The sequence below is a fragment of the Anas platyrhynchos genome, chromosome Z, assembly GCF_047663525.1.
Source record: "Anas platyrhynchos isolate ZD024472 breed Pekin duck chromosome Z, IASCAAS_PekinDuck_T2T, whole genome shotgun sequence".
In the NCBI taxonomy this organism is placed as follows: Eukaryota; Metazoa; Chordata; class Aves; order Anseriformes; family Anatidae; genus Anas; species Anas platyrhynchos.
Genome location: NC_092621.1, coordinates 74903582 through 75176588, shown reverse-complemented (window position 1 = coordinate 75176588; position 273007 = coordinate 74903582). Strand labels below are relative to the sequence as shown.

At 42.3% G+C, this 273007-nt stretch overlaps 8 protein-coding genes and 3 long non-coding RNA genes across 26 annotated transcripts; 6 read left to right on the top strand and 5 right to left on the bottom strand.

Moving 5' to 3' along the window:
- Positions 1–21902: 21902 nt before the first annotated feature.
- LOC106020182 (uncharacterized) lies at positions 21903–65436 on the bottom strand. Of its 3 annotated transcripts, XR_011805909.1 has the most exons (9): positions 65306–65436; positions 61851–61911; positions 45395–46706; positions 33620–33675; positions 30719–30847; positions 28515–28562; positions 26722–27514; positions 25028–25061; positions 21903–24412 (listed from the first exon to the last, which is right to left on the bottom strand). It is a non-coding gene; the product is annotated as an uncharacterized lncRNA (long non-coding RNA). The 3 variants fall into 3 exon arrangements; XR_011805908.1 differs by having other exon boundaries at positions 21903–22514; positions 22600–27514; XR_002406567.4 differs by having other exon boundaries at positions 21903–27514.
- On the top strand, positions 61082–66790 carry LOC113840117 (uncharacterized). 2 transcript variants are annotated; one of them, XR_005261915.2, is made up of 3 exons: positions 61082–61148; positions 65335–65792; positions 66289–66790. It is a non-coding gene; the product is annotated as an uncharacterized lncRNA (long non-coding RNA). The 2 variants fall into 2 exon arrangements; XR_005261916.2 differs by having other exon boundaries at positions 65335–65795.
- Positions 66791–70742: 3952 nt separating this feature from the next.
- SHOC1 (shortage in chiasmata 1) lies at positions 70743–122384 on the top strand. 4 transcript variants are annotated; one of them, XM_072031559.1, is made up of 29 exons: positions 70743–71001; positions 71802–71883; positions 75408–75537; positions 76135–76216; positions 78579–78769; positions 80855–81017; positions 82264–82366; positions 83076–83232; positions 84557–84664; positions 86840–86969; positions 87633–87727; positions 88727–88969; positions 90089–90508; positions 93012–93131; positions 95842–96018; positions 97385–97492; positions 99182–99369; positions 106298–106370; positions 107824–107893; positions 108385–108569; positions 109102–109207; positions 110997–111108; positions 112083–112204; positions 113152–113245; positions 114325–114456; positions 115756–115905; positions 116960–117131; positions 117327–117884; positions 120865–122384. In XM_072031559.1, exons 2-29 carry the CDS (start codon positions 71839–71841, stop codon positions 120963–120965), a joined length of 4335 nt encoding a protein of 1444 aa, XP_071887660.1. In that variant the 5' UTR covers positions 70743–71001; positions 71802–71838; the 3' UTR covers positions 120966–122384. The 4 variants fall into 4 exon arrangements, with proteins under 4 accessions (XP_071887660.1, XP_071887659.1, XP_071887662.1 ...); XM_072031558.1 differs by having other exon boundaries at positions 70743–71291; XM_072031560.1 differs by having other exon boundaries at positions 70772–70889.
- A 2020-nt stretch (positions 122385–124404) lies between these two features.
- GNG10 (G protein subunit gamma 10) lies at positions 124405–128778 on the bottom strand. The gene is made up of 3 exons (XM_027446223.3): positions 128612–128778; positions 126854–126985; positions 124405–125299 (listed from the first exon to the last, which is right to left on the bottom strand). The coding sequence occupies exons 1-2, from the start codon at positions 128690–128692 to the stop codon at positions 126860–126862; spliced, it is 207 nt and encodes a 68-aa protein (XP_027302024.1). The 5' UTR covers positions 128693–128778; the 3' UTR covers positions 124405–125299; positions 126854–126859.
- On the top strand, positions 127788–130084 carry LOC140000789 (uncharacterized). The gene is made up of 3 exons (XR_011806001.1): positions 127788–128091; positions 128901–129027; positions 129273–130084. It is a non-coding gene; the product is annotated as an uncharacterized lncRNA (long non-coding RNA).
- A 269-nt stretch (positions 130085–130353) lies between these two features.
- DNAJC25 (DnaJ heat shock protein family (Hsp40) member C25) lies at positions 130354–137684 on the bottom strand. The gene is made up of 4 exons (XM_038170784.2): positions 137320–137684; positions 136287–136439; positions 133986–134456; positions 130354–131324 (listed from the first exon to the last, which is right to left on the bottom strand). The coding sequence occupies exons 1-4, from the start codon at positions 137614–137616 to the stop codon at positions 131202–131204; spliced, it is 1044 nt and encodes a 347-aa protein (XP_038026712.1). The 5' UTR covers positions 137617–137684; the 3' UTR covers positions 130354–131201.
- A 752-nt stretch (positions 137685–138436) lies between these two features.
- On the top strand, positions 138437–199603 carry ECPAS (Ecm29 proteasome adaptor and scaffold). 2 transcript variants are annotated; one of them, XM_038170014.2, is made up of 49 exons: positions 138437–138578; positions 145577–145707; positions 150949–151065; positions 153162–153280; positions 153928–154080; positions 157768–157936; positions 158485–158624; positions 160934–161015; positions 161276–161395; positions 161530–161615; positions 161903–161981; positions 163107–163156; positions 163715–163781; positions 163892–164014; positions 165233–165336; positions 166474–166597; positions 168608–168688; positions 169435–169663; positions 170201–170292; positions 172088–172222; positions 173570–173735; positions 174141–174313; positions 174822–174923; positions 176354–176477; positions 177447–177592; positions 178719–178773; positions 179551–179665; positions 180623–180688; positions 180940–181057; positions 182313–182480; positions 183316–183395; positions 184156–184261; positions 185341–185388; positions 186391–186512; positions 187428–187578; positions 188478–188543; positions 189371–189460; positions 189958–190024; positions 190170–190261; positions 190377–190443; positions 190979–191170; positions 192106–192314; positions 192909–192952; positions 193553–193745; positions 194071–194215; positions 194592–194697; positions 194874–194962; positions 196090–196161; positions 196730–199603. In XM_038170014.2, exons 1-49 carry the CDS (start codon positions 138557–138559, stop codon positions 196867–196869), a joined length of 5535 nt encoding a protein of 1844 aa, XP_038025942.1. In that variant the 5' UTR covers positions 138437–138556; the 3' UTR covers positions 196870–199603. The 2 variants fall into 2 exon arrangements, with proteins under 2 accessions (XP_038025942.1, XP_027302012.2); XM_027446211.3 differs by lacking the exon at positions 138437–138578 and adding an exon at positions 138711–138919.
- A 5850-nt stretch (positions 199604–205453) lies between these two features.
- Positions 205454–230835, bottom strand: SMC2 (structural maintenance of chromosomes 2). 6 transcript variants are annotated; one of them, XM_038170013.2, is made up of 25 exons: positions 230621–230835; positions 230110–230344; positions 229306–229455; positions 228504–228626; positions 226157–226195; positions 225864–225974; positions 225646–225690; positions 224890–225123; positions 224108–224257; positions 223209–223442; positions 219053–219212; positions 218395–218512; positions 217509–217647; positions 217134–217253; positions 216625–216832; positions 215947–216082; positions 214758–214882; positions 213810–214003; positions 213349–213492; positions 212877–213071; positions 212114–212314; positions 211139–211255; positions 209452–209612; positions 206769–206916; positions 205454–205902 (listed from the first exon to the last, which is right to left on the bottom strand). In XM_038170013.2, exons 2-25 carry the CDS (start codon positions 230275–230277, stop codon positions 205753–205755), a joined length of 3570 nt encoding a protein of 1189 aa, XP_038025941.1. In that variant the 5' UTR covers positions 230278–230344; positions 230621–230835; the 3' UTR covers positions 205454–205752. The 6 variants fall into 6 exon arrangements, with proteins under 6 accessions (XP_038025941.1, XP_038025939.1, XP_038025940.1 ...); XM_038170011.2 differs by having other exon boundaries at positions 230568–230739; XM_038170012.2 differs by having other exon boundaries at positions 230484–230638.
- Positions 230836–232033: 1198 nt separating this feature from the next.
- LOC106017367 (Golgi-associated RAB2 interactor protein 4-like) lies at positions 232034–238143 on the top strand. 2 transcript variants are annotated; one of them, XM_072031124.1, is made up of 12 exons: positions 232034–232225; positions 232312–232357; positions 234359–234697; positions 234954–235052; positions 235320–235396; positions 235492–235529; positions 236461–236794; positions 236868–237019; positions 237158–237497; positions 237599–237705; positions 237821–237861; positions 237964–238143. In XM_072031124.1, the coding sequence occupies exons 7-12, from the start codon at positions 236705–236707 to the stop codon at positions 238074–238076; spliced, it is 843 nt and encodes a 280-aa protein (XP_071887225.1). In that variant the 5' UTR covers positions 232034–232225; positions 232312–232357; positions 234359–234697; positions 234954–235052; positions 235320–235396; positions 235492–235529; positions 236461–236704; the 3' UTR covers positions 238077–238143. The 2 variants fall into 2 exon arrangements, with proteins under 2 accessions (XP_071887225.1, XP_071887224.1); XM_072031123.1 differs by having other exon boundaries at positions 232034–234697; positions 234954–236794.
- A 2002-nt stretch (positions 238144–240145) lies between these two features.
- PTGR1 (prostaglandin reductase 1) lies at positions 240146–250707 on the top strand. Of its 3 annotated transcripts, XM_021273036.4 has the most exons (11): positions 240146–240296; positions 240406–240503; positions 241158–241264; positions 243496–243541; positions 243861–243920; positions 245105–245272; positions 246447–246564; positions 246713–246868; positions 247727–247832; positions 248884–249002; positions 249993–250707. In XM_021273036.4, exons 3-11 carry the CDS (start codon positions 241159–241161, stop codon positions 250101–250103), a joined length of 990 nt encoding a protein of 329 aa, XP_021128711.3. In that variant the 5' UTR covers positions 240146–240296; positions 240406–240503; position 241158; the 3' UTR covers positions 250104–250707. The 3 variants fall into 3 exon arrangements, with proteins under 3 accessions (XP_021128711.3, XP_038026703.1, XP_038026704.1); XM_038170775.2 differs by lacking the exons at positions 240146–240296; positions 240406–240503 and adding an exon at positions 240991–241029; XM_038170776.2 differs by lacking the exons at positions 240146–240296; positions 240406–240503; positions 241158–241264 and adding an exon at positions 241595–241708.
- A 4443-nt stretch (positions 250708–255150) lies between these two features.
- On the bottom strand, positions 255151–262495 carry LOC101804092 (thioredoxin). Its single transcript, XM_027446222.3, has 5 exons — positions 262298–262495; positions 258268–258372; positions 257572–257631; positions 256763–256828; positions 255151–255367 (listed from the first exon to the last, which is right to left on the bottom strand). The coding sequence occupies exons 1-5, from the start codon at positions 262319–262321 to the stop codon at positions 255305–255307; spliced, it is 318 nt and encodes a 105-aa protein (XP_027302023.1). The 5' UTR covers positions 262322–262495; the 3' UTR covers positions 255151–255304.
- Between the last annotated feature and the right edge of the window lie 10512 nt (positions 262496–273007).

The window sequence follows — 273007 nt, the reverse complement described above, 5'->3', positions numbered from 1 at the left end:
TGTTTGCATGGGAGATTATGTTGACCAGCTGCTTATTTTGCAATAGCTGTTAGGGTCAGTGGCTCCATACAAACATTCTGCGGCTTCTATAAACTGTAGCATGTGTTTAAGAATTGTTAGAGTATAAATAAAATGAATAAAGGTTATTTACCCTGCTACTGACTGCAACCTTCAGCAAAGCATACTAATGATGAATGAGCAGCCATCACACAGTGTCATGCAGGAAAATGCCAAGCTGGCACAAGTCACTTTGGTTTAGCAGAGGATCTGTCTTTCTGCCATCCCCTCAGGGTCAGCAATCGGTCCTGCTTGCTCTGTTGTATTGAAAGGAAGAAATTCATCCTCATGAGAGGTTTAAGGTAAAAAGGGCAACAAGAAACCTTTGGGAGACTGCAGCATCCAACACTGAAGTTGATGCCTAGTTTAACACACGAGGCTACAATACACTTTCAGGAGGTTTACTGGGAGCATGGTGGAGAGACGTGAGGTAGGGTAAGGCCTTTGGTCTGAAGAATGTCTCTAGCCAAACCTGCAACATGGCTTCTTTCAGCAGGTACATTATATATTTCAGCTGGTGGGTATGTCCCCCAGCTTTGTGGGGGACAAAGCGTAAAGGATATGGCTTCCCGGAACAAGGGGCCATCTGGAGCTGCAGCAATTTGAAGTGATGGATGACATGCTCCTGGTCTCCGATAAGCACAGACTGTGTCGATTCACAAAGAGCAGTGTTCTTCAGCTGGTGAGAATCTGCCTCCTCCTCAAAGATGGCTCATCATGCCTCAGAGGCATGATACACCCTGGAGTTTTCATCAAATGCCTTGGACTTATGCTAATGTGTACTGGTTTTTTTGTTTGTTTGTTTGTTGTTTTTTAAAAAAAGGCAACCTTTCCATGCGTTATAGAGGTACTGCTCTTGGTTCATTCTTCATTTCATTGCCAAAATACCAATGAATTTATTTACCAGGGTTTGAGGACAGCTTTGCTGCATACTGAAAAAAAGACAGAATCGTAGAAAAATTAAGGTTGGAAAAGACCTTCAAATCATCTAGTCCAGCCATGACCCTACTACCAATGTCACCCACTAAAGCATGTTTCTATGCAGAAGATCCAACTTTTCCTTGAACACCCTCAGCGACAGTGACTTAACCGCTTCCCTGGGCAGCCCGTCCCAATGCTTGACTGCTCTTGCTGAGAAGAAATGTCTCCTAATTTTTTTAATTGTTGAAGAGTAGTGCTCTTCGTTCAATTCTTTGTTTTAATCGTTGAAGTATAGGAGCATGATGTTTCCATTTTTCCACTCACCAGGGACATCACCCAAATGCCAGGACTTTTCAACTAGGATGGAGAGAGGTTTGACAACTCCATCAGCCGGTTCCCTCAGGACCCTGGGATTCATGTCATCAGGTCCCATAGACCTGTCCCTGCTGAGATCCATCAGGTGGTCTCGAACCTGCTCTTCACTTACAGTGGGTGGGACTTTGATCTCCCAGCCTCCGCCTGTGGGTTCCGGGCCATGAAAGACTTGGGAAGCCCGTCTACCAGTGCAGATGGAGGCAAAGAAATTGCTGAGTACCTCAGCCTTCTCCACGACTGTTGTTACCAATCACTCAGCTAGAGAAACCCGTTCCTAGGAGAAGAACTTAGCCACCTCTAATCGCTTACACACTCCTATTTTCAGCCCTCCCTCGGTCTATTTTCACAAATGTTAGAGGTGCACGGTGGCCCTCGGGGACTCCTCCTGTCACCCCAGCGCAGCAGATCGAAGGCAGCTGGGTCCTCTCTTGTGCTCTTCCTCGAGGCTCTGTGCAGAAGGGATGGCGCCTGTGGCACAAGGGCTGGGGGATGGGAAAGAAACACACACACACAACCCCTGAGAATTAGCAACAGAGTGGTTTATTGGTGGGACGTCTTGCAGGTAGGCATGTCCATGGTGCTTGGGGGCTCCGTCGCAAGCTAATGCTTGCGATGGGGCTGGCGCGACGACGAGTAGGGCACTAGGCGGGCACTCTTGCGACGCTCCTTGTGCGCTTGGAGAGTGGAGAGCAAGGACGCGCCGCGGGGGTCCCAGCTCAGTTCTGGTGGAGGTGGATCCACCTCCATCGGCTCCTCCTCGTCTCTTGGGGGATCCGTCTCCATCGGCTCCACAGTGTTGGGCAGAAGGCAAAGCCAGTCCTTGGCTGGGACTGCCCAAACGGGCTGTCGTCCACTTGGCATGTTTTCAGGCCAGGGAGCAGATGCAGGGGCTCGTCCGCTTGCACTCCTTGGTGCAGTGCTTCCGTTGGCTTGATCTTCCTGCGTGCGACCACTGCTGGCATCTGATCTGTGGCCGTGGCTGGGTCCTGCACTGGTTTCCCTGGGGTAGGAATGCCTGTGCTCCCCGTGTCTGTCTGCCCGATGATAGTCCTCCGTTTGCCCCGTGCCACTGTGGCGGCTGTGGGAAGGCGCAGGGCCCCCGTCGCTGCGTGGTGGAGGGGATGACCTGTTCCTCGCATCGCTGCGGTGCCAGTGGTACCGCCGGTAGGTGTCTGGGCTTGCTTGATGGACGCGTCTCTGCTCCGTGTGGCTGGCTGGCTGATGTTCCTGCCTTCGCCTTGTGCCATCGTGGCGTGAGCTGGAAGACCCATTCCCCGAGTCGCTGTCTCGTCTAGGGGAAGGGCGACTCACGGCTTGGACTTGCTGGTGTCGGAGCCCGTCCTTGCTTGTTCCTGGCTGCACGCGATGCCTTCCATCAGGAGACCTTTCAGGCCGGGGTGCCGAGCCACGGGGTCGTTCACTTGCACGCTGAGGTGCCATGCCACTGGGAGGTGGATTTGCATTTGCGGCTCCAATGCTGCCGTCAGGTTTCTGGCCATGCCTGGATCCTGCACTGTGCTGGGGACTCTGGGCACGCCTCTGCTGCATGTGGCTGTCTGCCCAATGGACGTACCTTTGCCACTTGCCACTGTGGCGGCTCTGGGAAGGCCCAGGCCCCCCGTCGCTGCGTGGTTGAGGGGATGGCCTCTTCCACGCATCGCTGCGGTGCCCATCGTGATGCTGATAGGAGTCTCTGCTTGCTCCATGGGCGCGCCTCTGCTCCGTGTGGCTGCCTGCCCGATGTTCCTGCCTTCGCCCCATCCTGTTGCTCTGTGAATTGGAAGGCCCATGGCCTGAGTCGCTGTCTCGATAAGGGGAGGGACGGCGCACGGCTTGGCCTTGCTGTTTGAGCCTGTCCTTGACGAGTGCTGGCTCTATGTGATGCCTTTTTTCCGTGCACTTTCTCGGCTGGGGTGCTGAGCCATGGCGTTGTTCATTTTCACGCCCAGGTCCCGTCCCACTCTGCGCCTCATTTCCATTTCTGGGCCCCACACTGCCATCTTCTTTCTGGCCGTGCTTGGGCCCTACGCTGCGTTGCGCGTTGTTGTTGCTCGCGCGTTCCTGGCGGCGGTCTGGCCGCTGGTCCTGCCGGTTCCTCATGCCGCCATTTGGACTGGAAGAAGGCCCAGGCCCCCTGTCACTGTGTGGCTGGGGGGCCGGCCTGTTCCTCGCATCCTTGTGGTACCCATAGTACCACTTGGGGGTGTCGCTGGGCTGGGTGCCAGAGCTGCCTTGGGCACTGGTGTCTGTCATGCCGCTGGCTCTCTGCCTCCGCCCATAACTCTCCTCCATCTCCTTCTCCTTCCTAACAGCTGCCTTCGTTGCTGGTGCTCGCTGGGCCTGCAACGCTGCCCACTCACACCAATGAGGGCCGCCTCTCGCCTTGCTGCTTTGGCTCTTCCTCCTGCCGCCAATGCTGGCTCTCAGAGGGCCTCGAAGCTCAGCGAGTGCCGGGCCAGCGGCGGGGGTCCGCTTTTATAGGGCCCGCAGCAAGGGCGGGGCAGTGGTGGCCACTGTGACCTCAGGAAGCCTCTGTGATGCAGGGGCCCGTGCGTGGCCAATTTGGGGTAGCTGACGGCCCCTTGTGTGGGGCTGGCTCCCCCGGGCCATTTGGCTTGCCAGAGAGAAAGGCTGCCCCTCGGCCACGGGGATTGCCCTCCACCTCACATCCTGTGCCCTGGGTTTATTTTTAATGCCGCTTTTTATGGAATTTCATTCTATTGTTTACGGAAAACACGGTGCATCTTCAGCCCCAATGCCCATGTGTGCTTTATCCTCTGAGTGAAGAACTTCTTCCTCACATGGCATCTAGTCTAAATCTCCCCTCCATTTCTTCAAAGCCATTATTCCTTGTTCCATCACTACCCTCCCTGATAGAGCCCCTCTCCAGCTTTCTCTTAGGCCACTTTTATGGGTTAGCTTAGGCGGCAGAACTACAGGACCTTGCAAATGGCGGCCTTATCTGCCTTGTTCCACAGGATGTTTTCCAGCTCAGGCTCTAGCCTCTCATCAGTGTAACACAGAATCATAGAGACAGTAGGGTTGGAAAAGACCTCCAAGATCGTCTGGTCCAACCATCACCCCACCACAAATGTCACCCACTAAAGCATGTTCCTATGCACCAGGTCCAACTTTTCCTTGAACACCCTCAGCGACAGTGACTTGAACACCCTCTGACAGTGACTTCCCTGGGCAGCCCGTCCCACTGCTTGTCTGCTCTTGCTGAGAAGAAATGTCTCCTAATTGTTTTAATTGTTGAAGAGTAGTGCTCTTCGTTCAATTCTTTGTTTTAATCGTTGAAGGGTAGGGGCATGATGTTTCCATTTTTCCATCGGCAGGGACATTGCGCAAATTCTGCCACTTTTTGCCCAAATTGACAGTTTTCTCCTCACAAAACTCGCTGCTCATGGCTTGGACGGGCGTACGCTTCGTTGGGTTAGAAACTGGCTGGATAGCCGGGCCCAAAGAGTCGTGGTAAATGGAATCAAATCCAGCTGGAGGCCGGTCACTAGTGGAGTCCCCCAGGGCTCGGTGCTGGGGCCGGTCCTCTTTAATATCTTCATCGATGATCTGGGTGAGGGCATTGAGTGCACCCTCAGTAAGTTTGCAGATGACACCAAGCTAGGTGCGTGTGTCGATCTGCTTGAGGGGAGGAAGGCTCTGCAGGAGGATCTGGATAGGCTGGAGCGATGGGCTGAGGCCAACTGCATGAAGTTCAACAAGACCAAGTGCCGGGTCCTGCACCTGGGCCGCAATAACCCCAAGCAGAGCTACAGGCTGGGAGAGGAGTGGTTGGAGAGCTGCCAGGCAGAGAAGGACCTGGGAGTATTGGTGGATAGTCGGCTGAATATGAGCCAGCAGTGTGCTCAGGTGGCCAAGAAGGCCAACGGCATCCTGGCTTGTATCGGAAGCAGTGTGGCCATCACGGTTAGGGAGGTGATCGTTCCCCTGTACTCGGCTCTGGTGAGGCCGCGCCTCGAGTACTGTGTTCAGTTTTGGGCCCCTCACTACAAGAAGGGCATCGAGGTGCTCGAGCGAGCCCAGAGAAGGGCGACGAAGCTGGTGAGGGGCCTGGAGAAAAAGTCCTACGAGGAGCGGCTGAGGGAGCTGGGCTTGTTCAGCCTGGAGAAGAGGAGGCTCAGGGGCGACCTTATCGCTCTCTACAGGTACCTCAAAGGAGGCTGTAGCAAGGCGGGGGTTGGTCTGTTCTCCCACGTGCCTGGTGACAGGACGAGGGGGAATGGGCTTAAGTTGCGCCAGGGGAGTTTTAGGTTAGATGTTAGGAAGAACTTCTTTACCGAGAGGGTTGTGAGGCATTGGAACGGGCTGCCCAGGGAAGTGGTGGAGTCAGCATTCCTGGAGGTATTTAACCTGGACATTTAGATGCAGAGCTTAGAGATATGGTTTAGTGGTTGACTTGTTAGTGTTAGGTCAGAGGTTGGACTCGATGATCTTGAGGTCTCTTCCAACCTAGAAATTCTGTGATTCTGTAATTCTGTGTGACTAAGCTCTACATCTATACCTCAGGTTAAAGACCTCCAGGGATGGTGACTCCACCACTTCCCTGGGTAACCCGTTCCAATGTCTCACAACCCTCTCGGTAAAGAAGTTCTTCCTAACATCCAACCTAAATCCCCCCTGGCACAACTTCAGCCCATTCCCCCTCGTCCTGTCACCAGGCACGTGGGAGAACAGGTCTGTTCTCCAGCCTCTCATCAGTGTAACACAGAATCATAGAAACATTAGGGTTGGAAAAGACATCCAAGATCATCTGGTCCAACCATCACCCCACCACAAATGTCACCCACTAAAGCATGTTCCTATGCACCAGGTCCAACTTTTCCTTGAACACCCCCAGGGACAGTGACTCCAGCACAGATTCACAGAAGGGACCTCAAGAGATCATCAGCCTGCAAAGCAGGTTCCTTAGAGCAGGCTGCCCAGGTAGGTGTCCAGATGGATCTTGAATATCTCCAGAGGAGACTCCACCACCTCCCTGGGCAGCCTGTCCCAGTGCTCCTCACCGTGAAGAGGTTCTTTGGCATGTTGGTGTGGAACTGCCTGGGCTCCATTTTATAGCCATTGCCCCTTGTCCTCTCCCCACAAACCACTGGAAAGAGGTTGGCCAAATCCCTCTGTCTCCCACACTTAACATTGCCCACCTCCCTGGGCAACATGTTCTAATGCCTGACTGCTCTTTCTAAGAAATGTCTCCTCATTTCCAAACCAAACTTCCCCTGATGCAATGTGAGGCCATTCCCTCTAGTCCAAACACCTCACAATGGCAGACTTTCCTCTCCTGGGACGTTTATTCCTGGCAAGAGGAGTAGGTCCCACATCCTGAGGCCAAACCACACCCCAACATTTCTTCCTGAGGATCCTATATGGCTGTGGAGTATGTAGATAAGAGACCTGTTGCTCCGACAGAAAAGATCATAGAATCATAGAATCATAGAATATCCTGAGTTGGAAGGGACCCTTAAGGATCATCAAGTCCCACTCTTGACACCGCACAGGTCTACCCAAAAGTTCAGACCATGTGACTAAGTGCACAGTCCAATCTCTTCTTAAATTCAGACAGGCTCGGTGCAGTGACCACTTCCCTGGGGAGCCTGTTCCAGTGTGCAACCACCCTCTCTGTGAAGAACCCCCTCCTGATGTCAAGCCTAAATTTCCCCTGCCTCAGCTTAACCCCGTTCCCGCGGGTCCTGTCGCTGGTGTTAATGGAGAAAAGGTCTCCTGCCTCTCGACACCCCCTTACGAGGAAGTTGTAGACTGCGATGAGGTCTCCCCTCAGCCTCCTCTTCTCCAGGCTGAACAGGCCCAGTGCCCTCAGCCGTTCCTCGTACGTCTTCCCCTCCAGGCCTTTCACCATCTTCGTAGCCCTCCTCTGGACACTCTCCAACAGTTTCATGTCCTTTTTATACTGTGGTGCCCAGAACTGCACACAGTACTCGAGGTGGGGCCGCACCAGCACAGAGTAGAGCGGGACAATCACCTCCCTTGACCTACTAGCGATGCCGTGCTTGATGCTCCCCAGGACACGGTTGGCCCTCCTGGCTGCCAGGGCACACTCATATTCAACTTGCTGTCTACCACGACCCCCAGATCCCTCTCTTCTAGGCTGCTCTCCAGCGTCTCTTCGCTCAGTCTGTACGTGCAGCCGGGGTTTCCCCGTCCCAGGTGCAGGACCCGGCACTTGCTCTTATTGAACTTCAAGATGTAGTATAAACACTCATATGTGATTTTGTACTGATAAAAAGTATACATATATTTAGATTATTAGCAAAAGATCATTACTTGATAACCTCTCGTGATGCTGGTATTAGTTCTGAGAGGACTGTGTAAACGTAAAAACTACAGAAGTTTATACAGGCTTCTCAGGTTTCTCCAAAATCATGAGAGTTTCTGTTAAAAAACATCATTTATATAAGTTTTGGAGAGACAAAACCTAAAATCTAGTTCTGCAGCTGCAGATGGCAAAACAGTTTTTCACCTGAACCCCAGCTAAAACCTGATGTAAAATCTTCTGAAATTCTGTTTCACAGCCCATGTGTGCCTTTGTTAGTGTTTCCAGCTGTACGCTTTTCCTGTCACTGTCCTGTTACTGTTTCTCCTCACAGGGATATTGCTGAAGTTCTGGGCAAATAAAGGGCAAAAACAAATTATTCATGAAAGTATGGATATGAGGGGAAGGTGGAAGTTTGCCCTGTGCATAATGGCTTCATCCACATCCTTTACTTCATCTGCACTTGAAACTGCTTTGTAAAACACCTTATTATAAAGGTAATATGCTTTGGTAGGAACTGTGTGTATTTGAAGTGAAGTTTTAATTTTTAATAACTTAAACACCGAAAACTCTGCTTCCAAGGCTAAGCAGAATGTTGGATATATCTAACTAACCCTTTATCAAAATGATTTCTTCCTTCCTTTTGAATAACATCAAAGAAACAGGTATGTTACTGCTAAACATGATTGTTATTATCAAAATGTTCTCTCTTGTGTCTTTCTCTTGTTTGAGTCTTCATTTGCATTGAGAAAAAAAAAGTGTGCAATATTTAGCAGGATTCAATACAGAAATTTACTCAATTGCTCTCTGTCAGTCATTTCCCTTGCCCGAATGAGTTGATTTTATTCAAATCTTTGAGCACTTGTAAAATTTGAGGAAAATTCTGCCTAATAGAGGAGAACTAGGGAGGCCCAACTTATCAGAGAAGTCTGCCAGTACCCTCATAATTGGCAGTAGTAACAAGCTTTCTAATCAGCATACGTGAAGTGGCCACTGAGGTTTAACAAATGGAGTTCCAGGCTGGCCATAGCACAGGCTGTCTCCTGTCTGATAGAGTGTTTCAACAAATTAAACACCAGAAGAATTAGACACCCAAGCTCTTAAAAAGTCCAATAGTGGGGAAAAAAAATAAAAATAAAAATCAGCTTGAAGTTTGCAGTGAAATCTCAAGGTACAAATCTGTCAGGAACAAGGCTTTGATACTTTTGACCTTCAGGAATGTTGCTGCAAGGGAATATGAAAACAATTTTTAAATAATTTTTAAAATAATAATAAATAAATACTCAATATTGTAAGATGTATGCAAACGTTTTAGTTCCATGGTGTTTTTCTTGGGAATTGATCCTGGTCTATACTAACCTATAAGCCTTCTCCCCAGTATTGCTGTTGAAAGCAGTTATGTAGTCAGCATTAAATTAAGGAAAACTTGGAGAAAGCATGCTCAGAGTTTAGCTTTAAATTTAGAAAACCCAAGTAAACAATTTCAGAGAATCACACAAGAGCTGAAGCAACCAACCTCCTGCTGAAGCAGGGTCAACTAGAGCAGTTTGCCCAGGATCACGTTCCAGCAGGTTTGAATCTTTCCAAGGACAGAGACTCTAAAGCCTCTGTGGGAAACCTCCCAGCATTCGTACATCTTCACAGTAAACAACGTTTTTCATATGATTAAATAGTTGTTTTTTGGTTTTGTTCGTTGTTTGTTATTTTTAATTTTGTGCTCATTGTCTCATCCTGTTGCTGCACACCATTGAGACAAGTCTGCTTCCGTCTTCTTTACTCCCCTGCACCCAGGTAATGTGCACATGGACAAGACTCCCCTTGAGCCTTCTCTTCTCCAGGCTGAACAATCCCAGCTCTGTCAGCCTCTCCTTGTCCAGTCCCTCCATCATATTTGTGTCCCTGTGGTGGACTCACCCCACCATGCCCATGTCTCTTGCAGTGGTAACGCACTTACTAACGCAGAACAAAATGCTGCTGGCCACCCTTGCTGCTTATGGTCAGCCTCGTGTCCACCAGCACCCCCAGGTCCTTCTCTGCCAAACTGTGGGTACCGGTACCTGGAGTTGTTCCTGCCCAGCTGCAGGACTCTGCATCTTCTGTCATTGAACTTCACGTGGTTCATATCTCACATATACATCCCACCTCATACATACAGCCCATCAATGCCTGCACATTTTGTGTCATCTGGAAACCTGCTGAGCAGACATCCTGTCATTAAGGAAGATGTCAAACACTGCTGCCCCGGTGTCAGCCCTTGGTGCATTGAACTGGTGACTGACCTCCGGCTGGACTCCTGCCACTGATCACAAGGCCTGGGGACTGGACATTCAGCCAACTTTCTGTCTAACTCGCCAGACCCTTATCTAGTCCAGTCTGTGCCAGTTTTATCTGCAAGGATGTCATGGGAGACAGCACTGAAAGCCTTGCTCCGTTTCAGACTCACATCGTCCATATCTTACCCCTTGTTCAACAAACCAGCCAGCTGGTCAAAGAAGGCTGTCAGGTTGGCTAAGCGTGGTTCCCCCTGCATAAACCCATACTGAACATTAAGGAGAAACGTGAGCCTGTCAAAGAGCAGAGGACCCTGGCCTTTCAAAGAGTGAACTTCCAGCTGTTCCACTGGTTCCAGCTGTCTCAGGACCAGTGCTGTTTAATACCTTTACCAACAACACAGACAGTGGGATCAAGCACTCCCTCAGCAAGTTTGCAGGTGACACCAAGCTGAGTGGTGCAGTCACACAGCAGAAGGAAGGGATGCCATCCAGAGGGACCTGAACAGGCTGGAGAAGTGGGCCCACGTGAACCTAATGAGGTTCAACAAGTCCCAGTGCCAGGTGCTGCACCTGGGCCGGGGCAATGCCAGCCATGAACACAGACTGGGAGAAGAGCTCCTGGAGAGCAGCCCTGCAGGGAAGGGCTTGGGGGCTCTGCTGGACAAAAGGCTCGACACGAGCCAGCAGTGGGTGCCTGCAGCCAGAAGGCCGACTGCGTCCTGGGCTGCACCAACAGAGGGGTGGGCAGCAGGGGAAGGAGGAAGGGGATTGTGCCCCTCTGCTCTGCCCTGGGGAGGCCCCACCTGGAGTGCTGCGTCCTCCTCTGGGGCCCCCAGCACCAGAAGGGTGTGGGGCTGTTGGGGCAGGTCCAGAGGAGGGCCATGAGGATGATCAGAGGGCTGGAGCTCCTCTCCTGTGAAGAAAGGCTGAGAGAGCTGGGGCTGGGGGTGTTCAGCCTGGAGAAGGCTCTGTGGTGACCTCATTGCAGCAATTCATTACTTGATGGGAGCTTATAAAAAAGATGGAGAGAAACTTTTTACATGGGCAGATAGTGATAAGGCAAGGGGGAATGGTTTTAAACTGAAAGAGGGGAGATTTAGATTAGATGTGAGGAGGAAGTTCTTCACTCAGAGGGTGGTGAGGCCCTGGCACAGGTTGCCCAGAGAAGCTGTAGGTGCCCTTTACTGCCCGTCCCAATTCTTTGAAGTTCTTACTCTTCATTCTAGAGACCCAGTAGAACTCTAAGTTTCTTGAACTATAATGTCTCTTTCTGCTGCCTTGCCAGCTCTTTTTAACCTCATTTCCTAAATGTCTTTATTCCAATTTATGCCATCCCTGCTTATTCCCTCTACTATGTTCTGCCGTATTTCACAGGCATTCATCCTCCAAGGCCTGTCCCCAAACATGTTTGCTCCATCTTGTCCTTTGCAGGCATTTCAGAATTTCTCCTTTCAATTTCCAACCATCAGTGAGCAAGCAAAGTGTGAAGGATTTGTTATAAGTAACTGGAAACAACTATTTTATTATTTTATTTATTTTATTTTATTTTATTTTATTTTATTTTATTTTATTTTATTTTATTTTATTTTATTTTATTTTATTTTATTTTATTTTATTTTATTTTATTTTATATTTTATTTTATTTTATTTTATTTTATTTTATTTTATTTTTCAGTTTCCATCTGCCCTTTTCCCTTTTTCTCCTCTTGCCTCCACTCATTTTATATTGCGCAATTTTCAGGACAAGGATAATCTCTGTAAGGTGAAAAGTCATTTTTTCCAATATTCAAACTGACAGAAAATTGTAGTATCTACACTACTGTGAGTTATTTTGCTTTTAAAAAAATGTAACATCCCTATAAACAAATTACATCTCTTTCTGAGAAATATCATGCTATCCTTGCCTCCTGGAAAACAGAACCATCTGGCCACAGTATTTCAATTATTTCTGAGCTGCAAGCTAAGAAAGATGGCCAAGACTATCCCTGTGTGCTGATCCAAGAAAAAGAGATGATGATCAGGGGTGAGAGCATCTGGTAGCAAGAACTCGGTATCTGTGGCATTTCTCACGTTTAAAATTTTTCCCAGGGAATTTGTGTGATTGCTTCAGGAATAATAAGATAAGATAGTATAATATGAATATATCTATAAGCTAAAGTGTTTTGTTTCGGTTTAAGCTCTCAATCTCTCTCTCTTTTGGGCTAGCCCTGTTTCAAAAACAATCCTTTTATTCTGGTGTTTAAAACAGTGTTTCAAAGTCAGCCCTCTAAGGTGTATTGAGCAAACAGCTCCCCTTTATGACATAAATCTGTTTGCATGTATATCCACAGAACTGCATGTGCTGAGGAGAATATATGTCAAAAAAATATGTATATATTTGTTTATTTATTTATTTATTTATGACCAAAAGCCACAGGATTAGTGAAATATTGAAAATGAACATAGAGAGAAAACAAGAAGGTCATAAGGTCTTTAAACATTTTGTTCTGGTTAGAAGACATTTTAAAATTTGTCTTTTTTCACTAATAGTTCTTAGAATAAACTTCAATTTTTTATTTTTTTTCCACAAATATCTTCTCTGCTTTGTTTGATCACTTGTTTTTTTAATCACTTGTTATCCACACAGACACAGACTATCCATGGGCTTTCCACTCTGACTAGAATTTGTATTTTTATTCATGGTGCTCAGTTGGTCCCTGGTACAACTGCATACTGGTCTAATGCCATGTCTGGCCAATTCAGCTTTGTAAAGAAAAGGAGAAGAAGCAAATGACATTGCAAATTGATTAGACAGATAACCTTGCATGACTTTTGTAGCAGGAAATATTCATTCAATGGGAGAGGTTCCGTGAGTTTTCATTTATACAATCTTGCAAATAAAATTCTCCCATACATAAATGTTTGCTGAGTGCCAGTTAAAAAGCATAGTATCAATGGAAACACATATTCAAGTTTATTTTTTTTCAGACATTGGACCTAAGCAGACACTTGTGCTTCCTGGCATGTAGCAATCCTTTTTGCTGTGAAACTGTTTCCTGCTTGTTGGTCCGGGCACAGGCAGTCACAAGCAGTTGTGATTTCGAAGTCGTTGTTTCAGCATTGTGATGTAAGGCAGGGTGAGTTGTTGGTGGAGGCAGGAACCCAAAGGCAGCCAGCAAGGCCTAAAGCTGAGGCTAAGAGTTTGGTCTGAGAGAAACAGAACTGAAATTTCAGAAAACCAAACAGGCCACTTGGTCCAGAGGGCCAAAAACATGAATGCATTTTAAGCTGAGTGCAAGAACGAAAAAGAGTGAAATAAAGGCAAAACATGACGGGGGGACAGCATCAGTCTGCAGAAGAAGTGAGCTAAGTAGTCATGCTTCATGACTGAATATGACACTACATTTATAATTAATTGTGGTGCTTCTATCTACAAGTATTTTATGCTCGAAGAAAATGAGTAGATGCAAGTATTAAAGCTCGATGAATCTTTAGATGCCAACACAGGAATTTATCCTTAAGGAAGCAACTGGTGCACTCTTGGGCCCCAATATGGGTACCCGCGGTGCAGAAATGGCAGCAAGGGTGGGAGGTGGCTCCAGAGTTCAGGGGAAGCAGACCCAGGAGCTCTGGAAAGCTCCTCTGTCCTTTGTCACTAACACAGCCTCGAGAGCCTGGATGCAGAACGGCCTTGGCAGATGTCTTGGTCCATATAAAAGTACCCCAGTATTGGAGGAGTGGAGGAAATCTGTGGTTTGGAAAGACACCTGGCTTAGAAATCAGGTCCACCTCTGCCTCAAAACAGAATACCTGGCAACATCTGAAGTCTGCAATTAACACATCAATTACAAGAAATCTCTTGGGATTAAATGAAGTCATCAAGACATCTCATGGAGTTTCCTACTCTTGTCTCAATGGCTACCACAAATATGACATACTACACAAATATGACATACTACACAGCTCTGGCAGGGGCCTTCCCAAGGATTTTCTCCTTCCATGGTGTCTGCAAAGATGCAAGCTGTATTTGTATCTTCCCCCACCGCTGCACAGTTGCCAAGCATCCAGGAATTTCCCTGTGCTTTCCAGGTACTGAGATCTGCTTCCTGATAACCACCAGCATTTGCATGCAATCTTCCAAAATTTGAATGCAGATGCAGACTGCAGATGGAAGAAAAAGTTATGTACAAGCAATCAAAACTCCTTGAGACCTGAGTTTTCAGTTTCTGTCTCCAGATAACCAATGATATAACTGCCTAACTAACCTGATTTCCTTTTATGATAAGATCACCAGTATGGTGGACCAAGGGAAACCGTCTGATGTGATTTTTTTAGACTTGAGCAAGGCTTTTGACACGGTTTCCCATAGGATCCTACTGGACAAAATGTCCACCATACAGCTAAATAAAAACATCATATGATGGGTGAGCAATTGGCTAACGGGCAGGGCCCAAAGGGTTATGGTAAATGGGGCTGCGTCAGGCTGGCGGGCGGTCACCAGTGGGGTCCCTTAAGGCTCCATTTTAGGACCGGTACTTTTCAACATTTTTATAAACCATCTGGATGTAGGAATAGAAGGTATTTTGAGCAAGTTTGCTGATGACACCAAACTTGGAGGAGATGTGGACTCGAATGAGGGTGGAAAGGCCTTGCAGAGGGATCTGGATAGGTTGGAGAGCTGGGCGATCACCACCCGCATGAAGTTCAATGAGAGCAAGTGCCGGGTCCTGCACCTGGGACGGGGAAACCCCGGCTGCACGTACAGACTGAGCGATGAGATGCTGGAGAGCAGCCTAGAAGAGAGGGATCTGGGGGTCGTGGTAGACAGCAAGTTGAATATGAGTGTGCCCTGGCAGCCAGGAGGGCCAACCGTGTCCTGGGGAGCATCAAGCACGGCATCGCTAGTAGGTCAAGGGAGGTGATTGTCCCGCTCTACTCTGTGCTGGTGCGGCCCCACCTCGAGTACTGTGTGCAGTTCTGGGCACCACAGTATAAAAAGGACATGAAACTGTTGGAGAGTGTCCAGAGGAGGGCTACGAAGATGGTGAAAGGCCTGGAGGGGAAGACGTACGAGGAACGGCTGAGGGCACTGGGCCTGTTCAGCCTGGAGAAGAGGAGGCTGAGGGGAGACCTCATCGCAGTCTACAACTTCCTCGTAAGGGGGTGTCGAGAGGCAGGAGACCTTTTCTCCATTAACACCAGCGACAGGACCCGCGGGAACGGGGTTAAGCTGAGGCAGGGGAAATTTAGGCTTGACATCAGGAGGGGGTTCTTCACAGAGAGGGTGGTTGCACACTGGAACAGGCTCCCCAGGGAAGTGGTCACTGCACCGAGCCTGTCTGAATTTAAGAAGAGATTGGACTGTGCACTTAGTCACATGGTCTGAACTTTTGGGTAGACCTGTGCGGTGTCAAGAGTGGGACTTGATGATCCTTAAGGGTCCCTTCCAACTCAGGATATTCTATGATTCTATGATTCTATGATCTTTTCTGTCGGAGCAACAGGTCTCTTATCTACATACTCCACAGCCATATAGGATCCTCAGGAAGAAATGTTGGGGTGTGGTTTGGCCTCAGGATGTGGGACCTACTCCTCTTGCCAGGAATAAACGTCCCAGGAGAGGAAAGTCTGCCATTGTGAGGTGTTTGGACTAGAGGGAATGGCCTCACATTGCATCAGGGGAAGTTTGGTTTGGAAATGAGGAGACATTTCTTAGAAAGAGCAGTCAGGCATTAGAACATGTTGCCCAGGGAGGTGGGCAATGTTAAGTGTGGGAGACAGAGGGATTTGGCCAACCTCTTTCCAGTGGTTTGTGGGGAGAGGACAAGGGGCAATGGCTATAAAATGGAGCCCAGGCAGTTCCACACCAACATGCCAAAGAACCTCTTCACGGTGAGGAGCACTGGGACAGGCTGCCCAGGGAGGTGGTGGAGTCTCCTCTGGAGATATTCAAGATCCATCTGGACACCTACCTGGGCAGCCTGCTCTAAGGAACCTGCTTTGCAGGCTGATGATCTCTTGAGGTCCCTTCTGTGAATCTGTGCTGGAGTCACTGTCCCTGGGGGTGTTCAAGGAAAAGTTGGACCTGGTGCATAGGAACATGCTTTAGTGGGTGACATTTGTGGTGGGGTGATGGTTGGACCAGATGATCTTGGATGTCTTTTCCAACCCTAATGTTTCTATGATTCTGTGTTACACTGATGAGAGGCTGGAGAACAGACCTGTTCTCCCACGTGCCTGGTGACAGGACGAGGGGGAATGGGCTGAAGTTGTGCCAGGGGGGATTTAGGTTGGATGTTAGGAAGAACTTCTTTACCGAGAGGGTTGTGAGACATTGGAACGGGTTACCCAGGGAAGTGGTGGAGTCACCATCCCTGGAGGTCTTTAACCTGAGGTATAGATGTAGAGCTTAGTCACACAGAATTACAGAATCACAGAATTTCTAGGTTGGAAGAGACCTCAAGATCATCGAGTCCAACCTCTGACCTAACACTAACAAGTCAACCACTAAACCATATCTCTAAGCTCTGCATCTAAATGTCCAGGTTAAATACCTCCAGGAATGCTGACTCCACCACTTCCCTGGGCAGCCCGTTCCAATGCCTCACAACCCTCTCGGTAAAGAAGTTCTTCCTAACATCTAACCTAAAACTCCCCTGGCGCAACTTAAGCCCATTCCCCCTCGTCCTGTCACCAGGCACGTGGGAGAACAGACCAACCCCCGCCTTGCTACAGCCTCCTTTGAGGTACCTGTAGAGAGCGATAAGGTCGCCCCTGAGCCTCCTCTTCTCCAGGCTGAACAAGCCCAGCTCCCTCAGCCGCTCCTCGTAGGACTTTTTCTCCAGGCCCCTCACCAGCTTCGTCGCCCTTCTCTGGGCTCGCTCGAGCACCTCGATGCCCTTCTTGTAGTGAGGGGCCCAAAACTGAACACAGTACTCGAGGCGCGGCCTCACCAGAGCCGAGTACAGGGGAACGATCACCTCCCTAACCGTGATGGCCACACTGCTTCCGATACAAGCCAGGATGCCGTTGGCCTTCTTGGCCACCTGAGCACACTGCTGGCTCATATTCAGCCGACTATCCACCAATACTCCCAGGTCCTTCTCTGCCTGGCAGCTCTCCAACCACTCCTCTCCCAGCCTGTAGCTCTGCTTGGGGTTATTGCGGCCCAGGTGCAGGACCCGGCACTTGGTCTTGTTGAACTTCATGCAGTTGGCCTCAGCCCATCGCTCCAGCCTATCCAGATCCTCCTGCAGAGCCTTCCTCCCCTCAAGCAGATCGACACACGCACCTAGCTTGGTGTCATCTGCAAACTTACTGAGGGTGCACTCAATGCCCTCACCCAGATCATCGATGAAGATATTAAAGAGGACCGGCCCCAGCACCGAGCCCTGGGGGACTCCACTAGTGACCGGCCTCCAGCTGGATTTGATTCCATTTACCACGACTCTTTGGGCCCGGCTATCCAGCCAGTTTCTAACCCAACGAAGCGTACGCCCGTCCAAGCCATGAGCAGCGAGTTTTGTGAGGAGAAAACTGTCAATTTGGGCAAAAAGTGGCAGAATTTGCGCAATGTCCCTGCCGATGGAAAAATGGAAACATCATGCCCCTACCCTTCAACGATTAAAACAAAGAATTGAACGAAGAGCACTACTCTTCAACAATTAAAACAATTAGGAGACATTTCTTCTCAGCAAGAGCAGACAAGCAGTGGGACGGGCTGCCCAGGGAAGTCACTGTCAGAGGGTGTTCAAGTCACTGTCGCTGAGGGTGTTCAAGGAAAAGTTGGACCTGGTGCATAGGAACATGCTTTAGTGGGTGACATTTGTGGTGGGGTGATGGTTGGACCAGACGATCTTGGAGGTCTTTTCCAACCCTACTGTCTCTATGATTCTGTGTTACACTGATGAGAGGCTAGAGCCTGAGCTGGAAAACATCCTGTGGAACAAGGCAGATAAGGCCGCCATTTGCAAGGTCCTGTAGTTCTGCCGCCTAAGCTAACCCATAAAAGTGGCCTAAGAGAAAGCTGGAGAGGGGCTCTATCAGGGAGGGTAGTGATGGAACAAGGAATAATGGCTTTGAAGAAATGGAGGGGAGATTTAGACTAGATGCCATGTGAGGAAGAAGTTCTTCACTCAGAGGATAAAGCACACATGGGCATTGGGGCTGAAGATGCACCGTGTTTTCCGTAAACAATAGAATGAAATTCCATAAAAAGCGGCATTAAAAATAAACCCAGGGCACAGGATGTGAGGTGGAGGGCAATCCCCGTGGCCGAGGGGCAGCCTTTCTCTCTGGCAAGCCAAATGGCCCGGGGGAGCCAGCCCCACACAAGGGGCCGTCAGCTACCCCAAATTGGCCACGCACGGGCCCCTGCATCACAGAGGCTTCCTGAGGTCACAGTGGCCACCACTGCCCCGCCCTTGCTGCGGGCCCTATAAAAGCGGACCCCCGCCGCTGGCCCGGCACTCGCTGAGCTTCGAGGCCCTCTGAGAGCCAGCATTGGCGGCAGGAGGAAGAGCCAAAGCAGCAAGGCGAGAGGCGGCCCTCATTGGTGTGAGTGGGCAGCGTTGCAGGCCCAGCGAGCACCAGCAACGAAGGCAGCTGTTAGGAAGGAGAAGGAGATGGAGGAGAGTTATGGGCGGAGGCAGAGAGCCAGCGGCATGACAGACACCAGTGCCCAAGGCAGCTCTGGCACCCAGCCCAGCGACACCCCCAAGTGGTACTATGGGTACCACAAGGATGCGAGGAACAGGCCGGCCCCCCAGCCACACAGTGACAGGGGGCCTGGGCCTTCTTCCAGTCCAAATGGCGGCATGAGGAACCGGCAGGACCAGCGGCCAGACCGCCGCCAGGAACGCGCGAGCAACAACAACGCGCAACGCAGCGTAGGGCCCAAGCACGGCCAGAAAGAAGATGGCAGTGTGGGGCCCAGAAATGGAAATGAGGCGCAGAGTGGGACGGGACCTGGGCGTGAAAATGAACAACGCCATGGCTCAGCACCCCAGCCGAGAAAGTGCACGGAAAAAAGGCATCACATAGAGCCAGCACTCGTCAAGGACAGGCTCAAACAGCAAGGCCAAGCCGTGCGCCGTCCCTCCCCTTATCGAGACAGCGACTCAGGCCATGGGCCTTCCAATTCACAGAGCAACAGGATGGGGCGAAGGCAGGAACATCGGGCAGGCAGCCACACGGAGCAGAGGCGCGCCCATGGAGCAAGCAGAGACTCCTATCAGCATCACGATGGGCACCGCAGCGATGCGTGGAAGAGGCCATCCCCTCCACCATGCAGCGACGGGGGGCCTGGGCCTTCCCAGAGCCGCCACAGTGGCAAGTGGCAAAGGTACGTCCATTGGGCAGACAGCCACATGCAGCAGAGGCGTGCCCAGAGTCCCCAGCACAGTGCAGGATCCAGGCATGGCCAGAAACCTGACGGCAGCATTGGAGCCGCAAATGCAAATCCACCTCCCAGTGGCATGGCACCTCGGCGTGCAAGTGAACGACCCCGTGGCTCAGCACCCCAGCCTGAAAGGTCTCCTGATGGAAGGCATCGCGTGCAACCAGGAACAAGCAAGGACGGGCTCCAACACCAGCAAGTCCAAGCCGTGAGTCGCCCTTCCCCTAGACGAGACAGCGACTCGGGGAATGGGTCTTCCAGCTCACGCCACGATGGCACAAGGCGAAGGCAGGAACATCAGCCAGCCAGCCACACGGAGCAGAGACGCATCCATCAAGCAAGCCCAGACACCTACCGGTGGTACCACTGGCACCGCAGCGATGCGAGGAACAGGTCATCCCCTCCACCACGCAGCGACGGGGGCCCTGCGCCTTCCCACAGCCGCCACAGTGGCACGGGGCAAACGGAGGACTATCATCGGGCAGACAGACACGGGGAGCACAGGCATTCCTACCCCAGGGAAACCAGTGCAGGACCCAGCCACGGCCACAGATCAGATGCCAGCAGTGGTCGCACGCAGGAAGATCAAGCCAACGGAAGCACTGCACCAAGGAGTGCAAGCGGACGAGCCCCTGCATCTGCTCCCTGGCCTGAAAACATGCCAAGTGGACGACAGCCCGTTTGGGCAGTCCCAGCCAAGGACTGGCTTTGCCTTCTGCCCAACACTGTGGAGCCGATGGAGACGGATCCCCCAAGAGACGAGGAGGAGCCGATGGAGGTGGATCCACCTCCACCAGAACTGAGCTGGGACCCCCGCGGCGCGTCCTTGCTCTCCACTCTCCAAGCGCACAAGGAGCGTCGCAAGAGTGCCCGCCTAGTGCCCTACTCGTCGTCGCGCCGGCCCCATCGCAAGCATTAGCTTGCGACGGAGCCCCCAAGCACCATGGACATGCCTACCTGCAAGACGTCCCACCAATAAACCACTCTGTTGCTGTTGCAGGAAGCACGGCCGAAAGCACGACAGACACCAGTAGAGTCAGATCATGCTCCATTTTATTGCCCGAATAGCCTAACTTTTATAGAGAACTTAACAGGGGTGGACAGTGTTTCACACAAGATTATTGGTCAAAAGCACTCAGACAAACAACTGCAAGAAAACAACCCCACCTGCAAGAAAACAACCCCCTTGTGATTAGCAGTCACATAGACCTTGTCCTTGAAGCCAGCTACTGGTAACAATATTTTTCTGAGTTCCTCAATTGGGCGATGTGGGAACACTGTCATGGGAACTTCTCATAGTTGCCCTGGTAGCTTGGTTTGCTCAGCTACAGCAAGCCATGGGATTTTTGCTGTTTCAAGAAATCCCTCAACATGTTGCTAATTCTCAGGGGTTGTGTGTGTGTGTTTCTTTCCCATCCCCCAGCCCTTGTGCCACAGGCGCCATCCCTTCTGCACAGAGCCTCGAGGAAGAGCACAAGAGAGGACCCAGCTGCCTTCGATCTGCTGCGCTGGGGTGACAGGAGGAGTCCCCGAGGGCCACCGTGCACCTCTAACATTTGTGAAAATAGACCGAGGGAGGGCTGAAAATAGGAGTGTGTAAGCGATTAGAGGTGGCTAAGTTCTTCTCCTAGGAACGGGTTTCTCTAGCTGAGTGATTGGTAACAACAGTCGTGGAGAAGGCTGAGGTACTCAGCAATTTCTTTGCCTCCATCTGCACTGGTAGACGGGCTTCCCAAGCCTTTCATGGCCCTGAACCCACAGGCGGAGGCTGGGAGATCAAAGTCCCACCCACTGTAAGTGAAGAGCAGGTTCGAGACCACCTGATGGATCTCAGCAGGGACAGGTCTATGGGACCTGATGACATGAATCCCAGGGTCCTGAGGGAACTGGCTGATGGAGTTGTCAAACCTCTCTCCATCCTAGTTGAAAAGTCCTGGCATTTCACAGCATCACAGAATTCCTAGGTTGGAAGAGACCTCTAGATCATCAAGTCCAACCTCTGACCTAACCCTAACAAGTCCTCCACTAAACCATATCACTAATATTGTTGATACAAATACATCAACGCCAAACGGAGGACTAAGGAGAATCTCCATCCTTTACTGGATGCAGGGGGAAGTTTTGTGATGAGAAATGAGGAAAAGGGGAGGTGCTTAATGCCTTCTTTGTCTCAGTCTTTAGCGGTAATACCGGTTGTTCTCTGGATACCCAGTATCCTGAGCTGGCAGAAGGGGATGGGCAGCAGGATGTGGCCCTCACTATCCACAAAGAAATCGTTGGCGACCTGCTACGGCACTTGGATGTGCGCAAGTCGATGGGGCCAGATGGGATCCACCCGAGGGTATTGAGAGAACAGGTGGAGGAGCTGGCCAAGCCGCTTAGCACCGTTTATCCGCAGTCCTGCCTATCGGAAGGAAGAACTTCTTTACCGAGAGGGTTGTGAGGCATTGGAACGGGCTGCCCAGGGAAGTGGTGGAGTCAGCATTCCTGGAGGTCTTTAACCTGGACGTTTAGATGTAGAGCTTAGGGATATGGTTTAGTGGAGGACTTGTTAGTGTTAGGTCAGAGGTTGGACTCGATGATCTTGAGGTCTCTTCCAACTGATAAATTCTGTGATTCTGTGATTCTGTGATATGAGCTACTCCTTAAAAAGTAGGGTGAGTTTTTGGGAAATTAGTATTTAATTAATACTTATACTATATGTATATATGTATAGTACTTGTGTGTGTGTGCATGTATACATATATACATATTTATATATATATATATAAAGTTTCAGTTACTACTTAAGCCCATTACATACCCACCACAGTGTAATGCTCATATAATTTTCTTTGCAATAGAATATTAGAATCAAGCACACAGCAGGTGAGTGAGAAGGCTGAGCTACTGTGTATTGCAAAGAAACTCTGAGAAAACTCTGAGAAGTACTTTTTTATTTTTATTTTTATTTTTTAAATTAGGGTTTTTATAAAACTCTAAATATGTCTTCCTTTGTCTAAGCAGAACAGATTTTTGTTGCTTTATTGTAAATATTAAGTTCTGAGTTGTGTGAACTGAGTGCATGCTTGGGACTAGTAGTTAGAAGAGCTGTGGGATTACCAGAGCTCTCAGCATCTTGGCCTTTTCGTGCAGTGACCTGTGCTTTTGCTCTGGAGCTTTCTCCCAGTTCAGGTCTTTTCAGTGACCCTGAGAGCACCTTCTGTGTAATGGTTTTCTTTATCTGCAGACAGGAATGAATTTGATGCGGTACGGATCACATTTAATGGGTACGGAAACTGTATCCACTAAATAGGATATAGACTCACCTGCTTCTGAAATCAGCTGCCCTTAACAAACCTCAGTGTCTCTTACCAGGCGTGTTCACACCAGTAAGAGCCAGGAACAGAAGCAGAAGCAGCTGGTTGCTGTTGTGTCAGTTTTGCTCAGAACAACCTTGACATCAGGGAAGAAACAGTAGGAATTGCTGGAGGATCCACTAAATTTTGCCTTCTACAGGAGCACGATCTTTTTCAAATACTGAAAAAAAAAAAAAAAAGATGGCTGTGCAATTTATCTAACTTTTTTTTATCTTTGAGGCCTCAGCCCATAGTGTGAAGGCAAAAGATGCAGGACTAGCGCATGATTTTGTCCTTCTGTGCCAAGAAGCCCTGTGGCAGACAGGGCTGTGCTCACAAATGGGTCTTCCCTTGGGTGATCCAGGGACGTGATGGAAGTGTTGCACCGTGTCTGGGAGTGACTGCCACGGTGCCCTTGCCTAAGGACAAGAAGTTCAGCCCTTCGTCAGTAAGTCATAACCGGGCTGAGCACCCAAAACACAAGGGGCAGGCTTGTTCTGTGTCCTCACCATCCTGAGTCATCGCTGCGTTGTGACACGTCCTCCAAGCCCTGGTATCAGGTTAGGGCGTGACGAGTTGGTTGTGATAAGGCAGCGAGTGTCTACAAATTACTTCATCCTGCAAAAGGGATGACTACAAGGTCGTATCTTTTCACCCGTTTCTTAGTGACTTGCCCTGGTTTTCGTCACCAGTTAAGGCTTCTTTTCAGGCAGGTGGTTGCACATAGGGGTACAGAAATGCTGTGTTCTGTGCCTGGGTATCTCACCCTTAAGGACAGGACATCTGTAAAAACTAAAAGGCATTTTGTCTTTGGTTAGATCCACTACAGTTAAATAATGATATATATACAACATATATATATATGTTGAAGCTTTGCCCTTCCTCTTCCTTTGCTTCCCCAGCAATAAGAAATATTACTCAGCTAAAAAATATTTGTGTGTGTGTGTGTGAGAGCAATGATTTGGCTACACGGACAAGGTTACTTAGTCTCTGTTAGCTCTCTGGCATGTGTTTGTGTACCCAGTGCAGCGCTGCCTTGCCTTCCAGTGGGGTGTGACGTGTTTCTTTCTCAATGCCACGAGAGAGCAGGAGGCCGAGCTGAGAGGCTTGTGTGATACGAACAGGTGTGGCTTCAAAAGAAACTGCAGAGTGCTTCCAACAGGAACTTGTTCACCAGCAAAGTGTTTTCACAGTTATCTCCTCATAGGAGCGGGGCTGGCAAACAAATCCGCATTGGTCAGTAAAGGTACATGCGGCATGAAGCAATCAGTTTTCCCAAAAGGCAAAAAAAAAAAGAAAAAGAAAACCCTCAGACTGGCCCCGAATCACTCTTAAATACTGAGTAACGCTGCAAGCCAAAGGACAGGCAGCCTGTGAGCAGCAATTTTACAACCAGGGTCCAAAAAGTGATTCCAGACTGAAGTGATGCACTGCCAGTTATTGGGGAATATTGAACCCTGGCTGCAGCTACACCAGCCTAAACCTGGCCCAGTATGCCAGAAAACCAGTATTTTAAAAAGCCTGATCCCAAGGAATCAGGGAAATTTTCATTATTTATCCTAGAAATTAAAGAAGTTTTAAAGACAGATCAGTGCATAAGAAAATGTAGTGTGCATAAAATGGAAACAGAACGAAACTGCATTCTGCTTTCATGAACCTATGTAACGTACCTAACTACAGGATGTTGCACATCCAATCACTTTAAATTCATTTATGTCTGTAACCTTTTGCAACTTTACCTGTATGTATGTAATTGAGCCTTTGCTGAGCAGGTGGTCGTTTCCTTAAAGACAAAGAACATCAATGACCTTCCTTATATACACTATTCCTTGATTTCAACTGCATTTCTGAGGGCTAGGAAAGCCGTTTCCAAGCCTATCATTTCAAGTTAACGTGATTTATAAATGTGCAGTGTGGTCTAATAGCATTGCACACAAAACTATCTAGCTTCTTTATTGCAATTTCCTTTCCCTTCTACTCAAAGTGTGTTGCACTCTCTGCAGAGAGTACAAAGAGACCAGACTGTTCCTCAAGGAGCTCTGGTCAGATTTTAGACACTACACAGGCAATAAACAAAGAGAGGAAGATAAAGAAGAGAAATCAAGGTTACAACTAACTTGCAGTTAGTTTTAAAGCAGACCCCATCAGAAATCCATTTCACAGTCTCTCTACAGCAAAGTAACAAGTATCAAATATAAAGATTGCGTCTCAAAACATGTCTAAGCACAGTAGCTCAATCAGTTTTATTATGATAATTCTAGAATAAGACAAATAAAACTGAAAGCAATAGCAGTATACTGAGAAATACACACCATATAACACTACAAATGTAGTTCTGAGTTTGAGCTATTTACAAAATTAGCAAATTAACACTTTCCCACTGTCCCCACTTACTCACCATCTCCAGTCTGCTGCTGGCCAGGATTAAAAAACTAAAAAATAAATAAATAAATGGAAGGTTGGTAGAGCATGTAAACAAAAATAAAAGGTTAGAATTTAAAAACAAATCGATACAAATATTTTTGTTATTACAGCAGAGCCTGCTTAAGCAAGCAACAGGAAAAGTGGAGCAAGCCAGGGAGGTGTGGGCACTCATGAACCTTGACAGTCACCAGAATATGTAGTAAGAATGTCATTCAGAAAAAAAAAATAAATAAATATGTGGCAAGGTAGTTTGGAAATTTGCTGTATAGGTTCGGGGCATGTTGTCATTCTTCCGAATCCCATGTGCGTGTGTCCGTGTGCGCTGTGCCTGCAATAAGCCCATGTGTGCAGCTCACCAAACAGAGCACTCCTGGCCACCGAAACGATTCTCAGTGCAATGAACGAGCAGCCCTGCTGGCACAGCGACCTGCAGGAATGCTTGGCCCACAGATGTACGTGTTTCTGCTGATATGAAATGAAGTGCAGCACTAGGGGCCATCACGGCCCTAAGAGTCTTATTGAGAATATCTGCACCATACACTTGGATATCTGCAATGGCTGTGATTACAACGCCTTTGGTGCCAACCATGCCATCAGCAGTACACGGAAAGCAAATCTCCCCCTCCTTCCCAAAGCTTCGACTTGTTTTTCCTACTTTTTCCTCCATCTTACAGCATTTTATGTTTTTTTTTTATTTTCATTCTACCTTTTTAAGTGTAACAAATCTAGAAAAAACTCATTTTTTTGCAGTACGGACAGGGTTGCCATGCCATGCTGATTTGCAGCTGGCTCAGAATGGAGCAGGATTTTCTTTCTAATCAGGGAAGAGTGTTGTTCTGCCACCAAGACCATAGTCGCTATCACCCCACAAGATGTTTTTCCTATGACAGGCTTTAACCTGAGTCCTGGCATTACATCATCTGCAAGTCTTTAGAGTCATGCCTTTAAACATTGTCAGGAAAGCTTTCCAAGTTTGTGTCCATATCTCGCTTTTTTCATTAAGCTCTCCCAGATGGCAAGTGATATTTTAATCCTAACACTCTCTTGCCTTCCTCTTCTCACTCTATACGGCAGACTTCTGATGAACCTTCTTGCAAGTAAGAATTTCATTTTTATGCAACATATTTTACAATCACAGGTCTTGGGAAAAAAAGAAAAAAAAAAAAAAAAGCTGATTTTCAACACTGTCAGAGAACACAAATTCAACTGGTGTGAAATTTGGTAGAGCTTAAGAAAAACTCAACCACATTGATCTCATGGGGAGTGGGGCCACAACTTTTGCTTCCAAGCAGATTAAATTCCGTGTTTCTAGATGAAGGGAGAATGAACAGGAGAAATGCTATCCACATGCGGTTTAACTCAGTGCATGGGGAAATTGAATGACAGCTGCTTGGCTGGTGGACATAAGCAAAACATAGACAGGAGATGCCCTGACCTAGGTGTTAACTTCTCCCTACTGCTCAACAACTGTTTGGCATTATCTGACTTTTACTTTAGGCAGGGGACCAGCATTCCCAGAGGTGCTCAGCTGGAGTACCAGACACACATTTTAGAAAGTGAAAACTTTTCTGTATTTATGCAAAAAGCAATCTCAACTCAGTAACTACATATATACAGATGATAAATGTATATACAGATAGCAGCACTTTAAAACAATATCATCCCTACCTGCGCCTGAGCGTAGCCCATGCTGTAATAATTTATACAGCAGCATAAGAGAATTTGACTCAAGAAGGCCGCTCCTTGTAACAAATCTCTGAGCCCCATACTCTTTACATCTTCCCCAGTGCTCTGTGATGTTTTGCTGTCTCTGTGGCATTTTGATGGGGAATGACCCGGTGAGTTTCAGCTGTGACAATGGGTTCTTTCTGTCCACTTCTTGTTTGTACAGGGGTGTATGAACTTGCTGCATTAATCACAGAGGTGAAGCAACCATGTCTCCGTGTCCCATTTCCTGTTAGCAAGTGTATGACTATCTATAGAGCTCTACTTACAAGATTTAAAAAATATTGCTACAGCTTGTTAACAGGACTTCATCAACCACAGTATCTCATAACCGCTCCGTATGAAAGTGCTCCCAAGTGGTAGGGTGTGTTCAAGAGGGCCTAGGGAAAATACTGTCCAAACCCACATGAAGCAATAGTCAACAAGATGCCTTCTTTTAACTCTGTTTAACAACCCCTGCTCGCCTGTGCCTTTCCTGTTGTGATCCTGCCTGTTCCCGATGAGCCATGAGCAGGCACTGCTGCAGCGCTGGAAATTCTGCCAGGGGTGTCTTGGCATCATCCTCACGTGCCTGGCTTACTTCGTCCTGAAGTCATGACTGCAGAGCGTGCACACAGGGAAGCACGCTTCAGCTGTGATCTTTTCCACACTCTGCTCCTTTTTTTGTGCGAATGTTATCACAGAAATTAACTGTTCCCTTCCCATTTTGAATATTTAAAAGGCATCCTTTTTCAACCTGTAGAATGATTAAGAACGATTTATTCTCAGAACACTTCAGTGAGGCAAGTAGCAATTAGCAGTATTTTGCCAAAAGGATAATTGAGGTATAAAGTTTAATGGACCACATATGGCAATATGACAATCAAAGTCTTATTTTTATTTATTCTTTTGAGCTATCCGGAAAGTCACACTCGGAGAAAGGAATCTCAAAAGCATTGATCTGATTTATGGAGCTGATTTATAGAGGTGACTGACCCTAGGCTAGGTTACTTTTCTCACGTTAGCCTGTTAGATCAGCATTTGGTTGAATTTCATGGAACGGTCCAGCTGTGTCCCTCCAGACCCAACACCATCATCTCTCTCTGTCAGAGGGTCGCTCAAAGCCAACATTCAGGACCAGCTTTACTTGACTCCGGTTTGAAAACAAGCTCACGGTATCATGGCAAGGTGAGTAACCTTCCCTGAGTGTAAGCCTGCATATCATTCAGTGCACCACAGCAAAGGGCTCCTCAAGCCAGCTGACACTGAAGACCAGGAGGAGCTGCACAGGGAATCAGCATGGAGTAACGACAGCAACTTCTCTTTCCTCACAGATGTTGTCCTTCTCCGTCTACATGACCCAACCATCCAAAGCAGGAAGAAATCCCAGCTTTTGCACTCCCGTTCTCACCTGTGCCTCTTATTAGCAGGAGTAGGGCAGAATAGCAAAGCCTCGTCTTGCATTCTGTTTATTGGCAAAACTAAGCTACCATGCCAAGCTATGTCCAAGAAAGACTTCGCAATTGTCGCTTGTCACAAGGAAGGCAGGCGCAGTTGTCATTCCATGTGCTAGCAAAAGTATCAAAGTATTTTTGCCAATTACATTCCTTTATGGAGTTCCCTGAGGTACTGCTATGTAAGAGACATTCAATGAAACACTTTTTAAGTCTATCAAAGTTGCTACCTAGCAGGAATGCACAACTCAAATAATTCTTAGCAAAGAAAAAAAATTAGCAAATCTGCTAGAAAACTAGTACCTTAGATATCCTTTCAGCGCGTTTTCCTTTAATACTTGTAGAATTTATCTGTGAACATTAAGAGAAAAAATGTTAAGAGAACAAACTCACTAGTACATACAGTGGTTTCCAATTTTCATGTTACAATTAATGTTTCATCATAAAAATTCTGGGATAAAACTGTGGCCTTAATAAATGCACCATGCTAAACTAATAAGCTATCTCTGAGAAAAAAAAATATGATCCCTTTTGTGATTTTAATGGAAGCATTCATTCCATGGAGCCTTTCATTCATTTATAGATTTGTTTTCACTAATGGGATACATTTCAAGTCACATTTACCCTTGCCTACTGCCAAGTCATGGTATATTGTCTTCTGCATTTCAGAGGCAATGTTCTTTCATTGGGTAACAGTTTCGGTAGGTTCAGAAGTCCCACCAGCAAACAAAACCTTAGGAAGCACTGTCCCAGCTTGTGTTTCCTCCGTGCAAATATGTCCTCCTAGTGTGAAAGCCCTGCATTAGCACTGGTAACAAAGGAGCAGGAGCCAGTGCAATATACATGGGTGTCATCGCTGACATCAACAGTCCAAGAAATACAGCGTGTTACAAAGGAGGACCTGAGCTGTAGCCAGGTGTATTTTCTCTAAGCCCTGGACAAAGCTAAGGATGGATTTCTGCTTCTTGGTCTCACATCAGTGTCTGTATTGCATGCACTTTACCCAGAAAAGTAAATTTTGCCCTTGATACGGCACTTTTAATGACGAAAGGAGCCATAATTGACCTTTCAGCTAAATTTTGCCCTGTGCAGACTGATGGGGACAGTACACTAAAAACTTATAACTTGATTTTTTGTGGCACACATATTTTCTTTAAAAAAAAAAATAAAAGAGTCAATTTCTTCCATCCTGTCTCCTAGCAAAGCCCCTTTGTTCTGTCTCCTCTAGGCTACAAGAGCAGCTTGCAGCTGCTCTTTTAAACTGGCTTAGCTGAAGTTTCTGAATCTTTCTTTTCTCAGCAGAGTCAGGTTCCCATGGAAACACTGGGCAAAACAATGCAAAGCCTGCTGGAGAGCCGCTGGAGTCCCAGCTTTGTGTGGAGCTTTGTGGCTGCATTGTCAATCTGCAAGGGCTGATGCTTGAAGTGCTCAGGCTAAACTGTTAGGGAACAAGCAAATTATGGCAGGCAAACTTTTGGAATAAAAACTATAGACAGACCTACACATTTCTGTCTAGCATGATGGCATCATTTAAGGCTGACTGCTAAAATGTATGCTTTTTCCCTCATTATCCTGTGTGTTCTTATAATTCTAAGAACAAGCAAATTTTCCTCATTTCCATAGCAACACCCATTAGCAAGATGGAGCTGCTCCGCTCAGTCTTTATTGCCGCTGATTTCAGCCACAAAGCTTCTTTTGAAATTAACAGTGAAGAGGGAGTATCCAGTCCCCAGTCCATATTTCTGTGCCTCTCATGTGATAAGCAGTTTGGAAACAACAAGAACTCTTCCTTCCAGCGATTACATTACTCTGTCAAAACATCAAGAAAAACTGAACATGTCCAGTCCTGATTTTTTATATAAATAACCCTAGCAATGGTAACCTCATTTTTTGGTATTACAAAGACCTGGGCTCCATATGATCCAGCTATAAGTCAGGCATGTCTACGTCTGCTGAATAAATTCAACATTAGGGTCCTTCAGTTCTGTCCCCTTCCCTGAGTAAAACAATTCATCTGTATTTATGGTCTTCACAAGAGCTGGGCCACAGCTGTATGGGGGCTGGTTTGATGTCCCTCAGTGTGAGTTCGTGGATGCTGGGTGTCCATTTCATACTACGAACATTTAAACCTGGGTCATAAATCCTCTGGCAGAGGAGTTCCTGGGGACTGCAGCTACAGGACTGGTGGTATCTTGGTGGTGCGTGGTTTATGTCAGGTTTGCGCCACGGAGTGCCTCAGAGTTCAGGTGTCACCACTGTGACAGTGGCATCAGCTGACAATGCAGTGCAGGGTGTCCTTAATCCTGATCCCTTCAGCCAGCTCTGCATTACTCAGAGAATGATCTACAGGTTAATTCAGGACAAGAATGGCTGCCTTTGTTCATAACATAAACAATGAAACTCTAACCAGTGGACAAAACTCTGAAAAGTATGCGGCTGGCTGCTCAAGAAGGGAGGATTGCACAGTTCTTTAAGAACGGCAGGCATAAACACCCCAGAAAACTCACCCGCAGGCACGTGGAAAGGAAGCCAAGAGAAGACCGGCTCTCACTGTTCTTCTTAGCTGCTAATTACATTGTGGGTAATGCATAGGAACTCCAGCTGTGGATGGGATTTCCGCACTGATTGATGTTGCACTGACAAGGGATAGAAAGACAGCCCTTAATGCTTGTAGTGCTGTACATCATGCAGCTAGGAGTGACAGACAATAAATCTGTTTAACTTAGAGATCAGGATAAGTTATTGTTCCTCTCTACTGCTTTCCTTATTGTGTGCTTACTAAAATACTTCTTTCTAATACTCAGTCTAATATTTCTGGGCAATCCTTCTCCATCCTCCAACAGCACAAGATTGTTGGAGATAGGCTAGGTAAATGACAGGCTGGCATTTGATTTAGCAGCCAGCCAGCCTTGTGCAGTTCCCTTTTTATTCTGAGGAATGCAGCTGTTGCTGGGGTCAGGGGCTTGGGGAATGACACTCAGGCCATGCCTGTTAGCTTCTAGTAATGATCCGAAAGTGCAAACAGAAAAGATAAGGGCTTGTTGTCTGCTGCCTGAGGTCCTCTGACTGCATTACACACGGGCTGCTAAGGAGATGGTCCTAATGCCACTGGTGTCCTCAAGTCTTTCAGCTGGCGGTCATCAGCAGCCTGTCACAAACCCACATTTCTTGAGGCAGTAAGCGGAGCACAGAGGGCCTCTCAGTCCCTCACACACGGGAGAAACTGATGGATTCTGATCCAGGTGGAGATTTTCCACATTACAGATGCTTTTATGGTCACTAAGTGTGAATATCATGACCTAACCCGTACCATGGACTTCTCTAAGATGAGAGGCAGCAATGAAAGCCGCATTATCCTGGTATCTGCAAGGACTGCAGGTAATCATTTCCAACCATTACCGGGCACATTGGTGCACTGCACAGAGCGCTGTGGTTCTGCAGGCACAGCTACTTAAAACACCTCGACACCTGACAGCAGATTGTAAGGCTTGCCCAAGCTCCTGGGGTGGCCACGGAGCATCCCATGATGTTTCCCATGCCAGTGCATGTTGCTGTAAGTGCTTCGTGCTGAGAAAATACAGGAGCTGCACTAGAAGTTGCACAGGCAGTGAGAGCATTTCAAACTGTGTTGTCATACAATCTCCCCACCACAAGATGGGAAAGAATATGGGAGAGATGGTGGAGAGATACCAAGTGCACCATGCTACTGGAGCAGCAAAGCACAAAGCCAGTAAAGGCTACTCTTATTAGCAGAAGTGATAATTTTTATCAGCATGCCCCAGCAGAAGAGTTGCTCACTGTGCTGTTCTGCAGTGCTCTAAGTGAATCCTGGATGGACTCTCTGAAAATCACTGGGTGTGTGATCTCCATATAAGCTCTTCTTTACTTATGAAAAAGCATGCTGTGATGAATCTTGCTCTGTTATTCTGCAGGTAATAACAAGGAGCAGCTATGATACTAGGCTGAGGATCAGTGACAGGATGCCTTGCATCTTTTATTTTTCACGAATTCCCACCCTGTTTTTCCTTCCATATTGCATACAGGTTTTACGTCACTGGTGTCTGGGCTAAAAGACGCCATGTTTGTAAATATCTTCTTGATTTGTTTTCAGTACTCTTGCTATAGCAAGAGCTTTACGCTTATAAGCACGTATTTTCTGCTTCCTTGGAGAATTTCTACCTTTAGAGTGGATTAAGAAATCCTGCAGCTTTCTGCAGAGTTTGTCTGGGATGTCCAAGTCACGGGTACACAGCTTCGCGGGATCTGTCATCCCTCTGCACTCCACCTTCTGCAGTTATAACAATCCCATAATTGAGGCTTAAAGAGAGACCATACACAAACTGCTGAAGCATTGGCCTTCTTTTTGCTTTGGGTGTTGCTAATTCCTGACCAAACGTTCCTGATCAGACCCACAGCTGTTTCCAAAATAAGAATTTATCCAGGTGTCTCCAACATCTATGTTGGTAAACTGACCAGACATAAAATCCTATGAAGACAGGCTGAGGGAGTTAGGCTCAGCCTGGAGAAGAGAAGGCTCTGGGGAGAACTTACAATGGCCTTCCAGTGCCTAAAGAGGGCTACAGGGAAGCTGGGGAGGGACTCTTTGTCAGGGAGTCGAGGCATGAGACACATCAGACAGTGAATATTTAATTGTAAAGGGCACTCTTAATTGTAAGAATGGTGCAAAAAGGACTCTTCTCTACCTAGAAATGCAAGCTGCATGACAGGACTGTGAAGCTACCATGCTTTCTTTTACCTAAGATATTGTACAAATTATTAAAAATGTCAACGGATTGGACATTCCATGTTTCCCATTTGTCATCTTCAGAAATCATCTGAATGAGACTGATCAGTTTGAACAGATCTGTGTTCCCCTCAGAGGCCAGTCTACCTTTATGATTACATGAGTTGTGCTCCTGCTGAAGTCACCGATGTTTGTTTGTAAAAACACCACAAAACTCAGGCAGCAGAAAGCTCATCCTCTGGACAATTTCCAAGCTGAAGTTGTCCTCAGGAAGAATGTTGCATAAAAGCAGTACAAAGCATGGGAAGAAATCACGGAAGTTCACTGCAATCACTGGTGATTATCATTCATTGCAATGTGTTTGCTACATCAAATTAGTTTGGTGGTTTTACAGTTAGGATCCAGTTTTAGCACTCCGTGTTATTTGCATGATAATGCTACAAGCCAATTGCACCAGAAAGTACTTCTGCTGATGAAATCTAATTATATGGGCTTCGGCTTCAATGGAGCCCTTTAGTGTAAAGCTTGTTCTGTGGACAACAGTGAAACTGCCTTTATGCTTACACCTGCCAATGCTGTTTAAATCAAGTCACTGTTTTTCTTGTTCTTCCCCTTTCCACAAGAAAATGGCCAATTAAACAAAGAGAAAAGTGCAGAAACCCACCTTTTCCCCTTTATGCTAGAGGGTGTATTCGTTTATGACACATCTTCTCAGTCACTCTGTGCAAAGGAAAAAAAAAAAAGAATAATCAGCTGAAATATAGAACAATTGATAGGCAGAGCTGGTAACCTTACAGGGGGATTTTTTTGGCAGTATCACACTAGATCAAATACGCATCATATGCTGAAATCAATGAAGGTTTGACAGTGCTGCATGTGAGTATCTTTATCACCTATTATCCAAATACTTTTTAAAATTCTTTCCACACCTGAGCTTTGGTGTTATTTGTTCTTGTCTGCCTGAACAGAATACTATATGGAGTAGTACTTGGAACAGCTTTAATTTAGAAGTACCCAGAAGGAACTAAATTTTTTTTTAGATATAAAGGAACAGAACACAATTCAACTTATAACAGCAAGTCCAAAGCTTGAAGGAGCAGAAAAGTTTCCTCCCAAAGGTGCGATAAATGCACCATTTGAAGGAAACAGGATAAACAAGTAAAACTGCACAGGCTGCCTAGAAGGAACTGTGCCTTGTGTTTCTCACGCTGGCTGAAAGTAATGGGCACCAACAAAGAAGCAGTGCTACCAGGGTATTTTAGGTGAACTATTTATCAACAACAACAACAAATCAGACTGTTTTGCTCCAAGTAGCTCTGTTAAGTGTTGCTGCTCAGGGACACCACCTGGGAATTCTCTGCATCAGGCTGTTCTAAGGCAGCGTGAGCTACTTCATCAAGTTAGCTCTTGGAGCAATCGTGACTTTAAAACTAAAATTTTATTTTGTATTAGACTATGAAGGTAGTCTTCCACTCAATGCAAGAGTATTATTTTGAAGCGGGGAGGCAAATTTGGTTCACTAAGCAGCATGAAATGTCAGTTTGCAGAAATTTTTACTCAACTCAAACCAGCAAAGCTTAAACCGAAGATTTCCTATTTTGTGTCTTGAGCTAGCTTCAAAAGAGAAGCCACTCTGAAAACAGCATGTAATAACAAGTAAGAATAATTTGCTATATTCAACCGAATCTGAACCTTTTATCTATAAATCAACCTTGATTCAGAATTTGTAGTTATTACTTTTTATTACCCAATCATTTGCATGGCAATAGCACACAGGAGTCTCAATCAAACTGTTTTCATATTCAGCCTTTTTTCACTTGATCCTTTTTCATTTTCCAAGATACACTGGAGGCTGAAACCAAAAGTACATGGGGAAAAAGCACTTGCCACTTTTGATCAGAATAGAAACAAGAAAAAGTCACAGATCTGATGAAATTTTCCAGTTCATTTCGGGATCAGTCAGATAATTTTCCAAGGGTGATTTTTTCCTCTAAACCACCCACGTGTGTTTCTCCCACTGTTAATTTGAAGTACCTACCATGCAGAAAAAGGACACAAGATCTGCCTTTCTGACTGCTGTAATATGTTCCAAAGCTTGGAGGCCCTTGCAGCAAAGTTAGGATAAAAAATCTGTATCTAAGGGGGATCTTGGAAACAAGTAAAGAAACAACAAAACAAATGCTATAATAGTATCTTATTTCTTAGTAATGCATATTTGCCACAGACAGCAAGAAAAGGTCTCTCCTTACAGAGTTAGTATTACTAAGAACTGGATCCTATGTAATCACTGTGAGGACCTACACCTAGCTACTAATTAACAAGTTCTTCCACTTTCCTCTGAAGTTTCTGGTGCTGAACATTTTCAAAACATGGCTAACATATTATCATTATGGCAAATTCTTTGTAAAAATAATGTTTCTTCTCCAGCCTTTCTGGGACGTTCCTGGAAAAGGAATTGGTGGACTCCAAGTTTGGATAGAGAAAAAAAAAATATGAGTATTTACTTCCTACAAGACAAGGAATTCATGTTCCTAAAAGTGAAGCAAAGCAGATAGGCAGAAAAAAAAAAAAAACTTGGCTAACACATGTAGAAATCCAGAAACCTGTATTCCTCATCTGCCCGGCACTCTGCACTTTTGCATTGTCATTGTACAATGACATGACAGGTACAATGTACAGGTCATTACCAATGTACAGGTAATTTGTACAAGGTACAAATCAGCTACAATGGGAGACAAAATACTATTTTTCTGCTGAAGACGGTTTTGCTAATTCCTTTATTGACTTTGTTGAGCACAAAGTGTTAACAGTGGTATAAAATTTTATGTCCTGTCTATAATGTTCAAAATCAGGTTGTGTAACACACCTGGGGCAGAAGACTGCAGGTGGAGGTGGTATTTTAAAATTTGGGTTCACCTCTCAGCTCTGTCATTAAGTTCCTATTACATGTCCTGCTTGCACTTGCCCACGATGATATACCCTGAGGATATTACCACTAGATATCCAGTGCACCATGAGGGTTTGTGAATGAAAAATTGCTCTAATTTCTTGAATATCTGTGGATGGAAAAGGTTATAGAAACAGAAAATAAATGTATGTAATTTGTGGGGCAGGGTGATTACAAACCTTTTGGCTGAGAATACTCCAGAGAAGCATGTGAGACTATGAGAGAAGGAGATTAATTGTGCCTTGCCTCTCAGTTTGTTTTAATAAATTCAGTTTACACTTGGTGGACTGTGGCATGTTTGTACAAAACTAGTGTGTTTGCCAAGAACTTTTGCATGCAGAGAATAAAAATGATTCCTGGAACGTCAGAAATTATCAGTCATAAGAAGGCCCACATATAGAAGGGCTTTTTGTAAACAACTGGGCATTTTAATTATTCCTCTTTTCCTGAGCTTTGTCAAGATTAAAGAAGAATACAGAAAATGGTTATTTGGGAAGAGAGAGAGAGAGAGAGAAACGTGTTTGAGATGCACCATGATGCTTTATGCTGCACTCACAGCACAGAGATGTTTGGAATTGATTGCCCCAACTTGTGACTGCTGCATCACGGTCTGACCTGACAGCTCTCCTTGGCACAAGGAGCATCCTGCACGGCCACTCAGCACCTCTGCAGTAAGCCTTGGAGTGTCAGCAGTGGGATTTGCCTAAAACTACAAGACAGGCTCTTAAGTCGCACAATGGCAAAAATATTCCCTCGTTTTTTCTGCTTCTAGGTTTCAAAGCCATGCTCATTTAGGACACTTCTTAGGCTGAAATCTTGAGAGCTGGAAATGTCTAAATAGAAACTGTGATTATTCTGTAAACACTTGAAACTAGAATCTGTAGGAAGGAAAAACAACATCTCTGAGAATGCTGAGATCTAAAATGCTGCTTGTAGCTATTTACCACTTCCTAGAGATCCAAACTGCCTGAGGATACTGCTTCACAGACCTTTAACTTAGCAGAGAGGTTGTCTTTCAAGGTTGCCTGATTCTCTCATTCCCCAAACCCTCGCTGCAGTTCACTGGTCCTGCATTTGTATTTGTAGCACAGCTTCTTGGGGCCAAGCTATAAATCAGTACACCAAAGTGGTTAAATGTTAAAAATAAGCTAGTTTTCTCTGTAACATCATTTTTCACCCATATATCTCTGGTAAAGACAGAGATAGAGACAGAGAGAAAGATAGGGATAGAGAAGAGACGGAGGTCTATGAGACAGTTTCTGATTTTTTCAGCAGTTGGTTTAGACTGGATCGTTTTTATCTTTGACTTTTCTACAAGAAAAATAAGATAAGGAGTTTCTTTTCTGATGCAAGAGAGAGAAGCACTGGGAGGAAGCAATGGAAGCAGCAATGAAGCCAGAGAAAACAGATGACATTTACTTAAAAGTTCTCATTATCTAAGACAAAAAGAGAAAATAAAGCTACGCTATTCAGCATCTCCAGATATTAAAATAAAAGTAAAGAAACAAACAGTGATCAATATAGGCTTTCACAGTTATTGTGTACAAGAATCCCATTGCAATAAGTCTTACAGCAAAACATATTTTTCATCATTTGTAGGGCATATGAGTCTCTACACAAGTTCCTAAAAGCTATTAATAGAGAGTCCCAAGGAAACTGCCTGCTTTTCCTCTTGAGACCAGTGCAAATTTAATTAGTTAGGTGCAGAGTAATTACTCTGAGATTAGCTTCTAATGAACACAATGTATGAAAAGCTGCTCCTTACTGACAACTGCCATCTACCAAGACCTGAGTTTGGACTTCTTTCACAAGCTGCCAGCAGGCTCACCATCAGAAGTGATGCAGTTCTCCAGACTAGCTGCAGACCGACTCTCATGACAACAGCTATCACTTTTTTAGTCATCCAGGGTCAACTCTAACCACTTTTCTTAAACAGACAAACAAAACAGATTAAACACAATTCCAGCTTGTGGGAAATAATCAATGACTTTTTTTTTCCTGTCTCTCTAGAAAGAGAGTAAGTGGTAGGTACATTCACAGTAGCACTTTCCCCTTTTGCAGACTGAACTCACCTTAGCCTTGATAGCATGGATCACAAAAGGACATACTGTGTATGCACTTTAAAACAAGGAGTTCAGAAGAAAGTTTATTTTTGATCCACAGTAGGGAAATGAATAATCTCCCCACGCTTGCAGTTTGTCAGCAGAACACAAAGGAAGAAGACACTTTTGTGATTCTTACAGAAATATGAGTATTTTTTCTTAATTTCACAAATTACATTTCCTGTGCAGCCTTGAGCAAATTATGTAAAATATTGTCTCTGAGGAGGGTTCTTTTCCATTTTTCTCATACAGAAATAATGGCAATTGATTTTCCTCGCAAGGTTATTTTAAGGTTAAATTGATTAATTTTCCTAAAGTCATTTGAGAGTAGCTGCTTATCTTGTCATTTAAAAATAATTAAGAGAAGCTAGTTTTCAAAGAGGCCTTAAGCTTGACCTCAGTGATACAACAGTAACACAGAGGCAATAACGATTGTGATGAAGTGCAGACCTGCCTGGGAAGCTCAAAGCAGCTTTCTCAGGTGCTCATAACTGCATGGTTTTGGCAGTCCAGATCCCATATGAGCTGCAGTTCCTAAATTTTAAAAGCAATATGGCATTGATTCACTGAACAAATGGTCACACTAGCTTTGCTCTCCCAAAGAGGTGAAAGAAGTACGCCTCTCTAAAACACTCGTCACAGTACTAATCAGGAGTCATTGCAAATTACTTTCGTTTTCTATACATCAGGTACGTAACACTCACCAGACTTCAAGTGTTGTATTGACACTTGCTTCAGCTGAGAAAAAAAAAAAAAAATGTTTATTTTGCACTTTTGGATTACATGGGATGTTTACCTGATAGAGATGTTCATTCACCTGTAGCAGATTTTCCTCTCACTCAGATAAACATTACACGGGGAAAATAAGTGAGAATATATTAGCTATCTGTTGCTTGCACCAAGCCCTTTCACTTCCATAGCCTGACCTGATGGCCCCGTTTTTAACCAATTTCCCATACTTCTGTTCAATGGTCATGTTTATGGAGAAGTAGTAAAAATAATTATATTTCCTGTTTTTTCTAGCAAGGCTCATTTTCTGTTTCCAGGAAAGTTGCTTTACATTAGCATGGTTCTGCCTCCTGTCTGTGAAAGAGAGCTTCCTACATAAAACATTTCCAAAAGATTTTTGCAGTTGGTAATTTCTCAAATAAAAGGATTTCCAACTCTTCCCCTGTGTGATCACTCAGTCCCCAGTCTGAAAGACGTCATTATGAAGAAATGTGTTTCCTGACAATCCACCTACATGCTCAGTTTATCTAGTTACACTTTATTGTACCATGAAAATAAAGTGTTTCCTGGTCCTGCAGCCCTAAGCAAAAGGCCTGATAAGGCCTGCTAATACCTATGAATATTATTAGAACTACAAGACCAGACTTGAATGGAAATATTTCAATAAAGCTGTTAAAAATTAATTTTTCATAGTGTTCCAAAGACTAGCAAATCAGGCTTTGTATATGTCTGCAAATCAGACTTCATACATAGCACCTAACTAGGGAATCGGGAATCTTTTTTTCTTTACTTCTTGTGTTTATATGTTCACATTCTTTTAACCGATTAAGAAATGATTTTCCTGTCCGAACACTATATGGTTTTCAGCTTAATCTTTCCCATTTCTTTGAAACTCTGTACTCATTTACTTGAATCTCAGAAATTGAGTGTTTATTTATTTATTTATTTATTTATGGGTAAAAGGAAGACAATAAGCTATAAACATTGTTTTACAGGAAAATGTACTAATAAGTTTGTGGGTTGTTTTGTTTTGTTTCGTTTTGTTTTGTTTTAACAATAGTATCATTTTATCAGCCTTTTAGCCCTGTATCCTTTAGCTTCCAGTATTGCCAGTTTTATGCAGTTTTTGTGCACAATCCTACAATGAAATATAGATTTCTGATGGGATCAATCCTGAACTAAAGTGATACACAGACTGAGAACAATGGAGCACACCTGAATGTGTGCATTTTTGGCCACCTAATTTACCTCTTGCCAACACATGCTTCTTTAGGTAAGATTTTACTTTTTTTAATAGAGACTACTATACTCCATTCAAAGATGAGCGTAGTTCTACTCCAACTTAAAGATGAGTGAAGGGCTTAAATTCAGAAAAAATAAAAATAAAAAAAAAATCTTGAGGCCAGTTTAAACTGTATGACAGTATCTTTTCTTACAGTTTTGTAATGGGGTTCTAATCTCCACCATAGCCCTTCAAGTGTTCCTTAATATACAGATAAAAATAAAAAGACATACCTGCAATTGAAAGCTCCTATGAAAGCAGATTTTTTACAGACTTTAGTTATTTTACAAGCACTTATGCAGCCTAAGCCTCCTCCTATATAGAACAATAACAGACTAACTAAAAGCATAGGAATAAATATTAGAAAAACAAATAGGTAAATAAAAGATAGGTACTCAACATCACTGATCTTCATTTCTTCCTTTATTGATACTGAACAGTGTTTAAGCCTGGATGTATTACCATCTTCAGGCATACCTCTGTGGTCATCTGACCAGTATGGAGGAAATTAAGATTTTCATGATTTGAGCATTATATTTGTAATGATACAAAAAAACTACCTCTAGAGCTCAAACACCGTCTGTGGGTACTGTAGGGTTCCAGGGACTGCAAAGTTACTCTCTGTAAAAAACCTTACCAGCCTGAGTTGTGCTCAGCTGAGGTGTTTGGAACTTGTGTCATAGAATAATTTATATTGGAAAATGCTTCTCTAGATCTTCTATCCAACCCCTTCTCAAAGCAGGAGCAAGTTGCCTGGGGTCTTGTGTTTTGAGTAACTCCAAGAACAGTGATCCTACAAGTTCTGTGGACACCTGTGCCAGTGTTTGATCACCCTCATGGTGCAAAAATTTTCTTCTTGCATTCACCTGAAATTGAACAGCATGTTAATGGAGATACAAGGATGATGTCTTTTACTGTCCAGAAAACAGACCGGACAGTCCATCTTGGCTACAGAAGATATATGATGGAGCACTGTCAGAGGGTGGAGAGCACAGAGTATTGCTCCTCATCAGGAACAGCTATCCAAATAGCTCTGAGGATCAGCTTCCACCAATCATCTTACAAAAATACTGTGTCTATATTATGTCTTTATTTCAGCTAGAATAGAAGTCAGCAGGATATGACAGCATCCTTTGGCCTTTGTATTTGTCTAAATACACTCGTGTTTCCAAGGTGCATCCTAACTCAGACAGCTCCCAGGTGTTAGGCAAAAAAACAACAACAACAAATACCAAGAATGCAGCATTAAAATGGAAAACCCCATAATCTGATCTGAAGACTGGAACTGCAGTTGAAATGCCTCAGCTAGACACCCTGAAAAATAAAGAACTTTGTTGACAAGAAATAGACTTCATGCGAAGGCTCAAGCAGGCTTTTTCAGGCAAATCTGTCATCTTACTTCACCAGAGCCTAAAGGCCATTTTCCCCAGGGGAAGAAAGGCCTCGGGCTTCCTAACACTGTTAATGTGTTTGCAAAGAACAAGTAGAGCCTTCTGCTTTTACCACAGATGTGCTGCATTGTCCCTTGAGCCTCAAGACACTGCACAATAAAAGTGGCCTCCAAAAGGCCAAAGAGACGGCCAATGGAGAAGGCCAATGGAGAAGAAAATTTCTCCTTCTGCATACACAAGCGAAAACAATGAGCAGAAGGTTGTGCTGAACCGTGGTTCACTTCTTTTACATCCTGAAATGGAAGGCAGCCAATGAACATTTGTGTAGAAAATGCCAAGCTACTCACTAACGTATTGGCTGGGACCTAATCTTAAAACTAGCCATAATAAAAGATCCTATCAAAGACAAACAAATGAAAACAAGTGTACAGAATTTCAAATGCCAGTGCCTCTTTGTCCTTGACCCTCCTCATGTGCGCTGTTTTCATCATGTACATGCCACCGTTCTACTGTCAGCACTCCACCTCTGAGCCTCCCCAGGGAATGCACGTTAATTCTGTTTCCCCCAGGACATCTATGAAAGCCTTCATTTGTTAACCTATTTCTGGAAATACTAAGTACACTTATTATTATTTGTGCCATATCTGAAGCTGTTTGACAAACTGTAGCTGTTCTGTAATAATTTTCCTTTTCGTTCTATTGAAGGTGCATGGCAATTATTGTAACATTACTCTTGGAGAATGTGCCAGAGACTCTCATTTCAACTAAATCTTTTTTTTTTTTTTTAAGTTTTTGCTTACTGAAATGTTTCAAGTTTAACATAGAAATCTTTTACATATGTGCCACCTTGCACATTAAATGGAAACAATGAATCGATATTCTTTCATAATATTAATTCCTCCATTCCATCATACATGAACATTCATAAAAACTAGCTGTGTCCAATCTTTTTTTTAATAAAAGTTATAACAACTTACCTTTCTGACAGTAATTTGCTAATACTGGTTTGTAATATAACCCCATCCACCCTGATTAAAAAAAAAAAAAAAAGCCAGCGTATTTGCATATTTGCTGGCATAACCAAACAGGGGAAAAAAAAAATCAGCAGAGATTCTTGTCATGTTTGCAAATGCTTTATATAGATAGAAATGTTCTCCTGTAAAGCAGAATGAGGGCTCTTTGGTTGTAGATATGCCAAATAGAACTGAATTTCCTCTAATGTTTCAAGCACATACACATTTCCTCCATCAGGAGCTCTGGATGCAGTAGCTTAAACTATCTTCGGGAAAGCAGGCACTCACACAAATACACATACATTCACATCATTCACATTCCTCTCATACATTCACATTCCACTCTCTCCCTGCATTGGCATTCTCAACCATCCTCACTGATGAGATGGAAACTAATCTTTTTTCTTTTTTCTTTTTTCTTTTTTTTTTGGGGGGGGGGGCTGAGGTTGTTAACGTGACCTTTAGTGCAAGGAACCCAGGCTAGGGGGAGGAAGGAGAGAAAAGCTTCCCTTTTTGGTGACAGCTTCAGCCAAAACAAAAAACTGCATCAGTAAGTCACAATGCCATGGCATTGTAAGGAGGACTAATTGCTGGCTGTCAGTTCTGGCCTTTCTGGGGCTGCCAGTTTCCTCCCTCAGCAAAGGGACCAACAGATGCCAGAGCTGGCACAAGGGTAGTGCTGGGACACGGGGCAAGGGCTCAACCAGGACAGTGCCAAACATGACATGCACAGGGCTAGGGATCTGGGTGCACGCCCACTGAAGTAGCTAAGCACACTTTATTATTATTATTTTTTTAAAAAGCAATCAAAGTCACTCAGTTACTCTCTTTGGATGGTACTGTACTAGAGTACTCACCAGGATTAACACCTAGGAGACTAACTCTGTAGCTTCACAAGAGCGAAGTATACTCTGTCGTGAGTCTTGGAGCTGAGGTCTGAATTAGAATCATGGAATATCCCAGGTCAGAAGAGTCCCAAAAAGATCCTCCCTGGCTCCACATACAACCACACAAAAAAGAGACCCTGTGTCTGACAGCACTGTCCAAACACTTCTTGAACTCTGGCAGCTCGGTGCTGTGCCCACTGCCCTGGGCAGCCTGTCCCAGTGCCCGACCACCCTCTGGGTGCAGACCCTTTCCCTAACCCCCAGCCTGGCCCACCCCTCTCCCAGCTCCATGCCGTCCCCCTGGGTCCTGTCGCTGTCCCCAGAGAGCAGAGCTCAGCGCCTGCCCCTCCGCTCCCCTCCTGAGGGAGCTGCAGGCCGCCATCAGGCCTCCCCTCGGCCTCCTCCAGGCTGAACCTTCCCAGTGACTCCAGCCACTCCTCACACGTCTTCCCCTCCAGACCCTTCACCACCTTTATAGCCCTCCTTTGAACACCCTCTAATAGTTTTATGTTCTTTGTATACTGTATTCTCCAAAATCACACAGTGCTTGTGGTGAGGCCACAGCAGCACAGAGCAGAACGGGACAATCCCTTCCCTCGGCCAGAGGCAGTGCTGGGCCGGATGCACCCCAGGGTACGGCTGCCAGAGTGGTGATTATATCTAGTGATAGAGAAGTGATTCCAACAGAATATGATCAGAGCTGATACATACTGAAAGCAGAGAGACAGCTGTGGGAAATAATACTAAGACTGAAACATACTGAAAGGGAAGAGGTAGTCCCTAACTCTGAACCAAGAAGTAAAATAGTTGAGATAGGCACTTTCCTAAATACTCAGGGGGAGAAAAAAATTCTGCAAGAAAACAAGAATGTAAAACTCATAATATAATGGAAAAAAAAAAAGAATATTAGATGGCATACCAACTGACAATACTGCACGCTGGGTAAGCACACAGCCATCAAGCCTATCTTTGTGTAGCTACCATATCTAAAGTATTGTATTGAGTTATGATGCATTATTATAATTATAGTCGTTTAAACAGTGGTAATGCTTGGATAGCTTGTCCTTCAATTAAATTTTCTTCTCATCACTAAGAAAGGGGATGACTCAGTGATATGTTTACTCCAGCGAGGAAGCTCTCCTGAAAGCTTCTGACTCCCCATTCCTCCTGCCCTGCTACTCATCGTTTGTGGCTCTCCCACACCCTTAGGCTGTGCCATGAAGCTGTCTGGAGGTGCCAGAAATGATCTGGATTAAGTATTAATCTTTTTTTCCTATATGAGAGGGCTTATTTGAGAGACAGATAATTTCAGAAGCAAAGTTTATAGTTGTGTCACTCTTCCTGAGGAATGGTGATGGTAGGCAGGAATGAGCTACCAGGGTTGGAGGGGAGCTTCTCCAACCACCTTTTTGCTGCTGGAGAAAAGGTATAGTCAATTTACACACTTGTTAAATGATCGGCTGCTAGGGTAATGTTTAGCCTATATACAGATAGCATGATAACTGTCGCTATTTGAGGCCATAGTAACTAATTGATCTGCCTATCTGTTTATGTACTCATGCTCTGCCCTGTCATTGTGCTGTCTGAATGCCGTGTCACTTGACAAGCCTTACATATGTTCCGTCTTGCCAGACTAAAGGGTGGGACTCAACAGCCATTGTATCTATTATAAGCAACTCCAGCAAGGCGTGTGGTAATCCCTAGGTGGGGTTTGGCCACCAACGCAGGATGGCTGGTGAGGTACCTAAGCAATACAAACAGTAAGCACTAACAAAAATAACATCATCTTACTCATGTTTTCCCCAAAAAAGAGAATACACGTTCAAGTTACCACCTTGCCAGCTTAAAGAAAAGCAGCTCCCAGGGTCAGGGTATGGTGCAGATGAACTTTTCTAATTTTCTGCTGAAGAGAGCAGCTAAATTATCCAGATGCAGCCCACCTCTCTCCTTACTACAGTACTTTTTGCTCCTCTTCCAGTGCTCTTGCTATGAGACTAGCTTGATCACAGTTAAGCTAACAGAAAATCAGCCCTACCAAACAAGTAAGTTAACAGTTTTATCTACATTTGGCTTTCTAAACTGACTCACCTCATTCGACTCCTGCAGGGGTCCCAGCTGCTGTGCAGTGTTTACCATCCATAATCACAGAAGCAGAGGCCTGTATTAGTTACTCTGAAGTATCACCACCAGCCTAGCTGCACATAAACCAGCAAGTATTGATTTAGTTTGTCTTGGTCTGAGTAAGAGACGCAGACTTGGCAGCACTTGATCTGAAAGTAACATCTTTAAAAGCAACCAGGTGATCCTGAGAGAGTGTTTTGTGGGATGACGTGGCTGCAGAACATTTGAGGAGAGACAGGACAGGAACTGAATTCCTTTAAGTTCAGAGAAACTTGCTCAGCACCTTCTGCTTGAGCACTCCTGCACTTCTGTTGAGCAGATCTCCAGTTCTGGAGGATATGAATAATCTCAGGGTGAGATTTCCTGTGATTAACCAGCTTCTTTGTTAAAAATTCATGCCTAATTTCCAGTCTGAGTTTGATTAGCATTGATTTCCAGCAAGTGGGTCTTCTTGCACTGCTGGTCACTTGACAGTGGTGACTGTTCCATGTAACTATGGGAACAGAGCACTAAAGAAGTGTTTTTTAAAGCTGTTATTTTGCTATCCATCTCAAGTATCACTGATATGTTGTACATTACTGTGAATCTTTGTATTATGTCATTCAACTTCTTCCTATTGGCTCTAGGGAGAGTTTTCAGGGATAAACCATAGTGTGTCTATAGCATCTGTTGCTGTGCAAAGTCCATGCAATCACACTGATGAAAATCTGCAATGATTTTGTTTTCCTGCGAAGGGCATATTAATCTGCATGTATTATGGATTTTTCTTCATAGCCTTTATCTGATGTGCTAGATAATGGCCACAGCTGGAGAAGACACATCAGATGGTTGAGACCAGAGGGCAGGAATGATGCCGAGATGTCTATCCTTGGATGCTCAAATTGTAGGTTTTGTCTGCGGAAACTGTCAACCACATCAGCGGACGTACAAGGTGCTTTTCCCTGAGGTTTGACTGGAAGGACCAGGTGGTTTTATGCTTGCTCTTTTTGCAGCTGGAAGGTAAATAATCTGTTGGATCATCTGGCAATGTCATCTAAGCAATTCGCTTATGAGGTCAGTGTGGTTTCATCGCATCGTGAGAAAATTAAAACTAAGGAGTCCAGGCAGACTACAGTACCAATACAAGCCACCCTGGTGGTTGGTAAGGCAGCTCGTGGCTTCTCTACTGGAATCCCATCCCAAGGGGAACAGGGTATGGTGGCCTCCAAGCCTGTAAGAGAAGCTTTCTTCTCATGGCATTAAGTTTCCATGGACAAAGACCAGTTTCTCAGCCTTAGAACTGCAAAAGACATTTATGACATTCAGAGAGAGAACTCCATACAAATGCCAGAAAGGAATGTGGTAGACTGCATTTCTTATAGGTTTAGGTATTATCAAGACTTTGCAAATTATTTTCCTTTTAATGTTATGCATATAATACAGACAGATTCCTACACATGTATATGATATATAATAATAAAGAATGAATGCCCAAATTTTCCTAGAAATTAAAATCCTACAGTACCTAACAAGCTTTCATATTAGTTATGAATTAATTATGAAAAGATCTTCAACAACTTAACAAAAAATTGTGTGCTACCAACTTAGTTATCCTATAAGAATGGAAGAAATGATTAAATGAGTAAGAAGTTAAGCCCAAGTCTAGTCATCTCCTTTTCAAAGTGACTTCTGTAATCTTTCATCTTTATGGGCATCTTTTGAGAGCAGGGACCTGATGGGGAAGTACTCTGCAACTTAGATGATTACTTTCAGACCAATGCTCTTGCAAGGCTGCTTAAATGTTTGAAAGATCCCAAATAACTGTGGAGAAATAGCATGTATCTTCAAAAGTGGTCAGAAAGACAGCTACACAATTACATGGCAGTCAGCCTCTCTGTAGCTGGAGGAAGTCTTCTTGAAGAATTTTTTCTGGGCACATGAAGGAGAATGTGATTGTGGACGGCTGGTATGGATTAATTAGGGGTAACTCATGCCTGGCTGTCTTCTGTGATAAAAAAAAGTAGAATTGCATGTGAGGGGAAAGCAGTGGGTGTCATTTACCTTGACCTTAGCAAGGCCTGCAGCACTGTTACTAAAAAATCCTTTTACCCAGGTTGGGATGCAACAGCCTGGGCTGGTGGGCAGCCAGGTGGGTAAATACCCGCTTGGGCAGCAGGCCTCAGAGGCTGGTGGATAAGGAGTCGCACCCCACATTGAGACTGGCAACCAGAGGGGACCAGAGAGGTCTGTCCTGGGACCTGTCCTCTTTAGGATCTGTATCACTGACAAGGTGGGGAAGGTGACAGGGTGCGTTTACATCAAGTTAGCAGACGACATCGAGTTGCAAGGACCAGACAATAATACGTGAGGGCAGGGCTGACATCTGGAGGGACCTTGATGGGCCTGACAGGATCCCCATGCACATGACACAGGACCACTCTGCAGCCCTGCTCCAGGGAAGGCAGAGCCCTGGCATAGGGATGGGGCCAGCTCCATGGAGAAGGCCCTGGGTCCTAGCAGGGAGCAGGCTGAGCAGGGGCCAGCCGTGTCCCCGATTAGCAACAAGGGCCAGCAGTGCCCAGGGCAGCGTGAACAGAGCATAGCTTTGCAGCAGAGATGGCCTTGAGGCACCTAACTGCACCCCAGTGCCTGTAGGGAGGCAACTGAGGAGCAAGGGATGGGTTCTCACAGCGATGCCCAGCAGCAGGATGAGAAATAACAGGCATAAGCTTGAAACTAAAGAGCTTCAGGCTGGAGGTGAAAAACATTTTCCCCACAAGGGCAGCCAGGCAGTGGAGCAGGTTTCCCAGAAAGATTATGCCACCTCTGCCCTTGGGTGTTCTCAAGCCACAACTCGAACAAACCTTGAACACCCTGCTTTGGTCTCACAAATTGTCCTGCTTTGGGCAGGAGGTCGAACTAGCGACCTCTAAAGGTCGCTTCAAATCTGAATGGCTCTGAATGTTTCTGTGTTGAACAATCTGAGACCTCTGTATGAAGGAAACATTACGTGTAAGCCCAAAAATTCATGTAAGATTTTTCATTCTGTGTGGTTGTCTTTGCCAGTGTACTGAGAGTGGATTGACAGCTGGAATTGCTCCTACAGATTTATTGTGATAGAAATGTGTTCAGCAAGCTCCTGGCTGTATTTCCTCCTGATTATTGGGTGCGAGAGATTTAACTCTGCTGCAGTGTCAGAAAAAGCCACCTCAGCCTCAGAGTCCTTGGTATTGATTCCCATGGTGTTGTGTGTAGCATTCTGACTTACCGATCATTTCTTGTGCTGACAGCTCTTTCAAAGATGTACTGTGCATGCTTTAATGTCACAGATAGGGATTTAACAGACAGGTATTTCAGATTCTCTGATCACTTTTGTTTCTCCGTTTTGTCCATCACATCATACAGAAACCTTTTCCTTTCCTGATATATACAACGATTCCTTCTCTACATCAAAACATCTCCTTGCCGGGCATGTTTCCCAAGGTTAGCCACAGTCCTGCTAACTCCTGATCAAACACTTCCAGTGGAACTGCTCATGGACTGCAGTGCCATTCAGCATGGACTACAGAGACAAAATCTGCATCTATACAAACAGTATTCTATTAAAATAATAATGGGTTTAATATATGAATACTAGTAAACAAGAAGCCTATCACTTTTCACTCCTACATCCATTTCCTTGTATAATGTTACATTTTTTATGACATCTGACCTAAACTGCAGATTGTTTAGAATGGGTTCTTTCTTTTACCTGTTCATTTAAGTGACAATAATAAAATAACGCAGAATTAGCCAGAAAACCAGAGGTGGAGCTTCTTGTCACCAAGTTTCACTAGGCCTGGCACGGAGTGGAACCTGACATTGGCAGGCCGAGGGAAAGAACAAGTTGGCATGCCAGATTTATCTGCACCACGATAAATCTTCCAGCCACGTAAAAATGCTGTCTTGAGACACAGGATTTCAAGAGTGTTCTGCCGATGTGAAAATCAGGTGAAAGGTGAATGTATAGCACCAACCACTGCTAGCTGAGACTGCAACCTGGGGAGTTTTGTAATATTAAAAATGTTCTTCTCTTCCAAGCAGATTCTACTGTGTAAATTACTTTATATGCTTTATATGTAATCTTAATCTGAGTGTGACTGAGAATAACCTGCTTTGCTTATAAGTGTATTTGGAGACAAGGCCCACTCTCTTTAGGTGCTTGTGCCTTCCTAACAACAACAATCAATATCAATCACGGTGATTATGCTCATCTTAGGAAAAACAAAATCAAACTGCTTGATTAACTTAAAACTGGGCAAAAACATAATGAAGTATCATGTGAAGATCAGCAAATTAACTAGTGGAGTTATTTTTAAAATTTGTTTTTATCTTTCCCTTTAGTCTCTCTAACATCAGTCAGTCATGGACTTAACTTCCCACAGAAAATGATTATCATACTGAAGAAACTCTTTGCTGATTTGATAATTTCCCAGCAAAACAGCAATTATATGTTCCCTGATGAAAACTTAGTTTTATGCCCTGAAGAAATTTTAGTTCACAATAAAAAGAAAACAGGAGAGAATATAAACAGCATATAGTAAGTTAATGTGCTTAATGTAATGATACTTATATAAGTTAACATATACAAAATAATATAAAGTAGAGAATGTAAATGTGTTGGAGAGTGTCTAAATCTTGGGGACAACATAGCTCCCTCAAATTTCAAGTAATCTTTGAGCTGTGAGCTGTTTCTCTGCTTCTGTCTGCTTGACAAAAAAAAAAAAAAAAATAGAGGGGATTACTGTGTTGCCTTAACCTTGCCCTCCTAGCTTTGAGGGAAGTGTTGAACTTCCCAAAAGACATCTTGCATGATACATATTTTAGGGGTGTACCAATCCACCCCCCAAAGAAAACTAGGAAGACTGCCAGCTCACCTTAGTACCACTCTTATTACAAGACCAGCTTTCAGACAGTAATGGTCATGATTTTTTGCTTCAAATAAAAATTAAGCAGTTGATTATTACATTGGAAATGAAGTTGAACCAAAATAATGATGATGATGATGATAATAATAACAATAAACACATTTTTAAATTCCATTTGAAACTGTGGGGTTGCCCATTAATTTCAGTTCATTGCAAATACTAACAAAGAACTTCCCCTGGCTGAGTCTGATGTCAATCGACAACCCCAGGATGTTCCTCAGCTTTCACAGCTCAGGGTCTCATTCCTAAAAAGAACAACCCAGCCTCCAAATACTGCCTGACCGAACAGGACATGGGCATAGCCAAGGCTTACTGAATGCAGCCTGAAGTATTTTCATTTCTCTTCCAGCTGAAGTATCAAGGATCTATTCTTTCCCCTCGAATTCAAGTTAGATAAACTCGTAAGGGGTGTGAAACTATCAGAAAATCTCTACATCATGTGTTCCCTTGTCTCCTTTTCACTTAAATCATGAAAATACAGATTAAGCATTGTTTCTCTGCATATCAATTAAGATTTTTCTGCTTCTGTTATCCAGGAGTTCTCCCTGATAGCAATTTTATGTTCTTGTCACCAGACGGCTCAGCTTGTCAGTTGACCAGGAGGAAGCTTCAGCTGGACTTCCTAGCCCGCACACCGCACACCACGAGAACCCTCCCTTAATTTTCCGAAGTCATACAAGAGCTCCAGCCAGCGTCACGTTGGCTGCACGGAAACTGTGACACTCTCGAAACTTCGGACGGACCCTTTGAGTAAGGCACCAGCTGTCTGACACGACAGATCTGCATTGCAGAAGGCAGATGTGGCAAAGAGCCTCGTAGGTATGCACCTGCCCTCCCTGCAGCACTCACGGAGCGTGCAATTACACTGCGGAGGTGTAGTGTAACCTCTGTTATGCAAAGCACCTCTTGCACGATGGTTATCATTCGTAAGCCTGTGCGCTATAAATCATGCACTGTAATACGCTTTCTCATTCAAATAACTTACTAATTTTATAATTTACTGTTGCTGCATGGTGTTGCAGGGAAACTTAACATGACACATGAAAATGCCAGGAAATGGATGACAGAATGGGATTACTTGGCATGGCGCAAGGGCCCTGCCTTGACAGTTTTGTGATCTCTAGGTTAAGGAAAGGGTGTTTGATTTTTAACTTAATTCCTTTGAGAATTTGGCTTTTTAGGCCTTCTTGGGGGAAAAAAAAAGTGGCCACAGCATAAGTCTTCATGAACTAAGCAGGTTCAGGACAGGATTTAGGGTTATCCATGGGAGTTACAGATGGAGCAAGGTAACTGAAGCTGCTGTCTCCTGCTGGCTTTCTGTCAGCTGAAAACTGACCCAGCTACTCAGCAGCACAGAAGTCTCCAGGTGCAGAGAGGAGATGGGCTTAGACAGTGCTATTCACACAGCTATCTAGAAATTCATCTCAAATTGAAGGTACTCCTATCAACAAAGCAAGCTAAGATGACACATGGAGAGTCACAGCCTGAGTCATGCTGCCAGATCATCCCTGTGAAGCTGATGGAAATGCTGCTTGTCACTGCAGACACAGTGCACTGGTACTGGGGATGCTCCTGACAAACTGCACAACCTTATCTTGGCTGTGGGTACTGATATGACCAGCAGTATTATGATTTCACTGCAGGAAAGTACCCTGGTGATCCTCAAACTTGTTCACTGGGGGATTCCCAACCTCTCCCTAGTACCTTTCACACGCATGTTGGCATATTTTTGCTAGCTGTACAGCTGTCAAAGCTGTCTTTCTTCCAGCTGTTCCACTAGTCACAGGGTGCAGGATGATTACAGAGTATTGGTACGGAGTCTGTGTATGAGCTGTCCCAACCATACTGACAGCTCCATGAAGTGGCTCCAACCATCTTTTCACTCTTTTCCCTGTCTCCAGTTACCGCAGTGGTGGGTGGTGAGGCACCGGGGGGTGAGGCACTGGCACAGGTTGCCGAGAGAAGCTGTGGAGGCCCTGGCAGTGTTCAAGGACAGGGTGGATGGGGCTTTGGGTGTCTCTCTTTAATCTAGAGATGTCCCTGTCCATGGCAGGGGGGTGGAACTAGGCGTCCTTTAAGGTCCCTTCCAACTGAAACCCTTCTGTGATTCTCAGTGTAATGCTTCAACAGGAAGCCAGGCAACACGACTTTCATTAATTTCTGAAATATAAAAAAATCTGCCTTTACGCACAGCAGCCAAGCACAAAATCGTGAACACCCTTGGAAGGTCTCAGTATACCAAATCACCCAATCATGAGCAGAAACCTGACTGCACGCTTGGCAGTGATTATGACACTTTTGATCTACGATCTGGAAAGCAGTTCGTGATGAAGTAACTCATTCAAGGTCAGGCCTGGAGCCAGTGGTAAGGACTGGCATCAGAGGTGTGAAGACGGCACTTTACAGATGAAACAAAGCACACTGCATGTTTTCAGTTTTACCCCTCACTCCTGAGCAAATAACATCGTCAGAATTGCCAGTCCCTCAGACTACAATTGGCACATGTTAAGAAAATCTTGTGGGTACCAACAGTAACACATACATCAGAAGAACCCACTGGACATTTTCCTCAAATTAGTCTGTTCTTCTGTGAGGTACTTACAGAGTTTATTTCCTATATATTAGTAACTTTTTTTTTTTTTTTTTTTCAAAATTGAACAAATCGAACCCTTTGCCTTTAGATTTTACAGACCATCATAAACTGGAGTCACTGGTGTTTACCAAGATTTGTTAAAGATCACAGTTCGGAAAATGTTTTACTTAACATTTACAGTTTCAGTGATACTACACTTCAGCAAACAATGGAGGGCAGTTTTTCAGTAGTTAATCTTTTATGGTACTTTCATGTCAGTCCAAAACAAAGCCACCCTCTGTGCTCGGTCAGGTGTGGAACAAGAAACCAAACAGATGACTAACTAAAGTCAGAAGAAAGTTACAGCAAAAATGCCCACAGACCCATAGATATTTTGAAACGTGAGATTCCTGGGCTAAACACTGTTATATTCAGCCCAGTCTCACACCTGCTCCAGCAGTGACCAGCATTCATTGTTGCTGAGGAGGGAATAAACACCTGGCTGGTGTGGAAACGCTTAATGGGAGGTGAAAGGTGAAGGAAAGAGGGTTAATCTGTCATTATTGGTGTATGTCAGGCTTGCTGACCACAACATTTCCTTTCACCACCGCTGTCTGCTGGAAGGACAGTTAGCCAGGTGCAGCGGAAATGCCATCAGCGCAGCCCTGCAGCAGGCATGGACATCTCCTGAGCACAGCTCAGCTCTGATCCTGGTCCATACCTCAGAGCTTCTGTCCTGGTAGAAGAGCAGAGCTCTCCTCTGAGTCACCACTGCCACTAGAAAGCTTTGAAATATTTAATTATGGAGCTTTACTCACTACATCCCCATAAAAATTACATTTTGCAAGGCTTATTCTTTAAAGATCCTTCCCTATATCTAGGGACTTCACAGTTCCAGAGCGCAAACCAAATAGCCCTCAGTGTGCTGCCTGTTGTATTAACCCACAGGCCTCACAACAAGCTGCATTTGTTTTGGATTATAATGTCCAATGGAGGCTGTCAGCACCTCATCATTCTGGAAGCACTCAGTGTCCATCTAAGCCTATTGAAACAAATTCACAGCAGGCTGCTCGTCCCGCTGAGATCACGGTGTCAGTCCCACTGCAGTATCCAACGGGACACTTACTCCATTTACAGGGGATTCCACGCAGCAGTTGCTCCCTTCCTCAGCCTGCCCAGTTAAGAAGAGGTGAACCCAGATATTGGGTTCTAGGTCTGCACTGACCAGATGAAGATCTCTTGAATACCTTTTCTGGCTAGTACTAGATGCATTCATGCAACTGAAGAAGGCCCTCCTTCTGGATGGATGTATACAACATCCATCCAAAGTTCAAAGCCTCCTCCTGCCTGTCTCCTCCTGCCTCTGTTTCTGAAGTGTTTCCAACTTTCTAGCCACTCTGTTCTTTGGGAGTGAACTTTCAGGACACCGCATTCTCCTGAGCCAACTGCTTCCCTCATTCCTTACAGCTTTGCTCTATTTGTTCAAGATCATCCGTCCTGATGATCACAGGGAGCTGCTGACTCCTTTTGCAGAGGGAAAGATCACTCTCCTTCTGTGCTTTTGTTTGTTTGTTTGTTTTCTCATTATTATCCAAAGGGCTTGATGGAGAACAGCAGGGGATATTCCCAGCAGAGATGGGGTTATTCAATATCCAAACTAACTCGTTCTGCTCACCAATTTGTAAGTCACTCCTAACCACAGTGGAAATTTCTAAGATGATACCTGAATTATAGTGCTGTTGCAAAGCTGGCAGTAATCTGTTTTTCTTGTCTTCTGAGGTGGATGAAGATAATACCTGTCAAACCCAGCACACTGCAGAACGTCAAACAGTTGGCTTCATTTCAGATCAGATCAGAAGTTGAGTCTGACTGTGGTAAGAAAGCATACTGAGGAACTGTCAAAAGTCTCTGACAACCCCATCTATCAAGGGAAACTGCTCAGCCATAATTACAAAAGCCTATTAAGTTCAGACACTGGCTAGATACACTGGTGTTTCTCTTCCTCAAAGAACAGAAATATCTTTCTCTGGTTCCTGCACAGACAAAACTGTTATCTCTTTTCTATAATGGAATGCACATCTCTATCATTCAAGCCACTTAGAGAAGACTATAGCAGGTCAGGAGAGACATGAAAACTTCATCTGCTATTGTATGATGCTTCCCACCACTGTTAGCATCTCCTTGTCTCTATTTTCCATCCTGGTGAACGTAGCTTGCCATGCATAACTGAAGTGGTACTGTGACAAAATACTAAACAATGGCTACGTTCAGCTAGAAAATATCTCAACACGTACGCCTCACAAATAGAAAGGATCATATAGAAACCAAGCAAACAGACTTTTACTAAGCCTTTACATTAGAATGGAATAGTTCATAACTTATGTAAGCCACACAGGGTTTGCCTCAGCATCTTATTTGCACCCTTATCTATCAAAGGTAAATACTGAAATGATTTTCAGAGGGACTTCACTGTTTTGCTTCAGCAGAGAGATGTATAATAAACACATCACAAATTATTTTACATTGCAACTGATCTTTTCAGCAGTGTTACTTTAAACTTGTTATCTTACTAGCCATGGAAAGCCTGGCCACATCAGCAATTAATATTGTGGCCAGTGCTGAAGCACTTAGCTTTTCCACACCCAGCTCGTGAGACACCTGAGACTGGCAGCCCAGGATGGACGAGCAATTTCATCCTATCACAGACACATCCCGAAGAGGCTGAACCCAAGAGAATGAAAGCTGCAGCTGAGTAACCTCAGGTCAGCATTAAAGCTGGCTTATCAGAGAGCTGTTGCCTAAAAGATCCTGGCAAAAGCTTCAGAGGCTGCTGTGATGACACTGAAGACAGGGATGGCAGCATGACAACAGCAAGCCAGTATGACAAGGCAGAGATGGGTGTTGAACTGACACCATTACTGATGGCAGATGCTCTCTGCAGAATGGTGTTTCTAAGCCAGAAATGCAACCCAGAACTGCTGAGAGTATCAGCTTCATCTAACCTTACTCTTTGCACATGCCTGAGTTAGGAGATAGCTTTGGCAGCTATGAGGAAGAGTGATACTCCTCCCCAGGACTATTCAGAACACTGAAATACAGAGCATACCTCTATCATTGACTATATTGTGAGCCTGACTCTAAATACATGGAATTAAATTATGTATGTGTCACCCTCGTAATTGAGAGTGGATGATGACCACTGGCAAGACCATAATTTGGTAACTTTTATACCTTTGCAGCACAACAGGGGCTTGTCGTTCCTATTCTGCTGCTTTGACTTCAGATTCAGACTAACATCACTGACCTTACATGTCCTGGCATTCTCTGGTACATCAAATATTGCTGTAGTTGTTCAAAAGAAGCAAATGAAACGCTAACCCAGGTGTCTTCATTTTTCTTCTTGATCTATACAGCTGTGACAGATAGAACTTTTTTTTTTTTCCCTCAAAAGAATGCTAGTATACTAGTACCTTGTTCTTAGTCACCACACTCCTGCCTGAAGTGAATAAAATGTCTTTTCAAATAATTTATACTGAAGCAAGCAATCAATAGAGAACATAGCAGCAATGACTAAACTCATTGTGTTTTTTTTTAAGCTGCTGCAAAATTACAAAGTATTAAGATGCTCCAGACACTTAGTTGAAATCGTAGTTAGATTATCTCTTACCACATTAGAATGATTTTTGTGTGTGTCTGTGACAGAATAATGACTGTGGGTAGAGAGAATTGCCATTGAAATTAAATTCTTAGCTAGGAAAACCTCATACATGCTAGGGTGATGTCTGACTGAAAAGTGGTTTTCCATCAGACCTCCAAAGTGGACAGAAGGGGAAGATCAACAAATAATTGTCTACTATATTAATCACAGCATGTCCTAACACATGAGCAGCTTGAGATGCTAGTGAGCATTTCCAAAGAAGGTTTTATGGCAACTTATACTGTGCCTGGGATATGGCACCGAGATTTAAGATTTTAAAATTAAATACGTGCACATGAAGGGAAGATACTGTTGTAAAGATTACTTTTTTTTAGAGGCACTGAGGCTTCTGTAGCATCTCCAGTGTAGGAATGCTCCTGTTTTGCGTGCCTGTTGAGTCACAAGAGAGAACAATTACATAAATTAAGGCTAAGCTCTTTCCTAAGACTATACGATTTCTAACACTCTATGCCTTCCACTTCTAAGGTTTACAATATCCTTGCAAGCTATCACATGAAGATACATACCCATGCCAGCTCCACAGATATGAAAACAATGTCCCATGAGCTATCACAAGAAGGCTGCAAAACAATCACAATTTTCATACCAGTGTCTTTATGGCAACAACAGGTGCTTCAGAGCTGGCCTTTGGATCCAAGATTAAAACTGTTAATTAAAATTGTTTTTTATCCGTGTACTGTATGTGTATGGCAACAAAATGAAATTAAGCTTTGATGGAAAAAAAAACAGTGAAGACAAAGGGTAAAAGTATGTATCACAGGTAACACACCTCAAAAGACAAGAGATGCATTTAAAAAAGTCTGTGAAATAGAGCTTTGCCAGAGAGAGAGAGAGAACACCAGTTTATAAGGTGGTCTTTGAACTGTGGGAGAGGCGTCTCTGAAGCTGTTCGTGCTGTCTTCTGTGTTTCATAAGTTAGCTTAGTGAGCAAACTGAAGTATTTAAGTAATGACCACCCTTATCTGCAAATCTCAAAAGCTCAACCTGTTCCTGCCATATGACCTCACTGAGAATTTAAAATAAATCCAGCTGTTTTCCCCTGAGGCTTTCTCTGAAACCACATTTGTGTCAGCAGAAAGACTTAGTCTCACTTAGCAAAAATGTAAATATTCTCTGAGGGAGTGCTTTACTTTTCACCAAGTTTCCATAGTTAGCATAACTGTGTCATGTTACAATACCTCATCACCATCCCACAGAACGTACTAGTCCAATTTGTAAAATGAACCATAATAAAACTCCAATTTTAAACAAATCAATGGATTAAAACCTCTTATTTCATATTAATAATAACTTCATGTGTCTCCAAGGATGTCTGGGTTTAGGAAATCTTCACAGGTTTAGTGACTTTCCAGTGGGTCTCCTCCACCATGTAGATGGCTCAGGACTGGAGTCATCCTCTGTTAGTATAAGATGAAGTTTACAGATGTACTTCAGAAAGCATTTTTAGTATTAGAGTGGCACTATTTGATTATCTGAACTTCTTTCAGGGCTTAGTTGAGACACCCATGACAGAAATATTTTTCGTACCAAAACAATTATTTAAAAATATGACCTGATACTTCCTCCTCAATAGTCTGCAGAAACAATGCAAAAATCTTTAGTGTTATAAGTGAACAACCACATATCCTACAGACACAGTTTTCACAGATGACACTAGTTTGCAGTGGTCATGAAAAGTAAGAACAAAAATGTTGAAGTTCACAAAGTTTCTGTTGGAGCAACAATGATCTAGTTGTCACTGATGTCCGTTTCTTTCTGATTTGGAAGCAAATACCTCAAACAGCAAAGAAAATACACTAAAAAAAAATAAAAATAATAAAATAAAATAAAAACAATAAAAAATAAATTGATTATTTTTTTTTTAAATGAAACCATTGCACTTATATTTCAGAGAATATGGCCAAAGCAGATTCCCCTTTTGAGTTTCCTCTCTTCTTAGGAAGGCACTCCCTTGCTTGGGAGGCACATGGAGGGCTGAGGCTCTTCTGTTTCACTCCCTGCAGTGTTTTTCTGTCTACACTTTATTCTTGTAAGTGGAAGCTGTACACCTAGATGTGTGACAATAACAGCCCCTAGTGGAGCACAATTACGTCCACAGCAGCTTTTTCACAAAACCTCTTCAGCAAACACTGAAGAATTTGCTTTACTTGGATGTGTATTTTTCTACAAATCCTGCTGGTGAATGAATACAACCACAAAGTTTCTTCATTTTTCATCTACTCTTACTAGATAATAGCTTCAATGTCCTGCTTCATCAAGTTTTGTTGTTGTTGTGTTGTGTTTTTTTTTTCTAATTTTCCTCCCTTTATCATTTCTAGCCTTACCAATTATTTTCCAGTTACTTTTTCCTGAAGTTAAAGTGAATATAGAGTTTTATAGCTTTTCTCATTACTCTGATTCATAAATAACAACATTATTTAGCATTTGTTCTTACTTGTGGTTGCACAGCATTCCACTTACTACCAGATATATTTAATATCTTTGTTTTCCTGTACAGTCTTGGGGTATCCTGCTTGAAAGCAGGATCTTTGTGTTTCTCTCCCTCATGAAGCTGTTTGCCAGTGAAGTGATTTCCTGCCAATACGCAGGAACTTCATGCAAAGGCTACTATTATAATTGTTATGGTGAAATTCAGCTATTCTGGGTGAGATGTTATGACAAGAGGCAGTGACTAAAACAATCTAGCGCATGATAAGATCAACTCTGATATTATCCATTTCAAAGTAGCTATTACAAAGTAAACACTGAAATAATACTATAGGTGTGAGCCGTGTTGCAAAATGAAGGCCAATTTAACAATCCATGACAAATTTTAAAATAGAGATTATGATTACTTGCGAGATAAACATAATCTCATTGAAATGTATTTCTTCACACAGAGGCATTAATTTTAGAGGTAGATTATATAGCTGCTGCAACTGCAGTAGGTGAGACTAAAAATCCAGAGACTCCACAGCTCTTGTTCATCACCTAAACTCTTCCAATTTCCTCAGTGAATCACAACTCTAAAATAATTTAAGTTTCTCTAGGAGTAAGGATATTCAATGTTTAAAATCACTGTTCTTTTCGTTTGGACAATGAGTTACAGTGGTGGTTTTCCAGAGCAAAATATTTCATCATTAGGGAAATGACACTACAGCCTAGTATAAACCAGACTACCATCTTAATCAGTTCTCCAGTCACAATGGATCATTTTTAAGCTTTTATATTGCATGAAATGATCCTTGCTAAGTTTAAAAGAAAATGTATCTGGTACTAAGTTTGGCCAACCCTTTTCATGTCTCTCCTCCCTATTCTTGAAAGGAGAATGCCATAAATACACAGGCTAACATATAGAGATACAATAATATATCTTAGAAAAGGATAAACTGGTTCATTTTCATAATTGGATGAATTGTGCAGTATGCATTCTGTGGGGAAGGACACACAAGTCCTTGTTTTAGCTCTATCTTTTAAGTTAATTGCAAATAAGCCTCAAGTAAAAAGAAAAGTAAAACGTGTATGCTGAAATGTAGTTACCATGCCATCATGGTGCCTCCATTAGCATTACAACAACATGGGTATTTCTATAAATCAGAAGGGAAACTGCAGAAAAGAACCAAGTATGATCAGTGTAAAATCAGGAGCAAAGGACTACCAGCTGAATAACAAGTTAATGAAAGCCAGCATGCCTACGAGATGACAAGTCCAGGAAATGCAGTAGTCACTCCTTAGAGGTGCTGCTGAAGGCCTACGAAAAGCCATTCCTCAGCGACCTCCAGAGGGTGCAAGTATAAAGAGACTGCATTGTTCTGAGTAGACTGAGATTTTTGTGCTGCGATGACTGCATCAGTTGATTTAGTTTGAAGAAAAGAAAAAGAAAAAGAAAAAAAAAAAAAAAAAGAAAAAAAAAGAGAAAAAAAAAAGGAGAAAAAAAAAGAAAAAAAAAACATTTTTAATGAAAGATGCTTGGATATCAACACCTAGATTCATTCACCCCCTTGTGCTTATAATTGTATTCCAAACTTTTAATACATCTGTAATATATGACATGGGTAAATACTTTTCTTTTTTTTTTTTTTTTTTAATTTGTTAGACTATTCATCAACTACAAAGCCCTTTCAGAGTTGTGCATTAAATAGCGGGATCACTGTAACTTGTCCTGGTTTCAGTTAGCACAGAATTAATTTTCTTCCTAGTAGCTGGTGGAATGCTGTGTTTTGGCTTAGGATGAGAAGAGTGCTGATAACACCCCGATGCTTTAATTGTTGCAGAGCAGTGCTTATACTAAGCCAAGGACATCTCAGCCTTTTGCTCTGTCCTGCCAACGGGCAGGCTGGGGGTGCAGTAAGAGCTGGGAGGGGACAGACCCAGGACAGGTGACCCAAACTAGCCAAAGGGGTATTCCATACCATCTGACGTCATGCTAAACAATATATAGGGGTGGCTAGCCGGGGGGAGGGGGCCGGACTGCTCGGGGTTAGGCTGGGCATCGGTCAGCGAGTGGTGAGCAATTGCATTGTGCATCACTTGTTTGTACATACTATTATTACTTTCCTATTATCACCATTGTATTATTATTGTTATTATTTTATTATTATTTTGTTATTATTATTTTCCTGTCTTATTAAACTGTCTTTATCTCAACTCACGGGCTTCACTTTCCATTTCTCTCCCCCGTCCCAGAGAGGGAGGGGGGAGGGTGAGCGAACGGCTGCGTGGTGTTTAGCTGCCGGCCGGGTTAAACCACGACATAACTCAAATGTTAAAAGCTCAGTATTGCAAATATAAGTCACTGAAACAGGAAAGGTGTCAGATTTATATGATGTTGTCCTAATCTCTGACTGCCAGCTGACTCGGAGGCTGATGTCTCAAACAGACATTTTAGCATATTCTATTGGCTGCCAGAATTTAGCATATGTGGTAGTAGTGAAGTAGGACTACCAGAAGTGGACATTACCTACGCAACTGCTGAAATAAGCCTAACAAAGGGCAAAAAATGGCAAAAGATTTCAGAATAACAAAGCACTATTCTTCTAAGATAAAAGACTTTGCAATAGAAGCAGACATATAAAATTATAAATGACAGGGGGAAAAAAGAAAAGAAAAAAAAATCTCCATTGAGATTGTTAAGAAAAAAAAAATGCCTTCTAGAATGCCACTTCACCATGCACATTTATATGGATTTTGTTTCTACCTGGAGAATACCTTCATTGATCGAGGTTGTCTTGCTGAGATTAGTAGGGTTAGCTTCTTCTGCCAGTATCTCCTAGATGAGAGGCACAAAAAAATTGAGTTATGTTTTTGTTTTTAAGCAAAAATCTCAGGAGTGAGATAGCTTTCCAGAGATGGCAATTACAAAAGCAGATCACTGGAAAGTCTTCAGACCGTTAGCGGGGTAAGACTGCCTCAGCATGCTGACCTGAAGAGTTGTGACAGACAATTTTCCCTGTTTTATGTTTTTTCAATTTAAGAGTGTTAGTCATTACCAGGTAAACATACATGCATCACACCAGCAACAGATAACTTGAGCTATGTGATTAAATTGTGGAATACCACCTGGCTTTGTTTATTCTAAAGCACTTAATCAATGGTCAGCTGGACAAGTGTCTTAAGAATCTCATTTATCCTCTGGACAGCTTTTTCCACACAACTGCCTTTACACCCAGGTGCCTAGAGGTGAACCAACAACTGTAAATATTAATCAAAGAAGTGGTATTCAGAAACCACTGCAATGAAGAGAAAGGGTTTTATTTTCGTGTATTCTGTCCTTATAGCCTGTGTCTGCAAGCTTGGTTTGTAAAGACTTTACACGTGAAAGAAAAATGTAAATGCTTAATGACTGTTGGGTATATGCTAAACATCAACAAAAAGTGCCCTTTTTTTAATAAAGGGATGGTGAGTTAAATAATATAGTGTAACATAAAGTACAATACAACTGTGGTTAAATTAACAAATGCACACAGAGATTCTCGTTTGGGAAAGAAAGATTGGAAAGTTTGTGTGGCCTTACCAGTTTGACCGTTTAAGTGGCTAACAACATATGGAGAAATCAATGTCCTTGTTCTGGCGGAGATTTTATCTAATATCTTTCCTTCCCAAGGAATGTATTTAATTAATAAGTAACTTATCATGGTGGTGATGTGCATCAAGATCTGAATTTAATATTAATGTGGTTTAGGTTAAATAAAATTCAGCACATTAGGCACCTCAGTACTGAGGTGATCAAAAAATACAGCAAGTGAAGGAGTATTACTTGGCAAACACATGCAGTGAAAATTGCAGTGAAATGCAAAGATAGCTCTTGCCATCAACAGCCTCTGTGGAGCACAGAGAAAGGTTTCTTCTTTCCAGTTTCTCCAGCTACCACAGAACAGTGAGCAGCTCCTACAAAACCTAAGGATTTCAAAGAGCAGAATTATTTTTTCCTGTTGCAAATAATGACTTAAGACTAGATATGAATGTTACTAGTTCTCATACTTTGAAGAACTTAGTAACTGTACAAGATCACTTCAATTCACAATAAGTCCCTATTTTAACATGTAAAATTCAAATGGTAAAAGTTATTTTGCATAAGAAAAACTGAAAAAAAAAAAAGCAAAAAGCTCTTGTACAATTTATTGAAATTCAGTTTTAACCAAAATAGACACTGAGATAATAAGAAAATCCGAGTCACACTTTTTAAAAAGTATTGCTTACAATTTACAAACAAAATAAAACAGATCCAAATGTAAAGAATCTAAACAATCAGATTCACTTGAATGTATTTACTTAAATAATGTCCCTATAAATATTTTCTACTGGCTGGGAAAAAAGAATACCAAACATAGTAAGCTAACTGCGTTTAGTTGAAAACGAACTGAAAACAATTAATTAATTAAAGAATCCTGGCCAATAAAGATCAACATTTCTTAAGGAAAAGAAAAAAAAAAAAAAAGCAAGATTGGAAGAAAATATATTAATTCTTAGTAGAAGAAGAAGCAAGATGAAGGTAATGTTGTCTGCCTTACCCATGTTTTGAAGACAGCTTCAAATACTCCCTCATTTACCTCCCCAACCCTGTTAGTCTTGCCCCCATTGAAATCTGTTTTTTGTTTTTTTTAAGCATGGTGTTTCTCATTTCTGTCATTTTTTATGTAGTCATCTCGTTGCTGTGTCCACTGATGAAGGATGGCCAGCTGCATATGTATTATTACCCTTTTTGTATCTGTAATGACCTGTAATTTCTCAGACTCTCAGCTTTTCCACAGAGCCACAGGAAAGGGATGGCCACCCGCATAGCTCAACATGATTTAGTTTATTTTAAATTTGTTTTCCTGTTATCTGACTTAACTCTCAATCAAAACTTATTAGCAATCTCTTCAGTGCTTTACTCTAACCCGCATGTCTACTTTATGATTTGTACCATATGCTGTTTAATTCCATTTTTACAGAATCACACCAGAAGACCTATAAATACCTTGTTTTCTGATGCATTCCCTACAGCATTTGAAAAAAAATGGTATCACAGTTTGCTGTTAAGATATCTGCTTCAAATTCTTCCCATTAATTCTGTGAATTTACAAAGCAGCTAGAGGCCTTGAACCAACTGGCATTTAAAATTCAGTAGGAACACTGATTTCACTGACTTTTTGAAACTAGACCTGTGAAAGCAACAGTGACACCGTACTCATGTATTAAAGCTGTGAGTGGCTTTGCATTCAGACACTCACCTGTGATGAGCTCAGGTTCCTTTAAGTGGAACTGAATACACATTGGCACCATTTTCTTCCTCAGTGAAGGAGTCATACACAGCTCAGAAGCCCTTAACTCACATGAATCAAGTGATTCAAGCTCACTGATCTCACTGATGCAAACAGCTTTTGCACAGTCACAAGGCAGTGGGACTACACTCAGGGGCTGCTCAGGCAGTCATGGGTCAGGCGGTGCAGCACTCTGACTCACCCTCCAGCTAAGAAAAAAAGGCACTTCCACTGAAGGCAGAGGGGTTTGGAGTGAAAAGAAAAACAGCAGGATGTCAGGGCTGGGGCTCTTAGCAGGCTTCACTGTGAAATAGATGTTTACCTGTGATTCTCACCACTTTCGAGATGCTGTGACACACACCAATGGGTAATGATTCTAAGGTCTCCTCCTTTTCTTCTTCATTCCTCCTCCTGAACAGAGCGGTGTTTTACCTCGCAATTAATTTAATTGCTGCACTCACAAGGAAACACAGCTCAACAAGGACTCAGTTGTATAATTTACAGAGCTGGTCCTAAGTAGGATGTGGGAGGCAATTAGACCACTACAGAGACATTTGAAGGAGCTGCATCTGTTCATTCATATCAGTTGTTTTTCCTGCCTGTTTTTCTTCTGCTAGATGAGCATATATATATATAAACAAGATTTTCCCAGGTGCTGTTCCACCTCTAAAAACTTACACAACTGATCATATTTATATAAGCGTATTTACAAGTATGAGACAGAATGCTTCTACCAACAACACTCACGATCTTGCAATGGATACAGAGCCAACAATGGATAGGAGTAAGTTGGTTTAAAAGTTTCCTAGGTCAAGAGCAGACAGTAGTCATTTATTAGTCCTCACAACTCTGCATAATTATTTGATTTGATAGTCCTTGGGGGAAAATAAATAAATAAATAAATAAACAAAACAAACTCACCATTTGCTTGTCCTGTTCTTCTTTTACAGCACTCATCAAAAAGAATTTGACATAAGTGGATGTTGATGCTTCTCTGTGGCAAAAAGAAACAAAACAAACCAAAAGTCTGGACCTGTAGTTTGAAAAGGAGAGCTTTAGTTTGAATGGGTGAATGAACAGATGGGTAAAAATTCCTTGGATGATTGGACTCGGAAGATGGTGCTGAATGGGTCATATTCAGCCTGGAGGCAGGTAACAAGTTGGGTACCCCAAGGATCTGTGCTGCAAGCCATCCTGTTTCAGACCTCTATCAGTGACCTGAACAAGGCAAGGGGGTGCAATTATACCACACATGAAGATGACAACGAGTTATGGCGACCAGTCAATACCCACAAGGGCTGGGCTGCTGTCCAGAGGGCTCTGAGCAAGCAGGTGGAGTGGTCTGACATCAACCCCAGGAGATGAAGCCAGGACAAAAGCCCACGGAGCAGCTCCTAAGACCCAGCAGGTGGTGAGCTGAGCAGGGGCCAGCAACATACGGGGTAGAAACAGCAGGCATAGGCTCAAACAACAGAGGTTCAGACTGCAGGGAAGGAAAAGTTTTTGCCTGCAAAGACAGCTAGGCAATGGAGCTAGAACACAGAGAGGTTATCCCACCTCCACCCCTGGAGATTTCCAAACCTCCACTGGGTAAATCCCTGAGCAAGCTCACCTGATCTCACATCTGAGCCTGCTAGAGCAGGGTGCTGGTCTGGAGACCTCCTGGAAGGCTAAGGCTCACTCATCCATAGCCTCTACATCCCACCACATTTACACAAAATGTGTATTTCGGCAAATGAAACAGCAATATATTCTGTTCAGTTTCTTTATATCTCTGTCTTTTCAGTATCTGAGCATCACAGGTGAGGTACAAGCCAATGCAGGACCCAGGGACACACTACACAGCTGCACTGCCAGTACCCATACTTTTCTCTCTTAAAGTGTTTTTTTCACATCCTTCACAGAATTGTCCAGCCCTCCACTGAAGGCTAAGGCAGAAAAGCCTGTCTCTTTCAACACTCATTCTCCATATGGATATAACTACATGTCACAATGCAGCCACGGATGCAAAGCAGCAAGTTGATTAGAAGACATTATACGAAGCTACACTTCTGAATTGATGACTGTGATACACTTAAGTATTTTATTAAGTATACTGTGTAGCTATCTTTTATCTCTGTGTCTTGTGTCTCTGGATGCCTGATTTCATCATGCTGTCTTCAAACTCTATGTTTGTTTTGTTCATTTAAGCTGGCTTATAAAAATTCTTGATGAATAAAATGGAAAATATTTGTACCGTTTACATCTCTATGGAGGTTTTGAGCAACTCACAGTGGAGGAATATAAATTCGGAGAGAACAAATCAGGCCTAACTCCATTATGTGTTACCTGATGAGATAAATCCTCTGAAAGAGAGTGAGTTGATCCCTCTAGTAAAAATAAAAATAAATGAATAAATAAAACAAAGCATGTATTCATACGTATTCAATCTTTTCTGTTTTCAAAGCAATATGTAGCCAAGTATTTATTTTCTCCAAATCACAAGTACTTCTTTATATGTCTGCTTCTTTCTTTCCTTAGTGATATTTTTACATTCAGTTGTGATTTTTATGACTAGCACAGAATGAAATGAGAATAAGACATAAAGGTTCAGGGCCAAACTCTCAATCAAAATGAGTTGGTGCAGCTTATATAATATAACAGTGAATGGTACCAGCTGTGATCCAGCTCAAGATGGACTATTTTCTGAAGAACAATGAACTATAGTCAAGATTATGACTTCATTCACAGTAATCTTGTGCCCAGCCCTCCAGTATCTATTCAAAAATGTCTTTCTGGAGTTCAATAAACACTTTTATGGGTGCTTAGGAGAAGGCACAGCACAGGTGAGAACTAAAACTAAGCATCTCATGATCATTTCTTGCAATACAAAAAAAAAAAAAAAAACAGCCCTGCTGACAAAGATGAGGACAAGAAACACAAGCACCTGATCTGTTTCACCTTAATTCTCCCCATGCTCCGTACCCAGATCAATACTGCTAGCTGCCATCTATCTCTTCCACACAATTCTTGGCACCCCTCACGAGGGCACAAACTAAGATGCAGGATGTTGGCTTATCAGGAAAAATGTGTTTGCTCAGTGAGTGCCCAGGCTGTCACTTTGATTTCACATATTCCCTGAAGTCCTCCTTCATGGACGAAGGCTTTGACTGGGTTAGTGAGCTGGTATTGATCTCTCTCATACCAGTACTAGTATTCCTAGTATGCCACTTACTGGATTCTATCAGCCAAACAGTCTCCAACCACCTGTTTAGAAGTTGCTTGTACAGACACACAGCATAGTCTTCATGGGACATCTTTACCTCCACATGCACGTGCATTCACTTGCATCTTCACCTCCTCACAGCATGTGCTGCTGCCTTGTTTCTTGGAGCAGAGGCAGGCCATATATTATGCAGTGGCATACTGTATGTAATTTGGCAAGTGTGTGCTTGGCTGGTGTAGCTGCCAAGCCTCTCTCCATCTTATTTGGAAAGACCTGGCAGTCAGGTGAAGCTCCAGTGACTGGAAAAAGGGAAATATCACTCTTATTTTTAAAAAGAGTAGGAAGAGAACTACAGACCAGTGAGCCTCACCTCTGTGCCTGGCAAGATCATGGAAAAAATCCTCCTGGAAGCAATATCAAGGTGCATGCAGGACAAGGAGGGGATCTAGGACAGCCAGCATGGCTTTACCAAGGGTAAATTGTGTGTGAGCAGTCTGGTGGCCTTATGCAATGCAGTGACTGGAGGTGTTCAAGGCCAGGCTGGACAAGGCCCTGAGCAGCCTGATCTGGTGGACGACATCCCTGCCTATGGCAGCAGGGTTGGAACTGGATGAACTTTAAAGTCCCTTCCAACCTCAGCCATTTCGTGATTCTTTGATTAGGCAGTACTTGATCCAACCACTGACTGTCATTACTTTTACATTTCCCAGGTACTTCAAGGGCTTTGATGCTGAGGGGCATTTCTCTCCAGTAATGCACTGCTCAATTACCCATTTCTCTGCATGTTAGAATCAAAACATTCCACAAATACTTTTGGCTTAAACTGGAGACTTCTTCAGGAGACTTTGGAGACTTCTTCAGAAGTCTCCAGAGCTACATGTGATGAGAGGGTTCTTGACTTAACAGTGTAAGAGTAATATGCTGTTCTTTCATTTCCTGGTTTGGGGTAAAAAAAATGTATTTCTCTGTCTACCAGCTGGAAGAGCAGCACTTCCGAAATACATTTTTTTGAAGGTCCTGTATTTTGTGTACTATTCCTATTTGGCCCAAGGATTTTTCTGAAAAAAATGCCTTCTGGCATACTAGAATATAAAATATTCTAAAAAATATGAATACTGAGATATCGGTCAAGTACTGCCACTTGCACTTTTCATAGGACCTGCTCTGGGTAGGGGCTACAGAGTACTCTTCCCTTCCACCTCCTTCAGGACCTTACAACTGCAACAGCTAGAAGACTCCAACTGCATTCACTCTACTCTTTACTCCGCAGGCCTCATAGCAGTTTTCCAAAGATAGTAATTTTCTAATGCAGGAGCCATTACGCCTTAAGGAGCCATGTGCTCTTTGCAGTACAGTTTCTGTGAATGGGAGAAACGACATGGGAAATATCTGCAACATACCTGCATTTGGAAAAACTTGATGTGAATGCTAGGCTAAAGACGTGCTCTCAGATGAAAACAAACTAACTAACAAACACAGTATTTCTTGGCGAAAAAGATACCATCTATCCATATATTTTTTTACTTAACTTTTTTGCTCTTTGTGAAGTAGAGACACTAGTATAGCTCTTAAAAAGAGAGTGAAAAGTGTTTTATTTTTCCCAAACAGATCTATACCCACAAAGCACTCAACTTTTACAGAGTTTTTGGAGGAACCATGTTTCCTGGGCACCCTGAGAGTAGTGTAATGGCATCTGCTGCAGCATTACTGGAGTTTCTGCACGTGTGGCTCACCTCCACTTCTCAGGTAACAGGAGAAGGCAAGGACATGCAACGTCACGGCCCTGCTGGTGACAACCATGGTAAGAAATCACCATTCCAGCAAGCAGATAATTGCAGCTGGGACTTGTGAAAATATGGGAGGTGAGGGGGCAACGGGGTGATTCTTGCAGCAAGCCTTCAGCTTTCTGCCAATCCAGGGAATTGTCTGACCCCTGACCACAAGAGACATTAAATGCTCAAGTGGCTGCTGTGAAACTCAATTTCTTCAACAGATGTCAGCCCGAAGGCTGCAGAGCAATTTAGTCAGCCAATTAAAAGCAAAAAGAAAGCCTCTCCCTCAAAGTCGTCAGCTATTTGTAGAAACTCATATTTCACATGCTTGCTGAGCATATGAAATGGAAGCATTTCTGGATATTAAATTCCGACTTCCTACTGTTTCTATTCCCAAGGCAACAGACAGTAGATCAGCAGAAGTGTAAATTTACATAATATCACTTTAAACACAAACATTATTATTTTTGTTTGTTTCCTTAGCTTCTTCTCCCATACAAGCTGCTACCAGCAGACATAAGATGAAAGTTACTTAGTTATATTTATCACATTCAAAGTATTTTCATCGCTGCTTTTTAAGACCACAAGTTTTCCAATCTGCTCCTCCCAAGAACATGAATCAGGAGCTTTTCTTTCACATAGATTAGGGACAGCCTGCTTCTGACCCCTTGGAGCAACAGATACATGGGTTCTTCGGATTGCCAGTGATAAATTCACTGTCTGCAAAGCATGTGCAAACACCAAAAGTATGAGTCATACAGCCTGGCTATAAATGTGTTGAAATGTATAAAGCGACTCTATAGAGATTTCTATGTTTCGTGGGGAGGCACTTGGCATAATCAAGTGTCCGAATCTTACCCAAAGGTGTCCCAATGGGAGGGGAAGAGAGGGTCAGCCCATTGACTGATCCCAGAAGTCAGAAAGTATCTTTCATTACATGATGGTAACATCCCTAACAGAGTCTCTACCTTAAGCTAATTTATATTATTTTCTATCTTTTAGGTGGAGCTTGAGTGACTCTAGACATTCGTATCTTTGGTACGACTGCTGTGAAATGTTCTTACGTTGCTTTTAGAAGTACTGACTAGAAAAAAAAGTGCAAGCTCAATGAGGTGTGGTTGCACTTTGGAAATGGGTTCAAGGAGTCTTTGGGCAGTGCTTTCAGACACACTAATTTTTTAATTTATTATTTTATTTTTGGTGTTCCTCTGGGTACCCAGGAGCTGGACTCCATGGTCCCTGCGGCTCCCCCGCACTCAGCCCCTCCCGCCCCCCCACCAACGCCCGCCCCCAGCGCCGGCGCGGGCACGCGCCCCGCCGCACGTAGGCACGGCCGCCAAGCAGCCAATCAGAGGCGCGAGGCGCGCTTCCCGCGCGGCAGGGGGCGGGGCTCCGCCGCAGCCCGCCCGCGCTGCCGCCCTGAGGCGAGCTCTGAGGGGGTCCCTGAGGGGATCCCTGAGGGGAGGGGGAGGCAAAGCAGCGCTGTGTTCTCCGGCAGCTTTATTATTTTTCTGAGATATCTTACGAGGTTTTAAATAAGTTTAGAGTTCCTCGCGCCCTCACAGACTGTGCCCTGCTTTTTTTCTGGTTAAATCGACGATTTACAGCATACCCATGCATAGCCATACAGCATGGTTATGGTGTGTGGTGGTTGGCACGCCCTTAAACCTGTCATAACTGAAATTAACAGGCTGTTAGGCGCTCTCCTACTATAATTCGCATTAATTCGCGGTCCCTGCAAGTGATAGTCATAATCCTGTGGTTTAGCATTTATTGATGCGTGGTTATATGGGTATAAAGACGTCTTAGTAAATGATACATGTTGGTAATACAAAGCTGCACTTCCACGCCCTGTCCTGCTGTTAGTACTAACAGCGGTAGCCAGCCCTTTGCTTTTCCTGCTCTTCTTTTCTCTGTCCTGACTGACCAAGTAAGCAGCCAGTCCTTAATTGCTTTTTCCACATTGCTCCCAATTCTGTTATATCCATACCCAAATTTGCTATTTCTGACACTGTTACCGAGGCAATTTTAGCCTAATACCACAGCTACTCGAAACTTTGCATCCCAGGTTTCCTTCATGGCCCTACAATTCATGTTTGTTATGTTTCATTTACATCATACACTGTTTGGATAGACTTATCTTACTTTTGGTTAATCTAGAGCTCTGCTGTTCCATCAGCTCAGAGCTAGCCCATATGATTTGCACCTGTAAAACAGAACAAGGGAAAAACAGTCCTCTCATATTTACAGAAATCAATGAAAAGTTAGCAATTTAGATAGGTGAAATACAAAAAGAAGAAAAAAGTCCAGCTTTTTGGGGTTAAAATCAAGTGTCTTTGAAAGTGTGAAGGAAGCTATTCTAGTTGAACCTTAATTCCAACATTTTCTTTCAACACTTTGGTATAAGAGCTTTTTAACCAATCTTCTATATTTGTTTTAGACAACTGAAGCATTGAAAGCATCACAAAACAAGAAAGATGTTCACAGCTTTAAAGTATCACGGAACAGACTATTTATATGAGGTACGGTTTTACTATTTCTCTTAATATTTTGGAAGAAATAGAGCAGTAATTGAAGAAAAGATTAAGTATACATTAAAAATGTAGATAACTAGCTTCTTAGAAATTATGTTTCAGTGAGGTTGTTTTACTGCATTGTTACTGGAATAATGGTGAAGTGATTACAGTTTTTTAATAGAAAGTTAAAGTACAATTTTGCAAAAACTGAACAGAACCAATTTTTTGATTGTCTGTTGCACTTACGGTTGTGTTTCCTAGCCAGTTTCCTGCTCGGAGCTTTCTTTGGAGCGCACACTGTGCTTTTAATGCACAAAATTAAATTAATTACCTTTTGGGGAACTAATCCAATTTTTCAGCTATTTTAATATACATTAGGGTAATGCTACAAAACACTGTATGTCCTACTGATGGTAGGGAAGAGTATTTCTTTGTAATGTTTTAGATTAAATCTAAATTCCATGGAAAGCAGATGGTTTTGACATCTACAGTGAATCTTTTGGCTATAAAAACGTTGATCTGTAGTGACATACAAGCATTATGAAGTGCTGTTTTCCTTCCTGTCTACACCCATGCGGTGTTACCAAGTGCTTATCAATTGGTGCAATGTCTTACCTAATGGAGTTTTTACTTATTTACGTTTTCAAAGAAAAGATATGTGCCTTTTTAAGGATGCCTACCGCAGAGTGGTGCTTTGCCTGGAGGGAATATTTCTAGTGTGCGAGAAGGATGAGGTAGCAAGACACGATGTCTTCAAGAGTTCAGGGGGAGTGCAACTACAGAAGTAGTCCTTACACATAGCTGGAGGAATGCAACCCAGAATTGGTCTGGGATGGTATTTGTGGGTAAACTGAGATCCATATTATGAAATACCTTGCCTGCCTCCCTTTTCACAGAGTGCTCTTAGTGTTTTCTTAGGACATAGCATCTGTCTTGCAATATCTGTATGAAAACCTTCCTGCAGTAGTTCCATTCAGTTTGATCTGAAGGTGTTTCTGTGGTATATGTAACTAAAAAATGAGGTGTGTTAGCGAAACATGTAAAGGACCAGTGTGGAAAGGAGAAGAATTAGATTCATGTCTTTCCTTGCCTGAATTTTGAGGGGTCGGGCAGTGTCAACAGCAGGACAAATGAAGAGGTAAAAGATAAATGTTCAGTGACCTACTGAATGGCTGCTAGTTCTGTAATACTGCCAGAAGGCACTGGGACAGGCTCCCCAGGGCAGTGGTCACAGGACCAGGCCTGCTAGAGCTGAATAAGCCTTGGGACAGTGCTGTCAGACGTAGGGTCTGGTTTTTGGGTGGTCCTGTTTAAAGCCAGGGTTTGGACTCAAGGATCCTTGTGTTTCCTTCCCAACTCAGGATTTTCAGTCATTACAGGCACAAGACTTAGATTCCTCATGCTGCTGAGTTTTGTAGGTGTAATTACAAAGTAATTCAGCTGTACAGCATTCTCTTTCATCTTAAACTGACAGTATAGGCAAGCTGAATGAACTGTAAAAATGCACATGGTGTCTTTTGGTAAAACAGAAACTTACAGGGAACTTTACATTAAGAAATACAAGTAAGTATACATTGATTAAATGATATATCCATTAATGCTGTCTTTTAAAAACACGCTTGCATATTTAAGACAGGTAAGAAAAGCTATGTAGTAGCAGACTTCATAAAGGGAACTAATTCAGCTTAACCTGTACACTCAGGACATTCACTTAACATATTCTGTAAAATGCACAGTTTGCATGTTGCAAGGCCACCACCTGTGAAGATAGCCCTAGGACGCATTTGTTGTACTTCACAAACATCAGTGACTGAAAACAAACTTAATTATAGGCTATTAGTTAAAGTTATCCTCAGTTAAAGTACTCTCTGGTCTTTACAGTTTCTTTCTAATCCCTATCATTTTATTGCTTGCATTTACTTGTTTAGTAATTTCTACTTAAACTCCAGCAGCTGATTTTTCTATAACCTCAGAGTTCTTCAGGAGCTGTTGTGTCACAATCCTTACAGCTTGTTTTAATGAAGAGGAAGGTTGTCATCAGCTCTGCTTTGTGACCTGTGCCAGGAACTTCACTAGCTGTCCTTTATTTTACAACAAAGGCAGTTTTAGCAGTAACTTCAATACAGATTATTCAAGGTGGTGCATGGCCACCGGCATGTAGCATGTCCGTCCACTTGACTGGTTCTGTTTTCTTCATTCAGAACCAGTGGAGAAGATCCCTAAATTAACATCACCTTTTGCCGTAAGCAAAAGGGAATACATTGGATGAATATGGTTTTCACTGAATTTTTACAATAGCCTTCTAAAGAAAAGATAGTATGATGGCAGTGGTTTGTTGTTTTTTTTTTTGCATTTTTTTTAAATTAATTGTCATTAACAGTGCTGGGAATTATAAGCATCCTACAGAGGATTAAATTGAAAAAGAAAAAGCATTGGTAATGCTGACCTGTGTCAGAAGTGACTTGAGTTTGTTCATGTTGCTTCCCAGGCTTTTTTTGTTTTGTTATCCACTTACTCTCCAACTATGCAGGGAGGTTTCAGAAGCTGTGGCTGACAGCACAGTTCTTCTGACAGTAATCCAAGTCAGCGAATTATCTTTAGTTTATCATCTGAAACGTCTGACTGTACAAGCTGTATCTGGCTTGGCAGCATATGCTGAAGTGGGTGGACATCTCTACGACTGAAGCAACAGAGCTCAAGTCACGCCGTGGACTTGGAGCTAGGGAGAGGCTTCTGGTCTCACTCATGACACTCTACATGCTCCTAGAGCTAGTTGTCTTTTCCAGTATGCCCTTAAACACCAGAATTTTGGACAAAACTTCTTCCTAAACTATATACTTGTTAAATCCAACCCCCCATTGTAAGAATTATTTTTCTCTGCTTCATAAACTCACCGATTATTCTGGAACTCAGTGTTATTTACACAGCACTGCACGTGGACTTTTGTGACAAAAGAACTGCTGGGCGGTTTATTGAAGGTGGTCTGGAATGAAAAGTCACTGAAATTGCCATGTTGGCTATTTAATTCGAGAATTCAGCTAATTACTGCCAAGTTCCTCCGTTATTTTTAATGAAGATAAAATGATTTGTATAGGCCTTTTTTTACGTGATCATGGTACATGGGAACCGAGAGGCTTTAGGACACTTGAGCAGTTACAGCAGCAATAGTAGGAGTTGCTGTAAATTGGTGCTAGTCAGCTTGCGCAGATGTGCCTGTTCAGGAGGCCAATACAAGTGTGATGATAAGCACCCGTCACTGCACACGATAAGTTTAGGTAAGCATAGCTAAACTTATGCCAAGTTTTGCATGTGCAGAAGTGTAGATTAAAAGTTAAATATCAGGTATGGTAAATGTTAGTATCTTCTCTTAGTTTGGACTGTATGTCAGTTTAAAAAAAAATAGAACTGAAATACAAAATATTATGTTTTAGTATAAAACACCTGGAAACAGTGGGACTAAACAGCAAGTGCACAAAAAGAAGAACAGAAATGACTTTTATAATCTTACCACATGCCTTCTTTTTGTGCAGAGCATGGCGAGGCAGAAGTTTTCCATCTGTAGATTATCACTCTGCTTTCCTCCCTGTTTGCAACAACATGAAAAGTGTCATCTGACTGGACTCTTTGCTGATGACAAGTACAGGAAGCCATGGACTAGAGGTTTATTCGATAATTTTTAGTTTAAATTCTCTGTGGATTAGAAAAAATCTTGTGTTTGGGCATAACATGCTGAAGTCTGGTAGGAGGAAGATATACTTCCAGAAGAATCAGTATACCAGGTCACATATTTGAAGGTAGCATTTGTTAGATGTCCAAGTAGCAACAGATGGGTAATGGATATTTGTTTGTATACGCTACCATAAATGAGGGTGATGTTTGTTTAGTTTGTGGAAATATCTGTAAAGCTGCTGAATTAATAAAATACAGTACAGCATGTCATGGGATGGGCTGTTATGGAAGAAAAATATCGCTTGTAGATAAGTAACTAAAATCTGATTGGTTGGGAGAGGCTTGAAAGATCATGTTGAGATTTCAAGTACGGGAAAAGGTAGGGATTTCCAAGCACAGAGGGAAAGATTTATGATTATAGACTTAAGTAGTTGCATCTTTCTGGATTATTTTCATTTACTGTTGCTAATGGAAGTTAAAAATATTGTTTCTTCTGTACACAGGAGCTATAGTTTAGCCATTCCAATCTATACGTATAGATAAAAAAATAATATTATGTGTGATTTTTTTTCTCTGTTTATGCCTCAGTTACATCAACACAGAACACAATTGCTATTTCAGTGTTGGATCAATGGAAGAAAAGTTTATCTGTGGAGGATTTCCTGGAAAAGTCAGTACCCGTAACCTTAACTTGTAAAGATACATTACTCCTTTGATATCATTCAGGTGCTTTGTGAATCATAAGCTAATGAGGATAATAGAATATGGAAATGTTTTATAATGGTAGGAAGTGAATAGTGCACTTGAAGCTCTGTTAGCAGACAGCTTAAAGATATCTTTGTCACTAAAAGTAGTACTATATTTTTATGGAGTTCTGTGCTTCCTTATCTCAATTTTATAATTTCTTTGTAACCTATTGGAGAAAGTCACTGAAATCTATGCACAACTGTGAAAGTAAACCACACAGACATTTTCCACACCCCTGCTTGAAGAAGGCAAGTATCTCTCATAAATGCTATCCAAAGAATGCTGACTTTTGAAAAGAAGCAAAAAGCAACTAGAAAAAAATCAAGCTTATATCATAGGGATAGAAGATAGAATAGAAATAGAGTTCATTATAAAAACAGGTTTCCAGTGTGGCATTCCCAGCATACATAAGACATGAAAGAAAATAATTTTACTATGAAACCAGTAAATTGTGTATAGTTCTTCTCTTAAATGATTTTCAATACTAAAGAAATAGAGAAAATACAGTAGTGGTTTTACAGGCCAATCTGTAGGAAAAAGAAAGAAATGAAAAAAAAAAAGATGTGAAGAAAAGGTGTGGTTGCAGGATTAAGCAATCATATATACAGACAAAATGCTAGCACCAGGCTTGCCAGTACCTTACAGTGATGTTTTCTGTGATTTCACTATGTTACAGCCTTCAATTGTATTGCTACGTACTACTTTTATTTTATATTTTGTACATAAACCTCTGCTTATTCACAGTACAGAAATGCTCACCATATGTGTCAGGGCTGTACATTGATTTATGTGGTTGTCTGTGCAATTCTGCCTCAGTTGCAGCAATGGAGAGGAGCTTTTTGTAGATGTGGTACTGCGTGAAGAGGAAGTTCATGGTTCTTTAAAACAATAGCTACTACAAGAGAAAACTAGAATAAAAAGCACATACATGGGAGGTTTTCTGGAAAAAAAAAATCTTAATTGAAAATCTTAATTTAAAAAGGCAGTTAACTCCCTTAGTGTTAATCTGTATAATTTATCTTGTTTATCTGTTTATCTTCAATCATTTGTTAATGATCATAAGCAACTCTGGATATCATGTAATATCATGGAACTTGGTTAAAGAAATCAAATAAAGAAATTGATTTCTTGGTTAAAGAAATCAAATGCTGCCTGGGGAACTGATTCTGTATTTGCTGTTGCCAAAAAATGTGTGTTTTTGGGCAAGGCACTCAAACTGAGAAGTCTGCAGTTATCCATTGAATGTGCTTCTCTTATTTTCTTGCAGACCTAGAGAAGATGATGGGTGCTTGTAAGATGATTGGAGAGTCCTAGTGCTTGAACAATGTAAAAATGCCAAATAGCTTCCAAGACTAGGGAGTGTAATATCTTAAATTGACACCTAACATGAGTATCTTGGTCCTCTTCTAGAGAATAGAGCTTTTAATACCATTTTTGTGGGAATCTTGTAAATATTAATTACTTTCTGTTTTTCTTACAATGCTATTAGAAATATCCAAGATAGCATAGTTGTATTAATTTGGATTTTGTTAAAGGGCCTACAGCCATATACTGAATTGCGAAGATAATAGCACTGAACAAATTTTCATTATTCTGTCATCCACTTCAGAAATGTTAGCACCATCAGTCAGAGTCATTTATTGTTCAATCAATGCATGTGGATAATGGAGCATTAACAGGGGCATATTTTAAATAGCAATTACAAATATTTTATCCAAATAATAATAATTAGCATAGAATAATAACTTTCTGTTGTCAAGCAATTTTGCTATTTATTTGGTAACAATTTTTCTCCCTGATGAATAGCAGTAATACTGAAATTGGCATGAAAAGTGACAGGAAAATGAAATGGTTTTGTTTCCTCATTTATCCCTTATTTTACCTTCTGCAGTTTCTACTATGCTTGCAATTTCTGCATGATGTGTGAAACGTGAATACACTTTTAACCCAGCAGATTTTTGGTCACAAGTGTTATGACATCAATAGGTTTGATGATTTATTTTTCAAATATTACCCTTTGTTCAAGTCCATGCTGAGAGTAAATTTAAAGGGCTTTTTCTTGTGGAAGTTTTAAAACTGTAATTTGAGAGTAGAGAGATTGAACTTTGTATTTATATTAGAGTAGTAGTAATAACTTGTAATTTCCAATCTTTCTCACCAAATACAATGACAATCAAAGTTCTTAGAGTATCTTTCTGAGTACATTGATTCACTTGGGAGGCAGGGAAGTTATGAAAGTGTTCTTACAGCAGCTCAAAGTATCAGATTTTTTTTCTTCTGTTTAGGAAACCTATCACTTCTCTAGAGTTCCATAGTAATAATGAATTGATAGAAGTTGTTCCAAGTTCAAATCCCTGCTCTCAGACTGACACAGAAGAACTTTATTTACTCAAGAAGGATATCTGTATGGAAGGATCAACTCAAGACAAATATTTGAAGGCTGACTTTGCCTCTGAACTTAAAGAACAATGGCAAGGTAAAATGTTTGATTCACTGTCTTGTAACTGTTTACAGAGTAAGCCTGTTAACTTATAAAATTCTTTTTTGTGTTTTGCATTTTGTTCATTTGAAGAGATCATTTGAGTGATCACATTTTGCCATTTAATAGCAATTTATTTGCTGGAGAAGCAGGGCTTAACAGTTCAAGATAGATACAAGCCAAAAGAAGTTTCAGGCCAATTAAGCATATGGCAAAAGTTGTACCAGAAGTATCACAACAAATAGATCTTGTTAGGCATTGCTCAAAATGCTAATGATCCCTTGTTCTTCAATAAAATTATGTTCCTGAGGCATGTTCTTTTGCCATAGCAAGAAGAGAAAGAAGTAAGCAGTTTCTGCTTTGTTGCTTGGATTAAGGTATTTCAAACTGAATAGTGTTCCCTAGTATTTTTGACAATTTTCTGGTTGGTAGTGCCCAAACAGATATACTATGAACTATCCAGGTTTATTTTACATTGTTTGTCCATCACTAATTAGATTCATTTAGGAAAAGAAAGTAACTTAATCAATTGCTCCACAGTGGCACAGAGGATGCAAGTGGTTCTTAATGCAATATTGTACAAGATAACATTTACTTCGAACACAGTATCGACAATGAATTTGTATTGCAGTTAATAATTGAAACTAATCTTAGTTCATCTCATTAAGCAATTGCCTGATTTTTTTTTTCCAGTTAGGTGGTATACTACAAAATATTTTAATAATTAATAAAGCTCTCTATATTATGTGTTTACAAAGAGAATAAAAAGAATTCAGATGCTTTCCCATGTCATAGCTCATGCTTTTTAAAAACAACCTCAAGAGGGCTAAATCTCCATGGACTGAAAAAAAAAAAAAAATTCATAAAACTTTTTTTTTCTTTGAAGTTACAAATAATTATTGTATTTAAGAAAAAGTAGGCAAAATAAAGAGAGTAGATTTTCCTTTTATAGGAGAACATCAAGCCATTTGCTATTCTGTTGACAGGTTAATTAAATTAACAGATCAATAACAATCTATCAGTGTAACCACTGCATTACCACAACCCATTTTTCTAACTTATCGTTGCTTTAAAGAAGGAAATGGTAGCAAAAGGCTCATGTTTGTGGGAAATGTTTATTCTAACACTTTTTAAAGCCATGATTTTGAAAGGTTTCAGAGCTATTTTGGGTCAATGAGAACCTGTTAGTTAATGCTAACTAGTCTGCTGACAGCATAAAACTAATCAAAGCTAATTTTCAGTAAAGGCATGAAGTTATAAACAGTGAATACAAAACATAGGAATTTACTGATAGGTAAAAGTTATTAGAAGTGGAATACTATGTGTGATGTGATGTACATTCTTGACAACCTTTACTGAAAAAAATAAGATAATACCAAATTAAGAAAGAACATGATACAGAATTTGAAATAATTTAAAATATGCATTTCCAAGAGATAGGTAATGTTTTAATTCAAAATAGCTTGTTTTATTAGTGCAAGGTATTTTGCTTTTTTCTACCAGCCTGTGCATATTAAAGTGTTTCATAGTTATTCATGTTAATGTTAAATTCAAAATAAATTGAGGTCCATAATTTCATTTTTCTTGAAATCATAATCATTTATATTTTTGTCTGTTTCTTTTTTCAATACATTTATAATTGTTGCAGAACTAGAGAATCCACATTTAGGCTTAGATGTTTATGAAGAGACTGCCTTTTGGAATATATGAACCTGTCCAGAATTTCTCTGAATTAAGCTACTCAGCAAAAACCTACCTTAAAAGTTCCTTTATAATACTTGATAGTGGAAACAAGGGAATGAAAAGAGTGTAGCTTTTCTTTTTAACGGGTGTTACATAAAACAATAAAAACAATTTAGAAAAAAAGCTAAAGAAAACCAAAGCTTATGAGGTGAACCCATGGAAATGTAGACTGGGTTTCATTTAAAACTTAAAAATCCTAAAATATTTAAACTCAGAAATAGTTATTGTTTTGCTAGTATTTATGACATTTGGACAGCTGCTTCACAATTTTGTTTATTCTGATCATTGTAATTATTTTTATACTGTTTGACAAAGTATTTTTCTTTTTTGTTTCTTCAGATTTACAGGTTGGAGACGAACTTATTTTTGTTGATAATCTTGAAAACTATCATAAAAAACTTCCACATTCATCTGCACTTCTGGATAGATTAAAATTTTTTTCAGTGAGAGATCCTCTTTCAGATTCTGGAGGACAGAATTTAAGAGAAGAGAACATTTTTAGGTATCTACAAATTATATAATATTAAATATAAATAACAGCTCTTGAGTAAGGCCATTAGCAGTTTAACATCTCATATGCTTTTTAACTAATTTAACAATTAAAGACTTCAGCTTTTCTTCTTTCATAGGAAAAAATGAATAGGATAGCATTTATATGTACTCTTTAAGAAAAGTGAATAAATTAAATAAAGTAATTTTTATATTTTGCAAGTATTAACTATGCTCAGGATTTTAGTTTTGGAATGCTGAAAAAATGTCTGTTTTTAGGAGACCTGGTACTCCTTGACTAATTTCCTGTCAGTAAAATTGCACTAAATTTACTTGGGCCAGGATTTTACGCATGCTTCTATGTTCCTTTTTCTCCTCCTCCTCTGTTGTGCAGTCAGTAATCCGTTCCTTTAGCCCACTGTTCTTCAGGGTCAAATATTAATTGTTTTTCTGTCTTTCCTTACTTTCATAGTGCCAGTTTGATTGAATTTAATTGAATGGTGTCTTACATCAGGGATTTGAACAAAAGGGATCATCAGAATATATGTTATATTCAGAATGTACCCGTGTACATACATTAATCTGTAATGTAATCTGTTAATCATGTAGTACATTAATCTGTATATACATACTCCTAAAGTCTGGCTAAATTTTCTGCTGATTTACTCCATGTCTGGATGACTTGTCTAACTTCCTTTGCACTTGACAGGGTTGCATGATTCACAAGCAAGGCAAAACAGAATTCAAATGACTTAACTGTACTTACATAATAATAGAACAAGGAGGACTGTGATTATTTTCCTTTTTTTATTTTATTTTATTTTATTTTTTTCCAAAACATGAGCTTTGATCTTCCATTGAGTTCTGGTCATTAGACTATGTGCATATGCAGAGTTTCGTAAATGTCATTGAATCATATAGGTTGGAAAAGACCTCTAAGATCATCTAGTCTAACCTTTATATTTATATCCTGCAAAGAGAACATGATTCAAATTCCACGATAACTTTTAAGAAATACCAATCAATGTGAGAAAAAATGCTGGTGTGAACCTTGACAGAAATAGATGTGATCTGCTGATGCTCAGCCAGCAAAGCCACCAGACTACTTATGGTGGGAGCCTAAATCACCTAGCAGAGCACACAGGGAGATGCACATACACAAAGGGATACAATTAGACAAACTTCTATTGAATATAAAGTCTTAGATTTCAGTCTTAGATTTGAAGTAATCATTTGCTTTGTTTTCTGATCTTCTAAAGGGAACTCTTGACTTTTCAAAAGGAAATGGAGATGCAGGAGAGTAAAAAAGAATTGCAGGCAATTAAAGAGATGTTCTGTACAATAACTTTAAAAGATGAAGAGGTATCATGATGTTGTTTCTCGCTAATTATTGTGTTAGTGATCAGTTTGTGTGTTCGTCTGCAAGTCATTTTACTGATTTATTTTTTTCATACTTGCTAAATATTTGAAGCTTACCTATTTCTGAGATTAGAAAAACACTACTATTATTTGTATATTTGTAACTTTTGAATATCATTGTTCAGAATCTCCACTCTAATCATCTGTTTCTACTGGAACCTGATGTGTTCACAGTTTTATGGAGGCAATGCTACACGAAGAATAAAAATGAACCAGAATAGAATGCCATGATATGCCCATAGGAAATTGAAAGTTCTAATGTGTATTTGGGGATTTGGCTTCTATTAAAAAAAAAAAAAAAGAAAGAAAAAGGGGTTTTTTCCTCCATTATACAACATTCTATCAAAATAAACTTTCAATTAAATAAATGAGGATTTTACTTGATTTGTAACTGTAAGCTTAGATCTACTCTTCATATTCCACTGGCTCATTTTGAAATTCTATATGCTATCATTTTTCTGTATATTGAGCAAAGCTTTGTGTATGCTATATACATGTCATATGACTTCCTTCCTGAAAGCTCTTAGATCAAGCTAGAATTAATTTAATTTAATAAACTATTTCAAGATTTTTAAAAAGTTTAGACTGTACAATAATATCAAAAGAAACTTAAAATTTTACTTAGCATTTTACGGTGGTTAATATTTTTCAGTATTTTGTGTTGCCTGTCGAGTTAGAATTCTGTAAAACCAGCAACAGCAGATCAGATTCCATTAAGACTCCATCATATATGGAACTGAAAGAGCTGTTAAATGTAGCTCCAGAAACTATGGCTGATGAAGACAAGTGTGGAGAGGTGGTCAAAGAAGGTGAGCGCTGATTTTCTTATATGCTCAACCCAGTTTTCCTATTGTTTTCACAGATTTAACACAATATAGCTCTTTTACAATCAGTTCACTTAGAACTTTTATTTATTTATTATATTTTTATATTATTTATTATATATTTTTATTTATTTAGTATTTATTTGAGTGTATCAGATGAGAACTTTGATACATGAAATCATGAACTGTGCTATACGCTTATTTCAAAGTATTAGAAATGTCTCCTCAAATAGCCAAGGGGAAATGCCCATAGGTTCAATCATTGGTTATGTGGCAATCTTGGAAATAAATGTAATGTGAGCCATGATATCTGTTCCTCCATGATTATGGTAATTTAGTGTTACATTTTATTATCTGTAACTGATTTTGATTTCAGAGATATCCCCAAGAGATTACATGTAGTGTGTCCATTCCGTATACATTCTTTGTGCTACTTTGTAATCGCACATGCAAAAGCAGATTTCTGGAAAAAAACAAAACAAAACAAAAACCAGTTAAATACGCCCATGGCCAACAGAAATATTCTAAATAGCAGTTGAAACTTCTTCAAAGGAATTTAATAAAAGTTACCAAATTCTTTTACACCGCAGATAAGTACAACTTTAAAGACAGTTATTAGCCTGGATTGATGCCTGTGGAAGTATTCTGTATAGCTAGGAGAAAAGACAGTGCCTGATATTTTTAATTCTGATTAAAAAAAAAAAAAAAAGAAAGAAAAAAATATTGGTTTTGGCAAACAAGAGGAAAACTACTTCTTTGTTGGGGCAAAAAGTTAACAGTAATCTTAACTTAGAGAGTAAAGCTTAAAAAATTACTTGTATATTTAACATGGACAGTTCCATGTTCGTTCCTCTGATACATTTAGTATATCACAACATATATGCCATGCTTATAGTACCAAGCCCAACGACACAGCCTCCACTACAGAGGTTTGAGGATTTTGTACATAACTGTCAGTCTATTCTTTTGTATTCTGTTTTAGTGCTCTTTAGTTGCAAGAGAACCTACATACAAAGACACTTAGTAAACTACATTGATGCTACCTACTTATTCCAGACATCACATCACTGTGGTCGTAAGAATTTTGAGTAGTTCAGATGCTGACTACCTTACCCTGCAATTTTTTTTTGTCACCTTGAAGGGACAAGACTGGGCACTGCTCTGATCAGTCACATCTGGTGTTACTAAGCATAACCTTAGTTTTTCGTAATGATAAATTTTGGAGATCTACTATGTATTTTTTTAATTGCTTTGACAGTAAAAAGAAATAAATGGTTTAGTTATGGCACCTTTTAAAATCTATTTTCAGATGTTAAAGCAGAAATTTCAAACAAAATTGAAGTTTCCAAATACTGTCCCATACCGGGAGAGCTTTGCTCCAGTAACAGCACAAGTATGTTGGAATCCTGTGAGTCAGGTAGGAAGACCTACACCCAGTGCTAGTACTCAAAATAATTTTTCAAGCAATTGTCCCATATTCTGTTCTTCACACTTCTTATCAACTCAAAGTTTCCATGTTAGGGTGGTTTTGTCTTGAGCTCTTATGCTGTTCCACCTAAACAAAGTTGTATGTAGTAAATCTCCATCTGGAGATTTTTTCCTTGCAGGATTAACTTTAATCTGAACCTATTCAGCTAGCTGCCTACTCTTTACTTATAATGCTTCTGATATGCAGGAGGCGCTTAAGCATAGCAGGTTAGAGCAGCTTGGGACTCTCCTGTATATAGAAATAACAAGTTGGCCATGGGCATGTTTAGGACCTTGTCCATTCTTTCAGTGTAGATGAGTGCTCAAACAATCTTGAACTGTTTTTAGAATAACGTAAGAGCGTTAATCTTTGTTTCCAGCTTGCTGGCTTAGCTCTGCTATTGGGTCAGGCAAGATTCAATCGCATGGGCACAAGCAGCTTCTGTATCTGTAGGATAGAGACCTGCAAAACTGGATGTGCGTTGCTAAGACTGTTTTGTAATGGAAGTTAACGTAGGCATCACGTGTCAAATTTCAACAAAGATACCTTGCAGTCTTCTCCTCCTTCTTAATTTTGATATGTATGAGTTACCAGGAGTGCAATATGTTTGCCTGGACTCAGAGAATAAACAGTAATAAAATAATGGCATTTTTTATAAATGTTTCATTGTTTACCTACCTTTCCTGCTAGCAATGGAGAATGTTTATTGACAAAGGAGCTGAGACACAGGAGAAATCACTCAGTCTTTTTTGGTTTTAAGAGGGGAATGGCACCTTGAGTGTAGGCAGAATTTAGCTGATATAGTAGGACAGAACAGTTCAGTCTCAAAGGCAAAATAACTAGATGAGAACAAATAGAGAAGAGAAATAATTGTTCTTTTTAGTTGTGGAAGGAATTTTTCCATCCTGAGATCAGCTCCTGTTCTGTTCAAATAAAAATGCTACATTTTTCTCACTACAAAAATTAAATAAAATAAAATATAGTAAGATAAAATGTGAAACTGCAGCTGAAGTTCTCTAAGCATCTTTTGTTTCTAAGTAACTCAGAAAGAAATTACATTGATTGGAAGTCTGTTTCTTTCTTTTGTAACAGCTGTAGTTTCTTTTGTTTTCAATGTGTAGTGTTATATTATTTGGCTTACTAACAATGTCTTGTATCCTTCCTGCCATACAATCTGCTTGTTAAGTTGGCAAGGAGCAGCTGTAAGCAGCTGGGCAGGTAGCTAATTCACAGCCTGCTGCGTGCCAGTTGGCCAAACAATGTGCATATGGTGATTGCAGCTGCTTACTGCCTGTTGGAATGAGTAGGGAAAACACATACAAGTGTTTTTTTTTCCCTATGGGAGCACTAATTTACTTCAATTTTTTCTGGCAGTTTTTTTTCCCAGAACATGGAGGAACTTTTTATTTGTGACCTTTACTTTCTGGTAAAACATAACTAGAAATATTATTAGAAGAATACCAGAGAGGCAATCACGTAAATATATAACTACCAAGGCAATCATGTAAACTCACAATTTTTATTGAATGACACCAAAAATCCACCAATTGGCAATTTCCATTTTAGATTTTAATCAAAAGAAACAATCCATTAAAATATCCACATTGAGTATGATTAGCAAAAAAAGTTTATGAAAGTAACTTGCAGGTACTTGTAATGTGCCAGGTTTGTCTGTGTACTGTGTTTTAAAAATGGTGCTGTGATTCGTTTCAGTGGTCACACCTATAAATTACCATCTAAGTAGCTTCATTTATGTGGGAACTAGTTAAGAATGCCAACAATGTTCATCGCTTAATACAAAACCTTAGCCACAATACCTTAGCTGCAATCATAAAAATCATCTTACATGGGAAGAGTAGGTAGCCAGAATTACATCACAGAAGGAGTAAAGAAATGAAATCTACATATTATTATCCCCAAACTGTCAGGAAATTAAATGTGGAGTATGTCAGTTTGTTTTTTACTGCTGAAGTAGTGAATTGTCCCATTAAAATATTTTGTATTGTAATGTAATCTTTGCTAGTGTAAAATCTCTGAGTATGTGTGTTTGTTTCATTCACATGTGGCTTTGTGAACTGTATTAGATTTTTGTTTACTATGGGTGGGGCTTTATGCATTTTCTAGCTAAACATGTTTCATATCTGCAAGATGAAATAGAAGTACCTTTAACTCCTTTGTGCAGACAACAAAGATCACAGGTGAATTTTATGTGTGTAGGACTTCAAGAAGAACCTATTCCTCTTTCTGATAACAGGTAATGAAAACTTTGTAGTGATTAGTCCTGTCATAGATACTCAAAATCGTAAATCCTCAAAATCAGTGCAAAAATAGCTTTAGTCTATTTGTGAATTGGTAATCATGTGCTTTTAGACAGCTGCGTATATTTTCTATTTTGTCTTAAAGAGTAAACAAAGCGAAGGATTGGAATTTCATGTTCAAAGAAGGGCAATAAAGCTGGTGGAAGGTCTAGAGAACAAGTCTTATGAGGAGCAGCTGAGGGAGCTGGGGTTGTTTGTCCTGGAGAAGAGGAGGCTCAGGGGAGACCTCATTGTACTTTACTACTGCCTTAAAGGAGGTTGTGGTGAGGTGGGGACCACCAAGTGATAAGATGAAGGGAAATGGCTTCCAGTTGTGCCAGGGGAGGTTTAGGTTGGATATGCCTCTGAACTAAGTGGCTATGCCACTTAGTTCATGAAGCAGCCTTGATGGTTCTCTCACCCCCTCCCTCTTAGAGTGGTATTGCATTAAGTGACTTTGTATATATGTAAGAAACAAATGCAGTGAATGAGTGTATGAATGAATGAAATGAACATGAAATTTGGAGAGAAGTTGGATCTTTAAAAACTTTTGCATAAATCAACTAGTTTCAGAATTCAACAGATAATTCACACCCTCAAGTCTTGTTTTATGCTCTTAGTGTTTTTATTACAGAGCCCTCTAGAGAATACTTAGAATGCTTGGTATGGCAATCAGAGAAATATCGGGACAATGTGAGCTCTCTTTTGCTTGTCGGTAAGGACATATTAAATTCCTAATTGATGTTGAAGAGTTCCACATATGTATGGAGAAAATACAGTGAAAAAGATAACATTACCTTACAGAACACATCTTTTGAACCTCTGGAGTTTACCCTGTTAATGTAACTCTGTTTTGGTTTGTTTGATTATTTTTAAATCTTTTTTTAGAACACATAAAAAATTACATAGAATTACATGTGGCAACATAAAAGTTACTATTTTATCTTCTATGGAGATAATCTGAATGAAGTAGGAGTTCTATTTCATTATAAAAATGTTCAGTTCAGTGCTATTAATTGTATTTAATGAAGGTAGCAATTTAAATTTAGTAATAAAATTTGTTGAAGTAACTCTTTTCTTGCTGCTATTTTTCCTTAAATAATGTTTCAAAATGTGTATCAAGCAATAGAATAATACTGTTAATGTAAAATAATGTTATAATTTGACCAGAGTAGAGTTCATGTTAGGGGACAAAACATAAAATAAGCTACAGGTGATTTCTGACAGCACCAGATTACTCGTTACCACTGTTCCTTCATTTCTTTTACTTTTCTCTATTTTGCAAGTCTCAAGATTGAGTAAAGAACCTGTTATGCTGTCCAGTTCATTTATATATATACATTCATTTTTTGATTTTTGACAGTTATTTATTGTGGGCTCTATTATTTATTTATTTATTTTCCTGTTAAGGATTATATTACATCTTTGTAAGTATGGCAGGTAAATTCACAGATAATTGGGTCATCTGTAAATTTAGTGATGTAGTTACATGATAATAGAGCTGAAAAAATTTACAACCCCTGACAACTAAAAAGCAGGCTTGCTCTTTCTAGCTATTTTCCTTTTAAGCCTATCAACGGAAGCTGTGTTGCAAATTAAAATATAAGCAAGGGGTATGCATAGTAGGTAATGAGTACCTGTGATTTTTCTTTTCCAGAGTGACATTCTATTTCCAGGTTTCTAGATTACTAATCATTGATTTCTGTTTTTGTAGAGCATCAGACCTTTAAACTCGCATATCAGCATCATTCACTCACGGAACTGAAGAAAGTGCTATCAATTGATATAGAAGCACCGATGCTTACCTCTCTAGAGGAGGACTGGTGGATTCATATGGGATTACATCCTGTCTGTGTTGATACATTGGAGCTATTAAATATGGATTCCAGGAATACAAGCAGTTTGCTTCCTACAGAAGTAGAAACATTCACGCAATTTAAATCATATCAACTAGAACGTAGGTATCTTCCTTAAAAATCAAAAAATATGGTAACAAGGTAAAGATAGGTTCATTAACAGAGAATCAGTCAGGGGCAGTTGGGTACCTCCATCAGGAAAGGAAATGGAAGATTTCTTGTTCTTAAGAACAACATATTTTGTAACACTATGAAGCAGAAAAATGACTATTGTATAGATGTACTTGCACAAACTTGCAGTAATAAAAGTTTTTAACTCCACAGTTATTTTTTCTAATAATGTGCAAATGAAAAGTAGCCTTTACCAGCCGTAGTACTTTTTGTTAAAACAGTTTAATACAGGAGAATTTCTTTTGGACTGGATTATTTTGGCAAAGCAGACGTCATATAATCCTTTCAGCACCAGGCCAGTGGGAGGGTGTGTTACAGTGAAAATTCTTTTTTGTGATGTTTTTCAGAAAAATTTTTTAGTCTGACTACAGCTTCAGACAAACTGCTGATAAATATTAGAATTTCTAACAGAGCACTATGCATACTTAGAATCAAACAGAAAATGCAAAAAGTTATTTAGAATTTTGTATATAACTGTGGCCTGACTTCAGGACTGTCAGTGTGGTTGTAGAACTCCATGGAACGCTAGAAACATAACAGATTGTGATACAAATAGGCACAACTCATGAAAAAATGTTGTCACTTAACTTCTTTTTAGATACTGGAAAGTATTTAGTTACTGTGTTTAACATGGATGTGCTGCAGCAATGCAAAAATTACAGTTCTATTGAAGCACTTCTTTCAGAAGGTGGTAATTGCATGCTTTATTTTTTTATTCCTCTTATAAAAAATCTGTTAAGCTTTTAATCTTTTTTCTTAATCAAATGTGTTGCATCCCACTTCTTAGAAATCTAACACCTGGAAGCACCATGCAAATGATAATAACTTATTAAAACAGTAGCACGGCTTTCTGTTTCTCAGCGTTACACATCTTGAGTTAGGACTAATCAGTACAGATTTCCTAAAATCAGATTCTAACAATCCAGGAATCCAGAGGGATAAAATACAAAAATGCTGTCTCTATAATTAAACCAAAACTGTTTATATCAAGCAGGAGGAAGAAAAAAATGTTCTGCATTACAGTGGAGTAATCAAATCTTATTTTTTAGGATGGCTTGAAGAGAAGAATTCCATGACAAATCAGGAGTTGTTTTCTGCCAAAAGACATCAGTTGGACCAAGTAACTAATGGGACCTTGCCTATAAATGCTGCATCTTCCGTCAAAATAGACAGTACAAGTACCTCTGTAGAAGAGTTTGATGGAGGAAGCATACAAAAGAGTAAAGTAGAAGAGAAAATTTATTTCTTAAACCAAGGAAAGAAGACATTCAAATCACTTGAAGCAGTCAGCCCTGAAGATGTATCTTTTAAAGAAGACAACTCTTCTGAGGCTCAGAAGCCTGCATCATTCCCACAAGCTACAAAATGGGACAATGATGATTCTGATCTGAGCAACTTTATCATGCTGAGATCTAAACACACAATCACTCAAAGAGAGGAAGAAAATGATGTAGATAGTCCTGAAAAAGGTATGTGAACCAATTTATTGTGCCATTAGTCCAGGTTTAGTTTTTCTTTCTGATACCAGTTACAATAGATGCTGGTAGTTCACACTGGTAACATTTTTAAGATCTTTAATGTAGCTAAATTTTCATCTAAGGTTATTGAGTTTGTTATTCTTTAGATATATTTGGGTTGTTTTTGTTATGCTTGCTTGTTTTTTAATAAAATATATATGACATTAATCCTATTCTGAAAAGTAACTTTAAATGGTACTTACTGCAGAAGATCTGAACACCAGGAAGCACTTTACTGTGTGGTGGTGGAGCACTGGCAGAGGTTGCCCAGAGGGGTGGTGGAGTCTCCTCCTTGGAGATCTTCAAAAGCTGCCTGGACGTGGGCCTGGGCAGCCTGCTCTGGGTGTCCCTCCTTGAGCAGGGGTTGGACCAGGTGACCTCCAGAGGTGCCTTCCAGCCTCAGTCATTCTGTGGTTCAGTTTTGTCTTTGTGTTCTGAGTCAGATCTCCTGACCTCTGTGGGTAAATCATTAGAATTAGCATAGCCTAGACAACGAGCAAGAGTTAAGGTTCTACTCTGAAAACAGCTGTTGGAGCCAGTTACCTTGATGCAAACCCCAGGAAACAGTGAGGCAGATCAGAAGTTAGGGAAAACAGTTATTGACAGCCCTCTTCTCTCTGATAATAGCACTTACGAGACAAGCTCACACTAAAGGTAAAATTCATTGCAGGAATGGAATATAGGAGAGAGGGAAACGAAGTCGAAGAAAGTCCTTGTGATTTTGTTTTGTTTTGTTTTGATTTATGGTACATTGGGAGACAGTGACATATTTCCAAACTCACTTTTCATTATAAAACTGTATTAAAAAAGAGTATTTTTCATTGTTTGGACCTGTATAATGGAGTCCTGACAACAACTTTTATCTGTGTTTCAGTTATATGTCCCCAACATTAAAAAAAAAATAAAAGGTAAATAAAACCTTTAAGCGATAATTCTTAGAGAAGCAAATTGGTACGTTTACTTAAGCACCTGCTCATATAATCTTATGGAGCAAATTATTTCTCAGTCAAATTCATCAGTAGCCATCTCTGGTACACGTGCAAAAACCCACTTTCATGTCATCAGAAAGGAACAATTCCCACTTTTAAAAGTCCCAGAGCAGGGTATCTAGCAGGATACTTTTGCTACCATCTAGTGAACTCTGACTAGAACTGCATCTCCGAAGAAAATGCAAAAGTTTTGAAAAGCAAACAATCTATGTTACACTTCCAAGCAGGGAGCAATAAGCCTGTGGAGGTTTAAGTTAAATGCCATGTAGAAACATAAAAGTTTACAGGTAGACCACAGTGTAATAGATTTGTTATATCTGATAAAACAAGAACATGTTAAAATATATAGTCTTAGCACATTAATTTAGGAAACATGTAAATTATTGTACACTTCTTGTGTGGATTAATGTCTTAGTAAAGGTCATTCTAAATTTAGCTGAAGATAAGAAATTCTAGCAAACTTGTAGGGCTGTTTCTCTTTTGGTATTCTTGGTTAGCTTATTTATTAAAGATGCCACTGTGTATAGTACTTAGGTTAGAAAATACACAAGAGGAAAGTAGTAGAATAAATTTATTGATCCAATTTTGAGCCCTGTATTGCTTTTCAAAAGCAGAAGACTTTTTTAACTTAAGAAGTAGTTTTTTAATCTTCTCTTTTTATCTCTATTTGCTCAGTTTGCTTTCTGAGGAAACTGAAGTTCATAACTAAAAATAATCAGCAATATTTAGGAGGCGCCTATCCAGCCAGAACCCCCTTCAGAAGTAAAGAGATAGATCTGTCAAAGGAAGTTTTGTGTACAGAAGTATGTGTAGCTCATGTATTATTATTTATAAGGAACAAAGGAAGGAAACTTTAAAATGATAACAACTTGCAATAGATTGCTGCACGATACAGGGGAAAAGTTACTTTCGATAAGCAGTTTTTCTTTTATTTTTCTTCTGCCATTTGCAGCTTCCGTGTTCTTTCTGGGTCACTTACGTTATCTAACCCTTTCTACTCTCACTCACTCTGTTACCTGATGTTTTCCACACTGACAGAGTTTTTTTTTTGTTTTGTTTGAGCTCCTTATGGTCAACAACTTCTTTGCTCTCATGCATGTTTTTTATCCATATAAATTTATATGAGCTTTACTATAGAATTACATTATTACAGAGCCATAGTAAAAGCTCCTGATTTTTCCCAACACTGTATTTCTGCCCTGAAGGAGAGGAACCTGATGGAGCCTGACTTCTTGGGAAGTACAGGCTGACAGCGTCACATCTCAGTATGTCTCAAAGTTTTTTTCCATAATATACAAGTCCATGGAAAAAAAGATGTTTGTGAAAAAAAAAATTGTATGTGTCATACACACTACTTAATCTGAAAATGTATTTATATGTAGAATTGTTTACAAAAAGTTTTCTTCATCACTGAGATGGTTGTGTGATATTCACGTCTACATCTTTTCTGTGGTTTGATGATTTAGTGCAACAACCCAAAGAGCAGCATTTACCTGATCACAAAGAGGAGATTTCTGTGTGTGAGCCTGTAAGAGCAGAGAAAGAAGAGAATGAGAGCAGCATCACAGCTGAAATTCAAGCATCAGGTACAGTATTTTTGGATGTGCTTTATTTTATGTAGTATTGCAATATGATATAATCTTACATTAAACAGTGCTACTCAGGCAAACATGAACATTATTAAACTTAATATCTCCTGATTGTGTCTGAAAGCATTCCGAATAGGTGGACATTTATGTGGACACACGTGTGAGAGCAAGCAGTGGAATTCAGTCTTATGACTTAGGCAAATCCCATGCAAACCAAAACATACAAGTTTTGAGTTATGTCAGATATCAGTCAGCTGATATGAAATTTCTTCATGCTACTCAGTACTCTCAAACTACAAATCTGCATTTTTCATCTCACAGGCAGAATGGATTAGCAGTGCTTTTGTAGGAGATGTCTGCAGCAAAAGTACAGTCTAACAAAGTAACTGTGCTGCTTTAACGCAGTAGCAATCCACCAAAGGCTTAGGGTTTATCTGATAAATTATTGAGCCTTACTCATTGAACTCATGCTGTTGTACTTTTCAAGACACTAATCAAAGAACACGCACTGAGAACAATTTCTTCGTACAGTAGAAATGGTGGAGAAAAACTACCATTTGTCTGGAAAGGTATATATATCTATATTTATTATATAGATATATTATATTTTTATATATAAAGATATTTTTCCAAGATATTTTACAGCCTCAAAGCAAATACATCCTAGGAACACCCAACCCCATCTGAGATGGGTTTATGAAGTATCAGGTGTTAGCTTTAAGCTTATTTTTAATGCTTTTTTTTTTTTTGTATATAACTTTGAAACAAGATTTCTTTAATATACTCAGAAAAAAAATCTCTTCAACAGTTAAAAAAATATATATATATATAATTTTGCAGCCTGGGACTGAATGTCCTCTTACAGCCCTTGAAATGCAGTGTGTGAATGTGTGTTTTAAACCATGGTTCAATAAGGCCAAGTGCAAGGCGCTGCATGGATTGAGAGCAGCCCTGTGGAGAAGGACTTGGGGATACTGGTGGGTGAAGAGTTAGACATGAGCTGGAGATGTGTCCTTGCAGCCCAGAAGGCCATCCATGTTCCAGGCTGCATCAAAAGAAGTGTGGCCAACAGGGCAAAGGAGTCGATTGTCCCCCTCTACTCCACCTTTGTGAGACCCCGTTTGGAGCACCACAACCTGTTCTGGGGCCCCCTGCACAAGAAAGATGAGGATCTATTTTCTGGATCTATATTCTGGAGCATCATGGCTCCAGAGGAGGGCCACAAGGATGATCAAGGAGCTGGAGCACCTCTCCTCTGAAGACAGGCAGAGGGAGCTGGGGATGTTCAGCCTGGAGAAGAGAAGGCTCTGGGGTCACGTTACAGCAGCCTTCCAATACCTAAAGGGGACTGACAGGAAACCTGGGGAGGGGCACTTTGTCAGGGAGTGCAGTGATAGGATGAAGGGGAATGGTCTTAACCTAACACAGGGGAGATTTAGATTATATATATGGAAGAAATTATTCAGTCAGAGGGTGGTGAGGCCCTGGCACAGGCTGCCCAGAGAAGCTGTGGATGCCCCATCCATGGCGGTGTTCAAGGCCAGGCTGGATGGGGCTTTGGGCCTGGTCTGGTGGGAGGTGTCCCTGCCCATGGCAGGGGGGGTTGGATGAGGTGATCTCTAAAGGTCCCTTCCAACCCAAGCCATTCTATGGTGGCCTTGCACAGGAAGGAAAGGAATCTTTCTCAAAAACAAGCTATAGTCAAAACATAGATTAGAAAAAATCACGCAAACATTTTTCTAAACAGTGGAACTGTGATGATACATGACTAGAAATATGCTTTAAAAAGAAAATGATACATAAATGCAGGAATGCCTGAATTAAATCAGTGTGCATCCAAAATACCACAGTATCTGACCTATATCCATACAGGATGAAGAACTGGTCATAATAATATACCTTTCTTTTAGAATGCTTAAAAATATGACATTGTTAACTGTTAGGAGATAATGCACTGTCTAGATAAACTTAGGTCAACTGTTAGTCAAATCAGATTATTCATCTAGGTCAGTTGAAACAGTTTTTGAAAAATAATAATAAATCCTGGAAAGTGAATACTCACAGAAATCTCATCTTGTTGACAAGGTCAACTCAACTGTAATGATGTACATGTTAAAAATGGGTAGTAAAGAATTTCAACCTCTTCACTGTGGAAAAAATCGACCTTTTGACTCATTCAGCATTTAGCAGCTCATCCTGGACTCTAATAGTAAAGAACTCGGTTGTAATTCAGAGGGAATTGTAGAATAGCCACAGAGAACCCATGAAATTATGAAGGCACTGAGAGATTGACTTGCTTAGGTTTGCTAGACAAAGACAAGTGAAGTTAAATGCCAAGAAAGGAGAAGGTCTGTATAAGTTGAAGTTATAGTAACAAATGGATATAAATTAAGTCTAAGTGCAGACTACTGAGTGGAAGGAGGTAGCTAAACAATAGTAGTGGAGTCAAAATTCCTAACTATCCATCATGGAGTTTGATCACTTTGTAAAGTGGATGGAATAATACAGTTACCTACTGGGAGGAGCAACTTGATTCTATGACCCAGCAGATATGCTCTGCACCATGCTGAACATTTGTTTTTCCATTAATGTTACAGCTTTCATGAGGAGGACAGTGTTCTTTCTGCTTTAGTAGGTCTCTTGAATATCCTTGTCCACTATATGAAACCAAACTTTGTTACTATGTTTTCTTTGTTGTGTTATCCAGAAAGCCAATACCAGGCATACTGTCTGTTGGAAGGAGCAGCCGCCCCTATTTTAAAAGATTTGACACATCTTGGTGTTCTTGCTTCTATAAGTTGGAGCTTTGACAGCATAAAATTTGATCACACAAGGTTTTTCTTAAAACAGCAGGAGAAAGTGATATGCGATCGTTTTAAAGAAGGTATGTCTTTAAAAAGTCAATGTTTTTCATCTGCAATATTAATATGGGTTTAATTGGTGACACACAGTTCAAGGTGTTTGATAAATTAATGATAAAACTTTCAGCAGATTATCCCATACGGTTACTGTAGTTGATTTCCTTGTTTATGTCCAAAATGACATCTCATAGCTTTTCATCATTGCATTTATTTACCTAAATATTATAATACAAGTATTCTAACTGAATTTCATTTTAAAATGTATTGTGTTCTTTTCCTTCCTAAGCACATAACTTGTATTTTTGAACTAAAATCTATGTTGACCCTAATAAACAGAACTAGCTAATTATTTCCCTCAATCTTTTTTACTACTGTCTTTAAGTCTGCTTTTCATTCATTAGTCCACTTACGCTGCAACACTCACATCTTTTCTTTCTTAAGATAATGAACTATACCACTTCCTGTGTGCAATTCTCAAAAATGCATTCCTTCTTTAGACTATTAACTCCCCCCTGTTCAGTCAGGTCCTTAAGATTTATTCAAAGTGTGTATAGAATATAGAATATGTATCTCATAAATTATTTGATTTACTCTGTGAGTCAAAGATGTCCTCCAAATCATAACCAAATTTAAAGATTCATATCAGAAAAGGTTAATTGGATGTGGATAAGGGAATATCAGAAACTTAGACATTAAATGGATCTTTACTGGAAGTCAGTGGGAACTTTTCTCATGATATATGTGATGACTTGCAGGGTAATAATAATTTCTCATAAAGAATGTGACTTTTACAGTTTAAGATTTGTTGAAAGGGTTCTATGAAATGTTCAATTTGAGGTTATCACTCATTTGAAATTGTTTATTGATTAATGGATAATCTGTCATTTTGATTTCTTGGAAAAGTTTCCAAAATATTTGGAAAATGAGTTAGATGGAGTTACAGTTGTACTGAAAATTTTAGTTATTTGACTAGTCACATGAGGAAATAGTAACATCAATACTTGGGCTTGTATGAAGGACCAAAAGATAGGGAATTTATTAGTTTCTGTGTGCATTTGAAGATTGCCTTAAAAAAATCAGCAGGGCAATGTGAATTTGGTGGCAGACCTGGGGGAACTGTTATAGCCTCCTCCAGCAGACACCATCTATACCTACACAACTTTCAAAAATCACAGGTTTCCTGTGTGCCACTTGCTTTGGATCAGATATCATGGGAAAGTTATGCTGTGTCATACCTATTTCAATCACCACTAGCCTTTCAAGGTTATGTCAGTTCAGTTGTTTTTAATGAAAATTATGAGAGATTGAGATCTTTTAAATTATTTTCATAAGTATAGTGTGATTTCTGAAATGTTATATAGACCACACTTATGTCTTCTATTTGTAAAGGTAAAGTAGATGAGAAAGAGATCATGCTGTTCAGACATGCTGCTCTGGTGCATCTATTGGTGACAGTTCGAGACCTTCTATTAACGTGTGGCTTGGACACAGCACTAGGTTTGTTTTAATTAGTGAACCATGATACCCAGAATCCCTGTGTTCTGCATGTATTCTGCAGTCCTTTCCTCATGTCTGTAAGCTGTGCAAGTTCACCATCAGTAAACCTCTACCGTAGCTTCAGTGCAATTTTCAGCTCCCTTTGCTTCCTTATTTCTGTTCCATCATGAGGTGTGAATTCACAAGAAATTGGACTTTGGTGGTATGTATGCACTGCTTATGTTATTACATGGATTTGCCTAAGAAACTTTTGTATGAATTTCCACATAACATGATGTGTTTACTGGTCTCCCAGAATGACAGGTTTCCTTGTAAACACTGTGTAGAAACTGAGGAACATGCAAACATGACAGATCCTTTGTTGTTTACAATCCACCTTCTGAGAAGTTGGAGTAATTTCCATTTAGAAATATTCCTAGGCTCATGGAGAATGAGGTACTTCAAAGCAGGTGCATTTAAAGCAAATCTTAAATACTATTTAACAAGCATATAACAAAGCAGGGAGTTTGAACTTACAGTCCAATTCTTAGTACTGGACTCAGGCTGTTTTTTGTGCTTTTCTGCTATTATGCTATTTTGATTTTGAATATGAAAGTTCTTAGTAACCTAATTTTATGCCTGAAGTCATAATGTTAAGCTTTTCAAGTTCCCATAGCTGTGTATTGTGAATTTTCAGAAAGATCTATCAGGGTAGATTCATAAGTGCGCTTTGAATGCCCTAAATTCAGGCTCCTTCTGTTTATCAAAGGAGATAGACAGTTCAGAGTTTCTAACTTCAGTTACTCTGAATTATCCATTAACGGTGGGTTTTCCTTAAAATTGACTTAAAATGAAAACATCACCCATAAACTGAGCTGCTGGGAAAAGAAATAATTTCATATTTGCTTAAATACTTCTTAGCCCTAAAAAAGCGGAAGAAAATACAGAATGAATACATGGGTTCTAAGAAGTTATTTTCTGTGTTGATTGTATTCAAAAGGAGGAGGAGGGAAACAGGAGGAGAAGTTTTTCCTGCTTTGTTGAGTTGTAGCAGAAGCATTCATACATTATTCATACATTTCAGAATTACACAGTACCTGTCCATCCAGAGCCCAGTAACACCTGCCACAGGAATCTGCACAAGTAAAAAAGATCTTAGAAAAGTTGAGACGTACTAAATAGGCCCTGTGGTTCTCAGTACTGTTGTGATCTTGTGCTGTGACGTCTGATTCATCACATAGGTTTCTTAGATCTATTTTTTGCTTTATGCATTTTCGAATAACCCTGGTGTTGTTCACGATTTATATGCAAAGGGCATTATTCGGGGATGAGAAGTAATTGTGATAATACACACAGAGTGATGAAAACATGGGACAAGTAAAGCTTTAGAGAGTGGGAGTTTTTTAGTATAAACCATATAGACTAATTAAATTTAAGAACACAGTTCTGGTATCTGCAGCTATAGAAAGCTGTGTTCTATAACTCTAGTTGAAATCATATAGAAGACATTATGGGATGTTTGGCAGATGTATAAAGGGCACTTATATACCTGATTAGTCATAATAATACTCTTCCATATTGGTCAGCAATTAAATTTTCAGCATTTTTGTGCAAGGTACCACCATATTTTAAACATATGTGTAGATTTAAATAAATGCAAGCCTTGGCAAATACCTTTTGTCTCTGCAATTGCATTTTTTCTTGGTTTAGGATATTTGTCTAAAGCAAAGGATATCTATAAAAACATCTTAGAATCCTGTTTGGATAATATCTGGAGGCAGCTGAAGATTGTACAGTACAGCAGCCAGAAAAAGCATGAAATCAGTCCCAAAATAACAGAACTTCAGCGTCAAATGTTAAATTGGATGCAAAGTTATGGAGAGGAATGCAGTGCTAAGGTTAGAAATGTAAACAATCTCTTTACACAAATGAAACTGATTAAAATGTATTAACTGTTACAAAACCATCTTTCAATGAGAGTTGGTTTATGGAAGGAATCTTTAATTACCTTTCCAATTCATGGTATCTGTTAAGTAAGGATAACATAAAATTTAAGACCTCTATCAGAAGCAGTGCAGGTTTGTGTTTCACCAGATCTCCCCTTGCTGCAAGAGTGAAATAACATGTATAAAACTTTTAATATTGGATGGGCTTCGTTTTAGTGCAGGTGGTTTTGTTCCTCTAGTAAATATTTGCATTACAATACTTACTGAAAATTGCATTATAACTTTTTATTTGACAGCTCCAATCTTCTTCTGGTTCAGAGAGCCATGTCACAAGTCAGAATGGGGTACTTGTATGGTGATGTTCAGAGCACAGACACCCTGCAGTGTATGGATATTGTTATCCACAGCCTCTGCTTGACCCCTGGTCTCACAAGGGCAGAGCAGAAGGGGACAATCACCTCCCTCACCCTGCTGGCCACGCTTCTTTTAATGCAGACAACTGCGTTAAAACAATGCAACACAACTGGCTTTCTGGGCTCTAAGCCTGCACTGCTGGCTTGTGCTCAGTTTTTCATCCACCAATACCACCAGGTACTTCTCCACAGGGCTGCCCTCATCCACTCATCTCCCCACCTGTTTTTGTCATTGGGATTGCCCCTCATGCAGGTGCAGTCCAGAGGCGTGTGCGAGAAGCTGTTGTAATGAAATTCAAAGTGGAAATGAAACAACCAAAACAAAATGTCATTGATTGTCTCGATGCCTGTCCTTCAGTATTCCCTCTAAGCTGATTACAGCATCATTTTCTTGTTCATAACAGTAACACATTTTGCTTTCTGGTAGTAGGATTATGCTGTACTAGGAGATGTTTCACAACTTTCTCATCTGCGTGTGAGCTCAGTGACAATTTTGACTTTCTTCTGAACTCCACTGGATGTGATTTCTAAATATAACTCTCCTGAGTGTTGACTTGCTTGCTTGACTTAAACTTGAGATTGTGCATATGTACCTGTGAAATTCAAGAGTTTGTGTGATTTTATTCACAATTATATGATTATGCATTATTCACTGACATTCAGTATCAATCAAACAGAATAGGAGGAGCTTTCATTCCAGCTTTAATGAGAAATGAAAGCTCTATTATATAACTCATTTCCTACTCTGTCACATGGCATCAGCATCAGTTAATACAATGTGAAATACAGTAGTCTGGTTATTCTTTTATTCAACAAAATTATTATTGATACAGGATTATAATGCAGAATTTTCTTTGTAAGCAAGGAGTGCCTAACAAAATAGAAGAAACAAATTTGAAGTGAGCTTCTGATCTTTTTCTTTCATTTTGTTTCTGGACTATATAGGATATCAGTAACAATGTCATCTAGCTCACTGCAAGGTATAATGTTATTGGGTGGTGTGGGGAAAAACAAAACAAAACAAAGAAAAATAGGTCATCATTTTAAAATGTAGTTTTAAAACTGCAAAACTGCTTCAAAACAAGCCAGTGTGTTGTCAGGTGACTGATCCATGCACCAACATGTGGAAACTGATGTTTCCTTTAAGCTTGTCAGGCAGACTGATATCTCTTCTGATAAGATCTATCACAGTGTCAACATTTACATGTGTAATTACCTTGTGCCTTTAGGTCTTAGAGTCAGATGTGTCTTCTTAAAAGTCTTACCTTGTGTATACCATGAAAAGTGCCAATGAAAGTTCCATCATTCAGAGATGATGCTACCTGAAACTCAAAGTCTCATATGGGTATACACATTCTTATTTAAATACTTTGATTGTGCAACACAAGTTCAGTCTGTATCATTTGAAATAGTGGACAAAGTAAAACACCTTCTCCAGTAGTGATTAAAAAAAAAAAAAAAATGACAGTTTGGTAGATTGTAATCCTTACCAGCGTTTCCATCCTCACCAGTATTTAATGAGTCTCAAACACAGAATCATAGAATCATAGAATATCCTGAGTTGGAAGGGACCCTTAAGGATCATCAAGTCCAACTCTTGACACCGCACAGGTCTACCCAAAAGTTCAGACCATGTGACTAAGTGCACAGTCCAATCTCTTCTTAAATTCAGTCAGGCTCGGTGCAGTGACCACTTCCCTGGGGAGCCTGTTCCAGTGTGCAACCACTCTCTCTGTGAAGAACCCCCTCCTGATGTCAAGCCTAAACTTCCCCTGCCTCAGCTTAACCCCGTTCCCGCGGGTCCTGTCGCTGGTGTTAATGGAGAAAAGGTCTCCTGCCTCTCGACACCCCCTTACGAGGAAGTTGTAGACTGCAATGAGGTCTCCCCTCAGCCTCCTCTTCTCCAGGCTGAACAGGCCCAGTGCCCTCAGCCGTTCCTCGTACGTCTTCCCCTCCAGGCCTTTCACCATCTTCGTAGCCCTCCTCTGGACACTCTCCAACAGTTTCATGTCCTTTTTATACTGTGGTGCCCAGAACTGCACACAGTACTCGAGGTGAGGCCGCACCAGCGCAGAGTAGAGCGGGACAATCACCTCCCTCGACCTACTAGCGATGCCGTGCTTGATGCACCCCAGGACACGGTTGGCCCTCCTGGCTGCCAGGGCACACTGCTGGATTCAACTTGCTGTCTACCACGACCCCCAGATCCCTCTCTTCTAGGCTGCTCTCCAGCGTCTCATCGCCCAGTCTGTATGTGCAGCCAGGGTTTCCCCGTCCCAGGTGCAGGACCCGGCACTTGCTCTTATTGAACTTCATGCGGTTGGTGATCGCCCAGCTCTCCAACCTATCCAGATCCCTCTGCAAGGCCTTTCCACCCTCATTCGAGTCCACAACTCCTCCAAGTTTGGTGTCATCAGCAAACTTGCTCAAAATACCTTCTATTCCTACATCCAGATCGTTTATAAAAATATTGAAAAGTACCGGCCCTAAAATGGAGCCTTGAGGGACCCCACTGGTGACTGCCCGCCAGCCTGACGCAGCCCCATTTACCATAACCCTTTGGGCCCTGCCCGTTAGCCAATTGCTCACCCATCATATGATGTTTTTATTTAGCTGTATGGTGGACATTTTGTCCAGTAGGATCCTATGGGAAACCGTGTCAAAAGCCTTGCTGAAGTCCAAAAAAATCACATCAGCTGGTTTCCCTTGGTCCACCATACGGGTGATCTTATCATAAAAGGAAATCAGGTTAGTTAGGCAGGACCTACCCTTCACAAACCCATGCTGGCTGGGACCAATGACTGCTTTGTCCCCCAGGTGCGCCTCAATACGTTCGAGAACCATCTTCTCCATGATTTTACCAGGCACTGACGTGAGACTGACAGGCCTGTAATTGCTAGGGTCTTCTTTCTGACCCTTCTTGAAAATCGGCACAACATTTGCCAGCTTCCAGTCTACCGGGACCTCTCCAGACTCCCAGGATTGTTGAAAAATAATTGAGAGAGGTTCCACGATGACGTCCGCCAGCTCCTTCAGCACCCGGGGATGAATCCCATCCGGACCCATGGACTTGTAGGGATCCAGGTGGAGTAGCAAATCCCGCACACGTTCAGAGTTGGTTGGGAGTTTGTCATCCCCACCGTCCCGGTCCTCCAGCTCAGGGCACCCTGGGTCCCGAAGCCCATCATCGGCATTGAAGACAGAGGCAAAGAAGGCGTTAAGTGTCTCTGCTTTGCCTATGTCATCGTCTGTGAGAAGACCTTCCCTATCAAGGAGCGGCCCTATGTATTCTTTAGTTCTCCTTTTTCCATTCACATATCTAAAAAAAACCTTTTTATTTTCTCTCACAGACACAGCCAGCTTCAACTCTCGGTGTGCTTTAGCCACACGAATTTTCTTCCTACAAATACGAACAGCATCCCTGTATTCTTTCCATGACACCTGGCCCTCCTTCCAGTAGCGAAACACTCTCTGTTTCCGCCTAATCTCCATTAGAATGTTCCTGGTCAGCCACGCCGGCCTCCTGCCGCGCCTGCCTGACTTGCGATATTTAGGAATTGCCTGATCTTGTGCTTCTAGGAGGCATCGCTTAAAGAATGACCAGCACTGGTGGACATCAAGGCCTTCAAGAGCAGCTTCCCAGGGGACCTTGCTGACTAGTTCCCTGAGCAGCCTGAAGTCCGCCTTTCCCATATCTAGGGATGAGGTTTTGGTGGCACTTTTCCTTCTGTCACCGTACATTTTGAACACAACCACTTCATGGTCACTATGACCGAGGCGGCCACCAATCACCACATCTCCCACCAGACCCTCTCTGTTTTCTAGCAACAGGTCTAGGAGGGCACCTTTCCTAGTTGGCTCCGTTAGCACCTGCACCAAGAAGTTATCATCTAGGTGCTTCATGAACCTCCTGGACTTGCTCATGTCAGCCATGTGGCACTCCCAGTTAACGTCTGGCAAGTTGAAGTTCCCCATAAGGACAAGGGGAGTTAATCTCGAGGCCTCTCTTAGTTCTGTAAAGAATAATTTATCGGCGCTATCGTCCTGGCCAGGCGGTCTGTAATAAACTCCCACAACGACATCCCCTTTATTCGTTCGTCCCTTGATCCTTACCCAGAGGCTCTCAACTTTGCCATCGCCGACCTGAAGTTCCACACAGTCCAGCCCCTGCTTCACATACATCGCCACCCCACCACCTCGCCTACCCTGCCTGTCCCTCCTGAAGAGCCTGTAACCATCTATCGCAACACCCCAGTCACAGGACTCATCCCACCAGGTTTCGCTTATGCCGATGATGTTGTAGTTGCAGGACTGGGCCAGGACTTCTAGCTCATCCATTTTGTTCCTCATACTGCGTGCGTTTGTGTAGAAGCATTTCAGGTGCGTCTCCTTACACTCAGCACCTTGTGGATCTAACCGAAGGACCTCACTGGCACACAGCCCCTCTGATTCTAGCGTACTTAGGTCTTCACCGGCGTGCCTGGTTTTAGCCCCTTCCCCCTTCGACTCTAGTTTAAAGCCCTATCTATCAGCCCTGCCAACTCCTGACCAAAGATCCTTACCCCTCTCCGAGAGAGGCCCATCCCATTCAGTGCCATCAGGCCCGGCGTAGCATAGACCTTCCCGTGGTCAAAGAACCCAAAGTTCTGCCGGTCACACCAGTCTCGAAGCCACGAGTTTATGCAAACAGCACACCTTTCAGCTTCGATCCCCCCTATTGGAAGGACAGAGGCAAACACAACCTGCGCGCCTGAACCTCTAAGTTGTCGCCCCAAATCCCTAAAGTCTCTTTTGATCGCCTCCGGACTTCTCTTTGCTACTTCATCGCTACCAGCCTGAAAGACCAGTAGCGGGTAGTAGTCAGTGGGCCGTACCAAGCGCTTGACTTTCTTGGCAACGTCCCTGACCCTGGCCCCAGGGAGGCAGCAGACTTCCCTACGGGTAGGGTCAGGCCGACAAATAGGGCCCTCTGTTCCCCTAAGGACAGAGTCTCCCACAACAATCACCCTCCTGTCTTTCTTAGTGGAGGCAGTCCTGATGCGTGGAGTCGACCTCCTCGCCCTAGGCATCCTCCTGGGTACACTTTCTATCTCTTCCTCAGTTGCTGGTCTCTCAGTCTCCAGGGCCTCAAACCTGTTTTGTAAGGGCACCTGGGAACGTGGGGCCAGAAGGGGAGGGCATCGCCTGCCATGTCGAGCAGGGACCTGTCTCCATTCCTCTTCAACTCCCAGATCCCCTCCCTCTGCCCGACGGTGACAGGGCAGGGGGTCCACCCCCATTTGGGTTGTCTCAGCCCGGTACCTCTCCTTGACGCCCTGCAGGGAGTTACTCCACCAGTCTATCTCCCGCTCATACTCCCTGATGGCCCTCAACCTCTCCACCTCCTCCTTGAACTCCGCCACCATGCGGACCAGGTCATCCACTTGCTCACACCTGATGCACGCAGCGTCTCTGCCTCCCGCCGACGGCAGCAGCAGGCTCTGACACTCCCTGCATCCGGTGACCTGAACTGCTGCATTCTTTAACGGGTAGTCGGTCTGGGTGTGTACCGACCTCCTAGAGAGCGCACCGTGCCTGGTGGAGACCATTATCACCTAGCTAACGGCTGTCGTTAACAGGTGTTCCTATGGGAGGGGGTTGCTCTCCGCCCTTCCTGCGCGAACTGCCGCGCCACTCCCTTCTGACGCGCCACGCCCTGTTTGCCCGTCCTGGTCGCCGCGCTCCTGGTCGCTCGCGCTCCCTAGGGGCTGCTTTTGAACGGCCGGGGAGGGGGCGCTGCTGGCTCCGCCTTCGCCTCGTCAGCCTCCCTCACGAGGGCTGCCGGGTCCTGGCGGCTCCCTGAAGTCGGCTCGATGCCGGAAAGTTAGCCCTGCCTGGCCCGATCCCCCGCTCCGCTGCAGAACGCGTCTGCCCCGGAGCCGATCGCCTCGGCAAATGGCATACATAAGGTATCTTTGGCAGGAAGACTTCAATACACTCCATTTTCAGTCTGAAAAATCTTTCTAACTAGTTCAGCAGTACATCCTGTGCCTCCCAGTACATCACCACCTTGCAGGCTGAATTCTAAATATCTTTAGTTTAAGTCCTTAAAATGTGACAGTATGTAATCCTCTAATGTGACAGTAATAATCTGTCTAGTGTAGCAGTAGTATTGTGGCATAATGTCTTTAGATAATATCTGCAAATAGCATTTTTAGTTTGAATTACAAGTTCATGGTTGAGATTTCTACTAGAAGAGCTTTGTTCATAAAACTTAATTATGGTACTGATGTCTTCTGTAGTGTAATTTCTCCAGCCTTTGTAATAATACGCATGTACGCTTGTCATTCTGGAAAGTCCTGAGGTTTCCATTCATGTCGCCTGCCTAGTCAATCTCATGGGTTTTGTGCAAAGGAGAAAGGAAGATGTAGGTAGGTAGAAAGCACATTTTTACAGTACCAGAACTACTTTTATTTGTCCTCTTCCAGATACTAATCATAACAAGAATGGACTCTGAAAGAGAAAAAGCTGCTCTCGTTCACACTTTATCTACAGTAGAAGGTAAATAATTATCATAATCTATTTTTGAAAGAAAAATAAAGGGCTGTTTGTCTGTGCTTAATTACTTTTATTTTTGTGTGCCTTTTTTTTTTTTTTTCAGGTGTCTCTCCTTTTTTTCTCCTCCTCAGGGACCTTTCTATATACTTTTCTCACTGTTTTCTGTTCCCAAACTCTTCTGAAAACCTCTTTTTATTTCTTGTCATTGTATTTTCCCCTGATTAGGAGTTTTCTTATGTTGTTTTTTGTTGTCAGAGAATGAGAGCTCATCTGTCAAGTCAAAGATTTATTTAACAGAACACGAAGGAGATGTGGGCACCCCATTGCCTAATTATAATTGTGTCAATTGTCTCAGTCAAATTGTCTCTCTGTTTTTATCCGATTGAGGGTCAGAAGTTTTCCTCCTGGCATGTGTCTTAAAAGTAGTTTAAGGACAATTTAGAAGACTTAGCTAAGCTCCCTAATATAAAACTTTACATGAGTATTTAGGTAATTTCCTTTCATCAGATTTCGCTGCCTTGTTTGTTAATTTGCTAAATATATGGGCATAAGCTGTAGCAAACTATTATTGTCAAGAAAAAAAGTATTTGTTTTCTGTTTCCAAGCCCCCCTGATAAAAGTAACACTGTCATTGTTTTACCCGTGAGTAATTTTTGTACAAGCTCATCTTTTGTGCAACATCAGAGATTCAGCTGGTAAAACAAATGTGTTTCAGGAAGACTGTTATTTGAGCCTGTATTATGTTTCGGGCATGCTGCTGACTCCTTTCATACTGCTTTTTAAAACTCACTTTTTGTAATTCCTTCTTGCTTGAACCATATCAACAGGGTCATGTATTGTATTGTTCTTTCACCTTTCAAAATAAAGTTAAGTTTCCTGTGCTCTTAAAATAAGAAAGCCTATCTTTTACAATGTTTTGAAAGGGAGGAGGCATGTTCACGATGCTTTCACTAATTATAATGATATTTAATGGAAAGTATTTGATTTGTTTTAATGTGTTAAAGCTTGGTTGCAAACACAAGTCAATCCAACTAAGTAAACTTTTCAAGAGAGGCATTTGTGTTACACAAATATCCATTTTTAGCTACATCTTCCAGATATATTTGTGAGATTTGAAGCATACAGAATGCATAAAGGAATTTAAAAGCTAAATGGACTAAAAATGTTGCCTTTTATACTAGCTTTTTATTTTTCATTTGAAAGTAATCAGAAATAATACTTCAGTTATGAGACAGAATCTAGTTCACATTACTTCTGCCTTCAGTTCAGAAATGGAAGTCTCCAAATCATTATATTTACTACTGCAATACAAACTGAAATTATGTAGGACTTAATGAAGACAGACAATGTAATACAAAAATGTTAATAGACTGTGTTGTTCCACTTTACTGCTTGCTGCTGTGCATACCAGCAGAAGCTCATTTATATGATTAAGGCTTTAACTCTTTCTGTGCAGGTTTAAAAGCTATCGATTTGAATTATGAGAAAAAAGGAACCTTCCTAGGCTGCAAAGATGTTGTAAGCAGGTAAGTTAAATTCTGGATGTTTAAGAACATAGCCTGAACTCCCTACTCAGGACTAGCTTTAGTGAAACCTTTGTTCATTTTTATGGAAGTATCCTGTCAGGGTAAAAATTCCAGAATATGGATCTACAGCTTCATTCTGAGAGAAGTTTGCCAAAACTCTAGTAAAATGCTTAGTTGTAAGATTCAGAGTTGCTCATGAGTGTTTTAGAAAAAGTGGGTAAAAAAAAAAAAAAAAAAAGTTCAAATATGAAAAATTATGATGTTGGAAAATATAAATAATTTAAGCAAATAATTGGAGGAGGGGTGTAGCTTTTAATATTAAAATGAATTTTTGAAGAATTATGGTTTTTAAATTTAGGAAGGGTAAGATCTTTTTGTAAATGACTTTAAACAACTATAATTCTTCAAAGTAAAAAAAATGTTCATTTTGTTCTTAGTGTAGTTCTACCTGAGCAAATTTTTGATATTTGTTGTTGTTGTGTTTTCTTAAGCCTCAGTAGATATTCCTGTATTATTGTACAAAATCAGCAAATTGGAGCTGACTTCCCTTGGACTCACTTCTCATTAGTGATAGAATATGACTATTCTGAAAATTCTTGTTGGAAAAATCGGTGTGAAAATCTAAATATTACTTACATGACTTTTAAAACCACCCTCCCTGAAACAAGACAAATGGGTAAGCACTCTCCAGACTTGTAATAAACAGTTAGGCTGGCATATTAAAGGAAAGCATTTTCAGTTCTCTGAAATACTGCATGCAGGTGTTTGTGGAAGAGAATGAGTCATAAGTTATGAAGGGTAAAGCTAAGCAAATAGTGCTGGTTTATCTGTACAGAAAGTTAGGAAAGTGTTGGTCTTAGGATGTGAGCTTAGTTTTGGTCAGGATGTGGTAGTAAATGTTGATCTCTTATAAAAGACTACTGCCAAGTTTACAAGTTGTTTACTGTTGATACAAGCTGTATCCACCCTTCCTCATCCTAAGGGAATGTTGATCTAAAAGAATATAAGCTACAGCTTAGTTTGAAAGGGACTCAGGAGAGTTTAATTTTGGAGAAAGAAGAAAAAGGACATAATGGAAGTATTTTAATGGGGATGAATAAAAGCAGCATTTATAAAAGATACATCCATTTAAATACATGAAATGTATAAAAACATGAAACATGTTTTCTTTTTAGTTATGAAACTATTATGTATATACACTGTTTCAGGGAATCACTGTGGTTCCTTTCTTCTGGAGGTACAGATTCCCTATGTGTTTCTCACAACTGAAGGTCTTCTTAATATACCTGATTTTCTTCAGCTTTTGGAATCCAAGTGAGTGAAAATGACTTATTTACTAATGACTAATTACTTTCAGTTTTCCAGGATATATATAATCTACATAGCTATAAAGGATATGCTACTGCAATTAGTGAATTAGCAAGAGACAAAATGATAACTTCTCTACCGAAGCCCATGCCTTAATTCTATATATTCACAAGGACGTCAACCAGAGCAAAATTGGCTGATTGGTTAATTTTAATGATGAGCTGGAACTTTTGATTAAAACAACTTTTTAAGTTGTCTACTTTTCCCTGAAAGTCACAATGTTATCACAAAAAATTTTTTGCTTCACTCTTTCTTTGTGCTTTGAAGACTTTGTATTTAATTCTTTGTATAAACTGCTTTGTGACTGGGGGGGGGGAGGTTGTTAAGTACCAGAGCTGTGGAAAAAAGTACAAATTTCATTTCGTTTTATGATGCATCACAGTTTTTGGAACAAGCTAAATTTTAAAAAGTATTTGTAAAAACTAAAGCTTAATAGTCACTAAATCTTGAGTAACTTCAGCCTGTACAAACATATGCAAGTTTGTAAATCATTATGCATGTGGATTATTTTTTTTGGACAATATTTTCTTGCATTTTGCTTTTTCTCATAATAAGTATCTATTAAAAGTATCTTCTATCACAAGGGGAGAAAAGGGGGAGAAGAAAGAAATAGGAGACACAGCAGTGTCAACTTTTAAACCAAGTGCCAGAGATACGTATAGTTGATTTCACCATGCTGCCGAAGAGACTTGCCGGTTTGGATCCTAGAGTCAGCTGTGAAGGCATTTTAGAGCTGCAACTGCAGCTTAGCAGGCAAAGAATAATAAAAAGAAATTTTTGATGTTTAAAATTTGAATATTCAATTTGACATCTGCTTTTTGACATACACTGACCTGTTCAGATTCACTGTTCAGCCTGACCATAAGCTAAATAATAGGAGCTGCTTTTCGGTATTTTCCCACTAGATCTTAGCACCAAGGAAATAAATAGATAAATCAATTGAAACAACAGAGCTCATAGCTCTTTGTCTGAGATGCTTACAGGTCACTCTTTTTGTTGTTGTTCAAGACTGAATACACAGTCCACAAAAGTCTCTAGGAGACTTACTGCTGGCAGATTCAGGTTTAGGTCCCTTGTATTTCCCAGGGATGAGACCAAGTAGTGTGACTGTTGTTTGTTCTCAACTTCTTCCTTAGTCAGCCAAGACTCTTCTAAAGCTCTAAGCATGTGATGCTAATTCAATGAGTCTTCCCTAGCACAGCTGATGAAGGGATGTTTTGCTGCTGGCAGTTTGCTTTCACTTAGAAAAAAAATAGGATAATTCAAATGGCAGTCAGGGATCTTTCATTCAACTTGCTTTCCCTGTGCTGCACAATTGTGGAAGAAAGAAAAGAAAAGCAATATACACTTAATTACTCCAAAAGAAGATCAGGAGATTTTAATTGTTATTCCAGAAACTTCAATGTAAGTATATATTTGCTTGTTTTTTTATCTTAATTTCTGTATTACATAGTTTTTGACAAGTTCAAGATCTTTTTAGCAAGGTCATATTCCATGCAGTTAAAAATGCAATTGAATTAATCTAGTAGTATTTCAATATGTCACTGCTACATTGATGTTTATTCTTTGAATGTGCCTCAAAGTTAACTTGAGCATATTTAAAAGGTCATGGTATGTAAAAAAAATATATATATATATATATAAATTATATTAAGAAATTTGTTATTCGTTTCCTTTAAGAAAATCTCATTATTTTACTTAACCGAGGTTTAAGATCAGATTTTGACTTGTTCAGTTACAGCATTACCTTTGTTGAAAGAAGCTGCAGTCACTCCTTGAGGCTATTTGGAGACACAGATCGATATGTTGTGTTGACAATAGATGAACGCACTGCTATTTTTTTGCAGGTACAAAAGGAAACTAGTATGTCCAAATTCTTTAATGTCTTATATTGCTTCGAGGCCGTGTCTGCACTGTTCTCAAATATCTTTTGTTCCTCTTAATCATATCAAATTCATGCATTGTCTCATGACACAAGTTATTTCCGAATTCATTAGCTCCAAAATTCCGTGTGCACCAGTCTGACTGGTTTAAAATGTTCCCATCTGTACCTACTTTTTTTCTTTATTTTTTTTTTCCACAGAAGTGTCACATTACACCTCAGATCGGATTGTACTAGACATGGTTAAAAGATGCATAGATCATAGTAAGCTTGTATACAGGAATATTGTAATAACCAATTAAATATATGTGTGTGACTTTATCCTCCTACCATGTTGCATGTAAATTTCTCCCATTTCCAATAGTTATCTGAATTAGTCTAAAGAATAATTTGCTCTACGTTTTATAAAAAGTAATAATTTAGATGACAGCATAGTACATCAATTCTATTACATACGAAGACAGGTGACTTTACAGGTAGAAGAACTGTTAGTGATAAAGAATAAAATAATCAAATAGAACTGCAGATGGATATCTGCAAATACAGATAGATGTTCCTACATACTACTACTGCAAATGCTTCTGTAACTAGCAATGCTTTACTATACAAATTAAGTGCAGGTATAATATGCTTTGTTAAAACTCCCCAAAATCTTAGGACACCCTAAAAAATCAGTAGTAGCATCTCCTTTTTACAGGAGGGAAAAAAGGCATTGAAGCAGTGAATCAGTTTTTCAAAGGTCACACAAAATAAAATTTGGGAATATAACCCTTTTTTTTTTTTTTTTGACTGACAGATAGGTCATTGATACTTCTATTATTTACTTGTAACCATGTTTGATTTCACTTCTGCATAATACAGCAGTGCATACTAAAAGCTTATGACAGTCATGGTAGTAAGTTTGTTTATGTTTTACTTTTTATGTTAATTTTATGGTAGAATATGGATGAATTAAATTACGAGAAATCCTGTGAGAATGTAATATTGAAGCTGACAGCATTATCACTCCAATATACGTGCTGCTGGGTTGTTTTCTATTCCAGAGAAAGACTGAGTTTAGAGTAAGTTAATACATTATTTTGTTATCTTGGTATTTTTAAAAGAAAGTTATCATTAAAGAAAGGTGAATACTAGAACAAGCTAGTAATCTTTGTTTTTGAATTAATCTGTGGGGCCACCCTTCTCTTGGAAGAATCTGAATATTGTGAGTTTGTATTTCTAATGTGCTTTAGACATACTGCTTTGTTACAGTGTTGTCATTTCCTCTGCTAAAATAATTCAAATGAGGCCCTAAAAAAGTCAGCAAAGATGGTTCTTCATATGTTAAGTTGTTATTAGTCCTACACAAGAGGTAAATAAATTGAAGAAATGTTTGTAATAAAATAAGAGATTTTGATGCAGGTAATGTTAACATGAATGTTAACATTTAAAATCAATAGGTCCAAAAATTTCACAGGATTAAGTATATTTAACTACTGGAACTATTCTTTTTAAGTGTTTGAAGTAAATTAATACCTACAAATACACATTTACGAATTACTTCTGCCTTGGCATCCCTGTACATCATTTCCAACAGGGAGACATTCTTCAGGTGTACTTCCAATCCATCAGTAGGTTTTTTGCTCTGGAAGTGGTACTTTTATCGATATAGATCATAAGCAGTCCTTTGTTAACTATTGTGAGACTTTTTCTTTGACCAAGTGGTAAATTTTCCTTGCATCATCTTTCCCCTCTGTATGATTTTTCTCCAGTGACTGACCCTGGTTCAATTCTGTGCTTCAGGCCAGGCTTTCTTTCCTGTAAGCTGACTCCATTTTCTTCCTTACAATGCATCCTTCAGCACTCAGTCACTTAATGTGTCCTAATTATCTTTTCACAGATGATAATGTTGAGGGAACTGTACTCTGAATTCCAGGAAATGAGACATTTATTAACACAGCGAACAAATATTTTGCAGCTATTACATGTGCATATTAAATATTATTGGCCCAATGAACTGTTTTTACAGGTACAGTCTCAGGGGAGATACTCTGCTTAACCTGGTAATTATTTATGCAACGCTGATTGAATTAACACAAAAGTCAGAAGACTTTGAAGTGAAGGTAATTTTTTTGGTATTTTAATTTTCACTGTGTGATATTTCCAAAGTGTTTAGCAAAGTATGCATTGTACATCAAAAGCATGAAATAATTCAATATTAGAGAAAATAATATAGAGGACTTTAATTCAGTACTCCTGAAGGGAGAAAAACTCTGGTTGACTCCAAAAACTCAGTGGGAAAAAAAACTCTGGTTGACTCCGGTACAAGCTGAATTTGGATTCAGATGGAATCTGGATAGTATTTTTACTACTAGGAGTGAAGAAGTAAAGTTGTAAGTTGAATTTTATAAATATTGAGAATGTGTATTAGTCCTGTTTATGCCTTAATTTGAAGTTTCAGATTAACATTGTTAATAATGTAGTAGAAAAGAAAGCTTTCATTTATGCTGCTATGTCAGCTTGCTTGCCTCTTTTTTTATTATGTGACAATATCAATTACCTTTTTTTTCTTTATGGTTCAATAAGTGCAGTATCTGGAATAATTCACATTTAAAAATCACGGGCCAAAAGTTTCATGTCATACCAAGTTGTTGTCTGTAACCTGATTCTTTTGCATGCAGTAACATCTTATTTGATAAATTTTTAGAATGTTTTTGCACATGTTTGTTTCAAAATTATCTGGTTAAATGAAAGTTCAAGGGAAGACACAGCTTCTTTCAATCCATGGACAGTAATAGACAGTTCATTTAAAATTACATACACCTTCAAAAGGTTATATAACCCTATCTTCTTAAACTATTTTAAGCATCTCAAACTTACCTGTTTTATTAGAAACTTGTACCCATAAATGTAATAACATATAATTAATAAGAGACCTATAGAAGCAACTAAACCTCACTTACATAGGATTTGTAAGTGTAATTTGGAACTGGGTTTGTGGTCAGAGGTTGAACTTCCACCCATATGATGAGCTTGGATCACGTTTTGTTACTCCACATTACCAGGTATTGTGCTTAGGGTCACCTTTCATCTTTCCCATTTGCTAACTATTGTAATAAATTTGGAATTTATTGTAATACATTTGGAATTTCTTCACACAACTTTTAGCCAAAATAACCAAAATATTATGTATCACTTCTAGGTATTTCTTATGCCAGGGATTGAAGAGGCAGCACTGTTAATTCGTCAGATTGCTGACAACATTTTAATGGCATCTAGTATCAGCCCTCCTGAGTGGTTGGACAAATCCTGGCTTTCTGTTTTGCCTTCTGAGGTTTGCTTATCTTTCTGATAAATTACACTGTTTTCTTCCTGTTTCTCAGACTCATTTCTAGGTGGGATGTTTGTGCTGTTTTGTTAAAATATATTATTAAAATAAGCATTTTATGTTATATATGTATTGTAGATAGATGGATAGACGCATGCTATATATTTATGTGTGTAATGCTTCAGCCATCCTTGTCAGCACAACTATGGGGAAACTTGGACTATCCCTGTGCCTTCGTAATTAACCATTGGAGATGTTTATCCTGTATATCTGTATATTAATGTGTAAAGCTCTACAGTTCTAGGCACTAAATTTGAAAAACTATCCAAACTGTGAAAAATGATGTGGCTCGCTTGGACAGGAAACCAAATTCATCAATGCTGTCCCTTACTGACATCAATGAAGTTGCTTCAGACTTGCTTTAGCACAAGATAGTAGAAATGTGCTTAATTTAGTGTGCAGTAGTTGATTTATATATTTATACAGTAAATGCTGGACCATGTCCATTGATCACATTTAAATATTGATGTTCTTTAACATGTATATTAAGGTTTTCAAATTAAATATATGGATTTAGTCATTTTAAATGGAAACTTTGAACTCAAGATACATTTTAGCTTCTGAAACATCCGGAAGCATTGGATGGCTCAGATATTGACATGGCCTTTCAAGTGTTTAATAAAAAAAAAAAAAAAAAGAGAGAGAGAGAGAGGAGTCATTGATTATATTTCATCTCTCTTAAAGGCATTAGATTCTGACCTGTTGAGCGCAGAGCTTTACAAATGTCAGAAATTGGAAGCTGACATTCTTAAAATGTTACAGCTTTCAACTCACTGCCCTGTGTATCACATTCAACCTCCACCTAGTAATCCCTGCTTTTGGCACCTGCCTCATTGCTGTTTATAAATGTATCTTTTGTAGAAAAAAATATCTTTGCCACTTTATTTTGACCCAGGTAATAGTCTTCAAAACAGAATAAAGAGTAAATCTGATAATGTGTTTGGAAATGTAGTTTACATGATTCACTGCTTTCATCTTAATTATAGAAACAATTTTGACTGTTCTTCCTTTTTATCAAACTCTGGTGCAAAAATAATTCTCTTACAAGAACTATACACTGTTATATCAATAGAAAAATAATAAAAATTACATAGTAGGTATGAAACACCTATCTAAAATTGCACTGATTCAGAGCTCTAATTCTATGATATACCATAGGACCTTTTCATGGGGATGCTATTCTGTAAAGACAGGAAAAAAAAAGTTTATCAGATATTAATCTGACAAAATTATTTCCATTTTCAGATGGAGAAATGCCTGCTTGCTTTTCCATGTATCAACCCTCTGGTTGCTCAGTTTATGTTAAAGAAGGGATTTTCTTTGAGTAGGCTGTTTCTTGAGAGTTTTGTTCAACTTCAGGAGCTCCTGCCTGAGGTTCCAAAAAAAGTTTTAAAGGTTAGTCAAAATTAATTTATGTATTAGCTCAGTCTGTTTTCACTGTTACAATACTTTTTTTTTTTTAATCTGAAGTTACATGCTTAATTTGCTGGTTTTGTTTAAAAATTAATGAAATAACATTTTATTGCTCTCACAACTTTAGTGTATCATTCATATCTAAATTGTCACATCAGCAAATTCTCAGCAGATTTTGTTGAGTTATATTCGTGTGAAGATCATTAAAACTGGAAAAATTCCTTAACTGAAAAAGTACTCTGGAAAATAAAGTGGGGAAAAAATTAATCCACTTTCTTTCTAAGTGTCCTCATTTCAAGTATCCCATGAGCATAAAAGCCTGTATGTTTCCCTAAAATAAGAAATGTTTTCCAATTAAGTGTTTTCAGGACAGTTTTCCTTCCTTCCTGCCTTCCTCAGTTGGAATTGTTTATTCCTACTGTTTCAGCTGGGCCAAGTCTAGAAGAATTATAGAATGGCTATAGTCAGCTAATTAGATTAGAAATGCACGGCTTTTATCGGTCAAGAAAAAGGGAGGACAGGCTTCCTTCCTGAATCAGGAGCATTCAATTAAGGTGAAAGAGCAAGAGAACAGATACTTGGGCACTGAATATCAACTTATGCATGTTATAGTAATAACAGTGTATGTGCAAAGCAGTGTTTACTGACTAAAAAACTTCTTGTCAGTTTAATTTTGTCCATGATGTATGATATGCAGCCATCTATCACAGACAATACCTCTTGCAGTCTTGGACTGATGAAAGAGAGTACAGTACACTAAGATATTGATTTTCTTGTGTTTCAATTGACATGCTGTTTATTACTTAGTCTGTTTATAGATTTAAGATTGGTGGCTCATTGTTTGTCTTAAGTACCTCTCTTTCTGTACTCAAGTGTTTTTTCTTTCTTTCTTCCCAGTAAACAACAAATTATACATAAACCTTAGAATCCTAACAACAGATTTGTGTATGTTTTTTTTTTTCCCATATTTGACAGTGTGGACATGCACTATAAACACTACTTGAATATCTTTTTTGTTGTTGTTGTTTTGTTTCAGCATTTTAGTGACATGACGTCTTTGTACAGCCTAAATGCTGCTGCTCCTCTAAAAACAGCAGTGAAAGGTGCATCACCACCAGAAAACTGCAATAACATTAACAGACTCTATCAAGATTGTAAGCAAAATTATCAGTCTTCAGAGCTGCTGGCTAAGGCCCAAACTAGCACAGGTAATATCTTTAATTCCTACCAAAATATATTGTACTTGAAACCAAGTGAAAGTCTAGGTACATTAAAATATTTATGTTCTAACCACTGAGTGGTCAGTTCTTCTAAGAAGACAGGCTTTATTTTAATGCTCAATGGATTCAAATTTTTCTGAAAAATTTAGAGAGGTAAGCTAATTTTTCATTTCTCTCCGCCAGGACCACCTCATGTGAATTCTGAAGCCATAGTTGCTCCACTGAATCATCATCACAGTCTTGTTGACTCTGACCTTTCAAGTTACATGCAAAAGAAACCATGTTCTTCAGAAGTAGTTACAGGGAGAAAACAGAACTCCTTTGTTATGCCGAAGGACTCTGAAGGCTTTACTCATCCTGGTGCTATGAATTCTTTTTATGTTCAAAGACAGCCTTGCAGGATTAACTGCAGCTCTGATCATTCCTCAAAAAATTCTGAAAAAGAGGATTTCTTTGCAACTTTCATTGACTGTGCACCTCACAAGAACTCTAAGGGCTTTCTAGAAGAATTTAGAGAAACGACATTTAAGAGCCCAGAAATTGTGATTGATGAGGCCCCATGGAATGGCTTTTCATCCACCTGCACATATGATTCATTTGCACCTAATTCTTTTCCCTGTGATTCCCTTGCTGATCCAGATGTGCCTCAAAGTCTGCATTTTCATCACCTAGCCACAGAATCTTCAGGAAAGAGAAAACAAAGTCCACCATACTTATGGACAAAAGGAAAAACATTAACAGGTATGTACAAAGCAAGCAGAATGTCGTGAAATTCTATATGTAACTTGACTAGAAACAGGAGTATCAGTAAAACTAGAGATCATATTTTCTTTAAACGGTTATTACATTCAATCTAGCATTCATGTGTTTCCTTTAAAAAAAAAAAAACTTGCACATATATTTTTGAGTAATAAAACATTTCTAAGCATCTCTGGTCAGTTTTGAGCATTAAGAAATAAAAAGATGGAATCATAGACTGGTTTGGGTTGGAAGGGACCTTAAAGCCCACCTAATTCCAGCCCTCCCCTGCCATGGGCAGGGACACCTCCCACCAGCCCAGGTTGCCCAAAGCCCTATCCAGCCTGGCCTTGAGCACCCCCAGGGGTGGGGCAGCCACAGCTTCTCTGGGCAGCCAGTGCTAGGGCCTCACCACCCTCTGAGTGAAGAGCTTCCCTATATCTTATCTAAATCTGGCCTCTTTCTGTTAAAAACCACTACCCCTTTTCTTATCTTTACACACCCGTGTAAGAAGTCTCTATCTTTTCTGTAAGCCCCCCGATAAAACTGAGAGGCCTCAACAAGGTCTAGGGAGCTAGAGTCCTCTCTTCAGCTGAAGCAACCCCAGTTCTCTCCACCTTTCTTCAAAGGAGAGGTGCTCCAGCCCTCTGATCATCCTCATGGCCCTCTTCTGGACCAGCTCTAACAGGTCCTCATCTTTCTTGAGCTGGGTGCCCCAGAGCTGGATGCGAAGTTCCACGTGGGGTCTCACAAAGGTGGAGCAGAGGGGGGGACAATCACCTCTTGCCTTGCTGCCCACACTTCTTTTGACACCACTCAGGAGTCAATTGACTTTTTGGGCTGCAAGTTCATGTATATAATTGTATCACTGCCACTAATTTTTCTTGGTAAAATACTGAAAATTGTAATTCTACAGTTCTGTAAGCTTCAGACTCTTCTGTCTTTGACAGTGAAATCTGCATAATAACCTTACTATAATCATTTTAAAAGATATGTTTACAAAAGAATCATTCCCATAGTTTTGGACAAAAGGGGAAAAAAAAATTACTACATAGTATTTTCTCTAAAGGACAAAATTAGGTTTAGACATTCAGATACTGCTAACAGCTGTGTTTTGCTTTTGGCTTTACTGGAGTACAGATTTCACTCTGGCACTCTTCTAAGCTTGTTGCATATGATTACCTTATTCTTGAAATTATTTTTCACAGCTAATGTCTCCAGGGCTATACCCTCTATCTTGAAATCTTTACCAAGCATATTTCTTCAGATAGTTTAGTGTGTACTTCTAAACTTTGTTTACCCTGAAGGTGTGTACAGTCCTTACGTGCAAAATTCAGTTGGTGTTTTTTTGTTTTGTTTTGTTTTTTTGTTTGGGGGGGGGGCTGGGGCGGGGGCAAGGGGTTCCTTTTCTTTTCTTATCTTTGGCTTACTTTCTCAAATATAGTTAGCCTGGAGTATTTTTGGTAAGGCATAGTATGTATCTGTGGGGCTTTAAAAGTAAGAAACCATCATTAGTCCATATCACACTGTGTTTGTTATATATATACATACCCATATATAAATAACTTCTTTTTAAAATTCTGCTGCTTCTTTAAAGGCGAGGTGCTAAATGCCTCAGAACTACAAAGTTAAGTTTCTTAAAGTGTCTAAACCCTAGTGCAGGTAATTTAATCTATGTTTTCTTTGTTGCTACCTAAAGTTAAACTTCTCAGTGGTAGAGCAATATCAGTGCAGTACTAAATACTTTGGCTGGTTAGATTAGATCATTTATGAAAGCATAAGTAACTAATCGGTACCACCACGTTTCATGGCTGCCTGCAGCATTTCTGGTAGTAAACAGAGGAAAAGTTAATTGGGTATGGTGAACTGGTTTTAATTTTCAGCCTTTGAAAATTAAATGCTCATAGAGAAATTGTGAACAGACTTTTTGCCTCTCTCTTGGGATGAAAACTGTGACCTGAAGTGTTGCTAGATAGTAAGTAATCTGTAAATGGCACTCATAACTGCAAATTCTAATTACAATAGTTTCAGCAGAGATCAGAACAGATTCTTCTGGTACCATGTTACAGTATTTTGAAAACACTGGGTTCTCTGGCTGATCCATTTTCTGTATCACTCCCACCTGATAGAGCAAATACATACTTAATGCTAAATCAAATCAAAAAAGGGTAAATGTTTTTTTGTTAGCTTTTGGGACTAGTGTTTTACTTTATTATTCATTAACCAAGGGAAATATAGGTATGCTAATTAGCTGCACATGGTGATGCAAAAATAAATAAATAAATAAATAAAATAAATACAATGAAAGCTTTCTGAAATCCAAAATTTAAGAAATGTTTGCCGAGTCAAATTAAGAAAGACACATTGGGAATTGTCATGTATTTCTGTAGTCTTCAGATAAAATGTTTATTAAATCACAAACAATACGAGTATGCTAAACCAGTATTTCCACAAAAGTGGATGAAATTCCTTGATCAGTGTTAAAGTTTTCTTGCAATACTTTTTGCAAAGGCTAAATAGAATTTTCTTCCATGAATTTATTTTGAATAAGTAACTTTATAAATATCTTATAAAAAATACTTGAATCTTAAGAATATAAGAAACTTTCTTTAACTTAGAAACAGGAACAATTTATATCTCTGGTTAAAAAGAATTAACTTTTACTATTACTGGATAGGACTGGGTGTCATATTAATGAAATAGAATTAAGTATGAAAATCTGTACTGAAATATTGTGGTTAAGCATAGTGCAGGTTGATTGTGTATAAGTGGTCCTGTGTTACTATGGCAGGATAATACGCATTAAATTGCTCAGTAATAGTAAGCAGTAGTAAATGTTAGTCCTTATGTATTTAATTTGGTATTTTTTTTCCTACAAAAAAAGTCTGTTACTGCTTCTGAAAAAAAAAAAAACAGTTAAGTTTGCATAACTGTTGTATTCATAGCTTCTCATACATGTAATTTCTTTCCACTTCTTTACCAGATTCAGGATTTGAAGAAGTACCAGGGATCAAGAAAAGGAGACTGATGTATGAAAGAGTCCCTGGAAGAAGTGATGGACAAACACGTCTTAAATTCTTTTGAATGGAGTGGAGAATTGTGTACTACAACTGTTTTTTCAAATTTGTAAACTCTGAAGAGAAATAGATTAAATTCATTTTGTTGTTGTCGTTGTCGTTTTGAGAGAGAAATTAGGGTTTAGGAATCTTTACTAATTAAGGATTTTTTTTCTATGTTTTTTTTAAGTCTTACTAGACAAACTAGCTCCCTGAATCTGGAGAATTACTGCTTCTCTGCTTGTTTATATAAATCATATAAAGGTACTTTAACGTTATTTATACAAAAATTAAGAGTGAAAACAAACAGATACTGAAGTGCATAGAATTTTCAAGGGACTTATGTTTGTTTCCTGAACATGTAGACTTCCACGCTTACAGCTGGACTAGACTTGCCAGAATCTCAAGACTGCTCCTGAGTTTTAAAGCTTCCTTGCACATAAAGCAGGGACTCTATATTTGTCCTTTGGACTCATGTTCCACTTTTTTCCTTCTGACAGCTCCTCTGGAGCCATGTGATGCTACAAGTTCCTTCGTAGCCTGAGAACAGCTTTAGTCATAACCAAGCTTCAAGAAATGACACACTTGTTTTATGGACTGAACATGAAAGATATGTTGAAATTTATGATTCTCATAATTTGATTCAGAGAACAACTCTGTGACTCTAGTGCCTGGTGGAGGCCATTTGTTGGCCTTTTCAGTCTGCTACAGCACATCTGTGAGTAGGGAGAAGAAAATCCTGCGTCAGAAATTGTAGGCTACAACTAGAAGGGGTAAGAGATTCCAAAAAGTCATCTAATTTGCAAGCTGCAGAAGAGAGAGGGTAAAAAGAGCACCCAGCCCCTCACTTTCCATCAAAAGATTTGACAACAAAACTGGAAATATGTGTGGGAGCAGTGAAAGTATCTCTGTGCTGCTGCAGGAATGCATACATGGTTTGTGGAGGAATGTCTGCCAGCTCCAGAATGTCACTGTCTGTTCAGGAGCTCACAGTTCTGATGATTCAGTTCTCAAATTCACTTTTTTTTTAATGTTTTAATTCAGTAAAAGTATATATATATATATATATATATATATATATATATATAAAAAGTTGTGGTTTAGGCTTGCAGTAAAATACTTCCTTGACACAGAGTCTTCATTGAGTGCATACTCACTATTTGAGTAAGTATAGCCAGATCTTAGGGGACCAGCTTTGCCTTACCAGAGAAAAGGGGGGGTGCCGGTTGTTAACTGAGAACTAAAAGCTATGATGACAGCAGTAGGAGCTGTTCTCGTTCAGAGTAATATCCTCAAATTATTTGCATCCAAACTGTTTACGAGGTCTTAAAAAACATCTTTCATGTGTAGCATAAAGACCTTTTTGTGGAATTGCAAACATGCCTGTGTTTCCCTCTTTGCCCACAATAAGAGAAAAGTTTAAATAAAAGTTGCAGTTTGCTTACTATTTCTGGCCCATTTTTGTGGTCCCTTGACCTAACCATTTTCTGTCTCTTTCCATCATGGATTTGGCTCTGTTTTTCAGAACTGTCTCCCCGTTTGCCAGGCCCAGGAATCTGTCCTTTTAAGAGTGCAGCTCTGCAAAAATCTCAGTCACGGATGACCACAGTGGAGAAAATTATAGCGGCCACTCCCTAGCTATGTATTTATGTCCTCCGTTCACACAGACAGAGGCTGACACCAGAACTTCAATGTGAACGTCCATTACAGGCTTGCTCAGATAATCTGTGCATCACTATAAAAACAAAGGTAAACCGTGTGCCGCCTACATTTGATTAGTAAGAAAATTCGAGTGCTATCTGTGATCAGTTTCCTTTAGGTAGCAAAGTGTTACTGTACACTTAGGTGCTACCAATATTGTGGAAAATAAGAAAAAGGGCTTGCAATGGCCACTTGGCTTGTACTCTTATTTGTTTATGACTCTCAGTCATTCACAGATTATGTACACAGAGACAGATCTGTCAGAGGTAAGGTTCCCACCCGCCAGTCCAATCTGTTTCATGTAGAGGAAAATTAGTACTGTACTATACAAATGCTCTTTTTTTTTTTTCCTAAAACATGTATAACTGACTGCTCCACATGAATAGCCTATTAGGAGAACCGAATCCTGGAAGGCAAGACCATGGTGACAAACCAGATTGACTGACAGGGGAACATTACAGAATTTTTGTTATTGCATCTTTTTGCCTGAGAACGAGTGATTTCCTAATCACCAGTGGCAGATGAGCTCATTGCTGGGCTCAAATCCTGAATGGTTTAGTAACCTGGCAGGTGTCACCTCTAGAGGGAGAAGAGCCTTGCTGATGGGGCTGTGAGGGATGAGGGTGAGAAACCATGGCCTTAAGGCGTGTGTTAGGCCCTGCGTAGTACAGATCCATGCGTTCACTTGATTTGTTTTATTGTGGGCATCCTGTGGGTCCTCTTTCAGCTGTGAGGCAGCCATGAAGGCCTTCAGGCAGCATGTGGAGAGCCAAGACCATCTTGGCTGGTATTAGAGGATGCTGCTGTTGTTCCCCCTGCTGCAGATGACGCCTGTTACAGCCAGGGAAGACAAACACAACGCCTGGCCTTGTCTGAGCTGCGGTGCAGACCTCTGTATGCCTGCAGCTGGAGACAAGGCCCTCTTGACCGAGGAGCTCAGAGAGGCCCTGTTCTGCTGCCCACAGCAGCAGGCAGCTGCCCGGGCTTCTCTGAGCTTCCTTGGCTGCCTCAAAAACACACTTGGCATCCACCTGTACGGTGCTGCTCCTCTGTCACAGGCTGGCACCGACACAAATGTTGGTGCTGGGGGCAGGTTTTATTGCAGGGGGTAAAAGAAACCAGAGGGGTTTCTTCCGTCCCACTCATCTGAGTGCTTTGACCCCAGGCTGAGCCTCTGGCCACCTCTCTGCAAATGAGACCAGCGATATTTCCTCCAGCTTTCCGCAGTACGTGCCTGTGTCAAGTGCTAAAAGAAACACTGCCGGCCACGGCCAAATAGCCTGCAATGAAAAGGAAGCCAGAGTGAAGAAAGGCACTTGAGGAAGAACATTTTGCTTCTGCTCTTGGAGGCACAATTCATATTGGCGGCATTATTACTCTCATTTCAGCGTGTCCCTGCCAGACAGCAAGTGTGAGAACTTTCTATCACAGACTGAACTACCAGGAGAGCATTTGTTGTCCCATTTCAGTTAGTATTAATGAAAATTAAATGCTCAGACAACTTAAAGCCCTGTTCATCTTCTTCCTTACAGCTTCAACATTTGCAAGTACGCCTGATAATGTAGCTACTATTTACCACAAAAATGATAAATAGGTATAAATTCAACTTTTCTAATAACCAGGCACATTTCCTAAAACTCCAGCAGTGACTTTCTCCTCCCCAGAACACTAACAGCCCGCAGCCTCCCCTCCCACTGCAAAATCCAAATATCCTCAAAGTTCACTCATGAGTTTGGCCTTCCTTGCAATTAAACAATGAGATCAAAGCCAGTAGGGAAAGGAATTTTATTTCCAAACTTCTAGAAGATTAATACAAACAATGGAAAGTAAACAAAATGAAAAACCTAGTAAAAAAAATTAGTTGTCCTTGTAAAAGTGCTCTATAAAAACCGAAGGCAAATGACCAAGCGTATTTTACTTGCTGAACTTGGTAATTTTGTGTACTTCAAAATGTGAAAATTAGGCATGCAACTGTCTTTGGATACTGTGCTTTTAGGGTCAGTCTGGCTACATTTTAAACATGTCAATGAGATTCCAGCAAGGCAGTATGTTTATGAGTACAAGTTATGAGAAGTACCAAACACATCAGGACTTTTACGAGACCCACAGCTTAGAAACGGAGCCTGCAGCACATACTGTGTTAAGCAGATCCTAAGAGGTGTCATTTATGGATTTAGATCCACTTGAAAGAAAACAGCTGATTTCAGGGCTCGGTAAGTAAAAATTGCAGCTGAGAGCATGTCTTTAACACTGACGGCATTTACTCTTATGTTTTAACAATTCGTTTCTTTTTTTTTGATGTTTTATTTTGGAAAATACAAATAGCTTTTATCATCACTCCAGCATAAGAACCTACCAAGGTAATAATAAGAAATTTGGTAAAAATTCACGTTTTTTAAAATGTAAACTTCTCAAGTAATATTTGTACAGTTAGTATAGTGTAGTAACAACGGTGACTTTTATGAAAAGAGTGCTAGTTACATTAAAAAACCGTAAAAACATTAGCAAAAGGTAGTGAGGTACGGGTGCACAAGAACAAACAGGTAAATATCTAAGAGATTGCTTCAACCACACAAAAGTAAGGGCACGGAGATACTTTTCTTGAGAAGGAAAGGCAGTTATTCATGTCATGCTTGAAGGCAGGCTCTCCGATGACCTTCCCTATAAAAGGAAAAAGGGGTTATTAAATGCTGTCTTCCTAATCTGAGGCATCTCTCTTAGAAATTTAAAACATGAAAGCTTCTTTGCACTGGGAAAACGAGAATAACCACTTTCCTTCGTTGGGCATTGGCATCCTTGAATATTATAAAATTTATGTATTGGCTTTTTCAATTTTGTTCTCATTTTTAGGATCGTAATGTAACTAAATTCCTTCCTAGACTTTTGATCAATTAGCAGAAAATGATAAAATTATATGTTAGGCTCTGCTATCCATTTCTAAAACCAGCATAAATCAAACCATCAAAGTCAAACTTGGAAAAGTGTCTCATATCCTGTCTGGATCATGCAATCAAAACTGAACCCTAGAAGTCACCCCCCCCAAAAAAAAAAACAAATGTAGGAAGGCTGCTTTAACAACAGAAGAACACGTGCAACATTCACCATCAACTTTATCTTGTTTTTAGGAAGAATAAAGGGCAGCACCTAAATTAAGAATATCTGCTTGTGCTTCTTCCTTCTCCAGTTTTTCTGCAAGAATAGTTCAGGCTCAGTTGCTCCCTTTCTTCAGGTTCACTTCTGCTTTATCAAAGCTATGTAGCAACAATCAAAACCGTGCTATTAATGAGGCCAAAAGCAACTGCGCACTCGGGAACCCTTGCAGCGGGAAGGGAAACATCCTACAAGTGCTTTGCATTCTAGTTCAAATTCTGATGTTAGAGAAAACATTCAATTTTGCTTCGATAGCATTCTTAAAGATATAACAGAATCCAGTGCTTTTTCTCTCCAGCAGCTTTTTCAGCTCTTTAGGAGGACCTGATTTTAAAGAAGAGCACCCCTTTCTGAATATCCTACTTCCACACCTGCTTGCCAAGCAGAAGTACAGTTTTCCAAACATGATCCTGCCCAAAGCCACTACCACGGACGACATTTCTCCCTCCTGTGACCACCACATCCCCGTGACAGACAGGCGGGACACGAGAGAGAGCTGCAGAGCTGGAAACCAGAGGCTGCCGGTGCTGGAAGGTCACCCTCAGGTTGTTGTGCAGGTACAAGCAATGCAGAGCACCAGGGCAGACAGAGTGCCAGGAGTACCTTATCCTTTAGACCTGGGCTGAAAATGTTGTCTCAGATTGTCTCAGCTCCTCTCTGCCTCCAGCAGCTTTGGTGCTGCATCAGCGACAGCAACAGAAAAAGCCTAAGGACAGACACCACCAAAGGAAGCGCGGCGCGATGCAGGAGACCAAATGCATTTTTAATAAGGCTCTTGCCTAGGCTATCAGCTTGTCATCGCGGCGCACGCAAGGAGCAGCACAGCTTTGTCTTACTTCTCTAAGCTGGGTGCGGGATTGTTTTTCTGTCTGGCTATACATTGAATGCACAGGGGCAGCTTCTATTATTTTGGATGCTGCTAATGACCCTAGAGGTGCACAAATGAAAAAAAAATACAATAAAATAAAATAAAATTTCTGGAACTTGACACTGAAACAACTCCCACTGTCGCTGCCAGTGCATGACTTTCCAGCCAGGGCCGTGGTGGCACAGCGCTGCTGTTACCTGGTCTCAGAGCAGGGCGCAGGACCGGGGCTCTCGGAAGGGATTGCTCCCCGCCGGCACCCCCACCAGCAAGGCGTCCTTGCAGGCGTTCTGCATGCAGTACTGCTGGAGCTCGGCAGCTGCCTGGGAGACCTGTGCGAAGGGAAAGAACAAAAAAAAAAAAAAAAACAATCCAGAGAGGAAACTAATTTGTTCGCAAGCATCTATTAGGCATTTCCTCTCAAAGAAACACTGTCAAGCGGAGCTGGGAAGCAGCCAAGTCAGTGCTTGAAGTCTGAAATGCTGAATAAATCAGCACGGGCATCCACAAAGCCCTGGTGAAGCACACACGAAAGGCCGTGCCCGTGCGGAGCCAGGGAAACACACAGGGCCGGGGTGCCTGTGCCATGGGGTTCATCCTCATGGTAAAAAAACAGGACCGTGGCCGCAGGATTTTCCATTCCCTGGGGCTGATGTTTGAACTCTTGTATCCTTGGACCATTTATTAAAATGACTTTTATGTCCAAACTGTTAGGCCACAGAGAGCAGAGTGAGTCAAGGACGGAAGAAGACGAGGATGAGGAGCTTTTGGTGCAAGCCGTCACCTTCCCCAGGCAGTGAGGCCGGGACCCCAAACCCACCCAGAGGTGCAAACCTGGCGGCCGTGCCAGAGCAGGACAGACCCCGGGCAGCTCTGCACACCCGTCCGTGTGTGTGTGCCCCTGCTCACACCTCTAGTGCAAGGCTTTCTGCCACGTTTCGTCCCAGGGCAGCAGCAGCCTCCCGCGTGCAAGGCGTGTGGGGGCACTTCTTTCCTACACGGTTTCCTCTTTCTGAAAATACTGTTCCTGTCTGCTTCTTTTGCTGTCAGGGTAAACAAAATCGCCGCTGGAACTGCATGGGGTGTATTTTTAAAAGCCCCTTTCATATCCAGCTTCCTTCTGGGCGCGCATTGTGTTATTCAGGGCAGCCAAAACAATGTTTGCTCCTACCGCAGGGGCTGCCGACGCTGACCCGTGCGGAGGGGACCAGCTGGGTGTTTGCCTCCCTGCTTTTACGCCACGCACCCAGCAACCCAGACGATGCATTTCAGAGCCCTCAGGAGACGCAGGCAGGTCCGCAGGGCAGAGCAGAGAGATGCTGTGGGAAAGAGGAGCCTCACCGAGGCCAGGCTGCCCTGCAGCACAAGCCCAGGATAAATCCCTGGCCTGGAGGAGCCCGGCTCCTGGATATCTGGTGCCTACACAGAGCGATCCCAGGTGGAGTAACCCAAGGAGGCTGGGGGGGCATGGTGTGCCCCTGAGGTCTGGCAGGGACAGGGTGGGTTGGGGTGGGAAACAGAATAAAATAGAATAAAATAGAATGGAATAAAATAGAATGAAATAAAATAGAATAAAATAAAATAGAATAAAATGAAATGAAATAAAAAAATAAAATAAAATAAAATAAAATAAAATAAAATAAAATAAAATAAAATAAAATAAAATAAAATAAAATAAAATAAAATAAAATAAAATAGAGACACCCAACAGCCCCCGGGGGGGTGCCGGGGCTGCCTGCCTTTGTCTGGCAGCCTGCGGGCTCGGCCGGGCACGGCTCCCCATCTCGCCGCCCGGACCCGCCTGTCGCGACATGTCGCAGCATCACGGGCCGGAGGGGAAGAGGAGGAGGCTGTCCGCGAAGCCAGGCGGAGAATTAACGAGGAGCTGCTCCGGAGGCACCCCAAAAAAAAAAAAAAAAAACAAACACCCCCCCCGGAGCCCTCCCTGCCGGGCTCACCTTGATCCTCTCCACCGCAGCCTCCAGCTTCAGCTGCTCCACCAGGCGCTGCATGCTGCTCAGGCTGCCGGCCGACGACATGTCGCGACAGGGTGAGGGCGGCTGGGATCGGCTGGGATCGGCTGGGATCAGCCCGGCCGGGCCCTGCCGGAGCCGCCCCGAGGAGGGGCCGCGGCCGGGGCCGCTCCGCCCCCCCGGCTGGAGAGCCCCAGCTGGTGGCCGCCAAAAGCCGGCTCGATTTATTTCGTTTTTCCCTTATTTTATGTTATCTATTTATTTATTTTTTTAGGTGCTGTAGCCCGGTGGAGACGAGAACATTGGCTCTGGTCCCTCCTGCACCTGCTGCCAGACCAGTGGGACACAAAGAGGAGACGCAGCCCCCCCACGGGCTGCCCCATTTCTTGCTTCAGCATCAGGTCAGGAAACTGATCTCGATCAAAAGTAACCTAAAAAAAAAAAAAAAAACAAAAAAAAAACCGGGAAGACAGATGAGCGGTTTGGGTCTTGCCTGCTTGTTTGTGCAACCCCGCTTATCACACGGGCTCAGGAGGGGAAGGATGGTACAAAGCGAGGCGCTGGTGCAAGCTTTCAGCTGTTGGCCTGTGAAACAGTGGCCACAGACACAGATGCTCTTGCATGCACTTCTCTGCTTCCTTTCTAGATATTACTGACCTGCCTGATTTCCAGATATAACAACCCTACTTAGTACTACAAGGTCACAGAACCACTGGATGGTTTGGTTGGAAGAGACCTTGAGGATCACCCCGTCCCAACCCCCTGCCATGGGCAGGGACACCTCCCACCGGACCAGGTCCATAAGATTACTTCATGAAAATAAACACAACTTATTCTAGATGTGTTCTTTAACAAGTTTGAGAACTGATTTGACCTTTAAATACAAAGCGAATTAAGTTTATAGCAGCACTACTAGGGCAGAGTGGTTGGAAAGCTGTGCAGAGGAAAGGCTCTGGGGGTGCTGGTTGATGCTCACCTGAACAGCAGCCAGCAGTGTGCCCAGGTGGCCAAGAAGGCCAGCGGCATCCTGGTTGTGTCAGGAGCAGTGCAGCCAGCAGGAGCGGGGAGGGGATCGTCCCCCAGTGCTCTGCTCTGGTGAGGCCACACCTCGAGTGCTGTGCTCAGCTTTGGAATCAGACTCAAGCTGCACCAGGGGATGTTTAGATCGGACATTAAGACAGAAATTCTACAAGCATTGAAATGGGCTGCTCAGAGAAGTGGTTGTGTGACCATCCCTGGAGGTATTTAAAAGACATGCAGCACTAAGGGACATGGCTTAGTGATGGGACTCAGCAGGTCAGGCTGATGGTTGGACTTGGAGAAGGTCTTTTCCAACACAGACAATTCTATGATAGGTCACTTATGCAGTACCATAAACGTCTTACTTCAAAAATTAACATAAGCATTTCAAAACTCCCAGCTGTTACACGCTTTGAAAGAAGCAGCGGGTTTAAGAGACTCTCTCCCAGAACCAATCTGCACAGATGCAGATTTTTACAGATGTGAGAGAGACAGACACACCCCAATCTAGATACATACCCCCGATAAAATTCCTAAACAGAAAGATGGAAATCGTAAATCGTGGAAACTCTGACCTGGTCAGAATTACAGACAAAAGTTAGAGGGTAGTGTTGTATTGTAAGTACTCTGAGGTCTGATCAGAGAAATCAGAAGAGATAAACATAAGAAAATACTTTAGATTTAGAATTGCAAACAAATTCAGGACGTATATTATAGAAAACTTTATTTATATAAGGCATCAAGATTGCCCTTTTAAACAAAAGGGTCGTTTTCCCTTTACCAATACTTTGGTGAAAGAAGTATCACATTTAGTAGACTAATATTCACTGGTACGCTTGTTCTGAACAGCTAGGTACAGTCCAACGTACAAGATTAAAAACCAAACATAAGAGACTTAAGTATGCTATTTCATGAACCACTCTCTAGAACAAAGAATTAAGGCTTGTTTGCACCAAAATGGTGATCATGCATCATTTATTCCCACAAAGAATAAAATTCATTTCCAATTGGAGCGGGAATAGCAAAAGTAGTAGTCCGGTATAATCCCCATATTGTCTACATCAAAAAACATTTTGGCATTTCAGAAATTAAGTAAGTTGAAAAGTAGTCGGAAGGAGAGAAGGGGAAAGCAGGAAATGGCCCTTGCTGCAGAGTCCTTTGTACGCATTTCCAAATTTCCAGTGTCCGCTTGCAGGAACCCATCAGTTTAAAAAGGAAAACAGAGACTTTCAAGGACAGATCTAGAAACGGTTTTCAGAAAGATTAAAGGTATGGTTCCATCGATCATGAGTAGGAAATACTTCGAGAAAATACATTATTTAAAATAATGAATTCCACATTAAGATCCCCATGTATGTCAGATATATACACTGAGCTAAGCCTGTTTAATAAGTCTGACTTAAAAAAATGGTAAACCTGTATTATTTTTCAGCCTGACTTAATAATTCCTGAGTTTTAGATCACTGCTGAGCCACAGCAGATAAAACTCTGAATGATGTAGTGAAAAGTTTTGCGGATGACCGTTGACACTAGCACTTATTTTGTTCAGCAACTTTCAATCATCGATAAAAGTCAGTCTTCCAGGTCCTTCATTTCTCATCCACCTCCGATACCTCTTCCATCGGGGATCCAAGGCCATCTTCTTCTTTAACTCCTCCTCTTGTTCTTGTTTATAGACCTGATGGACAAAAAGAAAAGTTTTTAATAAGGCTGAAGAAACAGATGAAGTGAATCCAAAGCAGGGGGTAAAGGGGGTGGTGGTGTGTGTTTGTATGTGTTAGCAATTAAATCACCTGTCATGTTACTGATTGTAAAGGTACCCAAATTGCAATGTAGCAGAAGACCTTGACTAACACACAGAGTAAGAGCCTTCAGCCAAGGAGCCTTCGAGCTGTAGTTGAAATGCTCTGAATTTTTGCTGACAGCAGAACTACATCATTGAAAGATGGTGTGCTGCAAGGAACTATACTTCTTTGCTCGTGCAGTCAACAGAATAAAAGTAAAGATCTACTCAAAAATCTAAGTTTTGAGTCCCTGTTCAGCACACATACCATTCAACGCAGTTTAGCTTCTTACTTCTGTTGTTTTCGTATTTGGAAGTTATTCTATAGACAGAGGACTGATCACCTTCAGCTACACAGCAGTGGATCTTTTTATTCCTCGTTTAATTTTCAACTAGGTCAATATACCTACAGTAAGTAGAGGTAGTGCCAAATGGCAAGTAATTACAACATGGCAAGAAATGGTATCATCACTGATTTCAATAAAAGTCGCGTATCTAAGAAAAGCAACAGTATCAACACTTTTATTCTGGAAGGCTCTTCATGTAGATAGACAGTGTATATCTCAACACCATACAGGTTTATGTCATCTGAATTCTTCCTGTAAGGAAATTAGATTTAAGGTTCCGAACAAGCATCCGAAAGATTTAAAAAAATATTCTAGATGGGTTTATAGATACACCCCCGCTCAAGGTTCAGTGATCATACAAGCTTCAAAAATTACTAGGAAAGTAACAGAGGAAATAAAACATTTTTATTTAGCTCCATGCTGTGCCAATATATTGAATCCTCAGTCATTCTTAGAAGGACACTGGAAAAACTACACAATATGCAGATAGACAACCTCGGCGACCAAAGTAGTAGATACTTTAGTGTTTCTTTTTGTGAAAAACAGGAAAGCATTTTTTTCAGCTTAGAAAAGGCACGACTAAGTTTCAAGTAAGGATATAGTAGTGGTACAGAGGAGCACAGATACCACGAGAAAAGGGAACAAGGCACAACTAATCTCCATTTCCGATAAAATAACCATCAGTAGGTGTCTGCGTGACTTAAAAAAAAAAAAAACCAGGAGCCATCCTCTGCACTTCCTGCTGAACTCACAACCAGATGGTTCTGTAGTCATTGACGGTATTAATACATTCAAGAAGTGGCTAGACGTGTTTATTAAAAAAAATAATTAAAGTTACTACCAACAAAGACACCATTTCCTGTTCAGGATGCTCCCAGACTGCGTATTGCACTGAATAAATATTGCTATGTCAGCGTAGCTTTCTTGTATTCTTCACCAATTATCAGCTGCTGGCCACCACAGATGACTTTGGGCTAAGCAGACTTCACCCCTGACAAATACAGCTTTTTTTTTTTCTTTTTTATGTTCAACAAATAGAACAATACCAGTTAGAAACAGCATGCATGATTTTTCTGCCATGGAATATCCATCCTGTTGTGCATTTTACTTATGCCATCTGCTGTGACTACTAACATTACCACCTCTTTGGACTTCCAGATTGTTTTCAAGCAAACACACCTTAATTCAACGTGTATGGCTAACCTGTCGGCTAATCCTTTCCTTACTAAAATTGAAGTTAATGTACTTTCCCCTTCAAGTTTCTAAATTGATCCAATTCTGACTGTTTTTAGGGAAGTATTCTCTTATCTTTGACGTGCACCACCAGCAGCAAAGGCAGTTCTGCCGTCTTTTCCCAGAACAAGCAGAGCTGCAGCATCACCCCGTTTTAAGCAGGCCCAGTTCCTCTTCTCCATTCCTCTCCTGGAAACCTCCCACCCAGATGGCCCACAGATGATCTTTGATACCATACCAGCATTTTGTCAGTTCTCCCACCTCCTGGCATCCCAAGACGTCAGTACTGCATCCTGTGGCTCATGTTCTTTCCCTACTCTCACAGGAAATTTGAGAAAAATTACACACTGGCTGTTTAGTAACTGGCTACCCCTGGCAAGAGTAGCAGTTGTGCCAGTATTTAATAGCCCATTTTCAGTCGAGCAGCACACACAGTAAAAAGAACAGCCCCAGACTCGCTGAAGGCAAAAGAACCATCAAGGGACAGTTATCAGCTGTCAGCTTCTATCAGCTACAACAAGCCATGAATTAATGGCTAAGGAGACTAATAAAATAGGAGTTTCGGGTCGTCCAAGTAATCCTTATTACAAAATTATCATTGTTTGGAGAACGCATGGTCTTCAACCTACTGTAAGAACTCTGTTACACTACGTTTTCACAGGACAGCCTGTCATCAGATACGATTAGTTTTTGTATCCACAGATTCCCTAACAATCACAGGTAGATGACCCCTGACCAAGAAATCCCTTTTTACATGCATGGCCCTGCTCAGGAGATGCTGCCCATCAGCACAGAAGCATGAGAAGATGAAGAAAGCACACCAAGTGATTCTCTAACAGTTTTCAATTCAGACAGCAATAGCTAGAGTTGAAGCACTGCTCCGCACACCACCGTGCCAAACACCTCCACAAAACACCTGTTCTCCCCCCATGAGCTCTGGACAACCCACATGAGCTTCTCCACCACAGCTACCCACCTCATAGTTTTCTCGTATCCACAGCTGCCGTTCTAGGAAGGTCTCTTTTTGATGGTCTTCCAGGCTGTCGAACTGAGACTGAGACATTTTCATGTATCTTCGTATGATATACAGCTTCTCTTCCACACCGTATTCTTGCCCTTTAATAGTGAAACAGTAAATCCACCAACAGTACCAAATTATGTATTTGCACAAGTAAAAGGGAGCAAGAAGGATCTGAAATAGAAGGATATCATATATCTTGGGCTTCTGGTAACCGCCTTTTATATCTATTTTATTTTTGATGATGTATTTGATGATTTCTTCCTCTTCTTCACGGATTTCTTCTTTAGACCGCCTGTTCTTGCCTTTTTCTCTAGTCTTATTGAGTAAACCTTGTTGCCTGGCAATCTCAGTAGCTTGTATGCGGTATTTCGGCACTGTAGCTAGGTAGTTGATAGCTTCATTGTAACTACTCCACCAGCTGAAGAACTGTAATTTAACAACAGTAAAAGTTAAAGAATAAAACCAGAACCAAACCAAACAAAAAGCCAAAAAAAAACAAAAACAAAACAAACCAAAACAAAAACAAACAAAAAAAACCACATGTTTTTATACAGACACATTTCTACTTAGAGCTTTGCCAGGAAAAACAAAATAATGCTGTCATATACCTTTAACTATTATTTTATTACAGCAAGGGTAAAAACTGAAAGTAACAGCACAACTTCTGCAATATTAAAGAAGCTGCAATTACTCATTCAAATATGATAAGGCGCCTGGGAAACAGCAGTATATTTTTACATATTTCTGTGCGAGCAGTATAAACAGCAACACACAGCGATGAAGAAGGACAAGCAGAGGGTAAAGGCACTGTTCAATTTGTGTTTCTTCATGAGAAGATGGTTATCTCACATTGCCTTAAGTGAGGCTTCTGAAGTGAGGCTTTGATGTCCATTCTCAGAAGTCCCCTCAGCTTTATAAACAAAGTAGCTGGTATACGCACATTTCATTATAAAATTATTACCCACTTTACATAGTTAATTAAATGTGGCTTAAGTACGCCACAATCTCATTAGTCTGACAGGATTGACTTTACAGGATACAATATCCTATTCTAATCTCCAGTTACCCTCTGAATTTCAATTGGGAAAAAAAAAAAAAAGGAAAGAACAGTGGCTGGAGTGAGTGTGACATGTTCTGCTGAATTTTTACACAGGCAGCACGCCCACTTGTGAAGACAAAGGGGCACCCAGGTACACACTATATAACTGTATCAAAGGCAAAGAAATGGAAACACCAGAAAGCAAGAGAAAGATAAATCAGTTTGCTAATTCTCTGTAAACTTGTATTTAATCATCTGGAAGCTGGACTGCAGGCAAAGTGAGTGTCTCCACTTATAGCCAAAATAACAGCTGAAATGGAACACCACGTTTACAAGCAAGACTGATGAGAAATTAAGTATTTGGCTCTGTATGCCACTGGAATTTATTATTCCAAGTTCTCAAATCCTGATCAACATTTTTTTGTTTTACCTTGTAATATCCAACTAAAAAGAGTCATCTGTACCACAGACTAAGCTGTACTTTTATTACCTCCTAGATACCACATTTTTTGGTTTTGTGTGTGTGTGTTTTTTTAAAGGAATTTTTGAACTAATAATCTAATGGATGCTAAAGCAAAAAGTTATATACCTCCTTCCAGGAAGTAATTGTCAGCAAGACCACAAGTATTCTCACCTAAAGCAGAGACTGTTTTCTTGAACTTGGAACTACTACCTTCAGTGAAGCCAACTTCGCTCAATTGCTTTTTAAGATCAACTACAATGTAAGATATGCATGTTATCAAACTGCACTCCTGCTGTTTAGCACTGCTCTCTGAGTTTCTTACATTTTGTTTTCAAGTAGTTTGGCTTCTTTAAAAAATAAAAAAATACTTGGGAACCTTGAAAAACTGACACATGCTTATCTAGAGCACTGCTCCAGCCTGTGCTCAGGAACAGGCTGTTCTCAGCCTGCCACAAAGAACCAAGTAACTTTGGGAGAGTTGTGCTTGTCTGCATGAAATATTCTGTTACAGGAAACCAATCACTAATCACACCATCTGTGCTTTCGTCCAAGGTACCAAGAGCAGTCAAAATCTGCTCAGAACAAACCTGACTTCAGATTTGTTATGGGCACCATGCAGCAATTTACCACAGCAGATTAAAAAAAGACCTCCTGGCTGAGGCTGTTTAAAGCCTGGCATGTTGCAAGACCTGCAGATACTTCTACTGCAATTCAGAAATTCATTGAGCATTGTCAAATAAGCATGAAATTTTACCTGAAACACAGAGATGGCGCACACTGTAACCAGAATCACGATTCTGACATCCACTTTAGGGGCCAACCTCCTGCTGTAGTAGTGATAATAGTGCCTGTAATACTCCTCAGGATGATCCAACATGTAGTCATAATCTTTACGCGTTTCTTCATCCTGTAGGATGAGGAATGAAAAATATGCGAGCGTTCAGAAGCCAGTTTTCACTTACCCTGTTGCATTTGTGTTTTACAGCTCACAAATGACCATGCGGTTAAAAAAGCTTGCAGTAACCCGACCAACTATGAAGCAAAGAGGAAAATCTTTGGTCCTACTCTCATACACTAAATTGATCTCACACTCACCAACCTCCCCCCACACCTCATGTGCATAGTCTTAAACAAATAACACACACTTGAAGACTTGATTTAATACTGAAATAAAGACAGGCAACTGAAATGAGTTAATTTTGGAATCAGAAGTCCAGGTGGACTAGGGTTGATGGGTATTGCTCAGGAAGAGACTGACAGATGAACAAACCACTAAGATCACTGTTTCTGAGACCTTTTAAGATCAGCCTACGGGGCCGTGATCTCTACCCAAGGGGAGGCCATTGCAAAACCTCATTGTTCTCATCTTCTTGATTGCCTTTCTCGTTTCCACCCAGGTAAGAAAGAGACGAAAGATTTAACTTTGTCAGTCTCCACTGCACCCCTTTTCTAACCAAGAAGAGTGAAGAGCTCCAAGTGTGTGTTTTTTTTTTTTTTTTTCTTTTTTTTTCTCTCCCATTCAACCTAAAGCACATCCAACTTTCTCTCCTCCACTCCTTGGCGGCGTTCTTGCCCACATCACGCACTTTTTGCTCTCCTCACAGCCCCAGCTCACCCATTAAGATGACTTTTGAAGGCGTGCTCGCCCCACACGCCTCCAGCCCCTTCATTTTCACCCCAAAGCACCAAACCCTCTGCGGGGCGTGCGGCACCCCAGGACCCGCTTCCCCCTTCCACAGAGGGCTCGGAGCCCAGCCTGAACGCCCCCCGTCCCTCTCCCCTCTCACCTTGAGGGTCTCGTAGGCGGTGGCGATCAGCAGGAACTTCTCGTGGGCCGCCTGCGGGCCACCCCCTTCCCCTCCCTGCTCGCCCCGGTAGCGGTCGGGGTGGTACTTGCGGGCCAGCTGCCGGTAGGCGCGGGCGATCTCGGCCTTGCTGGCTTGCCGGCTGACACCCAGCACCTCGTAGCACACCCTGCGGCCGCAGTACAGCCCCTCCGTCAGCCCCCGGGCCGCCCGCGGCAGCAGCGCCGCCGACAGCCAGAGGCAGAGCAGCCAGCGCCGCCCGCCGCCCGCCGCCGCCATCTCGCAGCGCCACAGCCGCCGCCACAGCCGGGGCCGGGGCCGGGGCCGCGCCTGCGCTCTCCGGGCGGCAGGGCGGGGCGCTGGGATCATTGCCACCCCTAATTAATTATCGAGTGTTAATTACTAGATAATTACGACCCCCCCCCCGCTCCCCTAACGAAGCCCCGTGTGGTTCAGGGATGGGGCAGCTCCGCGGGGCGGGTTTCAGCCTCGCACCCCCACCCGCACCCCCACAGATTAACGACCCCGTGCCAAATCACAAAGAGCAGAAATCACTTTTTTTTTCTTTTTTTGTCTTTTTTTTTTTTTTTTTGTCACTTTTTTTATTACTGTATCGTTTCTCTCCTCAAAAAAAAAAAAAAAAAAAAAAAAAACAGCGGGGTGGTATCGCAGCGCTGTTATCTAGATTTATCCCTTTAGATGTAGAGCTCAGCGATGTGGGTTAGTGGAGGGCTGGTTAGCGTTAGGTCAGAGGTTGGACCGGGTGATCTTGGAGGTCTCTTCCAACCTAGAAATTCTGCGATTCTGTGATTCTTTGTCTGCCAGCTCATCTCTCACCGCTTGCCCTTCCAAACCCCAGCCTCTCCTGTCGGGGAGATGCCCCTATCGCGACACAGCGCTGCTTCGCGACACCACACGACACCGGGGCGGGTGCCACCGCCGGCAGGGCGATCATCTCGGAGCTCTCCCGGCTCCACTTGGGATGAACCCACCGGGCTGAAATCTCTGGATTTTACCCCAGAAATCCCAGCCGGCGGGGGCAGCCCGGCCCTGGGCGGAGCCGGGGGGGGGGGACGGACACAGCCCAGCCCCCGGCCGTGCAGCAGCCGTGCAGGCTGCAGCTAGGGGGAGGCGAGGCTCTGCCGTCCCTCCTCCTCCTCCTCCTCCTCCTCTTCCTCCTCCTCCTCCTCCTCCTCGCCAGCCGTGTGCCCGCGCCGGCATGGAGGTCAGCATGGACTCGGGTCAGTGCGGCGGCGGGGAGAGAGGAGGAGGAGGAGGAGGAGGAGGAGGAGGAGGAGGAGGATGAGGAGGAGGAGGAAGGGAAGGGCGGGGGGGGGGGAGCGATGGCTCAGCTCTTTCTAAATATAAAGCGGGAGGGCGGGGGCCGCCTGCCCCTCGTGGGGAGAGCAGCGGGGAGGAGGAGGAAGAAGAGAAGGAGGAGGAGGAGGAGGAGGAGGAGAAGGAGAAGGAGGCGGGCCAGGGCTCGGTCGGCCGGCGGCTCGCCTCGCCTCTCACCGCCCTCCCTCCCTCCCTGCGCAGCACAACATGGCCGCGGCCGCCGCGGCCGCCCAGGACGAGCTCAGTAAGCGCCGCCGGGGCTCGGGCAGGGGGACAGGGATGGGGGGCAGCCGCCCGCAGCCCCCCGGCCCGGGGCAGCCCCTTGGGCGGCCGGGGGCGCGGCTGGGGACGGGGCCAGCCGGGGCCGGCTGGGAGATGTAGTCCCGGGGGGTGCCTGGCGGCCCCGCTCCGTTCCCGGGCTGCCCTCGGGGGGCGACCCCGGGCTGGGTGTGGAGCCCCCCGGCAGGGCGAGGGGTGCCCGATTTGGGGTCACCTGGGGCTAGGGGGGGGTCCGTGTTGGGTCCCTGACCCCCCCCCCCCCCCGGGCACGACCTGCGCTGCAGGGGCCGGCCTGCTGTTCGTTCGCCCACGGAACTTTAAAAAATAATAACAATAATTTATATATATATATATTTATACGTGTTTTCTGCGTCCCCTGCCGTGTCAAGGCGCTGCTTTTGGCGTGAGGGGCAATGAGCAGCTCGCGTATGACTCAGCGCAGCCAGAGGGCCCCGCGCTGGGCTGTGCGGGATGAAGGGCAGCGGGAGGGCTCGGGGCTGTGTTTCTGCGGTTGGGGTTCAGGTCTGAGGCCTCCCTCTGTTCTGTTTTATTTTATTTATTATGATTTTTTGCCGGCGTTGGTCTCTGCGTGTCTCCGCGGGGGTGATGCCTTTGTTTGTCTCTTTGTTAGGCGCTGCTGGGTGGCAGCGGCGGTGGGGATGTCCTTTATGTAACCACACAGCCCAGGACCCTGTGCCGGAGCAAGAAGGATCTTCAGGTTACGCCGGCCCTTGAGGCAGAGGGCACAAATGCCAGGCTATTTATTCCATTGGCAACTGGGATAAATTGTGGTAGGGGCAGACCCGCCTGCCGCTGCCATCCCAGAGCCTCTCCTGTAACCGGCCAGCCTGCGGCTCCTTGCCTCCAGATGCTGACCCTGCAAAAAAAAAAAAATTAGTCCTCAGCCACGTATCAGGTGCTAAACGGCCCGTTGTGTTAATTAATCCCTGCGAGAGGACGAACGTCCTCACAGCGAGCTTCGTGCCGGTGGTTACGTGATGTAATTCAGGGTGCTGGCCCGCTGCATCCCACAGCGGTTGTATAGGGGTTGTATGGGGTGGTCGGACACCTTCCTTGGCCCAGCGGGGAAGGAAGGAGTGTTGGCTTGTTTCTTCTTCCCCAGTTCCTCATCTGTCGCTGAATAGGAAGTACTGCAGTCCTACTTAAATCTCTCTTTTTCCATTAGCTTTTATTTTTAAGGTGAAGGAGCAGGAAACCAAACAACCTCCGTGTAGGCTTTCCATCTTTTGGTGCGTTTAAATAGTCAAATTTCAGGGTATTTGGAAAGAAATTTGTTCCTTTTTAGGATGACGATAAGTCCCAAAATAACAAGCATAATTATTACTAGTTTCAGACTGGAAGATCAATTTTCCTTGCTTTACATATGTATAGCTATAGGAAACTTCGATCTACAGCACCAGGCAAACACAAGACCTCTTGCTGTTTGCTTAGGTTGTGTATGAGGGTACTTACTCTCCTAGAGGACTAGTTACTTGAAGGCAGCATGAGAGTGAAGATAATGCAGGTTAAAAATCAATGCAAAATCATTAAATGGGTCCTGAAGCTTTAAGAGTTCAGGCGCAAGGGAAGGAACAGTTCATTTTGAGGAAGAGGAGACAGCCAATTGAATGGAGATCCTAAACCTGGCATGTTAAAAATATTTGGATTTTGGCACGTCAGTCAAACCGTTTATAAAAGATTTTCTATGAAATGGAAGAACAAGATGGACAAAAGAGAAAACATTCCCTCACCCCCAGGCCTTCCCACCCTTTTCCAGTCAGAGCTTGTAAAATAATGCAGCGATGAGCCTGGCTCTGCAAACGCTCCCTTAAGTGATTTGCCTGTAGGCACATAATGGGTTACTGGTAGAGCCAGGAATAGCACCAGCAAATCCTGACTCACTGTTTGCTACTATAATCATGCCAGATATATTTTCTCTCAGAGTCTAATACCATCTTAACAAGAATTTGACTTCTATTCTAGTAGCGGCACAGTGGACGGGAGCTGGTTTGGTTCCCTGCCTGCATGCAGAATAGCACAGAAACAAACAGCTCTTGCTTGCAGCAGGTAGTGGTACCGAAAACTGCCCGCTGTCAAGGCAGGGAAGTCAAAACCCAGCTGTGTCCAGTAGTCTTTACATGCTGCAGGGCATTTTGGAGAGAGGGCTGGGGGACACTGAGCGCAGCATAGTGGTTCAACAGAGCTCAGTAATTGAGGTTTTTTTGTTTGTTTGTATGCTGCAGTGAAACACGCTTCTGGAAATACTTCAGTGTGGCAGTCCCAGTAATTTGTCCAACAGACTATTTTTTTCAGGGAAGTGAAGACAAATTCCAGCTTTATGCACGGAGCTTTGCTTTTCTACTATGTTTTGCAGAGGACTCAAGACTCTCTTTGGGGCTACAAGGGTAGTTAAATTATTAAGTATAATTACCTTGATGTGACCTGGTCTAAGTAGTTCCCTGAGTCTCTTTTTCGTAAAAAGAAGGGTGTTTCTGGTGCTTGACATGCAATTACACCAATATATGCTGCTGAGAGGTGTGTGCAGAATGGCCGACGTGCTGCATATAACAGCAGTAAGTGCCAGAGGGAGCTAATTCTGTATCTTGCATGAGGATGGGGAGGAAAACCTGGACACATGAAGTGGAACTGAGCTCAGCCGAGACCACAGGGGACTTCTCCGATAAAGGGATGGGTAAGCAGTGAGCTAGCTACCTTAGGAAGGCCAAGCATTCGAAGTATGTGATTTTAACTAGGAAAAAAATAAAATAAAAGGAAGTAGGTAGGGAAACGCCATTGTAAAAGGGTGGAAAACGTTAGGCTGTTTATTTATTTACTGTATCCTTTCTGTGTCTTTCTGCTGTTCCCTTTGGCAAGCTACCACATAGCAAAACTGGCAGAGGGGGCGTGTTGTTTCAGTAGCAGGCTGGAGGTTTGCTCTTGGCTGGAGTGACTGCAGGGTCAGCTCTGAAGTAGGGAGGCTGAGAAATAGTTCTGACTCTGCTAGGGCCCGTGTCACAGGGTTTGGAAGCCTACGAAGCACGAGTCAGAGCCTTGCTGTTAGCGTGACTTTCTTGTAAAACTTGTATGCTGTATGTTATCTGTGTTTTGAAATCTATTCCTTCGCTTTTTGCAAGAGGTGTGGTCTGGAGTACTGAACCCTATATTTCCTCCCGTAATTTTAAATGGAGACTGGAGAGAGCCAGAAGTGAAACATGCATTTTCTCACAAATCAGTAACTGCATTGCCATGGTAACTCAAGGATTTCAGATTCCAAATACACCATGTCTGTAGACACAAATTGGACACTGCTGCTGGAAGCGAGGATACAAAGATTTATCTTGTTTTCTTGCCACTTTGTTCTTCCACGTACAGGGAAATGGAAGGCCTCTCCACATACAGTGCCTGTTGTTAAATTCTCCTTGTTTGTGTTCATCCTTTTGTAGATGTGTGTTGTTTTTCAAGAAAACACTAGTAAAAATGAAATGTATGAAAATGCAACACAGCAGCTAGGAAAGAGGTTGCATTTATGCCAAAATGCATGAATGTCTATTACAAACTTTGCATGGACTTAATTGCTTGGGTTTTAAAAATAAAACCATCTGGTATTCAGTCTTTTACTCGTGCAGTTCATTCTTGGCTGTTTATTTTAATCCCCAGCAAAAGGTCATCATCGTAGCTGTGGCACACGTCATATTTCTAAGGGTAGGTATTAACCCAGACATGATTTCTGGTGTGATAGCTGATGTTGTGGGTAAGTTTGACTGGGACTGTGGTTGTCACATACCTCATAACCAGGTTCTGGGTGGTGTAGCTGTCATCTCCCTTTAAAGAAATGGCTGCTAGCTTTCACCTTTCTTTATAAAGGGAAACTTTTTAATGAAAATAATGCAATCAGTGATGCACTGAATGACAGCAGTGAATTAATCTTACTTGGGCAGCTCCTTCCAAAGCTCTCTTGTGGAGCATGGGGCTCCCCGTTGTGGAGTGAACCCCAAAGCTCAGAGTGGTCCAGGCGTGCCTGCTCTTCTCCGTTGGTCTGAAGGTGCAAGTTTGATCCTGGAGTGAGTTATTTAGAGCCTGGCATGTCTGGGCACTGCATTTTCCAGTTGTTGTTCCAGTGAAGCCTGCTTCCTTTCCTCCTTTCTCCCTTTCATTTCAGCTTTCTCATCAGATGTTTTTCTGAAGTCCTCTGGACTGTATTAAAAGGCAGCCCTCGGTCTCTGACAGTCTTCCCCCATCCGTGTGTTCAGCAGACTTGCAGTAGATTGACTATGCAGTAATTTTATAAACATTATAATTAGCTAATACAGAGGGTGCTGGAGCTTAGCAAGGCACTATTGCAGTTCTAAATTTTAGGTGAGAGTGTAATGTGAGATTTAGGAAGGAGAAGCCTTCGCACAATCCGTTTTCTTAAACAGCAGCTTTTAAGATGGGAATATAGCTCTGTTTTATGAAACATCATCTCCCCTTTACTTATTTCTCGCAATTCTTCCAAAAACTTCACAGATTATCCTTGCTAACGATATCAATCAGCTTGTGAAAGGAGATGTTACAGGAGGTGTTTTGTGGGATGGACTGCGTTTCAGGTTCAGTTTGGGTTAGCAATGGCTAACCCTAGACTGGCAAAGGCGCCTTGCCGTAAGATTGCACTAGCAGTTTAATTTTAGTTGCCAGTGTTTATTCAAAGTGCTCTTGTGCCATCTTTTTTTTTTTTTTTTTTTTTTTTTTTTTTCCCCCTGTGGTATGTAGCAAAGCAAGTTAGACCTCTCACTTTAATGCATTTTATCGTAATAAATCCTAGTGGCCCCCTGCTGAAATCACAGCCCTGCGGTTTTACAGTCCCCAGTGGGGGCCATAAAACGGGACGGGGAGGGTTTCGGCTCCATGCTTAGGGATCCTGGAGATCCTTCTCTGCTGAAGGAGAGCTCTCCTGGGTCACCCTTTAATCCTGGCTTGTAGCAGATCAGATTAGTCCTTGGGCGAATGGTTTCCTCCTTGTAGGATGTCTCGAGACCTGCAGTCCCTTTGGAAGCGCCGGCTGGGTCCCCTTGCTGCCTGTGGACGTGGCTGCACGCATCGGGAGCACCGGGCAGGCTTTGCTCGGCTTCTGGTGTAGCTGTCAGGGCAGCTGCGTGCCAGTGCTTAAAATAGGGACTCCTCCGTTCTCTGTGCAAAGACAGATGGCCCTCAGGCCTTGTGCCTGCACTGCTGACAGCAGGCTTCGGTCTCATCTGTTTCCTTGAAGGGATCTTCTCCCAGCTCTCTGAGAAAATGCTTCTTGCGTTTATTGTCCCCTCTCGATCTTGCAGAAGTTTCAACTTCTATCTCTTTGTCCAAGTTAGTTTGTTGTTTTCTTTCCTTGTTCTAGCAGCAGGTCTCCTCCCCGGAGGAAAATGAATTTGTTACAACACCCCAGCAGCTTCACAGAGTGATTTTTGGGAACTTTGTGTTTTAAGTTTCAGCAACATCTCCTGTGTTTCACACTTGTGATCTTGTTCTGATCATCATGATGACGCTGTCTGATGATGCTGTCTGTTGTGGAAAAAAAAGGTTAACACATTTTTACAAACCACTAACTGATTCAGGCAGTATTTGTACAGGTTCATAAAGCTGATTGATCCAGATTTTGTAGACCTGTGTGACTCAATGTAAGGCCACAGGCAGAACGAGTGAACCTGTGTCAGTATGCCCTATGAATTCTCCCTTCAGTGTCACTCTTGAGCAGGAGTCTCAAGCTCTTTAACAACTACTTCACTTTACAGCTTGTTTCTTCTGCTTTCAGGTACACAGCCTGCTAATTCACTCACAGCTGTGATGATGTGGCTTGTCCCAAGCTTTTACCTGGTGCTTTGCCTAGACTTTTTTTTTTTATCTGTAATATGTCTCGAGTCCTGTTTTACAGGGTTAACATTTTGTTCCGTTTACTTAACATCTGCAGTGGGATCCCTGTGGACAACCAGAACCCTAAGTTTAGCAAGAATACCAACAGGAACTGGACAAATCTTTTTGCCCTCTAATTATCTAGCAGAGATATTGAACACAATAGTCTGAATGCAGGTCACAGCAAGCGCACTTTTAAAAGTTTGCAGCTCTCCAGCTGCACGACTTTGCTGTCAAAGCAGAAAGGGCAAGGAGTGACTTAGAGATGCTAACCTTTCTCACCACCTTTGGATATGTTCCGGATTTTATTTGAAACACAGCACAACAATGTCAGGGAGGTATGAATTGCTTTTGTCTTTGATAGGAGTGGTCTGGACGTGATTGTGGAGGCTCGTACTGGAAGCCATTGGGCTGGTTTGCTCAGTATTGGCCTGTTTTTGGTCATTGCTCCTTGTCCGATGGCTGCCCACCACTGAAAAGTGCCTGGCTCTGTCCATTTACCTCCTGTGCTTTAGGTATTTATACATTTGGTTTAACAAAATGTATTTAACAGTTTGGTCAGCTACCGTTAAAAGTAGAAGGTGAATCTGTGCTGAGTATTGTATTGAATTCTGCACTGAGACAGAATTACTTTGAGAACTGTGTGTGGCATCTCTTATAGGCCCATAAGGGTGTTTTCAGAAAAAGTTCTTCTTACAGAAATTTTGAGTTTCAACAGGTTTCTCTCTCTTTTCCTCTGCAGATCAACTTGAACGTGTGTTCTTGCGTCTTGGCCATGCGGAAACAGATGAGCAGTTACAGAATATTATTTCCAAATTCCTACCCCCTGTTCTCCTCAAGCTGTCCAGCACACAGGAAGGAGTGCGTAAAAAGGTAAGGGTGCGGTTCACTGTGGTGGTATGTTGTCTTCATCATGCAGAAGCAGATACTTTTGAATGGTGCTTTACTGCTCTTGGATGTTCTCTGTGAAGAAATTTACTCTCTCAGGAAACGTTGTCATGAGCCTGATAAGAAGAATGGGTTTATTACAGCTCCCAGGGCTTAGAGAAGACACTCATTGCCTGTATAAGCAGAGACTTTGGGCAGATGTGTGGCTTTTGCAGAGGTGTGGAGGCTATATTTGTTTCCACTTGAAGCCAGATAACTGTGAGTTAGCCTGGGACAGAGACTTACTGCCACAGAGGCAACTGGCATGACTTCCAGGTGAGAGCTCTTTTGCATCACCTGTCTGGACACACAACACATGTGGTGCTAGCCTGCTTCTGTGCAAAAGACTGTGAAGAGTTGCTTATGGGTCTCGTTCACTAACCTGGTAACAGAACTAGGAGTGAGGACCAAATAGTTTTTAAGATGCAATTTAATTTCTGTCTGAAAGAGTTTGGCTCCCTGCTACAGATGGCAGCTTTATTGCAGAGTTTACTCAGGTGCACATTAAATTCCACCTGATGAATGGTTTGGGGCTTGTCTAGTTGCAGGAATTAGGACTAAGGAACAAACCAATTTGGAGGCGGAATTCAGTATGTTCCTGAGGAATTTGTTTCGCTGCGTTAGGTGACATGAGCCAACATCAAAGCACTGTTTGAACTGAAGGGGTGCTGCCTAGGGGTAGTGGACGCAGTGAGGTGCAGTAGAAGAGCACTTTGGGATTGCACAAGCCTTACTATGTGATGGTTAGAGGAACCAAATGTGGTGAAAGGGGTGGATTGAGGTGACTTAAGGAGAAGCAATTGTGATAGAGTAGAGGAAAGAATGGATAAAAAGGACCAGTGGCATGTAAGCAACTCACTGGTTGGTATGCTTGCCTGTCCTTGTCCTGCATCTGGTCAGCACAGTCTGTCCTGTTGTCTTGTTAAATTCCATTTCCAGCTCTTTTTCGGGGTGAGGGACTCTGTGTTGGGGGCAGGAGGAAGGTATCATGGTGCTAGCAGTCGGAGAGACCGTAGTCTCTAGGGATGAGACCACTGGAGAAGCTGGCTCTCAGAGTGAACAGGGGATTTCTTGGTCAGCTGCTGGAGAGGAGGAAGGATATGGGGGTCCCTGGGGGCATGACCCAGATTCCCCTCTTTGTTTTGAAGAAATAGGGAAATGGTTGTACCTTCACTTGAACTCTGCAGTAAATCAGAACCTGCCAATAACTGGAGCACAGATTTTATACAAAACGTGTTCCCAGCCATGATCACATGAAAGTGGATCCATAGCCATAAAAACCATTCCACGATGCTGAAGGACAAATGTTCAGACTCAGAAGGAGGGTTTTTCTGAATACATGCTTATGTGCTCTTAAAACTGTGAAGGAAGGCACCCAACGAACTTGTGATATTCCTTAGGGTATTTTTAAATGATATTTTTCATAGAATCACAGAACGGTTTGTGTCTTCTAGCTTTAACTTCCTTGTCATGGATAGAGATACCATTTTTTCCATTTATAATCTGGAAAGCATTCTCTTTTCTCTGGAACGATGTGAGATTCAGGAAAGAGGGAGGACTACTCCTTTGAAAATTAGATTTTGAGAGGTCTCTCAAAGTCACGCGTCATTCTTATGATGTAGTGTAGTTTTTGTGTTAGAATGAATAATGAAATAAAACTTGTTTCCTCTTCCCCCTTTTATATACTTAAGCTATAGATTATTATCTGTACGAGATGATGATGGTATCATAAGAACATAAGAGTGCTTTCTGGTATTTGTCAAATCCAGTCAATGACCCTGGATTCTGCTCTTGCCATTATCAGAGAAGGGAAGTTGACTCTCTCAGTATTCTGCTTCTGATATAAATTCAAAGTATAACAATAAGTTGTATTTGGTTTTGATTTTTTTGTTTGATTCTGTACATAGACATCAAAATATTTTATCAGTGATACAGAGAGAAGGGGAAAACACTTTTAGTTTTTAATTCTAACGAGCACTAACACTGAGTAACATGCAGATAAATCTGTTTAATCTGCATCTTGTCTTCTTCTGCTACTTATGTCAGAACTAAGCTTTTCAATTTGGTACTTGCTTTTATTTTTCTACTAAGCTGGTGGAAAGTGTCTAAGAAGTCTGGTTTATTTTCAAATGCTCATGGCTTCTAAACACTAACACCTAGTTTTCTAATCGTGCCTGGTGGACAGTAAAGAATGTGCCCATTACTCAACCCTGGCCTCAAAATCATGTTAAGGAAATGGAAGGAAGGCAAATATGGCTTTCTACGTGAACACTCCTTACATTGGAAAAGAAAGGCAAAAAAGTAGATGGGGTAGAGAAAAGAGAAGCACAAAATTTGTTCACCCAGTGACTAACTGTAGGCACAGTGACAAAACTCTGCTGTCTCCTGTCAGGTATCTCTTGCAACTTTTGTAGCAATAATATTATGTATTGCTATTATCAAAGAGTCCTAGCATGATGCACAACAGAATCATAGCCCCTCTGGGCTGCCAGGGCAAGTCTGTATGTATATGAAGTGTTGCCCTGTCCCAGGTGCAGAATCCAGCACTTGCTCTTGCTAAATGCCATGCAGTTGGTGATGCCCAGCTCTAGTTTGTCAAGGTCTTGCTGCAAGTCCTCGCTACCCTCAAGGGAAGCATTGGCTCCTCCTTATTTAGTGTTGCCTGCAAATTTATTTAGAATGCATGTGAGTCCTGCATCCAAGTCATTTATGAAAACATAAAAGAAAACTCCCTAAAATGGGTCTTGCAGAGCCCCCCTGGTGGCTGGTCTCCAGCTTGATGTAACCCCATTTACTACATCCCTCTGAGCCCAATCTGTTGGCCAATTGTTCCCCCGTTGCATTATGTTCTTGTCTAGCTCTGTGCTGGACGTTTTGCCCAGAAGGATGCTGTGCGAGATAGTACTAAAAGCTTTGCTGAAATCCAACAATATTACATCTACTGGCTTTCCTTAATTTAATTTATTATTTATTAATTTATTTTCAGTTAATAACAGAGCAGGATAGTGAGAACTAAAAGCAAAGTAAAAACACCTTTCCTCCCACCACCTTCTTCCCAGGCTCAGCTTCTGTTTCAATGCATCTAACTCCTGCCCCCAGCGATGCAGGTGGGTGAGCAGCAGGGGTTGTGGTCAATCCATAACATTTTCTCTGCTGCTGTTCAGGAGCAGCTCAAGCATGCATCCTTCCCACAGGGTGCAGCTGGCTCTGCTCTGACATGGGGCAGCTGCTGGGCACTGCTCACAGGGACCACCCCTGCAGCCCCCCTGCTGCCAAACCCTTGCCATGCAAACCCAGTCAGGTTCAATACAGCAGATGGATTGATTAGACTGTAAGTTTACTCTGAACCTCCAGGTTGACTTTCTCCTCAACCTTACGCTGTTAGAATGGAAAGGGAAAAATAAAATTTCCTTTCCCTCCTGCTGCCTTAATACATTGCTTTGTTTGGTTTTACCTCGTCCTTAATTTTGTGAATGTCATAGCAATACTATTTGTGTTATTTAATAATTTGAACTCCTTGTTCTCGTCCATTTTCAGGTCTAGGATATAGTCTAGGTATGCGAATAAGCTCGCAATGCATGTGTCCTCCTAACCAATTTGATCTGAAAAGGTAATCTAATCCCTCTTCAAGCCACAGTTTAACAGGTGACGTAAGTTCAGCTCTAGGATGTCTTTTGCTGAAACAGTTACCAGCCCAGCCTCTGTCACACGCACAGCTAATCCAGTGCAAGTTCTCTCAGCTCCAAGAAGTTCTGATGCACTGGCAGTGTTTGTGCCATTTTGGATAGTATCTCTCTGCATACTGCATGATGCCAACGTAAAAACATACAAAGCACTCAAGCTCAAAAGTGCAGGTATTTGATTCAGCTCAGATAGGTACTGCTGGTTGAGATCATTAGTGCACTGATTCGATGTTAATGATTAGAGAAGCGGGGCATGAGCTAAACCTTCTCACATAACCAAATCCAACCCATTTTTTTTAACAGCTGTCAAGGGCAATATGAACAGTTCCCTCAAACTTACAATGTCATGTGCATGCTTCTCTTCTTCTCAGTGTGTGCAGACAGTTTTATTCCCCTCTAAATTAAAGGGAATTTTTATCAATATGAAAAGTTGATAGCTTTCAGCTTTACTTTGTCAGCTTATCTCTGGTCTCAGTCCCATTGCTTGCGGTCAGCCATGCAATTCCTCTGGATTATATCTGGACGTTATTTTGTTTGATATCTACTTGTGAAGCGGGTGCAAAGATGGTGTTTTAGATGACAGGCAGGTCAGAATGCATATCAATCAGATGTTTCCATCACCAACTTCAGTGACAGCTATTTAGCTGCTTTTTTCACCATGCCTTTACTAAGGTAATGAGCCATCAACAGCTCAGGACAGTGTGCCCCTGGCTCCTTGACCTGAATTGCTTGAAGTCACCATGCATCTGTGACTTTCTGGAACTGGCTGTCTGGTTTTACTGAAGCTGAGCTGACTCTGTTTTGTGCCACTGATATTTTTGCACCACCTTGCATGAGAGTCTGGTAGGGTTTATGTGGTAGTTGCAGGTGCTCCGTGTGATTTCTCTGAACCCATTGCTCCAGATACTGGAGATTACTGTAGTTTCTTAAGTTCCTCCATTGAGTTACAGCATCCAATTTAGAAGATTTACAAAGGACACTGCTCCTCCTGACTAAAGAATTACAGTTCTATCTTATTCAGCACCAAACATTAGTTTTCATACAGTTATTTGGTAACTTTCATATGGATGGGTTTTGTGTGTTTGTTTTTGCTTTTTGTTCTGTGTTGTGAGTTGGTGTTACTCTGCAGCCAAAAGATAGATCCCAGACAGCAGCGATGCAAATTTCCAAGCCTGGCTGAATTCTGAGGGGTAGCAGCTAAATGAGTAGAAAGAACTGGTCGTTTTCAGTAATCACTTCCTCTTCACATTTCTACTTCGTGATGTTGTTGGCTGTGGCATGGTTTGAGCTGTTTGATGTGTTTGATAGTGACTTGAGACATGTCAGGGTGGCTTCAAGGTAGCACAGTTAATAGTGCACACCATTTTCTCAGAGACTAAGTAATCAGGAAGCTCCATCCCAACTTGTGTGCAATATACCTTCCTAGTGCACTGGGGACGTGTGGAGTCCAGTGTAGTAAAATCACTGGTGGTTCTTAGAGGATTTCTTGTTTTCTTCCTCTCAGGTCATGGAGTTGCTCGTTCATCTGAATAAGCGAATCAAAAGTCGCCCAAAAATCCAGCTTCCAGTAGAGACATTGCTGGTTCAATATCAAGATCCTTCTGCAGTGTCTTTTGTCACTGTAAGTATTGGTTCTTATCAGAATAGTTGCCAATTTACTTGTAACAAGCAGAATATTCTTAAAAAACTCCTGTTTTATTTCTGTCAGTTCTCTTAAGAGGTGTCTTTCTGTAATGAGGTTGATGTTTTAAGCAATTCTTTTAAACTAAACTTTATAGTCTGGTGTGGGTGAAAATTATGTTCATAAAATAGCTACTCTGTTGACTTTGTTAAAATACTGGTAATCAGTCTTGATTTTTCATGAATTCATGACATGTCACTGCTTGTGTTACAGAAGGCCTATTGTTGAGGCCCTATTTTGCAAGCCACTGCCAATCCTTCTTGACATGTGCAGGATCAGTGTCTTGATTAAAGCATCTGCATTTCTCTGAACACGAGAACGCATTTTTGTGTGGTTTTAGGGTCAGGATGTTAGCTGAGCAAGAGAAGATGAAAATATTTTGTAGATTAGGTGTTGTTCAACGACACCTAATTAGGTAAAGCAAAAATAACTTTAAAATGTTTTGTTGCATTAATGAAGATAATTTTCATTTCAGTTGTGGTAGATCTATTGTAAGTCCTCACCATGAAAAAGCAATAAAATCAGAGGGAAACTTTTTGTCCATCTTACCTGGTTACCAATTCATATGCAGTATAAAAGGAAAATGTGATGCCTCAGAAGGAAAAATATTGCAACTTTTAAACTGCAGTCATGTAGAAGTACTCTCAGGTTGTCTGTAAGCAAGTAGGATTATCCAGAGTTCTCCTTTTGGGAGTGACTGAGGGCTTCTAGTCTGCCTGTGTTCTGTAGAGCAGTAAAAGAACCATCTTGTTTGAAGACAAGTGTGACATAAACTGTGCTTTTTGGCAGCACACATGAAAAATCTGTGTTCACTGATGTATCTGCGTGATACATATTGTTCTATGCAGTGAATTAGTGGGCTTCATAAAATTTTGGTAAGTCCCATCTACAGAGAAGCATAATTCTTCCATCTTCAACACCATGTAGGTCTGTTTCGTTGTCTGAAGCTTTTCCTGCTGTGAATTGCAGCTTGTACTTGGTTGCCAAATAACTGCCACCAAGGGAGGCACGCAGCTGAGGCCTGCACTGCTTTGGACTCTGGTGGTGTACTGTGTCTGTCAGCCCTCTCCCTGCATGTACACATCCCCAGCCTCCTCCTCCTTACTCCACCTTTTAACAAGCTGAACTTAGTATTTATTTTGATCATGGAGTGGTACTTGTGATCAGCAGATGATGTCTGGATTGTAACTAGGGCTCACATTTTGTCAGGGCAAGCCAGAGAAAAAGAACTTGCACAATCACCAGCACCATTCTGTAATTATCTTTTGTTAATGTGTTTTTTCTCAATTAATCTTTGTTGAGAGGAATTATCAGAATGAACTAAAGACTAGAAAAGTCCCTTTTGTCTTCAGCTCTTCATCTTCAATAGCTTTTAACCTCTTAGTAGTACTTTAAAAAAAAAAAAGGATACTTTTATTTTTTTTTTTACTAAATTTGCATACTTATTTCAACCAGGTCACTGAATACATAATCTCTGCAGTTCTGAGCTGTATTTGAATCAATGTGCTAGCAATTAAAGATAGTCTAATATTCAGTACCGCTCTGCTGTCCAGTCATAAGACTCTGTTTGGATTGCATTCACAGTTTTTAAATATGGTGATATTTTTATTACACCATATTTTTATTTTTATATATAAAATATTTTATTTTTATTACACGTTTCAAGAGAAAACTTGCTATGTTGGTGACTATTTATTTAATAACACCTACTATTTTGGTTATATGTAAGTAAGTGAAAACATTGCATTTTATTTCCTTGAAGCTATGGCTTAGGTAAAGCTGCTTTTGGTGAAACAGACAGTGAGTAGGAGAAGCTAGAGAGGGATTTTTGCATTGTTATTCTTCAACTTGCTGAAGTCTTGCTGAACTTCCCCTTTAAAAGCTGTCAATCCAGTGAGCCTTGGAATTAAAAAATTGGTCTTACAAAACGTAGTTTGTTTCCAACAGCCATTTATATAACAGCATACAAGAAGAATTTAAAGCATGTGTATTTCATTCGTTCTATTCTAATACTGTGTGCTTTTTCTACTCCTTAGAATTTTACCATAATTTATGTTAAGATGGGATACCCCCGTTTGCCTGTGGAAAGACAATGTGAATTGGCTCCAACTCTTCTCACTGCAATGGAAGGGAAACCTCAACCACAGCAAGATAGGTATGAATACGCATTTTTGGAGTATATTCTGCTTGTGTCATTTAGTAAAATCATTTGTATCATTTCCTGATTTTTTTTTTCCCTGTGGTGATGTTATCACCACAGGAGTGGTGAGCTGCTGTATACTAAGCACTTGTAGAAAAATATTAATTATGATCCTGCAGCTTACCTACACTGAGATGTTTCCACCAGGATGTTACTGGAAATTGTCATTAAAATCATATTTTCATTTTTTCTACAGCACTGTGACAGTATAGAGGTATTTTTAAAATGATCTTATAGTACAGAAAGGTCTTGCAGTAATATCTTGCTCCTGTTCTTGAGATCAGGGTAAAAAAATGTTTTCTTTGGGAACATGGTTTTTCCCTATCCAAAAATCAAGTACATAGGCAAAGAGACTCTTGGAAAAATTGTCTGTAGTGGTGTATAATAAACACATTGTCTGTGTAGGTGCTTTATCTTATGTCTTCCATTGCTAAGTACATTGGGTCTCAAATAGAGGCTGCTGGATTGTGAATCATTGAAAGTTCTGTTAAGTACTTTTTGCTGTTAAGGACCATGTATGTTTGTAAAGATTTTTCTCTTTAATGTTAAGAACAAACAGATGTGTTTTTTTAATGGTTGCAGTAAATGTAATTGTTTTTCAGCCTAATGCATCTTCTAATACCAACCCTTTTTCACATGAAATACCCTGCTGAACCACTGAAAGCAGCAGCTTCTCCATTTAATCTTGCTGAGAAACCAAAGACTGTACAGCTGCTTTTGGACTTTATGTTGGATGTTCTTCTTATGCCTTATGGGTAAGTACAAGTTAAATACCAGTCTTATCCGGTAATCCTGTGTTCTTGATGTGTGAAACATCACAAACCACACCTATGGAAACTTATTCAAAGTATGGTGTTATTTTCTACCTCAAATGCAGTCAGTTACATGTTATAGTAGGGTCCTAATTGTACGAATGGGATCAATACATTTAACAAAACATCTATTTTCTACTTAATCAGGTGTTAATGTTGTCCTCTCCTTGACCTCTACTTAATCAGGTGTTAATGTTGTCCTCTCCTTGACCTCTTCTGAGATCAAAGGGAAGCTATGAGACGTGGGCTATCTTTTAAGCAACCCAACCTGTAAAACAGAAAGCAAATCAAAATGTGTGCTTATACTTGTGCAGTTGAATTTGAGGCTTGACCCTCCAATGTCATAAGTAAGCATAATCTCTGAATATTTGTACTTCTCAGTTGTCAAACCTTTCTCTTGCATCTGTCTTTAGATGAAGAGTATTTTAACTGTGATGGAGTTGTCTTGGTGTGAGCACTATTTCTGAAAGCAAGAATGATTTACAGAGCAACTTGAATTTACTGATCATTGCTTGTTAGGAATCTTCTGGTGTCTGAAAGCAGCTCTTTCTCTGAATCTATTTTCTATACATTTTTTAATGTCTTCTTAACACTTGGGAAACTTGAAGGAAAGTAGAAATAATTTTATCACTAGAACATATTTCTTCGTCTAATAGTTTATTGATTGCAGTAGGATTTTTTGAGCACCTTACTCAAGTGGATTAACCTAAAAAACAATTACTTTTAAAATAATGAGCACCAGATGTTTCTCTACATAGTTCTGTTGGAAGCCGTGCTTCTGTCACATGTTTTGGGGGCCGTGTCCTTACCATTTGGATGTTGTGGTTTATAGTTTAAAACACCCAACCTACCCCTGTGTTCACAGCTCATACCTGTCAGTTGCTTTTTATTACCTGCCTAGGTGAATGCTGCTAGCTTCACCCCAACGCTACTGTGGCTGTAGCTTCAGGAGGTGAAGTCCTCTGGCATTTCAATGAGGCTCCGGTTCCTTATGTGCTTTTGTACACTGGCAGAGCATGACAACTAGTTTTGAAATACCAGAGGGCAGGGGGAAAGGAGTAGTGGTCTGTACTTTATTAGCTTCGTTTTCTTTCCAGAAGGTGCACAGAGTGTGTCTTCATCTCACCTGTGGCACTGGTTGACTCTCTCTTCAAGTCTTGCTCCCTGGGGTGAGACTTTATTGCTGTTGATAACGAAGTTATGCCTGATAGATCTTGCTCAGTCATTGCCTGGTTGTGAATGAGCCTTGCCAGTCTGCATGCAGTAAAACAACCAGAAAGCCTAACTTTAGGGCTTTAAGCTCAAAATCAAGTAAGTGTTTAAAGTTTTGGCTAATCAAGCATTAATCTTGGAGACTTGGGATGAACAGCTATTCTCATTGTTGAGACTGCTTACTTCCTTTTGTTCTCTGTGTGCTGAATGCAGAACAGAGAATGGCTGGCTGGAGAAAAACAGTTCTTCAGAGAATCACAGAATGGCTCAGGGCTGGAATCAGCGTAACAGATCACCCAGTTCCAACCCCCCTGCCATAGGCAGGGATGCCACCCACTAGAGCAGTTTTCTCAGGACCCCATCCAGGCTGACCTTGAACACCTCCAGGGATGAGGCATCCACAGCTTGTCTGGGCACCCTTTGCAGTGCCTCAGCATCCTCTGACTGAAGAATTTCCTCCTAACATCTAATCTAAATCTACTTTCTCTTAGTTTAAACCCTGCTTTCCATTTATCTGCCTGAGCAAGAAGCTGGTCTCCATCTCTTTTGATAAGCTCCCTTTAGATACTGAAAGGCTGCAATGAGGACACCCCAGAGACTTCTTTTCTGTAGGCTGAACATCCCCAGCTCTCTCAGCCTTTCTTCACAGGAGAGGAGCTCCAGCCCTCTGATCATCCTCATGGCCCTCCTCTGGACCTGCCCCAACAGCCCCACACCCTTCTGGTGCTGGGGGCCCCAGAGGAGGACGCAGCACTCCAGGTGGGGCCTCCCCAGGGCCGAGCAGAGGGGCACAATCCCCTCCCTCCTTCCCCTGCTGCCCACCCCTCTGTTGGTGCAGCCCAGGACGCAGTCGGCCTTCTGGCTGCAGGCACCCACTGCTGGCTTGTGTCGAGCCTTTTGTCCAGCAGAGCCCCCAAGCCCTTCCCTGCAGGGCTGCTCTCCAGGAGCTCTTCTCCCAGTCTGTGCTCATGGCTGGCATTGCCCCGGCCCAGGTGCAGCACCTGGCACTGGGACTTATTGAACCTCATTAGGTTCACGTGGGCCCACTTCTCCAGCCTGTCCAGGTCCCTCTGGATGGCATCCCTTCCTTCTGCTGTGTGACTGCACCACTCAGCTTGGTGTCACCTGCAAACTTGCTGAGGGTGCACCCGATTCTTCAGTCTATGTTGTTTATAAAGATCACAGAATCACAGAACTGTAGGGGTTGGAAGGGAACTTGAAAGATCATCTGGTCCAACCCCCTTGCCAAAGCAGGTTCCTTAGAGCAGGCTGCCCAGGTAGGCGTCCAAACGGGCCTCGAATATCTCCAGAGATGGAGGCTCCACAACCTCCCTGGGCAGCCTGTCCCAGTGCTCCGTCACCTTCACCATGAAGAAGTTCTTTCGCATGTTGGTGTGGAACTGCCTGGGCTCCATCTTGTGACCATTGCCCCTTGTCCTGTCTCCACAAACCACCGAAAAGAGGTTGGCCCAATCCCCCTGTCTCCCACAAAAGATATTAAAGAGTAAAAAGATATTAAACAGTACTGGTCCCAAGACAGACCCCTGAGGGACATTGCTTGTCACCAGCCACAAGACAGAGCCATTCACCACCACTCTTTGGGTGCGTCCATCCTTCCAATTCTTTATTCATTGAATGCTCCACCCTTCAAGTCCATATCCCTCCAATTGGGAGATCAGGATGTCATGCAGGACAGTGTCAAAGGCCTTACAGAACTCCAGGTAGGTTTGTCTCTTCTAAAATTATGATCCCTTGTTGCAGTGAGTGAGCTTCCAAACATAGAGGGAGAGGTAGAGTAGCTTTTGGAGGGTACACATGTACACTCAAGGTGGCTAGACTTGCCAGCCTACAAAAAGACTGTAAATTTAATCCTTATGGTTTTGTTTTCTTTCCCTGCCCAGCACTGAAACTGCTGTTTTCAAGATATTTTCATTTGTTTGCTTATTTTTTGACATCAGGGATTGCTTCCTGATGCTTTGTGTTGAATATGGTTCACTATTTCCCTTATTAGGCTTGAAGTCTTTCATAGAAATCATACAAATGTTGCTAAAGCTTTTAATATAACCTCGTCACATCTAGTGTTAGCTATGCATTGAGTTCTAATATAGCAGAGAACAGTCTTTTTGGTTTGTAACCTGAGATAACTCTTTTCAGAAACATCAGTGGATCCTTCCTTTTCTTAACCAAGGGGTTTTGCAGTTGCTGTTTTTTTTCCAAACAGCTATAGTGAGATAGCTACAGCTCTTGTGGAATATGCTGGGGTAACTGGTAGCTGAGTCTCAAATGAATAAAATTCTGTCTTACGTCAAAGTCATGGGATTAATTGAAGAATACAGGTTATGTGTATTACAACATAGAATCCAACTGGCAGTGTGGAGTGGTAAAGCCTCTAATGAAACTCAATTCCCATCTGTTTAGGTACGTACTGAATGAATCTCAGAGTCGGCAAAACGTGCCCACAGCACAGGGCTCTTCGTCAAGTACTGTGGGAGGTCCGGGAATCCCTCAGCCGCCTCCGGGGATGAGCTTTTATGCAGCCAAGAGGGTAATTGGGGATAGCCCATGGACACCAGAGCTGCTGGAGCAGGTATTTGCACTGATGGGCTGATCTCAGGGGACTGGGGGTGGTGGCAAGGATGGCTGCAAACAGAGGAAGGGAAGGCTAGAGGGAAAATGTCCAGCTCATTCTGGCCAGGACTTTAGCTGCCTGAGGGAATGCCATGGAGGACTCGGGCACGATGCCTTAAAGAAATTCCCGACGGTGAGGTGGGGGTGAGAGGTGCCTCCCTCACCCTGCTGGCAGCTCTCTGAGCTGGGTAGGAAGCAGACACATCCACAGCCTCCTCTTGCATCTTCCTCCTGGAGATAGTGAGGCTGCAAAACTATCCAGTGTTGGTGAAACTGCCCCTTGCAGCCAAGAAGCAGCAGCATATTCCTGATCAGTATGCCAGTGCTCTGCTGCAAGTGGCTGCTTCAAAAGGAGACAAGAGGAGGCTGGTAAAGAGGTGGGGAGAACAAACGAACTTCAGCTTAGCAAGCAAAAGCCAGCATTTCAGACAGTTGAGCTGCTGTGGTTATTTTAACACACACTTTCTTGTCAGTAATACTGCCTTTACTTTCCACATTGTTGAATAGTGCAAGCTGGGGATAGTGAAGTTCATCGAAGCGGAGCAGGTGCCAGAACTTGAAGCTGTTGTACACCTGGTTGTGGCCTCCAGTGACACAAGGCACAGTGTTGCCACTGCAGCTGACCTTGAACTGAAGAGCAAACAAAGGTACAAATTTGGGTTTTGAGAAAAGGTGATGCTAGTGTTTCTAATGATGCTCACTGCTGCTCACGTAGTGCTCCAGAGAGACTGTGCTGTGAAGGGAAGCCTGGTACAGCCCCTCATGTATCTGCCACGGGGCTGGGTTTTGGAACAGTACTTGTAGCCTCACAGCTGGAAAAATCACCAGGCTCTGGAGCTGAAATTGTAACCATTTGCAGTCATCTTTGCTATTGCTTTTGAGCCATTTTGTTGCTTTTCAATTTCCACGTTGTCCGGTGTGGATATATAAAGCCTTGCTGTGTGATTCACAGCAGGCAACTCAGAATCATTCAATCACAGAATTGAAAATACATACTTTCATTTAATTTAGCTTGGAAGTAAAGGCAGTGTAATTGTGAGGCGGACCGTAGTCTAGAAAGCTTGGCAGCTGCCGGTGTCTGCATTATAAAAGCTTTTTGCTTGTCTGCAGCCCAGCTTTCATGATCTAGTGATAATATTCTCTCTTTAACTCTTTATGAGGCTGGAGTAATTGCTGTTAGTACTGTTTGCTGAGTCATTGACCATGTGAAGTTTGTTGGCTCATGTTAGAAGATTAGGAGATAGGCCTGTCAGTGGAATATGTGGGTGGCTTCTGTATGACTAGAAGTCCAGGGCTACTTAACTTGGGAGTCAGATATGTAATGTGAAACCTGCTCCATTCAAGTCTCTTCACGTGTCTCAATTGTGGCGGAAGGGGTGGTTCTACCAAGTGAGCACAGTCTGGTGAAGGAATGCAATCTGTCCTTTACTGCTGGTCTCATCTTTCCCTTTGTTTTGGTGTTCTGGGCTTGGAGAGCAAAATACATGTTTGGACAAAATGCACATTAATACAAAACGTTAAATGTCTTTTATGAGAAATATATTGTACTTAAAAGATCACTTTTGTGTAATCAATTTCTTTACTGAAAGAATGAGATGGTTCTGTATCCCCCAGTTCCTTGAAACATGCATGCTTACATTTTTGTATTCCATGCTTTTTGTATGTCTGTGTGTTCAAAAGTCTCTCCAATAGTTAGCATCAGATAATTTGAGACATTCAGTGAAAAGTCTCAATCCAGAGATTGAGACACCATTAGGTTTGAAAGGACAGTGTTCTGATTTGCTAGCTGCTGTGTTCTGCATGTACAATGGATTTAGTCTTAATGAGTTTTGTCCCTAAATAGACTTCCACTGGTAGATTCATGGTGGATGAAAAACTGAACATGAGCTAGCAGTGCATGCTTGCAGCCCAGAAAGCCAATGGTGTCCTGGGCTGCAGGAAAAGAAGCATGGCCAGCAGTTCAAGGCAGGTGATTCTCCCTCTGTGCTCTGCCCTCGTGAGTCCCCACGTGGAGCACTGCATCCAGCTGTGGGTCCCCCAGCACAAGAAGGATGTGGACCTGTTAGAGTGGGTCCAGAGGGAGAGCCACAAGGGTGATCAGAGGAGTGGAGCACCTCTTACTAAGAAAGTCTGAGAAAGCTGGGGTTGCATAGCCTGGAGAAGAGGAGGCACCAGGGAGATGTCATTGCAGACTTTCAGTACTTAACTGGTGCCTACAGGAAAGATAGGGAGGGAACTTTGTGATAGGAAAAAGGTCAATGGCTTTAAACTGAAAGAGTGTAGGTTTAGATTTGATACAGGGAAGAAATTCTTCACTCAGAGGGCGGTGAGGCCCTGGCACAGGTTGCCCAGAGAAGCTATGGTTGCACCATCCCTGGAGGTGCTCAAGGCCAGGCTGGATGGGGCTTTGGACAATCTGGTCCAGTGGGAGGTGTCCCTGCCCGTGGCAGGGGGTTGGAACTGGGTGGGCTTTAAGGTCGTTTCCAACCCAGACCATTCTGTGATTCCATGGCAATGGCTATCATGTGCGTAGACAGGTTTGTCTGAGAGACCAAAATGAAATAGTCCTAGAAATATAAATATCCTATTCTCCAGTGAAATACCAAAGCACTGTAGTTGAAGAATATGGAGACATTTGTTCAAAAACAGCCATTCTGTTTTCAGTCAGTAGTCATAGTTTGTCTTGTTTTGGTGGGAGAGCAGTGAGCATGTAGATTTCTCATGAGTTATTTGGAATAAAATTGTTGCAATGTGTAGGTGAGATCTGTAATCACTGCACATTCCTCCTGATAACATATGTGGTTGTGGGAGTAGTGATTAGAAGTCAAATCAGATCTAATAATACTTAAGTAAGAATATGAATAAGATGCAAAATGCTGTAAAATATGTATGTTTCAAAAAGTAACCAAAGGTCAGAATCATAACGAGTTGGTGATCAGTGTGTGTTTTTCTTTAGCTTAATTGACTGGAACAATCCTGCTATAATCAACAAAATGTATAAAGTGTATCTTGGGGATATACCATTGAAAACCAAGGAGGTAAGATTACTTTCTGACTTGCATACATGCATAATTTTTGAAACTGTATTTTGAGTTGCCTTATCTGTTTGTTGATCTAGGCATATATATTTCTTAAATCTATCACTTCCTTTGATCTCTGCTTTCAGTGAACACTTTTGCTATTGAGTATTTTTTCTCTCTGTCCCAGTGCATTCTGATTTGCAGAACATAATTTAGTAAAGTTAGAAGTTACTGCTATGCAAAGATGCACTGCATTGTCTTAACTCTCTTTCTGACAGGGATCTGTTCTGAAACCAGAAATGAAACGAGAGTCAGTCAGCACCCGTGTTAAATTAAAGATTGTTCCTCATCTCCTGCGATCCAGGCAAGCTGCAGAAACATTCCCAGCTAACATTCAGGTAACACATACATTCCTAAACTGCACTTCCTAATGAGTTTGGTCACGATGGTGCTTGAAAAAGAAGGGGAGTTAGAGAACCTCTGAATGTGAGGCCAGACACTCTCTGATCTGCTCTTTATTCTGTTTTGCCAGGTGGTTTACGATGGACTCTTTGGTGCAAACACAAATGCAAAACTGAGAAGTCTGTCCTTGCAGTTTGTGCATCATATTTGTATCATGTAAGTAATCAAGAGTGAGCACAGTGTTCCAGCGATACAGATACAGGCCACCCTATTTATTCAATATATAAGTGAACTAAGGACAAAAAATACTACTATAACTGCCAGAAGGTAGTTTTTCTCCCTTAATCTTGAAAATAACTGGGGAGGGGGGTTGTGCTTGTATTTTCATATGTTAAGCTGTAGTTTCTCAGTTTAGCAAAGATGAAAAGAGAAGTGATACTGATGGAGTATATTTTTAAGGGATGGAAGCATTAAGTGCTCTTTGTTGGTGTTTCTAATTCCAGTTGCCCAGAAAGTAAAATAAAGCCGTTAGGCCCAATGCTACTGAATGGACTTACAAAGCTGATCAATGAATACAAAGAGGTAAGCTGAAAGGTTCTTTGCATAAAGAACTGTAATTTTTCACATAAAACAAGGAAAAAGACAAATGTGTTTATGATGGGAACTGATAAATCTCTATACCTGCAGTTTGCTGAGGTGACTGTCCAAGGATATTTTCTAAGATTATTTTTTTTTTGGAAGAGAAGAAAACAGTGTTTTAAAAGGCTGTTACAGGAAATATATTCTATTTGTATAACAGGTCTGGTTAATGCTCGGTCACTAGCTGCAGAGGCTCAGGAAATAATACCACTGGTAACCTAAAGAGTGAAGCAAGAGTAGCATCCCCCTGCTATTCCTCATTACTTTGGAGTGCACAGAGGCCTCAGCTCCATGCATGCACCCCATTGTGCTAGACACATATAACATTGAACTGCTGGTAACACGTTCGTTCCTGTTATCCAGTGACAGTATTGCTATGGAAAGGGTGTTACAAACAGAATTGCAAATGCCAGTCTGGCCCAGAGCGTATTTGATCCTTGCAGTACAATTTCAGCAGGTGGATTCCTCAAAATATTCCCTCGCATATCTTATGCAGAGCTGATTTTGCAGACCTTCTCTTGTGCATCTTTGGTCCTTTTGCTGGTACATTTGAACCACTGGATGTGACCTTTTGGCCCGAGCTGGAGCTTGGAGGTGTGAGCCTCCTCTGGTATTGTGAAAGACATGAAAAAGAAGTGTTCAGGAAGGAGACAGTCCATATTCAGATGTGTCATTGGTCATTTGCCAGATCCATTGCACAAACAGCTTCCTTTTTATAAAGGTGGTATTCAGGGTCAGTGAAATGTCTGTCTCACTTAGCTACTGTTTTTTACATTTGCCAAATCTTCTTAGCTGCTCCCCTGTAAATAACATATAATTTAATTGAGACCAGAAGGGAAACTTACATTTTGTCACTGCTTGTAATTTTCTGATTCTTTTGGAAAAGCATGCATCCTCTGTTCCTATCTGATGCTTTTATTCTTGGGTATGGTTATGTTCCAGGATTCTTTGTCCATGAAAGCCTATTTGAGCACTTTGGAGACAAGATGTAAAATGAATGTTTAATTAGATAGATAAGTTTTTATATAGTCCTGTTTTTGCTGAATTATATTTGTTTTATCATTTAAGGATTCAAAATTGCTGTCAATGGCTTATTCAGCAGTTGGAAAACTCTCCAGGTAACAGAAACGCCATTTAAGTAACGGGTCATTGAATATTTTTTTCCAGAGTAATCTGTTTGCTTTTATCAGAAGCAAACCTTGCATCTCCTGCGAGTTTTGCAATGGGGTGTACAGTGCAGAGATAAGCATTCTTGTAACATCTCTGGGGATGTAAAGTGAACTATTCATTTGGCTAATAGCTTTGCTAGCAGTGATTAATGGCAGGTCTTGAATTATGCATAAAATTTAAAAAATGGTTCTACTTTGTGGATTGCCAGAAGCATAAATTTAGGAGATGTTCAGTAAAGGTTAGAGGGCACGTAGCTGGACAAGTGGTATGTTCAGTGGTTTGCTGGTGATCTAATTTCTTGTCCTGAGAATATCTTAGTCTCCAAACTGTGTTGAGGGGTGTTCTGCTATGTGGTGGAAATGGATAAGATAGGGCAGACTTTCTGTGTTGGCTCTTTTTGTTTGACAGTTAAAATGTGAGGTGAGGGGAAAACCAATGAAAAGTGAAACATCACAATTTAAAAAAACAAACAACAAATGTTCATGAACAAAAATATCTTGTTTCAGCCGAATGCCTCAGCTCTTTACCAAGGATATAGCGTTGGTACAGCAGTTTTTTGAAGCCTTATGTAAGGTGGGTGCTGGTGGTGTTTTGGGAAATCATTAATATTTTGCACTGGCTTTGCTTAGTACTTGTCACTGTGCACTTTAAAGTGACAGAAAACTCTTACTTTTGTACAACAGGAAGATGCTGATACAAGGCTTGCCATTCAGGAGGCTTTGTCTATGATGGTTGGAGCATACAGTAACTTGGAAGGAGCACAGCGTACTCTGATGGAAGCTCTTGTAGCTTCTTATCTGATAAAGGTATTTTCATGGAGATCAAAATTAGGTATCTTAAAAGAAGATGGACTATGCTCTTAGTCATATGGTATGAATTTTTGGGGAGCATGTGTGGTGCCAGGAGTTGGACTCAATGTTCCTTATGGGTCCCTTCCAACTTCGGATATTCTATGATTCCAAGAGCTATTCAGTCTTCTCTTCCTTGGCACTTATTATTGTATTATTTTGGACCACATCTCTCTCCTACTGCTGTTAGACATTACTTGGGAGAAGGGGATGTGTACTCAGATGAAATATTTTTAATACGGTGCAGTGACTGGAGAAAAGATGATAATGCAGTTTTTTTGTTTGTGTTTTATTTCACAAAGAAACAAATTTTCTACAGTTGTGCCATGTATCTCCCGTAGTCTTATCCTAAGGAAACTTGAGAAGTAGGTACTTCAGGTACAGCCCCATCTGAAGTGCTTTAAGAAAGCAGTAATTTGGTAGAAAGGATCACTAACTAACTGAGAAGTAGCGATACCAGTGGTTTTTGATTTCTACAATAAATAAGGCACCTGAGAGCCTGCCCAGGAGCTCAGCCTTGGGACACTAATCCAGAAGAAACCAGGATTTACTGAGTATCTCACTTTTGTTCAGGATTCCCCAGAGGTCTGGGCCTCAGTTTTCAGAATGGGAGGCTTTTGTGTTCTACATGTTTGCATGGGTACTTAGGGTTGCTGCAGAGGTACTTGTATTTCTGGTGGCTGCACTAATAGCTGTGTAAGAGACTATTTTCATGGTGATGACTCTTGCCTGTGTGCTCTAGTGATCTGGGACTCCAGGCAATACCATTTTAAGACTAACTGAAGCCGCCAGAGAGAATGACCTCCCTGAGTTAATATTTCTGGTTGTGCTGCTCCTAAGCACAGTTTTGTTTCATGTGTGTCATTCTTAATTTCAAAGCTGCTTTAGTGGGACAGTTCAGATGTGTAAGAATTAGTGATAACTCCAATTTCTAATTCTCCAGATTGTGCATGTATTTAATTTAGCATTTAATTCTCCAGTTGGGTATATATGAGAAGCTACCTTTTCTTTTCACCATTTCCTGCCCTTTGAAGAGTTAGCAAAAACAGTGTCTCAAAATGTACAAACTCTATGAGTTATGCTGGTACAGAAGGACAAAACAGATGACTGATGAGTGAAGGTTACTAGAATGTTCATGTAAAACTCAGCTGTATGTTTGTGTCTGTTTTCTTTAAGCCTGAAGTTCAAGTACGTCAAGTGGCTGTGAAATTTGCTAGCACAGTATTTCCTCCAGATCATATCCCTTCCAGATACTTACTGCTGTTAGCTGCAGGAGACCCGTAAGTTTTTTTTTTTTTTCCCTTTAAATTATTTTCATCCAAATACATATAAACCCAAATATGTATTTACAAGATCCAATATATATTTGGATGGAATATGTATTTGTGCATATAGATGCACACAGATGTACATCCCTAAAAAATAAATGAAAATCAAGTATAGTAATTTGGAAGTTGGCCCTTCCGTATTAGCAATGTTGGTGGACCTGTGGACAGCTGTTACTATGTCTTACACCACTTTTGGCTTGGATTCTTTTTCTAGTTTCCACTGAACTGCGGTGTTTAAGGCTGGGCTGGATGGGGTATTGAGCAACCTGGTCTAGTGGGAGGTGTCCCTGCCCATGGCAGGGGGTTGGAATTCGATGGGCTTTAAGGTCCTTTCCAACCCAAACCATTCTGCAGTTCTGTGCTAATGATCAATTGCAAAGTAAAATGCACTGCAGTGAATCTGGCCACCTTTACAGTGGCTAGAAATTCTTTTCTCCTGGCAAACTGTTGCAGTCTGTTTTTAGCTTGGCTTGTAAAGAGTCAGGACTGTGCCTGTGTGAAAGTTGCCGTTTGCTGCTGAGAAGCAGGTGACTCATTAAATTTGAGTAATCATTTCATTCACAGTTATCTGTTCTTGCCACTTGTGAGTTTTTTTTTTCCAACTTATTTAATTGCTCAGTTTTTTATGTGCATAGCTGTTGTATAACAAAGGAAGGTTAAACAGACAGACTGCTTTGTCATAGCAGTGTCAGCATTGTTTTAGGAGTTGATCTTCAGGTAGGTAGGGAGCAATAAGCCTGGTAGGTGTTAGCTGAAGCTTGTAGATAGGAAGTGATGAGGTGAATTGGAAAACAAGGATGTGGAAACCAGAAAGTGGTAGTGAACTCTACCAGGATATAAAATGAGCAGAAATGGGCTGGTCCAGACTGCTTTGTGGGGGCCACTCGTCACTACCCTTTTCTTCCTGCCTCTGTATAATAAACAAATCATTGGAAGTCCCAATACATGTTTGACTTTTTTTCTTCCTTACAGAAAACCACTTCTCATTTTAAAACTGTTCGCTCTTACCCAGTTTCCTAAGATCTCATTGCTCATTAGAGACTATTTGTTCTGTGCAAATAATGTCTTTCTTGTCTTTTCTCCTTCAAGGCGGGAGGAGGTACACGGAGAAGCACAGCGGGTGCTGAGAACATTTCCTGGTAAAAATGAAAAGGAGAGTTCTGGGAAGCAGATGCCTTCCTTTCCTGAAATGGTCCATTATATTCAAGACAAGGTACAGTGCTTCTGTCCCAGTAAATAACAACACTGATGCTTACGTATGTAGTAGGGGTGGTCTTCCCATCCCAGTCTCCATTTCTTTCACCTCCTTTAAAGAGCAGAGTTAGCTAAGACCAGAGGGAAGACCACACATAATATCACAAGAACCACACTGCCAAGGTTAGCACTCACAGTTAAATTTCTGCTGGCAATAATCACAAGAGATCCAAGTGTTCAGTGGAATGTATCACTAGAGTTTATCCTTTAAAAAAGGGATTATTTTGCAGTGATGTTGTTTGTGCAGAAGATGTGTGACACAGGGAAGCCAGTGTTCAGGGCTGACAATCCAGTATGTTTGACAAATGATCTTGGCAGGGATAAGAAGGTTACCCTCTGGTTAGGCCAGAGAAAAATAATACTGTGCATAAAATAGAAAAAGGGTTCTGGGATGAGAAAGAAAGATACTGGAACAAACGAAGAAGTCTGGTTTGTTCCCTTAGAGGCTTGGTTATTCATCTTCTTTGCAATCAGTAAAAATAATGGCCATGTAAGTAACCTTTCATGACCTTTCATGAGTCTAGTGGAATGATGTAACAAAACCAATACCAGAGAGTTTATCCTATTTACACTGAGTTTTCCTGGAGAGGTGTTAAAAATCTAGTCTGCATTACACACTTCTCTGTATAGTAGCTATATCAGACTTGCAAGCTATAAAGATGATGTGAAGTGTCACTTCCTTTTTCCTTTGATTTGTCTGTTTTGTTGTCTTTTTTTTTTACAAATCTAAGAAGTATAATATCAGAGTTTGTCTGGTTTTGCAAGAGATCTGTGACTGCAAAACACCTACAGATGAGATATTTCTTGTGAAATGCTATACTTTGCTGGTGTTTGAAGTATGTGAAGCTTTAGGAAAAATTTGTTTTTATCCATGCTACTGGTTGTTCATATAGGCATAAAAAATTAAGAAACCAGGGCTGAGTTTTACTACTAATAAATGCCTGTCACTATGTAGGTAATGTTTTTAAATTTATTAGAGTTTTGTTAATGTCACTCAGTGAGTATGCATAGCTTGGCACAACAGGCCAAGGCACAAAATGGCTTTCCTGCATAAGTTACCATCCTTCTCTTCCTTTACAAGAAAGTTTATTTTAAGGAGTAGGGCACGATCTGCTGAGTGTGGAAAGGAACCCACTCCTCAAGGAAGTCATCTTCTGGTTCACTAAGCCATGCTTTCACTGGTGGCTCTGGATGTCACTGAGGTTCCAGTGCAACAAAAGATCTGAGCACATTAAGAGATGAGGATCTGTTGACTTAAATATGACTAACTCATGTGCAAAGCTTCTTTACTGAATCCAGCCCTTCCATCTAAGTGCATATTGACTAGAAAATACTGACATGCCTTTCTGGAGCATTGGTAGTAGATACTGCTGGAAACCTTCTGGTTTTGGGTGTTTTTCTGCTGGAATATTCTTCCTTGTCAAAGCTAATGTTTTCATGGAAATGAGTTGCTTGCTCGCTGCACCAGCCTTCTACTAAGCAGGTAGCAGGGTCTTAAAGACATCCTGGTCCTGGTTGGTGCAGCACAAGGTGCTCACTTCCCAGTACTGGGGAAGCCTAGTTTCTCTGAAGCCTCCCCAGTTAGAGCTGCAGTCTTCACGGCTCCTGGCTGCCCGGCAGTTTGGGAGCCTCTGAGTTTGGAATTTTGAGGTATTTTGGTTTTGAATTCTAAAACACTTTCTGTTTTGCCTCGGTGAGGGGAAGAATGTTGTCCCTCCACCAGCCTGCCCTGCAGCTCTCTCTCATGAATTCAGAATTTCCACTTTCTGATTTCAGAGAGAGAGAACAAGCTGACGGACCCAAAATATGCTTTAGGACTCCTTATCAAATGCACTGTGCCTTTTTTATTCTGCTGTACATTTTCAGTTGCTAAGTGGAGGATAAACACAGCAAAATTTCACTGACCTTTCCAACATCTCTGCTGTTCATGGATCTGAACGTCCTGCTCTTAATATACTCTGTTGTTTAGGCCTCTCACCGAATGAAAACTCCAGCTAAATATATGACTGGGACTGCAGCCTTGCCTTTCAATCCTGCCACATTTGGAGAGGTAATTGTCTGTATTCTCTTCCTTCGATGTGTTTACCATTATTTATTTAAAGGACAATGTAAGAAGCTAACGGTTATGCTAAGTCACAGCACATTCCAGAATTCCTTGTATAAACAGATACTGGGATTAACTCTCCTCACGTTATTCCTTTGTCCTTAAAAAGAGGTCTGAAGAGAATTTGCACAAAGGTTTAGGAGGGGTGGTACTAGTAGGGCTGCTCCACTGCTTTCTGAAGCAGACCTAATGTAATACCTTCTTAAAGGAAGGAACTGACAATCTTCTACATAAGCCCCATTATGCTCCTTGAGGCTGTTCTTTTCATGGCAGATGCCCTGGCTTCATTGAGCTGGAGACAGAAATTCAGATGTGATGCAAGATCTGTGTTGGTAATGCATTGAGTTGCATTGGATGCATGCCAGATTGGTATAGAGTACAGGCTGAACAGCCTGCAAGCAGATTGCATCAGCTTATGATAAACCAAAACGGTGTTTAAGATTTAATCTTTTGAATGTGATTCAGGCACTGTAGGATTGTCTGCTTACACAAGCATATTGCAGGAACTGATCCTAAATTTTCTTGCACTTTGTTGCTGCTGACTTTTCTGTCTTGAGTTGATTGAAGAAGGAACTGTCTTGTTTTGATTATGTTAAAAAGAGCAAGGAATATGTTGTATTTTTTTCTCCTCTATGGTTTCCCAAGTGCTGTTATATTCACAAGAATCCTATGTTTTTCTCTTCTCTTCTTAGATTGTTCTTTACCTGCGGATGTGTCTTGCTCACAGTGCAGGCGTGGTACCAACCTCACAGAGCTTGGCAGATATGCAAGATCATGCCCCAGCCATTGGGCGTTACATTAGAAACCTCATGTCTGGCAACCACATATCTTTCTCTTCCTCCTCTTCTTCAAAAAGTGTAGAAACCAACCCTGTACAGATATATATTGGCCTTCTTCAGCAGCTGTTAGCTGGTGTTGGAGGTAAGAAACTGTGTGGAGCGGCATCTTTACGAAGTCATTTATTAGAAATGAGTTGCCACACCCCCAGTACTTTGAACTTGGCTTCAGCAATCACACAGTTGCAACACAGACCGTATAGTCTTCAGCGTAAACTTGTTCTCTTCTATGCTGCTGCATAGGTTAGAGGAAGTGGGACAGTAAAATTGCAGCATCAGTTGACATAGTTTGTTAAAATTGTGAAGCCATTGTCTACAGCGGTTTCCTCAACAGTGAATGTTGTCTTTGTTGTTCTCATAACCACATACCTGTGATAAGCGTAGTCTTGAAGTGCTTGAAAACCTTTAGAAAAAATTGTTACCCAAATGCTTGCTGCTGTGAGTTTACCTAGTATCTCAAAGAAACAGAATAACCTACTTTTATGTATTATTTGGTATCCCTGGCAAATTGCATATGGATACATTGAAATGGCTGGTATTTCTTATTTCTTTTTATTACTGATTGTTTGATGGTTTTAAATACTGCTATTCTTAATAACCTGTTTTTTTAATAACTGTTCAGGTTTGCCAGTCATGTATTGTCTTCTGGAAGTTGTTTCAGTGTATCCAGAAAAGCTAGCCACCAGATTTGTAGACAAAATGGATTGGATAAAGGTATGTTGAAAAAGTCTTTCTTAACTTTTTTTTTTCTTTTCCCTCTCTCCGTTATGTTTTGGGGTTGGGGGTAGAGGAGGCTTAGCATGAGCAAAATTTGGCATTTTCCTTTGATGTAAAGTATGCACTTACTTCAAAATCTGATGTTTCTATGTACAGTCAACACCTGATGAGGTGTTACATGGAACAGGGTAGAAAGAAGTATTTTTTTGCTTCTTTGATGTTAGTGATTTTGTTCATCGACCTATGTGTGTGTTCCAGGTAATCTACGTCATTAATCCTCTTGGAATAGTCAGTTTTTGTCTTGACTGGAAGATCTGTTAAAACAGCAAAAGAAAACTGGGAAAAAAAAAATGGAAATTTTTGAAGAAATGGATTATAAATAGGTATATTCCAGTTGGAAGCTGTGACAGTCCTCTCAGAAAATGAGATGAATTAGGTTCCTGATTGTATTAGAGCGCTTCTTAAGGAATTTTTTTGTTGTTCTTTTTTATTAGCCCCATACAAAAAGCTGATCAACAGGAGCCTGGTGGGCAATAAACCAAAGGGAATTCACCTTTGTTTAGACTCTGTTCTTGGAAAGTTTCTTTGGAACCTTTCTTTTAATGATTCAATTTAATCAGGCTTTACTACACTCTTACAGATTGCCTTTGCTTCTGTTTGGGGAATCTGTCAGCAAAAAATACTTGGTCAACCTAAAAAAAAAAATACAAAATAGAATGTATTATAATAATTCATCCTGCTGATACCCGCAATTTAATGCGTCTCTTTTCAAGTGCAAGCATGAGCTTCAGAGAAGAGCTTAAGACTTAAAAACAAACCAAAACCAAAAAATAAAAATTAAAAAAATATATTTTCCAGTATCGCTCCTCATTTGCAGGAAACCCTTCATTTTCTTTGGTCTGATATCCATTAGCAAGCTTCTAGGGATGGTAATTGATACTACCTAGTTTCCAGTTATAAATCATCTTTTGTGTGATTTCACTTTGCCAAGTGGAAGGAATGGTTCCAAGGGCTTGTTAGAAGTCAGTAACATGATCTGATACAAGTTTAGAGTTGAAATTAGAATTGTATTTCAAGAGCTTGACAGGTCTCCTATCTTGGTTTTTCACTTGGCTCATTTTTGTATTATTTCTGATAACCCAAGTAATTTAAAGCTTAGTGTATGAATTCTGGACGTGAGTTTGTTGCATTATACCTCAAATTAATGGAAGACGTAAGATTATATCTTAACAAATGGCCTGAGGCTTCCAAAATTCAACTTTCTGGCAATTTAAATAATAAAACATCTCCAATATGAAATGGGTAGATTTGTACTGAGGGCTGTGATTTCCTGGACACTTGTTTTTTCTTTTTGGTTGTCATTACATTTAAGTGGTTTAACCTCTACAGGCTTTTTTTTTTCCTCTTTGATTAATAGAAAGGAAATGGAAGCTTATGGTAGGTTGGGAAAAAATGGTGTCTTCGCAGTTCCATAGGGTTTCTAAGCTCCACGTAGATGTGAAATGTGGAAGCTTTTCTTTGAAAACAAAATTCAGCAAAGCGTTCTGTCAACATGTTTAACTGAGAGCTGGTGATTAGCCCTCCTGTGGCTAGTGGTAATCTTCCTGCTAAAAGTTAAGCGTGTAATGAATGCTTTGCTCAATTTAATGCTTTGGTTCTTACTAGGTGATAGTACTCTCAGTTTAAAGAATGAAATACTATTTGTGCTGCTGCATGATGATTGTGGCTGTAAGTTTGGACCTCTGTATGAACAGACTGAGAAGTTATTGTTTCTTATTAACAACTCCCACAGAGCCTGATGAACACGAACAAAGAAGAAATGCGTGAGCTTGCTGCCCTGTTTTATTCTGTAGTGCTGTCTACAATGTCTGGAAATGAGCTTAGGGCCTCTGTGGAGCAGCTGATCAAGATGACAAAAGACAATCATGTAACTACCTTCCTTTGTCTGCTTCCTGCTGGGCTTTTTAGTGTCATGTAGCTGGTGGGAAATCTGAACCTCTCTCAGTGTTTCCATGATGTATTAGCCTTAATCTGAGCGTAAAATTAACTGGCTGGTTTCTAGTTGGGTGGTTGGAAGGGATTTTTGATGTAGGTGAGTGGAACGGATCTTTAAATAAATTAATCCCTGAAGCTGCTGTTCATGTTAGTAAGAGGGTTTCTTGAAGACACTACTTGTAAGCAAAGCCAGTGCAGTCAATGTATTCACCAGTTTTAGCCCCCCAGATATTCGTTGTATTTTTGAAAGGTAATAGATTATACTACTTATATCCACCACATTCCTGATTCTGTATTTGTGGGTGGTTAAAGGCACCCACAGAACTAAGAAAATGCCTATTTTGTTACGTATGTCCCTCCCCTAGCTAAGCTGTAGCGCCCTGTGGCGTCACATCACCTGAGGGCATCCCACTGCTGCAGGGCTTGCCCTGCTCAGTGTCCTTGACTGTGTGAGGCTTGGCAGCTTTCAGCCCCCCAGGGGACTAAAAGCTGGGTTTTGAGGATCCTGTCCTGGCTGCAGAGTTAAGCCCTCACCTCTCCTTTTTTTTTTCCCCTCTTTTTGTTAATTAAGGTAGCAATTAAGTCTCACAGCTTATTTCTGAAAAAAAAAAAAAAAATATATATATATATATATATCCTTTTATAAGAATTCACCTGTGGGAGAAGACACTGCCATTAGATAGTCTCAGCACCAAATCAGAACTGGAAAAATTAATGTGCTTGACATTTAAATGTAATAATTAGTTATCACAGTTTTGTTGCCTACCAGACTGTGTAGGGGTGCTGTCATCAATATTAGTAGGCCAAGTATACTGTCTGTGTCAGCAATGCAAATCTAAAGTAATTCCCCTTTATTACCAAAAAAAAAAATACATTTTGTGTTCATAATCTTTGCACGTCTTGTTTTCAAGTAGAGAGTATAGCATTATCTAAATTCACCTTGCTAAGTCTGTACTTAAAAATCATGAGTTGTTACTGTTTTGTTTTTTTGTTTGTTTTTTTTTGGCCTAACCACCAAGGGTTTAGGAATGTGAGTTCCGGTGATAAATTCTGAATCTGTCCTCCTAAATCTCTTCTGAGTTCTGTTAATTTGTCCTAAAGGACTCCAGCAGAGAACATGAGCAGTATTAAGCACCCTGTTGTTGCGCTGTATGTTAGAACTCCACATTCTTCAGGGTGCTCCCCAGCTGGCTTGTCCATATGCGTTTTTAAATTAGTGCTGTGTGCAAAGTGTTACTTGCTTTGAAAATGAGATTTTCTGCATTGTTGTTGTCTGTAGAGTCCGGAGGTCCAACATGGATCCTTGTTGGCTTTGGGGTTTACAGTAGGAAGGTACTTGGCCAAACGGAAAGTCAGAGCAATGGAGCTACATGACATAGAACAACCAAACACTGCAGTCATGCCGGAGCAAGAAGAGCTCATAAAGTTGACGACAGAGACAATAGGTAACTTCCCACCTAAGACTTTGCTGCATGTAACAGTTGTTTTTCAGCCACCCCAGGCTGAGGATTTTTCTAAGATATTCAGCTCATGCTATTACCTTGAGTTCATTTTGTGTTCCAAAATTTACAGCCTGTAAATTTACCGTATGATGAGATGTATGAGCATAACCCTTTTCAGCAAGAAATAGGTGGACTCTTTGCTCATTGACCAACATAGCACAATTAGGAGCAGTGCCACTGCCTAGGCTCCTCCCGATTTCTCCTCTCACTTTGATAAGTTCTTGCATAATGCTTCCTACCAGCTGTAGAGGAGATAAACACCTTGCCTGAGTAAAATATAAGTGCCTGGCTGCCCACTGCTAAATAATAGAACAAGATCAAAGCCATCCTGTTTACTTTTTCATGTAGGTTCTTTTCTGGACAGCACCTCTCCCTTCCTTGTGGTGGCTGCCTGCACGGCTCTTGGGGAGATTGGCAGGAATGGCCCCTTGCCAATCCCCAGTGAAGGCACAGGGTTTACAAAGCTGCAGCTTGTTGAAAGCTTATTGGCCCGAATCCCTTCCAGCAAGGAAACAAATAAGGTAAGATTTTGCAATGTTATGATTCTTGTTCATTTCTGGAATGCTCCATCCTTGGGTTTATGTTAATGCCAAACTCAGCCTTGAATTTTAAAGAAGTGCCTACTGAACCTTGTTAGACCAAGTGTTGGCTTTATTGAATCAGACTTAGAGTAAGGGTTTTCAGAAAATCCAGCACTGCCTAGCAGTTGACTGAATGTGCTTTCCATATTTGTAAGTAGGAGCTAATGGGGTGAGAATTGTGAAAGGGGGTGATTTTAATTCTAGAAAAATTAAAATATCTTCTGGAGAATAATACTCAAAGGTAACATGAGATTTGTTTTGGTTGTGTCGTATGGAAAAGCTGTGTTTTGGAAGAGAGGAGCAATTGACCTAGTAAGTCTCTTGCAAGTCTATTAAGAGAGACCTTAAGTGAAGCTTCAGAAAGACGATGAGAAGGAGAAGGAAAGGCTATCTTCTGGACTTACAGGAAAATAATGTGATTGTTATTCTTGTTTTGTTTGTATTTAAGATGAAGGAACGAGCAATACAAACATTAGGTTACTTTCCTGTGGGAGATGAAGATTTTCCTCACCAGAAATTACTGCTGCAAGGTTTAATGGATTCTGTGGAGGTGAGGGACTAGCAATGTATTATTCTTTATACTGCAATGAATTTTTCCATTTGAATGCTTTCAGTATACTCTGGTGCAAGGTTTCCAAAGGCAGCTGTCTTCTCATAATACTGTCTCTTACTGTTTTGAAGCTGGTTTGAAATAGGGAGCAGAGGTGGGTTTGGGGATTGTAAAATTATAAAATGTTCTATGCCACAGTTTAAAAACTTGCAGTTGAGGTTTCTGCCCTAGTCTCTGAGATGAGGACTACCAATATGCATAAAATATTCAGTGCTTGTAGCAATGAAGCCGTAGGTCTGTATTTTGGCCTTCAAAAACACCCTAAAAGTTCCTTTCATGTTCCTTTTCATCAGAAGTACGTCAGCTGCTGTTATTCCCTTGAATTAGCAACTTTCTTTATAATAAGATCTTTTGTCAGTCTAATCCACATGGTTTTTAGTGCAGTGTATTTTTTCACAGTACTGCAGAGCTGCTATACATTCTGCAATGTGCCAGACAGCAAAATTAAATAGGAAGTGTGCTCTTTATAGCTTGTTTTTGTCTTCCTTCCTTGGTCGTGCTCATGTAGGAGCTGTAGAAGCATCTATTGAGTATGAAACAGGCTGGCTTTGCTGAGTGCTCCCGTCTGATGTGATCAAACAAGCAAGAATAGTAAGAACATTGTGTACACATCTACCAAATTATGGTTTTGAGTGCTGTGTTTATCTCCTGGAACTGCTTGAAGACATTACAACTTCCTTTATAAAACGTGTGCTTCAGAAAAAAAAAATCTTAGACTGCTAAGGACCTATTTGTCCAAATGCATGAGCATTTTGGACTTCCAGAGAGTAAGGCAAGCAATCTAGAAGGTACACAGCAGGTTTGGAAAAAAGTTCTTAGAGCAAAAGATTCATCATAAATAGTGACAAAAAATTGGCAGAGTTCTGCACATTCTGTTCCTGAGATCTTAGGAAAATAGTGGAAAGAGGACAAAGCAAAGCAAAATAACGGCTGTTTTTCATGTGAAAGACAAATTTGTTCCTCTCTTAGAGTCACAGTAATTTTTGTTAATGTCTGATGATCTTGTTCTAACATAGTGTTATTTCAAACCTATGTCTCCAATTTTCTGTTCACTGATTTAAGCTTGTGTAGAGACTGTCAAGTGCTTTACAGGAGGCATGTAGTAAAAATAAGTGTGGAAATCCAGGTGTGATAATTTTAGCTCTTACCATTTGTTTTGGAGACTTCTACACTGGCACAGTTTACATCAGCTTCAAGGTGTCTGAGTCACCAGCTGGTCTTAGAAGTTCAACAAAAGTGTGGTCTTATTGTAAATTGGTGCTGAGAATTGAAGTTGGGGAAAAGGCTGTGGTTTTGTAGAACAAATGCCACAATTTTTTTTTTGTTGTTTGTTTAATTGGTAGTCAGTGAGGCTCTGTTGTGTTTTTCAGGCTAAACAAATAGAACTGCAGTTCACTGTTGGTGAAGCTATTACCAGTGCTGCTGTAGGAACCAGCTCAGTGGCTGCACGTGATGCATGGACAGTAACAGAGGAGGAATATATACCCCCTCCAGGTAGGTCTTCCTAATCACGGGGGCTGGGTTGAGAAACATGAAATCTCACAGTTCTGGCCTAACACTGGCTTTGTCTCTGTGATGTTTCATTTGTAATGGTAAGAAGTAAAGAGACATTTTCCCCTGCACTTTGCATAATGTTCTGTGTTGTGCGGTGCTGTTACAAACAAGTCATTTCTGCCCGTCTACAAAGGGTGGAAGACTTTATTTCACATACTTTTTAAATAGCTTCTTGATGAAATCTAATTAATTGTTGCTTGACACTGCATTTATTTTTTTTATTTCGGTTTCCCATGTTAAGTTAGCTTCAGGTTTAACATACACAAATCTTTAAAAATAGCATTTTGAAGACTGCATTGGAAAATAGGATTATAAGATTAAATTGCAAGTTCTTTTCCAACGACTTGGACCAGCGCTTGGATTAAGTGGCAGATACGGTAGATGGAGCAGTTTAAGGACTGAGATTCGGTGTCAGTTGAAATAAGAACTTGACAAAATGCTAGCTCTGAAACAGACAGCTGTACGTATCAGCCTCAGACCTGCAAACAGGGTATTAATGTTGGGAGAGTGGTCTTAGATCTCAAGTGTACACAAAGCTGAGTATGTAGAAACCAAACTGTGCCTTTGCTCCAGGATTTTGGAGCCATAGCATGCATGCATGCACACACTCATGCAAAAGTAGTGCACTGAATCATATGCAGTATGAGTGGTACATCTCCTCAGCCACAGGCTCTGCAACGCTTCCATGAAGGGTTAGGATAACTCTGTTCCGTGTTTCTTTTACAAGAAATACTTTCCCAGAGACTACACTGAAGTTTTTTCTGAATAAGTAGAGATTAAAATGTCACCTAAGTACTCATAGGCTGACAGGTGTTTCATTGCTGCTGCATGTTACATGGAAATTAAAAATAAGGGTGGCAGATTCTGAAATTTCCCTCCTTCCCCTCCACCTTTCTTTTTCTCCGCTAGATTTGAAGGTGAATGATGTGGTTCCCTGGGTCCTAGACCTAATTTTGAACAAGCACATTATCAGCCCCAACCCACATGTTAGGCAAGCAGCTTGCATCTGGCTTCTATCAATGGTGAAGAAGCTGAGCACGCACAAAGCAATTAAGGTAAGGACTATGCCCTTTTCCTAGCACTTGCTCCTTGTCCGTATTTTTGCTGCTCGCCTCCTTTCTGTCCTTTCCGTCCCCTTCACTTCCATTGCCTCTTCCTTCCCAGTGCTGCTCCAGTCATTACTGAGGTCTTTTTAAGTCAAGGCTTGTCTTTTGTTAGTATGGGAGCATACTAGCTGGCAGCTGAACGAGGCTGTGTGGACCTTTGCAAGCATCTGACTTGTTCTCAGGTCAAAGTGAGCATGATGCAAATATCTTTTATAAGATAAAGTGCCAGCGCATCTTCCATTAGAAAGAATACGTGGGTGTCTTTAGAGTTTTTAGGATTTCTCTTCGGAAAATATTAAAAGGAGGTATGCAAGGGGAAGAAATTGGAAACCTAGATGGAATTCCTGGGCTTGTTTGTTTCACAGAGTTCACCACAACTTTGTTACCTAGCAGAAGTTATACACTTAATATACTTAATATTTGTGGTGTACTTTGAAAATCTTGTATTTAGTGGGTTTGTCTGTTATGGCAGTCCCAAAATGTGAAAGATCCTATGCAAAGAAAGACTTAAAGCATTCCCAACAGAAATATCCTCTCTTCACACAGAGATACTATAGGCTGTGATGAGACCAGGTTACCACTTTGTGCTCTGCAGGCAATTGATAAAGAGCTTTGGAAGACAAGATGCTTTGCTAATTTAAGCTGCTACTTTTAAAACCTTGCCATGTATTATACTCACCTAACAGTGAAATCTTGTGGGAGGTGGCAAAATCCTCTAGTTTGAGGATGAAGGAAGGCTGTCCCTTGCACAGGGGACAGTCCTGTCTGGCTGCAAGTCAGACTTATGACATGCTACTGCTGTGCATTAAACAAGGAAAATAAAGTATGTGGTTTACTAATGACATGATAACTATTAAAAAAAAAAAAGTTCTGGTCAAATTACTGTTATGTTCTGTGGATGTCAATCAGGCTGTTGCTTACCAGTCTGAAAAGACAGCAGTTTTTGTCACAGTTGTAGCTCAGATAGACAACTCTACTGATACGGTAACCTCTGTTTACCTGTTAGGGGCTTCCTTTTCAGAGAAAGGATACTAAACCTAAAATAAAAATAATGTCCTTCTTTCTCATCTTTCAGTCTCATCTCAAGGATATCCAAAGTGCATTTGTTTCAATTCTGTCAGATAGCGATGGTAAGTACTATCACAACAGTTTTTTATCTTGTAGTGGGGTCTTAACAGATGGAGGGAATCTTTAACAGGTAGAAAGTCACCTACACCCTCTTTGTCAGCCAAAATTAAATGATGACTCTAGAAACATACATTTCTGAAATAGTACAAGTGATTTTGTGATCTTTCCTAGGTGTCACATACAAAAATAAACATAGCTTTCTTCTGTGCTTTGCTAATGAAGCACAAATCTTCTGCATTTTCTCCTGCAGACTGTAATAACAGAAACTGTTTGGTCTGCCATGCTCTGAGCAGAAAAATAAGTATCACAGAGTTCTGCATGGACAGCAACTCTGAGACCTCTTCAAACTAACAGTATTTTGGCTTGTATGTCCACCCATGGCAGCTAGTGGGAAGGATGGCATCCAGTGGCCTAACCAGAGCTCACTGAAGTTAAAGAAGAAAGTGTTGCTATTACCTTTGCTGAACTTGAGGGCAGGGGCCAGCAGCATGTAAGAATACTGGCAGCTCTTAGAATGCTCTCAGCTATTTCAAAACCACTAGTGGCAATATTAACAAGAAGATGTCAGTTTACTGGGGGGTTTGCCTTTGGAATTAACTGCTGCTTCAGAATCCAAAATTTGTGTCGTGCCAGACTAGCTCTGCTGTGAAATGGAGAGCTGTGATCTACAGCACAGTTTCTGTTCCTTAATTGTGATTTTGGTTGGATCTGGTTATTGAAATTTGTTTATTACTAATGACATGCTTATCTTTAATTTTACTTTGTAAAATCTCTTGCAGAGCTTAGTCAAGATGTTGCTTCAAAAGGTCTTGGGCTGATATATGAACTAGGAAGTGAACAGGACCAGCAAGAGCTAGTCACCACACTTGTTGATACCCTTATGACTGGGAAAAGGTACAGTGTGCAAAGTGAGAGAGTACTGTGAGCTGTGTGTCTGATGGGAACAAAAATGTGCCTTTCTTTTGGGTGGAGAGATGCTTTGTGGCCAAGGGAAAGCCGTTATCCTCATACTGCAGGGGAGTCAAACCAGGACATTTCTTAGTTCAGCTTAGAGTTTATTTTGAGTGAAGTTGTTCCAGTTTTGTTCCATTCTGAATTTAACAAAGCTTCCAAATAATGATTCAGTCCTGATTCAGGCAGTTCAAATCAGTTTGCGTTTGGTTAGATTTCCTACTTGCTGCGTTGTGTAACTGCAAAGGACAATGACCTCCTGCAGCAAGTCTGAACAATGTAAATGTTGCAGAAACAGAGACTTGGCTGTGTCTGAAACGCACTTTTTGTTGAGGAGGATTATTCACGGTCACTTCTGTGCTCTAGTGCAAAAACTGACAGTCCTACAGGACTCCTGGCTGACAATCATGTTGAATTAGTGCTAGAAATGCTCTTCAACAGCCTAATCCTGCCTAACCTGGTGTGAGTGTGGCCACCGTGAATGACAAAAAATGCAGTCTTGTATTTTGGGGGATCCAGTGGTGGTGAACAGGAAGATGCATGGAAAGTGGATTTTTTTCATTCTCAAGTAGTCATGTGCTCTTCAGGGTGTGGGTTGTGTCTGGTCTGAAATAAAAAGCCATCATTCAGTGTATTTGACTCTTAGCTCCTGACCACACAGCGAAATCCTAATGTTCTGAAGCTTCTCATTAACATTACATGTGCCACAGGTTAATCAGATTACCTGTAGTGTGTTTACCTTTGTGCATCTGTACCCTGTGCTTTTGTTGTTGTTGTTGTTTGCTTGTGGGACTAGAATTGGGAAAGTACTAAGTAATAGAGCAAAACAAATTCACTTGTTCTGTAGCATGCAGTCCGATAGAATTTGGTGAAGTTAACACTGGACCTCTTTTCCACCAGAGCCAAACATGAGATGACAGGAGAAACGGTGGTGTTTCAGGGTGGCCTGAGCAAAACCCCGGATGGGTAAGTTTAATGACAGTCATAGTGAAAGACATGCAATCAGTGCTGGAATGGTATTCACTTGCCTGTAAATCTGCTTCCTGTGTTTTTCATTCCTTCTGGTTCTTTAAGTTACTGTAATTACTGTAATGTAATGCTGATAGGGAGTTCACTTCGCTCTGTGCTTTCGGCTCTGATTTGTCTGTTGTGGTGTATCTGTAGCTAAACGTAGTAATTCCCCTAAAAATAACTGATTTCCTTTCTGCTTTCCAAAGTCAAGGTCTTTCTACCTACAAGGAGCTTTGCTCACTGGCTAGTGATCTCAATCAGCCAGACCTGGTATACAAATTCATGAATCTGGCCAACCATCATGCCATGTGGAATTCTCGGAAGGTAATTTACTGTTTTTATACCACTTTCATTCCCTCTGTGAGCTCTGGAAACAGTAACTGCATTTCTCTAGCTCGGTTATATGATCCATGTGGAAGCCACGTGTTGGTGCTTTAGTGTCAGGTTCAATGCAAATTCGGCAGCCAGAGAAGCAAATTTAGGATTACTTCTTACAACAAAACGTTGGTATCACATGGTTTATAGTTTATATCATCTTGCATTCCACTCTGAATCAGCTGTGATCCTTTCCTTTCATTTTTGAGAGCATTTAGGGGCCAGGTCTTGATGTGTTCAGGCAGTGAGATAACATTTTCAAAACTGGATGAGTTTTCACCTGCCAGAGATAATGAGCCTTGTTACATAACAAATCACAGAAAAAAAGTATTCAGCAACAAGATGCTAGAAACCAGGTTGAAAATGCACTGGTTTAACCACTGTTGCCAAAGTAGTGTCCTTTTTTTTTTTTTTTTTTTTTAACTTACCTAGTGCTAAAACCTTTGTATTTTAAAGCTACTGGGACCCTTAGAAAAGTCAGAAGACTGATGGATACATTTCCTGGAAAAAAAAAAAAGCATAGCAAAATAAACTTTACCAAGCCCTAACTTCGCAACTGCTTCACTGGTTTTACATACACATGGAAGAACTTGTTTTGTCCCTTGGAGCAAAATAATAATAATAATAATAAGTAGGCATCATCTATAGTGCACCTTCCACGCTCTTTTTGTGCTCCTTACCTGAGGTTTCAAGTCTCTGGTGACTTAGTGCAAAAAAAAAAACAAGCTCCAACATTAGCTCTCTCTCTGTCCTGGGATTCCAGGAGGCACAGGAACATAGCTAGATTCATCATCCTTGTGGAATTTCACCAGTCAGGATAAGTCAAAGAAAATCTAATCAGCTACTTGAGGTTGAGCTCTGGCATTTGAGGAAATTGCAGTCATTTAAGTTGAATGGGACATCTGGAAGTCTGTGCTCCATCCGTGCCAAGCTGTGCAGGACTTTGCCAGATGATGCCTCTGTTTTCCTTACACTGTCTACAACATCTTGGTCCTTGGTCATAACTGGGAATTTGACTTTCCTAGACTGTGACCCAAACAGTAAATCCTTTGAAATCCCTTCAGCGAGGTTTTGGGTGGCAGCTTTTGACATAGCAAGTCAGGAAGCATAGATGAAGTCACTGGAGGTAGTCACTGCACTGCCTGTACTGAGTAGCTTCTCTCTGGGCTTTCCTTCATCAAATATTCTTTTGTTACCTTTTTAGGGAGCAGCTTTTGGTTTCAATGTGATAGCTGCCAAGGCTGGAGAGCAGCTGGCTCCATTTTTGCCCCAGCTTCTTCCCCGGCTCTACCGCTACCAGTTTGACCCCAACCTGGGCATTCGACAGGCAATGACCAGCATTTGGAATGCCTTGGTCACTGACAAGTCAATGGTAAGTGAGCTGTAAAATATAGAGCGGTGGGTTGCTGCTAACCCTGGAGCATCTCAAAGATCCTCTTGGCAAAGCTGTATCTTGTGAAAGGCTGTGCAGGAAGAGGTGAGATGTTGTTCTCAAGAAAGAGTTTGTTAAATCTGTGGATGAGGTGGAAAATGCACAGAGCTTTTGTAGCTGCCTCCTATGTGTGAAAGGATATTGCAGACTTTGTGTGGCCATTCTTAAAGTTTGACTGACTTGACACTTAAAGTGCGGTCTTTCCTCTCTGTGATATGGCTTTGATATTGCTTATGAGAAACTTTTCAGAAGTCCTTGTAGCTGAAGATGCATTTCTAAAGCAACAGCATCTAGATATGGTTCCTCAATTCTGAAACAGGATGAAACTCATTTGACGACGATGTTCCATCAGTTTGAGGGTAATTCTGCTTTGGCAAGTCTCAGGAATAAGTGACTTTCATGATGTGCCCATACTATATATCCAAAAGGCCTGAAACTGGGTTTGCAAATCCTTTTTCCCAGCAAGGCTGATCTTTGTGAACTCTGATCCTTCAACAAAGGGCAACTGCTTCTCCTGTAAATACGTGTTTGGTGCTGCATCTAAACCGTCCTGTTGGTAAAGGACTGTCACAGTGCTAAGCCCTGAAGCAGTGCAGAGAAAGGCACTTCTAAAGCAAAGTCAAAATAAGCTTGCAGAGTCAGCTCTGGCGAGCATTAGTTTATCTGCTGTGGCTAAAAGCAGGTTTTATTGTCCAAAAGGATCTTGTTTTCAGAGGGCAGGATAGATGCACGCGCCTTGTTTGTTTCATGTATGCTCTTTTCTTTTTAATTGTAGGTTGATAAGTACATGAAGGAAATTCTTGAGGATTTGATCAGTAACCTAACCAGCAGTCTCTGGAGAATCAGGGAATCCAGGTATTGCTAGGAAAAGTAACAGATTTTATTTTGAACTTTCATCTTCACCATAAACCTGTTAACCAAAAGAAGTCAGTGGAGAGGAAGATGTCTTTTCAACAGGATAGACTCAAACCTTGGAGTCTGCACTTGAAGTGATACAGTCTTAAAGCTATTTGGTTCATAGAGCCTGAAAATTTGTATTGGATTCATCTTGACATGATACTAAAAAATGTTCTCCAAAGGAGAGAAGCTTTCTGGTCACAAAGTTACTGGCTATCCTTGGGCCTGAAGTATTGCATTATGTTAGAAAATACTGACATTCTGGCTATATATGTGCTTGGCAGGAGGGTGCCATTTGGTATGGCATTTTTAATAAACTGTTGCTTACATTGGTTTGTGGTTATGCTGTACTGAAAACTTCCTTTTTAATTTCAGTTACAGACATAAGACCATTGTAGTTTGTTTTTTTTTTCCTTATCCTGTACTGGGATAAAAGAAATCAGAAATGATATCCCAATTGGAATGTTTGTAATAGCAGTTTTCACCACAGCAGCCTTTCTTGCATGCTGTCACCTGTTTCAGATTTCACCTGTCCAGCTGAATGTTTTTTTTTCCTTCTGTTAAGAGACATTTTCTTGCAACAAAGTAGATTAAGGGTTTTGAGAAAATGAGGAAAGTCAAACAGTTCTTTATTTTTTCATTAAGCCACTTACTTATTTAGTTATATCCATATCAAATAAATATACCGTGTGATCGAAATGAAATTCCTTGTTTGCAGCTGTCTAGCACTGAATGACTTATTAAGAGGAAGGCCTTTGGATGACATTATAGACAAGCTTCCAGAGATCTGGGAAATCCTATTTAGAGTGCAAGATGACATTAAGGTAATGGAACTGATGTCTGAACAGGAATCTTTCACGAAAAGTACAGTGATCAGACTCTGAGGTGTTTAAAAAGTGATTCTTTGAGAGATTGAGTTGAAGCTAATGGGATTTCTGTGTTAAGCACACTACTACAAGTTCAGGCCCTTTACAATTAAAATTTACATGCTCTTGTAAATTCGCTGTGTATTTTTACTCTTGTTTTTAAGGGTTAGTTTTTATTCCTGCTGTGATTATTCTTGAAGGTTCAGCACTTTTCCTGGATATAAAAGAATTCCTAAATATATGCTTAATTCTTAAGTATAGAAAAGTTTATTTTGGACTGCTTGTGTGCTTAAATTAAAGGCCTTACAGATATGAAGTCAGAGTCCTCATGTTCTTCCAGGTTTGTGCCATATTTTCTCTGGATCCAGGTTTTCCTGCTGAAGCAGGGCTGGGCTGTTTCCCAGACTGTGCCATCTACCAGGAAACTGCTTTCATACTAGTAAATTCAGTGTGTTCAGAAATGTTCATGGGCATTCAAACCAACTGGCACAGAATGTTCTGCTTTTATGCTAATAATGTTAGCCTCCAAAAAAAGAGCAGCTGCCTTGCCTGCAAGCTGCTTTTCATGAAGGGTCCATGGGACACACTAATTCCTGAATTTTACTTGGAAGTAGCTTGGGAAAGTCTGCTTGTGACTGGCCATAATTCTTCTGAGAGCATTCAGGGAATTTATCAGGGTATAGAATCACAGAATATCCCAAATTGGAAGGGACCCATAAGGATCATTGAGTCCAACTCCATGTAGGTGATTGTGTTTCATTACCCAGGAGTATATTGCTCAAAACTTGTTAATTCATTAATTCATCAATGCAGGTAAACTTCGAGTCTACTTGGTAGTGGTGTCTGGTGCTATCAGAGTCATGCTGATTTTACTGTTTGCTTTTAGTCCATCTTTCTATAGCCCTAGACAAATTTATTTGAAAATTATCAGCAATGAGTATAGCCTTGACGGTGTTAGTGATAACACTTATCAATGAATATGAGTCATTATATAGAAGTTTTAAAAATAGTAAAAATGTTATTGTTTTGCTTTTTAGGAATCTGTGCGAAAGGCAGCAGAACTAGCCCTAAAAACTTTAAGCAAGGTAAAAATCTAATCTTGTTTGCTCATGGACACGTTTTTTTTTTTTTTTTGATTTAAGATAATCATTAATTTTCATCTCTCCAGGAGTGTCCTTTTTGCTATAGTCTGTTATCTTGAAAAAATGTCTAGTATCTGATACAATGATGAACAGAACAGCCACCTGAAAGGCAATATTAATAATTTTGGCCACATACACTTCTGTACTTCCATTAACATTGGTGGAGTTGTGGTGCTTGAGGTTAACACAGTGTTAAGTTCTGAACAGCCACAGGAGGGAGATACTGATTTTTTTCTTTACCTTTTTTTTTTTTTTCCCACTTGGGGATGAGATTTAAGGAAATGTTTTGTAACTGCAGCAGGTTGTAGCTGACCAAGCCCAATGGAATCTGGCATGAAATAAAGTAACCCAGTCTGAACTTTACTGTTTGGTGCTCTTGCTGACACAAGATACCTTGGGTGTAACACTTAACATCACTTAGTGTTTTGTTTGATACTCCTCTAAAAGGTCAGATCCGTGGAAATGGGAACAGATCATAAGAGCCACGTTTGAAATCATAACTTTCACAATGCATGCAGCATGAAATTGGCATGGCAAAAGCATGGTGACCCAGTCCCAACACGTTTTTGTTACCATCCCAGAATCTGTTCTGATCTGGGACTTAGTGCTCTGCCTTGTGGGACAGTTGAATCCGTGTAACTGAGACAGGCTGTCCCTGGGCTGAGAGGTCTTTTGGTTCATCTCTTCATCCACACATGGATCTTGGCTGTTAGCTCTGAATTTGCCTTTTCTGGAAAGTAACTGTAGCCGGAACTTCTTTAGAAACGTGGCTTAGGATCTTAAGTGCTTCCTGGAGAGAAGAATGAACGTGTAATAGAGCCTGGGCTTGTTTGTAAGCAGTTGTAGTTGCAGTTGGCTTCTTCTGTCTGACCAAAAAGGTGTTTTAATGAAATATAAGCAGGAGGTTTTTGTGCGCTTGCAACACCAATTCTCATCCGTTCCCAGGTTTGTGTGAAAATGTGTGATCCCTCTAAAGGAGCTGCGGGTCAGAAGACAGTAGCTGTATTGCTTCCTTGCCTCCTAGACAAAGGAATAGTAAGCACAGTTGCTGAAGTCCGATCTCTCAGGTTAGTTTTGCATCACTGGGGGTGAGGGCACAGAGACCCAGCTTATTCACCTGAATTGCAGAATGTTTTGTATTTGAAGTCACAAATTTCTCCCCAAATCAGCCTTCATACTGAACCCTTCTCTCACTGAATTCAAACTGGGAACTGCATGTATCTTTTGGGGACCTCCTATTTAAACAAGTGACCAAGGTGACTGCATTTGGTCACGTTGTTCAATATTTTATGCTGTTTAATGGTTCAGTGTCTCTTGAAATGTAGGGAATTCACATGCTTGTCACTTTGTAACCTAATTTATTCTTTCATTTACTTTATGCACAGAAAAACAGAAAAATTCAGACCTGGAGTGTAGTTGATCTTCCCAGAAACAATTTTCTTTTATTGGACATAATTATCCAGGAAGGTTAGAAAGCTCCAAACAGATTGTAGTGAATATTGCTTAAATTTTTCATCCTTTTTGAAGTGTTAAAAACCCTCTGACACAATGCAGCCAGAGAAATCTGGTCAGTCTAATACTGACAAATGGGATTTGAACAAATCTTTGCAATTTGTTTTTCTTGGGCAGAGATGATTGACTTCTCTGGGCTGACTTTGCCCAGAGCTTTCTTTGAAACATGACGACATGTTACTTCTTCCTGCATCTGTCTGTAGTACTGTCTGTTTGCCAGTTCCCTTTATGATACCCTGGCCAATCTAAGCAATCTTTGTGCAAAGCATAGCCTCAGTTGGAGGCTTATAGCTAGGGTCTGGTCCTTCCTAATCAGAACAATATACAGAATACTGTTTGCAGGTAGATTTATACTGGCATACCTGAGACTTGGAATGACCTTTTTGTTGGTACTGAATGAGAGTGGACAAGAGATTTTTCAATTAAGTCTTTATGTTGCTGTGTTGACCTTCCCTTTGATCTTTTTCCAGCATTAACACTCTTGTGAAGATCAGTAAAAGTGCTGGATCTATGCTGAAACCTCATGCACCAAAACTTATCCCTGCCCTGCTGGAGTCCTTGAGTGTGCTGGAGCCTCAGGTCCTCAATTATTTGAGTCTTTGTGCAACAGATCAGGAGAAAGTAAGTATCAACAGAGCAAAAATTTGGAAGATACAAGCTTCATTTGTTTTGTTGGTGAACAGAAAAATAGAAGATTTGGTTGAGAGATGAAGTGGAATAGCTAAAGAGTTACTAAAATAAATGTACTCACTGGAATATGGATGGACATATTTTTTTGGAGAGGGAGATGGAAGTGTTGGGACTTTTTATGTCATTCACTAGACTTCCACATATTTCAGAAAGTTAAGAACCTTAGTAAGAGCTGTGTCACTATATGTCACTTCAGCTCCATGCACAAGAGTGAAACAGGCAAAAAGAAAGTCAGTGATAGCTATCTGGAATGCACCTGTACTGCCAAACATTGGTGGTATTTTTCTCATGGGGTTAACTGCAAGACTACTACTTCTTCTGACATAAATTAGAAGGTATGCCACAGCAATATGGGCAAAAGCTGGGTGTTGTCAGTGCTGTGTGCTTCAAGCTCTCTCAAAGAACCATATTAATTAGCAGTTATGGGAAAGTAAATTAAACCCTATTGTTCCAGAGCAAATTGAGCAAATTTCATTGTGGGGTGGAAAAGGAAGCAAACTCTGGCCTTTGCCAACAAGAAGGGAGTAAAGAATAGGTCACAGTAGGTCTTTTTCTTGTTTTTTTGTTTGTTTTTTTTTCTTTTCTGTCTTTATTTCATCATGTCAGAAGTGTATTGTGTAGCTCCTGTACTCCATCTAGAACATCCAGCTGCCTCTGCCTCTGAAAGAGGAGCATTCACAGGCTGAAAATGTTACTATTTCTTGCCTGGATGCATCTGAAATAGATTTTGGTTTCTGTTTGTTAGGTAGAGTTACTGTTGATACTGGCTTTTCCTCTGTTTTTGGGTTGAATTGATGTTTTCTTTTTTTTCCCCCCTCTTATTTCTTTAGACTGCAATGGATAGTGCCAGGCTTAGTGCTGTCAAGTCATCTCCCATGATGGAAACTATTAACATGGTAAGTACTTGATTCAGAAGGGTTCCAGCTTAAGGTATGTTGTAGGAGAAAAGTAGGAATCAAACTGGGAGCTTTAGGGAATTCTGGCTTCATTTTTAGTATCTGCATGTGAATGTCTGTCCACCTTCTCTGTTACATACTGACTTGTATCATCCTTTGGTCACAGTTTGCTCCTCACAAGCTCTCCTGTACCTAACAGCATTTGGAGCTGCTGGCTCCAGCACAGAGGGAGCTGTGTTTTGGTGTCATGTGGAGTGCTCTCTATTTATAGTGTGTAAAGTGTATGGGGATAAAAGGCTCCATGAAAAACTGTACTCACTGGCACCCTGCAGGCTGGAGCAGCTGCTGCTGTCCCTCCTCCTGGCCATGCCTCTCCCCCTTCCAGCCAGGAGTGGAGACAGTTGTGCTCCATGGTTTCCCTAGAGTAGCGTGAAGATGTTCTGGTTTGTGAGCAACCCAAAACGAATCAGAAGAATGTTGGGTTTTGTCCCAAAATAGGCACTGCTTTTCATCTCTTCTTTCCCTCCGCAAGAGGAATTCTTGCTAGTGCATTAGTTAAAGCTTTCTAAGCAACTGGTGTGCAGGAATTCATGGATTCTAGCAACTGGTGATTTCAGCAGGGTCACCTCACCACAGAACGGGGACGAGATAATATGCATGTGGTATAAGATATGTCGTGGTGCCCTTTTCTCTCCATGCATCAAACTTGCACAGTTCAGCAAAAGACCAGTGTGGAGAACTGTGGCAGGCCTCTGTAGAAGCAAATCAGCTGAGGTCTGTCACACTTATTAATTTATTTATTTATTTGGTCCGTTGCCTTTCTCTAGAGCTTGCAGTACTTGGATGTGTCCATCCTGGGTGAGCTGGTTCCTCGTCTCTGTGAGCTGATCAAAAGTGGAGTAGGCCTTGGCACAAAGGTATGCCTGTGTTTTAATAGATCGTTTGGAAATGGAAAAGGGAGCACAGTGAAGTGTCAGTTTAAATATGTGGGGTTTTTTGGCTTTTTCTTTTGAAGTGACAGCTTGGGTTCGTTCATACCATAATTGTTTTATATCTGAGTCTGAAATCTTCCTACACTACTTCTGATTTTCTGCATGTGTGCTGCATTAACCTCCCCTGGACTGCGTGGTTGTTGTATTCTGTGACAACTGAGTGCAAAATGTCATCTTTGATACCTGTAAATCTTCCAGGCCCATCCATCCTAAGTGTGGGTCCTGGTAACTTTCTTCCTAATTCAGTTCTTGTCATTTATTTGCTACAAACTGTTTCTGTTTCTGACATTGGCTCCCAGTTGATGGAGCAGAGGCTTAGTGAGCCTAGGTCATATTATACAGCACCACAGCAAGTATTAACAGTAATAACCAGAGGGTATTTTTTTTTTAATATTACCTTTTTTTCTCTTGCAATCTTCCAGGGAGGCTGTGCCAGTGTAATTGTCTCGTTAACCACACAGTGTCCCCAAGACCTAACACCTTATTCAGGTAGGGTTTGTTTCTAGTGCCAAATTTTTGTTTGTTTGTTTGTTTTTGTTGCTGCTCTGTAGGTGTCATTTCTTTCCTATTCAGCGTTGATTTTTTTAATACAGGAATTATTTTTATTTTATTTTATTTTATTTTCTTCCAACAGGCAAACTTATGAGTGCATTACTTAGTGGCCTGACTGATCGCAACAGCGTGGTACAGAAGTCTTTTGCCTTTGCTATGGGCCATCTAGTCCGGGTAAGTAGAGGTTTGAGATGGTTTTATCCTCTTGTTTGTTTGTGTGCTGGTTTGTTTGTTTTGGTTTGTGTTTTTTTCAAGTGTTTGAGTGGTCTGAGTCTCTTCTCTGTTACAGACTTCTCGGGACAGTAGCACTGAGAAGCTGCTGCACAAACTCAGCAGTTGGTACATGGAAAAGGAAGGTATGTTGCTTCTTGGATATTCCATCACAGAATATAGTGCATAAAAGGGTTCTTGATGCTGGCAGAAGCTGGTAAAGAAAGATTTCTGTACTGTGATACTTGCCTGCTGTTGTGGTTTAATCCTGTCGGGCAGCTAAGCACCACCCAGCTGCTCGCTCACTCTCCCCAGGTGGGATGGGGGTGAGAATTAGAAAGATAAAAGTGTGAGAACCAATAGGTTGAGATAAAAACAGTTTACTAGGTAATGCAAAAGCTGTGCACACAGCAAAGCAAAATGGGGAATTCAGCTGCTGCTTTCTAAAATAATTGGTGTGTTATCACCACTATTTTCATCAAAAATCCAAAATACAGCATCATACAAACAGCTAGGAAAAAAATAACTCATCCCAGATAAAACCGTAACACCTTCACCAGCTGGGTAATTCCCATACACCATCATATTATGGCATTCCTCTGTTTCCCAAGAGGCAGACCAAAAGCTGTCCAAGCAAAAAACCTACCTCACAGCTGTAATGTGATTGTTTTGCTCCTTCAGAGCCAGTGTACAGGACAGGCTGTGCTTTAACTGTACATGCGATGGGACGCTACAGCCCGGATGTAGTGAAGAACCATGCCAAACAGGTGTTGCCATTGGCTTTTCTTGGTATGCACGAGGTTCCCGATGAAGAGAAAGGAGAGAAAGAGGATTCTAATCTGTGGGCTGAAGTCTGGCAGGAAAATGTACCTGGTAAGTTGCATTAAGAGTGGTAAAAGCTTTCTGGGGTGCATGGGCCAGAAAATAATAATGTTTTCTGGAAATCAATTTTGGAAATAATGAGTTCTCGTACCAAGAGATGTGAGAAGCTTTTTTCATTTTCTTCCTTGCTAAAGATGTCCTGTAAGAGTTTGAGCAAGTTAGCTTCTCTGAGCCTATTTGAAATAATTACAGAGCTGTCAATAGCTGAGGACACACAAACTCAGTCAGGAGGAACAGTTTATGATTGTGAGGCACTTAATGCCACTGTAATGCCATCCTTATTGTGCCACAGGTAGCTGAACGTCTTTGGAAATTTCAGTGCCATGTTTAGGAGCTGCTGCATGCCCTGAACTTAAAGGGAACTTCAGCCCCTTTCTGGGGCTGGAGATCACATCTGTTTCTCTAGTGGTGCCAGTGGTTTTAACTTCAATAAATTAATCTACGATATTTTGCTATGCTTACTGTCTGTAAAGGAAGATCTGGATGCATGGTGAAGTCGTTCTGCTGGTTCCTTCTCTGACCTGATGTCAGATCAGAACCCTCAGTCACTAGAATACATTCTTGGAGTTTGGAAAAGGGACTGCAAAAGAATTTTCCAGTGACCTGTTCTTTTTTTTTAATAAAAAAAAAAAGACATTTCCTAGAAACTGGCTGACAGTGTGTAGTATCTGCCGTGTGGGAAGACTGAGATGAGCTCTGTCTCTAGATTAAAAAAAAAAATATCTAAAGAGGTTGTTTGGAAGCACTTGGAAAACAGAACCCATCTTTAGTCAGCCTGGGAAGGATTCTTTGTTGTTTTGCCTGAAGTCTTACAAAAATCCAGAAATCTGTAATTGCCCCCTTCCTTTGTTTTTTCTCTTTCTAGTAAGATCAGACATTTGTTCTCTTTGTGGCAAAATTACAGCTTTCTTGTGTTTCCTCTGCAGGTACTCAGGGTGGCATCAGGCTGTACATGCAGGAGTTGATAGCCATTACACAGAAGGCCTTGCAGTCACAGTCCTGGAAGATGAAAGCCCAGGGAGCAGCTGCCATGGCATCAATTGCCAAACAGACCGGCTCCCTTGTACCTCCACACCTGGGAATAGTGCTCTCTGCGCTGCTGCAGGGTCTGCCAGGGAGAACGTGGACTGGGAAGGTAAAAATGGAACCAGTACCCCACGGATTGTGGTGAGCGTTTGTCCAGCACGTGTCCATCGAGGCAGGAAATGTGATGCTCTTTGTGGCAGAGGACCACGTGCATGACCTCTGGCTTGTGGAGCCTGATGTTTTCCCCTGTGCCTGTAATACATAAGTGCCAGGAAAGGTGAACAGAGGTGGCATTAGATTGCTTTAGGAGCTGGGTTCCCCCGTAGACTATAACTACATGATCATCCAACATCCTCATTTGGAAGGGTCCCACACAAATCCTTGGGTCCAACCCCTGGCTCCACACAGAACACCCCCCTCAGGTTCCTCAGGCATTGTCCCCTCTAGGCCTTCACCATCTTTGTAGCCCTCCTTTGGATACTCTCGTATAGTTTTACGTCCTTCCTATATCGTGGCACCCAGAACTGCACACAGTGCTTGAGGTACGGCCTCCCAGCGCAGAGCAGAGTGGGACAATCCCTTCCCTCGGCCTTTATTTCCCCTGTACTTCTGTCATTGGAGTGCAAAGGACTCCCTGGTGCAGCAGGACCCTGCCGTTTGGCTGTGGAGCATATTTCAGTGGTATCTGTCTTACTCGTTGCAGGAGGAGCTGTTAAAGGCCATTGCCAGTGTCGTCTCTGCATGCAGGTAAAGGTCTTGAAAAAGGTGGCACCCTTTTGAGGTGGCCTGGGACCTCAAAAAGGAGGTTGTTGCACAGGGTTGTTGCCTGGGTGGTGAATGGAAGACTCAACCTGCTCCTGCTTTTCTGCAAGAAGAGGTAGAAAGTCCTGAATGCCATTTTGATCTCCCATCAGGTTGTGAGGAGTCCCTATCCAATCCTAATGTCAGTGTGTGGGTCACCGCTGAGGGCTGGGAGGGACAAATGATGCTTCAGAGGGATGCTCAGAGCTAAGCAGTTGGTTTAGGGCAAGGAGGAGGATGTTGAAAGGCCAGAATTGCCAATAAGAAAGAGCAGATTAAGGGGAAGGATCAACACCTTGAAGGGGAGAAGAGAGAAAGAGGAAGAAAAAGAGTGAGGGAGGAAAAGTGCATTGAAACGGCATGAGGAAAGGCTGTGAAGAAATTCATAGAGAACAGACAAGGCGAGAGTGAAGCAGCACAAGAGTGCAGATGCAATTGCAGTGTGGGTAGGCAGTCCTGTGCCTGAACACGGGTATTGCTTGTGATCTGTGGGACAAGCTGTTTCAGGTGCAGGCCTGATCAGTCTCTGTCTGCCTCACGTTGCAGTGCGGAGCTGCGGGAGGCCGTGCCTGGCCAGCCGAGCGTCGGCGACGTTGTGCAGGCCGTTCTGAAGGAGTGTCGGAAGGAGAACCCGAGGTACAAGGTGGTGGCGCTGCGCTGTGCTGCCGGCGTGCTGCAGGCAACGAGGGAGGACCGCTTCCAGGAGCTGGCAGATATCGTCTTCCCCATGATAAAGAAGGTGATGGTTCGGTGTCTCACGTTTTCCCTCTTTCCTGTGGTGTGCCCAGCATCGCCCCAGTTAAAAGTTAAGTCCTGGCTGCTCTACAGGCAGCAGGAGGCTCCTAGGAAGCTGCATAGAGCGAGTACCAGCAGCGCTTTCCAGCTCTGCACCTCAGAGAACTGGGGGGGTGCATGGCCAGGGTGGGTCGTGCTCACCTGTCCTGGCTGGGTACGAGCACTGGTGTGAACAAAAACTGCAAGGGGGCACTGAATGTTTGTCTAAGCGTGGGTCTAGTCTGCCCTCATCCCCTGCTGATCACGCCTTCCCCACCTGGCCCCTGCAGAACTCCCTCGAGAGCACGGGCGCGGGTTTACCAAAGCACGACGAAGAGGACGAGGACATGAGGGAGAAGGAGGTGCAGATGGAGTCCCTGATCTGTGCCTTTGAGACCCTGGGCAAAGCGTGGCCGAGGAGCCCGGAGACACAGCGTAAGTCATCTCACAGCGAAAATCAAACGAACAGGGGGAGGAGGGAGGGACCTAGAGACCACGTTGGGTATGGGAAGGCTTACGGGGAGGTCCACGGATATGTTGGGAAAAACAGGATGTCTTCAGTAGCCCGCCAGAATGTACAAAGTAGCTCCTTATCTTTCAGCAGTTCTTAGTGAGCGTTGTCCTGCCTTGATTGGTAAAGAGTTTTGGTGCCATTTCTCGCAGGATGTTGATTTGGTTGCATGCCATGAGTGTAGCTCGGTGTCACTTGGAGCACAGCACGAGGAGCATTTGAGGGGCAGGACAGGAAGCATTTCCTTCTGCCTTTCCCTGTGGTGACCCAAGGGTAACACAATCCCTTTGCTTTCCGTAGGTTGCTATCGACAAGAGTTTTGTAAGCTAATGTGCGACCGTCTGAAACTCAGCACGTGGAAAGTGCAGCTTGGAGTGCTACAAGCCATGAACGCCTACTTTCAAGGGTAATTCCCCTTTCTGCCATCCTCCTTTGATGTTTCTTCTCTTTGTTGCTTCAAACTGTTTAATGAAACCATGGGAGACCTGTGGTGATACAGCAGAGGTGTTTATTGGATTTTCAGGGGCAGCTGAGCCGGCTTCTGTCCCAGTGACACAGGGTGTCTGTGTTTGCATTTGACAGGTTAGTGCTGTTTGAGGAGGAACACTCAGACCCCGGGGCTTTGAGAGAAATACTGTTGGAAACCTGCTCATCTATCACCCACTCTTTAGGTAAATGGATGTTTTCTGGTTTGTAGTTGATAATGAAATGTTTGTTAATACATTTCCTCTTTGGGTGTTGGCTGATTCAGAGAATGCAGAACAAGCACAGGCTGTCAGATGGGGCTCATCCTGCCTTGCACTGCAGCAGCTGTTCAGCACAGTATTGTGCAGGGTGCTGTGCTTAGAAAAGTAAATCCCTCAGGTGTGAGAGAGCTTTGAAAGGGGAAGTACAGGAGGAGAGAGGGCTCCTGTGCTACCTCTCCAGAGCACAACTCAGAGACTTACGAGTTTTCTCCGTGCAGAAGATGGACCCTGCCCAGTCAGTTTGTTCATGATCTGATGAAACACAAGTTTTTCTCCTTCCCCAGATCAGTCCTTTTGGATACACATGCATGGGAAGTGCCCAGAATTTGCTGAGGCAGCCAGAAGCTCCAAGGCTTCGGGGCAGTTTGTGCTCTCCCCCAGGCAGGCAGCCACAGAGATAAAAGCAATATCTATGCACAACGGGCAGTCCGGGGCTGGCTATTACTTGTGTGGTGTTGCCACTTGCCCTGTGGCTGTAACATGCACCCACATGCAGCTCATGTTTCTGGTGTGCTCAAAGGCAGCACCTACTTTAGAGAAGTTAGTACAGTCCAGTTTCTTTTAACTATTAAATTTCAATGGAGTGAGGCTTTAAGGAGATTTTAGTTCAGGAGAACAAATATTTTCATGTGACAAGCTTGTGCTTGACAGCATAGGGTTTGTTGTACCCGTACTTAATGCTGCCCTTTAAAACCTGGATGATTTTATAGCCATTATAACTTGGAAAAATAAAAGTCCATGATGCACAGAAGTTGTTTGTGATCACACTGCCGTCATGTGGACTTTATTCCAATTCAGCATGTGTGAGGAACAGTACTGCAGGAAAAGGGAAGGTGATGCACAAGGCTTAGTGGATATGTTAGCTGCTATTTGGTCACTTTCTGCCATTCTGATGTATATAATTGGGTCGCATTGCAGACTGGCAGCATGAATTATCTCATTTAGCTGGGCGAAGAGCAGTCTGCAGACCAGTGGTGACTGCTGTTTGTACAGTTAGTGTGCCTTCGGTTCTGAATCTGTTCTGTTGTTGTTGCTGTTTTCACATCCCTTAGAAAACAAAAGCTACACGTCCATAAGAACAGAAGCTTTGTCTGTAATACAACTGCTCTTCACCAAACTGGAAGGTGAGTCTTTTTCCTTGCCACATGGGAGAGTTGGTGTTTGGTGTAGAAGGCAGGTGGCTGTGTGGCCTGGGAAGGTGGAGAGATACCATTACCTTCTGTTTGCAGCACAGGGTGCCTTCGGGGTGGCTTGGGATTTGGATTTTTGTGCTTGGTGACTGGGAAAACTTGGAGGGGGTGGAAGCAGTTGTGGATGAAGTCTGGGTCTAAACTGCAGTTGGATGCTCCTTGGTAAAATGTCCAGCAGGGAGGGAGCAAGGACTGTGTAATGCATCCTCCTTGCATTACATGCAGCAGTTTTGAAGTGGTTCTTCAGGCCCTTGTAGTCCCATAGTGCAGGCTGAGACAATCAAGTTCAGCCTGGTCTGAATCAGCACAGCTACCTGTGCAGCAGGCAGCAGGTGCACCAAGCATCCAGCTGAATTTTCCTCCTCAGCAGCTCTTCTCCTGGAAGAGCAGCGAGATGCGAGGTGGTCGCTTTCAGCCTGTTCAGGGATGGAGACTGTTGGTTGATTGGTTTGTTTTTGACAGACTGGTATTTACCGTGGTGTCTGTCTGTTTGTCTTCACAGAAGCTAAACAGTGGGAAAGCCTGACAGCAGAAAGCAGAGAGCACCTCATTCATTCATTATCTACAATGGCATCAGATAGCAGACCCGAGCTACAGGAAAAGGCATTTATATTGAAGAAAACACTTGAAAATCTTAACTAAATTGTAAAACACAAACTATGAAGTGCCATGTAAAACAACAAAAAAAAGTGCAGTGGTCTGAAAACCAAATGGGAAAATGAAGATTACTCTGTAGCATGCATCATTCCTGGCCAAAATAAAATGCCTTAAATTCTGTTCCCCATTAATGTTACTTTTACTCTTTTAAGCTGATGATTAGTTACTGTTTTGTCAGTAAATACCTCTAATGATCTGCCCTAGAATGTTTATAAGTGTGCATTATAGAAAATTTTGAGGACAAGATGCTTTTTCTTTTTTCTTTAAATCGGCAAAAGAATGTTACTCAGATCCCTTTTGTCCTTCAAAGCAATTAATGAAAAACCACCAGCACAGGAAGTGAAAAGCGTATTTGATTTCCACGGATACTGTGTGGAGATCTGTTACCTGGTGTCTGGGACTCTGCAGTAGAACTAGTGTGTGTGACTTGCAACGAGTGAAATGCTGCCTCTGATGAAGTCTGCGTTAGACTTCTGAGGCTTCCCAGGGGCAGGGTTTCATCTGACATCCACCTCTGCTTCTCCTGTTTGCGCCTCCTTTGCAGCCTGTTGTCTGTGAGTTACGAAAGGCAGAGTACTGTTAACTTCTATCCTTCCTTCTTCTCTGACCTCAGAATGGATTGACTGAGACTATGCCTTCCCCAGCTAGTAACCTCGGCCTCCCAAACTAAATGAGAACTTTTTTCCTCAAAGGATGCACAAGAGAGCACTTTACTGAGCTGTGTGGGATAAAATAGGGCCCAGTTGGTGCCCGGATGGAACACTGCTCTTCTCAAAATTGTTTTGCATGGACACTCCTCAGCTACAGGAAAAAAAAGAAAAAAGGAAAAAAAAAAAAAAACAATCTTTTCTAGATATGTTTTTGAAGAGTGTTCGAAGTTTGCAATGATACTTTTTTTTTTAATAGTGGTAATGTTTTTTCCCCCTTCATGTCCGTAACCCTGTTCTTGCTTTGGAAACCTGTAATGATTTAGAATTGTTGATATTTGTAAGAAACTGAATCGTATGTCATTTCTCAGCAGCCCAAGTCATGCTGGTTTCTAGCAGATGATACTTTTTAATTTGCACTTAAGAAGAAAGATTATATCTGCATTAACGTGGAGTTAAATTGCTATTTGATGATGTGGCCATGCTGCCTGTCCCCTTGTTGCCCTCCTCAGATAAAAGACAAACCTGACCACTATAGCAACAGACTTTTCATCGCGTAAAGTTAGCACTGCACCATAACCTGACCAGGAGCAAGCGTACAGTTTTTTGGGGATAAATGCTCTGCTGATGGTGAAATAAAATCATTAGTGTGGGCAATATCATGTCCATGGCTTTCAGCACGGGGACGGTCGTTTCGTTTCGTGTGGTCTGCTGCTCCTTTCAGATGCCATCTGCCAGGGAGAGAAGTTGTTCAGATAACGTCACCTTTCCTCCACGCCCATTTATTCAGGATCAGGTGTACAGTACCTACTTTTCCCTCAGGTGCCATTTCCCATTCAGTGTTTTCTGGTACTGTAACAATCCAGTTGTCTTGACTTTATCCATGGGAAGGCGGGGATTAAATTCCTCCCTGCCCGGTGAGAAAACGTCTGCAGAAATGGGCAGAGCTGTCCCACTGTGGCTCTTGTGTAGCAGAAACCTCAGCAAGCACTAATGCATTGTACGCTTGGAACTGGTCAGCGGGCAACTTCTTGGTGCTGGGAGCTGGTGCTATAACGTTTTGATTTACACCTTGTTGCAGGGAGCTGCTCTTTGTTTACGTGTAGTTTGAACTTATGGAGCACAGTGTATATTTTAAAATTTTACTGGGCAAATCACTTTACGATACCTTTCAAAACTTGCTTACCATGACAGGTAGTGTCATGAGTGCTCTTTTTTTTTTTTTTCTTTTTTTGTATTAGATGAATATTACCAGTGATGCTTTGCTGTAGCAGTTCATTGTCTGACTTGGGTTTTTTCGTATTGGTTGGAGTGACAGTTACAGAAAAGCAAAGAGTCTCCAAGTCTCTGGTAATCTGATTTTTCACTGTGGACTGGAGTATTCAGAGGCAACGCCTCACGTGGTCGAAAGACTGTAAGTAGAATAACTGTAATCGTTGACAATAGCAACCTGAATTTCTTTATTGGGGATTTACACTAGAGGGAAGAGCATATTCTAGGAACTCTAAAAACAGCTGGATTAACAACTCTGGCCAAGAGTGTTAGGAAAGTTAGCGATGGCATAAATGCTTTCTGAGTCACAATGCAATATGTCTTTCTTGTGATTCCGGAACAGATTCAGAGCTCCTCTCTAAAGCACGTGCCTATACACAAAACCTACCTGTACAACAGTTAATTCAGTCGGAGGTTTGATTTCTACCCCCCTCATTTGTAAACTTGACAGGATTGAAAAATAAATAAATAAATAGATGTGGCCTTTCCTAGAGTTTTTCCTCTAAAAGTGATTGCACTATGTAAAACACACTGTACTTTGCCCAGTGTGGGCATTTCTTGTGCTGCTGCAATGCTGCTTTGTATACCAGGAGTGCAGTGCGCAGATTGGACACTAGCACTCGTTCTGACCTACAAGCTGTTGCTTAAATGGATGTATATTGAGAAAAGTTTTCTAATGTTGCAAGATCTCCATCAAATTCACTGCAATCTGTACTGTCGGAGTATGTAAATGGACTGACCGAAAGAAAACCCTGTTGCTTACCAAAAAGGTAAAATTAAATAAAAAATGCATGACCTCGTCTCGGAAGTAACTGGTAATTTCCACCCCACACCCCGCGAGTACTTGGCGCTCTTCTCTTGTTCCAAGTTCAAAGCGACCCCCTGCCTCCTGGTCGGAGCTGACCTGCCTGGGGGTGTTGGTGCCATCCAAGCTGCAGCTGCGCAGCAGGGGGGAGAGGAGCGAGGACACCGGCTGCTCTGTGAGGCAGCAGATTGGCCTCCAACCCTGTGGGGTTAGTGGGTGAGGCCAGGGTTGCAGCCAGGCTACCCCCACGGTTCCACGGGAGCCACGTGAAATGAGACAACATCTGCCAAAGGAGTGAATTTAGGATTTATGAGCCATACCTGAAGCAGGAGTGCCTTAGGCTCCTTCTCTAGCTGTAGCTATTCCCCATTGCATGTTGGGGCCCAGCTGTTGGGTTTCATTTGACTAGAGGAGCACCACAGGCAGCCTGTGGTGACACCACTCTCTAACCACTTTGGGAAGCAGTTTATGGTGTTCCCTCCTTGCGTCAGATTTTGGGATGAAACGGGGCCTTTGCAAAGTCCAGAGAATAATGACCAATGCATGAGGAGCAAAAATGAAACAGAAGTTCAGGGAAAATAAACAAAAGGCAGTAACGTGGTAGTTCATTTTCATAAATACAACCTTTCATTTCATTCATTTCATTTCAGTTCATTTTCATAAATACAGGACTCCTCAAGATGCAGGCAGGTAACAAGTTTATCCAAATAATGACAGTTTTAAGTCTCTGCATAAAACAAAGCAGTGCTGGTGTACCACCGAGGATGAAAAGTACCATGTTAGAGGGTTTAATCCTAAGTTTGCTCTGTGTTGAGAGAAAAATGCAAGAACTGAACAAGTATGTAATTTGAAAATATTTAATGATAAATCAGTTCAGCAGATCATAAAAACAGCTTGGCAGTTAAAATTGTCCCTGACCTTGCTTCTTAAAAGCCATCATGGTAGCATAAAGGCAACCTGATTAAAAGACCTTCGGAGGGGGCGCCCCGCCGATTTCAGCGGCCTTCGCCAGGACTACTTTCAAATCCTTCACCGACGAACCCAAAATTAGACACAAGCAAATAAAACCAGTAAACCCCAGGCAACCTTTGTGCACCAAGCCCGAACGAAGACCTACAGGGTGGGTTAAGTATAAGCCGGTGATCCGATCGGTTGGGGTTGGGTATCCTGGAACACAACAAACGAGACGTCCAATTGCAGACGAAGTGTGTGTAGACCCCTCGGTAGTCCACGAGGGACTGAGCCATGAAAAGGGGGAAGCGATCCATGCGTGTGTGTGTGAAGGTGTTCCGGAAGATGGGACAGAAGAAGAGTAAGTCTTCTGGTCCATGGGTGGGGTAACGTCTGATGTTAGGTTACCCCGGGATTACTGATTAAAATTGGGAGGATTCCCCTTTTAGGCGGGGAAGGAATAAAGTAAAAATGATACATTATTGTGTTGAAGTTTGGGGTGGTAAACAGATTCGAGGAGACCACCTGTACTGGCCCATATTTGAGTCTTTTGAAGGTTGGGTTTGTCAGGCCTAAATATTTGTGTAAACTCAAAGGAACCTTTTAGTTTGGAAGAAAGTGAATAGGCACGTTTGTGGATCAGCTCGGAAACTCGAGCCAATTTATATCCTCTAAAAGAAAAAGGAGGGGATGGGAGGCGTAAGGAAAAACCAAGAATTAGAGATCCCAGCCCCACTGCCTCCCTATATTCCACCACCCCCACCTGCAGCCCCTCCAACTCCCGGGCTTCCTAATCCGCAACCCCGGGGAGACTGTGATAGCGACTCTGACTCTAGCGTTCAGGGACCAGTGACTAGGAATATGTGGCTGTTCCCATTAACTCCGGGGACATCCGAGAGTTTAAGAAAAGGACAGGCGGAGGGTAAGCGAGTTTTAATGGCAACTGGCATAATGTTTGCAGCTGCTGAGGAATAATTCTAACTGGAATAATAATTGTATATTGTATATTGTATATATAAAAGCCCGGGCATTTTTGTTAAAGTGTTCTTTTATACATATGTTAATATGTAAATATGTAAATATAAGAACTGCCATTGAGGTGTATGTCTAAGGGAACAAAATTTGCCCAGGCATATTATCGGCTCATCAGGTTTAAATGTCCTCAGTGTAATTGTCCACAGGCAGTTAATTTACAGTGGTCTGATTTTACTTGTGTATCTATATATTGTGGATTTTGGAGGGATTGGGATTGACTAGTAAAGACCTTCTAGGAAAATAGTGGAATATTAACCACTGTAGATTACAATAGGAAAAGTTCAAAGCCAAGAAATCCCAAGGAAAAGCCCCCTAGGATGTATACTAACACATTGGAGGGATATAGTGGGGTGAGAGTGTACAGAGAGTAAAGAACTCTTATCAAATATTGTAATCAGTGGTGGCCACTTTATAAACTAGAGGATGGAGCGGAGTGGCCCCTAAATGGAACTATTACAACACCATATTACAGTCAATGTTGTTTTTGTGGAAAGAAGGAAAATGGGATGAAATATGGTATATTGATTGATATGTTGTTTCAGTATCTTGGAGGGAAAAGGTATGGAAGTAAGTTGGACTCTGACTGAGCCTTGGGTGCTGGTATTAGAAAAGTACGGGCTGGAGGAAGATAAAGGAAGTATTAAAAGGGTTGCTGAAGGTGTTAAAGGTGTGGCATGTAGTAGAGAGCTGTTTGAAATTGAATGAGCAGGGAAAGGGGACGTAGGCATTATCTAAGTAACAGTCTAGAAGTTTTGGTATATTTGCATATTTGCTGTGGTGTTTGTTCAGTTTCCCAAGCATCGGGGAGGGGGGAACAGCCTGCTCCACTAGGGGCCTCTCCAGTGGCCGCAGGGGGGCTTCGGCTCCAGCGCCTGGAGCGCCTCCTCCCCCTCCTTCTGCACTGACTTTGGTGTCTGCGGGGGGGGGGGGGGGGGGGGGGGGGTTCTCGCTCTCCCAGCTGCTGTTGAGCAGCAGGTTTTTGTTTGTTTGTTTTCGTGGATGTGCTCTCACAGAGGCACGGACTGTATTGCTCATGGCTTGGCTCTGGGCAGCAGTGGGCCCCTTTGGGGCCAGATGAAATTGTCCCTTGTCTACCACAGGGAGGTTTCTGGGCTTTTCTCACGGGGGCTGCCACTGCAGTTTCCCACCCCCACACCCCTCACACCCCCCGAACCTTGCCATTGAACCCAATACACTGGGGAACAGCTAGGTCATTACTGACTTGTAAAGTATCAGGGATTAAATTAACTAATGAAACTCTAAATGTGATGGGGGTAGAAGGGACTGGGATAACAGTGCCACTTTTGGGGGATACCACGCTGAGACCCAGGGGATAAAATGATCACTGGGCAATTATTGTATGTATCCAAGGCGGAGACTAACTTGTTGGGAAGGGATTTGATGATTAAATTGGGCATTCAAATAGTAAATTGTTAGACTGGAATAACAGTGTTATTAATGGAGTGCTCTCTGGCCCTGAGAGCAAACATACATGTATATTCACCTCTGACTGGAAAGACCCTGAAATGGGGGCGGAAGCAACAATATAGGTGGACAATTTTACCTGAGGGGTTTATAGGGCCACCTATCTATTTGGGTAAATTCTAAAAAAAGATTTTGGACCAATTACAACCTCCCAAGGAGGTGGAAGCTTTACTTCTACACTATGTCAGCTGATTTCGAGGCCCCGATGCTGAGAATATATGGGATTTTATTTCTGCCCAAGTTCTAACCCGGGAAAGGGGTACTGTAAATGCCTGAACGTGTATTATTGTGCATACTGGGGGTGTGAAACCATTGCTACAGACTGAACACTCGGGGCTAGTCGGGATAAATTCTTACAAGTGGGATATGGGCTGCAAGGTTGTAACTGACAATTGGATCCCCGTTACAGGTGGCAAGGGCATGGTATAGGGTATACAGGAACCTTCCACGGAAATAAAGAAATTTGCAAGGTTCTATATATAAATATAACAAACTCGGACGATACTAGCTAGGTACTAGGAAAAATGTCAGATTTTACGAACACAGAACAGATAGGGGAGGACTCATACTAATAAAGAAGGAAAAACCCGAGACTTCCAAGGTAGTCGGGCCTAATAAAGAGTTAATAGGGGAAGGTTTGGTTGTCCAGACTGTAAAGATACCTGGGACTGCCCAACCTACTACAGTGTTTTCTAATAAGTCGACAGAGTTATCCTTTCCCACACTGCTTCCAAGCATTGTGAAAAAAGAAGGGGGTTGTACCCGAGAGTAGAAAGTTATAAATGTGAGTTTCCAGGTACTAAATCAAACTAATCCTGAGATAACTGAAGGGTGCTGGCTATGTGTAAGTGTTAAGCCCCCATATCATGAAGCTATAGGAGATATGGGGAGGTCTGAATATTCAAGTGAGTCAAATCCTTCCAAGTGCAGTTGGGGTCAGGAAATTGGTATAACTTTGACTCAAGTTACAGGAAAAGGTAGATGTATTGGCACAGTTCCAAGAGATAAAAATGATCTGTGCCATGCCACTGAAAAAAATGGACCAAACACACAAATGGTTAATTCCTGCAAATAACACTAGGTGGGTATGTTCATCGTTGGGAGTCACTCCTTTCCTACCTTTAAAATTGTTTAACACATCTCATGACTTCTGTGTACAGGTGGTCATTATACCAAGGATTCTATACCACGCTGAAGAGTATATGTATACCCGTCACACAGTGGCTGAATACCATCTGGTAAAGAGGGAGCCTATTACGGCCGTCACCTTAGCCACTTTAATGGCCCTTGGGGCTGCAGGTGCCGGAACTGGAATTGATTCCCTGATAAAACAAAGCCAGGAATTTACTTCTCTATGCATTGCCATAGACGAGGATCTGGCCCGTATAGAGCAATCAATAACAGTTCTGGAAAAATTGGTTAGGTCATTATCCGAAGTGGTACTCCAAAACTGTAGAGGGTTGGATTTGATTTTCTTACAACAAGGAGGACTGTGTGCAGCCCTACGTGAAGAATATGTATATGCAGATCATACTGGGGTGGTGAGAGATACAATGACTAAATTGCAGGAAGGATTAGAAAAACACAAAAGGGAAAATGAGGCTCGTCAGAATTGGTATGAATCCTGGTTTAACTATTCACCTTGGCTTATCACACTATTGTCAACTATAGCGGGACCTTTATTACTAATAATAATAGCATTGACTTTTGGGCCATGTCTTTTCAATAGGGTAATTGCAATTGTAAAAAGTCGATTAGAAGCTGCTCATCTTATGCTTGTGCGTGCTAAGTATGAATGTCTTGAGCAGGAGGAGGACGACGCAGAAACTTTGATGCTCAGCAAGCAAATATTGCAAAAATTCAATGAACAAAATATGTTAGAAAAAGAAAAAGGAGGGATTGTGATAAATTAGTGGGGGTTTGTTCATTGTCTTTGAGGAATTTGGAGAATCTGCTGAGGAGATAAGGTTGTACAATTTAATGGCCTTGGTAAAGGGGAGGATTAAGCAAGCAGCTAGCAGGAGGGGGTATTGGTTAAACACCCTTGAGTGAAACCAGACATCCTGTTTACCGCTTCACTACCCCCACCTGAACAGGAGCACAACGCGTGATCACCAGCAGAGGAACAACGACCCCCCTCTCAACAATAGACTGCGCAGCTTCAGCCAGTTCAACAAGTCCCGATAAGCTGGAACTTGACTGCTATAAAACAGCAACCCTGGAAAGGGAAGTTGCGTGCTGTTGCGGAGCGGAGACTCCCCAGCCGCCCAGCGCTGTTTTGCTTGTGTCTGCTTAGTTGGTTAATAAAAGAATTTCAATAGACCAGAAAATTGTGTGGTCTAACTTATAACATTCCTCAGCTCACAAAGCAAGCTCCTACATACATGCATTTATTTGTACATGCTTGAAGAGTGAGGACTAGAATTGTCAATGGGATAGCAGAAGAATTAGAAGCAGCTTAGCTAAGAATGCAGGCAGTGGTTGTCCTGTGAATTAAAATTCTTATAAGCTAAAAATATACATTTTTAAAAGAATCAAGGCCAAAAATGTTGAAATTAGCAAGTTGAAAGCAGTTGTTTTAGGTCTTTCTGCAGACCAGGGACACACAACGCCTGAGCAGCCATTACTGCAGCTGATGTGTCACTCAGTTTCCTCCATCACCTTCTGTTTTTTCTAAGTCCTATTGGCTTTGTTTTTAGATACATTATTTTTGTTCTGCTGCTGGCTGTATCTTGCAACTGTGGATGCACCATCAATAAACTTGGTCTTGTAGAGGACATTGGCGTTGTTAAACATTCCATCCTTCAAGGACACCACAATAAACTAAAACAAAACAGAAAGCTTAAAATAAATACTCCTATCCAAATAAAGAGTTAAAAAAAAAAGATTAGAAAATGCATCCAAAAATATATATTTTACTTTACTTGGATAATGTCTTAGTACTAATTCTTAAGAAAGTAAATCTAGATATAGCTGAAGCCCAGCAGAACGTGCAAGGCTGGTTAACAAACACCCACAGGTCAGACACTGTAGCTACGAGCTGTGGCTGTGGTCAGTCCCAGTGCTTGGTCTCTTCAGCCCGTGGTGTCAGTGACTATCAGGAAAATGTTGCCATGTAAAAATGCAGGATCCTTTGTAAGCTAAAGATATAACTCAAATTATTTTACAGTACTGGTAACAAATACTCCCCTCTTTATCTAATTTAGAAAGGTTGTATCCACCACCAAACAGAGATACCACTTCTCAGTCTGAGGGATTTCTTCAATTCTACAGGTAATTTTTACAAGTGTAGGCCACAGTGATCCAAAGAGTCTTTCCAGTGCCTGACTTATTTTAACAGGGATAAAAATGAAATACTTTTAAGTTCAGGTTAAAAAACTCTAGCAAAAAAACAAAACAAAACAAAAAAAAAACACGGGTCATGCCTCAAACTGATCATATCGCAGATACTCCTCCCTATTACTGCCTGCTTTTTTTAGCCACTGCAACCATTGCTTATGTTACAAGGTAATGCTTAGAAGAGGTAACGCTTAGAAGTTTCAGTTGCCACATCGTAAGGGTCACGTCCAGCTAAAATGACTTTGTGATTAAAAAAACACTGGAATAAAAAATTAAAAACAGTTGAGAATTTGTAGGAGCAGACTGCTTCTGAAAATAAGAAAGTGAATGAACTAGTTTCACGGTCATACCTGAGAGTGACGGAAATGAGCACTGAGCATCTGTCCAATATTCTGGGTATGAGAGAGATCAAGTGCTGCATCCACTTCATCCAAGATGTAAATTGGGGCAGGTTTGAAAAGAAGCATGGCTAAGATGAAGGACAAGGCCACCAGGGATCTAATACAGAGAACAAGAAAGAAATGTTTTATGTCCATTGGAGAGACGACTTTCACTTATTGAAGGCATTGTTTGGGAGTAATGAAATGCTCTCTCAGAAGCAGATTCATGCTTTCAGTTCTGGAGACAGTAACAGTTTCTGCCACAATGCCTGCCTGGCCCCCTGACTGTGAGGATTGCGACTGGGCAAGCAGCGACTTTCCATCTGCGGTCCCCAAAATCCGAAGGGCACAGCTGTATCAGCTCGATGTCCCCACATCCGCGGGGCTTGATGGGATTCACCCTGCAGTGCTGGAGGAGTTAGCAGCTGCTACAGCCTTTTCAAAGGGTTCTGTAAAGGGTTCTGTAAAGGGTTCACAGCTGGGTTTCCCCAGAGCTCCAGTCTGCGGCCAGCTCTCTTCAATGTTCCCGTAGATCAGCCGGATGAGGACTTGAATGCATGCTAAGTGTGCAGGTGAGTTGAGTTGGAAGACACCTTAAAGGCCATTTAGTATATCTGTGCTCGGGATTGCCCTGGCCCAGCTGCAGAACCTTCCACATGGCCTTGTTGAACTCCACGAGGTTCGCACAGCCCCACCTCAGGCCTGCCCAGGTCCCTCTGGAGGGCAGCCCTTCCCTCCTGTGTGCTGGCCACACTACACGGCTCGCTGTCATCAGCAAACTTACTGCAGCTGCCCTTGATCCCAGTCTCCGTGTCACAGACAAAGATGTTAAACAGCTCTGGTGCCAGTACCGACCCCAGAGGAACACCACTGAGCACTGATCTCCATCTGGACACGGAGCCCCTGACCACAGTGCTTGGATCGCAACAATTCCAACAATTCCTTACTACCGAGTGCTCTGTCCACCACATCCATGTCTCTCCAATTCAGAGGCAAGGATATCAGGGGGGACAGTGACAAGTGTTTTGCACAGACCAGGCAGATGCCATCAGCTGCTCTTCCGCTACCCACCAATGCTGTAACCCCAGCGTGGAATGCCACCAGATTCGCCCTATCTGCCCTTAGTGAGGCCGTGCTGGTTGTCCCCAGTCACCTCTTTATTTTCCACCTGCCAGGTTCCAGGAGGATCTGCTCCGTGATCCTGCCAGGCACAGAGGTGAGACTGACTGGCCTGAAGTTCCCTGGGTCTTCCTTTTCTCCCTTTTTAAACATGTTATGTTTCCCCTCTGCCAGTCAGTGGGAATGTCACTGGACTGGCACAGCTTCTCAGATATGACGGGTAGTGGCTTATCACCTATCTCATCGGGTCCCATGGATCTGTGCATGGTCATGTTCCTCAGATGGCTCAGACCTGATCTTCTACAGCCAGCAGTTCTTCACTCTCCCAGTCTCTGCCTTTTCCTTCTGCGACTTAGGCAGTGTAGCTAGAGCACTTGCTGGTGGACTGAGGCAAAAACAGTCTTTGAGTACCTGTCTCCATAACCCAGGTAACCAGGACTACTGTTTCCTGGAGGAGAGGGCCCACATTTTCCCTAGTCTTCCTTTTTTCACTGTTGTAATTATAAAAACCATTTTTATTGCCCTTTGACATGTCTGGCATTGACATTTTCTTCACCAAGGCTCATATGATGCTTTACCCATTGACCTGCCTTTGTCTCACTTAGTAAGCTCTCCTGCTTTTACCTTTCTGATTTTCTCCCCTATCCCAGCTGAGGAGAATGAGTGAAATGCTGTGTGGTGCTCATCAGCTGCCCAGGGTTAAACCACAACAACCCTGTGGGTGCTCAGATGCTGTAGCAAGCTTCCAAAAGAGGTGGTATATGCCCCAAGACTGGCAGTGTTGAAGAGGCAGTTGGACAGTGCCCTCAATAACAGACTTTTGTTTTGGTTAGCATGAAGTGGTAAGGCAGTTAGGCTTGATGATTTTTGTGGGTCCCTTCTTTTTAAGATCATGCTGTTGCTTCACCTATTCTCAATTCTGAGTTTTGCAATGCTGTTTTTCAACTTGCAGTTCTTGAAAAGCTCTGGCTTTTTCTCTACCCTTCAAGAAGTCTTGTGCCTCTATTCCACCTCTCCCTAAATTCTGTTTCTGTTTTTTAACTAGGTCAGTTTTTCCTCAGAAGTTGCAAAGAAGCACATGCCCTACACACCAGCAGATCACTGGAGAAGAAAACTTGGTCACCATGACACCGCTTTGAATCCAGGGCAGAACATGTCTATGCTGATTTTTGAGGTTACAACTCGAAGACTGGAGTACTTAGTGTCAACTGTACCTCACTATTACCCAGTTACTGCAGTTTTTCCATTACTCATTTTCATTTTTGTCGTTTTGTCCACTTCTCCATGGAGTAAAATGTTGCTATTACATGCCAAGCACTGCATTGTTCTAAGTCAGGTTCCTTCTTGAACTAAATTGAATTAAAAGTATTTTGAGTATGAAGCCAGGATGGAAAAAGACAGAGCCCTTGACTTGACCAGGAAAAAGATTAATTTCTTATGTTAGTTCTAAACTCTAATTGGCTAGACATATCAACTATATATGCAACTACAATGGAATAAAACAAATTTCGAAACACCCACAAAATTTACTAACCTTTGGCCTCCACTAAGTTCTACCAAGTTTTCCTTCCACGTATTTCCTAAGGCAACTTTGAACTCCATACCATTGAAGACTTTTCCAGTTTTATGGACTGCTAACATTGCTTTGGCTCCTGGTAGAAGCATTGAGAAAATTGAATCAAAGTCTTTGTTCACCTAGAAGACCATGAAAGATGTATGAACAACCTTTGAATCAAAAGCACAAGCTGCTACAAAAACTTAGCAGTGAATTCTCATGTCTTAAGTTTAGAAGATATGGTGAAAAAATGTTAGTACAGCATCTTTTATTTCTGCTATACTTAAAATGAAGCAAGACCTAGGAAGGTATGTAGGACACCTTAGACCGAGCATTTTATAAAGATCAAATAAATATACTGGAGGACTTTTGTGCTGTCAGCCAGGAAAATGGTTATGCCCTGCCTCAGATTTACTTTTTTTCTTTTTCTTTTTTTTTTTTTTTTACACCAGATTTATCAAGGGTCAATTAAAATCCTGATTAAAAGACTATTAGAAGTGTAAGCATCTCATAAGAGGCACACGTGGGCATCCTCACCACTCTACTTCCTCCAGGACTACTTAAAAAACGTCCACATATTGAGTAGGATGCAACTGTAAGCCTAGAATAAAAAGCTCTCAGGGCAAGGAAAGCATCTGAGAAAACACTTGTTCCACTACCCATGATGCTTTTAAACATAAAATTCACATCCTTTTGTCAAACAAGATTTTGCAACAAAAAAGAACAGTGGTATCTTGAGCATGGGCAGTAATAATTAAAGCCAATAGTTAATTTGTGAGCATATGAAGTTATTTGAGTAGGTATAACCAATTTTCTGAAAGGCCAAGAAGTACAAATTCTCCAGGCACAGAAAAAAAAAAAAAAAAGTGTCAATAGTTTTACAGGTACTAAGGGAAAAGGAAAAATTTACACTATTTTTTTTTTTAATAGTTCATAACATGAGAGGACTAGCAAGAAAGCAGAGTACTTACACAGCAGAAACCTAAATGAACTGTTTCTACCTTCCAGTCAGAGTCCACAGCACCAGTTTGTATGGGGCTGTTCCACAGAGCCAGAATTATTTTAATTCTGGTCAAACACCTAAAGAGTGATTCCTTTCAGTACCTAAAGGGGTACTACAAGAAAGCTGGAGAGGGACTCTTTATCAGAGAATGTAGTGACAAGACACAGGGAAATGGTTTTAAACTGTGGGTGCCCCATCCCTGGAGGTGCTCAAGGCCAGGCTGGATGGGGCTCTGAACAACCTGGTCTGGTGGGAGGGGTCCCTGCCCATGGCAGGGGGGTTGGAGCTGGATGATTTTTAAGGTCCCTTCCAACCCAAACCATTTCAGAGATTTCAGAGATACAGTCTATGTAAAAGGCAATGACTTCAGGATGCAAGTAGCTTAACTTTCATTTTATTTTTGTGAGCACCAAAAGAGAATGGTAAATAGTTTGCAGTTTTGAGTGTATCTCCACAATTTTCAGAGAATTCCTATTTTATCCTCAAAAGTGAGATGAAGCAGGAGAAATGGAAGTGGCTGCTTTGTAAGTTAAATACTAGGCAACGGAGATTAGTTCTGGAAAGATTTTTTTCAAGGAAACACGCAAGAGTAATCTAAGATGAATCTGATTCTGAAGAAAAAATACGTGCTAAAATGTGAAAACTGCTTTTCAAGTCACATACCTTTTGCCAAGCAATGTGTAAAGCTTCATTTTTCTTCTGGTCAAGCTCTTCAATAGTAGCAATAATTTTTTTCTTATCATTCTCTACAATTCTTTTTTTCTTCATCAAGTCATTGTACTTATGCAACGAGAAGAGAAGATTGATCTCAATGAACTTTAGCATAAAATGAATTTGAGCACACACACAAAAAAAAGTAAAACTGTAACTGTGAAACGGCAATTATCCACAAGATTGAAATCCAAAGCATTTATTTAGCTGTATGTGGGACTTACGTTTTAGGATATTATTTACAAATTAAAGCATTTGAATTTCCAACAGTCAGCAAAGGGGAAAACCAATGTTAGTCAAAAATTTGCACCTTGTTTTCAAGTTAATCATGATTCATTTGCCTTTCTAGGCAAAGTATGCAGATAGGAAAAACAGACCTATTCTAATCAAGAAACAGTATTAGAAGTTCAGTGAGTGAGTCAATGGATGGTTTTGAGACAAAACTGTAATAACCTCAAGATACAGGTGAATTTAAGACAACTCTGGAACATCTTTAAGCTATCTTCTTTAAGATGAGCAGGTTTTTGATCTGCAGACTTTGATGAAGTATGGATTTCTCAGATGCTGTAAGAGATATCACCCAAGCTTGCCTAATGGCAACTTAGAATGGACTGTTGTGGAGGAATTATTCTTTTGACTATTCTGAATCAAGATAATCCATGACCTGGCTTACTGGTGCACTATCAAATAGTTAAAAAATATAGTGTGTATCAAAGATCTAACTAAGGTTCCCTGCTAACTCATGAAACCTAGCTTTATTTTTGGTGTATTCAGAAATATAGTATATGAAAATATAAAGCTTCATATAAATAAATATAAATATATATTATTAAAAATATAAATATTTATATATAAATATATAAAAATGTATATAAATATATATACCCACCTGCCCAATCTTTAAAGGTTAATACACAGAATGCTTACCTTTTCTTCTGCATCAGAAAGCATGTTCATATATGACATGTTCACGTTCTTCTCCAGCTGCTGTTTTTTTGCCTGAAGTCTCTGCACCTTCTGACTTACATCTTTAGGATTGTTGGCTTTAAAGTCATAGTATGTGTTTGGCTGACCAAAAAGATGTTTCTCGGAAGCTATCCACTCATACTCCTTCAACATTTTGTTTACCTGTAGACAAGATACCATGTGGAGGCTTTTTTTTTTTTTTTTTTTTAATTCTGAATTAAAACAAAACCAAAACAAACAAACAAGAAAAACCACCACCATCCTAAAATTACTCCAAAACATCGATTATTCTACCCAACACAACATAGGATAGCTTTACCATGCCTCATGTGATTTCTAAGGCAAACCAAGATTTTTGAGGTGCTTTCATACATGCTTTTCATATGTCACTTGGAACATGTTTTATTTTCTGTATCTGGACTAAGCCATAGTCACTGAGTATTTGGATCAATTTCTTTAACTGGTTACACAATTTGTTCCTAAGATCAGAATAGTCTTTTCATTGGCCACCTTCTCTGTGATCTAGTTTCTATGAATCCATACTGGTAAGCTATGCTACAATTTTTAGTTTCTTCTCCTCCTTGAGACAAAACTTTTCACATTAAGAGCTGCAAATACGACAACGCTCGTCATGAAGAAAGGCTATTTCCTTTTCATGTGGCAAGGAAAATAACCACTCTTGGTCACTAGATGCAAGGAAAAGTATGGTTCTGAAATACCTTACCTTGGTAGTGGCATCAGCAGCCTCTTGTTGATACTTGCTCATGTTGTGCTCTAACGTTTTAACATTAAGCTGCAATTCATTAGTTTGTTCTCTGTATTTTACCGCCTCTGCAGATTTGGCTTCAATCTTTTTATTCTGTACTTCAATGACTTCTTTCTGCTTGGCCAGCTCCTTCTGGGCTTTCTCTACAGATTCCTGAAAAGAAATTCAGACAGCTATTTATTAACTTCTTACAAAAGGAGATGTTAAACAGTTGTTAGAAAAGAAGGACACAGCAAAGTAGAGGAAAAAATTAACACATGGCAATAGAGCCAAAAAAAAAACTACGTAGGCTAAACATAAATGACTTTATTAAACATAAATGAGCAAGAAAATCCAAACAACAAAAAAATACACCATACAATTTAAGCTTTAGGGGATCATATCTCCAGTAACTTGAAAACTGATAATGAGATTCGGTATTCACTTTTACCTTGGACTTGGATGCCTCAGCTTCCGTCGCGGTAACTTTCTCCTGGTAGGATTTGATTGTTTTCTCTGCAGCCTCAATTTGTTGCTTAAAGTTGGCCTCTTCACGTTTTAGCTCTTCAAGTTCCAGAAGTAATGCATCAACTTCCTAGACAGATGTTTTCAGATGTATTAAGGTCTACTTAAGTGGAAGGAATTAACATTCAGTTTGATGTATTAAATGAGGTAGAAGATAATAGAACAATTGCTCTTCAGCAAGGGAACAATGTTGCAAAAGAAGCATCAGCAATTTCTACATGTTAGTGACTACAAAGTTTTGAAGCTGGCAGGATTAAAATTTTAGGAGAATCAAAGTTTCTGAGTACTGGAACCTCTTCTGATAGTGAGAAAAATTACCAACAACCTTTGGGCTGCCAACAACTCTTTCACCATAAACGATTTTATGATAACAAAAGTAAGTTTTACCTGCTGCTTTTCTTTTGTTTTTTTGCTTGAATCATCAGCCTTCTTCTTGCTGTCATCTAACTTCTGCTGGACATTCTTTAGTTCTTTTTCACGTTCTGCTTCTGCATTTTTCATTTTATTCTCCAATACCTTGTATTGTTCTTCTGCTTTCTTTTGACTCTCTTCAGTTTTCCTTAATGTCTCTTCACACTCCGCTGAATCAAGAAATGTAGCACTAAGACTGAACAGTGTTCTTATCGTTAAGCTTAAACCCTAGCCTCCAATAGAAATAAGTTTATCTTTGCCTCTACTAGAAAAAAAAGTCGTACATTTGCTAGTTACTGAAGTCAGCTATTTCAGTGATTCCTTTAAGACACTAAACAGAAAACCATTTGTTAAAGAAAACAGGGGCAAATCTATGCCAAATCTGTTGTAAAAGCAAGTTATTAAACAGCTACTCAACAAGTTACCTCATCCATAGTGTACTATGTCCACGTTATCATTTCTGTCCATTTTTGTCTTTACTTGATTCCTTTTACATTTTTCCTTAGAAATATCAACAGTACTTCTTTCCACTACTTTCCTGTCATTCAAACTGTTTATTTTGCTAACCTTAAATGTGTATGAAAACAGAGGGTTTGGAAAAAACAGCCACAAAATTACTCAGCTATGGAATCAAATCCATTAAAAATGTCTCTGTAAAGTCATTTTTCTTTCTATTTTAAATAATATAAAACCCCTAATAAGGATGTAAGCTTTACAACAAAGCTTATCTGAAGAAACCTTGTCCCAATCCCACCTATGCTTGTCAGCTGTGATTCTGTATCTCTGTATACTCCAAAAGTATAAAGCTAATTTTCAAAGCTGTTTTTTTTCCCTTAAGCAAAGATTCTGCTACTTAAGCAGCCAAACCATCTCATTCTCTGCAATTAGTTTTCAGTTACAAGATTAAAAACATATTTGTCTCACCAATGGTTTTTTTCAGAGCAAGCAGCTCTTCCTCTTGCTTGTGATAAGCATTTTGCTGAAGCTTCATTTTCAGTAGCTCTGCTTCTTCAGACTTCATCTCCCACTCCTGCTTCAGTTGCTGGTACCTTTGAAGAAAGACATGATATGCTGCTAAAAGGAGGGGTACCCAGCACTTCAGCTTTGAAGTTGAAATAAATACTGTACTTCCCATTCCAATGAGAGGTACAATGACTATAATACAAATAAAATTACATTTACAGAAGACCAGTATATCTTTATAAAGATAAATAAACATGTAAGTATAAATATCTTTTTAAGTAATTTTGAAGTTTGTAGGTAAATTATTATACATGTCATTCATTATTGTGTAGCCCTGGTAAGGTACATTAAAAACAAATGCAACACATGGAGTTTGTAAACAATTCAGAGCTCATGTCTTTCCAGCCAGTTGTATGACAGGTGCTACATAGAATCAGCAAAGAAAAAAAAAGTATCTAAATGCAAAACTCATTCCTTATTTTGGTCATATTTCCAGAACCTGTTACGACTTAAAACAACCTGAAAAATAAATCGAGCAGGAAGATAGCATATTGCATAACACTACTTTCTTATGGAATTTTTATAGAACTGACTAAACATGTATTTTTATATTCCATCTTTTAAAAACATCTCCAGTAATTAAGTAGCGCAAAATTCAAATATAGTTAAAATTATTTAACTTAAATCCTTATAGCAGTATAACTCAAAGAATCATTTCCCTTTAGTACCTCTGTACTTCCTTTGGAGAACACTAAGAACTATCACAAACTGAAATTCTGGATGTGTGTTACAAAATACGACTGAAACCATTCTTGAGTGCATTTCATGACAACTCCTGAAAACTGCAGGTGATCTCAAATAAATATTATTGTATGCCAAATTATTATGTTTTCTTTTTCTTCTGCATTACACCAAATAATGTTTTCCTGAAAGAGTTCTCCAAAACTACATTTGCCTTTTGACTGCTATAGTTACAAATTAAATTATGCAGGGAAAGGGGGTGGGAATCATTCTTTTCTGCATATTAAATTCGCAACAGGCCCTATCCCCTCCAAAAAACTTTTTTTTTTTTTTTTTTTTTTTTTTTTTTTAAGATTTATTCATAGCCACATAAGACAAATAACAGACCATTTTATAGGGCAAACCTTACTTTTCAGAAACATTATGTAAGCTCGCCAGCTCTTTCTCTATAACGGCAAGTTCAGACGTCTTTTCTTTGAGACTGACTTCAGCTTCTCTCTTTTCTTGAACTTTTGACAATATTGGTACAGTTTGTGTACCTGCACCTATTCGGTGAAGAAAACACAAAGTTAATCTAATTGGAATTAGATTCAGCCCTGGCAAGTGGTGAATTCTATATGGTGACTATTATGCTGGGTTATGCTTTGTTCTCGTTACGAACAGAAAAACAGGTGGGCTGAAATTACAACAGCTCTCAACAGGGAGAGACTGCAAACGAATTTTGTGAAATCAAGCAACTTTAAATGTCATTTATGAAATCACGTCAAATTAATTATGAATTACCTCAAAAAATGCTTGAATTCATAGCATTTCTTTAACTTTATTCCAAGAGATTTCAATAGCTAAAAAAAAGATTTATAATACATAGTATTTAAAATAAAAAGCAAGTTACACAAATAGTTTGCCATTTTCTTCCTAGTTTAATACTTTTACTTAAGTGTATGACCGCCAAATCTTTGCTCAAAAAGCATTATTACCAGCAGGAGCCTAAAACAAAAAACATCTCTATTCATTTTTGCAAAAACTTATGCAGAGCAATAAAGAAATCAATAAGAATACAATATTATATGGAAAAAACAGTAATTGCCTCCACTAAGGGTGCCCTGGGGATCAAATACATCTCCTTCAAGCGTAACACTTCTTTTCAATATCCTTCTGTCAAAAGTCACTTTCTTAGCATTATCCAAGCCTTTACAGACCAGCGTTGTTCCAAAGACATATTCCATTGCCTTCTGTAGTTCACAATCATACCCAATTAAAGAAATGGCTAAATGCACATCATCAGAATGTTTGACCTAGAAATAAATGAAACGTAATTAGCATGCCTTAAGATATAAGAATTTTCAAATTCCATTTGTCTTCTTTTGATAAAAATACTTTCCAAAATATCATTACATTTTAAAACATAATTTCAATTAAAAGACAATTAAAACCAGTTTAAACACTGCATAGCTCAACCTATACAAAAGGAAAAAAAAGAAAGATACCCTCAAACCCTGTAGAAATTCTTTTTAGTATGGCTATTACAAAGCTTATATTTTTAGCAATAAATTAAAAAAAAAAAAAGGCAGCACACAAGTTTATTTATTTACATACCAAGCTTTTGGCCAGATTAACAATTTCTTGTGCAATACACTTGGCTGAAATTTTGTTTAGTGGAATGATGGTGTATCGATGCTTTAGCTGACCCTTTTCTAAAAGCTTCTGGCCAGTAGCCTAGAATGAATGAGAAGAGTTACATGTCAGAACATACCTAAATATCTAAGTGATTTGAAAATTAAGATAGTATGGCATTGCATTTGGATTACATTGTTGACAGTAACTATGCATTACCCTTTTGAATTAATCTGAACATGTACACGGGTCCAAACCACCTCTTAAGCATACAGTCATTATGCCCATGCTTGCTAACCTTGAATCCCATGACCTAATCTCAGTATTCAGAGCTTTGTATTAAAGTAATACACATACCTCTGTATCCACAACAATGTGATAGAGTTTTCCTCCACCCACCACTTCTAGGGCTTTTGCTGTGGCTGCATCTTTCAGGGTGAAAAGAGTTACAACAAGGCCCTTCACAAGGCTTGAATCCCAATTCTTTTCTGGATGTCTTAAAAACAAACAAACAGTTATGATAGCCACATGTTCTGTTTTCTCCCCCATATCTTTAAAAAATATATTAAAAGCTATTTCTTACACCATAGTTTGCACTGTTTAGTAAGAATGAAAAATCATGGAAAATAAGCAGCAATAGGTTAAACTAACTACTTTACAGCAAGAGACTTCCCAACAAGTCAGTTACAAAGGCAAAAGAAGAATGTCCTTCCTGATTTTGGTATGATTTGTAGATTTTACTCTGGGTCCTGTTATTATTAGCACAGCTATAGGAATATGTTCTGAGTGATTTTTACATAAGCAAATAAATGTGGGGATAATTATATTTGATTGGTGGAGACAGACACAACATTGACTTCCACAGAGCAAGTTTATTCACAGTCCTCAAAGGGAACTCTAAAAATTAATGGTAATTAATTGTACAGACTGTTGGATACTGTACTTTCAGCTATGAACCTTGACTTCCGGCTTACAAACACCATGTCACTAAACTTTTACATTTAAATGATTTTGATAAGCCTGTATTTTAAGGATGACTGCATCCCTTCCCCTGCTGCTCATTAATTCAGCTAACATCTCCTGACTTTACTCATCCCTCCATTTGCATCAGATAAGATAATCATAATTCACTGCCAGTAAAAGAAAGACAACAGTTAAGGAATTGATAATTCTCTTAAGACCATACGTAAAATGCACCAAAACCCACTTTTAAATGTGTTTCAGGATAACACTGAGATCTTACTTGTATTCAAAATGTAGGTGAGGAAACTTTGCTACTAAGCTGTCATATAACTGTCTCAGCTGAGCGATGTCTTGAGTCAGTTGCTTCTTTTTTTCTAAAAGGTCTCCTTGTTTTGCATCTGAAGAGTTGAACACAAGACACATTCAGAGCACAGAAATCAAGTAGCTTAAAAATCAGTATGCTGCACTGCTTATATAGGTATTTATATAAGTAGAGAATAGAATTTCCATCTTAAACAAATTAGCACTTTAACGAGATTAAACATGCAAAGAGCAAAAAGTCTCATGTCCTTCTGTGAACATGAATTGAAATTGATTCAGCAATATCAATTTATACTTTTGCATATCTTTCATGACAATTGTTATCTGGAATAAGAAACAATAAGACAAATTTTATGTAGGAAAAAAATGGAAAGAAACAGGGAGATGGGTCATTTTTTTCCTTCTAAATTCAAGCTTAAAGCTCAAGCTTTAAAAGTGTTGTCTTACAGTATATCAAATTAAGTTAATTCAAACTACTTTCTGTGAAAGGCAAGAGCTGTTGAGCTTTGACCAGACAAGTTGTGTTGCACATGAAAGCAGTATACCTATTTTTTTCTGTTCCTTCTATATGTCTTCCCAGATTCCCCCCAAATAATTCACCAGAAGTCTATACAAACCTTCATATCTTAGTTTTTCCATTTGATTCTCTAGATTTTCTTTTGCTTTTTTGACAGCTTCAAAGGCTTCTTGGTCTTTTTTGTAGCTCCCATCCATCTTTTTAACTTCCGCTTGTTTTGTCTTTAATTCCTGCTGTGTATATTTTAACTTCATTTGGGCCTATAAGGAATAAGAAAGTATGGAACCAACAGATCTCTAAGGAGAATCTTTGATTATGCATTTAGGACATTAGTACTATCTCAGTCCTCCCTTGATTTCCTTAAAAAAATCCCACTGTTTGTAACAATGGCAAATAGCAGCCCCGGCCTTTAAAATTAAGGGTACTGGTGATTTGTAAATAAAAGCACAAATCATGTATCAGAGTGGGTTTTTGGGCTGTGACCCTCTTAAGCCATGTGTATGAAGACATTGGCCAGCAGGCAACCGGTGTCATGAGACGGCAAGGCAAGAGTTAGTGCTGCTAGCCAACCCCATGGCCAGTTTAAAACAGCATGAATACATATATAAACCCATTCCTGGGGAGCACCAGGGACGAGTAGGACTGCAAACAGGGACAAAAAAGTCTATGTCGCAGTTCATGCAGGAAGGGGAATGCACTCAAGTCAGCAGGTGGCCTGCTCGGCCTGCCTGCTCTGCTCACCAGCTGCCCTGTCAGCCTCCCCAGCCAACAACATCGCTTAAATTCACAGAATCCTCTAGGTTGGAAAAGACCTCTTTAAAGCATTATCAGCTGGGGAGAGAGATACCATTAGGAACACTGACGTTATGCCAAGGGATGGTGTGGCACTGTCTTGAGGGTGGCAGGGATAATGTGAGAATCTGTGCTGCTCCACAGAGCTCTGTGGGCTCAGGAGGACACCTGGAATGCCCAAATAGCAATGCATGCAGTGTGAGGAACAAACAGGACAAACTTGAAGCTTCAGTCCTCTCCCAGAGCTGTGATACCATGGGCATTAGTGAGACTTATAGAAAACATTAGAAAGGCCCACAACTGGAGTGGTGGGGGTGGAGGGCAACTGGCTGTTCAGGAGGGACAGGCAGGGCAGGCGAGATGGAGGTCCTTGTCCTTATGGGCAATTTCAACTTCCCTAACATAAACTGGAAATAGCATACTGACATGACAAGCAAGCCTCAGCAATTCCTAAAACATATTGAAGATAACTTCCTGTCACAACTACAGAGTGAACCAAAGAGGAAAGGTGCCCTCCTAGCTCCATTGTGAGTGCCTTGTGGGACAGGTGATGTTAGGCCACAGTGGCTCTCTTGGCCACAGTGCAACTGCAGCTTTCTTAGGAGGGTAGGTCTCGGTCTTTTCTCCTTGCTAACTGATGACAGTATGCATAGGACCAGCACAAAGCTGCACCAGGGGAGGTTCTGATGAGATATTAGCAGAATATTTTTTTTACCATGAGGGTGGTCAGACACTGGAACAGGCTTTCCTAGAGGTGGTTGGTGCCCCAGGCCTGTCAGTGTTTAAGAGGCTGTACTGGGTCTGGCTGGGATGTTACCTTTCCCTGCAGCAGCCCTAGTGCTCTGCACTTGTAGCTGGAACAGCAGTGTTATCACACCAGTGTTGTGTCTGCTGCTGACCAGTGCTGGCATGGCACTGGGCCTCTCTCCAACCCTCCTAGGGGGTGGGCAAAAAAGTGAGAAGAGAAACATCACCAGGGCAGCTGACCTAAACCAACCAAAGGGATATTCCATACCATATGATGTCATACTCAGCAATAAAAGGTGGAAGCAGGAAGAAGGGGGGAGGGGTGGGCTCTCGTTGAGAAAACTTCGGTCCTCCTCCCGAACACTGGCTACGTGCACTGAGGCCCTGCTTCAAGGATGAGCATCGCTCATTTCTGGGAAGTAGAGAGTAATTTCTTTCCTCTGAACTTCCACATAGCCTTCATTTGTTTCGTTTGTTTTTCTTTTTTTCCTTTCCCCCTTTCCTTTTTTTTCCCTTTAAATTGTTTAGTTAATAATAATCTTTCCTTAATAATAAAAATAATAATGATAATAATTATTTTTTCCATTTAATTAAATTATCCCTATCTCAACCCATGAGTTGTTCTTTACTTTACTTCTTCCCCTCCTCATCTAAGGAGAGGGAGTGAGAGCGCGGTTGTGGTGTTTAGCTGCCTAGCACGGTAAAACCACCACAGTCCTTTTTGGTGCCCAACGTGGGGCTCAAAGGGTTAAGATAAGAACAGAATTGATTAAAACGCTTACAACTAACACACTTATTTGCTAGTCACCATGTTCAGTGTCCTGTTATTAGTGGCTTGTTTGATCATATGTCATGCTATCCGTGCCATGTTCTCCTTTCTCCTCTGTAGCACCATCCTCGGATCGGATATAATCTGTGCTCGTTATTTTTTTGAATTCGCTGCACTGCCAAGCACTGGCCTTGAGTTTAATTCAGGCTCTGCACTGTTATCATTTGGATCTTATGGAAACTAACTTTTAGAGAATATTCAGAACTACACTGCCTTCCTTTCCTCATCTGGATGTCAGTTTATGAATAATGTCAGGAATGGTACCTCCTCCTTCTTTCACAGTGGGCTAATTACAACAGTTTGGAAGTATTTTGAATATCTTTGTGTAACCCATGTATTGCTATTTCAAATTCTGAATAACGGGTTTCCTCTTCTCTCTAAGGTTAGTCGATTGTTTAGAAAGCTTACCCGGGAATCTGTCTCGAAACAGTCTTGTGGCGAGTGGCAAGGTGTGTGGGAGGATATAGGCAGGTACCTGTCATGGGTGTCTCCTCCAATAGTTTTGAACTTCACCCCTGAGCAAGTGCTAAATCCTAAAAACCTGACAGAATGTTTGAGAGTCGTATGTCCTGACCCTCATAATGCCAGAGAACAACAGCTTGCAGCATTGTGCTGTGTCCTGGCTTACTCCTATCAAACACTGTTTAACATCATCCAGCAGCTTGAAGAGTGGGAAGAAGTCTCCGAGTCTGATGACCAGGTAACACATGCTGTGGCTGACCCAGAGGATCTAACCAACTATGGTATCAGTCGCCCCCATCGTCAAGTCAAAACAATGGAAACAGAAGTCAGCTCGTTTAGTAAGGGAAGAAGCCTCTAAGGAGGGAGAAGGGGAAAAGGCAGGCACCTCTAAAGCAGAGCCATCACAAAAACAGCAGGAAGAAGAGATGAAAATCATAAAGGAATCAGAAACCACTCAATCCTTATCCCTGAGTGAATTGTGAGAAATACGAAAGGATTACGGTCGACAGCTAGGTGAACACATCCTCACCTGGCTGCTTCGATGCCAGGGCCAATAGCCAACAATTAGAAGGCAATGAAGCCAAGCAGCTGGGATCCCTCTCTAGAGAAACGGTAATTGACAAATTGGGAGAGGGACACAGGTTCTCAGCCTCTGGAGCTGAGTAAAACCACCACAGGGGCACTGGGACATTGTCCTCAGTAACATGCTTTAACTTTTGGTAGCCCTGAAGTGGTCAGGGTAGTTGGACTATATGATCTCTCAAGGTTCCTTCCAACTTGGAATTCTATTCCAAGTATTTGGATACAGTAATATAAATTAGCACATGAAGAATGTTCAAGAAAGGGAAGAAAAAAGGTAAAATTATGTGGCGGAAAGACACCCTTATTATTTTTTTCTGAAATAATTTTTCCTTAAATGAGACAAGGAAGGTGCACGTTTAACTCAGAAAATTTATATCCATCATAAGAACCACAACAGCAGAAGTTTGCTATCTTAAGACAAAAGATGTGGCATCTGTTTCAGCTGTGTTGCTGGCTCACAATGTAACTAAGGTGAAAACTGAGGAGTTGTTTCTGAACTATCCACTCACAGTCATTTATTTTGATTCTACTAGTTATAATATAGAAATAATTTAATTCCTACAGTGTAAGCATATGTCATAGGTAGCTGTCTTAATTTCTTCCTATTCAATACTATTAGTCATCTGAGTCCTGATTTATGTCTCAAATGCCAGTTTCTGTACTTCCTCATGGCCATGTTGTAGCTTTTCCCTAAATCAGCACAAGATTATTACTTTCTAAATAACCTGTTTAAATCAAAGTTACCTTAATGCTTACGCCTACCTACAAAATATCTTGCACAGATATTCTACAAATCTTTTTCATAGATGTTCCAAGAGTGTGTTAGCAGAGCTTTGACTCTTACCTGTTTAGCCTCTGTTACAGCTTTGCTAATTTCATTTTTGCAGGTCATCATCTGGTCTGCAAGAGTAGCTTCTTCACCATCACCGTTCTTAGACATGCCAGCATGCACAGCATTGAAATTCTGTTGGGCTGCAGCTAAAGCATCTGTGTCTTTTTTATTTTCTTCCTGTAAAGCATTTAGTTCTTCCTGTATCTTCTTTAATTCTTTCTGCTTTGACATGAATGCTTTAGAATCCTTTAGCAAACAAAAAGAAACAAACAAACAAAAAAAGGAACAGAGAACCTAAGTCCAATTAACTTCAAATACACATTTACATGTTGTTCAGATGCATAGCTACAAGTACTTTCACCAACTAAATTTCTGTAACCTTTTGTCAGGTTTTCTGGTTTTGCAATCCGTCTTTGCATATTTCAAATGTGTAGTTGCCCTGTGAGTGCACTGAAAATCTACAGAAAGATGAAAGACAGGAACAGATGACAACTGCACAAGAACTAGCAAAAAAAAAAAAAAAATAGCCATCCCTAAAGTATTTATTCTTTGAGTGTTCCTCTTTCATGAAAATAGAATTAGATGTCAAGAATATTAAACATTTTTTTTTCCTTTAATTTTAAGAATACCAGGCCTCCAGAGTGGAGAACATTTTTTGAAAGAATTGGAATACCCTCCTGAGATTAAAAGAAAGTTGCCAACAATAGAGAGCTTCACTTTCTTCATCATCACATCTGTTTTTAATAGGAGCCTACTACCTGTGCCATGTAAATTAAATAATGCCCTTACTTGTTTCTGCCTTCCTGGTGATATTCTTGCCAATCAGCTTTGGAGAAGTAAGAAAATAGTGCTGTCCCCTCAATCTGAACTACTCTAGCGCTTAAGAAGAAAATTATGTATAAAGGTCTTACCTCCTGCATGCATTTTACCAGTTCTTTGTGCTTACTCTCTTCATTTTTTAAATTCTCCTTCAAGAGATCAAGAGCACTTCTTGCTTTAGCATCAAGTCTTTGAAGTTCTGAAAGAGTAGCTTCAAGTGACTGGAACGCATCACCAATTTCCTACAATCAGAAACAACAGAAATGTAATGTAATGATACAGTATCTGTAATATTTCACCTGTTCACAGATATGCATGCATAGATGATGAATGAAGCAGACAGACTCCAATGCAAACAGGCTACATCCTGTATTCCCTCAGAAATACAAAATGATTTGAAGCCACTAGAGCTCAACACTAGTTATGATGGGATACTGCCCCTGTACAAAAGCTGCATTTCGGCATCCAAACACCCTGTGGGCTCTATCCTGGATCTAACCAATTTTGCTGCCCCCATAACTGAGGTCACTAGTGACTTGAACGTGTTTCCTGTTTGAAATGTGTTTCTTTTGAGATGCTAACAAAAAGTGAAAAAAAAAATCCTGGCAAAGTTTACCATTGAATGCACAATGGAAACAAGCGGAAAACCTTATCTTTTTCAGTTACTAATTTACAGCAATTGGTAATAAAGCCTTTCAGACATGAAAATCTTAAATGGACATCATTTAGACAGTGGCTGTGAACGATAATGAGCAGTGTATGAGCTAAACAAAGTGCCACAGGAAGATAAAAATCAAAGGGTATATTATCTAGAAAAGTAATTTCCTGCTCATATAATTCCTTCTATTAATACTTTCAGACAAGTACATCTCACCTTGTTCCTTTCCTCTTCCAACTCTGCTATTTCTTTCTGAAGTTCCTTTGCCTTCTTCTCATTCTCAGCCAATGATTCTTGAATCTTTCCTATCTTTGTCTGTGCTTCCTTTAATGTATCAGCAGTGTGTACTTTTGTCTCTTCAGCCAGAACAAACTGATAGGCTATGCAGAGGCGGCTGAAATGCTCTATTTCTCGCACTATGTTTTGGTACTCTAGATAGAACATTCGTTGCTGAAAAGAAAAGATACCAATTAGAAGAAAAAACACTAAAATTTAGTGGAAAAATATTATTAAGTAGGACTGCTATAGAAAACTTCTAAGTATTTCTAACATTACTGATATATGTTGATAAGAGGAAGGATATTGTACATTGTACATTGTACAAGGATATTGTACATTCTATTGTACATTGCAAACCTGCTTAAGAAAATCCTAGATAAAAGTACACTTGTAGCTGATTCCATAGCAGGAACTCCACTTGACACAGGATTTTTAAGAACTAAAATAGAAATTTAACTGCTATTTTTATTACTTCTCTTGTTTAGTTCTTTCTCCTTACATTTCTCTTCAGGATTTCTTGCAAGTACTGCACGTAACATTGTCTGCATTTGGACAGAAGATAAATTTTATATCTCCTAAAAGATTCTACAAAGCCTGAAAACATGTTAAGTCTTAGCTACCACACACTAGTTCAGAGCTGCTGGAAGTATTCAGTACTTTAAGGCCTCTGCCACTCTTCTAATTATTACTTACCTCTTTCAGTTTCTCTAAACTTGGAGTGATCTCTTCATTTAAGACCTGAAACACAAACCAGAACATCTGTATTCGGATTTTTAAAACTCTGAGTGTTAATGGCTAGTTCCACACACAGAAGTGAAATATTGTACAAGTTAAAAAAAAAAAAACGCGCTGCACTAGTTACTCAGTATCTAGAACAACTAAAAGAAAGTACACTTTCCAACATATAGTACCGTTTGAATTTCTTTCAGTTTGGCTTCCTTCTTCTCTATGGTTTTCTGGACAGCCATTTTCTTGCATTCATACATCCTAGTACCAGCTGCTTCTTCAACCATTGACAAAATCTAAAATAAAACATCAAAATTCTAACGTTACTTCTTTGTATAACGTCAAACAATTCAGAACTGAGTTGAACATCATATATCCCTACTTTTTGTTGTTGTTATTTTCCACCCAAAATACTGATTCCTGTCATTCAAAATAAACCAGTAAAATTCCAGAAAAAAAAATCCCACAGTTTTCTTACCTCTGGTGGCTTCATATTTAGGACTTTGGTAATTCGTCCCTGGTTATAGAAAGATAAATCAAAAATGATGACGATTTACCATGCTATACTAAAAAATAAAATTAAAAGTCACACATAAATTTTATATGCTATACTGCAAGCTTAAACACTTTTTTTTTTTTCCCTGTAAGGATAATCTAGTTTTATACAATCACTTTGCAAATCTTAAACCACTTCTTAATTGTAGGTTGGCTGTTTGGTCACTTAGCTTGTATCTGACAAGGGGGAGCAGAATGGGTGCGATACTGACTTTTTAAAAATAAATAAATAAATAAGTAAACAGGAAATTGGGACAATGCTATTTTGTGATACGTGGAATAATAATTCATGTCAAGAAGATGGTTGATGTTAATAAAGAAGGAGGAGATGGGGGAGTGTGGCCATGGGGTTCAAAAGCCCTGTGGTTGGTGATAACATCTTAACAATGAGGCCATCGGGAATGTAAAGAGTTTAGAGGGAATAAAGAAGGGTGATTCAGGAGCCACCCCATGCCATGCCAGTCTCAGGTTGCTTGTTCTCCCGCTCTTAAGGCATGGAAATTGCTGGGGGGTTGCTGGCTGCTGTGCAAAGTTGTTTGACCAATGACAAGTTGTTTGAAAAGGACTGCTGTGGGGTGAAGGGTATAAGAAGGGAGCCTGTCCTCAAGAAAAAAAAAAAAAAAAGAAAGAAAACATGATACAATGAAGTTACGTCATCAATAAATCAGTAGAAAAAATAAATGAATAGGGACAGGCTAGCAGAACAAGGACCAGGACGGGAACAGGCACATTGATCGCCTCATGAAAATAGGTTCAGCCAAAGTCAGCAAACCGCTCAGAGAAGCTTGTACAGAAAGTCGCTGGAAATAGGCACACCGGAGCTGGAAAGAAACTCAAGCTGAGAGAAGCAGACCCTCGCTGGTCAGCAGTTGCGCATTATGGGGAATCATACGTCCTAGGAACAAAGACTGTCCTAGTAACCTTACAGCTTATTCCCTTTATTAACAATCGGACAGTTTATGATCCTGAAACATGGGACCAAATTGAGGTCAGGGTGTGGGACTCTGCTACGAAAAACGACAAGGTTGCACTGGGATTGCTCGGCACCTGGCGAGCAGTCTCTGAGGCCCTAAAGAGCCATGTGGAGCCACAAATCAGAAACGTGTGGATTGCCAGATAGTGAGGGAACTGCTGGTTCGTTCACCGGCATTCCTGCTACACCATCAGCCCCTCTGCTGCTACAGCCATCGCAGGCCTTTGCTGTTACGCCCCCTGCTGATCTGGATGTGCCTTTTGACCCAGGCCCTACAGGCCCTGAAAAGGAGATGGAAATGTTTCCCTTTGAAGGGGACACATAAGGCCCAAAGGCCCAGTTGCTGAACAACTTAAAGCGAAACATATTGTTCCCACGACTAGCCCTGGAATTCTCCAGTGTGTGTAATCAAGAAAGGAATGGAAAATGGAGATTGTTATATGATCCAAGAAAAATTAATGAAGTCATGGAAGATGTGGGAGCACTTCGACCAGGATTACCAACTCCAGCTATGCTCCCCCAGTCATGGACATTATTAGCAATAGCCTTCAAGGATTGTTTGGTAAACACTTGCCTTTTAAAGCTTTGCCATATTTATGTTTCAATCGATACTTTTTCTGATTGTGCATCTGTGTAGGTTTAGTATGTTAGTATGTTATCCGTGGGTTTTGTATGTTAAAGCAATGTTCTGTATATTTAGAAAGTTCGATGTTTGTGTGTGTGTGTTGGTAGAGTGTAGACTCCCTGTGCACCCGGCGCTGTTTACTTGCCTTTTATAAATGTTACTAAATTCAGATTGAGTTGTATCTTCATTTATAACAATTTGAAACAGTAAAGCCTATTATATTTTATTATTCCATCCAAATATTTCAAAGATTTATTTAGTCCTTGTATTAAAATTTGTAAGGGTCTTTTCACTTGATCGACTTGTCTCAACTGGTATATCAACTTCATACAAAATATTGATTAACATAGAATTTACCAAACAGGAAAAAAAGCGTTTTTTTAAATGCAATACTAAGAGAAAAACTTATCTGATAAAGATATAAAAAGGGAAACAAAATTGGTATATGTTTTTACAAAAACCCTACAATAAGGCATATGAGAAGAAAGAGTAAGAGCTGAAAGTTATGTTTCTGCTGGAAACCTTAGCTACATAATAAATATTTGACTTGATTAAGCTGCTTTTCGTTAATTAAGAAATTAAGTGTTCTTCCACTACCTGTCCTGCCACAAATTTAATGACACTTCTATACTTTTTGGATTTTAGATTTTTGGATTTTTTTGCACACAATACCTGCATGATGAGAAAGTGAGGGTTATTGACATTGAGTCCAACAGAACAGAAGAGGTCCTGTACACGAGTGTTGGTAGCATTCAAGCCATTGATGAGATACTTATTTTTACCTCCAATGACAACCTGGGCAAGAAAGAGGAGCAGAAGAAACTTCATATCATTTAGAAGCAGCTTGATTGTGGGAATACAAGCTAATTACTTAAAGGGATCAAAAATCTGAGTAAGTCCCATATTATATAGCCTTGCATACACATATGAAACATCAAAACAGATCTGATCGGTATTTCAGATGTCTTTTTAGTGCTAACATAAAATAATCAGTCACAGAGGGCAACATTTTTGTTCTGGGTTTACAAGACAACTTCCAAACTCTGCAGGTTTTCTTATAAAGGCTCCTGTGCTCTTGGAGACAAAATTCAACACACAGGTCAGAAATTAAGAAGAAAGACATAAAATAGAAAATCAGAACTTGTTTTAGGAGCATAATACCACTGCTATTACGTTTCTGTGCAACTCTGTAGAAAACATTATTGATATACTACATTTAATTATATAGAAAACATTATTGATACACTGTATTTAATTATGCTAAATTTATTTCCCAAGTAATTTAAAATTTTAATCTAGTACACTGGTTCCACTTCTACAGTCTGTTACTGATCACACTGTGGAAACATTGCCTCACTTACAAAAAGTCAAGAAGTTTAAAATTTAAGTTTTTTCCCCCCTTTAAGAATCACTCTATTGAGTATGGTAAAAATGTATGCAGATTTCTACACAAATACATACATTAAGAACTCACCTGCCTGGTGATGGTGATCTCATCACAGCTTTCAAATCCCAGTGGGCTCCGTTTCTTGTCAGTATTGTCAAAGATAATGGACACAGTTGCTTTACTAACTCCTGCTTGTCCATTTTTATAAACAAGATCCTGCAAGTTGGCAGCTCGCACCTAAACACATGGAATAATTTTTAAAAAAATTTGAATGAACTTCAAAGTGTTTAAATGTGAAGAATTTCAGAACGTGTAAAACCACAGGCAGAGCATTCACATTATAGTGAGTTACCTAGCTGTTTCTGCATGAGATTCCTGACAAAAACAGGATGTCTGTTTAGAAGAATAAAAAGCTAGATGACTAGTTCATCACTAGTGTCTGTATTTTAAAAATATTTATTCCCTATGCAGTTCAGAAGAAAGTGAAACAGAAAGTGTTCCTTAGAGGTCTATTCAATTGGCGTAGAATTACAGTGGGGAAAACAACATCACATGAGAACAAAGACTCAGTTTGATCTCAGCACACACAATGTTTACATAATATGCGTTTAATACAAACATACGTATTTTCTTTTAAATGGCAACCACTGTGAGAAAACGGCTTTTTGCTTCTTCTGATGAAACAGCTGGTCAAATTTTGGCAATCTGATCGAGAAGTGCAGAGGTTTAATGCAAATAAGCAAGTTTTGCCTTTAGTCAGCCTCAGGCTGCTGCCTCCGAAGTGGTATCTTTTCGGACAGAGGCACCACTTCGTGTCTTCCGCCAGAGACCACTCAAAAGGCGGTAACAAAATGCTGCTGACGGAAGAGAGGCCTGTTCAATCCTCCTTACCTGCGTCAGGTTGGTGATGCCCAGCACGAAGCAGATGGAGTCCAAGATGTTCGACTTGCCGCTGCCGTTCAGGCCGGTGATGGCGTTGAACAGCGGGTCGAAGCCGTCGATCTCCGTCCTCTGCGCGTAGGACTTGAACCCGTCAAGTATGATCGACTTGATGTGCATCTTCCCAAGCGACCGGGCCGCGTACTCCTCCCAGGGATACGGAGAAACGACTCTTGGTTGTAAATACCTGTTTTGAGGGGAAAAATATATAATAAATTAAAAAAATAAAAAATAAAAAATCGCGTTTTGTGTCAGGCACAGCTGAACGCCAACGGAAACGGGAGGAGAACACGGCTGTGGGAAAGGAAACAAAGGGAATTTTTTACCCCGAAGCCTACTTCGGACCTCGGACCAAGGAAAATAAAGGCTAATTATTAATATCTCAGGCGAAGAAATAACTGGAAACAGACCCCAGCAGCCCGCCCGGCCCCGCTCCTCACAGACAGCACCAACCGCCACCAACCGACGCTTCAATTTTGGCGCCCGCGGCCGTTGCAAGGCTGCGCCCCGGCCGTGGCTGTCCGCCGCGCTGCCTGTCTCCGGTGGCGCGCTTCGCACCGTTCCTCCTGTCTGGGGAGGGAGGGAGAGGCGGGAGAGGGCCGCTGCTGGTTGGAAATAAACGAAATAAAAAGAAAAGGGCCCCGGGCGGGGCGGGTGGCGGCGCGCTCGGGTCAGGCGATCGCGCAGGGCGGGCGCTGCTGGGGGCTGAGGCGGGCAGCCCTGAGGCGCGGGGGGGGGCCGTGTAAGCACAGCGGAGGAACGCTGCTCTGAACAAAATAAGTGCAAAAATATTTTTGTGGCTGTTCACCATTACAGAGTTGATTCCACTTGTGCCTAATAAAGACCAGATTCAAAGCTTGTAAATGTGTTTCCTTGCAAGAGCACTGGGTGCCTGGTGTTGTGTTGGTTGTGATTAAGGAGGCATTGGGGAGGCACTGGGGAGGCAAGGACAATCCCCAGACATGGACTGTATATCTCGAAACAAGACATGGGAACTCATGATAAGGAAGCGGCAGACGGACAGAGAAACAAATGTAAGGATTATACATCTCAAAACTGGACATTGGAGTTCATTATAAAGATAAAACAAACGGAAGAATTAGCAACAACCAGCGCTTGCAATTAAGAAACATGCCAACTCAGCAGATTCCTGCTGATAAATTCAAGACTGCTTTCCGCTTTGGGTATGCACGATAGGTGGAGAGATCCCCCGTGCATCCAGCGCTGCAACAAAGAATATACCACTACAAGGAATTTTGGCTTTGATCTTTGAATCAATATATCACAGAATCACAGAATTTCTAGGTTGGAAGAGACCTCAAGATCATCGAGTCCAACCTCTGACCTAACGCTAACAGTCCCCACTAAACCATATCCCTAAGCTCTACATCTAAACATCTTTTAAAGACATCCAGGGATGGTGACTCCACCACTCTCCTGGGCAGCCTGTTCCAATGTCTAACAACCCTTTCGGTAAAGAAGTTCTTCCTAACATCCAACCTAAAACTCCCCTGGCACAACTTAAGCCCATTCCCCCTCATCCTGTCACCAGGCACATGGGAGCACTTATATTATATATAAATGCTTCAGGAATTAGATCTGATGCAGCTGGGTCATTGCATCTGGCTAAGGTATTACTGTGACAACGTTGCTTCTAGCAGTCGTGTAACCAGGAGGCATGTAATGATGTCCTGTCAGCTGCTAACACCTGGACACCACACTGAGAAGAAGTATTTTGAAGTACTGGGAAGAACCACTCTGAGCCAATGTGACTGTGCAGTCACACTAAATACCAGTTTTATTTTCAAATCATTTATATGTAAGGCCAAAAAAAAAAAAAAAAAAAAAAAAAAAAAAAAAAAAATCTGTGTCGGGCATGCTTGAGTGTTTGTTGCCTGAAGACCAGATCCAGATTGGTTTCTGTGAGAAGCAGCTGCTTGTGCCAGGCTGCAGGCAGCACCTGCTTGCTCATCAAAGGGCCAGAGTGGTTGCTGAGTGGTGAATCATGCTGGGGGCTGTGAGCCCTGGTGTAGCTGCTCCAGCAGTTCCTTCTCCTCCTGAAACCTGAGTAAGAAACATGAAATAAGGAGGAACCGCTTCTGGTATGAGAAGCTTCCAACTGTAAAGATAACCATGTATGTTCTCTGCTTGCAGGTGACATGTACAGGAGAGACAGCTTTATCCTTTCTGAAGTGTAAAAGTAAGCCGTAAAAGTTGAGTACTTTATTTGGTGTCATGGTAGAATGTTTTAATGCCAATTTTCAATTTTGAAAAAATGCAGCTATTTGATCTGCAGTTATCTTGTCGCTGTGGATATAGCATGTTTACTGAGGAAGGAAATTATGTTTATAGCAGCTGTTTATTATTGAGAATTTTCAATTCTATTATGTGATTGTGTATTATACCAAACGTATGGCAGATACCTTTCCTAACTCTGAAGTCTTAACTAAATATTCTGGCAAAGCAAACATACAGTATAGCTTCGTTTCTTTAAAACAGGATTATTTTAGGAATTAGGAAGGGGGTTGATTTTATTAAGTACATGGTAGTAAAACACAAGTTAATGATACAACCAGCTCAGAAAGTATTTTTTTTGTTGTTTTTTTTTTTTTTTTAAATCACTAGTGTGCTGGCAGTTGATGAATCTAAACATTGAAAGCACGTTACAGTAGATACATAAAATACAGCACTGTTTTTTTATTTCATGAGATGAAGCACTAAGTCTTTTGTGTGGACAAATATTATAATTGTAAGGGTTTGGGATTTCTTTGCAAATCAAGCTATGATGCTATTGATAGTTGGGAGGAGATAATTGTTTGTTTTTCTTTCTGAGGGCTCCGTTCTGGTGAAAGACATTAGGGTGTGTTCAACCAGAGTAAATCTCTCATGAAATTTTTCTGTTTCTTCAGCTGTTTTGAAGAGTGTCATGTGGAAACCTGTTCTAAATAATAAGCAGAAACAAGCAAAATAAATATTAGGGGCAAGGAAAGTTACGATGTTATATTAGTTTTAGTTCATTGGGTGTTAATGCTTGTGGTTGTTTATACCAAGTAAACACTCCTTCTTGTACAGGAAGCTAATTATGAGTTGTGAGTGCAAGTTGCCATTATGTATTCATAGAATAATTTAGTTTGGTAGGAACTTCTGAGAGTCTTTTGGTCTGAGCACATGGTCAAAGCCAGACCAAGCAGATCAGCTACAGTCCAGGTGCAGCTGAGTTCAAGTTCAGTGTGGTGGGGATGGGTCAGCCCCTTGAGCCTGCTGGCTGCACACCTCTACACACATCCTGGGATGCAGCCTTCTTTGCAGCAAGGACATGCTGCTCACCCCCATGCTCTTTTTGTGCACCAGGACAACCTCCTGGTTGTTGGCTGTTAAGTTGCACTCCATCCAGCCCATGCTTAGCTTGTCTTGCCCTTTGCAGGGGCTACTTTGCAGTAGCTGTTGAACTTGTCAAGGTTCTAGTTAATCCATTTCTTCAGCCTGCTGAGCTCCTTGCAGTAGCATGCCTGCTCTGAGGCATGTTGACTGTTCTTCCCAATGTGTTACAGCACACGGACCTCCTAATGGTGTACTCTACCCACTGTCCCAGTCATTATTGCTCCTGATATGATCCCTAAGGATTTTGTACCACTGAGCACAATTCTTCAGGTCCATCAACCTGGCCAGTTCTCTAATTTATTATGCATTTGTGCACCGTTTTATATCACCATCTGGCTATTTCTGTACTGTAGGAGATTGTGTCAATGATCAGTTTATCACTGATTCTTGGCTGTCTTTATGTAGGATGACTTGCTTAAATGTTATTAATAAAAAAAAAAGTTTCTCAGTCTAAAGCAGATACAAATTTCCTTGCACCGAGCAATAGCATCTGAGATCCACTAGAGTTCGTTGTGGTTCAGTTTCCTTGGACTTTTTGGACCACACGTTAACTGGTAAATCCACTCTGTTACTCAAAGTTTGATTCGCACATTGAAATTCATAAATCTTGCAGTTTGGGAAGGGAAGCAAGAACAAAGGTTTAACACCAGATCAAATATTAGGCCGGCAATTTAGAAATTCTTGTATTCCTTCTGCCAGATAACTGAGACCAAAGTGTATTTCTAGTCTAGAATAAAGGTTGGTTCTTATTAGGGTTTTGGTGTTTCTTGTGGTGGTGTTTTTTCTTATATTGTTTTGTTTTGTTTTCTCCCTATGTTAGTACTAAAGTCTTTGTCTGAGGTGGAAAGTGTGTATCTGCTTAAGCTGATGTTCTCATGAAGAATCCTTTGAGAACAAGGATCCTGAAGTAGAGAGTGAGACCCAAAATAGTCTGCAATCCACCTCAGTGCATAAGGAAATAGGATATTGCACAGTGAGTTTTCTAATGGCAAACTCCTCTGCCAGAGCAACAAGCTTGAAGAGCTATTGTTTTCCGGGTCTCCACTTGTGTAAAAGATTAGTAAAGCAGCCTCAGGGAATCACCATGACAACGCTCCCATGAAGATTTGGAGAGGCCCAGCTCTTCACAAAGCAAAGGGGCTGAACTAGACAAAGGGAGGTAGGCAGGCTAAGAAGGGAGGAAGGGAGGTGGTGGTGGAGGGATCATTTTTTTATTCAGGTCTACAAATCTGCAATGTTTTAAATGCCAGTGGAAAATGTAATTCTTGTTATCACTCTCCCAAGTTTGCTTGTGGTAGACTGCATGTAAACTTGAAACGGGGACTGCATTTTACCTTGTTTCCACAGGGAAGGAGGGCTTATACTGTGTAAGCTTCATATGTATGCATTTCATTTTCAATTAATATTTTCCGTAGGTGATGAACTTTGAAACAGTAAAAAGGATGGAAGAAGAAACCCTGGAAGCGCCACGGTGGCTGAAGATATGTGCCTTATGAGACACTGGGAACATCTGGGTGAGAAAGCAAGAGTATAGAGGGAGAGAAGGAGGAAGGAAGGAAAGCAGGACAGGAAGATACACAGATTGTCTACAGATTGTAGGAAATGTCTCAGAGTTCACTGAACTAGTCAGTGACTATCAGCTGTTAGAGACAAATCTGTCAGCAGCAAGCACCACCAGGAGAACAGCTTGTCTTTTGTGGCATCTGGCAGGCCTAGGACGGCGTTATCCAAGGATGCTCCTGTTCTCTTATCCTTTAATCTGTTCCATGTATCTGTTTCAGTCTCCTTAATACAGATACACTGCGATGGTAATGAATTTGTCTAACGTGCAGACCTCCAGATAACAGCTGTGTCTCAGGTAGGCTGGAGCAGTGAGTTTCCTTCTTGAAGCTGGTTGCATGTATCACGAGCAGGAGCTCATTCAAAGATGAATCTGCACTTGTAATGTTACAGAAATTCAGAACATGGCCTCAGAGGAGTTGCAGGCACAGGTAAGTATATGTGTAAATTCCCTGATGTGTACTCAAAGCAGTACAGCAGAGAGGGCCAGAGTTGTCTCATTAGGGCATGACAAGGGTCTGGGGTGCTTAACCTTTGTAGAGGTTAGGTAATGGACAGCAGAATGAGGGAGGGAGCCCTCACCTGCTGGGCTTAGTTAGCCTTGAAGTTCTGCAATGACTTTACAACATCAAATACAAGCCTCTGTCCTTCTCCTCTGAAACAGAATACCTTGTTTGATGTAGTCAAGTTTAGAGTTTCAATTAAATGTTGAAATCTAAGGTGAATGTAACTTAAAAAAAAAAAAAAAAAGTTAGCTTTGGCAGCTGTAAAATAAAGCAAAGGAAACATTTCTCATGCAGGCATGTCCCTGCAAATGAAGGAAGCTGAACTGCTGTGCCGTGGTATGTCTCAATAGCTCTGATGAAGTTTTGCAATTCATGATGGTACAGCATGTGTTTGGACTGTATCAAGGGACAGTAGAGAAAGCTCTATAAAGAAGCCTTTGGTCCCCAGGAAGTCACGACTGAGGACCTTTGGCACTGTTTGTCTGTCCAGGTCACCTGCAGTATTCTCGTTTCGCTCTTACCTGTGGGCTTCTAAGTTATTCTTTCCTATCGGGTATTTTTAATATTTTCATCTTGGGTGTGGAGCCAAGGACTTTCCAGCTTTGTGTGCTGCCCTGCCAGGGAGGGAACAGCTGACCTCAAATGGCCAAAGGGGTGTCCCATGCCACGAGGTGTTGTGTGAGACAGTAAAACTAAGAGGGTTGGCAGGGGGGCTGCTGCTGCTCAGGGACTGGCCGAGCATTGTTTGGTGGGCGGTGAGTAATTGCGTTGTGCATCACTTGCTTTTTTTATTCTGTTATCCTTGTTTTCCCTTCATTTTCTGTCATTTCTCATCGTTACACTGTCTTTGTCTCAGCCCATGAGTGCCACCCCTCTTGGATGTGGCAGAGCACTGATGTCACAGAGATCGCTGATGCTCTCACCGACACAAAAAGCTGCTTTGCAGCACTGAGGCATCAGTCCCAAGCAGGGTGGCAGCTGTGTGGGTACAAAAGGTGAAGGCTGAACCCCAGGAGTGTTGTGACGGAGCAGTGATCCACCCGGCGAGGCCAGCAGAAACCCACACGTGCTTCTCAGAGGCACAGCGTGCTGAGAGAGCCATGTCCCCAGGCCCCCTGAAACGCCTGCTGCGGGCAGGGGAGTTTGGCCTCCTGCGCAACGCACCGTTGTTTGAGAGCAACTTCTTCCAGGTAGGGCTGGGCAGAGGTTAGACATCCTGCCTCTGAAAGCAGGCTCCCGTGCTACCAAATTGCACCCACACAGGTTGGCCCGCGAGGGGAGATGCTTCCAGTAACAAACCGTGTCCACCTCATCACCATGGGGGTGGCCTGCACTGCTCCCAGCGCAGCGATGCCCGACACCTTGCTCCTGGCTGCCCCTGCGGCCCCTCCAGCTGAGGGACTGGAGCTCACCAGGTACCGCCTGGCCCCATAACCAACCTTCCCTGCCCTCCCTGCCGTGATGTGGGGCAGCCCCAGAGGGGCTGTGTCTGCTGCTGTGCCGTGTCCCCTGGAACTGGGGGGGAGCACCCCAGTAACTCGATTTTCCTCCAGGCTGCTTCCACTGCAGTGCGTAAATCTGGCCGTGCAGGAGCTCTCCGAGGAGCGCCTGCAGCTCTGTTTCCACACGGGCCGCAGGGTATTTCTTCAGCTGTGCCCTGGCCCCGGTGTTCAGGGCCTCTTCCTCTGCTGGGCCATGCTGGCAGGCGTGCTCCACGCACCCAGGGCGCCTCCTCTCCTCAACACACACGCAGAGGGGGCCATGCCTATGGAGGGGGCCTCCTCTACATCAGAAATAGAAGAGGACACGAGAGCTGGCATTGTCCTGCCCACGGACCAAGAATCATCATCTGCAGAAATGGACGAGACCTCACCTGCTGCCAGCACCCCAGAGGTGAGGTCTGACACTGGGGGGGGAGGGGGGACACCACTGGCCAGCAAGGAATGGTCCTAGCAGGCCCTAAACTTGTGCCCCGCTTTGGTTTCCTCTGCCAGGTCATCCCCGAGCAAACCTGTGCAGAGCACCTCAGCAGCAACCAGGATGCCCTGCTGACCAGCACCACGCAGCAGACAAAGTTGGTCTGCCACAGGAAAGGTGACAGGTGAGTGAGTGAGTGGGGCCATTCAGCCAGGAGAGGGGTTGAAGGAGCCTGAAGCACTGCGTGAGGCCATGCAAGAGTTGTGGGGGGACATTGCTCAGGGCTATTGTTTTTGCAGGCTGCGGGAGGTGCCAGCAGCACAGAAGAAGCCTTCCTCTGGTGAGATCCTGCCCCTTGGAGCCTGGGTGCACCCCCCAGAGCCAGGATTTGTGCGCAGGGGGCAGGCTGTGCCCCCCTTATGTGTGCTCCCCCTCTCCGCAGGTCGCAACTGCAGTCAGAGGATTAGGGCGTTCTGGAGGCGGTGGTGGGCCCACGGGCGGGCCTCCGTGGCAGGTGTTGCTGGAAAAGCAAAGCCCCCACGGGATGAGCAATAAACACGTTTTGTAGGATTTGTGTCTGTGGTTTTGGGGTAAGGGCTGATATGGGTCTTGGGCACTTTGCTACTGCCCTGCGGTCATTCTAGTCCCCATGATGGGCCGGGCGTTTGGGCTGGGGAAATGGACTGTAGCAGTGCAAGTTGCCCCTGTAACCGAGACAAAACAATGGGTGAGAAAGAGAAGGATGAGAAATGGATGAGGCCTTGCCTGCTTCCAGCACTGGAAAGACCCCTGCTGGGTCTTAGTTTCGCTTTCCCTGCACAAGCTAATTCAGCAGAGCAGCTGAACCTTTCAGGGTGACAGCCTCGCAGCAGGTGCTCCGTGGCATGGCCTTTTTCCTGTGCAATGACTTCTCACCTTTGGTCTTTGCCCTCCTTCTAGGGCTCGGCAGCTTTGCATGAAGGAGTGAAGTTGCAGCTTTGTTTCACAATGCAGCGTCATGCTTGCTCAGATGTTTGCAGCATACATAGTGCCTGCCAAACCTAGCACGGGAGTGGTTTGCCTTTACCTCATTTTTTTTTTTTTTTACTACAGGGAAAAAAAAATTGGACAAATAATTTTAATAGCTAAGCCAGAGAGGATGAACAGGTGATTTTTGCTAAGACTTACTGGCATTTACAGTTAGAGGCTGTATTCACTCCCAGGTAATTGGCAGTCCTGTAGTATACAGGGAATCCCACAGCAACTTCTGAGTTATGACTGCCTTGACAGGCTTTACAGCCAGGAATTTACTGCCAAGAAGTCCTTTTGAAGGGAAGTGCATATTTAAGTATTTAGGAAGTTCCTTATGCTGATGCCTGGCAGATTCCTTTGAAATGCTGCAGAAAACTGCATGAGGTGGATCCGTAAGGGGACTGGATCGGATGCTGGCTTCCTGAACAGCTTTGTTGTTGGGGTGGCTGGTGTCACCGACCTACAAACTGTCCCTCTTGGCTTTTAGGCATACCCCTGTCTTTCAGTGCAGAAGTTTAGCTGTTCCTGCTCTAAGTGGAAATAAAGGAAATAACTACCACAGCCATATCTGCATATTAATTGTGACTGGCAGCAAGATGAACTGTTAGCCTAACCCCAAATTTGCATTGGACTGGCTTGCTACTGACAGGCTTCTAAGACAATTTTGTACTAAGCTGGCAAGCACAGGCTAGGAAACCATACCCTAAAGACACAAATGTTTGAGGTTATTTAGGGAAATTTGATGTCTTTACTCTTTATGCAGCTCATGATACAGAGAGCGCACAAAGTAAATGTACTATTGAAACACATAGGGACTGACAACAAAGACAACAAAGTCGATTCACAGTACAGTGGTTGGTGGTCTTAAAGCTGAGATAGTGGCTATGACAAGTTCAGTTCACTAAAGGTTTTACTGAACCACTACAAAATGTGGCCATTTATCCTGTAGAGTCCTTTAATCAGAGTTGGGCAACTTCCTCCTTATCAATTCATGTCTAAGCACAGAAGAATCAAGCTATCAAGAGATAATGGTGGGAAGGTAAAGAACAGGGCTGGAGCCTTGAGGCACACAAAGAAGAGACAAAAAGCAGAGAGCAAGTCGTTAATGACTCAGGAGGGTGGGACAGGACGGCTGCGAGGTTCCTATGCACGTGTGGCTGCTGGCTGAGCCAGCACCACTGACACGGAGAGTCCCTGGTTGGAGTGCCATGGGATGTGTGCCTGGGTGCAGGACACGCTGCTAGGAAAAACACGCCTCGGTGCTCGTGAGCATGGGAGTGAAATCGGAAATCAGCTTTGTGTTAATGCAGACTCAGCTTTTCCCCCTGTGAGCCCTGTTACTGGGTTCGCTGCGTTGTTGCTGCAGCATTGCAGCACAATTTTGGGGGGCACAGGTGAGCACAGCTGGTACCACAGCCAGAGCAGCAGCGGATGGAAAGGGCAGGGAGTGCTGCCTGCACTCCCAATAACAATAATAAAAGAATGTAGGCCAAACGCAGCAGCTGCTGCTAAGTTTCCTCTGACTTTTGTGCTGCACGCAGGGTCTGGGTGCTGCTTTCGGCCTCGCTCCTTAGCACGGAGACCTTTGGCATGAAGCCCTGGCAGCCTTTGCATTGTGCAGGGTTATTTGCACGGGGAAGCAAGGAGCAGGAGGCAGTGGAGCTCTGGGACAAAAGTGTTGCTGCAAGCTGGGGCAGGATGTGTGTGTGTGTTGTTTTTTTTTCGGGGTAGCTGGGGATCCATGCAGGAGGAGGGTGAATCACGGTAGGTGCACCAGCCTGCACAAGGTTGGCTCTGGGCCCGGGGCGAGTGGACTGAGGGCGGTGCTCCCTCTGCTGATAAATGCCTCGAGAAACACTGTCTTGCCTTCCAGGACGCCTGTCGAGGAGCCCAGACCCCGGCAGCACCAGCTACAGAAGCCTAGGACCTGGACTTGGCAGCAGAAGACAATTTTCCAGCCACCTCTTCCAAGTATGAGCCCCTCTTCCTCTGGGTTTGTGCATGTGCTCGCTTACAAGCAGGAGGAAGGGAACGAGAGGGTAAAACAAACACAAGCCATGTGTTTGTTTCCACGTTGCACAGAAAATGCTGGTGAGGATGTGCTCCCTGCTCCAAGCCCTGAGCTTGGCAGCCGCAGAAGCTGTTAATTTAGACATGTGGGGTGTCACCGGCAGGCTTAGTATGAAGGAGTGTTTTCTTGCCTTCATATTCCTGGCTTGCAGGAATTTGTTTCAAGCTTGTACAGGTCCAGATTCACCACTCATCTCGTGTGACCAGGGCAAAATAGCAAGTTCAGCAGTTTTTTTTTTCTTCTCTCTCTCTTTTTTTTTTTTTTTCTTTAAACCAGTGGATTTTCTTTAGCGCGGGAGCTGTGCCTCCTGCTGGGGCTGACCTCCCACGCCTGGCTTGCAGCCAGCCAGGCTGCTGGACAGTGAGCATGCTTTGTAGAGATGTGCAGGGGCAGATGCTGCTGCGGGGTGCAGGCAGAAGCCTCCTGGTGTGACAGCAGGCAGTCAAGCTTGGGCTTCTGTGCTCCCTGAAATCACAAGCAGCCCCAGCGAGCGGCTTGACGCTGTTCGGTGTCTCTTTGGCAGGCGCTTACCGACTGTGCTGTTTGTTTTGCAGAATGGTGACTGCCAAGGTGTGGGTGCTGAAGAAGCATTTTGAGGGCTTCCCCAAGCCCAGCGACTTTGACCTGAAAAAGATCGAGCTGCCAAGCCTACAGAATGGAGGTAAGGGGAGCGCCATCAGCTGTTGCGTGGGGGTTGTTGTGCATTTGTAGAACTGTCCACGTGTTTCTCGAGCTCAGATTTTCACAAAAAAGGCTTGGCACAGCTTGTGGCAAACCATGTGCCTCGGCAGAGCCGAGCAATTGCTCAGGGACATGTGTGCTGATGGGTTTAGTGCATTTTCAGACATGCTGGCATCCGATTATACACGTGGAATTAGGAGGCTGAACTTTAGCCCCAGCATGTGGTGGCTCTGGCATGCCTTTCAAAGTCCCATAGCACTTAATCACACATGGTGCCTCATGGGAAAGATTTTGGACTCTTATTGCAAATAAACTTTGCTGGAGAAAATTGCTGAAGTGATACACCCTCAAAACCAACCGTTGCAAGGAAGTGGAATTCGTTTAATTTAGAAGGAGAAAGAGAAGTGGACCTTGGCCACAGCAGGTGATGTAACTCTAGTAATACACAAAGATGCTTTACTGCTGTAAAATTGTCATCTGCTTTACCTTGCAAAATCCTTTGCAGGAAGCTGGGGAAGACGGTAACCTCTGGCAGTGGGTTTTCAAAGAATCTTTTAATAGAATCACAGAATGGTTTGGGTTGGAAGGGACCTTAAGGATCAGCCAGTTTCAACCCCCTGCCACAGGCAGGGACCCCTCCCACCAGCCCAGGCTGCCCAAGGCCCCATCCAGCCTGGCCTTGAGCACCTCCAGGGATGGGGCAGCCACAGCTCCTCTGGGCAGCCTGTGCCAGTGCCTCACCGCCCTTACAATGAGGGTTTTCTCCCTAATGTCTGATCTAAATCTATCCTCTTTTAGTTGAAAACCATTCCCCTCGTCCTGTCATTATTTACCTGAGTAAAGGGTCCCTCTCCATCCTTTTTATAAAACCCATTAAGTATTAAAAGGCAACAGTGAGGTCTCCCCGGAGCCTTCTCTTCTCCAGGCTGAACATCCCCAACTCTCTTGGTCTTTCTTCTTAGAAGAATGAAGGAGAATTCATAGGAGAGTTTTACCTGAAACTTTTTTTGTATTGAGGGATAGTCATGGGGGCCTCCCACTGCAGTGAGAGTGGGGCCACAACTGGGAGTAGTTAAGGCTGAAGTCAGTTGGAGCTGGTCTTTCATTTAAAGAAGTAAAGAAGAAGACTTCTAGGAAAATTCTGCCTGCATTCAAAATGTACTTTTTATCAATGATTATCTGTGATTTTTGACCATATAACAGCATGAGAATGTGAATAAAAAGAGAAAAAAAATACACAGGTTTTACTTATGTGTTTATGTTTGGAAAAGGGTGGAGACTTTAGTAACATATTTAACGCTGGAAATGTTGATAAAAGAATGAACCTTGATTTTTGGCTTCACGTGCACATGCACACCATGCTGTTCATCACTCCACTGTCCTTAACAAAGTTTACTCCAGTTTAGCAGGTGTGTCAAAGAAAACTCATTAAAGTGCTAGTAGTACTGTTTAGGTTTACAAGTTGAAGGTTTGAAATATGATCTCTCTTATAGGTACTTTTCAGCAATTTCATAGCATGTGTAGTTCTACAGAGTTCATACACAGTTAAGCAAAAAGAATGATGCATGCAGGTATTTAAATGACCCAGAGTCATTTCAAAGAGGCAGCCTTTCCTATGTCACACAGTTTTCTTCCTGCTCACTCTGAGCTGGCTGTGCAGGAATATTTATGCCCAAATATATTTCTAGCTTATGTGAACTCGGCTGCTGCAGCATGGGCAATGAAAAGCATTGTTAGATGGAGGTGAACAGCTAATGCATGTTAAGCTACCTAGAAAACGTGTGCTTTCTCTTCAAGGGAGCAAAGTGGTGCTTATATATCACATGTGCCAAGGTCTCTTACCACCCTCTGCTGGATGAATCCTGAGAAGGCTTTTTATATATAAAGGTCAAAAAAGTTAGTGTTCTGATCAGGGGTTCTGGCCTGAGGATACTGAGTCTTCTGCAGAGAGAGGAGGCAGATAAAGAAAAACAGGACAGGAGAGAAGCCAGCTTTCTAGAGGAACATTTCTGAGAGCGTCTTGTAAGAGCACAGTGGTAATCCAGACAAAGCTACTGAATGCCATGGCTGCTTCTGGGTAGTTTTTTATGCTGATATATGGGGTTTTTGAACTTTTGGGAATCCTAAGGCTTTTGTTAAAAGACTGGCTTGTGGAACCTATGCTGTATTGTACCACTGATGCCCAGTAATTTGCTTTGTCTTTTGTTTCAGAGTTGCTGCTTGAATCAGTGTTTCTTAGTGTTGATCCGTACATGAGGTATGTCATCTTCCCCCCTTTTTATTTTCTTCCCCTCTTTTTAAATTGCTGAAAAAGTTAACTCACCTGAGCTCACAACTGAACATTAAAAAGAACATGTACTGGGAGTATTCCACATTACCCGAGTCCCATATTTCAGCAAGCTTTTCTTAAGCATACATATTCTAAATGGTCAGTTGCTGATATGCCTGTGTTAGTATTCAAGGAGAAGGAGAAGGAGACTCCCATTTCTTGGTCAGGCAGTAGCTACTACTTCATAGTATACCTGGAAGATCACTGAAGTTGCTTACAATAAGCTGTGTCTCTGCCTGTGTTACAGACCTTACAGTCAAAGGGACATGAAGGAAGGAGACATAATGATAGGCACACAGGTTGCCAGGTAAGATGTTCAGTTCTTGTTTTCCATCCATGTGGCAGATGTCAAAGAAATGTACTGACATTTGGGACATTGCAGCCTATGTCATGTTGTTTTTTTTTGAGATGAGTCTACATACTGCTTAAACTGTATTCCTTATCTACATTGGAATGGAATGTATTTTTTCCTGAAAGAACCTCTTTTGCCTTCTTGGAGAACATCTATGCCTCTGCAAACTACATGTTATTTCTGGAGTCAAAATTACAAGGAGAGGCACAAAGTGCCAACCTCTGTGCATGATGTGAAGGGTCAACTTCACGTTTTAAAATCTGATGTGCAGAAATTGCAAGCCCCAGACCATGCATGCTTACAATTCTGGCTGTGACTATCTCAGTGTCACTTAAGATGCAACTCTAGATGTAGTCAAAAGGCTATCTGATCTTAAATCTATCCTTTTCCAATCTTGTGGTAATTATTTAGCTATACAGATGGTTCCCTTTGTCTGCTTGTTCCTGCTGCACTGCCTCTAAGTAGCCATCTGAGAACATCTGTAACCTCCGACTCTTGTGGTTCTCTGTAGGAACACTGAGGGCTGGGGTATTTTCAATATTTCAAGGGTGCTTACCTACTCCTTCCCAAGCTAATCTTCGTGTTGGGATGAGAAAGTGGAATTTCTGTTTTACATGGAGATATCCTAAGTGTGAACTTCTATTATTAGATACTGCCTTCCATCTGTTCCTAAGCAGCATTTTGTTACTACAAGAGGTTCCCTCTTCAGGATCTTCAACTTTTAAATGAGGTGCAGGTTTTCTGAAAAGGGAACTGCTTTTTGTAGCCTGTTTGTGATTCAGCTTCTTGCTTTTCCATCCTTTAATCCCAGCATCCTCTTTCCTACCTTTGAGCTCATAGGAGCCCAGTCTGAATTCATACCAGACTGATGCTATTCATTTGTCACAGGTCAGGCTGAGTTTAGAATCCTCATGTCCAACTTTTCTATGCTGATAAGACACAGTAGCTATTCCAGGGAAGGCATCAGAAGCCTACAGCATCAGTAGGATATGGACTAAATGTCCTGACATGAAGTATTTATTTTCTTCTGCATCAAAGGGCAACAGGAATAAAAGATGAGAGAGACAGTTACGATTTTCTCTCTGACAGGATAATCTTTCTTTTTTATTTTTTTTATTCTTTTTTCTTTGCTTGAACAGGATTGTAGAAAGCAAGAATCCAGCTTTTGCGGTTGGGGCCTTTGTTGTGGCTAATAGTGGCTGGAGAAGTCATTTCATCTCTGACGGGAAGGGCCTCCATCTCCTTCCTTCAAGCTGGCCAGAATCACTCCCCAAATCTCTGGCTCTTGGGACAGTTGGCATGCCAGGGTGAGTATTACGATCCAAAGGAAGCTGTCCTCTGGATTTTGCTCTGCAGGGTGTTTCTGATCTTTTTTCCATCATCTTTTTCTACTATTATGCTGTCTGGTCACTCTGCTTTAAAAAAGAAAAAAAAAGAAAAAAAAAAAACAAACACAAAAAACATGTTTGTGTCAGGACGCCCTCACCCTACAGAGGGTCTGAAGTCCTTTTGATCAGAAATTTGTTTTGGATTAGGGTGCCTGTCCTTGAGGATTTGTGGTAAAGCAGGAAGAGGACCCAGGAGGGGCTGGAAAGAATCAAGTCCAGTCTGGATTAAGCAGAGTGGATTATTATTTATTTAATATATTTGAAATTAATTAATTTGTTATTAACTATTATTTAATTAACTGAGCAGATCGAATTTCAGTGCTTTATTGGCCAGTCTGCTTCTGCCTATTGTGCTTTTCTGCTATCAATGTATTTCCAGAATTGTTGTCAAGAGGGCAAGAGACAGCTGCATAAGGTGGAGGAAAATAGCAGTCCTTTAAATCACACTGATGAAGACAGAGCTATGATGCAGGAGAAGCAATAATCACACTATTGCTTTCTCTCAGAATCCTGTTCATATTTCTTGTCTCCTTCTGCGTAATTTTTACAGGAGCTCAGGACTCCATGAGTCTTGCTGACACAGAAGGCTTTAAAAATTGTAGTAGTATTCTGAGCAATGCAGAACTCCTCAGATTTCATTTTGACATCACTCTAGATGCATCTTTTTTTAGACAGCAGCAATTCACCCTTTCAGTTAGGAACAAGTGGGAAGCTCTATACCTGAAATTAGAAGAAATTAAAGAGAAACTTCTTGGGATTTTGGGCCAGTTGATCTCATTACTTCTTACTCCTTCAACTTGTGAGCCCAAGGGAAGCTGTTTTCACATAAGGCAGACTTCTACCACACCATCCAGCTTCCCACTAGTGTGTCGTATTTTTCTGGAGTGTCTGTAGCCTTATAACAGAAGTGAATGTGCTTACAACCCAATTTAAAAAGCTGCACTTTTTTTTTTTTTTTTTAATAGAATTTAAGGAATGAGGAAAACTGAATCTTGTTCTGGTTGTGATGATATTTTGATTTATCGTGGTCAATTCAGACCTCTGTGTCTGTTTTCTTTTATTGCTTGTTGAGCATCTTTCTTTTTCTTCACAGCCTTACTGCATATTTTGGTCTGTTCGAGGTCTGCAAGATGAAGCCAGGAGAGACAGTGCTGGTTAATGCTGCAGCGGGCGCTGTGGGCTCTGTGGTGGGGCAGCTTGCTAAAATTGGGGTGAGTGGCATGGACTGCTTGTCCTTTCACCTCAGAAGGCTGACCTGGCCTTCTGAGACTATGAATGATCAAGGCCATGAATGATCAGGAGGGCAAGCATCCCGTGTTGTGAGGGCCTTTAGAAATGTTTCTCTTTCTTTCCTTGCAGGGTTGCAAAGTGGTTGGCTGCGCTGGCTCAGATGACAAGGTTGCTTATCTGAAAAAATTAGGCTTTGATGAAGCCTTTAATTACAAGACCGTTACATCTTTGGATGAAGCACTGAGTAAAGCCTCTCCTGATGGCTACGACTGTTTCTTTGACAATGTGAGTTCAGACAGAGGGCCTGGCCCTGAACAGACTATTATTTTCCTTAGACTATAGCAGAAACTCAGTATGGAGTTTCATCTAAGTCTTATATAGGTTCTGTAAAAGCTTACTGCCTCCATGTTCCCTTCCCAGATTTTTCTGCAGCTGCCTTGAGTGGTAACAGACAGAACAAACATTGAAAGGCAAAGCTGGATTGTTAGTGCTAATTGAGGCTGAACAGAGAGGAACAGGTCTACTCCTGGCCCCAGCTTGGAACATGCAGTCCTCTGCTGTTTCTGGAAAAGGAGAGAGGATGAATGTGGTTACGTGGTCCAAGAGGCTACAAGGGTACCAGTAAACAAAGCAGTTGCAAGGCAAGCTTGTAAAAATTCCTAGAGTAGTCTGTCTATGGTTTCTCACCTCTCGCTGTTAGAACAGGTGTTAACAGGCAATGTGGACTGGTCTCAGTGGGCTGTTTGAATGTGAACGTCGTGTTCTATGGGCTGGGAGAGTTTAAAAGTATGGATGCAGTCAAACCATGTCAGTTCACCCTCAAGCCAGAGAATGAGCCCACTTTTTATTTTAATTTCCTAGTATACCTGGTGTATGTATTATACCGAGCTTTGTGAAGCAGATACAGAGTTAAAACTGGTTCCCTCTGTTCATAAATAATTTTTAGAAAGATGATGCAGTCCTTGTAGGTGTTAGCTAAGAGTAAGGGTTGCTGCAGCCACAGTCTGGAGGAATGGAGGTCAACTTTCCACCCTTGATTGAACCTGTTCTTTTCAGCACAACATCTCAATGCTGGCAAGTTTTTGGCAAACAATGCCAAAGAGAGGATTTTCTCTAATGCTGCACATCCTCTGCTTTGTGTAGGTGGGTGGAGAATTTTCCAGCGTTGCCATCAACCACATGAAGAAGCATGGGAGGATTGCAGTCTGTGGAGCCATCTCTCAGTACAATGACTCCGTGCCCCAGAAAGGTGTGTGCCTACTTCCACGCCTCTAATTTTAGTTACTATTTGGTGATGGCAGAGTGGGACATAGTGGGAGATTCTTGGTATTTTGCTAGTTGTTTCAGCGTGCTAGTTGAGTTTGTGTGTGTGTGTGTATTCAGATAACAAACCACTGCTCCGGGGCAGCTGTTGTGTGACCACACTTACGTGTGTACACGCAGTCACACTCCTTAGTACACTCTCATATCAGATGGAGAACATCAGCTGATTAGAAATTAAGGAGAGGCTGAACTATGTGAAATAAGAATCCCCTGGGCTCTGAGCAGATACAGATCAGTGGAAGGCAGCAGGTGTGGTGGAACAATGGCATGTGCACAATGCATACTTGCAGATGAGAAAATGGATTTCCCCCAGGTTTTTAGATGAGACAGCTCGGTTTTAATCTGTGTGTATGTGTGCTTGTTTGTTTCTTTCTTCTCCCATCTCATCAGTGCTAATGTTTCATGTACTGGTGAAAGTGTTGGGAAATATGTCTGAAATTAATATTCAACAGCATTAAATTTTCCAGATTTGCATTCTAGAAGAAATGAGTGTTCTTAGGAACTGCGTTCTCTGTGCCTTTAGACTCCCAAATCACTTTAAAAATGGGACAGGCTTTTTCAATGGGGAGATTATCACACATTTCTATTACTGAGGGAACTTTTTCTGAGCTTTAGCCAAGAGCACCAGAGCTCAGAAGGCTATCTAATAATCAGTTAAAACAGTACTTTGAGGATTAAGCTGAAGCCCCTCAGCAAATGGGATTTTTACTTCTGAATGAAACTTTTCACAAGTGCTGGGTGTTTGGCCTCACACAGCTTTAACAGCTCAGGACTTTGTTTTCCTGGGTGGCTGTGTCCCTGAACCCATGATCTTATTATTCTGGAAATTCTTTTTGGAAAGAATTGCAGCTGCCTCTGGCTGGAACAATGTGATTCAGTGTCCTTTACTGGCTAAAAGCTCTCTTTATGCATTGGGTCTCATTTTAAATGAGACTAGCATCACAGGCAGCTTGAGGGTTGGTTCCTTTCTCCTACAGGACCTTACGTTCAGATTCCAATGATCTTCAAGGAGCTTCGTATGGAAGGGTTTATTGTCACTAGATGGAATAACCGCCGGGAGGAAGGTCAGAAGGCACTGCTGAAATGGGTCCTGGAGGTAAGAAGGGAAGGGGTAATTTTCTTTACTGTGTACTTGCACCATGGCTTACCTCTTTGCAAGGGTGGGTCTCTTGTTGTAGCTGGTGAAGTGAGGTCCTGGTATGATTTTCTTCTATCTGACGTGATCTTTGAGCCTTTTGAGGACACTCAAACCATACTGAATATGCCTGATGCCTTCCACTTCACTGAGACTTGTGATACTAGCCTGTGGTCTTAACTTAGAATCCCAGAAAAAATATAAGCTTTGGAAGAGGATCCTTCCAGAACCATTCTAAACAATTCTCTGGCAATTAAGAGTTTCTTATTTAGAGTATTTCCTCTATTTCTCCTTCAGAAAACTCCTTTCATTTCTAGTATAAACAAGCGTTTCCATTGTACTCATGTGCTTGAATTACTGGTAAAAATCAGTGCCCTTATGGAACCGGGAGCTGGGCTCTAAAGGGAGTTCCGAGGATTTTTTTTTCTTTACTTCTATTTTTCTAAATGGAGGCTGAGTTTAAAACTTGATTCGTGGCTGTGAAAAATATGTGAGTGTGAACATGGAAGGCTAAAAGGCTTTTTATCTTTTACAAATTGACAATTTGGGGAGGCTTATTGTTTTGATCTGACATTTTGATTTGTAATTCCACACTTCACTACAGAGAGAAACAGGCCTGGCTTTGAGGAAACAATCTACTTGTCCATTGTTTGGGGACTGAGAAGCACTAAATCTGTCCTGGTGATTTTTTTCAGCAGTGACTTTTGCTCCCTCTTCTGACTCCAAGCTGGGGGAGGGAGAAATCTTGCTACAACAGCAGATTCTTATATGGAATCGCTATATCCAAACCCAGCTTTGCAAAGCTACCATGGTGTGCACCAGCTTGCATGTTTCAGATGGAGCATACAAGCTGGAGAAAATTTGTTGGTGGCAATAGAGACTCATGAAGATCGCGAAAACTAAGCAGCTGATGAATGAACACTCAGCAGTTTCGTTTCTTCCTTCTGACAGGGAAAAGTGAAGTTCCACGAACAGGTCACTGAAGGATTTGAGAACATGCCAGCAGCTTTCATTGGAATGCTAAGGGGAGAAAATCTTGGAAAAGCCATTGTAAAAGTCTGAAGGTCGCATATTCCTGGGAAGGCAGGCAAAGGAGAATGTGATTCTGTTCAGATAAGTGCTTTTAACTCGCTGTTCAAAAAGCATATTTCATTATTTTTGTTGGACGGTGGTGAAGATAACCTCTTAGTAATTGGTCAGATAACTGTAAGAGTATGCCAGTGGCTTTGCTCTTGAAGAACTTGAGACTTGCTTCCCAAAGCTACAGAAAAAAAGCCTTAAAACTGTTCAACCTTATCAGAATTTTATGTTTTAGTAGTAGTTTGAGCAAATCTAAGATGAGTAATAGGAAGAAAAAGGCCACTCTGAAAGGTTTCCCAGCTGATAGCATATCTGATGACTACTGTTTACCTATTGATTTGGTCCAGAACTCAGCAAGAGGGAATATAATTTTGTAAACAATATTAGGGAGCAACAATCAGGCTAACACTATGCAGTTGTTCTCAGTTTCCTCACAAGGCTGGCAATTAAAAAAAAAAAAAGTAGGAAATATAGGCATCTTAGTTATTCTGGGCCTACAGAAAGAAAGAAATAATAAACCTATTAATGGATACTTCACTTGTGTTACAGTTCTTTTTCCAGGTGAAGAATAAACACAGATATGGAATTCCTTGTTGATTTCTGTTTTCTTGTTATTGGTCTCTGAAGACAGACTGTAAAAGGCCCTAGAGTCTTTATGGGGGCAGAGTTAGATGATCTATCTGTCAACAGGAAGAGATCACTTAAGATTTAGAACAACTACTAGAGGAGAGTTGCTTCTTGCTTTATAGGGGTTTCTGAAGGGAAAGGAGCACCAGTGTGTGTTAGCTCCAATGCTGTGGCTTTCAATTGGCCTCTGAGAAAATTAATACCACTGCACAGTGTGGAACAACATTAAAAAAAAAAAAGGGAGTTTGTTGCCAGGAGGTTTCAAATCTTCTATCTAGAAGCCTGCTTCTGTTTCACCATTCTTTACTGAGAAATTTTCAGAAGACTTGCAAGTCCCAAATTACTGAATTGTTTTAAGGTCACTAATTTCGTGATCTGTTGTTTCAAGTAAAGCTGGGAGTTGTAGCAAACTAAAAACAGCCACAGGGGGTTCCTGTCCCTTGTAAAATGATTTGTCAGAAGAATTCTGTCTTCAGCCTGCTTTGTAATAAAACACTGACCACGAGGGAAAGGTACAGCTCAGTGTACAGATCTTACACTTCACGAGCTGCAGTTGATTTTGCAAGGTAGTTCTAATACAAAAACATAGTGTTATGTGTAAAACAACAACAACAACCCTGCTCCACCTCTGAACTTCACAGGTTGAAGTTCACAAAAACTTGGTATTTTTCTGCCCTTTAACAAGGTGCCAGGGTCCCCTGGAGAGCAAAGGTACAGCTGTGCAGTGCTGGGATAGGCCCTGTCTGCCAATAAATGCATTGTGTGCTTTTAGGCAGTGTTAGCAGTATCACTGCTGTCCAGCCTGTCTTCCATCCAATTGCACAAGGACTGTGGGCCGGCAGACACTGTTTGCTGTCACCCTTTGTCTAACGTTAACATTCTGAAACTGAAGATAGAAGCTTCCCAGGAAAGGAAGAGGAGTTCGAGAGTTTCTAAAAGTTCTAGAAAGCCCCCTGCTCTCCTCCAGCCCATTACCTAGAGCTACCAGCACCCCAGCACACAAAGGAAAAGGCACAGGGTATTCCCAGAGTGTGTGTATAAAAAAAAAAAAGTACAGAAACAGTTACTGCCACCTTGTGGAGACTTGCATGGCACAAACTTGTTTTCTCAGCCAGCTGCAAGTGGGAGCAAGTCCTCATGCAGCTCTCACGCTGCTGCACCCTCTCTGTTTACCAGCCTGGACCACCTCCAGAGAGGAGGAGAAACACCACTTGGATTTCCCTGTTGACACCACACAAATTTTTCAAAGTTCCCTCAGCTCTTCTACTTGATCCTTACCAAATCCGCGGGACTAAAGGACAACAAAGTTGTTGGGAAGTTGTCCGCTATGAGGTTGGCATTAGGCAAGTATTGAACACCATGTAGCTTGATAAGGTATTAGAAGCTGTTTTTTGTCCCTGCTACAGCTGGTTAGCTACGATGAACAAACACCAAGAAATCAGAACTATTTCAAATGCTATTCTATCAAATCCAAGCCTAACATAATCCAGGTCTGGGAAAGAAGGAAAAGGTAATGGTCAGCTGGAGGTGAAGTTAGGCTGAGTACTGCAAGAGACATGGCAGTGATGTCTCTGCTCAAGAATTATTTCTCAAGTGCATATCACAGGGGGCTCGGAGCATGGCTGGAATTAAGGAGCACGGCTATTTCACCGCAGTCTAACCCTGCATTTTTCCCTTGTCCACTCTCTGTAACCCCTTTGTCTTGGTTTTCCTTTCACAGGTCCCTCGTAAAGCCTAGCCATCCCAGCCACACGTGCAATTTCTGTGCATGAGGAAGTATTTTTCTTCCTGTCGGCCAGTCCACTCTGAGGCTGGAAGCTACAGAACAGGCACAAGGAGAAAAGCTTCTTGCCCTACTGGTTTGACAGCAAGGCACAGATCTCAGCCACTTCATAGCCAAATAAAATGAGACTGCAGTCATTGCCTGAGGGGAGGATAACTCCTTCCCTGAAGGAGCCCTTGCTCCCAGAAGTAGCCTTTATATGTTTTTTTTTTTTTTTTTTTTTTGCACCAAATATGTAAGAAATGTGGTGTGCATTCAAGTCAGTTGGTCATCTACTGTCTCCCCCTTAAAGGCATTTTCTCAGATCACAGGATCAAAGCAGGTCACATCCCTGCTTCTCACCAGAGCTAAATGATTTCAAGGAGAGCAACCCAGCTGCTGTATGTTCTGAAATATGGTAATACGGGTCTCGTTCCTTCAAATGAAGGACAGCTCCATTCAGCCAGCAAAAACCACACTCATTGAGTTCTCCAGCACATGAAGGCCAGTGTTTGAGTATATGCCCCAAGTTTTCAGCGAGGTTCCCTGGAAGCACTGCATTTGGGTGGTGTGGTTTAACCCAGCAGGCAGCTATACGCAGCACAGCTGTTCCCAAACCACATTTCCCTCACCCTTTATTCCCTCTCTGTAGGATGGAAACGAGAACCAGGAAAAAAAGGTAAAATTTGTGGGCTGAGATAAAGACCACTTAATAGGACAGAAAGGGAAAACAATGACAAGAGAATAAAAGCAAGAAGAGCACACAAAAGCAAGAATAAGAGCACGAAGCAATTGCTCACCACCCACAGCACCAATCCCAGCCCCCATCAGCAGCATCCCCCAGTGTTTGTCCCACATGACACCCCATGCTGTCCTGGCTGTGTCCCCTCCCAGCTCCCTGCACACCCCCAGCCTGCTCCTGCTGGGGCAGCACAAGGAGCTGGGCAGGCATGGCTCCCCATGAGCGCTGCTCTGTGACAACTAAACATTGGTGTGCTGTCAGCATTGTTCTCATCCTAGAGATAAAACACAGCGCCACACCAGCTACTTGGAATAAAATCAACTATCCTAGCACAAATTATGACACCAGGGCAACATACACATTCTCAGCAGGCTGAAGCCCATGCTCCTGCCTGTAGAAACTGAAAATACTGCAGCAGAGGAAGCTGAAGATTTGCTGTCCTTGCAAGAGCTACTTTGCAGCCCTCTGAGCACATGACATACTCACGGGACCTTCCTGATCCTGCCCCATTCCCAATTGAATTTGCCGTCACTTCTGTATTACCTAAATATTTCAGAGCTGCATCCTGTTAAACAAAGCATTACCTCAAATTTAACATGATTATGATTTCTGAATAACAGTTCTTTTGCCTGCTCTTAACAGGCATTTGTCAGTAAAACAGCCAGAGCAGCAGGGAAAGTATTCTGCTCCTCATTGTATCAGCAAAACCCAGAGCTTATATCCACAATTCTTGAGGGCTCATCCTCAGAGGGTGTGCTCACTTCTTGGGAATGGAAAAATCCTTTGAGCAGGGAGCATGGGCAGCAAACAGCCCTCCTGAGCACCAGGAAATTCATGCATGCCTATGATGTGAGTGTGATCTGAGTCACTGCTCACCACAAAGAGGCTCACTCATTCCACATTTGTGGACAGATGTAGCAGGAAGGCCTGCGTTTTCATCAGTGACAGTCTGTGAGCAACACAGCTCCCCAAACTGCTGCCTTAGGTGTAGCTGCTAGCTACAGCCCTGCTTCCTTGTTTACTGAGCCTTACCCAGGAGACAACACCCAGGCCAGCAAGAAAGATGTTTTGATATGGAGGGAACAAGGCAGTCAGTCCTCAGTAACTCTGAAAATGGCGGTTAAACAGTACACACAGGCTGTCACGTTAATTAATCTGGACAACTGACAGGTCTGGAGGACTGTCGAGTCCAGTTTACTGTCTAGCACAAGGTATATCCAGTGCAGTGTAAGAACGCAGTGTATCAGTTCAGTGAAGACAAGAATATACAGATTTAAAATATCTCAGGCTTAAGACATGATGAGTTTTGCCTCGTTAGTCCTTCGCCTAGGCAGTAATCTGGAACAAGCAAGCGGCCCAGCCCAGAGGCTATATGCACACCACTGCCAACAGAACCAGATCATATCCCAGTGGCAAGGCAACACTGCAAAGGCAGGAAGGCAGCAGCCTCAAATCCTACCTTACTTCCCTGGCAGAATTTGTAGCATGTTCAGGTACTTGTACCATGCTTAATACACACATAACCTTATCTTCTAAGCCTAAAATAAGGCTTGAGAATTGAACCTTTAACTAAAAAGAAGCCATCCATATCAGTGATACCCACTTTTCTACAACTCCCAAGCTAACCTTTTTGTACCTGCAAGCCAGACAGCCACCCTTCAGACAGAGGGTGGCAGCTACCACCTGGGTGATGTGCCAGCAGTCTTCTCCTAAAGAACCATCAGTGATACCTTTCAACACTCACTTCCCATACTCAGCAGTAACCCCGTATTAGATTGTTGCTTGACAAGAGCCTTTGCACCCAGACAGTATTCCTTTAGCACAGCAGAACTGGCACCTCAGTGACATTAAGAACTTGCTCACATCTTCACCCAAGCACAAGGCAATAACCAAAAGTGTAGAATTTACACTTTATTGTATTCATTTACATAGACCAAGAAGTTTCCACCATTTAACCTAGATAGCTTGATCGGATTTTTTTTTTAAAGTAGAAAAGTTACAGGCTATAATTTAGCCGAAGCAGGCATGCTCCAGTGTCCCCATGGCTGGAGATTAGACTAGACTTTTAATGGTCTCTTCCAGTTTTTCTTTATTGGCCCCAGAGAATTCCTGCACCTGTAAAGAAAGCAATTTTTAGAAGTGTATAACATCTAGTTGCGTAACAGCCAGAAACATAGGTCTATTCAGCCCTGCTACCACTAAGATTTCCTTATGCCCCAAAACAGGGAGCATTTTGCATGGGCTACGCTATTCACCTCCCACTCAGCTCACAAAAACTGGTGCACTCTATTAAGAATCACTTTCAGACTACCACGGCTGGGAGGCTTTAACATGTAAAAGGAAAAAACAGTTGATCCTGAACCAGTGTTGCATAAGAACTAAAAAATACAGGCTTGAAGGGACTCTGGGTGTCACCTCTCAGCAGATGTATATTAAAGTTACCTTGGGTCGCTCCAGACCTGTTCCTATCGTATTCTGGAAGGATTGCTCAGAATGACCTGCCCCAGAGCCTGACTTCCACAAAAACCATCTTTGTTGCAATATAGACAGCAAAGACAGGCTACATTCATGTCTCAAAAACATTGGCTGCCTTCCACTGCCTGCTGGGGTGCCATATATGTATGGCATTACACAACAGGCCATAAGACTGCTTGCTTGATACCCATGTGTCCAGAGAACACATTGATTTTTCCATTTTTTTGTTTGAAGCAGTGGAAGTTTATCCTGAGAAGACCAAAGGTTCATTATTACTCACCATTTGGCCCCATATTTATCTGAATGGAAGCTCGCTGAACATTTAACGCCTGCTTTTCAAGGAGCAATTCCATTGCCTTCAGCCATGATATCAGGCATTTTATAATATTAGAAAAGCTTATCTTCAGCTTCCTCAAACTATAGCCCCAGATTACGCATTTATCTCACTGTGTCTCTACTCCAGGTGGATAACCAGCACCCTGTGCTGTCACTACCTTGTGTCCCACCTGCCCACCTTGGCAGAGGATGCAGAGGGGTTCTGGCAGAGGGATGACCTCCCCTCCATAGGAGGTACAGTCTAGGTGAAAGCACCAAGCAGCTGTTTCAGCTGCGTGTATATTCAGCAGAAGCTAGGCTTCTGTTAGGGTTGCATAAATTCATGGAATCCCGTCATGTCTCTGCTTCAGCATGATTTCCATCCAGATAACAAATGCTAACCAAGATCGGTAAAAGCAGGGCACTGAGACTGTCTAGGACACTTAACCTGGTATCTCCTGAAGATCCACCTGTACAACCTGTGACACTCAGCTCACCACCCTGCTCAATAGGGCTTGCTTCATCAGTTAGCTGGTGGCCCACGCTACCATTTGCTGCAACACTAAGATAAACCAACTGCTCTCCTGACTGTCCCAATGCCAGTTGTGCCCCAGATACATTATAAAGAGAAAGCACACCGCGTGATCTAATACTCCCAATCCTCTCTGTTAAGTTTTCGAAAGAGGCCTGCCCCTTCCAGGAAAATGAACTCCAGCCTACCATCTTTCCATTCTTGTAGAACTGGAATGTTGGCATGCACTTCACCTCACAGTGTGTAGCAACATCCTGGAAGAGACAGAAAGCAATTTTCAGTTGTGCACATCTGAAGGACGTTCAGTTTAGAACCCACTAGTCTCCTTCTGATTAGGGAAATAGGGCAAAGCCATTACTGTTCAAAACGAAGCAAAAGCATCTGATATTAACATCTCCCTGAAGCAAACCTATCAGATCCTCTTCTCAGCATCTAATTCATAGTTTAGCAAGAACATGTTCACTATACCTGGACTATTTTTTTTTTAAAAAAAAAAGGCCTCTGCATCAAAACACTATTTGTAAGGCTCTAGAGCTCTACAGCAACTCTCCTGTTTCAACCTGATGTTGTTCAAGTACTTATTGAGTGTTGCTTGAATTGCTATAGAGCAGACATTTTATTGCTCTTGATTCAAGACATAAAAGGGGAAACAGTGCCAATGGCAGTGTAAAGACCAGACAGTCTTGCAGTTGTGAGCCATTAGTTTTAGGAAAGATTGCATCAAAACAGATTAAGGCCTTTGAGACTAACACTGCCTCCCAAAGCACAGAGCACCAGTGTTTGCAAGCTATCTAATGCATGCCATGGGGGTTAGACTATGCAGACAAAGCAGCCTGAATTCTTAAAGGACACCTGAGAAGAACATTCTTTTCAGTTTAGTTGCTAAGCCCCTATCTCATTTTGTTTTAGCATCTCCAAGGGCATTTAAAAGACATTCTTCACTGTCACATGCATGGATCTCATCAGCAACCCTCTCTCAGCACCACCCCGACCATACCTGGGCGTCATCCACGTCGATTTCGATGAACACCACATCCCCAAATTTCTCACACAAACTCTAGAATGAAAGAAGAAATTATGTAGTTAGTGCTCCAGGAAAGCTAGCTTGTAAGAGACATGTTCACAGAAATTGCAACCCTGCTGCTCCTTCCCCCAGTGCAAGTTGCCACATTGTCTTAAAGCAGCTATGTTACTGACCAAAGCAGAAATAATTTTCTGCTCCAATACCCGTAAGACTGATGAAACTTGTTGAAACCCATTCCTTAGAGAGAAGCCTTAAATAAATACAGGAGAAAGGCCTCTACTTCTCTTACAGCCTTCAGCTGATCACAGAAAGGTGCTGCAGCTTATTTCCATGCATTTGGAAGAAATTACAGCCAGTATATACACAAAGAAATATTGTTTCAACTCCACCATTCTTGAAACAATGTAACTATTACACCCCCATAGGCAGATGTGTAGAAGCCTTAGGAGAGCAGCTGCTCAGTGTCAGCCCTCAGCTGTATCAAAGACCAGTATATTTTACTAAATAGTAACAGAGTAGATACTTCTGCAATTTCTCTCCCTTCCAGAAAATAATGCAAATTATGCAGACAAAGGAAGTTCCCTCCATATTACTGACAAGCAGCACAAAATATTCATATATTCTTCAGCACAGCCACTGACAAAAACAGGTCTTAACAATGCTACTTACATGGAAAAATGGCTTGATCATTTTGCATGGTCCACACCATGTGGCCGAGAAGTCAACTACTACAAGCTTGTCACCAGCAGACTTCAGTTCTGTCTCAAACTCAGACTATAAAAAGAAAGAATTGAACATGTTAAGGACATTATCTTCTGTGCAAAAGGAAAAAGTCTAAACCCAAAGCTAGCTTTCCCTCAGCCTTCACACACTGATTTCCCTTAAACTAAGCTATTTGTATCATCATGCACATGCTTCTGTGTGAGTTGCTTTCATCAGAACTAGCATCCACCAGTGTCTGACTCATATAGGACATACCACAACGCCCAGTCACCACAACTCAGTGAACTACTGAAATTAGCCTAGAAATTAATCTGGCCTATAATCCTCAACTCATACTGAGTACTGCTACGCTCTTAATGTGATCCTCATGCTCTTGAAGATTTCATTTTTTTTTTTTTTTTTTCCATTTGTGGCTTGATGAAAAGACTTCATTTTCTCCTGGAACACCTTCCTTTGCAGAATTTGAGGGCAAGCTTTTGCACGCTCTTCCAGCCAACAGAAAGTACCAAGTTGATGTTGTGTGGTGTACTCTACGGCGTATTTTCTAGAGCAACAGCTTTGCAGGATAAGTAGCTTGCTTACTTTAACAAGTGAACTGAAGCGTAACTTCAGTAGCATAGCCAATGCTACACAAGTAACTAACAAGTCTGTTGCACTTGGTCATGCTAGTCATTTCTGGATTATGTTCTGTGCAATTTAGGGCTCCTTACATGTCATTAACCGTATTTTCAAAGACTGAATGTTTTTCCAGAAATGCAAGACATTAAAAGCAATAACTATTTGCATGCTAGCAGAGGGCAAACAAGTATCTCAGGCAGAAGCAGAAAATGCTGATGCTCATCAGCTACTTCCTTCTTTCTAGAAAAAGGACGAGCCACTCCAGTATTGCTGAACTCTGCTCTCACAGCAACGCAGCCTTCAGGAGAGCTGCTGAGGTAGGCTTCGTTTCAGGTATTGCACCCAAAGAGTTGCTGCTTCACTCTCCTCATCCCCACAGGGCAGCACACTGGCGTGCTGTCAGCAGAGGCTGACTAAAGGCAACATGTGTGCTGCCATCCCTGCCGTGTTTAGTCCTACCAATGCCAGCTAACTTGAGACTGGAGCTTAGTAAAACATCTCCCCACTTAAAGAACGCCGTGCAGGCAAGAAGCCAAGAGCACAAGCAGCCTAATTAGTAAGAGTTTTAACAAATAAGGAGAGGAACCCCCGCCAGCATTCGTAGGCATATGGAAGTTTTCCTAACTTGCTCCAAATCCAAATACATCAGGCATCACAGCTTCCCACTGAAGCTCTCGCAGCCTCCCAGTGCAGCTATCTTCAGACACGCAGCCTCCACACGCTGAGCTCTTCCACCCTTGCACCTTGGCTGCTCAGAGCCTACCCTGCTGTAAGATCAGCAGCTAACGCTCCCTGATGCCTGCTCTCAGTCTGAGAGATGAGAGCAGTTTTCCTGTCTCCCCACACCACTGTTCTACCACAGAATGAGCTCCTGCAGCCCGACTTCAGAAGCACCCTGTTTGCACCAAAGCTCCATGGTCATGCATGTCACAGTCCATGCAATCTGCTCCCTGCAGCTACTTGAACCTCAAGTTCCTCAGCCATGCCTTGCTCCTCACACATCCAGGCCATACAGCTAGATTTTTTGGTATGGCTTCCCACACCTCTGCATTAACATCACACCAGCTCTTCGCTAATTCTAGCTCCTGCACCCACCAATCAGACCATCTTCCTCAATTTTGGTTCTTCTATCCAGTTCCATAATTGTTGTGGGAGGTCCAGCCCAGGGATGCAGTGGTCATACAGCCGCACATCCCGGGTCGCTATTGTGCGGAACAAGGACAGAGTGGGAGGACAGGATTCCTCCTGCTGGCCACAGACCATGCACCACTGGAGGTCTGGTCTGCAGTGAGGGGTTACCCTACGAGGCACCTCCACTATCAGATGAAGCTGCTGTGGGGAGCCCAAGGAGAGACACAGGGTGCAAAGGTGCTGGCTCTCCTGAGTCAAGAGATACCAAACTGGGATAAAGTGTTGATTCTTTTCCCAGAGAGCCTAAAGACCCTGAAGACAGCAGCGACAGAAAAACTACTTGACCTTTCTGACCTGCATTCTGTGTTAACTGTGTGAATTGACAAGCTTTCATATGAAAAGCTTTGTTAACAGGCAGGACACCTCCTACTTGGTTACACTGTTAAGAGGATCTTTACAACTTCCTTAGCAATACTTTCATCTCACTGTGGGGAAAACCCTCTGACCAGTTTTTTGAATATTCAGCTACAACCTCCTCCCTGAGCACATGGAGGGCCTCATTTTGCTTGCAGCCTCCTCCAGCAGAATTACTCATGCTGCATTCTCTGCTAACAAATCTCAGTTTGCAAGGACCAAGTCAGAGAAAACAGGTGGCGATGAGAGGCCCCAGTGCAGCAGGGATTCCCAGGACCAGCAAATACCTCAAAATGGAGGCTACTGACCACGGAGAATGCTGTGAGAAGTCTACTGCCCCCAGCAGCACAAGACAGCTTTAACACAGCACCTCAGTCATAAATATTTCCAACACTTATCAAGTCACCCTTGAACTTGGATTAAATCCATCATCAGCTGACTGCCAATAGCTACTACATAATTTAGTGCCTTTTTTTTTTTAAAAAAAAAAGGAACTAGCATAAACAGACCAAAGACTAAACTGCCCGAGCTCATTAGCTGAGACCACTTCTAGAACTATCACCCAAACCACGAGTCGCCATGACTTGCTGTGACTCAGGTAGTAGAGGCAGCTGGCATGAAGAGGAAGGCTTCAGCAACACCAGGTTTTTAAACAGCTTATTACATCCTGTTAGCTTCTGCTTTAAAAGGCACTGTGGCCCCGTCATCCAAACCTGTTACAGTTTCCACAAGTCATCCATCTCAGGGTGACATACTTAAGTCATGGGTGCACTACTGGGAACCTGTGGCGGACTAGCGGAGTGTGCTGCAGGCAGCCACTCCTCGGGAGCTGGTCAGGTTTTGAAGACATTTTTAGGTCACAGACCGTATCTAGGTAGGTGTCATGCTCACGTTGCTTTAAAGTCACATACAGAACAATTAAATTTTGCAAGCCATAGAAAAAGGGGTTTGAACAGATCCGCTTCTGAACAGAATGCAGGTCTGCCTCGCTGCAATTCAGAATTAATCTGTAAAGCTCAGCTGCACTGCACAATGTTTTACCCACGTTAAGACCTTGTTGTCAGCATGACCCAAGTCCGTGCCCTCGGTGGACAAGCAACACGGCTGTGCTCCGAGTCCAGCTCTGTGCTTAAATCAATGCGCACAGACAGCAGGGGAGGGAAGCCCGCACTACCCTTTGCACTACAGCACTCTCCCCTTGCAAAACCAGGTCTGCTGACTCCATTTTTAAGCGTTCCAAGACTACACCAAAACCCTCAAATCTTACTCAAGGCTATCCTCTTCTGCAGCTCCGTAGGGCAAAATAGGGGGGGGAATGCAAACAAAAATGAGGCTGAATTTCTGTAATAACCCATTTTGGGGAAAATAAGGCAGTTTATTGGCTTTAAGCTCTCTGCCTCCGCAGGTATTTGAGCTGTGGCCACGAGAGCTGTCAGACGTAAACACCTCCGAGGTTCATCACGGGAAGAGCGCGGCGCTTTCCATTGTACTGCAGCAGGGCGCTGCCCGGCAGACGCGGGGGGCAGCACACCCCCACCCCCAGGCATCACCCCTGGCAGCCGCATCGCGAGCTGGGACCACGCGACCAGCCCCACAGGACCCTCCTGCCCCAAAAACACCTCGCTCGGAGGACGCTGACCGAGCTCCGAGCCCCCCCCTCAGCGCCCTTTTAAAACCCAGCGCCCGGCTCTCCCTACCCCTCACGACACGCCCCCCCCCCACCGCCACCGCGTGGCTCCCCTCAGGCGGCGCCCAACGGCCACCCAACGGCCCCAACGGTCGCCCAACGGCCGCCGGGCGCGCAGCGGCTCACCAGGCTGCCCACGCTCTTCACCATGGCGACGGCTCACGGCGGCCAGAAGGGAGCCCGAGGGCCAAGATCGCCGCGTGCGCACGCGCGTCCCGGCTGCGCTGCTGCCGCTGCCTCCTGCTTCCACCGCGCTGCGCTGCGCTCCGTGCCACCCGCCCGCCGCCGCCCGCCCGCCTCAGCGTTCTGCCGCCGCTGCCCGCCCGCCCGCCCTTATATAGCCGCCGCCGCCGCGCGCGCCGCCGCGCAGGCGCGGAGGGCGCCGCTCGGCTGCCCGCGGGCGAGGATGGCATCGGGGCGCCGGGAGGGGGGCGGGGGGAGAGACCACTCCGCCTCCGAGGCGGGGGGGAGGGAGAGGGGCGGGCGAAACCACCGCGTGGAGGGGGAGGGGGGAAGGGCAGCGCATGTGGCGGCGGCGGAAAAGTGCTGCGTAATGGCGGGCAGGAAGCGCCGCGCCTCAGGGCCCGCGGCAGCGGCCCCGCCGTGCCAGCCCCTCACGCTTCACTTTATGTCATTTTATTTCGTTTGATGTCGCCGTGCTTTGTTCCATTTTTATTTTATTTCATTTTATATCGTTTCGTTTCGTTTTACTTCATTTCGTTTATTTGTTATTTCGTTTTTCCTTTCCTTTTTTTTTTTTTTAAATTAGTTTTATTTCGCTTTATTTCCTTTTACTTTACTTCATTTCCTTTTATTTTACTTTATTTCCTTTTACTTTACTTTGTTTCCTTCTATTTTACTTCATTTCATTGTACTTTTCTTCATTTATTTTTCCTTTTCTAATCCCATTTCCCATTTACTTCATTTTCCAAAATGAAAATTTCACTGCCTCCCGTCATTTAATTTTCTAAATTTCATTTTATTTCGCTTTATTTCATTTTACCTTTATTTCATTTTATTTTTCATTTTTTAATTTCCATTTTTCAGTGTCCATTTTAATTTCCATTTTAGTCTCCATTTTTATTTCACTTTTGAAATGTCATTTTATTTCCTTGTTTCAATTTGTTTCAATTTTCTTTTTTTTTTTTTTTACTTCAGCGTCAGTTTTTTCATTTAAAAAATTTTATTTCATTGTATTATTTCATTCCATTTTAATTCACATTTTATTCCCATTTCATTTCTGTTTCATTATTTCTATTTCATTCCCATTTCATTCCCATTCACATTCCCATTTCATTCCATTTAATTTCCATTTAATTCCATTCCATTTCATTCCATGTTCCACCGAGTCTCCCACTGCCACAAGCACAGGGTGCAGCACCAAGCACCCCTCCCGCCCTGCGTGTGCCCAGCAACAAACACTTTTTTTTTTTTTTTAATTTTTTTGCTCTTTATCCTCCTCAAAACCCCATTTTGATGACTCCGGCATCCTCCGCGGTTCCCCCCTTGGCAGGAGCCCAGCAATTGCCCACGTGGAAGCAGCCGGAGGGGCCCCGCCGCGGAAGCGCTTCAATCTGCATTTATTGCCTGCTGTGCTTCCCGGTGCCTGCCCCGTGTTTTGGAAACACATCCTCACAGGCTGCCCAAAACACATCCTAACGGGCTGTGAACACCCTCCGCAGCCCCAGAGCCAGCCCTGCATGGTTTGTGTCTGTGGCTTGGCAGCGTTGCCTTTTCTTCCCTCTGCCCCCCTGGCGGAGGGCAGAGCAGGCAGGCCACGGAGGCCTCAGAAATCCGGCCTTTTTGTATTGTTTTTGCAGGAAAACCTGCTCCAATAAGGGTGAGTTGTGGCTTTCTGATGCGCTGTGGGAGAGAATTGTCGGGTCTGAATTTAGGTGCCCTCAAAGTAGATTAATCAGCACCACCTAGGAGTAGGCAGGACTCAGGCATCCCTTGGCCCATTCTAGCATCTTTGTGGGGATTCAGTAAAAATTTGGTGCTGGGGCCAAAAGACCTCAGAAGGTGGCAGCAGCAGCTGCAGGCCACGGGACCGCTTCATCCATTGGGCAGGTAACCTGGTTGTGAAAGGACATGAAGTTAGATAGCCATGAATCCCCCTTCCTGAACCTGTGTTGGCTTTGCCCGATGACTGCATTGCCTTTCAAGTGATTTTCAATATCCCTCTGAGTAATCTTCTCTGTTGCTTTGCCAGGCACTGACATGAGGTCCAGCAGCTTGTGCTAACTTCTCACAAGTCTCACACTCCCCTGAGCATACCCAGGACACAAGAGCCTCCCCAAAACACCATGGTATCTGCCAATATCCGCAAGTGTGTGAAGCAGTAGAAGGGACAATTTCATGGAAAACATGATTTTGGCCTTGTCTCGGGTGCATTAAGCAATGGTGGAATGGAGGAATCTGCAGGAGGCAGTGCTTACAAGAATTAGCCACATCACATTTATCATGGGAAGGCCAGCCCCTTTGAATAGAAAGTAGGAGTGTTTCATCTGGCCCTGACACTGCAATGAAACAGGAGCCTTTAATTGCACTTTCCCTTTCCTTCCAGCCTGCTCTTCGGGAAGATATTGCTTTTGTAACTGACCCATTAAAGGCGCAATAAATATTTAATAATTAGGTAGGTGTGCTGCGTGTTGTGCCAGCCTAACTCACAGAGCGAGCACGCTTCTCTCTCCTAGGATAACACACCAGCAGCGCAATAACCCGGAGTCTTTTAAACACTTGGCACAGCGTGTCTGGTTGAAAGATGAGATGAGACACTGAGAGAAAAAAAAAGAAAAAAAAAAAAAAGGAGGAGAAGGAAAGCAGGCTGGCACGCACTCTGCTTCCCAGGATCAGCCCTGCTCTTCCAGGGAACTGGCAGAGCTTGTCCCGGGACTGGTGGGTCCTGCTCAGCCCCACCACCACCTGCCAGGCCCCCTCAGCTCCCTGCATCCCTAGTGCACCTCCTGTGAGTGAGGTGTCCTGGGCTCAGTGACCACCCAGCTTTCCTAAGCATGTTATCGATGAAGTGGCACCCGCATCTGGGCCAAACGCAGCACGCAGGATCCCTGCCATGCCTGGATGCTTTGCAAAGCGACACGGAGAATTTCAAGCCGTAATTTCCCTTAACTGCTTTTTAAAAGCTCAGTAACAGAAAGTAAATAATCCATGCATGCCAGAGACAGGCTTATGCAGTTTCACCTTGTGCTCTCTCTGGCTGCTGCCATTCAGGTGTCCTAATGTCAAACCCAGTCTCCAGGGTGGACACTTGCTTGCCTAATGCCTTTTGCGGGAAGCTGCATCTGAGAAGCAGTGGGTGGGTAATGGAGCTTCAGCTCTTAATTTCACTCCACATCCTATCCATATAACAAACTGGTGTACTTTACAAACTTTGCTTCCAAGGACTTGACACCCTCCTCTTTTCACATGGCTGGTTTGCTTTGTCTCCCTTTTCTCTCTCTTTAGCCTTTTCCCTGTGTTGCTTTTCACTTCATTCTTGACCTCTCCTGTAGCTTTTGTTTTCATCTCTTTTAACTCTTTTGTATCTCTCCTTTCTGCAGGGAGAGATGCTGGCACCTCCCAGCTTTTCTTTCAATACAGAGCTATTGGAGGAGTTTGGCCTTCAGCAGTGATGCACCCACCGTGGATGATTTAGTACTGCTTGATGTGGTTTGCACGCTGAGGCTGTAGAGTTGTCCAGGGCCCTATCAGGAGGGTGTGATATTCCCATATCACCCTGTCCTTCCAGTACCACATGCTCCCCCGGAGCACCTCAATTCCGTACCCAGACACAAGTGTGCTGCACCTCCTGATGCAGTGGAAGCTGACTCGGGTTAAGAGGTGTTTGTGTGCGGGCACGGAGCTAAGCTTAAAAAACACAGAGCCTGTGATATCAAGACGGTTCAGGGACAGAAATGTAATCCTCACTGAAGGGAGATGTGCAGAAGCTCCAGTCCCCCAAAATTACACATGCAATTGCATTTCTGTGTCTGAGCAGGCGATGCTGGAGAGTTTACACTGCAGAAGCACTCCAGCTGACAGGTTTCAAAGCAATTGCGTTTTTGGATGTGCAAATTACGCAGCGTCAACCTGCAGAAGTCTCACATGACCACTTTTAGAGCGAGGAGCAGGGTGGGAGGATGGCCACCACATCCCCACATCCTGAAAAACCCTAGGCTCCCTGAAGGTGCCTGTAATAAAGCGTTTGAAAACCAGGGCAACCAAAATCACTAGCCAGATCAAAACAAGCTGAGGACTCGTCTTCGGCTGGGATGCCCTAAAGCAGACAGGAAGAAACACCACTACCGGCCTCATGAGACATGCACCTACTCACTTGCCTCTTCCACGTGCTCAGAGGTGGCTGTGATTCATGCAATGAGGAGAAGGCTGGAGGAGGCACGCAGCCAGACCCCCGGGATGGAGAGGCTCCCCTTCAACCTGCCTCATCCGTCGTGTACCTCGAGCACGAGAAGGAAACAAAACTTTGGCTTTCCCCACCAAGTGTCGATCTCTGTGGCCCAAGCCACGGTTCTTCAGAGCTGTGGCAGTGCCCGAAGTAGAGAGAGAAGCACTGGGTCTCTTTCCAGCCTCCCTGTGAAGCTGGGCTGAACCTCAACCTCTGCCTGAGGTTTTGGGGGGAGGCTTTCAAGTTGACCATGGTGCTTGTGCTGCGTGTGCAGGGAAACGCAGGGGGCCTTGCCTTCGTTTTCTGCAGACACCAGAGATTCCACCTCCAAGAACAGGGCCCCCCAAAATAAATAAATATATAGATAAATGCAAGCCTTCATCTGGGACCTAACCATCTACGTGCATCACATGACCCGCCTGTGTAGTTAATGTTTACTGACTTTGTGGCTAATTAAGAGGAGCCAAACAATCCGGGTTTATAGCAGCGCAATTCTTCTCCCAGCAACACCTCAATGACTTCTGAGGGCTTTCTGAGAAATGTGACATTTATTAACAGGCCCTGGGCATCCCAACCTGATTCAAGATGCTTCTGGCTGAGGGCGAGAGGGCTGGGCACCCACACCGGGGTTCAGGTGACCTTCTCCAAGGTCTTGTGTCCTGGGATGGTGTCAGGGTTCCTGCAGGGCTTCACCTGAGTGATGCCTTGGACTGGTGAGCAGCTTTTCTGAGACCTAAGAAGAGACCTAGGGAAAGGTTCTGCACCCAGAGGGTGGTCGGGCACTGGGACAGGCTCCCCAGGGACATGGTCACAGCACCGAGCTGCCAGAGCTCAAGAAGTGTTTGGACAGTGCAAAAAAAAAAAAAAAAAAAAAAAACAAAAAAAAAGAGAAGAAAAAGCTGCAGAAATGAAATAATGAGAGCTGGTGATGCAACACAGAGAAAGGAAATTCTGAGTTTGAAAAACCATGCTCTAATTTCGACATTTGCGAGAGATGCTGCAACAACAGAGGAGAGGCAGCACCCAGACACTGCGCTGGTCTAGACAGGCAAATTAGTTCTGGAGTCCTTCAAGCTCTTAACGAAGTTAAGGGCTCTCCTGACTCACTGCTCCTTTTAGTGCTGGAATAAAGGCCCGGTCGCCATCAGCATTCTCAGACAGCAAGCATGCTTGTTGTGTGGCAGGGTGGGTTATTCCTGGAAAAGGGAAGGAACGGCATGGGACCGTAAGGAAGTACTCACTGGAGAGCCTGGCCCCCTTCTCTGGTTGCTCCCCAGCTTTGCTCACCATCTCCCATTTCAAAAAAGCAAAACCCATTTCCAGCATCACAGGACCACATGCTGGTCTCTGCCAGAGTGGCTGCTGAGACACCCAGTGGTGCAGGGGCAGTGGTTGGGATGTTGCTTTTGGGGCACGTTTTGGCAAATCATCAGCGCTCGCATGCCTTTGCAGATTCACTTTGCTTGTTGCAGTTGTGTTTTGTGATTCCTGGACCCGGAGGCTTGCTCCTGTTAACAGTGAGGCCGGTGGGCAGCTGGCTGAGGGGTTCTGGGAAAATTTGGCAAAGGAGCCAAAACGGAAAAGTCAAGGCTTTTTATTTATTTTTTAATATGTTTGAGACCAGATTTTGTCCAACGTCATAAGTAAAGATGACTCAGCCGCTGTTTTCCTCCACTTAACCACTGCCAAACTGACTTTGGGGTTGCAGGCCACCGCATCTCCCAGTCTCCTCCTGGAGTAAGTGGAATAAATGGGCTTCCCACAGCCACCAGCAATAAGCCAGCACTTGTCAGCACTCTGCCAGCCGTGCAGGAGCTGCTTTTGGAGCTGCCAGAGCGCCGTGCCCCCCTCCGCAGCCCTGCAGGCTCAGTGGGGATGTGTTGGAGGCAGTGGGTGTGTATGGATGGGACGTTCTGCCCCAGGTCTACCCCCTTTAAATTTCACCAAATTTAAAAGCCCTTTTTACATCCTTTGCTCTTTAAGCACAAACACGGCTTGCAGCGGAGCCTCCCAGAGGGACGTTTCCTCTCTGGGTGTCCCTGCCTGAGCAGGGGTTGGAGCAGGCGATCTCCAGAGGTGCCTTCCAGCCGTTCTGTGGTCCTGTGATCTGTGATTTATTCTTCCTCAACACCAGTCGTCTTTGTTAGAGAAGTCCTGCACACAGTGAGTTGTGCAGGACTCCATCCCGGGCCCGCGTGCTGCACAGGGCACAGGGCAAAGCAGGGGACGTGCAAACAAAGTGCATTACGAGGAAAGATCAGCCAGGCTACCGAGGATTTTGCTCATTGAAGCCATTCACTGTCAGCAGACTGGAGAGATAGTCAAGGTACACGATTTTATCAGGTGACTCAAAGCCAGTGTTTGTTCCTTCCGAGCACCCTTGCATCATTCTGACTCAGCAAAACAAGCCCAGCGTTATGTTTTATTCCTCTTTAGACAATTTCCTGGGGACTTTTTCTCTTTAATGAGAAGCCATGGTACAAACCTCCATGCACAGGCTCTGGAAACCTCATCCAGGAGCAACACCATGCAGCAAAGTCCAGTTTTCTCAGCAGTCACAGCCTCAGACAACATTTTTCCTCTGCAGTGAGATGTCTCCTTTTTCTCTAAAGCTGCCTCGATCACAATCTGTGAGTTATTTGCTTCCTCCCCTGCTGGGTCAATATTAAATTATTCAGGGCTTTCTGTGCCACGCTCCACCCAGCGAGGAGGTCACGGCCAGTGAATGCGGCACGGTGAGATACACCAGGAGCCTGCAGCCCCCACCGGAGAACGCAGGCCTGTCGGGAGATAAGGCTGCCCTTTTCTTTCCCACATCCTCGTTTTGGTTGCTTCAAAACCACCGAAGACTCCTTTGCTTGCAGCCCAGGAAGCCAGCCTCGTGTACCTGGGCATTAACAAAATGCTTTTCTTCCCCTCTGCCCGTCTGAGGTTTAGGTGTCTCCAAGGCAAAATCCAGAACGCATAATGCACAGGGTTAGGCTCATTTCCCCCTTTGAGTCCTCACCGAGTACAGAGGTCAGCCTCTTTGCAGAAAATAATCCCTTTTGTTTCCCCAAATTCTGCTTATTTTTTGTTTTTGCTTTTTTTTTTTTTTTAAATTTTTGATTTTTGCTTATTTATTTATTTATTAATTTTTTTTGCTTTAAACTGATTTTTGCTTTTTGTTTCCCCAGATCCTGCTCAAGTGTGGGTGAGCAGGATGGGGACCCCGAGGAGGACTCTTGAAGCACAGCCACCCCAAAACGGGGAAGTTAACGAGTGAAAGGAGATGAAGAACAGAGGAGCTGCTGACTGACTCAGGGAAGGGCAGTGTTTTTGCTTGGTGTAGGCTCTTTGACGTTTTCTCCAGCGGGGATTTTCCATTCCATGGGGCACTAGGGGTGTTAAAAAAGGGATAGGGAGCAGGTGAGCTTGCTAGAAAGCTGTTTCTGGCTCCTCCATCTCTGGGAGCTCCTGGAAAGATGCTGGAAAACAGGGAGAGGTTTCAAAAGGAAGCTGTAGGAGCGGTGTAAGGCTGGTGGCAGCTCTGTACCCAAGGCCTGGGCACTGAAATGGCCAGGCTGGGCTAGCAAAGAGGCCCCGAGATCTCGCTGCCTTGATGCCAGCAGTGGCCAGGAGTGCCTGCAGGCAGGGACAGGGGACTCCACTTGGGTCCCCAAGTTGCAGCCCTGATGGTGAATATTTCTCACCTGCCTCCCGTTCTCCATATTCTCCTCTATTTCTTGCTGTTTCGCTACCAAGAAAGTAATTTAAAGAAAAGGCTGGCCCCTTCCTCTTTTGTACAAGGTTTGTTTTCTTCTAACTCTAAAGAAACTTGATGGTGCAAGACAGGGCACTGTCACCCACAGCCGCATCACCACTGTGTTTTCCTGCAGTTATCGGAATATTTCTGGCCGGTGCAGTAATACCACTTCATCCCTCCCTCAGCGCCAAATTCCTTTGTAAGCCTGGGTCACCTTACCCTGCTTGTACGAGCACAAGACAACAAGGCAGTGCCTTTGCATGAGGAAAAACATGTTCTGTGAATCCCCGGCCCTCTTGTTTTAGAGCTGAATGGATTTTTGGAGAAGTGCGTGTGCTCCTTCTGTGCGCGTTCCCGAGCAAAGCCCTTCTCCGGCAGAGGGGTTCACAGCAAGCCTGAGTCCTGATGATGAGTTTCTGGGGAAAAACCATTCTCAAAACCATTCAAAACCATTTCCTCCCGAGGATGAGTGGCTTGGCTGGGGGACAGAGGCAGTTCCAGCAAGGCGCCAGGTTATTTCTCAGGCGCCTTGGCTCCAGGAGGAGCCCCGCTGGGCGGCACGCGGAGCTACTCCTCAGCCCGCAGATTTCCTCGTGCCCTGACATGCTGCTGCTGCTCACAGGGAGTGCCAGCAAGCTTTTTCCCCTTGCAGGAGGGGCAAAAGCCCTTCAGAAATGCGACCAGCCCTGCGCAGATGCAGCCCGGATGCACCGGCAGGGCATTCCTGCGTGGGGCTGGGGCCTCTCCTCAAACAGCAGCTTTTTGGGAGAGCGCCTTGCAGCACCCTGTCCCCGCAGCACTGCTGGCCAGGAGCTCCCTTGTCCTCGAGGCAAGTCTCTGCAGGATGTGGACGGGACCTCAGCAGGCGGTGCTGAGCTGGGAGGCACTGCCCTAGAGCGCGGGAGCAGGGCTGACAGCGAGCTGGGCAGACTGGAAAAGCCATCTGAAAAACAAAAGGGATCGGGCTGAAAAGGGGCAAGCATGAACACCTTGTGCAAACCATCCCTTCCCGCCCTGGCAGCATAGCTGGGGAGCCTCAGTCCCTCCTTGCAAGCAGAAAAAAAAGGGAAAAGCACCTCCATAGGATGTGAAAAAGCCATCACCTCTCCTGTCCCAGGTGCCTGGGGGGTGCTCAGCCACAGCAGCGTGCCCCGAGCCTGCCAGCTGGACACCATCACCCCCTCCATGCAAAATAATCGGGCGGGAAGTGGAAGAGTGGTTTTGGCTCCCTTTGAAGGCTTTTTTGACTTTTATTTATTTATTTTTATTTATTTCCACCCTGTTCCATTAGGGGGTCTTCTTTGGCAGCAGATGCACATTTGCAAGCAAGCAGCAGCTTCTTCAAAGCAGAGGCCTGCCCTCACGCCTGGGGCACATTCGTTTTATGTCATTTATTTATTTATTTATTTATTTATTTTTCTCAAGAAGCACCGACTTGTCATTCCCAACTTTAATTTCACGTCATTTCCCCCCTTAATACGATCATCCTCCCTTTATGTAATTTGTTCCCGCAGCTGCTCCCAGCACCTCCCTGCTCATTACCAGCAGGATTAATTAATGAGCTGTCTATCCCTAACCCCAGATTGTTACCCCAGCTATTTAATAAAATCCAACCGGACTCCTGAGGTGAGCAGCAGGGGTGGCAAGGCCATGTTCCTGCCCGTGCTTTCATCCAGCCCCCAAAAAAGCTATCTCAGGTCTGGAGCTGAGCCCCTGGGCTCCCCCATGGGAAAACGCTCCCTGTCTGAAGGTATTTAGGCTCCCCTCGGGGCTCTGCAGGGAGGCCTGCCCTGAGTAATGATGATAATCGTGCTTAAATCTCACCTGCTTTCATCGGCAGGGCTTTGGTGGAGAAAAAAAAGGGTCGTCTTTCCCATGAAAGGGGAAGATGAAGTGACAGCCCAGTGCTCGCAGGGAAGAACCGGGTGTCCTTTCCACCAGGCCACGCATGCAGGGCAAGGGGGTGACCCCGGTCCATCCCCAGCCTATCCTGCACCCCAGATCCACATCCATCACCCCGTGAGGAGCAGCATCTTTTGCAGAGAGGTACAAGTGTCAGCAGCTCCCTCCAGCTTTTCAGCTTGTTTGACTTTCAGGGCAGGGCGAGGGCCCTGCTCCCACCGCTCCTCCTTTTACCTAGGGCTGTGATCTCTGCTTCTACGGCTTGAGAGCCCACGCGCGAGGGCAGCCCACTGCTGTTCCCACTTGGGATTATCAGCAGTATTTGGGGGATTAATGTTGTTTGTAGATTTGCCTCTTTCCTATCAGATGCACATCAGATTTCAGGGCCTCATTCGCAGCACTCTCCATAACCTCATGCCTGCGTCTGGGCTGGCGGGTGACGGGAAGGCTTTGAAGCTCTGCTTTGGACACTCCGAAATCTCCTCTTACTACACCCATCTATCAAAGCATGGAAAGGCTTACTAATTTACCTGAAAAAAAAACAAAAAAACCCACACCCTTAATCTGTTCACTGCGATGTCGTATAATTGTGTGGAGGTGTGGTGTGGGAGTCACAGTTTCCTTTCTGTTATTGCACACTTTCTACCTCAATCGCCTCTCAGTCTCCATGGCTTTAAAAATTCCACTGCCAGTGCAGAACGGCGCGAGCTGAATCTCCATCTGGAGTCAGCAGTGAGTGGAGCAGGTTTTGTAGGATCTGTTGGTGCCAAGGATAAGCTCAGCC

Bases quoted from the DNA above. Each gene is read 5' to 3' on its own strand.
- LOC106017367 (XM_072031124.1), top strand. From the start codon at position 236,705: ATGTCCCCAGGCCCCCTGAAACGCCTGCTGCGGGCAGGGGAGTTTGGC. The intron at 236,795-236,867 runs GTAGGGCTGGGC...GCACCCACACAG, and splicing joins TTGAGAGCAACTTCTTCCAG to GTTGGCCCGCGAGGGGAGAT. The intron at 237,020-237,157 runs GTACCGCCTGGC...ATTTTCCTCCAG, and splicing joins GAGGGACTGGAGCTCACCAG to GCTGCTTCCACTGCAGTGCG.
- PTGR1 (XM_021273036.4), top strand. From the start codon at position 241,159: ATGGTGACTGCCAAGGTGTGGGTGCTGAAGAAGCATTTTGAGGGCTTC. The intron at 243,921-245,104 runs GTAAGATGTTCA...TTGCTTGAACAG, and splicing joins ATAGGCACACAGGTTGCCAG to GATTGTAGAAAGCAAGAATC. The intron at 247,833-248,883 runs GTGTGTGCCTAC...TTTCTCCTACAG, and splicing joins TGACTCCGTGCCCCAGAAAG to GACCTTACGTTCAGATTCCA.
- SHOC1 (XM_072031559.1), top strand. From the start codon at position 71,839: ATGTTCACAGCTTTAAAGTATCACGGAACAGACTATTTATATGAG. The intron at 71,884-75,407 runs GTACGGTTTTAC...CTTTTTGTGCAG, and splicing joins GAACAGACTATTTATATGAG to AGCATGGCGAGGCAGAAGTT. The intron at 108,570-109,101 runs GTAAGCACTCTC...ACACTGTTTCAG, and splicing joins CCCTGAAACAAGACAAATGG to GGAATCACTGTGGTTCCTTT.
- SMC2 (XM_038170013.2), bottom strand. From the start codon at position 230,277: ATGCACATCAAGTCGATCATACTTGACGGGTTCAAGTCCTACGCGCAG. The intron at 223,443-224,107 runs GTAAGACCTTTA...TGTTTGCTAAAG, and splicing joins TGGTAAAATGCATGCAGGAG to GATTCTAAAGCATTCATGTC. The intron at 213,072-213,348 runs GTAAAAGTGAAT...ATTTCTTTTCAG, and splicing joins CTGAGGCATCCAAGTCCAAG to GAATCTGTAGAGAAAGCCCA.
- DNAJC25 (XM_038170784.2), bottom strand. From the start codon at position 137,616: ATGGCGGCGGCGGGCGGCGGGCGGCGCTGGCTGCTCTGCCTCTGGCTG. The intron at 136,440-137,319 runs GTGAGAGGGGAG...CTCATCCTACAG, and splicing joins CCGCCTACGAGACCCTCAAG to GATGAAGAAACGCGTAAAGA. The intron at 131,325-133,985 runs GTGGGTAGCTGT...TTTGTCCATCAG, and splicing joins GGATACGAGAAAACTATGAG to GTCTATAAACAAGAACAAGA.
- ECPAS (XM_027446211.3), top strand. From the start codon at position 138,883: ATGGCCGCGGCCGCCGCGGCCGCCCAGGACGAGCTCA. The intron at 169,664-170,200 runs GTAAGAAACTGT...ATAACTGTTCAG, and splicing joins GCTGTTAGCTGGTGTTGGAG to GTTTGCCAGTCATGTATTGT. The intron at 189,461-189,957 runs GTATGCCTGTGT...GCAATCTTCCAG, and splicing joins GAGTAGGCCTTGGCACAAAG to GGAGGCTGTGCCAGTGTAAT.
- GNG10 (XM_027446223.3), bottom strand. From the start codon at position 128,692: ATGTCGTCGGCCGGCAGCCTGAGCAGCATGCAGCGCCTGGTGGAGCAG. The intron at 126,986-128,611 runs GTGAGCCCGGCA...CCCTTCGCACAG, and splicing joins CTGCGGTGGAGAGGATCAAG to GTCTCCCAGGCAGCTGCCGA.
- LOC101804092 (XM_027446222.3), bottom strand. From the start codon at position 262,321: ATGGTGAAGAGCGTGGGCAGCCTG. The intron at 257,632-258,267 runs GTAAGTAGCATT...CTTTCATTCTAG, and splicing joins TGATCAAGCCATTTTTCCAT to AGTTTGTGTGAGAAATTTGG. The intron at 255,368-256,762 runs GTAGGCTGGAGT...CTTTCTTTACAG, and splicing joins TCTACAAGAATGGAAAGATG to GTGCAGGAATTCTCTGGGGC.